General features: G+C 44.4%; 3 protein-coding genes, 43 non-coding genes and 1 pseudogene across 46 annotated transcripts; 25 read left to right on the forward strand and 22 right to left on the reverse strand.

The window, feature by feature from the left end:
• The first annotated feature begins 721 nt into the window (after window positions 1-721).
• On the forward strand, window positions 722-795 carry trnat-agu (transfer RNA threonine (anticodon AGU)). The gene has a single exon. It is a non-coding gene; the product is annotated as a tRNA-Thr (tRNA).
• Window positions 796-1,806: 1,011 nt separating this feature from the next.
• trnal-aag (transfer RNA leucine (anticodon AAG)) lies at window positions 1,807-1,888 on the reverse strand. The gene has a single exon. It is a non-coding gene; the product is annotated as a tRNA-Leu (tRNA).
• A 1,678-nt stretch (window positions 1,889-3,566) lies between these two features.
• Window positions 3,567-3,640, forward strand: trnat-agu (transfer RNA threonine (anticodon AGU)). The gene has a single exon. It is a non-coding gene; the product is annotated as a tRNA-Thr (tRNA).
• Window positions 3,641-4,648: 1,008 nt separating this feature from the next.
• On the reverse strand, window positions 4,649-4,730 carry trnal-aag (transfer RNA leucine (anticodon AAG)). The gene has a single exon. It is a non-coding gene; the product is annotated as a tRNA-Leu (tRNA).
• A 3,111-nt stretch (window positions 4,731-7,841) lies between these two features.
• trnat-agu (transfer RNA threonine (anticodon AGU)) lies at window positions 7,842-7,914 on the forward strand. Its single transcript has one exon. It is a non-coding gene; the product is annotated as a tRNA-Thr (tRNA).
• A 33,445-nt stretch (window positions 7,915-41,359) lies between these two features.
• On the forward strand, window positions 41,360-41,415 carry LOC138243804 (U7 small nuclear RNA). Its single transcript, XR_011192422.1, has one exon. It is a non-coding gene; the product is annotated as a U7 small nuclear RNA (small nuclear RNA).
• Window positions 41,416-41,725: 310 nt separating this feature from the next.
• On the reverse strand, window positions 41,726-42,037 carry LOC138242400 (histone H4-like). The gene has a single exon (XM_069197868.1). It carries the CDS (start codon window positions 42,035-42,037, stop codon window positions 41,726-41,728), a length of 312 nt encoding a protein of 103 aa, XP_069053969.1.
• Window positions 42,038-42,789: 752 nt separating this feature from the next.
• On the forward strand, window positions 42,790-42,877 carry trnay-gua (transfer RNA tyrosine (anticodon GUA)). The gene is given in 2 exon segments: window positions 42,790-42,826; window positions 42,842-42,877. It is a non-coding gene; the product is annotated as a tRNA-Tyr (tRNA).
• Window positions 42,878-52,529: 9,652 nt separating this feature from the next.
• Window positions 52,530-52,602, forward strand: trnak-uuu (transfer RNA lysine (anticodon UUU)). The gene has a single exon. It is a non-coding gene; the product is annotated as a tRNA-Lys (tRNA).
• Window positions 52,603-63,784: 11,182 nt separating this feature from the next.
• On the forward strand, window positions 63,785-63,866 carry trnal-uag (transfer RNA leucine (anticodon UAG)). The gene has a single exon. It is a non-coding gene; the product is annotated as a tRNA-Leu (tRNA).
• A 15,844-nt stretch (window positions 63,867-79,710) lies between these two features.
• trnat-cgu (transfer RNA threonine (anticodon CGU)) lies at window positions 79,711-79,780 on the reverse strand. Its single transcript has one exon. It is a non-coding gene; the product is annotated as a tRNA-Thr (tRNA).
• A 2,367-nt stretch (window positions 79,781-82,147) lies between these two features.
• trnak-uuu (transfer RNA lysine (anticodon UUU)) lies at window positions 82,148-82,220 on the reverse strand. The gene has a single exon. It is a non-coding gene; the product is annotated as a tRNA-Lys (tRNA).
• Window positions 82,221-89,493: 7,273 nt separating this feature from the next.
• Window positions 89,494-89,565, forward strand: trnad-guc (transfer RNA aspartic acid (anticodon GUC)). The gene has a single exon. It is a non-coding gene; the product is annotated as a tRNA-Asp (tRNA).
• A 621-nt stretch (window positions 89,566-90,186) lies between these two features.
• Window positions 90,187-90,259, reverse strand: trnav-cac (transfer RNA valine (anticodon CAC)). The gene has a single exon. It is a non-coding gene; the product is annotated as a tRNA-Val (tRNA).
• A 20,174-nt stretch (window positions 90,260-110,433) lies between these two features.
• Window positions 110,434-110,505, forward strand: trnad-guc (transfer RNA aspartic acid (anticodon GUC)). Its single transcript has one exon. It is a non-coding gene; the product is annotated as a tRNA-Asp (tRNA).
• Window positions 110,506-111,893: 1,388 nt separating this feature from the next.
• trnah-gug (transfer RNA histidin (anticodon GUG)) lies at window positions 111,894-111,965 on the forward strand. Its single transcript has one exon. It is a non-coding gene; the product is annotated as a tRNA-His (tRNA).
• A 743-nt stretch (window positions 111,966-112,708) lies between these two features.
• On the reverse strand, window positions 112,709-112,781 carry trnaf-gaa (transfer RNA phenylalanine (anticodon GAA)). Its single transcript has one exon. It is a non-coding gene; the product is annotated as a tRNA-Phe (tRNA).
• A 14,275-nt stretch (window positions 112,782-127,056) lies between these two features.
• trnap-agg (transfer RNA proline (anticodon AGG)) lies at window positions 127,057-127,128 on the reverse strand. Its single transcript has one exon. It is a non-coding gene; the product is annotated as a tRNA-Pro (tRNA).
• A 2,117-nt stretch (window positions 127,129-129,245) lies between these two features.
• Window positions 129,246-129,317, reverse strand: trnap-agg (transfer RNA proline (anticodon AGG)). Its single transcript has one exon. It is a non-coding gene; the product is annotated as a tRNA-Pro (tRNA).
• A 1,281-nt stretch (window positions 129,318-130,598) lies between these two features.
• On the forward strand, window positions 130,599-130,671 carry trnaa-agc (transfer RNA alanine (anticodon AGC)). Its single transcript has one exon. It is a non-coding gene; the product is annotated as a tRNA-Ala (tRNA).
• Window positions 130,672-131,425: 754 nt separating this feature from the next.
• On the reverse strand, window positions 131,426-131,498 carry trnap-agg (transfer RNA proline (anticodon AGG)). The gene has a single exon. It is a non-coding gene; the product is annotated as a tRNA-Pro (tRNA).
• Window positions 131,499-140,317: 8,819 nt separating this feature from the next.
• Window positions 140,318-140,390, forward strand: trnal-caa (transfer RNA leucine (anticodon CAA)). Its single transcript has one exon. It is a non-coding gene; the product is annotated as a tRNA-Leu (tRNA).
• Window positions 140,391-141,011: 621 nt separating this feature from the next.
• On the reverse strand, window positions 141,012-141,083 carry trnad-guc (transfer RNA aspartic acid (anticodon GUC)). The gene has a single exon. It is a non-coding gene; the product is annotated as a tRNA-Asp (tRNA).
• Window positions 141,084-142,107: 1,024 nt separating this feature from the next.
• Window positions 142,108-142,180, forward strand: trnaf-gaa (transfer RNA phenylalanine (anticodon GAA)). The gene has a single exon. It is a non-coding gene; the product is annotated as a tRNA-Phe (tRNA).
• Window positions 142,181-142,289: 109 nt separating this feature from the next.
• Window positions 142,290-142,362, forward strand: trnav-aac (transfer RNA valine (anticodon AAC)). Its single transcript has one exon. It is a non-coding gene; the product is annotated as a tRNA-Val (tRNA).
• A 574-nt stretch (window positions 142,363-142,936) lies between these two features.
• trnah-gug (transfer RNA histidin (anticodon GUG)) lies at window positions 142,937-143,008 on the reverse strand. Its single transcript has one exon. It is a non-coding gene; the product is annotated as a tRNA-His (tRNA).
• A 694-nt stretch (window positions 143,009-143,702) lies between these two features.
• On the forward strand, window positions 143,703-143,775 carry trnav-cac (transfer RNA valine (anticodon CAC)). The gene has a single exon. It is a non-coding gene; the product is annotated as a tRNA-Val (tRNA).
• Window positions 143,776-144,395: 620 nt separating this feature from the next.
• trnad-guc (transfer RNA aspartic acid (anticodon GUC)) lies at window positions 144,396-144,467 on the reverse strand. Its single transcript has one exon. It is a non-coding gene; the product is annotated as a tRNA-Asp (tRNA).
• A 1,644-nt stretch (window positions 144,468-146,111) lies between these two features.
• trnav-aac (transfer RNA valine (anticodon AAC)) lies at window positions 146,112-146,184 on the forward strand. Its single transcript has one exon. It is a non-coding gene; the product is annotated as a tRNA-Val (tRNA).
• Window positions 146,185-146,758: 574 nt separating this feature from the next.
• trnah-gug (transfer RNA histidin (anticodon GUG)) lies at window positions 146,759-146,830 on the reverse strand. Its single transcript has one exon. It is a non-coding gene; the product is annotated as a tRNA-His (tRNA).
• A 14,411-nt stretch (window positions 146,831-161,241) lies between these two features.
• trnap-agg (transfer RNA proline (anticodon AGG)) lies at window positions 161,242-161,313 on the reverse strand. Its single transcript has one exon. It is a non-coding gene; the product is annotated as a tRNA-Pro (tRNA).
• A 2,117-nt stretch (window positions 161,314-163,430) lies between these two features.
• On the reverse strand, window positions 163,431-163,502 carry trnap-agg (transfer RNA proline (anticodon AGG)). Its single transcript has one exon. It is a non-coding gene; the product is annotated as a tRNA-Pro (tRNA).
• A 2,116-nt stretch (window positions 163,503-165,618) lies between these two features.
• On the reverse strand, window positions 165,619-165,690 carry trnap-agg (transfer RNA proline (anticodon AGG)). Its single transcript has one exon. It is a non-coding gene; the product is annotated as a tRNA-Pro (tRNA).
• A 2,117-nt stretch (window positions 165,691-167,807) lies between these two features.
• On the reverse strand, window positions 167,808-167,879 carry trnap-agg (transfer RNA proline (anticodon AGG)). The gene has a single exon. It is a non-coding gene; the product is annotated as a tRNA-Pro (tRNA).
• A 13,220-nt stretch (window positions 167,880-181,099) lies between these two features.
• Window positions 181,100-181,218, reverse strand: LOC138244848 (5S ribosomal RNA). Its single transcript, XR_011193463.1, has one exon. It is a non-coding gene; the product is annotated as a 5S ribosomal RNA (ribosomal RNA).
• A 6,425-nt stretch (window positions 181,219-187,643) lies between these two features.
• On the reverse strand, window positions 187,644-187,716 carry trnaa-agc (transfer RNA alanine (anticodon AGC)). The gene has a single exon. It is a non-coding gene; the product is annotated as a tRNA-Ala (tRNA).
• Window positions 187,717-188,908: 1,192 nt separating this feature from the next.
• On the forward strand, window positions 188,909-188,980 carry trnad-guc (transfer RNA aspartic acid (anticodon GUC)). The gene has a single exon. It is a non-coding gene; the product is annotated as a tRNA-Asp (tRNA).
• Window positions 188,981-189,596: 616 nt separating this feature from the next.
• Window positions 189,597-189,669, reverse strand: trnav-cac (transfer RNA valine (anticodon CAC)). Its single transcript has one exon. It is a non-coding gene; the product is annotated as a tRNA-Val (tRNA).
• Window positions 189,670-190,309: 640 nt separating this feature from the next.
• trnah-gug (transfer RNA histidin (anticodon GUG)) lies at window positions 190,310-190,381 on the forward strand. The gene has a single exon. It is a non-coding gene; the product is annotated as a tRNA-His (tRNA).
• Window positions 190,382-198,164: 7,783 nt separating this feature from the next.
• On the forward strand, window positions 198,165-198,283 carry LOC138218604 (5S ribosomal RNA; annotated as a pseudogene).
• A 14,014-nt stretch (window positions 198,284-212,297) lies between these two features.
• On the forward strand, window positions 212,298-212,353 carry LOC138243805 (U7 small nuclear RNA). Its single transcript, XR_011192423.1, has one exon. It is a non-coding gene; the product is annotated as a U7 small nuclear RNA (small nuclear RNA).
• A 306-nt stretch (window positions 212,354-212,659) lies between these two features.
• Window positions 212,660-212,971, reverse strand: LOC138242504 (histone H4-like). Its single transcript, XM_069198036.1, has one exon. The coding sequence runs from the start codon at window positions 212,969-212,971 to the stop codon at window positions 212,660-212,662; it is 312 nt and encodes a 103-aa protein (XP_069054137.1).
• A 775-nt stretch (window positions 212,972-213,746) lies between these two features.
• trnay-gua (transfer RNA tyrosine (anticodon GUA)) lies at window positions 213,747-213,834 on the forward strand. Its single transcript is given in 2 exon segments — window positions 213,747-213,783; window positions 213,799-213,834. It is a non-coding gene; the product is annotated as a tRNA-Tyr (tRNA).
• A 7,713-nt stretch (window positions 213,835-221,547) lies between these two features.
• trnak-uuu (transfer RNA lysine (anticodon UUU)) lies at window positions 221,548-221,620 on the forward strand. Its single transcript has one exon. It is a non-coding gene; the product is annotated as a tRNA-Lys (tRNA).
• Window positions 221,621-225,802: 4,182 nt separating this feature from the next.
• On the forward strand, window positions 225,803-269,700 carry LOC138242664 (antigen WC1.1-like). Its single transcript, XM_069198218.1, has 12 exons — window positions 225,803-225,827; window positions 257,025-257,224; window positions 258,475-258,784; window positions 259,757-260,059; window positions 260,756-260,809; window positions 260,981-261,286; window positions 261,605-261,652; window positions 261,893-262,039; window positions 263,885-263,977; window positions 265,935-266,006; window positions 266,512-266,583; window positions 268,610-269,700. Exons 1-12 carry the CDS (start codon window positions 225,803-225,805, stop codon window positions 268,714-268,716), a joined length of 1,737 nt encoding a protein of 578 aa, XP_069054319.1. The 3' UTR covers window positions 268,717-269,700.
• Window positions 269,701-274,420: 4,720 nt separating this feature from the next.
• trnar-ccu (transfer RNA arginine (anticodon CCU)) lies at window positions 274,421-274,492 on the forward strand. The gene has a single exon. It is a non-coding gene; the product is annotated as a tRNA-Arg (tRNA).
• A 1,535-nt stretch (window positions 274,493-276,027) lies between these two features.
• On the forward strand, window positions 276,028-276,101 carry trnat-agu (transfer RNA threonine (anticodon AGU)). Its single transcript has one exon. It is a non-coding gene; the product is annotated as a tRNA-Thr (tRNA).
• The last annotated feature ends 12,257 nt before the right edge of the window (window positions 276,102-288,358 follow it).

Here is a 288,358-nt window from a genome sequence, read left to right on the forward strand (position 1 = left end):
CAGAAGAGGTCAGCCTGGTCTTCAGTTTGCCAACGATAAGCTCCGGCAGTGCTCCTCTGTAAAGCAGATTGTTCGGATCGGTTATGTGGGACGGCACTTCGATACTAAGATCATTTGCAGCACACGCATGGTTTCCCCCTTCACGGAAAAAACATAGACGAAGGAAGCTCTATTGTCTTGGGCTGCTGACTCCCGGATTTAAAGCGCTCTGGCTGCCAGCTTAGTCTCTAACAAGCACACTATAAAGACAGGAATTACACTTTGCGCACGTCACGCATGGAATGGCGAGGCTACTTGATCCAATATTATCTAGTCTCACCTCATATGGTGCCGATTCCTGGTTTTCATTTAAGAAAGAGCACTGCAAACACCGTAAACAGTGCAAAACGTGTGATGAACGAAGTCTTTTCCCCCCTTTGTCTAAAGCAGAACACAGCGGAGTCATGCCGAGGGTTGTGAGATCAAGATTTCAGTGGAGCACTGTCGTCTACGTCTTTAGCTACATGAGTTGGACATCCTCTTGTACACGGAAAGCAGATTGAGATCCTCTGACATGAAAAGTGCCAGATAAAAGCCATTTCTCATCCTTTCTCTTAGTGGTGGAGCTATCGCATGTAAATGAGGAAACTTGCAAGGCGAGCAGGCTCGGTGCACACCGAATGCAGATGTCTCAGAGCAGTTGAGACGTGTCCATGTGGCTGTCAAAGGACAGCACTTTGCCGGCGCCGTGGCTTAGTTGGCTAAAGCGCCTGTCTAGTAAACAGGAGATCCTGGGTCCGATTCCCAGCGGTGCCTTTCTTCCTGTCTTACTGTACAGAATTTATCCTTACGGGCAAATCCCATGCCTTTTAATTCAGGTGAATGCAAGTGTTCGTTTCCTTTCTGGAACAACTTGTTTTGAAAGAAATCTATACAGCTTGAGAAAGATGAAACACAAATCTTGCTTATCAGTGAAGAAGAGGTGCTCCCAGCAGGCCAGCTAATACCAGCAAGTTTTTTTTCACCCTGACCCAGAGAATGGAGAAAAGCGAGGCGCCTGTGGCTCTGCAGTGTAATCAGTTCGGGAGTTCGGCGGTTAGCTGAAAGAGTGGTAAATGGAGCTCGCCCCAGCCCGTCCTTATTCTTTTAAAGAGGATAAAAAATTAACTTCGCCGCCACTACTACCAGCTTTAAAAGACTGCCATGGGCACGGAAAAAAACACACCACAGATGACTTTTCTGGAACCGAAGCAGAGATTCCTTTACGAACCAACTGATAAAGCTCAGCCAGTGAATACTGTTAACAGAATGTGAAAGCACGATCAACTTTGTAACTGCAACCACAGGAAAAACAGCAAGAAGCAGGCTCCATTCCCCATTTAAATCTGTCGTGCGAGGCATGCTTTTTGCACGCATGAAGTAAATCCCACGATTGCTTTTGAACTTGGACAAAGTACTTCCAAAGGAGCGCTATGCGCAAAGATTTAACAAGCTCAACCCCCGCCGACGATTTGGTGTGAAGAAGCAGAACATTCAAGTTTCACAGACAGAAGCAGCACGCCAGCACAGCCAACATTAAAACGGAGGGCACACTACGATTTGCATTGACACAAAAGTGATCTGGGCAGACGTCGTTCCCTGCATAACGCAAAAAGTGGCAAAGCGCTTTTGGGTTGAGAGGACGCAAGAAGGTTTTTGTTTTGTGCCTTGATGTCAAGCTGAGAAAGTATCTTTAAACACTTTGCTTAGTTTCTCGAGAGACTGCCAAAAAGCAGTTCCCTCCCTTTCGTCTGAAGCCAGCTGAAAGGGGGTCTCGACAGAAGCACCTGGCAGCGGTGGGATTCGAACCCACGCCCCCGAAGAGACTGGAGCCTTAATCCAGCGCCTTAGACCGCTCGGCCACGCTACCCGCTGTGTGTGGTCTCTTTGTCTCATTACGTGCCCGGAGGAAGCCGGGTGGGTTTTGCTCTTGTCGCCCGACTTAGTGGCGTTATGACCGTGGAACCGACTGCACCTGCTTTTTCTGAGATGCTTCCCCTCTCATGGCGAGATCTCGACTTCTTTAACACCTCTGGATAAAGATCTTCTGTGGAGCAGGTTTCAGACCTCTGCGTACAGCACCCTTGATGTCATTTTATTTTTACAGCAGCCGCATCCGGAAAGTTGTGTCTTTTACGTTTTATTTGAACAACAAAACTACATACAATACAAACAAGAGCACATATAACGTATCAAGAAAATCGTCAGGGGCACATGCTATAATACAATTACACTTTATGAAAAACGATTACACAAGGTAAATAAAGATAAGGTCCGCACAGCTTGTTCTTACATTTCGAAAGAGTCAGTAAATACCCCTTGACGTCTATTTTGAACTGTTCAAACGTAGGACTCTTCCCAGACCATTTCACTTTATACCACATTCCTAAACGAGGATGCTTCTCCTGTTTTAGAACTATTTTGGGTGGTATGGCTTATACAGCACACCCACAGTATTCTAATGGTGGACTGCAGATCTGTGCTATAGTTCAGTCGAATTCAAAGGATCCAGCAATCGTACTGGATTTGACTGGGATTCTGAAATGTCTCTTGCAAAAGTATTCGGGTTTGCTTGAACCTTTGATACAAAAAGTGATCTGATCTGAAACTACCCAGCTTACAATCTCTGAGGTAGTTGTCACTAAACTCGGACGTGATGTGGCACACATGTGCCGTGTGCCTTTACTTTTGTAAAAAACTGGTATCGGGAAAAGTTTCTTAATATTTCTTTTGATTAGCATGCAAGAAAATGTGATCATTACCTATGGAATTTCCCGCCAGCTCGGAGCTTGAATTCACAACCTTGAGACTCAGTGTTCAAGAGTCACAGAAGAGGTCAGCCTGGTCTTCAGTTTGCCAACGATAAGCTCCGGCAGTGCTCCTCTGTAAAGCAGATTGTTCGGATCGGTTATGTGGGAGGGCACTTCGATACTAAGATCGTTTGCAGCACACGCATGGTTTCCCCCTTCACGCAAAAAACATAGACGAAGGAAGCTCTATTGTCTTGGGCTGCTGACTCCCGGATTTAAAGCGCTCTGGGTGCCAGCTTAGTCTCTAACAAGCACACTATAAAGACAGGAATTACACTTTGCGCACGTCACGCATGGAATGGCGAGGCTACTTGATCCAATATTATCTAGTCTCACCTCATATGGTGCCGATTCCTGGTTTTCATTTAAGAAAGAGCACTGCAAACACCGTAAACAGTGCAAAACGTGTGATGAAAGAAGTCTTTTCCCCCCTTTGTCTAAAGCAGAACACAGCGGAGTCATGCTGAGGGTTGTGAGATCAAGATTTCAGTGGAGCACTGTCGTCTACGTCTTTAGCTACATGAGTTGGACATCCTCTTGTACACGGAAAGCAGATTGAGATCCTCTGACATGAAAAGTGCCAGATAAAAGCCATTTCTCATCCTTTCTCTTAGTGGTGGAGCTATCGCATGTAAATGAGGAAACTTGCAAGGCGAGCAGGCTTGGTGCACACCGAATGCAGATGTCTCAGAGCAGTTGAGACGTGTCCATGTGGCTGTCAAAGGACAGCACTTTGCCGGCGCCGTGGCTTAGTTGGCTAAAGCGCCTGTCTAGTAAACAGGAGATCCTGGGTCCGATTCCCAGCGGTGCCTTTCTTCCTGTCTTACTGTACAGAATTTATCCTTACGGGCAAATCCCATGCCTTTTAATTCAGGTGAATGCAAGTGTTCGTTTCCTTTCTGGAACAACTTGTTTTGAAAGAAATCTATACAGCTTGAGAAAGATGAAACACAAATCTTGCTTATCAGTGAAGAAGAGGTGCTCCCAGGAGGCCAGCTAATACCAGCAAAGTTTTTTTTTCACCCTAACCCAGAGAATGGAGAAAAGCGAGGCGCCTGTGGCTCTGCAGTGTAATCAGTTCGCGAGTTCGGCGGTTAGCTGAAAGAGTGGTAAATGGAGCTCGCCCCAGCCCGTCCTTATTCTTTTAAAGAGGATAAAAAATTAACTTCGCCGCCATTACTACCAGCTTTAAAAGACTGCCATGGGCACGGAAAAAAACACACTACAGATGACTTTTCTGGAACCGAAGCAGAGATTCCTTTACGAACCAACTGATAAAGCTCAGCCAGTGAATACTGTTAACAGAATGTGAAAGCACGATCAACTTTGTAACTGCAACCACAGGAAAAACAGCAAGAAGCAGGCTCCATTCCCCATTTAAATCTGTCGTGCGAGGCATGCTTTTTGCACGCATGAAGTAAATCCCACGATTGCTTTTGAACTTGGACAAAGTACTTCCAAAGGAGCGCTATGCGCAAAGATTTAACAAGCTCAACCCCCGCCGACGATTTGGTGTGAAGAAGCAGAACATTCAAGTTTCACAGACAGAAGCAGCACGCCAGCACAGCCAAAATTAAAACGCAGGGCACACTACGATTTGCATTGACACAAAAGTGATCTGGGCAGACGTCGTTCCCTGCATAACGCAAAAAGTGGCAAAGCGCTTTTGGGTTGAGAGGACGCAAGAAGGTTTTTGTTTTGTGCCTTGATGTCAAGCTGAGAAAGTATCTTTAAACACTTTGCTTAGTTTCTCGAGAGACTGCCAAAAAGCAGTTCCCTTCATCTGAAGCCAGCTGAAAGGGGGTCTCGACAGAAGCACCTGGCAGCGGTGGGATTTGAACCCACGCCCCCGAAGAGACTGGAGCCTTAATCCAGCGCCTTAGACCGCTCAGCCACGCTACCCGCTGTGCACTGTCTCTTTGTCTCATTACTTGCCCGGAGGAAGCCGGGTTGGTTTTGCTCTTGTCGCCCGAATTAGTGGCGTTATGACCGTGGAACCGACTGCACCTGCTTTTTCTGAGATGCTTCCCCTCTCATGGCGAGATCTCGACTTCTTTAACACCTCTGGATAAAGATCTTCTGTGGAGCAGGTTTCAGACCTCTGCGTACAGCACCCTTGATGTCATTTTATTTTTACAGCAGCCGCATCCAGAAAGTTGTGTCCTTTATGTTTTATTTGAACAACAAAACTACATACAATACAAACAAGAGCACATATAACGTATCAAGAAAATCGTCAGGGGCACATGCTATAATACAATTACGCTTTATGAAAAACGATTACACAAGGTAAATAAAGATAAGGTCCGCACAGCTCGTTCTTACATTTCGAAAGAGTCCGTAAATACCCCTTTACGTCTATTTTGAACTGTTCAAACGTAGGACTCTTCCCAGACCATTTCACTTTATACCACATTCCTAAACGAGGATGCTTCTCCTGTTTTAGAACTATTTTGGGCAGTATGGCTTATACAACACACCCACAGTATTCTAATGGTGGACTGCAGATCTGTGCTATAGTTCAGTCGAATTCAAAGGATCCAGCAATCTTACTGGATTTGACTGGGATTCTGAAATGTCTCTTGCAAAAGTATTCGGGTTTGCTTGAACCTTTGATAAAAAAAGTGATCTGATCTGAAACTACCCAGCTTACAATCTCTGAGGTAGTTGTCACTAAACTCGGACGTGATGTGGCACACATGTACCGTGTGCCTTTACTTTTGTAAAAAACTGGTATCGGGAAAAGTTTCTTAATATTTCTTTTGATTAGCATGCAAGAAAATGTGATCATTACCTATGGAATTTCCCGCCAGCGTGGAGCTTGAATTCACAACCTTGAGACTCAGTGTTCAAGAGTCACAGAAGAGGTCAGCCTGGTCTTCAGTTTGCCATGATAAGCTCCGGCAGTGCTCCTCTGTAAAGCAGATTGTTCGGATCGGCTATGTGGGACGGCACTTCGATACTAAGATCGTTTGCAGCACACGCATGGTTTCCCCCTTCACGCAAAAAACATAGACGAAGGAAACTCTCTTGTCTTGGGCTGCTGACTCCCGGATTTAAAGCGCTCTGGGTGCCAGCTATGTCTCTAACAAGCACACTATAAAGACAGGAATTACACTTTGCTCACGTCACGCATGGAATGGCGAGGCTACTAGTTCCAATATTATCTAGTCTCACCTCATATGGTGCCGATTCCTGGTTTTCATTTAAGAAAGAGCACTGCAAACACCGTAAACAGTGCAAAACGTGTGATGAAAGAAGTCTTTTCCCCCCTTTGTCTAAAGCAGAACACAGCGGAGTCATGCCGAGGGTTGTGAGATCAAGATTTCAGTGGAGCACTGTCGTCTACGTCTTTAGCTACATGAGTTGGACATCCTCTTGTACAGGGAAAGCAGATTGAGATCCTCTGACATGAAAAGTGACAGATAAAAGCCATTTCTCATCCTTTCTCTTAGTGGTGGAAGTATCGCATTGTAGATTAAGCCGGCCCAGGGACGCCAAATATGTAATCATAGTGGCTCTCTGAAGGCACCAGTTCTGTAGGGTTTGGGCATTTACTGAGACAATTATTAATTGTAGCAGTAAATCACAAAGTTGATTCTTTTGGTGGCTTTAGAATCCAACCATGCGACATAACTCAAACAACGCGCACACACAGGTACTAACACACGAGGATACATTTATTAATACATAGCATATGCATGTAAACCCAACAGATCTTATCGAGAGGGTTATCAGAATACAAAAGGTATATATTCAATCAGTTACAAAGTGTTACACATATCAAGAGGACATACGTTCAGTATATCATTCATTAAGACCGTTTCGTAAACTGAACTTGGTTACAACTTCTACATTAGATACTCAAACAAGTACATAACTCTTAGGAATTAAATTGATATCAGCTGTAATGCATTGAAGTTGAATACTCATCCAATCTTTGGGGATTCAGATCTCCTGCGGGCACAAAGAAACAGTTGCAGGCTGTTGCTGTCCAATCCGCGCTCTCTGGCTCCGTGCCAGGCTGTGCTGTGCAGCTTGCGACGGTGCGCTGCTGATGCTCACTGACCGGCTAGTTAGTGTTGGCTTTAACTAGCAAAGTTTGTGCACAGGAGAAAAGATGACTGTGGGTCCCAGCAAGTTAGGAAGAGGACCGGTTCGTTCCTGATGAAGAGCTAGTTCTGAATAGTAATTCAGCTGTCCACAGTTCCGACCTGTTCACGAGGCCTGCTGCTGGTTACTCTCTGGCAACCTCCACTCTAGACTCTTAGAACAAAGGAAAGTTCTGGCGCTCGGACACACTGGCCGTTCCGTGGTTGTCCGGGCTGAGTCTCAGGATGGTCAGGAGGCGCGCTGCGAGAATGTCCTGCCCTTGGTAGCCTCCTGCTCCTGGGCCGTCCTGCCCTGGAATTCTCCTTTGAATTCCCTTTAGAATTGTTGCATCTGAATCTGAATCTGAATCTGAATCTCGTTGAATCTGAATCTGAATCTGAATCTCTCAGGCTCTCTGTGTTGCCTGTTTTTACCTGGAGGAACTTCAGCTCATTGATTGGCTGAAAGTTCCATGGGCATCAGAGTCCCACGTGGGTTACTCGGCCCTACCGGTCCCTGATTGGTTGATCAAGGTGAGATATGAGTCACTTACTCCTGACACTTAGTAATGCAGTCCAGATGTCCAACTGGCACTCCCTAAACAGATAGGGGCCAATGGATGACCATTGATCATGATAGCCAGGCTTAGCTAAGTGCATCCCCCTGTGGGAGCTGTCCTTATCAAAAGAAAACATCTTGCATGAATGGTTTCTCTGTGGCTGCACCACAGAGATGAACAGAGAAATGGGGCCTCATTTGGGAAGCTCAGAAACACTTAATTCTGCATTATTATTAAGCCTCGCCGCTACAGCATGTAAATGAGGCAACTTGCAAGGCGAGCAGGCTCGGTGCACACCGAACGCAGATGTCTCAGAGCAGTTGAGACGTGTCCAAGTGGCTGTCAAAGGACAGCACTTTGCCGGCGCCGTGGCTTAGTTGGCTAAGCGCCTGTCTAGTAAACAGGAGATCCTGGGTCCGATTCCCAGCGGTGCCTTTATTCCTGTCTTACTGTACAGAATTTATCCTTATGGGCAAATCCCATGCCTTTTAATTCAGGTGCATGCAAGTGTTCGTTTCCTTTCTGGAACAACTTGTTTTGAAAGAAATCTATACAGCTTGCGAAAGATGAAACACAAATCTTTCTTATCAGTGAAGAAGAGGTACTCCCAGCAGGCCAGCTAATACCAGCAAAGTTTTTTTTTCACCCTAACCCAGAGAATGGCGAAAAGCGAGGCGCCTGTGGCTCTGCAGTGTAATCAGTTCGCGAGTTCGGCGGTTAGCTGAAAGAGTGGTAAATGGAGCTCGCCCCAGCCCGTCCTTATTCTTTTAAAGAGGATAAAAAATTAACTTCGCCGCCATTACTACCAGCTTTAAAAGACTGCCATGGGCACGGAAAAAAACACACTACAGATGACTTTTCTGGAACCGAAGCAGAGATTCCTTTACGAACCAACTGATAAAGCTCAGCCAGTGAATACTGATAACAGAATGTGAAAGAACGATCAACTTTGTAACTGCAACCACAGGAAAAACAGCAAGAAGCAGGCTCCATTCCCCATTTAAATCTGTCGTGCGAGGCATGCTTTTTGCACGCATGAAGTAAATCCCACGATTGCTTTTGAACTTGGACAAAGTACTTCCAAAGGAGCGCTATGCGCAAAGATTTAACATGTTCTTTACCACCCCTGGGTGCTGCAGGTGCTTCAGGTGGAGAAAGGCCTGCAGGTAATACAGTACAAGAAGCTGCTCAGGCAAGGTGATGTCTTGCCCAGTCTGTGCAACACATCTCTCTTTGCAACCATCAACACCTTCCAGCAATCCTTCGTACTTGGTTCTGGACTCTGCAACTGTCTATATCTGTTTGAGAAATTCGTACTCATCAACTTTTTTTGTATTCAAATTAAAAGTACAACTGAAAGAAGTTTTATAATGAAAATGACCTAATTTTAGTAATCTCTTGGCAACATTCTTACTGTTCTTCTTCTGAATATCCTTTAGGATACTTTGGAAGTTGATGATGAGGTTAGCCAGGCTGGGATCCTCTACTTTCACACTGATATCATTTAGGATGTAGCCCGGAAAATGGTTTATGTTCTTAATATAATTAGCAATGATTTGGTGAGACAGTCCAGTGGTCTTCATTTGGTTACAATAATTGTTGTTTTGGATAGGCCCTTTACAAAGTTTAAGGAAGATGCAGATGGATCCATAAAAACAGGAATCTGGAAACATTTTCTACCTGATAAAGGTAGAGTCACTATGTTTATGGCTGAGATTTCACATGGGTGAATTTTAAGCTAAGGAGTAAAAACATGTGCTATGGAAATATCACTGCTCAATTTTAAATGCCTTTAAAAAATAAATACCTCCTGAGAGCAATCTGCCACTCCAAGATCCTTGGTAAGGTCCTGTTTAAACCCAGCCAGGTGAGGAGCATCCAGGGAGTGCGTTCTGTCCAGTCCAGCCTGGGTCACCATCTTCCTGAAAGCCTGCTGATGGCTTTTAAGAACTGGGGGGACAGAAGGAATACAAAATACACATTTAAACATTTTTACTTCTAAGACAAACTAGAATACAAGTATAAAACAAAAGATACATTTGGAAAAAATAGAAAGTTCTCCAGAACTCACATCTTCCCCTTCCTCTTCCACTTCAGTCTCTGGCATCTCTTCCTCCTGGACAGCAGCCTCTTGCTCAGGGCATCTGGACCACTGGTATATCATTTTAACATACCCTTACATAAAGGTAAAGGTTAGAAATGAAACAGAAGAACCCTTATAAATTCTAAATATCTTACCTTGCTGATGTGTCTTCAAGATTCCACATATAACAGTCCATGGACTCCGCCAGTCTCACATTCTCACCACACATGAGCCCTATGCTCTTGCAATCCCCGACCTGCCGATTCCTCAAGTGATTCAACAAGTCCTTCCTGGCCTGGAGAAGGACCTTGCTGATCTCCTCTGCTGAGGCTCATTTCATACACACCCTCTTTAGGTGAAGAGGAAACTGGTCAAATGTCTTCAGGCAGGTCTTGCACACCAGAGGAATCCTCATGGGTCTCTTTTGAAAATAAATAACTTTTGTGTAAAGGAACAAGTCAAGACTGTTTCAGTTTCTTAACCGAGCCTTAATTTTCTCTCCAATAGCTTCACCATATTGTTTATTGTATTTTTATCAGAATTATACCTTGCTCTAAAATAATGACTTTATAAAACAACTTAACTCTTACTTGGTCTTGTTCGCAGTCTTTCCAGTAGAAGTCGTTGTAGAATTTAAAAACTGCTGTGATAATTTGATCTGCCCGAGTGTCCTTACCTAACCCAGTATTGATAGTTTGTGTACTGTAGGGTCCAAAGGTGGTGTTCTGCAATTTCCTCCCATAATGTTTCTTTGATCAGTTGGAAGTAAGTGTGAAAGCTTCCTCCCAGTGGGGAAGCTCAAGATCCTCTAGTTGTATGACAGATTTTCGTCGTAGTGCTCTTCGAGGATCTGCAGTGTGGTGTGAAGCCAATTTTTGGCATTGCTTACCAGCTTCAGATATGTGAGTTTAGGTGGCTTGGCAGGTTTTATGAGTTCCTCGGTCTTCCGTCGTAGGCTGGCGGGTGCTCGGTTCTCCCGTCCAATAAAACTGCTGTGTTTTGTAAATGGTGGACTGTTTGGATCATTTTGTAGATGATCCTGGTTCCTTGGTGGAAGGTATCCTGTCTGACATGTTTGTTGTATAGGCAGTGTGGAGGGTGACCATACGGTTGCGTGCATTGTCAACTCTGGATTGATCCATACTTACCATTTAAATGCCTAAAGCTTTGTTGACACCGTTAGGTTTCCACTGTTAGGCAGCTTTAACTCTGTAGAATCTGTGGCTCCATAGGAAGACTATCTTGCCTTTCTGTGTGTCGCTATGTTTCTGCCTGGGTCTTCTTCAGGCATTGTTCTGGAACACTGTGTCCATGCTGGCTTGTTTTTATCCTGTTTTGTAAGGGGCAGTGTGTTGTAGTTCCTCCTAGGGGGCTAGTTTGTATTCTATGGTCTGTGTTCCTTCTGTACGTTTCTGTATGAGTAGGTGCAGTTTCAGTTGGTGAATGGGTTTCTGCTTTCCCTGGTGGGGATTATGCATGGACCATTAACATCTCAATAGGCAATCAGGGTCTTTTGTTTTCCTCCCTAGTAGGACTGTGCAAGCTGTGTGAGTTTCCATAGCTGATTGGTTTCAGTTATTCTTCTGTTTGTTGCGTGTTAGTATGGTGAAGAGTTCCAGTCCCTGTAGGATCTGGCTAGTTAGGAGAGGGGAACGAAGCTCCTTCTCCCAGACTTTATCCGAGAGGGGACCATCTGGGACAAGGAGAGGACTCTCCTTCCAACGACTAAAACCCTCCCGGTTTTTCTGATGTACAGGTCTTGTGTAAAGATAGTATTAAGTCTTTTGATCCACTCCCTTTCCTTTTTCTTTCTTTCTGTCTCTGTCCAGTTGGGGTTGCTTTCCAGTCCCATGGTTCCTGATGTACCTGTGTTGTGTCAGCTGGGTTCAGATGGAGTTACCCGTTCCCCCCACATAGGTCACCCCGCACTTTTTGCACTGGATGCTGTAGATGGCGTTATTGATGTTTTCTGAGAGTGCCATTTGCAACTGGAAGATTTCTTTAGTTTCTTTGTTTTGGATAGTTGTTTTCTGTTATGAAATGTTTGGCTCTTGGTGTATATGATCTGTTGTGTACAGGTTTTAGCTTGCTTTGGTCTAATTAATGCTAAAGGTTTTTGTTTTTTTCTGTGTGCAGATATGATTTTGTGCTCCCTCAGTATGTTTGTTTTCTAATATCATGGTTTTTGGTTGGATTTTATGCTGAGTTGAAAATATGATGTGTTGAGGGGTATTTTTCTGTCATCTGGAGTTTTTCTATTTAGAAATGTTTGTGCCACATTTTTGAGGAAACTTTGTGTGTATCTTCTCTGGCATAAAGCTTGGAAGAGTGTTTATTTGGCTTCCTCAAAGTCTTGTTGTTGTGTACAGATTTTGTGGAAGTGTAGGAGTTGTGATTTTACCAGTCCTTTGAAAGTATGTTTTGGGTGGAAGCTATCCTTGTGCAGTAAGCCGTGTGAATGTGTCTTTGAAAAATACCTTGATGTCCAGTTTGTCTGTGTTGTTGAAGGAAGAAACTTTGTATGTGGTGGTGTCTAGGAAGTCTATCAGGCTACCATGCTTGGTGTATTTGAGTTTAATGGACCTGTAGTGTTTGTTGAGGGTGTTAATGATTTCTTGTAAGGCTTGATATGTGCTGCCTATATGTTTATTTTTTATATCTTTGCCCTGTGATGGACTGGTGTCCTTTCCAGGGTGTAGCCTGCCATGTGTCTATTTCTTGCCACATTTTAAAGTGGAGTTATAATCTTACTATTTTTACAGTTTTAAATTGACATTTACAAATGTATATTAAAGCAGCTACCCACCTGAACTAAACTATGTCAGCATGTGTAGTCTGCAAAGGAACAAGTAATAGGTTTATTCCATACTGAAAAGAGAAGAGAGAAAACTCAACGTTTCGTCTGTGAAGCCTTCAGGTGTGAGAAAGACAGGGCAGGTTACAAAGGTTAAATAGCACAGAAGAACAAAAGCTGGGAGAGGGGAGGAGGCAGGAGCGGCAGAGAGGCCACTCAGGAAGTGCAAAGTGGAGAGAGGTGAAGAAAGGTATGAAGTCAAGACCTGCAAGAGAATAGAGAAGATTACATTAAAATAAGTCAGTCATTGAGAGATCCTGGCCATTTGAGGTGAAAAGAAAAACTATGGGCTTGGAGAAATCTTTAACCTTCCCAGCCCTAATATGTTCTCTGAAGCGTTCTCCTAGACTCCTTTCGGTTTCCCAAATGTAGATAGCTGGGCATTTTTTGCAAGCGATACAGTAAATGAGATACAGGATGTTGTCAGGGTAATCCGGAATTGTCCTGTGATGCCCTGAATGTCGTTAGATATGTATTTGCAAGTGATGCAGCGAGTGCTGTTGCAGGGGAAGGTGCCAAGTGCGAGGGAGCTGTGAACAAGAAGCTTATGTGGTGGTCAGCGATAAGAGATGATTGGGCGGTCGGGAAAACACACACACACACACACACACACACACACACACTGAGTAAAGTGGGCCGCGAGATCCCGGGGTGTGGGCTGTTGCAGCCAGGGTCCGGTGACAGTGTGGTTGACCCTGACAGCAAGTCTCAAAATACAGCAAGGGTGTGTAAACACACACACACACATACACACACAAAGTCTCACGGAAAGAACTCGCAGGACAAATAACATGTGAAATGTGAACCACTTTACTTCATCAGTAGGTTTTCAAATACAGAAACATCAAAGGAAACATCCCAGTATACACTTTTGAACTTTTCACACACGTTACAGACTACTGCTTGCAATCACCAATTAAATGTTGGTGCAGAACTCAGTTGTAGCTATCACCCCAACATTGTTCAGAAACTCAGCAGCATCTGAAAAAGCATTCATAAGGCCCTTTCCCTCGCCATTTCTATAGCCATGAACACCAAACTGGGCAACTCTGTCTAACAGATCAAATAAATTTGCCTGAGTGATCAGAGGGACGGTGTAACCACAGGTTCTATATAAAATACGTTGTATTTTGGAATACACACCGCTGAATCCGCCAGGCTTCAGTTTCTAATCTGAAAACATCAGAATCACAGTAATTTCACTCATGTTCTTTACATACACATCTATCTCTTTAACAAATTCAAGGACATGAGCATTCGGTTTATTGATTTTAATTTCAAGCTTTGCAGAAAGAAGGGTGTAAAGCACTCTTTGTAAGAATTCTAACGTTCGGAATTCTTCATTCTTCGGACGATGGCTCACCCGTCTCTAAAACACAGCCGTGGTTTTACATAGATCTTTTTTTCTCTTGTGTTAAAATAAGTATAATGTTTCTTTTGCAATGCACCAAAAGTCATGTCTAGTATTTTTCCATCTACCTTTTCAAGTAAGGAGCGTACACACTCATATGGCGATCGGTTGTCAATTATGTTTCTCAGCAAGTGTTTTATACTCTGCTCAGTATGATTTGTAATGGTATAGGCACCCAGGCCCCTGGCGATGTACAGAACAGCCGATAAAATTCGGGCTAAACTGAGAGACGTATACATTTCTAACGCAGCAAACGACACATCTTCGTACCCATCCGCGCACCCGTCAACCAGGCATGTGTGACCCCGTTGACCTGGATGATTAATCAAACAGGCCTCGCATTCATCAATCAGAACCCCCTTTAAACAATGGCTGAAGATGCAACATTCAACCGACTTTACAATCTGATCCATAGCATCAGGCTCATTAGAGCCATCATTAGCTAAACTAAGTTGAACATCATCATTATTAACATTTTGGCGAATACACATGCACAGACACGAAACATTCAAGCTCGATGGTAGTTTGAAGATTGATGCGTCGACCTCTTCGTTATTCTGTTAAAGGAAAAAAGAAAAGGAAGGCTTAACAAAATAAATAGGCATGCTTTTTACCTAAACTATTTACCATTTTAATGCCTCTTTTGTGTTAGAGTTTTTCGTTTCCTCTACACTCTTCGCGGTTTAATATTGACTATTTGTAGCGACTCTTTATCATCAGTCGTTGACGGTTCACCAACACCAGATTCCCCGTACGTGCTCACATGACAGCCACAGTCACACACCACTGAGTGCGGGGTCAGCTTTTGCTAAAAAGAAGACGAAGTGTTGAAAATGATATACGCTAAGCGCAGATTGAAACAACAATTCCATTATCAGAAAAAATATTTTAGCAACTTACCTCTTCAGTTTGCATAGCAGAGGAATCCGATGATTCACTACTCAAAGAAGCCATCTTCGCAGCAGTCAATATCGGGGCCTGACAGCTAAGGTGTCACACTTCAAAACCGGCAAGTCGGCTCATTTAAGCATAAACTCCAAATCCGTAACCATGCCTACATAGCTCAAGACAGTTTTCAAATGGTTGTGATGTTTTAGAATGCCCCACCATATCCCCCTGCCCCAAAATCACACGTGTTTTATCGAGAGCGAAAAGTAATCACGTTGAATTAAAATACGTAAGCTTATTTTTAATGAGAAAGTCAAGAACAGCTCCTCGGACAGCGCGAAACAAGCCATCCAGCAGATCCGTCAAGCACGTCCTCAAATCCTTCAATCCATCACAACTGAAAAAAAAGAGGTGCAGCAGCCCCTCTGTCCACTTCCTGCACACAGGGCAGAGGGAGTCCTCCTCAGCATGGAAGCGCTGCAGTACCATCTTGGTGAAAACGCAGTTGTGACGGATGAAGTCCAGCTGCTTGCATCTCTAGGGCAGGAAAGGCAGCCTCAGACATGCCCAGATCCATGTCGGCTCGAGGTGGCGGAAGATCTTACCACAGAACTCCTCAGAGATTGGCACACTGAACCGTTTCGCCACCATCAGCCTGTAGAACATGCTGGTGGTGCACTCCAGGAGGTCCACCCCACGGTCCCCCCACTTCACCCTCAGCTCCAGCCAGGCTGGGCCTGCTGCCCCGTCTTGTGGACGGAGCTTCTCCAGCCAACTGTCCGGGAGACTGAGTTTGAGCTGCTCGTAATCCTGATGGATCTTACTGACAGGCAGCTTGTTATCAACCTCTCGGACAGCGTCGACAATAGCCTGGGTGGGCAGAAAACTGTCCTTTACTTCATAAAGAAGATCCTTGACCTTGGATATGCCAGCCTCGTAGAGCCGCCTGTTCCATCGAGACCCCAGCAGGGGGTTGAGGAACAGAGGCTGCTCCAGAAGCTGGGCCCGGGTCTCCGGCGTGTAGGAGACATGCTGGGACATGAACTCCCCCCACGCCAGCAGGACCTCCCTGTAAAAGGGGGGCAGATGTTTTACCAGCCCCGGAGTCAGCCTCATCAGGAGGGTCTCCTGCCCCAAGCCCCCACAAGTCATCGAGGTAGCGTACCATTAAAAATCTTCCAAATGCCGACATTATCCAGGTCAAGGAATTTCTTCACTACTTTCAGCCTAAAGCTTTTCAGCTTCAGGCCTACATCACACAGCTTCAGCCCACCCCTGGAGATTTCCCCAATGAGGGTGTCATGAGCAACCCGTGGAGGCTTCCCCTCCCACACGAATCCCACCACAAGTTGCCTAATCTCGTTCTCTACACATTCAGGAAGAGGCATCACAGACACTGGGTACCACAAGAGGCACAGGCACAGTGTGTTAACGAGCAGGACCCTTCCCTTTAGGGTCAGGGACCTGTGTCTCCACTGATTTAGCCTGGCCCTCATCTTAATGAGCTTCTCCTTCCACAGGAGAAGCCCAGTGGCCTGCTCATCAGCGCTAATGTAGACGCCAAGGACCTTCAGGTGACCCGTCTCCACCCTGAAAGGGTAGCCGAGGAGCGGTGCAAGGTCTGCCCTCCCCACTGGCATGACCTCAGACTTCTCCAAGTTTAACTTGGTGCCCGAGGCAGCGCAGGAGGCCTGCACCACCTCCAAAATGGCCGAGATCTCCGCCAACGTCAGTGTGGTGTCGTCAGCATATTGGTATATCAACGAGGTGGCGGTGCCCCCAGGCAAGGTGACACCGCACACCCCCTCCTTACTGGGGATCGCCAGACCCAGGGGCTCAGCCACTAAGGAGTAGAGCAGAGCTGACAGAGGGCAGCCCTGCTGCACTGACCTGGTCACTGGAAAGAAGCTTGTGAGGGAACCGTTCACCTTGACACAGCTCATGATCTCCTTGTACACGAGCCTCACCCAGGAGATGAAGGCCTCGCCGAAGCCGAAGCTCTTCAAGACCTCAAACAGGAAGGAATGCTCCACACTGTCGAAGGCCATCTCCTGGTCCAGTTTCAGGATGTATCCGCCCTTCGGCTGCTCCCGCATAAGGTCCACGACATCTCTGATGGAGCACACCGTGTCCGTGATGTCTCTCCCCTTGACGCAGTAGGTCTGCGAAGGCGACAGGATCCTGGGCAGAACCTTCCCGAGCCTGAGGGAGAGAACACGAGTTAGGATCTTATAGTCTGTGTTCAACAGACTGATCGGGCGAAAGTTTTTCAAAAGGGAGGGATCCCCCTGCTTTTTGTAGACGAGAGATCACCCCCCTTCTCATAGATGGGGTCAGAGCGCCGGTCCTGGCAATCTCCTGGAACACCTCCAGAAGGAGGGGCCCCTGGGACTGCTGAAAGTGTCTGTAGAGCTCGGAGGAGAGCCTGTCCCACCCAGGGCTCTTGTTAGGAGACGAGCCCCGAAGTGCCTCAAGCACTTCCTCCAAGTTCAGCGCACTGTCACAGAGCTCACGATCGCTCTGTGACAGGCAGGTACTCACCCTGGCCAGCATGGCCTGGGTCTGCTGCTCATCCACCCATTCGGACTGGAACAAGGCGCTATAAAAAGAAAACACCTCATTCCTAACGGCCTCAGGGGCAGAGAGCCGCACACCGTCCTCTCCCACCAGCTCCTTGATGAAAGAGCTGCGCTGCCTCTCCTCCTCCAGGACGAAGAAGAACCTTGTGCTCTTCTCGCCCTTGGCCAGATACTGGGCTCTGCTGCGCACCCTGGCTCCTCCAGGGCTTGCAGCTCACCCCTCAGCTCCAGCAAGAGCTCGCAGCCCCCGCCGTGATCTGCCAGGAGCCCGAGCTCTGAGGTGATCCGAGCCCGAAGCTCTCTCTCCCGCCTGGCCTTCTCCCGCCCCCGGGACAGGCCATACGAGATACTGAACTCTTTGATGGCGTACTTGAGATTATCCCACCAGACCAGCTTTTCTGACCTTATTAAAGCACCAGAGGCCGGGGCCCCGGTCCTCCTGTGCCCCTGCTAGAGAGAAGTGAAGCACAGCATGGTCGCTCAGGGTCGTGAACACATAGTGCATCCGGCTCAGGCACGGGAAGAGACTCATGTGCCCCTGCAACAGGTCGATCCGGCTCTGTCTCAAGACACCTTCGACGACCTGCCGCCGAGAAAAGTCAGTCCGCGCACCATAAGCCTGACGCCACGCATCCACGAACCAGTGAGCTTCCGCACTGCGCTCCAGGAAGCTGCGAGCAGCGCTGCTCTTAAAGGTCATCCCAACCGCGACATCGAGCGCACTCAGTGCACAGTTAAAATCTCCGACGACCAGCCCTGGCTGCTGAAAGCAGCTCGCCTCCAGCTGCTTGAGGAAGGCGAGCCGCTCAGCTTCCCCATTGTGGGCGTAGATGTTGCTCAGCAGTACGGACTGTCCAGGAGACCCAAGACAGACCTGCAGGAGCCGGCCCTCCGTGTCGTGGTGCAGGAGCCTTACGCTCTCGTACACTCCCCTCCTCACCAGCACAGCCACCCCCCTCCTGCACAGGCTGGAGGCGTTGCTGTAAAACAGCTCCCCGTCCCACTGTGCTCGCACCTTCCGGACACACTCCTCGTCCCAGAAGGTCTCCTGGAGGCAGACAACATCCGTCCGCCCCAGCAGAGCTAACACTGCCCCCAGCTTTGCTCAGTCCCTCAGCCCGTTGGCGTTTAAAGAGGCGAAAGTTGCCATCACGCATATGGCCATAAGAGTGAAATTAATTCTCCGGCCCGCGCGACAGTTCCCCCGCCCTTTCTGCCACATTCTCATTGCCAACACTTGCCGCTTCCTCCCCACCTCCTGTCTCCGCCACCGCAGAGACATCAGGGATGGTTCTGCGGACAACTCTTGAACTGGGCTTCAGGTTGGGCTGAGGCCTGACGTGGTGCCACTGGATCCCAGCCTTCGAGGGCCCAGGCGGTTGTACCCCGGCTTGCCCGCTCCCCTCCCCCTCCTCCCTGTCCTCCCTCTCCACCCCATCCATCTCCACCACCTCCCCTTCCCCCTCCATCTTCATGCCCTGTAATACCCCTCCTCCGTCCCTGCCCCATCCATCTCCAGACACCCATCCTCCATTCCTACTTCCACCACTTCCCCTACCTCTCCTCCCATGACCATATCCAACTCCCCTTCCTCAGTCTCTGCCAACGGTGCCTGACCGAGTATTGAAGAGGCTCCCTCACCTGGCAGGCCGGTGTCTTGTGGCCGCTGCAGGGCAACCGGGCGCTTCCCCTCAGGCTCCTCTGGGTCCTCGGGCGTCTTTTCGTCTGGGCCTATGTCCACCTTGCCAGGGTCTTTTCGCCGTTGCCGCTGCCGCTTGGTCACACGCCTCGCAGCAGCGCCTTTGCTGACCCCAGCAGGCTTCTCATGCCTGGACCCAGAAGAGGGCCCTGCTGGCTCACTGGTAAGCTGGGGAACCGCTGACGGTGATGGTGGTGGTGGTGCTGGTGCCGTCGCCTCCTCCCTCTGCCTCTCTCCCTGCACAGGCTGGGGTGTCAAAAGCCCACTGGTACGCTGAGGGGCTGCCTCTGGTGGTGGTGGCGCCCGTAGGATCTCAGCTGCACCACGCTGCACCGCCGCATGTTGTGGAGCAACCTCCCTCTGCTTCTCTTGCGGCACAGAGTGGGATGCAGCAGGATTGTTAGGGCAACGGGGCGCCCCTGCTGGTGGAGATGCTGGCTTGTCCCCGGCTCCTTTCTGCTGCGCTGTACCCAGGATTGGAGGGGCCTCCCTCTGCCTCTCCCCTATCACCGGCTGGGGCGTTGCTGGCTCACTGGGGTCCTGGGGCGCCGCTGCTGGCAACTCTCCATGCTCAGCTGCAGCGGCCACTCGTAGTCCATCTTCAACCCCCTCGGCGTTGCGGGCAGCTGCTCCTGTAGCGGCTGGATCTTCCGGCTCCGGCTCGCAGTTGCAGCTCATGAGCGCATGGAGGCAGTCCGGGCACTTGGCAGCGGTGCAGTTCCTGGCGCGGTGGCCGGGCTGTCTGCACTCATAGCAGAGGAACTCGGGGCAGTCCTTGGCAATGTGCCCCGAGTCCAGGCAGACATGACACACATGATAGTCTCGTCTGAGATATATGCCGGGAGGTGGAGGAAGGAAACCACTACCTCCTTCTGCTCCAGCCAGCGGCAGGGTCCGCGTGTTCTTTTGAGTACAGAGTCAGTTCAAACTCTTTTGGCGTCTGGGGGCGGCAGGCAAAAAGAGAGCCCTCCCCACAGACGCCATGCACCGCTGCGATAATAGCACCCGTAGATGGTTTCTCCACACCGCTCACATCCACCACAACAGTATGCGCCCTTGCAAAAACCCGCCGGGGGGGTCGATCCGAATTCCTCATCCTTCTCTTTCCTACACCACTCTCCTCCTCCACTACAATAACATTCTCTGCCTCCATGTTTTTTCCTTCCATTAAAACACAAACAGGACTCAGAAAGCAACAAAAAAGCAACAACAAAAAACCAAAAGTCTCTCCCCTCCCCAAACAGCGCTAGGCTGAAGGGGAGGGCTTCAAAAATCAACCAAAAATTCACAAAAAACCACAAAAATTCACAAAAAACAAAGTCTTACTTGAGACAAACAAATGCTCTATTCCTCTCCTTCTTCCTGCTCTCACGCTGACCACGGCCCCTGTGACGTCAGAGGGCCTGCTCAAGGGGGTGTGGCCGTAAGCGAGAGCAGGGCTCAATGGCACCTTTCTTATAGAGAGGACAGCTCTGTCACCTCTTTTACGACGCTGCTTTTTTCCCTTGCGTTTTTCTCTTCTTCCCACGTTCTCTCTCTTCACTGCCTTCGTCCCCACTCTATTTCACTTCAGTCTTTCACTTGTAGCGGCAATGCTTGTTAATAAGACAGAATTAAGTGTTGCTGTGCTTTCCCAAATGAGGCCCCATCTCTCTGTTCATCTATGTAGTGCAGCCAATGAGAAGCTATTCATGCAGGCTGATTTAAAGATGTTTTCTGTTGATAAGAGACAGCTCCCAAAGGGGGATGCATTTAGCTAAGCCTGGCTATCATGATCAATGGTCATCCATTGGCGCCTATCTGTCTAGGGAGTGCCAGATGGACATCTGGACTGCATTCCTAAGTGTCAGGAGTAAGTGACTCATATCTCACCTTGATCAACCAATCAGGGACTGGTAGGGCCGAGTAACCCACGTGGGTCTCTGATGCCCATGAAACTTTCAGCCAATGAATGAGCTGAAGTTCCTCCAGGTAAAAACAGGCAACACAGAACTATTCAAAGGAGAACTCCAGGGGTGCGAGACAGTTCCAGGGCAGGACAGCCCAGGCGCAGAAAGGCTCCCAAGGGCAGGACATTCTCGCAGCGCGCCTCCTGACCATCCTGAGACTCAGCCCGGACAACCACGGAACGGCCAGTGTGTCAGAGTGCCAGAACTTTCCTCTATTCTAAGAGTCTAGAGCGGAGGTTACCAGAGAGTAACCAGAGGATCCACACGAGGTTAGCACCAGCAGCAAGCCTCGTGAACAGGTCAGAACTGTGGACAGCTGAATCACTATTCAGAACTAGCGCTTCATCAGGAACGAACCGGTATTCTTCCTCACCTGCTGGGACCCACACTCATCTTTTCTCCTGTGCACAAACTTTGTTAGTTAAAGCCAACACTAACTAGCCGGTCAGTGAGCATCAGCAGCGCACCGTCGCAAGCCACACAGCACAGCCTGGCACGGAGCCAGAGAGCCTGCAGGATATCTACATCCCCAGAGATTGGATGAGCATTCAACTGCACTGCATCACAGCTCGAGAATTCAATTGTTATTCCAACCAGTTGATATCAATTTAATTCCTAAGAGTTACGTACTTGTTTTGAGTATCTAATGTAGAAGTTATAACCAAGTTCATTTACGAAACGGTCTAAATGAATGATATACTGAACGTATGTCCTCTTGATATATGTAACTCTTCGTAACTGATTGAATATATACCTTTTGTATTCTGATAACCCTCTCGATAAGATCTGTTAGGTTTACATGCATATTTTATGTATAAATATTTTATGTATAAATATTTTATTAATGAATATTTCCTCGTGTATTAGTACCTGTGTGTATGCGTTGTTTGAGTTATATCGCATGGTTGGATTCTAAGGCCATTAAAAGAATAATTTTATTATTTACTGCTACAATTAATAATTGTCCCAGTAAATGCCCAAACCCTACAGAACTGGTGCCTCGTGAGAGCACACTACAACTGTATTATTATTATTATTATTATTATTATTATTTTTATTATTATTATTATTATTATTATTATTGAGAGACAGGCTCACTGTCTGTTCCTCAAGCTGGGACAGGAGATCACACACTGTATTTTTATTATTGAGAGACAGGCTCACTGTTCCTCAGGGTGGGACAGGAGATGACATACTGAATTATTATTATTGAGAGAGAGGCTCACTGTATGTATTTTTATTACTGAGAGAGAGGTTCACTGTCTGTTCCTAATGCTGGGAAAGGAGATCACACACTGCATTATTATTATTGAGAGACAAGCTCACTGTTCCTCAGGCTGGGACAGGAGATCACACTGTATTATTATTATTGAGAGTCTGGCTCACTGTTCCCCAGGCTGGGAGAAGAGGTCACACACTGTATTATTATTATTGAGAGACAGGCAAACTATCTGTTCCTCAGGCTGGGACAGGAGATCACACACTGTATTTTTATTATTGAGAGACAGGCTCACTGTTCCTCAGGCTGGGACAGGAGATCACACTGTATTATTATTATTGAGAGACAAGCTCACTGTTCCTCTGGCTGGGAGAGGAGGTCACACACTGTATTATTATTATTGAGAGACAGACTCACTGTCTGTTCCTCAGGCTAGGACAGGAAGTCACACACTGTATTATTATTATTATTGAGAGACAGCCTCACTGTCTGTTCCTCACGCTGGGACAGGAGATCACACATTGTATTAATATTATTGAGAGACAGGCTCACTGTTCCTCAGGCTGGGACAGTAGATCACACTGTATTATTATTATTGAGAGACAGGCTCACTGTCTGTTCCTCAGGCTAGGACAGGAAGTCATACACTGTATTATTATTATTGAGAGACAGGTTCACTGTCTGTTCCTCAGGCTGGGACAGGAGATCACACACTGTATTATTATTATCGAGAGACCTGCTCTTTCCTGACTGTTCCTTAGGCTGGGACAGGAGATCATAATCTGCTTTATTATTATTGAGAGACTGGCTCACTCCTGTCTGTTCCTCAGGTTGGGACAGGAGATCACATACTATATTATTATAACTGAGAGACAGGCTCACTTTCTATTCCCCAGACTGGGACAGAAGATCACGCACTGTATTATTATTGAGAGACAAGCTCACTGTCTGTTCCTCATGCTGGGACAGGAGATCACACACTGTATTATTTTTATTGAGAGACAGGCTCACTGTCTCTTCCTCAGGCTGGGACAGGAGGTCACACACTGTATTATTATTATTATTGAGAGACAGGTTCACTGTCTGTTCCTCAGGCTGGGACAGGAGATCACACACTGTATTATTATTATTGATAGACAGGCTCACTGTTCCTCAGGCTGGGACAGGAGATCACACTTTATTATTATTATTATTGAGAGACAGGCTCGCTGTCTGTTCCTCATGCTGGGACAGGAGATCACACTCTGTATTATTATTATTGAGAGATAGGTTCACTGTCTGTTCCTCCGACTGGGACAGGAGATCACACGGTTTATTAATATTATTGTTGAGAGACATGCTCACTGTCTGTTCCTCTGGCTTTGGCAGGAAATGACACACTGTATTATTAGTAATGAGAGACAGGCTCAGTGTTCCTCATGCTGGGACAGGAGATCAAAAACTGTATTATTATTATTGAGAGACAGGCTCACTGTCTGTTCCTCAGATTTGGACAGGAGATCACACACTGTATTATTATTATCGAGAGACTTGCTCTTTCTTGACTGTTCCTTAGGCTGGGACAGGAGATGATAATCTGCTTTATTATTATTGAGAGACTGGCTCACTCCTGTCTGTTCCTCAAGATGGGACTGTGGATCACACACTATATTATTATTACTGAGAGATAGGCTCACCTTTAATTCCCCAGACTGGGACAGAAGATCACACACTGTATTATTATTATTGAGAGACAGGCTCACTGTCTGTTCCCCAGGCTGGGACAGGAGATCACACAATGTATTATTATTATTATTGAGATACAGGCTCACTGTCTGTTCCTCAGACAGGGACAGGAGATCACACAGTTTATTAATATTATTGTTGAGAGACATGATCACTGTCTGTTCCTCAGACTGGGACAGGATATTCCACACTGGATTATTATTATTGAGAGACAGGTTTAGTGTCTGTTCCCCAGGCTGGGACAGGAGATCAAAAACTGATTTATTATTATTGAGAGACAGGCTCACTGTCTGTTCCACAGGCTGGGACAGGAGATCACACAGTTTATTTATATTATTGTTGAGAGACATGTTCACTGTCTGTTCCTCTGGCTGGGGCAGGAAATGACACACTGTATTATTATTATTGAGAGACAGGCTCGCTGTCTGCTCCTCAGGCTGGCACAGGAGATCACACACTGTATTATTATTATTGAGAGACAGGCTCACTGTCTTTTCCTCAGGCTGGGAAAGGAAGTCACACACTGTATTATTATTATTGAGAGACTGGCTCACTCCTGTCTGTTCCTCAGGTTGGGACAGGAGATCACACACCGTATTATTATTATTGAGAGACGGGCTGACTGTGTGTTCCTCAGGCTGGGACAGTGGATCACACGACGTTGCGCTGCTGATGCTCTCTGAAGACCGGCTAGTTAGTTTTGGCTGAAACTAGCGAAGTTTGTGCACAGGAGAAAAGATGACTGTGGGTCCCAGCAGGTCGGGAAGAAGACCAGTTCGTTCCTGATGAAGCGCTAGTTCTGAATAGTGATTCAGCTGTCCACAGTTCCAACCTGTTCACGAGGCCTGCTGCTGGTGCTAACCTCGGGTGGATCGTTTGGTTACTCTCTGACAACCTCCGCTCTCGACTCTAAGAACAAAGCAAAGTTCTGGCACTCGGACACACTGGCCGTTCCGTGGTTGTCCAGGATGGTCAGGAGGCGCGCTGCAAGAATGTTCTGCCCTTGGGAGCCTTTCTGCTCCTGGGCCGTCCCACCCTGGAATTGTCTCACAGCCCTGGAATTCTCCTTTGAATTCCCTTTAGAATAGTCTTGGAGCTCTGTGTTGCCTGTTTTTACCTGGAGGAACTTCAGCTCGTTTATTGGCTTAAAGTTTCATGGGCATCAGAGACCCACGTGGGTTTCTCGGCCCTACCAGTCCCTGATTGGTTGATCAAGGTGAGATATGAGTCACTTACTCCTGACACTTAGGAATGCAGTCCAGATGTCCATCTGGCACTCCCTAGACAGATAGGCGCCAATGGATGCCCATTGATCATGATAGCCAGACGTAGCTAAATGCATCCCCATTTGGGAGCTGTCCCTTATCAAAAGAAAACATCTTTAAATCAGCCTGCCTGAATAGCTTCTCTGTGGCTGCACCACAGAGATGAAGAGAGAGATGGGGCCTCATTTGGGAAAGCACAGCAACACTTAATTCTGTCTTATTAACAAGCATTGCCGCTACAATTAGTAGGAAGAAAGATACAATATTTTGAAAATGTTATATGTTTTAAAGGATTAAAGGGAAAAGAAATACTTTATATACGCAAACTAATTCTACTGAGCTCCTCTAAACAATATCGCCTGAAGAATTGTCAAAGCACAGTGTATCAATTTGGGTGACAGTGGGGGAAAAGGATCACAACATTGAAAACCACAAGGCTTATTTTCAACAACAAAATTTGTGCTTGATAATATTTGACAAAAAAATGAATATTACACGCACGGAAATCAATATTTACCATTAGGGTAGAATGCAGCATAGAACAGTTGGATAGAAGGTTAGTGTAACTCTATAGTGCATCACAGAGGCTGGTCTCTTCCCCTCATTATGCAGGCTGACTTGTTCACAGTGAACTGTCCTCCAGCGATAGTCAGCTGTAATCACTGATGCAGACATGATGTTAATACTCTGACAGCATCTTGGCTGATTTGGTTAAAGTGTTTTCCTATTAAACAGGAGATTCTGCGTTCAAATCCCAGCAGTGTCTTTCTTCTTGTCTTGTGTTACAAAATGTATCACTATGGATGATTACATGCAGCTTGATTTTGTTTAATGCAAGTTTTCATTCCCTTTCTGATGGCTCTCCACAGTAATTTTTAAAAGTACTAATCGGGATGGATTACTGTACATATCCTCAGTAAAGGGGAATATATAAGTAGTGACTATCCAAATTGCATTTTTGTGTGAAACACATTTCAGAAAATCGAAAACCAATTTTCAAAACTCACAATAACAAGACAAAGGCAAAACATAAGTTCACTTGCACTTTATGCATATTTACCACAACCTTGCCTTCTGATCATACTAAGTCTTAATTTTAATATAGCAGTTTTAAATGGGACATTCAGAACATGGCATATGAGAATATATGGTTAACCGAGGATGAGCAAAGGATGATCGCACTTTCTGCTTATTGCTATGAACCTACCCCTGGTTATAAAAATGTCTCAAAATTCTGACACTGAGGTGTGAGACACAATGTAACAGGCTCTCATAATCCCGAAATACAATAAATTTTACTGTAGCGTTTTATAAATTTGACCCTGTGAACATTGCATGTCCCTCCTTCCTCATTACCAAAACATCTCAATGTCTCGGCATTATGTACATTTGTTATTACAACACTTCACTGTTTCATTTATGAGTTGTGACATTGTGAACATGGCATGTTAAAGTATATAGAAAATCTAGATCAGAACAGGCTAAATGCAATTCCTAGTGATTTATCATTTTCTTACTTTCTGAATGAAAAAAATATTTTTTCAGTGATTATGACACTTCAGTATGACATAAAATATGCTTCAATGACAGAATAAATAATAATAATAATAATAATAATAATAATAATAATAATAATAATAATAATAATGGAAAAAATACCCAAAGTGGACATTCGTAGTTGTAATTATAGGAATGTTAGATATCGGGTGGGTAGATGCGTCAGCATGCGTAGGCTGCAAAGGAACAAGTAAAGGACTATTCCTGCTGAAAAGAAAAGAATCACAATGTTTCGGCTGTGGAGCCTTCTTCAGGTGTAAGAAAGACAGGGCAGTAAGCAAAGATAATTTTCTTTTTATCTTTGCTGAGTGCAGTTTATCGCTGATGACAACATCAAAGACATTAAGGAGTTTTTACAGCTAACAGCTCCACATCAACTTCCTTACATAACTAACCTCATCAGATCCCTCAACTCCCAACTCTTCCAGTTTCTCACTTCAGAGAAGGAAAAAAAACTCAAAATCCTCTACAGAGAAAAACCATCAACACCCTTATCACCTCCACCAATCCTAACCTTGGTGTTACTACACCCTCTGACCTTTCCCTTTCACCCCTTTGCATCCTCAGCTAACATATTTTAATAGTACAACAAAATTACAATAGATTGTACAGTATTTATGTTTAAAATTAAGGTAAATATGTCAAAATATCGAAGTCCAAATGCACGGTGCTAATGTAACAATGCTTGCATGTTCTTAAACAAATCTGCATTGTATTTTTAAAATATTTCAGCAGAGGATGCAACGGGGGTATAAATGACGACTCGACTTTTTCTTGGGTGAATATGGTTTTCTGGGGAGTTGCGATGTTGGGCATACAGTAATTGGACATTTCCCGGTGATTCTGACACCTGTTAAGCACTCGCATTTCCTGCAAATATTAAAATGGTTAAGGTTCCGCTGAGAAATCCAATCGACCTTTGCGAAGACAATGTTTACATCACATAAGAAACACGTCTCTGGGTGGACTCGAACCACCAACCTTTCAGTGAACAACCGAACGCGCCACACAGATGGAATGGTGGGTCCGTGTCTCGCATCATAACTTTCAGGTTAAGCTGGTAATATTTCTTCTGCACTGATAATCAAGAATTGAATTTCATTTCTCGCAAGCTGTGTGAATTTCTTGAAATACAAGTTTTCCAGAAAGGAAATGAATACATGCATTCAACGAAATCAAGCCCTTTGTGATAGTCTGAAATGGTACGTTATGTACCACAAGATAGGAAAAAAAACATGACTGGGATTTTAACCTACGTGACCTACGGTACCAGACCGGAGTAAAGTTAGCTTGAAGTTCGAAAACGATTTTGGCACGCCTGTAGCGTTTACACGAAACCTCTTAGAATCGCGAGAATACTTGCTTTGTGTATAAAATACATTGTGAATGCTTTCTCAGCCTTTACTTTTCGTTTATATGACATTTTTTTGACCAATCACGAATATTCTTTTGTCCATATCTTTGCAAACGGAAGCACAGAACGCCTTCAAACCAAATACATTTTAAAGACCACGACATGTGGATATTTCCACAGCCTCTACATCAAAGTATCAGAGAGCTAATTATCTTTTTTTAAACCTCCGGTTTTTCATCGATGCGTAATTACGCACTAACTGGAACCTGGGGGACCGCTGTATACACAAGATCACAACGCGAGAAATGCTGTTCAATACGGCTTCATGCGAAAAACCCGTATATGACTATAGGCAACAGAATAGTGCAGTCTCCAATTACTCAGACTGTAAGCACGCGAATAAAGCTTTGTCTGAATTCTGAAACCCTTTCTTTACGTCCTGTTTTCATTCAGGTAAGAGTCAACTATATGCACAATACTACTGACAGCAGGAAGATTAAAATATTCTTTACTCAGCAGCTTATTAAAAACAGCTCCCATGATGTTCAAACCGATTTTTTACACAGAACACTGACACAGCTTTGCGTTCTGAATCTCTTTTCTCGTGCGTTTATTTAATGTGGCACAATGCACTGGGATAGGGGTATTCTGTTCACAAACCAATAGCATTTAAACCACAGCACCCACAATGCTGCAAATAAGTGTTTTGCACACTAAGCAGAGAGCGATGTCTTCCTCGTTAGTATAGTGGCGAGTATCCCCACCTGTCACGCGGGAGACCGGGGTACATCAGGATGTGCATTGAAGTGAAAGCAGGATGCGCTGCGACATCCACTGTGCAGATCCCGCCACACTAAGAGGTGAGTGGGTCTTTTCGATCACAGCGCTAGGCGAATCCCCAAACAGTGTGCGTGGCAACAAACGAAACAGGCCTGTTTCAGCCCGGTTTCGATCCGGGGAAATCGGGCCCAGTAGTGGCGGGATCTGTACAGTGCATGTCGCAGCGCTTCAATGTGCTTCCTGATGTCCTACCCCGAGAACTGAAAAGACAGCGTCCGCAGCAACCACAGCTCAGGTCTCTGCACAGGAGCTAAGCTGCCCCCATCTCCTCTGCTCTGCTCTGCGGCTCCTGCGGAGTGGAGTCCTGCCTGGAGCCGTGTTTGCAGGCGGCAGCTCCCCGCGCCCTGTCTGTGCGTCGTGTCCAAGGGCTCCTGGGAGGAAGAGAGAGCCCTCCCACTCGGGGGCTTTTCCACGGTCTGTGTGAGGAGGGGCGGGTGTGTCCAGTAGCTTATCGAGCGGAAGCCTTGGTCGGCGGAGAGCTGTGATCGTGCAGACCTTGAGGTGTCACCTCTTTGTCTGCTTTCCCGCCCCCCCTCCGCCCAAGCTCTGCTCCAAAGTAGCCCGGCAACCCCTCACACCTGCACCTTTCACAACTTAAGTTGTGGTCATGAGACACCCATGGGGCGTTGTTCTGTTCTTGCTAATTGTTTCCTGCCCGTCGCAGGCAGGAGTCCATGCGAGGAAGATGCGCTGGACAGAGCTCAGAGGGCGCACCTGGGTGGCTTACCTTCTGAGTGACGTTCCTGCAACACTCTCCCGCTCCTCTTGGTGCGCTCATGCCGCAACACAGGAAGGCTGGAGCAGGTGGGTGTGGAGAGTGTTAGACTGAAGATTTAAAGGTCCCTGGTTCGATCCCGGGTTTCAGCGTTTTGTTTCATGGAGCCCTCTGTTCCTCTCTGCAGCACCCCCTTCCTAAAGTGACGCTTCCCTTTCTCAGCCTGAAATGCAAGCGAGACACCAGCAGCAGTCCCTGCTGGTTTCCGTAGTGTAGAGGCTGTCACGTCAGCCTAACACCTGAAAAGTCCCCGGTTCGAGACTGGGCGGAAACAGCATCGTTTTGCACACTCCTGTACTTCACAGAGGTCTTGAGCGACCGGTCATTTGTTGCCAATGTATTTCCGGTGCCTTCATGCACTCTTGTACCAAACGCACGTTCCTTCTGTACACGGAGCAGATCATTCGCAATTGGGCTGTGCCGACAGACCAGGACGAGCTCTGTTGGCTCAAATGCAGTGCAGGACCTGCAAGAACAACAGAAAGATTAGCATCCAGCGGGGGCTTCTTAGTGAGCCCAAGATCTCATCAAGAATCGGCTCCAGCAACAGGGCTGGGCGCATTGTTCCATTCTCCGCCCACTCTCGGTGTAAACAAGTCTCTCCTGGTCTCTGCTTGAATTGCACTTTCCTGCGTTTGCTTTGGTGTAACTGGCTTCCCCTGCATGGGCGAATGTGAAGAAGATCCTTAGTAAGTCATTGAAGAAAACCGAGAAGAGGTCGGAGTGACCTCTGTCGTTCATCAACGATCCAGTCAGGCAGTACTCCTCTGTAAAGCGCCGTTCGTTCACATGGATTGGCTTTTTTTTGCCTTCATTTGTGCAAGTAGTAAAAGCAGACGCCCCTTTAGGGAGCCTGTCAGCACCCAGAGTTTTCCCCTTCTGTAAGCTCTCCATAGCCTCTCAGCTCTTCTACTGTCAAATCCCCCTCAAGTACTTCCCTATCTTCTTCACTCAAAACGTTTTCTAGCTTTGAGGTAAAAAAATGAATTTCTTCATCCTTTACCTCTGTAGAGCTGTACAGTCTTGAGTAGAAGTGTCACGCCGTCTGCAGCCAGAGGGCGGTCCTTCTCTGTCCTGTCCCTAGTTCCTGGTCTGCTGTCCTTCCTGTCCCTCTCTTTCCCTTGGGCTATATATTTCCGGGTCTTGCACTCTGTCCTCGCTCAGCACTGACGTTCGGATGTCCTGAGACCCGCCTAGCACCAGGGCGCCCCACGTCCGCTCCCTGAGGGCACAGGTTTCTATACGGCATTCCTGAACTCTTTGCACTAATGAGCCCGGGCCTTTTTCCCGTCTCGCCGCTACGCATATGGGTCTTTTTCCGCACTCCTGCTCCCCACAGTTAGTCCCTTTGGACGTCCGTGACAAGAAGGCCTCGATGCAGGAGAGGATAGCACTCGGCTCTGTACTCTCTCTTCCCTCCTCATCAACTACACTTTCCATGACAGACTTGGAGCCTACCACTTTCCTGAAAAAGAAGCGAGGACACTTCTCATTTTCTTCCAAGAACTGCACTCTGCTTCTTAACAGCACTCCTCGACTGCTTTCTTCGGCTATGCTCCGGATGTCCTTTTTTAAAAGGGTGATATCCTCAAGCACATTGAAGCCACTGTGCAGCATCGTGTAGAGACGCTGCAGCTGCCTCTGTTTCCTGGCCAGCACTCCTCTCCGTCTGGCAGCAGCCTTCCTTCCCTCAGCCATGAAAAAGGCCTTTGTCCTCACCTTCACCTCCTCCCACCACTCTCTTACTGACCCGTACAGACACTGCAAGGACAGCCACTGTGATAGTTTCTCCTTGTAGCGGGATACTACCCCCTCGTTCTCTAGCAGCTTTGTGTTGAGTTTCCAGAGGCCTGGGCCAAAGACAGTCCTGCCCTGGAGTTCCACTCTACACCCTAAAGCCTGATGATCTGAGAAGAAGACAGGCTGAAGAGTGACCCCAACAACTTTCACTCTCTCTGAGACAAAGCAATAGTCAATTCTGGAGCTGCTATTCCTCCCTGACCATGTATATCCTGCTGTTGTGGGATATATACATCTATATGTGTCTGAGAGTTTAAAGTCTTGAACTAAGTTTTGCAGGGCCAGTGAGCTGGAATCCAATTTTATCGGCCTTTTGGCTAAGATCAAGTTCAAGTGGCATGCCCGCAGTTCTTGTCTTTCCAAAGTTCTAGAAGGCGATCGAAGATCCTGAAGAGTGCTTGAGCTGGTATCGCCCTAGGTTGAGCCTAGGGGGTTAAGGCCAAGCAGCAGCTGAGCTGGGTGGGATCCGGCAGCAACGTTCTCTCTCTCTGCTCTCTCCTCTCCCCTCCCCCTTTCTCTTGCTCCACCTCCTTGGCCTCTTGGCTGGGAGTAGGTACTCGTGGCCTGCCCGCGGTGCTTGCTTTCTTCCTCGAGACTCAGAAGCGCTATCCGCTCCCTCTCTCTCTCTCCTCCTGCGCCTGCACCTAGCTGGGCTTTGCCCACAAGGACAAAGTCCAGGGCTCACTCGCTGCTCCTTTAGCAGCTAAACCCTCCTCTCCACAGGACCTTGCTCTCTCTCTTTCTCTCCTTTTTTCTTTTTTCTCCTTTCCAGATGGCAGACAAGAAGACACTGATCCGGTTCCACTGGACCAAGAAAACAGAGACGATGCCAACTGCGAAATCCTTTTTCATTACCTTCCTGAGAGGGATCCTGCAGTTGGTGGCCGGAGATCTCTACTGCCTGCAAGACAACAAGGCAGAGAGATACATGGAGGCCTACATAGCCACGGACGCCTCATATGAAAAGGCAACGAAAATGATCAGAGAAAAAGGTAAGCACCCCCGTTTCTCTGATTTCAGGCCGGAGCCTATGAGGAAGACAAACCAGAGGACCATCACAATCCTCACGTACAACCCCTACATACCAATGGCACTGGTAACAGCGTACCTAGGGAGGTATGTAACTGTGGTGGGCAAACCGACGGAGATCAGGGACAGTTGCGGCGTCTGGTACGGCAAACGCCAGTACCGAGTCCTCCTGAAAGAGGACCTAGAGGGCGTCGACGGTTTCCAGCACCCCCCGGCCCGCTTCAACATCGGAGGCAACAGGGGGTACCTTTACTACCCCAGGATGCCGGATTTCTGCAAGAAGTGCAGACAGTCCGGCCACAAGGAGAACACGTGTGACATCGTCAGATGTCACAACTGTAACAAAGAGGGGCACCTGGCAAAAACCTGCCGGGCAGCCAAAAAGTGCGATGGATGCGGCGCCGAGGGACACCTCCTTCACTAATGCAAGGTAAGCAAACCTTCGTTTGCGCAGGTGGTGGAAGCCGACCAGCAGAAACCGGTCTCAAGACAAAGGGAGAGAGGTGAGAACAAAGAACCCGCACCTCCCCCGCAGAGAACCGAAACTGCCGAGGCCACACCCCAGCCGCACCAGTGCCTCAAGATGATCGCCTTTAGGGAGCCTGTCAGCACCCAGAGTTTTCCCCTTCTGTAAGCTCTCCATAGCCTCTCAGCTCTTCTACTGTCAAATCCCCCTCAAGTACTTCCCTATCTTCTTCACTCAAAACGTTTTCTAGCTTTGAGGTAAAAAAATGAATTTCTTCATCCTTTACCTCTGTAGAGCTGTACAGTCTTGAGTAGAAGTGTCACGCCGTCTGCAGCCAGAGGGCGGTCCTTCTCTGTCCTGTCCCTAGTTCCTGGTCTGCTGTCCTTCCTGTCCCTCTCTTTCCCTTGGGCTATATATTTCCGGGTCTTGCACTCTGTCCTCGCTCAGCACTGACGTTCGGATGTCCTGAGACCCGCCTAGCACCAGGGCGCCCCACGTCCGCTCCCTGAGGGCACAGGTTTCTATACGGCATTCCTGAACTCTTTGCACTAATGAGCCCGGGCCTTTTTCCCGTCTCGCCGCTACGCATATGGGTCTTTTTCCGCACTCCTGCTCCCCACAGTTAGTCCCTTTGGACGTCCGTGACAAGAAGGCCTCGATGCAGGAGAGGATAGCACTCGGCTCTGTACTCTCTCTTCCCTCCTCATCAACTACACTTTCCATGACAGACTTGGAGCCTACCACTTTCCTGAAAAAGAAGCGAGGACACTTCTCATTTTCTTCCAAGAACTGCACTCTGCTTCTTAACAGCACTCCTCGACTGCTTTCTTCGGCTATGCTCCGGATGTCCTTTTTTAAAAGGGTGATATCCTCAAGCACATTGAAGCCACTGTGCAGCATCGTGTAGAGACGCTGCAGCTGCCTCTGTTTCCTGGCCAGCACTCCTCTCCGTCTGGCAGCAGCCTTCCTTCCCTCAGCCATGAAAAAGGCCTTTGTCCTCACCTTCACCTCCTCCCACCACTCTCTTACTGACCCGTACAGACACTGCAAGGACAGCCACTGTGATAGTTTCTCCTTGTAGCGGGATACTACCCCCTCGTTCTCTAGCAGCTTTGTGTTGAGTTTCCAGAGGCCTGGGCCAAAGACAGTCCTGCCCTGGAGTTCCACTCTACACCCTAAAGCCTGATGATCTGAGAAGAAGACAGGCTGAAGAGTGACCCCAACAACTTTCACTCTCTCTGAGACAAAGCAATAGTCAATTCTGGAGCTGCTATTCCTCCCTGACCATGTATATCCTGCTGTTGTGGGATATATACATCTATATGTGTCTGAGAGTTTAAAGTCTTGAACTAAGTTTTGCAGGGCCAGTGAGCTGGAATCCAATTTTATCGGCCTTTTGGCTAAGATCAAGTTCAAGTGGCATGCCCGCAGTTCTTGTCTTTCCAAAGTTCTAGAAGGCGATCGAAGATCCTGAAGAGTGCTTGAGCTGGTATCGCCCTAGGTTGAGCCTAGGGGGTTAAGGCCAAGCAGCAGCTGAGCTGGGTGGGATCCGGCAGCAACGTTCTCTCTCTCTGCTCTCTCCTCTCCCCTCCCCCTTTCTCTTGCTCCACCTCCTTGGCCTCTTGGCTGGGAGTAGGTACTCGTGGCCTGCCCGCGGTGCTTGCTTTCTTCCTCGAGACTCAGAAGCGCTATCCGCTCCCTCTCTCTCTCTCCTCCTGCGCCTGCACCTAGCTGGGCTTTGCCCACAAGGACAAAGTCCAGGGCTCACTCGCTGCTCCTTTAGCAGCTAAACCCTCCTCTCCACAGGACCTTGCTCTCTCTCTTTCTCTCCTTTTTTCTTTTTTCTCCTTTCCAGATGGCAGACAAGAAGACACTGATCCGGTTCCACTGGACCAAGAAAACAGAGACGATGCCAACTGCGAAATCCTTTTTCATTACCTTCCTGAGAGGGATCCTGCAGTTGGTGGCCGGAGATCTCTACTGCCTGCAAGACAACAAGGCAGAGAGATACATGGAGGCCTACATAGCCACGGACGCCTCATATGAAAAGGCAACGAAAATGATCAGAGAAAAAGGTAAGCACCCCCGTTTCTCTGATTTCAGGCCGGAGCCTATGAGGAAGACAAACCAGAGGACCATCACAATCCTCACGTACAACCCCTACATACCAATGGCACTGGTAACAGCGTACCTAGGGAGGTATGTAACTGTGGTGGGCAAACCGACGGAGATCAGGGACAGTTGCGGCGTCTGGTACGGCAAACGCCAGTACCGAGTCCTCCTGAAAGAGGACCTAGAGGGCGTCGACGGTTTCCAGCACCCCCCGGCCCGCTTCAACATCGGAGGCAACAGGGGGTACCTTTACTACCCCAGGATGCCGGATTTCTGCAAGAAGTGCAGACAGTCCGGCCACAAGGAGAACACGTGTGACATCGTCAGATGTCACAACTGTAACAAAGAGGGGCACCTGGCAAAAACCTGCCGGGCAGCCAAAAAGTGCGATGGATGCGGCGCCGAGGGACACCTCCTTCACTAATGCAAGGTAAGCAAACCTTCGTTTGCGCAGGTGGTGGAAGCCGACCAGCAGAAACCGGTCTCAAGACAAAGGGAGAGAGGTGAGAACAAAGAACCCGCACCTCCCCCGCAGAGAACCGAAACTGCCGAGGCCACACCCCAGCCGCACCAGTGCCTCAAGATGATCGCCAGGACGACGGACAAAATGGCTGACTGGAGGAAGGGCCCTGGATAACTCCCAGCAAGAAGGGAAAGAGGATCCACCTTCGGAAGGACAAAAGAAAAGAGTGGTGTAGCGGCGAGGCTTAATAATAAGGCAGAATTAAGGCCCCATTTCTCTGTTCATCTCCGTGGTGCAGCCACAGAGAAACTATTCATGCAGGCTGATTTAAGATGTTTTCTTTTGATAAGGACAGCTCCCAAAGGGGGATGCACTTAGCTAAGCCTGGCTATCATGATCAATGGTCACCCATTGGCGCCTATCTGTCTAGGGAGTGCCAGTTGGACATCTGGACTGCATTCCTAAGTGTCGGGAGTAAGTGACTCATATCTCACCTTGATCAACCAATCAGGGACTGGTAGGGCCGAGTAACCCATGTGGGACTCTGGTGCCCATGGAACTTTCAGCCAATCAATGAGCTGAAGTTCCTCCAGGTAAAAACAGGCAACACGAGATTCAGTAAGATTCAGTAAGATTCAGTAAGATTCTGGAGAGGATTCTGTGGACTGTTCTAAAGGGAATTCAAAGGAGAATTCCAGGGCAGGACGGCCCAGGAGCAGAAGGCTCCCAAGGGCAGGACATTCTCGCAGAGCGCCTCCTGACCATCCTGAGACTCAGCCCGGACAACCACGGAACGGCCAGAGTTTCCGAGTGCCAGAACCTTCCTTTGTTCTAAGAGTCTAGAGTGGAGGTTGCCAGAGAGAAACCAGCAGCAGGCCTCGTGAACAGGTCGGAACTGTGGACAGCTGAATCACTATTCAGAACTAGCTCTTCATCAGGAACGAACCAGTCCTCTTCCTGACTTGCTGGGACCCACAGTCATCTTTTCTCCTGTGCACAAACTTTGCTAGTTAAAGCCAACACTAACTAGCCGGTCAGTGAGCATCTGCAGCGCACCATCGCAAGCCGCACAGCACAGCCTGGCACCGAGCCAGAGAGCGCAGATTGGACAGCAACAGCCTGCAACTGTTTCTTTGTGCCCGCAGGAGATCTGAATCCCCAGAGATTGGATGAGTATTCAACTTCACTGCATTACTGCTCGAGAATTCAATTGTAATCCCAACCAGTTGATATCAATTTAATTCCTAAGAGTTATGTTCTTGTTTTGAGTATCTAATGTAGAAGTTGTAACCAAGTTCACTTTATGAAACGGTCTTAATGAATGATATACTGAATGTATGTCCTCTTGATATGTGTAACACTTCGTAACTGACTGAATATATATCTTTTGTATTCTTATAACCCTCTCGATAAGATCTGTTAGGTTTACATGCATATTTTATGTATTAATAAATGTATCCTCGTGTATTAGTACCTGTGTGTGTGCGTTGTTTGAGTTATGTCGCATGGTTGGATTCTAAAGCCATCAAAAGAATCAACTTTGTGATTTACTGCTACAATTAATAATTGTCTCAGTAAATGCCCAAACCCTACAGAACTGGTGCCTTCAGAGAGCCACTATGATTACATATTTGGCGTCCCTGAGCCGGTTTTCTTACATATTTGGCGTCCCTGAGCCGGTTTTCCTACAGTGGTAAGGGAGAACCGTTTCCTCGTCCTAGAGGAAACGGAACTTTCTTCCCCCGAGGCCCAGGAACAACCGGAGGAGGCAGCCCAGGAAATGGAAACCCCCCCCCCCGAGGCCCAAAGATGACAGGAAGTGACAGCCCAGGAAACGGAACCCCCCTCCTCCGAGTCCCACGGACAACAGGAGGAGGCAGCCCAGGAAGAGGTTACCCCCTCCCCCGAGGCCCAGGGACAACAGGAAAAGGCAGCCCAGGATGTCGGAACCCCCTCCCCTGAGGCCCAGGAACAACAGGAAGAGGCAGCCCAGGAAGTGGAGCCCCCCTCCCCCAAGGCCCAGGAGCAACTGGAGGTCCCCGAAACTCCTGGAGAAAGGGAAGAAAAAAGCCTTCCCGAAGCGGTGGCGGAGAGTATCCTCGAGGAAGACAAGATTACTTTGAAGCCGCCCTGGAGCTGGGACTGATGGTAGGGCTGGACCTGTCCAGCATGTTTACCTTTCAGTCCCCAGCGAGACCTGGAGGGAGCCCAGCATATTCCCCCCAGGACCCGAACGAGAGGAGTTACATCTAGGCTAAACAGTGCCCAGATGTAGACTCCCAAGTTTTCCACTGTAAGCACAAAGAGAGGAGGTTCAACTTTCACTTGTTTAATCATGATTGTGAAACTTACCTTTCTAACAACTAACGTGAGAGGGCTAAGAGACCCGGTGAAAAGATGGGGAGTCTTTCATGATCTGGTCTCAAAGTCTTTCTCAGTTTGTTTCTTACAGGAGGTCCACCTGAAAGATGAAAGGGACAAGCTGACATTCACCAGGGAATGGACGAAGGGAGAATCATGCTGGAGCGTAGGAGGGGTCCACTCTTCCGGAGTGAGAATCCTCCTCAGAAACCCAGAGATGACGCTGGTTTCCTCCTTCTCGGTGGTGCAGGGCCGGATCCTGGTCGCAGACATCGACTGGAGGGGGCAGAAGTTGAGAGCAATTAATGTCTATGCTCCGACGGAACCCTCTATCCGGAAGGAAGTGTTTGCTGACCTGGCCAGCTGCTGCACCACCTACAGACAGGTGGTGCTTGGCGGGGACTTCAACATTGACCGGGAGAAGGGGAGCAACGCTAGCTCGGCAGAGCTGGAGTCGCTACTCAAGCAGTTCTCCCTGGTAGACGGTTTCAGACGGTGCCGCCCTAACGACGCCGGAACGACATGGAAAAACTCCCGGGGAGTGTGCAGCCGCATGGACTACATCTTTCTGCACACGACCTGCTCCCTGGAATCGGCGACGGTGTCCCCGGAGTGGTATTCCAGCCACGAGCGCTTGACGGTGGTGGCTAACACCAACCTGCCGGGATTCGGTCGTGGGTACTGGAAGCTGAACCGGGAGATACTGCAGGAAGACGACTTCAAGGCACTGTTCCGTAAAGACTACGCGAGCTGGGTCAATCTGAGAGACGGCTACAGCTCCATGGTGGAATGGTGGGAGTCGGTGAAGGACAGGACCCGAACCCTGGCGCAGACGTACTGCAGACGGAAGGCGGCCAGGGAGAGGAAGGAAGCTGCACGACTCCAGAGACAACTATAGGAGGAGTACAGCTCGGCTAACGGGGGAGGAGCCTTCAATTCAGCCAGGCACGGGACCTGAAGGAGAGGCTCCGCAAACTCAATCAGGTCCGAGGAGCCCAGAAAAAGAGGGTGATCCACGGCCTGAGACGGGGAGATGGAGAGGAAGTGCTGGACGAAAGCGACAAGGTAGAAGCGGCCACCGCTTTCTACACGGAGCTGTTTTCAGAAAAGCAGACGGAGGTGGAGGCAGGCGATGCTTTTCTGGAGGAGCTGAAGGCACGAGTACCGGAGGAGGTGAGGGAGGACTTGGAGGGTCCGATCGCGGCCGAGGAGCTGAAGGCGGCGTACTTGTCCATGGAGAATGGCAAGGTGCCAGGGCCGGACGGACTCCCCAAGGAATTCTACACCTGCTTCTGGGACACCTTGGCGGCAGATCTGGTGGAAGTGGCGCAGAAGATCTTCCGCCGGGAAAATCGGAGACACCATGAGGGAGGGCATCATCTCCTCTTCAAGAGCCCTTAGCAGAGACGGTGAGATGGGACCATGTCATCGACGGCCTGGAGATACCGGGAGGCGCGGGGGAAACCCTGAAAATCTCCCAGTACGCCGACGACACGACGCTGTTCCTGAGGTCGGACAGGGGGTTAAGGAGGGCCCTGCAGGTCATGGAGCAATACTCCAGAGCCTCATGGTCGAAAGTGGGGGGCGAGGCCGAAAGAGCAAACTGAAGTTCTTCGGGCCCTGGAAGCACAGGACGACAGCGCCGGAGGGTCTCGAGCTCTGCACGGAGCCCCTCAAAATACTGGGGGTTTCCTTCCAGAGCCAGGACAACGAGACCAACAACTGGACCAAGATGATCGCCAAGGTGAATGCGAAGCTGGGTCTGTGGAAAACACGGTCGCTGTCCTACACAGGGAAAGTGATGGTGTTGAAAGCAGACATCCTGCCGGCTTTGGTTTACCTGGCGGTAGTGTACCCGCTGCCGGCCAGACTCAGACGAGCGCCGCAAGGGATGATCTTCGGCTTCGTCTGGGGTGGCAAGTACGAGTACATCACGAGAAACTGGATGTGTCAGCCGGTCGAGGAAGGGGTTCGAGATGTCCCACATTTCCCCCTGAAACTCGACTGCATCTTCTACTGCAACCTCTGTCGGGCGCTGCAGGAGCCCATTGGCCACAAGTACCAGTACTTTGTCAGGCTGTGGCTCTCCGTCCCGATGAGGCACTTGGTCCAGTGGTCAAACACTGGGCCCAAGGCAGAGAGGCGACCGAAGTTCTACACCCACGCTGTCAAGTGGAGCAGGAGGTACGAGGCCACGAGACAGCCAGAGCTCTGCACCAACCACAGAGCCCTGTACAAAGAGGTGAGGGGGCATTTGGTCGCTGACGAAAGGCTGCAGGTTCCCAGACAAGTCTGGGAAAGGACACAGCCCAAAGAACTTGACAACCAACTGAAGGACCTCAACTGGATGGCTGTACACAAGAGACTGGCTACCAGAGAGGTTCTCTACAGACACTCGCTAACCAGGAATCCGCATTGCCCCCGGGACACGTGTTTTGTCGAGGAGACTCAGGAGCACGTGTTCTGGAGCTGCCTCTTCGCCAAGGCGGTGTGGGGCAGAATGGACAACATTATGCAACTCCTGGGAAAGGATGCGGTGCTCAGTTACCAGTACATTCTGCTGGGGGCTGGCACCCACCGGACTGGACAAGGGGACACAGGACCTGTGGGGGCTGCTACTGTCCCTCACAAAACAATGACTGTGGAAGGCGAGGAACACTCTCATCCGGCACAACATAAAGTGGGGGGCGAGGGAGCTGGAGGAGAGGATCCTGGCGGACCTCAGGAGGAGGACGAAGCACCACGTCGCCAAATGGGGTTTCCCCACGGCGAGGGAGTGCTGGAATGGACTTTGGGCCCTATACAGAGATTAAAGGACAATAGCAAGTGGTAGATTTGGAGGGACTCTCTTAATTGCGCAAATCCGCCCCCACTCGCAAAGATTGATAACGGACAATCAATCTCCGTTCCGCCGTTGTTTTTTATTCCATGGAGTGCTAATATGAGTGAGATGTTCCTTTTGAGATGTTTTTTTTTTTTGCGGAATAAAGTATATTTTGTAGCACAAAAAAAATCTTATGACAAGGTTTACAAGTTATCTGTTGAACTACATTCTAATAGGTGTGGTCACATTCCAGGTCATTTGTTTACGTTTTTGTTTCTGCAGCAACTGTTAGATGAAATGTGCTAATATGTAACCTAACTCCAGTGTGAATAACTAGAAGAGGGGAGCAGCTCCACTCCAGACCAAGGGAGCTTTGAGATTGGCTGGGCCAGATCTCTCATTTGCATATCTGATTTGGAAATATAACACTACACCCCCTTCTTGCATGGATTTAACTTGCACCCAAGAGTCCCCTACTGTGTATTGCTACTTATTTTTTTATGATAAGTGGTGATTACCAGTTGACAGGTTTTATTTGTTGAATTATAAATGGTTTTGTATTATCATCCTGAATGGCCTGTACTCAAGGTTTGGTAGGGAATGTGTTTTCATTTCATTTACCAAATTGAATTTTTGCTCTTTTAGTATTTGTCTAGAAGGCTTTCTGAAGTCAGGAAGCCCATTTATTTGGTGAAAAAAGATTCTGTATTAATATTAATATTGCTCATACAACATAAATAGGGTCTTTTATGAATAAAAAGATCTTGCACTTGGAAATCTTGATAAAGCTGTGTGCTTCCATACACTCGAGCAGTTTTGATTCCTAATATTTGACCTTAGGTGTGGGAACGGGTCTTTTTTGCATTTGATTTCCAATTGATCAGCACAGATCAGCATAGAAAATAGACCCATAAAGCAACCTCAGCAGTGACAAATGTCACTGGGTCACTTGGGTTTATACGTAGGGGTCCGGTAGTGAAGCTCCGCTCCTGTTTAGCCTCCGAAGCCGTACAGGGTGCGGCCCTGGCGCTTCAGCACGTACACCACGTCCATGGCGGTGACGGTCTTCCTCTTGGCATGCTCGGTGTAGGTGACAGCGTCGCGGATGACGTTCTCCAGGAACACCTTCAGCACCCCGCGGGTCTCCTCGTAGATCAGCCCGGAGATCCGCTTCACTCCCCCACGGCGAGCCAGGCGGCGGATGGCGGGCTTGGTGATTCCCTGGATGTTGTCACAGAGAACCTTATGGTGACGCTTAGCGCCTCCTTTCCCGAGTCCCTTTCCGCCTTTGCCTCTTCCAGACATCTTCTAGTTATCAGCTGTGAACACGACACACACTGCTCATCTTTGATGTATAATAGACATCTTTCTTTGATGTCTATTAGACATCAAAGAAAGATTTTTATAGGTGTAGAAACTAGTAAATAAAGCCAATGATTTGTTTTAGAAATGTATTCTTAAAATATACAATTATTCACACCTTAACAATATGTAGTTCAAATTATACATTATATACAATATTGTATTCAAATGTCTAATCATTATAAAAAACACAACTAGTAAACTTCAGTTAAAAATTCTAGTAACATGGCAATATATATATATTAATGACAAACACAAACTAATTACATGAACACGCTAATATTTAACTCAAAACCACATTTCGATTCAGATATAAATTTTTAAAATTTACAACTTCTTTATTTTCACGAAAATATTATTAATGTAGCACAAACGCTACTTTCTAATAAAGACAGAAAGAAACTGTTTGTTTTGTGTCTCATGGTGATCCTCCTCTCGAGACTAATGAAATGTTTAATATGATCCCTCGAGAAAAAAAAGGAATCAATTTCCGCCTGTAATGATTGATGCCCCATCAAACATTTTGTAATATCCCTGGAAGTTTATACAGTAGAATTCTGGTTCGTGGCTTAAATTCAAGGTAAATGAGACTAAGGAAACGAGTTGGAAACTTGATGTCAAAGTGGGATTTAAATCACCCATTTCACATTTTACTTCATTGGGCAGTATGTGCCTGAAAGCAATGCCATAGCATCCCTTCGATAGCTCAGTTGGTAGAGCGGAGGACTGTAGTGGAGTCAACAAGGAATCCTTAGGTCGCTGGTTCGATTCCGGCTCGAAGGAAGGTGCTTTTTGTGTAATTTAATCAAAGAGTTAAAAACGTTTTATTCAGACATTGATCAAAAGCTCAATAATCGACTAAGCAAAGGCTCCTGTTCCGAATTCAGCCCACGTCTGATTGTCTTGTTTTGGCCAAGATCTGATCTTTGAATTAAGGGACTAGACTGTCTGCTTTGTAATTCAAAAATACATACAAATGTCAAGTTTTTTGTAGATATAAAGGTGTTCTCTGTTTTCAAAGGATAGTTACTTCATTGGCATAATGATTTGGTATTGATTTTGTATCGTTGTATTATAAAGTTTGTGCTTTCTGTGTTTTTATCGTATTGTGAACTTATTTTTTAAACAAATGCTTACAAAGGCAAACACGGCACACATCTGTTTATACCAGCGGTGAATTGTACATTTTTATTAAGTACAAGCTACTGTGCACTTCTGGGAGTATAACAGGTTCGATATAAAGTGGCAAAAATATAAAAGGGGAAAATATCCCAGACTGCATGTAAAGCCCTTGTTGTGACTGTTTTAGATAAGATGGCGTACTATGCACGAAATGTTGCAGAAACACAATCTGATATTTTGATACAGGTAGGCCAGCGCTTCCAAAGCATGCAGGTGTAGAACAGGACTTAATGCATTTTTAGAATGCAGATTGCAGATTAGAATGGCATATGTTTAGCAATAATATTATTTATGGTACCTGAAAGTTTCAGGTTGTTGCACAAAGCTAAGGTATGCGTATACGTGATCTGACAACTGGAATCAATTTCCTGTCGTTAAACTCTGTTTATTTTTAAGTTGATAATAATAATAATAATAATAAACTTTATTTTATATAGCGCCTTTAAAGGTGGCTTCTCAAAGCGCTTTACAGGATGACAATAACAATAAATAAGAAGACTACAACAATAAATAAGAAAATTTCACAAGACAGGACACAATTATAATTACAACAATACAACAATAAAAATAGAGGAGACCGTGGAAGATGGTATTAAGAAGAGCAGAGGGGTGAAGAATGGAACCAGTTAAGTAAAGGCTTTTCTGAAGAAGAAGGTTTTGAGTCTGGATTTGAAGGAGTTTAGAGAAGGTGTCTCTCTAATATCCTTGGGCAAAGAGTTCCAGAGCTTGGGGGCATAGCAGGAGAAGGCCCTGTCGCCCATACAATGTAGACGGGCTTGGGGGACAGTAAGGAGGGCAGAATTTGAAGAGCGGAGGTTGCGAGGTGGGGAGTAGGGCGATAAAAGTTCAGACAGGTATTGAGGTGCCAAGCCATGTAAAGCCTTGTAGGTGAGCATGAGGATTTTAAAGTCTACGCGGAATTTGACCGGAAGCCAGTGCAAGGACTCCAGGATAGGAGTAATGTGAACACTTGTACTAGACCTGGTCAGGATTCTGGCTGCTGAATTTTGGACATACTGCAGCTTGTTCAGAGTAGATTTAGATACACCAGGGAGCAGAGCATTGCAGTAGTCAATTCGGGAGAATACAAATATGTTGATCAGCTTTTCAGCCACAGTTAATGATAGCATAGGCCGTAGTCTTGCGATATTTCTAAGGTGAAAAAAAGATGTTTTGACAGTATGCTGTACATGTGGGTCGAATGTTAAGCCAGAATCGAATATAACCCCAAGGTTTTTCAATTTTGATTGAAGCTCTAGTACAGAGCCATCTACAGACAGGGTTACAGAACTGGCTTTACGAAGTTGATGGGGGGTACCAATAAGCATGACTTCAGTCTTGTCACAGTTAAGATGAAGGAAGTTTTGAGTCATCCAAATTTTTATGTCAGAGATGAATTTAGATAGAATAGAGACAGCCACGTCAGTGTCGGGTTTGGTATGGATGTATATTTGAGTATCGTCAGCGTAAAAATGAAAGCTGAGGCCATGTGATCTTAAAAGCTGACCAAGTGGGAACATGTAAATGCTGAAGAGCAAGGGGCCCAGTATTGAGCCCTGGGGGACACCAGACTTGACAAGAACGATTTCAGACCTGTACCCATTGAGAGAGACAAAGTGACAGCGATCAGTGAGGTAAGACTTAAACCATTTGAGGGCAGTGTCAGAGACTCCAAACACAGTCTCAAGACGAGAAAGCAAGGTGTTATGGTCAACAGTGTCAAAGGCAGCACTGAGATCAAGAAGGATGAGTATGGAAAGAGAACCAGAATCAGAAGCTATTAGGAGATCGTTGGTGACTTTGACTAGGGCGGTTTCTGTGCTGTGAAGTTGACGGAAGCCAGATTGGAGGGGTTCGAAGTTGAGGCCCAGGATCCAAATCTTCAGTTCTGATTTTTTAAAGTGATATCTTTCCTTCCTGTCGTGGAAGTCACACGATGTGAGCAATTGTTTTTTTTACGTTGCGATCCAAAGAGCCTCAGACGCACAGTCTAACAGTAACCAAACCAGAATGCATTCTGCTGGGAGCCGGGCTGAGCTCATTCTCACTCCCTGTGCTGAAAACAGAATTATTTCTTCCCCGAACATCGTCTACAGATCACTTGTGCGCTTTTAACCTTCTCGCAGCTTCATATCATGAGCGAGACTGACGCTCATGATATGAAGGCACCCGCTGGAACACATTCTCTAACTCTCACAATCGCGACAGACTTCGCTTTTTAAAAAAAAAGTAGATATAGCCCTGAAAAAAGCATTAGCTTTATCAGTTTTTACATTAATCTATTTTGAATCAAAGTTTGATTTTTTTATTGCATTTTACATTATAATAATAATAATTATCATCATCATCATTATTGCTTACACTTATATAGCGCTGTTCTGGATACTCCACTCAATGCGCTTTACAGGTAATGGGGACTCCCCTCCACCACCACCATTCTCCTGAATGAGCACAGAGATTCAGGACCTCGGTTTTACGTCTCAGCTGAAGGACGGCACCTGATTACAGTTTAGTGTCCCCGTCATTGTACTGGGGTATCAGGACCCGCATGGACTGCAGGGTGAGCGCCCAGCGACAGAAACCAGACGTGTGTCGGGCTCGGCTGTGAGCAGGACAGTGACGTCACGGGGACAAAGTAGAGGAAATCAAAACGGTTCTATAAAAGACCTGTGTCAGCTGTTGGTTTGCAGACTGGACTCTAAATCCTCCGATCCGATTTTAAATCTCTCTAATACCTGAGCGGCTTCTTCCGAGTATTTATTCGTATACTTATCAGTAGTATGAAGGATGTGACAAATTTATGATTTCTTGGAACAAAATGGTTTTTATTTGCATTCGAAATGAAGCGGAATTTTAGCGCGACACACAAACCCTTTGTCTTTTTTAGATAGTAATTTTTAAACAGACATAAATGTAGAAAACGTGTTTTATTTTAGCACTACAATAGCAGGGTCAGTGGCGTAATGAATAACGTGTCAGGACTTCCATCAGAAAATTATACTGTAGGTTGGACTGCCGTCTGGCTTGTTTCGTTTATACCACTTACATTCTTTTATATAAATGAACTCCACCTGAAAGCTATAGAACACACTTTAGGTAAGTTGTCTGCAGCCTCATGCGAATTTCGACAACTTACCCAAAACACTGTACTGTCTGGAGTTCAGCTACAGCTCTGAACTCAATTGCAATGAAAAACCATGCGTAACAAAACTGGAGAACAGCTGAACTTGTGCTCAGTTCGGTGATGAGGGTTCAGAACTGTCCTTGTTGTAATTAGCACGAACTGCACAGGCTCTGAATCAGACCATGTCAATTAGTCTGATCAGTGTAGGACACGTTAATGTAGAATTATTAATAGGTTTATTAGTTAGTTAGTTCAGGTTTACCCACCTGAACTAATGTAGAATTATTACTTGGTCTGTCTCTTGTTTGTATATAAATGAATGTCTCTGACAACTTAATGTTAGTTTTACGATGTAGGTCAGGTGTTGACATATGCACGAGTATACGAAATGTCTCACTCCTGATTCAACTTATGTTCTATAGGAGATTGGCGATTCCTCCTGTTTCTCGTACAACCATATCAGAACAGAAGACCGTGTCACCCAGCTGTGATTCAAGATCGACTCGCATCTTTATCCCTTTTTTGTTCGTGATCATTATTTTCTTTAGTTATGATCAATATTGAACTTTTTCGAAATGAAATGACAATAATCAAACATGCAGGCAGATTTTTTAAAAGTATTCAGAATTAACAGGGTGCCCCTTTGGAACAGTCGTCAGAAAATGTGAGAAAATGAAAGTTATGTAAGCTCTGACACAAAGCATTGAAGATTGGAATCTGAGTGTAAAAAAGCTACCCATCTCCCAATGATAGGCAGGGATACACACCATGACTCGAATAGACTCAGCGAACTTTAACACCTATGATATTACAAGTGCTTTGCACGTGTCGAATTTCAAGAAGGAACTACTACAACAGTTGTGGACATAATTCATTACCACCGGCAAAGTCCAATACCGGCAGCTTCTGAGAAAATAATGTTCACTCATGGAATTTGGTCTTTGAACGGCTGGCGGGAAAATTAATTTATACTCCTGTTGCACCCTCAGCTGAAACATGTTAAAATAACAACGCAGATTTGTTGGAGAACCTGACAAGAATTATTGGGTTAGCACTGTATGTATTCTGGTATATTTACTTTAATTTTAATATAAATGTAAACATGCATGCTGTATAATCTATTGTAATTTTAAAATATGTTAGCTGAGGATGCGAGGGGGGCTATTATACCTTGTGAAACACGCAAGGAACTGTAAAAAAGGCTGGTATTTGAAAAAAATTGGCGATCACAAGAAAACCACAATTTATGTGGTATTATCAGCAATATCCTTCAAAATCTATGTTCAAATGAAGGATTTAAAGAAACTATGAAAAAAGCAACAGTAATAGCAGAGGATTTTGATTTTTGCTCTTCAAGTCAGTAGATCGATGTAGAGTTGCACCCCTACAAACAGCACAAAGGACGAAACCCACCTCTTTCGTTATTGCTATGTTTGTGCCGGTGAAAGTAGCATTTGTGCTATTGAAAGCATCTCGGAAGATGAAGGTGCAGTCACTTCCACATGTCATGATATCATTAGATCCGACGACAAGAGCTGAAGCCCCCGGCATTTTCCAAGCCAGCAATGTGAGGAAGATGGAACTGGTGGAAGGTAGCGTGGCTGAGCGGTCTAAGGCGCTGGATTTAGGCTCCAGTCTCTCTGGGGGCGTTTGTTCGTATCCCACCGCTGCCAAATGTTAGTGTTTTAAGACCTGCAATACGATCAGTAAAACCACTTTTTGTTAGGCTGCGGGAGGTGTTTAGAGATAGACTTTCTAAAAGACAGGCTTAACATCAAGGCAGAAAAAATATTTTGTTTTCTCAACAAAAATTATTTTTGGCACGTTCAGCTTTATGTAGGGAACAACATCTGCCGAGATCACTTTTGAGGCAGTGCACATGATAGTGTACCAGCAAGTAAATTTAATATTGGCTATGGTGGTGAGCTGCTTTTGTCTGTGAAACTTTTAATTCTTCACGCCGAATCGTTGGCAGGGGTAAAACTTATTAAATCTTTGAACATAGCGCTCCATTAGAAGTACTTTGTTCGTGATCAAAAGAGATCAGAGGATTAACTTCATGAATTCACATAGCATACCTTACAGGAAAGATTTAAAAGGGGAATTGATTGTGCTTCCTGATGTTGTTCCTGTGGTTTCTTTGGATACAGAGGTGAATGTTCTTTGACGTTCTGCTAGAGTATCCACTGGGTGGGCTTTATCAATCAGCTCGGATAGGTCATCAGTGCTCCGCCTCCGGAAAATAATCAGCACTGTCGTTTTTTCCTGTGCTGTCTTTTAAAACATATAAGATCACGAGTTTACAGATTTCTCCAAATAACAACTATACATTTTAACCCAGCGGTTAGCATTCCTTCAATCCAATAGTTTTACGCCTGGTAAAAAGCAGCGAAATATATAGAGAGATGATATTCAAATATTTCAACATTCTTATTGGATTACCTGTATGGATATTTCGCTCAGAATTCCTAATATGATTTTGAGTTCAGTTTTGCTTTACTACTTTCAGAGTCTTTTATTGACCTTGCTGAAGCAGAGAAGTGACATAATCACAAATGCGACCTACCTGTGCTGCTGTTTTTGGTTAATAATGATTAAAAAAAACAGCTCCTTGCATTAAGAGCAAGAGCAACCAACACGCTCGCTGGTTGTGTTTGGTATTTTCCGGGGTGCTCTTCCTCAGCTGCAAAGTTATTTGGTGAGCAAAGACCTCTGAGAAGGAGTCTGAATCCGTCAACAACACAGGAATTCTAAGATCGCACTGCTGTCTTGTGTACAGAGATCTGCTTTTTCCTTATAGAGTTTTTTGGTATTTAAGAACACGTATCCTACCTTGAATGCTAGTTTCAAAAGATATGTTACCGGATCACAGATTTTCTTGAAAAGATTTGGGGATGCACTTACCGGGATTCAAACCCGGCTCAATTATTTAGAAGGCACCTATACCACCAACTCACTTCTGAGAAACACCGGCACATTTCCGCAATCCTCCCTCTCACCTACAAAGTTATGAAGAGACAGACGTCCAATGAAAACTAATTTGATTCACTCAAGGCTCCGTTCTTTTATTGTGATGTCATTTTAATTAATGTGAGCTGTGATAAGGTGTTGTTTCTGTCTCTTAAAGTTTAAGTCTGCTCCTTTCTTCCTGGTTTAGAAATAACATGTTTCATGATTGTTTACAAACACCACTATCAATTATTTGTCCTGCTCTAACGCCTGTGTGCGTTGACAAGGCATCTCCAAAGGACATATTAAATAACATGATCCTTCCTGTTACCAATCCTGTGGTTGGAGCGTTGTTTCGCCCTTTTTCGTTCTTCTACAATATTTGCAGACAGGACTTTATCACTCGAGTTGTACAAAACAAGTCGGTCCATGAAAATCATCTGTACTGCTGTTGTTCTATGCGTAGTTTAATCAAGGTAGTCGAGTGAGGAGGTAAAAAAGCACTCCCCGTCGATAAATCAATCATCGTCGCCCATGTGACTGGATATAAAAATAACAGATTCATTTTAACCAATCTCTGGAAGCTTCGATGCGGTTATTTTTCCTTCCTTATTTCTTCATTCCTATGAATTTACTCTGTAGTAGAGGAAACACAAAAGTGGGAAACTGCAGGCATCCTTCGTTAGTGGTGGATTGTGTTCAGAGAGCATCAGCACATCTCAGTTCTGTTAATAAGTCTGTTGGGGATATACCTCAGTGGTAGAGCACATGCTTTGCATGTATGAGGTCCCGGCATCTCCAGGTGCTTTATATTTCTGTGCTCACATTGCAATCTTCTGTTGAATGTGAACTCTTTGCTCATGTTCATAGAGAGCCAAGTTCACACAATTAAACTCAGGCACACTCGAAGTGCTACGGTGTTGCTCTGCTGTTTTAAATGTACCTCTAAAGCATTTAGTTCTGTTAACTACCAAATGATTTGAACTAATTTTATGTCATATTCAGGAAATCCAGAGGTCTTCAGACGTGTCGTGGCTGTTGAAGAAGACACCTTTTGAATCTCACCCGGGATTTCTTGAGAGATCATTCAGTGAGCGAGTCCTCCCTCTGGACTCCACACTGAGCTGAAAACTGCGCGAATTCCATTGTACAACTGAGAAAAAAACTGATGGACCAAACAACGACATTTGATGATTACAAGAAATTCAAGAAACACAACAGTCCGAACACAGGTTTGAATCCCGAACGCTTAATTTAAAAGACAAAGCCAAGGATACGACCTGTAAACTCTCTTCGTGTCTTACAGTTTATAATATAAAAAAATCTTACTTTCGGAATAATTTCTTGCTGCTGATAGACTATTGTAGCGGCGAGGCTTAATAATAAGGCAGAATTAAGTGTTTCTGAGCTTCCCAAATGAGGCCCCATTTCTCTGTTCATCTCTGTGGTGCAGCCACAGAGAAACTATTCATGCAAGCTGATTTAAGGTTTGATAAGGACAGCTCCCAAAGGGGGATGCATTTAGCTAAGCCTGGCTGTCATGATCAATGGTCATCCATTGGCGCCTATCTGTCTAGGGAGTGCCAGATGGACATCTGGACTGCATTACTAAGTGTCAGGGGTAAGTGACTCATATCTCACCTTGATCAACCAATCAGGGACTGGTAGGGCCGAGTAACCCACGTGGGACTCTGATGCCCATGGAACTTTCAGCCAATCAATGAGCTGAAGTTCCTCCAGGTAAAAACAGGCAACACAGAGAGCCTGGAAGATTCGGTGAGATTCAGAAGGGATTCAGGAGAATTCAGTGGACTGTTCTAAAGGGAATTCAAAGGAGAATTCCAGGGCAGGACGGCCCAGGAGCAGAAGGCTCCCAAGGGCAGGACATTCTCGCAGCGTGCCTCCTGACCATCCTGAGACTTAGCCCGGACAACCACGGAACGGCCAGTGTGTCCGAGTGCCAGAACTTTCCTTTGTTCTAAGAGTCTAGAGTGGAGGTTGCCAGAGAGTTACCAGCAGCAGGCGTCGTGGACAGGTCGGACCTGTGGACAGCTGAATCACTATTCAGAACTAGCTCTTCATCAGGAACGAACCGGTCCTCTTCCTGACTTGCTGGGACCCACAGTCATCTTTTCTCCTGTGCACAACTTTGCTAGTTAAAACCAACAATGAGCATCAGCAGCGCACCGTCACAAGCTGCACAGCACAGCCTGGCACGCAGCCAGAGAGCGCTGATTGGACAGCAACAGCCTCCAACTGTTTCTTTGAGTCCGCAGGAGATCTGAATCCCCAGAGATTGGATGAGTATTCAACTTCATTGCATTACTGCTCGAGAATTCAATTGTTATCCCAACCAGTTGATATCAATTTAATTCCTAAGAGTTATGTACTTGTTTTGAGTATCTAATGTAGAAGTTATAACCAAGTTCATTTATGAAACGGTCTTAATGAATGATATACTGAACGTATGTCCTCTTGATATGTGTAACTCTTTGTAACTGACCGAATATACCTTTTGTATTCTGATAACCCTCTCGATAAGATCTGTTAGGTTTATATGCATATTCTATGTATTAATAAATGTATCCTCGTGTATTAGTACCTGTGTGTGTGCGTTGTTTGAGTTATGTCGCATGGTTGGATTCTAAAGCCATCAAAAGAATCAACTTTGTGATTTACTGCTACAATTAATAATTGTCTCAGTAAATGCCCAAACCCTACAGAACTGGTGCCTTCAGAGAGCCACTATGATTACATATTTGGCGTCCCTGAGCCGGTTTTCTTACACTATTTATTGAATTTTAACAAAAGTGTGCACACTTATAGAACCAAGGCATTGAAAGTTTTTTTAATTGTTGTTCCAAAAAATGTTCCATTTGTTTTCGTTCTTAATGTTGTTGATTAAAAGATCTTATTAAATGCGAAAAAATCTGAATGTGAAAAAAGGTCAAAATGCTATTGAAAAAATCAGTAATGTGAGGAAAGATGAATTGTGGGAGCCCCTTACCTCCCCATGTCATGCTGTATTTCTCACTCATTCTACTGGGAGTGGTGCCGTTGCTTCTGGATAAAGTCTGTCAGTAGATATTCCAGACGGGTCAGGTACTGTATGACTGCGCTTCGGCACAAGAAGAGACATGTGACTTGCGAGGATCACGACAGTATCATTCACCATCCAGAGCCTGGATAGCTCAGTCGGTAGAGCATCAGACTTTTAATCTGAGGGTCCAGGGTTCAAGTCCTTGTTTGGGCGTTTGTGTTTTCCTTAAGTGTATTGTGAATTTAATTATAAATCGTATTTTATCTTCCACTCTTCTAGCTGTACTGTCGATATTTTAAAAGTTAATCACTTGTATTTTCTTTAGTGTTTCCTTTCACAAACCGAAAATGTTCAAGACTATTTTGTCACCACACTCCACGTAGAAAATCACAGGAAAAGAAAAGGAAACGCAGTGAGGAGCTCACACAGTGAGTACTCTTGAATACAACAAGAGGAAAGGCACACTGTGGAACATCACGTCCAAGTTTACAGTGATGGCTTCTATTTCCACTGATGAATCAGACAGATTCATGAGGAGATCCTCAGCACAATTAAGCGAACACATTGCTATTTCGGTCTGATGCAGAGGCTCCATGTGTGTCAGCAGTACTATAAATTTTAAGTCTTATACACTTTCAGGGGCTGCATCTGTAGGGCTTCATCTAAGAAGACTGTTTTACTTTACCACACGGTTATATTCACCCACCCAATTTATTCTCAGAATACCCAATGGCTCAATAACCCTGTTTTCCCCTGGGAACCACCAGTGTACAGTCCCATTCCATTCACAAATATAACAAATATATTAAATTAATATATTCAATGAACAAATATATTCAATGAACTGTGTAACAGAGAGCTGGAATTGTTTTTAGGGATGGCTGAGTGGCTAAGGTGTTGGACTTAAGCTCAATAAGCAAATGTCTATGTGGGTTCAATCCCTGCTCCTGTAGTTTGCTTTTGAAGTGACAGAACACTTTGAAGATTTACACTCTATTAAAATATGTATTTACTAAATTTCAGTTCTCATCACACCCTGGGATAACTGAACTCTCACTATCACATACTTAAGGCTTTACATGCATTAGCTGTGATACAGCTCCTAATAAAGACAGAATGAAACTGTATCAATAATAAATGACATGTTTTAAACAAACGTGTATTGATAAACTTCATTATTAATAAAAGTGGTGTGACGGGAAAGCAAATTAAATATTACAATGATATTCCAAGCAACTGATGTATGCCGGAACCAAATGTCATTCACTGTGGGCTTTGTAAATTGTTTAAAAATTGTAAGTGAAGTTGAGATAATTAACAATTTGTTGAATCCTGCAGTTACAGATTAAAATGTGAGAAGAATTTCTCTGGGTTTATCTCTGTCCGAGTGCCTGATGTGAATATGCTGAACACAGTGTCTTTGATTTATGTACTCAAACAACCAAAGAATCCCATTCTTGTCATCCTATGGTTTGTCAAACGTGATTTTTTCAAAGTGGGTGCGATTTCGTTTAGTCTTTCGCTCTTGTACTAGAGCAGTAATGTTTCTAGACACGCATGAGCATGGTATAGCAGGCTGACAGCAGGAACACGTGGCCCACAAGCAGTGACAGTATCAGAGGTGTCTGCAGTATGTTGGTTTGTGAGCAGCGATAAAATCAAATGCAGAGGAAGCAGGTGTGCCTGCATTAATAAAGCTCTATCGAGCGGAAAAAGTAACAGAAGAACCAACCTAAATCCAACAGAAAGTTTCTGCAGCTGAAATCACAGGCAGAACTGCCGCAGGCTTGAACTCACAACCTCAGCATGACTTCACAATGTACTGCGACATAAGTACGATGCACTGACCAACTGCACCACTGGAGCTGCACAATGGGTTTGTTACATGTTTTAGATGTATTTATTGGAAGGTTGCAAAAATCATAAATCACTGATTTCATTATCTGCATGTTTAATATCCAGGAGAGAGAACTCCTTCAGATTCTACAGCTCATAAGTGCACTTTAAGAAATCTGCTTTTGTGAGATGGATCTCCGAGGTGCAGCTTTTTTCTTATTACCAAAGATACCTCTACATTGTAAACTATTTGAAGACCTAGAAAAAGGAACATGGCGTAAGTTGAAATAAGCACTGAATGGGTTAAAACCGACGCTCTTTGAATTGCTAAAGCGATGCCTTGAGGAGAATAAATCAACATACTTTATTCGCACAGGTCACTCGGCCACGGACAAGAACCATCAGCTACCACCAGTATTATTATCATTATTATTATTATTATTCAACCATTTGGGGAACAATACAGTTGAGCAATCCCACTGTTCTTATGGCAAGAAAAATAACATGAGACATGAGAATAATTGTTTGAACAATTGATATCTATTTTTCCCTCTTATGGGCGACCCTGTGGTATTTCTTTTTCTCTTCGTTGTTGTGCACGGGCTAGTTCTGCAGCGATATTTGCTGCAGAAATTTCTGCACAGCTCCGTATTAAATCTGTTCTCAACTGCAGTGGACAGAAGACGACTCCAGTAGATAGCTGTGTAGTTCTGTAGGACCACACACGACACAGTGATAGTGCGGCTCTTAATGGACTGGTACACAGACCACATGAGAGGCAAGCAAAACGCTTTTAAAATTCCAAAGGCTCACCAAGTCAGAGGAACAGCAATGAACTGAAAAGATCTGTTACAGACGTCTATGTCAACCTCTTTAGAGCTATAAATGCCATTTGTTTAATTTATCTGTAGATTAACACTCCCAAGTAACAGCACTTTACAGTATATTAATGTTAATTCCGCTGGTGGACATTAGCTGGTGTTTTTTGTAACAATTTGTTTGCTCTGCTGTAAGGAATAATAATCATAACATCACTTTATTATCCCTTTACAATTTATTGCATTAGGAATGATCTTTTTGCATACCCCAGCTTGCTCTCCATGAGACACACAGATAAGGAGAGAGCCTGGGGTCAGAGCACAGGATTTGCCATTGTATGGTGCCCTGGAGCAGTTGGGGTTAACGGCCTTGCTCAGGAGCCCAGTGGAGTAGGATTCCCCTGCTGGCAGAGGGATTTGAACGAGCAACCTTCCAACCACAGGCGCAGATCCTGAGCCACAGAGCCACTGCTCCACCCCACGTATGTAAAGTAAAGTATAGTAAAGAATATACAGTATATAAAGCACGCAAACTTAAATGTTCAAAGTTTTCAGGCTCTTTAGCATTTTCCTTCACATATGGAAAAACTTCAATGTGTTCTTGTCACATTTCTCCAAGTAGATAATCTACACAAGAGCGCATGTAACAGTTACAGGACATACAGTGAGGAATTCGCGCAGCTTTCAGCTCAGTGCAGAGTCCAGAGGGAGGAATCACTCGCTGAACGATTTCTCAGGAAATCTTGGTTGAGATTCAACAGGTGCTTCTTCAACAGCTACGACAAGTTGGAAGACTCATTGAAGTCTGAAGAGATCAGCCTCTGTGACAGAGTGTCCAGTGACACAAACTAACTGTCCTGCTGTTCTCTGCTAATGTAGAGGGTGAATGTTGATTTAGGTGAATGTAAGGTTTCTTTCTTGTAAAATATTTTCGAGCGTATTTTTGCAGCTGAAAATTAATCTTGTGCATTTGAATTAATTCCGATATTGTCACCTAATTCTATACATTGTTTCATCAGACTAGAACATTTAGAGGAGCTCAACTGCATTAATTAATTGCATAGTGATAGTATTTCTTTCCGTTTAAATACTTCAGTCAAAAATGTAGAGAAGGTGCTCCTATTTTCACCATTATAAGAACTGTGATGCACCAGTAATATTTACTCTCATTGTTCTGTTCTGTAACAATCTTGAGTGACACAAACCTTCTGTTTTACTGCACTACACTTCTCCAGAGGCCAGTTCAGCACACAAGGATCCTCAGTCAAACAAACACTGCAATCGCTTGATAAAAGCCATTCCTCATCCTTTCTCTTAGTATTGGTGCAACTTTTGTATCCAAAGAAGGCGATTTGACAATGAAAGGTGCAATCATCTTAAAGAGAGTCTTCATGAAGGCATGCACAGCTTAAGGCACATGAAGCTGAATCCGTGAGCTGATTGACACAAAACAATGTCACTTCACATTATCCGCAAAGCTGTTTTGCTTGTCTGACCACCTCTTCGTACTTTACAGTGAGCGCATATATTTCAGTTTCTTCTTTTGTATTTTCCTTACTATTTTACTGTCCCTTTCCCCCATGTGGAGATGTATCCACTGCCAAAACTGCTGTCTGATTATTTAAATTATCTGTAAAACTGTTACATGACTTCATCTAATTGTAAATTTATAAGACAGTCTGTGAGACATTTGTGAGAGTAGCTGAATCCCAGGGCTGGTGTGGAATCACACACAGACAGGTCTTCTGTGTGATCTGAGTCCAACTGCCCAGAGCTACAGACTGGTCAAATGGTCACTATTGTAGACACGACCATCGGACAATCGGCTACAAATAATCAATATACTGATCATATTGTCACTACTGGTGTTTATTACATAAATACTATATATAAATAATAAGATAATTCCACACTCATGTGTGTTATAAAACATTTATAAACATTTTGGGAGGCTGACATACAGTAAAGAAAGTAATACTGAAGGGCTGGAAGTCCTGGAAAGCGTTAATAGAACCTTCTTGCTTTCGACCTGGAACAGAGCCCACAACTGCCAGATCAGTGACCCCTGAGCCCAGTTCACAGAGAGGAGAACCAGGGGCTCTTCTATGTCTCTAAGAGGGCTGGGAGGAAGGATAAAAGGGGGAAATGTGACATGAGTCCAGGCTGTTCTGTCTGATATTGTTCATGTAGCAGCACTGATTGTCTGAATATCTTCTGGTTCTGGATTGTGAGGATAGAGAGCAGTACGGAGTTGAGATCCTGTCTGAGTGTGAGTCTGAGCTGTGAATCTGACTGAGAAGAGAATAATGATTTTTTATTCTGCCTGAGAATTTTTCCTGAGAATTTTTCTTCTTTTCCAAGTGGTGTTACATCCCCTTCAGATACTCTACACAGACTGCCAGAGAGAAGAGGAGAGAGAGATGGACAGATAAGAGCACACACAGCAAGAGACACCTATTTCTTTTCTGGAACAAGTTGTTTCTGAACTTCAAGAAATTCATACAACTTCTGAAAGATAAAATACAAATCTTGCTTCTCAGGACAGAAGAAATGCTGCAAAAAAATGCCAGTGAATTGTGAAAAGCAATGGGAATGTGTCCTTGTGCAGCTGTTAAACAAAGGGCTGGTGGGTCAAACGCACTCAGGGACGCGCTTCAGATTGTGATGATGTAAACATAATCTCCGCTAAAAATTGAAGGGATTTCTTCGCAAACCCTCTTGAATGTTGCAGGAAATCTTCGTGTTTTACTTGTGTGCAACTACAACAAGTAAACAATTAAGTACCTAAGTCAATGTCCAAGAAACCATCCTCATGTGTGGAATCTTTCTTTAACTGACTGTTGGGAGAATTCATTTAAACACCTGTTGTATCCTTAGCAAAAATATTTTAAAATTAGAACACAGATTTGTTGGAGAACTTGACAATCCTTGACAATCATTATTAAATGAGCATTATACAAATGTGTGTTGATATTTTTAATATGTACCTTAATTGTAATATATATATATACATTATTGCTTTGATATGGATGTTCATTTGAAGGAATTGAGGAAACTATGAAGGATCGCAGAACAACCAAAGATACATTTGGGCATCTGCTATTGGTAAAGATGAAAGAGTACCTTAAGTGTGAAGCTTGCATACACACGAGAGAAAAAAACAGTTTTAATGCACTTCATTAAATTGATGGTGTGCTGATCAATCGTGCATAAAGGGTACATACCAGAGGATGGTTTCGATCCATCGACCTCTGGGTTATGGGCCCAGCACGCTTCCGCTGCGCCACTCTGCTGACAGCTGTCATAGTGTGATTCAACACAACTGCTCTATCTTTGCTTTCTAAAAGTGCGCCCGAGATGAAAAGTCTAAACGGTAAACGCAGACGTCACTTTGAGCACTTGGTCTTTCATAGTACAAATATCACACGCTGCTCTACATGGGCGTGTCTTATATATCGTTGAGAACCAAACCTTCTGCTTTCTGAGGCAACTGATTCTTTCGTCGTTAATTCCCAAATCTTCAATGAGAATCAGTGAAACGAAAATCAAACACATGTACACACTCGCGTCCTAACCTGAAAGAAAAATCTATACCCTCTTTTTAACACTGAAAATGATTCAGGAAGTACAGCAAAGTTCTAAAACCAGCGAATGCATCTGCATACATAAAATGTCAATTTTTCAAAAGTAAAATCTTCAGCTTTGAAAGATTGCCATCCATATATTTTCGTTTCTCTCTTTTTTTACATAACACGCTTTCGAGAAACAAACTGTCTTTTAATTAAAGCTTCATTAGAAAATGTGTATCTTGGTTTGCTAAGTTAAAATCGGCACATCCCAGTGGGCAAAATATGTAAAATATACGACTATTAAACGCATACCTTAGACGTGTAAATGTGCTCCGTAACTGGTCTAGAATGAAATTCTAATATACATATAGCGTTATACGTCAATTAGACATCTATGATTATATGTTTATTATACATAAATGGTTGGAGTTCTATTATACGGATACATTTAGAAGACAATTATACATATATAGTTAAAGGTCTATTATACATCAAAGAAAGATTTTTATAGGTGTAGAAACTAGTAAATAAAGCCAATGATTTATTTTAGAAATGTATCCTTAAAATCTACAATTCTTCACACCTGAAAAATATGTAGTTCAAATTATACATTATATACAATATTGTAATCAACAAATGTCTAATCATCATTAAAAAACACAACTAGTAAATTTCAGTTACAAATTCTAGTAACATGGCGATATATATATATAGTAATGACAAACGCAAACTAATTACATGAACACGCTAATATTTAACTCAAAACCACATTTCGATTCAAATATAAATTTTAAAATTTACAACTTCTTTATTTCCACGAAAATATTATTAATGTAGCACAAATGCTACTTTCTAATAAAGACAGAAAGAAACTGTTTGTTTTGTGTCTCATGGTGATCCTCCTCTCGATACTAATGAAATGTTTAATATAATCCCTCGAGAAAAAAAAGGAGTCAATTTCCGCCTGAAATGATTGATGCCCCATCAAACATTTTGTAATATCCCTGGAAGTTTATACAGTAGAATCCTGGTTCGTGGCTTAAATTCAAGGTAAACAAGACTAAGGAAACGAGTAAAAAACACTTTGTTTTGTTTTTTACACTTGTTTTACAATCGAGAGACTTTCTGTAAGTAAGAATTCCATTGTACCAGTACCGGTTACATATGGCAATAAAGTTCAAGTTCAAGTTCGAGTTGGAAACTTTATGTCGAAGTGGGATTTAAATCACCCGGAACATTTCACTACATTGGGCAGTATGTGCCAGAAAGTATACTGACATCCCTTCGGTAGCTCAGTTGCTAGAGCGGAGGAGTGTAGTAGAATCAGTAGGAAATCGTTAGGTCGCTGGTTCGATACCTGCTCGAAGGAAGGTGCTTTTTGTGTACTTTAATCAAGGAGTTAAAAAAGCGAATCTGTTTCATTCAGACATTGATCAAAAGCTCAATAAACGACGAAGTAGAGGTTCCTGTTCCGAATTCAGCCCACGTCTGATTGTCTTGTTTTGGCCAAGATCTGATCTTTGAATTAAGGGACTACTCTGTCTGCTTTGTAATTCAAAAATACATACAATGTCAAGTTTTTTGTAGATATAAAGGTGTTCTCTGTTTTCAAAGGATAGGTACTTAATTGGCATAATGATTTGGTATTGATTTTGTATCGTTGTATTATAAAGTTTGTGCTTTCTGTTTTTTTATCGTATTGTGAACTTATTTTTTAAACAAATGCTTACAAAGGCAAACACGGCACACATCTGTTTATACCAGTGGTGAATTGTACATTTTTATTAAGTACAAGCTACTGTGCACTTCTGGGAGTATAACAGGTTCGATATAAAGTGGCAAAAATATAAAAGGGGAAAATACCCCAGACTGCGTGTAAAGCCCTCGTTGTGACTGTTTTAGATTAAAATGGCGTACTGTGCACGAAATGTTGCAGAAACACAATCTGATATTTTGATAATTATTATTTTAATAATTTGATCAAATTGAGGCCCAGGATCCAAATCTTCAGTTCTGATTTTTTTTAAGTGATATCTTTCCTTCCTGTCGTGGAAGTCACACGATGTGAGCAATTGTTTTTTTTTTACGTTGCGATCCAAAGAGCCTCAGACTCACTGTAACCAAACCAGGATGGATTCTGCTGGGAGCCGGACTGAGCTCATTCTCACTCCCTGTGCTGAAAACAGAATTAGCTCTTCCCCGAACATCGTCTACAGCTGCTGGATTGTGCTCTGCATCTTACTGCTCCGGCAGTTACTTTGACGAAAGACAAATCACTTGTGCGCTTTTAACCTTCTCGCAGCTACGGGCGAGACTGACGCTCGCGATATGAAGGCACCCGCTGGTATACCTTCTCTAACTTTCAGTCGGGACAGACTTCGCTTTTTTTTAAAAAAAAGTAGATATAGCCCTGAAAAAAGCATTAGCTTTATCAGTTTTATATTAATCTATTTTGAATCAAAGTTTGATATTTTGTTTTATTTTTTATTGCATTTTACATAATAATAATAATCATTATTGCTTACACTTATATAGCGCTGTTCTGGATACTCCACTCAATGCGCTTTACAGGTAATGGGGACTCCCCTCCACCACCACCATTCTCCTGAATGATCACAGAGAGTCAGGACCTTGGTTTTACGTCTCAGCCGAAGGACGGCACCTGTTTACAGTTTAGCGTCCCCGTCATTGTACTGGGGTATCAGGACCCGCATGGACCGCAGGGTATGCGCCCAGCGACAGAAACCAGACGTGTGTCGGGCTCGGCTGCGAGCAGGACAATGACGTCACGTGGACAAAGTAGAGGACTTCAAAACGGTTCTATAAAAGACCTGTGTCAGCTGTTGGTTTGCAGTCTGGACTCTAAATCCTCCGATCCGATTTTAAATCTCTCTAATACCTGAGCTGCGGCTTCTTCCGAGTATTTATTCGTATACTTAATATGTGTAAGTGTATAGATGAAACCTTTCATAGAGTAACGCTTACGGCCGACAGGCACTGTGTAAGAGCCGGTGTACCAGAGCAGGTGACGTCACTGCCCTTCCCTGTGATAGCAGGACCACAGCCCGTGGGTTGTGGGGAGATCTCTCTTTAGCTCACCGGGCTGGGTTGCTGCAGAGAGACATGGGAGTCCCGGGTTCGAGCCCCCGACGGTGGGGGGCCGACCTAATGCGGTGACGGCGCCCGCCTGAGCCCTTGTTGCGTTACAATATATTGTTCAGTTTAAATCAAAATGCTTTACTAATACAAGAGAGAAGTATAGTATGAAGGATGTGACAAATGTATGATTTCACGGAACAAAACGGTTTTTATTTGCATTCGAAATGAAGCGGAATTTTAGCGCAACACACAAGCCCTTTGTCTTTTTTAGTGATTTTTAAACAGACGTAGAAAACGTGTTTTTTTAACACTATAATAGCAGGGTCAGTGGCGTAATGAATAACGCGTTAGGCCTCGTGTCAGAAAATTATAGGTTCGACTGCCATCTGGCTTGTTGAGTTTATACCACTTACATTCTTTTATATAAATGAACTGCACCTGAAAGCTATAGAAAACACTTTGGGTAAGTTGTCTGCAGCCTCCTGCGTCGACAATTTACCCAAAACACTGTGTTGTCTGGAGATCAGCTCCAGCTCTGAACTCAATTGCAATGAAAAACCATGCGTAACAAAACTGGAGAACAGCTGAACTTGTGCTCAGTTCGGTGATGAGGGTTCAGAACTGTCGTTGTTGTACATAGCACGAACTGCACAGGCTGTGAATCAGACCATGTCAATTAGTCTGATCAGTGTAGGACACGTTAATGTAGAATTATTAATAGGTTTATTAGTTAGTTAGTTCAGGTTTACCCACCTGAACTAATGTAGAATTATTACTTGGTCTGTCTCTTGTTTGTATATAAATGAATGTCTCTGACAACTTAATGTTAGTTTTACGATGTAGGTCAGGAGTTGACATATGCACGAGTATACGAAATGTCTCACTCCTGGTTTAACTCATGTTCTATAGGAGATTGGCGATTCCTCCTGTTTCTCATACAACCATATCAGAACAGAAGCCTGTGTCACCCAGCTGTGATTCAAGATCGACTCGCATCTTTATCCCTTTTTTGTTCATGATCATTATTTTCTTTAGTTTTGATCAATATTTAACTTTTTTTAAATGAAATGAAAATAATCAAACATGCAGGCAGATTTTTGAAAAGTATTCGGAATTGACAGGGTGCCCCTTTGGAACAGTCGTCAGAAAATGTGAGAAAATGAAAGTTATGTAAGCTCTCACACAAAGCATTGAAGATTGGAATCTGAGTGTAAAAAAGCTACCTGTCTCCCAATGATAGGCAGGGATACACACCATGACTCGAATAGACTCAGCGAACTTTAACACCTATGATATTACGAGTGCTTTGCACGTGTCGAATTTCAAGAAGGAACTACTACAACAGTTTGGACATAATTCAATACCACCGGCAAAGTCCAATGCCGGCAACTTCTGAGAAAATAATGTTCACTCATGGAATTTGGTCTTTGAATGGCTGGCAGGAAAATTCATTTATACTCCTTTTGCACCCTCAGCTGAAACATGTTAAAATAACAACGCAGATTTGTTGGAGAACCTGACAAGAATTATTGGGTTAGTACTGTATGTATTCTTGTATATTTCTTTAATTTTAATATAAATGTAAACATGCATGCTGTATAAGCTATTGTAATTTTAAAATATGTTAGCTGAGGATGCGAGGGGGGCTATTATACCTTGTGAAACACGCAAGGAACTGTAAAAAAGGCTGATATTTGAATAAAATTGGCGATCACAAGAAAACCACAATTTATGTGGTATTATCATCAATATCCTTCAAAATCGACGTTCAAATGAAGGATTTGAAGAAACTATGAAAAAAGCAATAGTAGTAGGAGAGGATTTTGATTTTTGCTCTTCAAGTCAGTAGATCGACGTAGAGTTGCGCCCCTACAAACAGCACAAAGGATGAAACTCACCTCCTTCGTTATTGCTATGTTTGTGCAGGTGAAAGTAGCATTTGTGCTATTGAAAGCATCTCGGAAGATGAAGGTGCAGCCACTTCCACATGTCATGATATCATTAGATCCGACGACAAGAGCTGAAGCCCCCCCAGTCCAAGCCAGCAATGTGAGGAAGATGGGGCTGGAGGAAGGTAGCGTGGCCGAGCGGTCTAAGGCGTTGGATTTAGGCTCCAGTCTCTCTGGGGGCGTGGGTTCGAATCCCACCGCTGCCAAATGTTAATGTTTTAAGACCTGCAATACGATCAGTAAAAGTGCTTTTTGTTAGGCTGCAGGAGGTGTTAAGAGATAAACTTTCTAAAAGACAGGCTTAACATCAAGGCAGAAAAAATATTTTGTTTTCTCAACAGAAATTCTCTTTGGCACGTTCAGCTTTATGTAGGGAACAACATCTGCCAAGATCACTTTTGAGGCAGTGCACATGATAGTGTACCGGCAAGTACAGTACATTCAGTATTGGCTGTGGTGGTGAGCTGCTTTTGTCTGTGAAACAAATTTAATTCTTCACGCCGAATCGTTGGCAGGGGTAAAGCTTATTAAATCTTTGAACATAGCGCTCCATCAGAAGTACTTTGTTCGTGATCAAAAGAGATCAGAGGATTAACTTCATGAATTCACATAGCATACCTTACAGGAAAGATTTAAAAGGGGAATTGATTGTGCTTCCTGATGTTGTTCCTGTGGTTTCTTTGGATACAAAGGTGAATGTTCTTTGACGTTCTGCTAGAGTATCCACTGGGTGAGCTTTATCAATTAGCTCGGTTAGGTCATCAGTGCTCCGTCTCCGGAAAATAATCAGCACTGTCGATCACGAGTTTACAGATTTCTCCAAATAACAACTATACATTTTAACCCAGCGGTTAGCATTCCTTCAATCCAATAGTTTTACTCTGGGTTAAAAGCAGCGCAATCTACAGAGAGATGATATTCAAATATTTCAACGTTCTTATTGGATTACCTGTATGGAGATATCGCTCAGAATTCCTAATATGATTTTGAGTTCAGTTTTGCTTTACTACTTTCAGAGTCTTTTATTGACCTTGCTGAAGCAGAGAAATGACATAATCACAAATGCGACCTACCTGTGCTGCTGTTTCTGGTTAATAATTATTATTGCGAGGAAAAAAAAACAGCTCCTTGCATTAAGAGCAAGAGCAACCAACGCGCTCTCTTGTTGAGTTGGGTTTTTTCCGTGGTGCTCTTCCTCAGATGCAAAGTTATTTGGCGAGCAAGGACCTCTGAGAAGGAGCCTGAATCCGTCAAGAACTCTGAAATTCTAATATCGCACTACCGTCTTGTGTACAGAGATCTGCTTCTTCCTTTTTGAGTGTTTTGGTGTTTAAGAGCACACTTCCTACCTCGAATGTTAGTTTCAGGAGATGTGTTACCAGATCACAGATCATCTTGAAAAGATTTGGGATGCACTGGCTCAGTTATTTGAAGGAACCTATACCACCAACTCACTTCTGAGAAGCACCTGCACATTTTCGCAATCCTCTCTCTCACCTACAAAGTTATGAAGACACAGACGACCAACAAAAACTAATTTGATTCACTCAATTATTTGTCCATCTCTAAAGCCTGTGTGTATTGACAAGGCAATTCAAAAGCACATATTAAATAAGAACACGATCCTTCTTGTTACCATTCACGTGGTTGGAGCGTTGTTTCGCCCTTTAACATTCTTCTACAATATTTACAAAAGGGCTTTATCACTGGAGTTGTGTGCATCAGTCCATGAACATCAACTGTACTGCTGTTTTTCTATGCGTAATTTAATTGCAAGCACTTAAAAGATTCGCTGTTAACCGAAAGGTTGGTGGTTCCAGTCCACCCAGGGACGGGGTTCTTTTGCGATATAAACATTGTCTTCAGTCGATTGGATTTCTCAGCGAAACCTTAACCATTTTAATATTTGCAGGAAATGCGAGTGTTTAAAACGTGTCACCGGGAAATGTCCAATAATGCCCAACATTGCAACTCCCCAGAAAAACATATTCACTCAAAAAAAATTATCGTCGAATCTTCATTTACACTCCAGTTGAATCCTCTGCTGAAATATTTTAAAAATACAATGCAGGTTTGTTTGAGAACTTGACAAGCATTCTTACAATAGCACTGTGCAGTTGGATTTTGATATTTTGACATATTTACCTTAATTTTAAACATAAATACTATACAGTCTATTGTAATTTTAAAATATGTTAGCTGAGGATGCAAAGGGGTGAAAGGGAAAGGTCAGAGGGTATAGTAAAAACAAGGTTAGGATTGGTGGAGGTGGTAGGGGTGTTGATGGTTTTTCTCTTGTCATGGAAATATAACTATTAATTTTAAAGGATCACTTACTGACGTCAGACAGCTGCCAATTCTCCAGACGTGTCTCTGGAAGGATAAACAGTTTATCCTCCGAGGTTCGTCCAATTTGCTAAAATTGTCCGGGTCCGGATGGAGTTTCAGCAGCCGTTCGTGCTCAGGTTTGTGATCCCGGACGAGCCCTCAAATTGTCATGGAAATATAACTATCAAGGAAGCCACAAGAGAGAGTTCTCACCTGAGTAAGGTCTTTATTTCAATATTGCAATATTGGGAGCCCTGCAAAGTGCAACCAGAGACTCAATTTGTTACAAGCAGTACAGGGTTTTTATAAGACGTTGCGCTGTAAAAAAGTTCAGCACTTGGTCCCTTCTAAAACTTCCCCTTTCTCTAAGAGAAAACAGATTACATCATAGAGCGAGAGAAGAAAAACTAGATTTGTTATTCAAAGCTTATCAGTTACTTTCAGCTAATTCTAATGACCCAGACAGCATATATTGTTTTGGTACATTGTCTTCTAAACTAACCTAAACAGTGTACATTGTTGACGAACTGTTTTCTAAAATTCTGCACGCACTGTAGCACAGCAGTTACATCCTTGAAATATATTATCTAAAAGCACCAATATATTTTTTCAAAGCTCTCTACATTTTTAAGAATCAATTTACTTATTAGATTTCCACTTCACCGGCATCATGCAAGCAAACTACATAAATATGAGAAAACACGCAAGAGAGTTGTCACTCAGAGTGTCGAAGGGTCGATGTATACTGGGGCTCAGTTGAAATGTTACGTCAGGACTTTTCCGAATTATGTCACACGAAGAGAGCACAGCCCTTTCCGCCCTGCCGCGTGTGTCTCGGTAACTCGCTGTGATCGTATAGTGGTCAGTACTTTGCGTTGTGGCCGCAACAACCCTGCTTCGAATCCGGGTCACGGCAGAATAGGGGCGTCTGCTTTTACTACTCGCACGAATGAAGGCAAAAAAAAGCCAATCGATGTGAACGAACGGCGCTTTACAGAGGAGTACTGCCTGACTGGATCGTTGATGAACGACAGAGGCCACTCCGACCTCTTCTCGGTTTTCTTCAATGACTTACTAAGGATCTTCTTCACATTCGCCCATGCAGGGGAAGCCAGTTACACCAAAGCAAACGCAGGAAAGTGCATTTCAAGCAGAGACCAGGAGGGACTTGTTTACACCGAGAGTGGGCGGAGAATGGAACAAAGGGTTTGTGTGTCAATTGTTTCGAATTAATTTCGAACGCAAAGAAAAGTAGTTTTCTACCAAGAAATCACACATTTGTCGCATCCTCCATACTATACTTCTCTCTTGTAGTAGTAAAGCATTTTGATTTAAACTGAACAATATATTAAATGTTTCATCTATACACTTACGATTAACATAGGCAGCCTTGAACGGATTGCGGAAATGAAATATACAGATGGATTCAGAGTGTGCTTTCCAACATTTGTGTAACATTTTCCTTTGATAGGGCGGAGTTGTTTTTAAAATCTGGATTAAATAAAAAGGAGTGACGTCAGTGTAAAACAGCTTTCCTTCATGGGGAACAACAGTTGTGTTCCATATTTCTAATTATTTTGGTTTCAAGATAGCAATTTAGTATGAAACATAAAAGCCAGCTGGATAAATCTGTTACACGTCATTTACAATGGTCTTTCAACTAATTGCCCGTGCAGGGATCAAACCCCAACTGTTGTTGCGAGTTGCATAAGGCTCTGCAACATGCAGATGAGAAACTAACCTCCGCTTCTTCATTATATACACAGTGAGCTATATTTGCGAGCCTACTGCCCCCTGCGGGCTCTGTATTTGATTGCGGTACAAGACCGGCCGTGGAGGTAAAGTGAGATGGGTGTGTACATTAAAAGGCTCATAGCGTCCCTGGGAAGGCTCAAACCACCACCCTTTTTGTTAACAACCGAGCCACAAAGACTCATGTACAGCTTAACACTCCTCGGTCTCAGTGAAAGTGATACACTCCGTAAAATTTCTGGAGAATCATTTGTCAATTTCCCTACGGGATTAATAAAGTATTATCTATCTCTCTTAAAGGAAAATCGCCAACAGTGGCCGATATCTATTGGAGTTTTTTTCATTCTATACTGCAATTTCTGAAGGGTACAGGCTTGGGGAATTGGACCTTATGGTGAAGGCTGCGGGCTCAGCAGCAGCAGAACCTGATCAGTATCGGTTGACTCCGATATACTTTGACAACTTAACTTCTGGATTTAGAGACATTTACCTTAGTGTCGGTATACTAAGATGTTTTGGTAACGAGGAAGGAGGGACAAAGCAAATTGGCAGAATGTGTGCTATTTTGTTGACTACAAGTCCTCACATGCCAGAGGGTCAATATTAAAAAAAAACGTAACAGTATAATCTCTTGTACTTCACAATTTAATAGTGTCTGTTACATTGTGTCTCACACCTCAGTCTCAGAATTGTGAGACGAGTTTGTAATCAGGAGGGAGGGCAATAGCAATTCAGCAGAAATTGCATTCACCTTTTCCCAATGCATTCTCACATGCCATTTTCTCACATGCCAAGCTCAGAGGGTCATATTTTTAAAATGGTACCGTAAAATGTCCTGAAGTTCAGGATTTTGACAGTCTGTTATATTGTGTCTCACACCTTGATGTCAGAAATATGAGATAATTTTAAAATCAGGAGGGAGGGCCCTAGAAATATAGCAAACATTGCATTTACCATTTGACAATGTATTCTCTCGTGCCATGTTCAGAGGGTCGTATTTAAAAAAACGGTACAGTACAATGTCCTGAAGTTCAGGATTTTGATAGTCTTTTCCATTGTCTATCACACATCTGTGTCAGAATTTTTAGACATTTTTATAACCAGGAGGTAGGTTCGATCACCCTCTGCTCATCCTCAGTTAACCATTTAGTCTCATATGCCATGTTCTAAATGTCCCATTTAAAACGGCTATATTAAAATTTCTTGTAAAATGCAAGAGTTTGAGACTTTTTATGATCAGAAGGCAAGGTCGTGGAATATATGCAGGAAGTGCCAGTGAATTTACGTTTTGCCTTTGTCTTATTTACTCGTGGTATAACATGCCAGTTTGTTTTATTGTGAGTTGTGTTTCTGAAATGTGTTTCTTACAAAAATGCAATTTGGACAGTCTCTACTTACATATTCCCCTTTACTGAGGAAATGTACAATAATACATCCGGATAAGTATTTTTTAAAATGACTGTAGAGAGCCATCTACAGGCGAAAGACGACATAACATCACAGCAGTAGCATTTAAGATGGAACGAAAAACACAAAGCAGCAGCTGGCGAATAAGAAGCCAACTTCAGCCTCGTTAATGCACGTTTTTTGGGGGGGATCCTGAAGACTGAGACTCAAAACTTTTTTTTCCTTCTCTCCAGGAGGAAGGATTATTCAGATGCAAACATTGTCCCAAAATCGATGTACTTTTCAATGATATTCAAATCCTCAAATTCTTCATCTGAATGTCGATATTGAAATATGATATCGTACAAATTGTGGTTTTCTTTTTAAAGCAAATTTTATGCTTTAAATTAAATAAATTGTATTTATTATGAATGTGCCAGAATTTTTTCAGTACTTTAGAGGGTTCTGCCATTTTAGATGTTATGCTGTTCCTGTCTGATTTATCAAATGTGTCATTTAAATCTCCCGTCATTTCTATATCAGCCTGAAGGCCTTGAAGTAAAGATTGCAATTCATCCAAAAAAAGTTTCCCACTGGTGATACATACAAGGAAATGAATGTACATTTCCCCCCCAAATCAACAAATTTAAAATCAAATACCTCCCTCATCTGCAGGTGGAGAGAATAATCTCAGAATAAATACAGGTTTCAAAGTCAGGAGCATTGATAGTCCTATTTTAAAATGACACTAAAATGCTCACAATATATTAAAAAGCTCTGTAAAATAATAAAAAAATTAAAAAAGGTAAAAAGAAATAATACACAGTTATAAAGCTCAGGAATTATCAATGGGAACTTACAATGGGTTGATATGATTTAAAAAATAAAATATTTGAAAAAATCCACTTGCAATATGCTAAAAATGGCAAGAATACTTAAAACAGGTTTTAAAATTTAAAAAAAATAAATAAAACAAGTTAAAAATAAATACTAAATGGGTTTAAAATTCAGGAATGTGATTGGTCAGATGCTTACAATGAGTGTTGCTGGTGTTTCGTGTGATTTACTGAAATGAAAAAATATTCAATTTAAAAAAGGCAAGAGCTCGTATGAAAAAAAAGTTCTTAAGTATCTTTGTTGTAAGAGCTGCACCAGAACTAGTGTATTCATATACATCAGAAAAGTAGCTGATCTTGACTGGTTTCTATTCAGTTATATGCATTGGGGATGAAAAGGAGACTTACATGGATTTTATTAGGTTTTAGGAATCAGAACATTTATTTTTACACATCTATGCCTACGAGGAGAAATAACTTCCTGCTTTCAGCGCTTTTATTGTTTCTGCTTGTAACCTCGAACAGAGAAACCTAGTACTGACTCACAGAAACGCCCTGGAGTTTCTGTGTTTCTGGGATTTAAGAGGGATGTACTGTATGAAGACAGTAAAGGGAGTTTTTTTTTCCCGCTGTAGAGTATGAAGGCGGTTTGATGAGTCTGGAGGGAGGAGACGCGCATTCTGCACGGGGAGCACAGAACAACGAGTTTCACCTGCAGCTCGCCGAGTCCTGTCCTATATAACCGCTGAGCCTGGGACACACTGAGTCTCTAACCAGTGTTCGAGATGTAAAGGGTTAAACCCAGAAGTCGAGAGTGGAGTTTTTGTATAAGTGTAAGATTAAGGGAATAGGGTTTTGGTGGGTTTGGTGCACAGCAGAGGTTTCGGTTTAGGTTTACTTTGCTTTTGACACATTTGTAACGGCCATGGCGGCCTGTAGGGTCGGCATGCACCGTTACTTTTGTTCACTTTTGGTGTATAAGGGTGGTGAGGGTTCGGCTCACTCGGGTGATATTTCACGGTTGGACTTTTCAAGGAAGGTGTTACAGAAAGGATTAAGGCATTAGATGTCAAATGCTTAATCACTTTGCTGAAGGGAATTGGTTTTGACATTAGTTTCAATCGGCAAAGTTACTGGAACAATTTTGGATAAAAATAGAGTAGAAAAAAAGATGTGGGCCTGATTAGAATGTTTGAATGGCAGAAGCTGATGGATCTTTCTAATGTGGTGTGAGCCTGGTCAGTACCTGGATGGGAGACCTCCTGGGAAAAACCAAGGTTGCTGCTGGAAGAGGTGTTAGTGGGGCCAGCAGGGGGCACTCACCCTGTGGTCTGTGTGGGTCCTAATGCCCCAGTATAGTGACGGGGACACTGGACTGTAAACAGGCGCCGTCCTTCGGATGAGATGTAAAACCGAGGTCCTGACTCTCTGTGGTCATTAAAAATCCCAGGGCGTTTCTCGAAAAGAGTAGGGGTGTAACCCCGGTGTCCTGGCCAAATTTCCAATTGGCCCTCACCAATCATGGCCTCCTAATAACCCCCCCCTATGAATTGGCTACATTCCTCTGCTTTCCTCCCCACTGATAGCTGATGTGTGGTGAGCGTTCTGGCGCACTATGGCTGCCGTCGCATCATCCAGGTGGATGCTGCACATTGGTGGTAGTGGAGGGGAGTCCCCATTACCTGTAAAGCGCTTTGAGTGGAGTGTCCAGAAAAGCACTGTATAAGTGTAAGCAATTATTATTAATTAATAGGACTGTGATTGTTCGCATGTTTAATGAGATGGTGATGAAGGAAGATGTTGTGACATGGTTGTCTAAGTATTGTTTAGTGAAAGGTGAGCTTCAGAAAGTCTTGGATGATGATGGCATCTGGAACTGTGCATGGAGAGTACCTGTTTCATTGCATGAAGACAAAAAATGGTTATGGTGGATTTAAACACATTCCTTCTTTGATTGGATTAGGTGAAAATAGAGGCCTTGTGTTCTACCAAGGGCAGCCAAAACCGTGCAGGAGATGTGGGGAGCTGGGTCACTTTGTGGATGCCTGTACAAAGGTGGTGTGTGGTAAGTGCAAGGAAATTGGACATGCATATACTGAATGTACAAGCGCGAGAAAATGTAATCTCTGTGAGTGTGAAGGTCATGTGTTTAAAGACTGTCCAAATTCCTTTGCAAATAGAACAAAACTGGGAAGACCATTGCTCTTCCAATAGCCTGCCACCTGTGGAGACTGAAAGTGCTCAAATGAAATGTACAGAACAGAGGGTGCACTCTAAAAGAGACATTGGATTTAGAAAATGATTGAACTCCGAGTAGAAGAGTGAGGGAAGATCATTTTCCGAGTCCTCAGGTAGGTTCTCCCATGGGTTTAGATGTCTCCAATATATGTGATCTTACTGACCAAGCTTTAGAACCAAAGACTCAAGGAGGGCAGGTGGTGAAATATCCTATGGATTGTGGGGGTGGTGGAGGAGGAGACAATTAAAGCAAAAGGGGGGGGGGGGGGAGGCCTGTTGGGTAGGTGTCACCTACTGAATGATTGTAGCCAGAGCTTTTAGTCTCCCCTGGTCCTACTTTAAGTATGGCTCTTAATATTGTGTCAATAAATGTGAGAAGCATTCGCTCCAAGTTAAGGGCAAGGACTATACTATCATTTGTGAGGAAGGTAAATGCTGATATTGTGTTGTTACAGGAGTGTGGGTTACCCTTTAAAACTGCTATAAGGATATGGAAGAACTGGGGACATTGGGCCCATCAATCTGGAGTGGGTCCAAAGAAAATAAATCTGACGGTATAGCTGTTCTAATTAAAAATAAGATGGTAGAGGTACGTCAGCACCCTGTAATGAAACCAGGGAGAGCACTGGTGGTGTATCTGGGTTTCATGAATGTCTAATTTAAACTCTTAAATATATATTGTCTGAGTTGCTCACATGACAGATATGTCCTAATTCAGGAACTGAGTATATTTATTGGGATGGGAACCAGTGGTTTTAGCTGGGGATTTTAATTCTCTTTTAGAAAGAGAAGGCAGAATGAGGGGCGAGAGACGGGTCCAATTTGATAAATCATCAATATTATTGCAAACATTATGTAAAGATTTTAAACTGAAAGATGGCTTCAAACTTCATAGTCAGGGGAGGGCAGGTTTCACATGGCACTAGTCTAATGGGACCCAAGCCTCACGCATTTTGTTTTGATACTTGCAAGACCACAGGCCTAACCCCTGTTTTTTTTTCTCTGACCACTGTCTGCTGTCATGTACAATTTTTATTCCAACAGCTGTTACTGTGGGGAAGGGTGTGTGGAAGCTCGATATTTTGCTTCTGGAAGGTGAGGAAGTGACACACAGGTTCAGGGAAAGATATAAGGAATGGCAGTCTTTGTATGACCTGTTTGGCACAAGAGTACAGTGGCCGACCCTGCGCTCTGACCCCCAGCTTCTCTCCCTGTCTGTGTGTCTCATGGAGTTAGAAAGACTACAAGCTGTGCAAACTTCCAAATCTGTAACATAATTTCAAGGGTGTATGATAGATCATTCACAAGATCAAATGGCTGTTTATTATTGTAAGAACTGTAGTTCACTACTGTTCTTTTGACTCTTGAGCTTGCATTATACAGCCGTTGAGTGCATTTTGAACCTAAGAGATATCCAACTGATTCAACCTGTCTGATGAATGTTAAATGGGTTGTGACTTTTGGCAAAGTTTTTTGCAACATTATTTGTTTCATGAATACCATTCATCTCTATAACAACTTTCCTGTACCCTGAACATATGTTTTAAATTGCTTGATCCCATTTGGTGCAACTTTTCCGTTGTACTCGTAATGTGTTGTTTGCATTAGGAGTGTGTTAAATAAGCAGAAAAGAAGCCCGTTTCTTCTACTGCTTCTGATCTTATACAGTGGTCAGAATCTCTCATCCAAAAGCTGATGAGTGGGAGGGGGGGAAATTAGTGCGTAAAAAAACATTAAAGAGCATAAGGGTTTTCATCACATGGACTTGTTTGACTGTTTAGGATTAATGTTTCGGTGCCAGATCAGTTAAAGGACAACAACCAGAAACACTGTTTCTCAGAATGAACGCATTCTCCTTCAATAATCTTTTTTACCAACAGGTGAGTGGAGTTGCCATGGGCACCAGAATGGGACCCAGCTATGCCAATATCTTTGTTGGCTGGGTAGAAGAACGCTTCTTCGCTTTCTACACTGGCTATGTCCCTGACCTCTACAAGCGATATATTGATGACTGCGTCAGTGCCGCCACATGCTCCAACGATCAGCTTAAGTGCTTCCTGCACCATTTCACCAACTTCCACCTGTCCCTCAAATATATGGTTAACATATCTTCCACTACTCTTCCGTTTCTGGACATCAACTTCTCCATCAACTACCCCAGACTCTCCACTTCTGTTTATTACAAACCCACGGATTCACACAGCTATCTCTTGTTTTCACCCCAAACATACTAAAAATTCTCTCCCTTTTTCACAGTTCCTTCGGCTACAACAAATATGCAGCAACGACATCGACTTCCAGAATCAAACCCTCAAAATCTACTCCTTTTTCATCAACAGAGGATACCCCAGCAGTGTTATTGACAGGGCCATTGCCCGAGCCAAAAACACCCCTCGGACCATCAACCCAATCAGGAACTCCCACCATAACAACCGCATTCCTTTGGTGCTTCCCTAACACACTTCCTATCCCCAGGACTGTTAACGACAACTTTTCCATCCTACAGGATGATTCCTCCATTGGGGCCCTCTTTTCTGACCGCCCCATCATCTCATATCGCCAATCACCTAATCTGCGCAACCTTCGTTTTCTCAGCTCCCTTGACCGCTCTCAGCAACCATCCACACCAGGTACTTTCCCCTGCAACAGAGCTCGCTGTATCGCCTGCAAGTACACATCCAACACCACATTCATTCAAGGCCCTTCAGGACAATTCTGGATCACCCAGATGGCATCTTGTACCTCCAGCAACCTTATTTACTGTATCTCTTGCAGTAAATGCCCAGTTTCTCTCTATATTGGAGAAACAGGAAGGAGACTTGGAGACCGCTTCAGAGAACATGTCAGGGCTGTGAAGATTGAAGATCTCTCCAAAAACCATTGTTTCTCATTTCACCTCTGATGGCCATGACCACTCTAATCTCTCCGTCTGTGTTCTCAAAGATGGTTTTCTGAACTCATACATTAGAAAGACTACCGAAACCAAACTTATCCTGCAGCTAGGATCACACCTTCCCCCTTCTCTAAACAACAGACTACTATTCTACTAAATTTTCTCCATTCATTGGAAGTTGTATTTCACACCTCTCAACACCTATTCTGACTTCACACCTCTTGATTGCCCTCTCTTTCTGTCCCCTGCTCCCATCTCTCACTCCTCCCTCCCAGCCTTTGTTCTCCCACTACATTACCTTTGCCTACTGCCTTCTCTCTCTCACACCTGAAGAAGGCTCCACAGCCGAAACATTGTTTTCTCTCTTCTTTTTTTTTCAGCATGGAATAAACCTATTACTTGTTCCTAAACAACCAGAAACAATATCTTCGGACTTTCCAGAGCTGTAAGTAGTCATTCCAAGTTTATTAACTTGTCTCTGTGCTTGTATGTACTCTTCAATAGCCACCGATGTTATTTACAGCAACTATTTTTAAAAATAAATTAGCATTTTTTTGGACTTCCTTTAAAGAATTGGCACATTTGGCAGAGCGGTGGCTCTGTGGCTAAGGATCTGCACCTGTGGCTGGAAGGTTGCTGGTTTACATCCCACAGTCGGCAGAGGAATCCTACTGTCACGGACGTCCAAAGGGACTCACCGTGGGGAGCAGGAGAGCGGAAAAAGACCCATATGCGTAGTGGCAAGACGGGAAAAAGGCCCGGGCTCATTAGTGCAAAGAGTTCAGGAATGCCGTATAGAAACCTATGCCCTCAGGGAGCGGACGTGGGGCGCCCTGGTGCTAGGCAGGTCTCAGGACATCCGAACGTCAATGCTGAGTGAGGACAGAGTGCAAGACCCAGAATATATAGCCCAAGGGAAAGAGAAAGACCAGAAGGACAGCAGACCGGAAACTAGGGACGGGACAGGGCTGACACCTACTCCATTGGGCTCCTGAACAAGGCCCTTAACCCCAACTGCTCCAGGGGTGCCGTATAAATGGCTGACCCTGTGCTCTGACCCCCAGCTTCTCTCCCTGTATGTGTGTCTCAAGGAGAGCAAGCTGGGGTATGCAAAATAGGAATTCCTAATGCAAGAAATTGTATATGGTCAATACAGTGATCATATCTTATTGGCACATGGTAATCTCCAAGGAACAAGTAATAGGTTTATTCCATGCTGAAAAGAGAAGAAGAAAACATAATGTTTTGACCATGGAGCTTTCTTCAGTTATGATTTTTAAAAATCTTGCAAACACAACCCAGATATGTTGACTTTAAAAAAAACAAAAACAATTTGGGGGGTATTTTTTTTTAAGAAACACATACTTCCTTTCTAGTTTTTTTATATGGCTGTGACTGTCAGAAATCCTCAGTGAAAAGGTATGCAGATCCTGTGCTGATGTAAGTAGTTATTGAGACAGGCGAACAATCCAGAACGTCAGGCGAGGTCCAAGGTCGAGAGGCAAAAGAGAGTCCATAACCAGTAAGCGAGATTCAGAGTAAACGCGAGGTAGAGCTCTCAAAGAGAAGACTCAATACCGAGTAGCGGGTTTGAATGGTTAAAACAGTGCTGCTTGCCGCACAGTAGAGAATGTCCTGGTGGATTAAAACATGTTGATCTCCACCAGTTGGCTGGTGGTCTTGACATTGACAGAATGCTGTTTTGTGATTGATGCTATATCAAAATATAGGGTCCCTCAAAAATTAAACACAGAAATAAAAACATTGAATGGACTTGTACATCTGTTGCACTCCTACACTATTAACATCCATTGGGAGTTGAATTTCAATTATGTTTCCACTTCATTCAGATGTGTTCCCTATTTTTCAGATTGTTGGCAATGCCACATGTTAAAGGAGGACAGAGGAGTAGGATGCCAGACCTGTGGTCAAGGGCTGGTGGAGTAGGGAGTGAGATCAAAGAATTTCTGAAGTTTTCTAAGATAGAAAAAAAAATTAGGTGGCATGACAATACAGTATGTGGTCAACACTGTCAAACAGAGTCCTTGGAGAGGATTACTCCAGCAACAGGAAATGGTTATTAGTGATTTGGCATGAAGATAGAAAAAAAGTAAGAATCCAAGTGCTTAGGGCGCAGAAGGGGGTGAGTATTGGTAAGGATTCAAAACCAGATGACAGTACACAATCTATAGTCAATATTTCAAGTCAAAGTGAGGGACATAGTTTGGAAGGCAACACAGAGCTCAGGAGTTCATCAGGAGATACAGAAGATGCATGGGCTGCACACGGCAGCACAGACAGTGGTGACATGTTTGAAGGAGAAAAAATCTGTGTAGAATCAGAAAAAAAGCCTGAAGAGCACAGTGAATATTCCCAGGGGGCAAGCTTACCTGGGACGTCACCTCAGGATAAAAGGGGATTAAGAAAGATTGTCTGTGCCTAAAACTTTCCAAGTATGTCTGAAGACTGAACAATGGAGAATAATACCACCTTTAAAAGGTACATCTAAACTAAGATGATCATGGACCCATATCTTATATAGAGAGTTCAGGAAGATAAATCCTTGCTGCCCAATAGCCTTCAAATACCAATACATCAGGAAAGAGAACAGCAGAAAAAAAACTCTTATAATTAAAGCAGTCTGTACTTTCAGTTCCTACCTTCAGTACCTTCAGTTCAGTACTTTCAATTCCTGTAATGTAAAATACACAATGACAACAAGACACAAACCAATGGGCAATGATGACATCACAATTGATGTTGTACGAGTAGGGCAAATACAACACAGTGAAAGGGAAACACAATTTCGACTGGCACGTCAGCCTCATCGTTGAAAGATTGCCCGTGCCCTCACAAAAGGAATCAGCAATGTGTACTACAGGCAGCTGAACAGAACTCCGCTTGCTGAAATTGCAGCAGCCAATTTATCTAGGGCTCACAAGCAAGTATTAAACTTGCTCGGCAAGTTCGGCATTTCATTTAGTCTGCGGAAACATCGTATCGGAATGAACTGCCCGAGATAAAAGAGTAATTGCGGCTTCAGGTTGTTTTTACAGAGCATTGCGTTGTTCTGTTCATGCTGACTACACGCTTAAAAGTAGTCATTTATTGCAAGCGTTGCTTTTCCAGGTTTTTCTGAAATTCCTCGCATTTGAGCCAGTACTAAAACATTTCATTCCCGTCGCTGAATACATCGTGGAAACGGTATTTGCAACGGAATGCTGTCACACATGAAACCTTTTCGTTATTCGGTTCTGAAGTTTGAAAATGAAAATAAAACGGGGCTCACTTCATAGGCTTGAAAGAAGTCCACGCAGCATAAAAACACGCAAATTCTCACAAATTGCATTGTGCTGCACCTTTCTTCTGCTGCTGTTATAAATCAGCCTTAAACATTTGAATGCATACCTTACTGCTGCTAATCACATTCACGTGTTTACGAAGCTTTTTTCTGTCCGTTATGTTTTTGCATAGCAGTTTCTCCGTTTTCCTCGTATTGTGATTGTCAGCGAGCACAACAAGACTGAAACAGTGTAAAGGCAGGTAAAAAAGACAGGGTAAAACGGCTGATTGTCGGGAGTGGGATTTGAACCCATGCCTCTATTTGGAGAGCGAAACACAAAGCTTTTAAGACACGAAGTTGTGAATTTGCTGTTTTAAACTGCTCGACTATCCTGAAAAATGTGTGCTGATTGCACCAGTCACATGCAATTTTCCACAACTTTAGGACGATTGATACGACTGGACTAACACAATTTGTGGCGTTCAGCATGACATGGAAAACGGTAGCGGAGCATTCGGGTCCGGACTACCAGACTCAGAAACAGTTTTTAACCCCGCACTATCAAACTATTAAACTCCCAGCCTCTCTCACTCTCTCCTCACCTCTCACCTATGATCTGAACCTCACAGTGCCTTCTTTCTTACCAAAAACCCAAACACACATTGAAAATCTATCTCTACCATACATGTCAAAAGCTCACTCCCCATCATTTCTATCCCTTTATTTCATTCTTTTGATGCGTGTTTTTGCACATAACCTGTTACCTTTTTGTTGTTTTGCACGCTGCCTGTTGTTTTTTGGACATCGGCTGTTGTCTCTCTCTTTCTTTTGTTATACAATTGTATTGTTGTTGTGTTTTTTTCTTTGTACTACTTATGTCCGAGAGCTAGCTAAATAGCATTTCGTTATACCATATACCTGTGTATGAGTATAATGACAATAAACTTGAACTTGAACTTGAACTTGACATAGTCTTGCAGGCAGTATATTATTTTATCGTTTACTCGTTTAAAAAAACACGGTCTTCTCGTTCCTAATTCAGATTTTTTGTGCTTTCGAACGTTACTTCCAACGTGGACTGACAGCTCAGCCGATCTGTTTGTGATCAGACCATGGAGTCGGGGGCTGTACCAAGCGCACGTTCCTTCCCAATGCTGAGGCGATCATTCGGAAGATGGGTGTGAAGAGAAACAAGCTTTGTCGACTAAAAAACAAGGCAGGATATGCAAGAATACTAATCACTGGCGACAGTTATGTTCTCTTACTATTGAGATCCATACATTGCGAGTTTTTTTAAGACTTTGAAACTAAAGGAAAGCGGTGACAAGTGGAACTGGCACGGGTGGGGCTTGAACCCACGCTCTTCGGTTTACGAGACCGACGCCTTACCACTTGGCCATCGCCAAATGTAAACCGGAGGCAGCAACAACAATAAAAGGGATACTTGTCCTTAAACTCGGACGTGATGTTCTGCAGACATGTGCACAATGTCCTGTTTTCTTGCAGTGTAGACATTTTGCTGTTCACGCTCCGCATTCATCTGCTTTGTGCATTGTTAGTCCGCACCTGTAACATTTAATGTCAGCCGTCCCCTGTTCTTCTATTTCTCTAGCATGACTACGTCCTGCTGCTCGGCTTTTGTTTGTAAAGTTTGAGCGAGCGCCCCGTTCAGTGTCACTTTGTCACTGTGGTCAGAAAGCATTCATGATTCTGCTTGAGCTGCTTCATGAATTCTAGCGACTGTAAGAGCTCTTTCTAAAGTCAGCCCTTCCTCCTGCAGCAATTTATAGTCTCTTATGTGCACATTTTTCCACAAGTTGATCTCTTAACATGTCAGTTTCCAATACTCCAAAGTCACAAGATTTAGCCAGTTCTCTTAGTGCAGTCACAAAAGCATCAACAGATTCGTCCTGAGACTAATTTCTCTGCCTAAATTTATGCCGTTCCAAAACCACATTTCTCCGCGGTGTAAAGGAAGCGTCTAAGGCAGCTACAGTCTTTTTCTCCAGGGAGGTTGGCGAAAATCCGCTGCACGGGAGCCCCGATACAGTGCAGTAATGTAGCACGTCCCACGGCATCCTGAGCTTCTGTAGATCCACTGGCTATTTAACACAAATCTGTACGACTCCATCCATATCTTGTATTCCGTATACAAATCCCGGGCTCCGAGGTTCAGTAGAAGCGGTGGAAAAAGCTGGGCATAAGCAAAGCTTCTCGGCGCGGCTGCCATATCTTCCATGGCCAAGCTAAACGAAAAGTCCGAAAATTCAGAAGTTCGTTTCTACCAGCAAGAGAACTAAAATCTGCACTGCACTCGCTTTGAGTCCGTCAAGCACTCATCTCTCGTCGCCTTCAATGTTGTGTATGTTAATTAAGAGACGTTTTTATATTATTTTAACTATTTTATTAACTACACAGATCACGCCCTTACACCATATATACCTGCCTTCTACTCTCTCGTTCTGTTGTCTGGCGATGTCTACTCACTATACTACATTTAGCATGACTTCTTGTTGCAGTTGAGCTCAAAGCTGGAGATGATCTCCATATTCTACCGCACTATCTAGTCCGAAACGTAGTACACAGTACATACTTTTTTAAGTGAAGTCAGGTTGTTAAAAAATTAAACCAGCGCCCTGTCACAGAAACGTACCCCCAGTCTCCCGCGCAACAACGGGGGTACTCAGCACTATACTAAAGAGGAGCGCTTGTCTGCAGCTGAGCGTCAGCTCTGTTTACTGTCAGCAGTCATTGCCTCATTTCCAAAGACTTTTTCACCTGCTCTCAGCTTTTAAAGACGGTCATAAACGCTCAAGAAGTAATTCATGTCAGTTGGAAGTCTGTTTCTGTTGTCTCAGCTCTTGATAAAGAAAAGCCGTGCGTGGGAGACTCCCTCTCTGAAGAAGTTTGCCGTCACCCTGCGAGGGAGAAGAGCCATCAATCACCGAGGCAACTACTGAGACAGTTAACATTAAACACGTGAAATGCGAGATGTTGTGATTTTTTTCCCGCTTAAGGCTTCTATCGTTTCTACTCTAACGAGAAAGACCTCTTTATTAGAAGTGAGATTTTAACAAACGTCTCCAGGGATAACTGCGACCTGAACGCAACGCCTTAGACCACCAGCCATCTGGCCTGTGGTACTTAGAGCAGTGCTCAATAAAAATGATCAAAAACCGAAAGCGCTTCTTATGCGGATCAGTATATTCCGATACCACTGGTTCTGCAGAAGAAATAAGAAAAGCCGAACTCAAAGCAGTGTGTTGCCATTACGGGTACTCTGCGGCTGCTTTAAGATCTACTCACACCGTGTTGCCATTAAGGCTACCTAGTTAAAAAAAAAAACTTATCGTCATCTTTTTGAACGGGATTATTAGACACCCGTTAAATCTCCACCGAGGTTTCTTGAGAGATCGTTCAGCGAGCGAGTATTAAAAAACTACGTCGCTTCCAACCTCTGCTCTCACTGTAAACTCGGACGTGATGTTCTGCAGATGTGCAGTGTGCCTTTCCTCTTGTCGTATTCGAGAGTACTCACTGTGTGAGCTCCTCACTGCGTGTTCTGTACTCTACTGTGATTTAATTTAGATGATTACGTGGAGTAAAGTGACAAGATCTACTTGAACATTTTCGGTTTGTGAAATGAAACACTAAATACACTACTGTAAATACAAGTAATGGACATTTAAAATAACCACAGTACAGCTAGAAGAGTGAAAGATAAAGGACTATTTAGAATGACATTCACAATAGACTTAAGAACAGCACAACCGCCCGAACAGGGACTTGAACCCTGGGCCCTCAGATTAAAAGTCTGATGCTCTACAGACTGAGCTATCGGGGCACTGAAAGAAAGTTGACACTGTCGGGATCCTCGCAAGTCACCTGTCTCTTGTGCCGAAGAGCAGTCATACCGGACCCGTCTGGAATGACCACTGACACTTTATCCAAAAGCGACAACCACTCCCAGTAGAATGAGTGAGAAATACAGCATGACATGGGTAGTTAAGGGGCTCCCACAATCCATCTTTCCTCACATTACTGATTTTTTTCAATAGCATTTGGACCTTTTTTCACATTCAGATTTTTTTCACATTTAATAAAATCTTTTAATCAACAACATTAAAAAGAAAACAAATGGAACATTTTTTGGAACAATAATTTAAAAAAAAACTTTCAATGCCTTGGTTGTATACGTGTGCACACCCTTTATAAAGGGAGTTGCAACAGTGCTGAAATGTAAAGAGCATTTCTGTAGAGAAAACAGCATTTTTTCTGCCTTGATGTTATAGGGAGCCTGTCTTTTAGAAATTCTATTTCTTAACACCTTGCACAGCCTCCCGGCAGACTAACAAATATTTTTTTGGAGAAGGTGGCTCACACACCGGAAGACACTAACGTTTATTTACGTTAGAGTATGTAAAACTCAGGCTTTAACAGATGTTCATGATGTTTCACACGGGGTGTTACCTGTTGTAGTGTTTCAAAAGATGTGTTAGCGGACCACAAATTATCTTGAAAAGATTTGGGTTTGTACTGGCTGGGATTCAAACCCGACTCAATTATTTGGAAGGCGCCTGTACCACCAACGCACTTCCGAGAAGCACCTGCAAATTATCACAATCCTCTCTCTCACCTACAAAGTTATGGAGACACATACGTCCAATGAAAACTAATTTTATTCACTCAAGGCTCCACTCTTTTGTTGTGATGTCATTTTAATAAATATTAGCTTTTATAAGGTGTCGTTTTTGCCTCTTAAAGTTAAAGTCTGCTCCTTTCTTCCTGGTATAGAAATAACATGTTCCATCTTTGTTTAAAAACACCACTAAAAGTAAATTATTCAGCTCTAACGCCTGTGTGCATTGACCCGACATCTCAAAAGGACTTATCAAATAAGAACACGATCCTGCTTGTTACCATTCCTGTGGTTGGGGCGTTGTTTCACCCTTTTATGTTCTTCTACAATATTTGCAGACAGGGCTTTATCACTCGAGTTGTACAGAACAAGTAGAAGAACAGGGGACTGTTGACATTACATGTTACAGGTGTGGACTAACAACGCACAAAGCAGATGAATGCGGAGCGCAAACAGCAAAATGTCTACACTGCAAGAAAACAGGACGTTATGCACTAGTGTGTAGAAAGAAAGACGGTTCCTATCAGGAAAAGAAATTGAATACAAATAAGGAAGGGACAAAACTGCGAGCAGTTCAAGAACCGTCTTCAGACTCAGATGAATTTGTTAATTCCATTGACCCTGAAGGTAAAGAAACTGTTCGAATAAATGGCCAAGAGATAAAAATGGTGATAGATACAGGAAGTCAAAGAAACTTCATTGGAGTAGAATTTTTAAAGAAAGTGTTTGCACACAGAACTAAACTTCAGCAGACTAAGAAGAAATTTTATGCCTATGCACAAATTAGGCCACTTAAGTGTGTTGGCTACTTCGAGGCACAGCTGAAATGGCAGAAAAATGTAATAAAGGACAAAGTAGTTGAAGGAAATGTAGAAGCGTTGTTGAGAAGAAAAGCATTTTTGATCTGAAGATTCTGAATGTAGGAGACACTGTCAATGCGGTTGACCAGTCTTCAGAGAGGTTTAAGCGGTTAGCACAGGAATATGAGTCACTCTTTAAAGGTTTAGGACAGATCAAGGGTTACAGTCACAAGGTTACAGTAGATGAGAAAGTTTCACCAGTAGCTCAAAGTCTGAGATGATTACCCTATCCAATGATAGAAGCTGTTAATCAAGAGTTAGATAAAATGTTGGATGATGGAATTATTGAAGACGTGAATGAAGGTGCAGAATGGATCTCAAATATTCTGATAATACCTAAAAAAGACACCAAGGAAGTGAGACTGTGTGTGGATCTGCAAGAAGTGAATAAAGCAGTTATCAGAGAGAGACATCCAGTACCAACGGTTGGCAGCATATTGCAAGCAGTGCAAGGATCAAAGTTTTTGCAAAGTGAGATGTTCGAAAAGGGTTCTGGCAAGTTGAGTTGGCCCCGGAATCAAGACACCTGACTACCTTCATCACACACAGGGGTTGTTACCATTTCAGAAAAGTTCCCTTTGGCTTGTCTAGTGCCCCAGAGGCCTATCAGAAGTGTAGGGAAAACCGGTTCAGGGACGCCAAATATGTAATCATAGTGGCTCTCTGAAGGCACCAGTTCTGTAGGGTTTGGGCATTTACTGAGACAATTATTAATTGTAGCAGTAAATCACAAAGTTGATTCTTTTGATGGCTTTAGAATCCAACCATGCGACATAACTCAAACAACGCGCACACACAGGTACTAATACACGAGGATACATTTATTAATACATAGAATATGCATGTAAAACTAACAGATCTTATCGAGAGGGTTATCAGAATACAAAAGATATATATTCAGTCAGTTACAAAGTGTTACATATATCAAGAAGACATATGTTCAGTATTTCATTCATTAAGACCGTTTCGTAAAGTGAACTTGGTTACAACTTCTACATTAGATACTCAAAACAAGTACATAACTCTTAGGAATTAAATTGATATCAACTGGTTTGGATAACAATTGAATTCTCGAGCTGTAATGCATTGAAGTTGAATACTCATCCAATCTTTGGGGATTCAGATCTCCTGCGGGCACAAAGAAACAGTTGCAGGCTGTTGCTGTCCAATCCACGCTCTCTGGCTCCGTGCCAGGCTGTGCTGTGCGGCTTGCGACAGTGCGCTGCTGATGCTCACTGTTGGCTTTAACTAGCAAAGTTTGTGCGCAGGAGAAAAGATGACTGTGGGTCCCAACAAGTCAGGAAGAGGACCGGTTTGTTCCTGATGAAGAGCTAGTTCTGAATAGTGATTCAGCTGTCCACAGTTCCGACCTGTTCACGAGGCCTGCTGCTGGTTACTCTCTGGCAACCTCCACTCTAGACTCTTAGAACAAAGGAAAGTTCTGGCACTCGGACACACTGGCCGTTCCGTGGTTGTCTGGGCTGAGTCTCAGGATGGTCAGGAGGCGCGCTGCGAGAATGTCCTGCCCTTGGGAGGCCTCTGCTCCTGGGCCGTCCTGCCCTTTAGAATCTTACAGAATCTTGTTGAATCTGAATCTGAATCTGAATCTCACAGGCTCTCTGTGTTGCCTGTTTTTACCTGGAGGAACTTCAGCTCATTGATTGGCTGACAGTTCCATGGGCATCAGAGTCCCACGTGGGTTACTCGGCCCTACCGGTCCCTGATTGGTTGATCAAGGTGAGATATGAGTCATTTACTCCTGACACTTAGTAATGCAGTCCAGATGTCCAACTGGCACTCCCTAAACAGATAGGCGCCAATGGATGACCATTGATCATGATAGCCAGGCTTAGCTAAGTGCATCCCCCTTTGGGAGCTGTCCTTATCAAAAGGACCACAGAGATGAACAGAGAAATGGGGCCTCATTTGGGAAGCTCAGAAACACTTAATTCTGCCTTATTAATAAGCCTCGCCGCTACAGAAGGCTATGGACTCAATGTTGTGTGCAATGCCAGGTGTTGTATGGTACAGTATATGGATGATGTCGTAGTACATGCGGAAAATGAAGAACAACTAGAACAGAGGCTCAGGCAAGTATTCCAAAGATTCCAAGACAGAGGCTTAACTTTAAATAAAGATAAGTGTATATTTGGCCTGAAAGAGATCGAGATACTGGGACATTTGGTCACTGCAGAAGGAATAAAACCAGACCCGAAAAAGGTGACAGCTGTTTGCAGTGCGCCGAGACCTGAGAATGTTGCACTTTTGCGCTCATTCTTAGGAACTTGTGGATTTTTGATGAAATTTATTCCTAATTATGCAGATATATCAGAACCCCTTAGAAAACTAACAAGGAAAGGACAGAAGTGGGAATGGACATCGGAAACTGAGAAAGCCATTGCCGAGTTGAAAAGAGCACTTGTAACTGAACCATGTCTGGCATACTTCAAACTAGATGCGCCACCAGTAGTGATCAGTGATGCGAGTCCTGTAGGACTTGGAGCAGCATTGCTACAAAGACCAGAAGAAGCCAGTGGCATATGCAAGTTGCTCACTTACCCCAACAGAAAGGCATTACTCGCAAATAGAGCGTGAAGCCTTGGGTTGTGTTTGGGCAGTGCAACATTTTAGGACATATTTATGAGGAGGCAAGTTCACACTTCAAACGGATCATAAACCCCTCATTTACATGATCAATCCCAAAAAGGCAACTTTGTTACCACCCAGGATACAAAGACTTGGATTGAGATTACAGCCATATGATTACAGAATTGAACACATAGTAGGGAAAACCAATGTTGCAGACTCATTGTCACGTCTTCCTTTACCAGACACAGAAGACACTGGTTATGTAGACACCTATGTTGATAAAGTGCTTTCAATCAGCACTTATGAACTGCATGCACTGACAGTTGAGGAACATAAACAAGCAACAAACGAAGATGACACATTGAAATTGTTGATGTCCGTAGTGGAAAAAGGACAATGGCCTAATCCAATTCCAGACGAACTGCAGCCATACCACAGGTGTAGGTTGGAGTTATCTATATATGATGGACTGCTTATAAGAGGACAGAGGATTGTGTTACCGAAAACAAAAATCAGACAAGCACTGAAAATAGCACATGAGACACATCAGGGTGCAGTTCGTACAAAACAGTACCTGAGAAGCAACTTTTACTGGCCCAACATGGACAGTGATGTTGAAAGACTAATCAGGAATTGTTCCACTTGTGTGTTGAATCAACCATTGCAGGAGGATCAACTTCTCCAACCACTTGAATTACCACCAAGGCCTTGGACAAAATTGGGCATTGCCCTGGTAGGTCCCATTCAGAATGAATACATATTGACTGTCATAGACTATTATACTTCTTAACCTGAGGCGGTTGTTGTATCAGACATATCTTCAGCCACAGTTATTAGAGAGCTGATGAACATCTTTGCACGATTTGGTTATCCACTAGAGGTAGTAACAGATAATGGCAGGCAATTCATAGGACAATTGTTTGAATCATTTCTGACTAATTGTGGAATTAAACACATCCGTGCATCACCTTACTATCCGAGATGTAATGGCAAAATTGAAAGATTTCACAGATACCTGAAAAAGGCCTTAAGAGCAGCTGTGACAGAAGGAAAAAAGAGAGAGAGGAACTACCTAAGATTCTGCTGACTTATAGATCAACACCACACAGGGCATCTGGAGAAACCCCAGCTAATCTTATCTTTGGGCCTGATATCCGGACTAAACTACCAAACGTGGAGAAGAAAGAAGAAGAGTCAAGGGACATTCAAAAGACAAAAGATATCCATAGACATCATGAGGAGTATGCACACAAAATGAAATTATATGCAGACCAGACACAGATCATAACTTCAAGGTCGGTGACGTAGTGTTTGTGGCTGGCCTAGACACCGGTAAATTGGATGCCAAGTTCAAAGACACTCGCTATGTGTTTTTGAGAAACACCTCTTGTAACTCTTTTGAGTTAGTGAATGTGGAAGATGGCTCAAAAATAATGAGAAATGTAAAACATCTTTGACACGCTCCTCCATTGGATCTTGATTTTGACAAAAGATATCCATAGACATCATGAGGAGTATGCACACAAAATGAAATTATATGCAGACCAGACACGGATCATAACTTCAAGGTCGGTGACGTAGTGTTTGTGGCTGGCCTAGACACCAGTAAATTGGATGCCAAGTTCAAAGACGCTCGCTATGTGTTATTGAGAAACACCTCTTGTAACTCTTTTGAGTTAGTGAATGTGGAAGATGGCTCAAAAATAATGAGAAATGTAAAACATCTTTGACATGCTCCTCCATTGGATCTTGATTTTGAATCTGCAGAAACAGAAAATGCTGAGAATACAGGACTTTCTGACGTGCAGGAAGTGCCGAGTCCTCAGACAGTGGAGAGTACATCCGTAGGAGAGCCAGTAACTTTACCCAGAAGTAACGTAACAACCATTAGTGGCAGGGTTATCAGGAAACCGGCTCAGAGACATTTAAAAATACAGGACTTGCATAGCTCTCCAAATGTTAAATTGCCCTATTTTGTTTGTGTTATCTATGTAGATCTTGCTTAGACTGCTAGAAATGAGGTGATATTTAGAAGTGACAAGTAGAAATTGAACTAAAATTTGAGTTGGTACGCATAGAAATTGTTGTAAAAAAAGATGAATGTATTGAATAGAAATGAAAGGGTTTATATACATTTTGTTGTAAAAGTTAATAACCGTTTACTGTGTGTTGATATAAAATTGTTACAATTGTATGGTAAAGTTATAAACTTTAAAAATAACAAAGGAAGGGATGTAGTATAGTGAATAGACATCGCGAGACAACAGAACGAGAGAGTAGAAGGCGGGAACATATGGTGTGAGAGCGTGATTTGTGTAGTTAATAAAATAGTCTAAATCATATAAGGAAGGCTCTTTATTAAGATACACAACATGCTCAATAAGCTACTGGACACACCCGCCCCTCCTCACACAGACCGTGGAAAAGCCCCCGAGTGGGAGGGCTCGCTCTTCCTCCCAGGAGCTCTTGGACACGACGCCCAGACAGGGCGCGGGGAGCCGCCGCCTGCAAACACGGCTCCAGGCAGGACTCCACTCCGCAGGAGCCGCAGAGCAGAGGAGATGAGGGCAGCTTAGCTCCTGTGCAGAGACCTGAGCTGTTGTTGCTGTGGATGCTGTCTTTTCTGCACTCGGGGTAGGAGTGAATGTTGAGTTGCACTTAGAAATGAAGCAGAGCACTTCAACGGCACGGGTGTGTGTGTGTGTGCGCCCTGGTGATTCTGGGAGACAGATCGAACCTGGGCTAAAAGAGAGGGGGCTTAGCCCTCTTCCATTTGCTAGTTCAAAGTTGTACAACCCCTTTGTATCTGCTAGGCGGCGCAGTCGTCGTGCACAAAGAAAACTTTGAAAAGCGTCAAAGGCAAGTCATTCCGAGTTGGTCGTTTGTGTTTTCCGTTCAGACGCGAAATGCTGACATGATCTCTCGGCTCCTCGGTTGTCATTTCTGCTCCGTAAAGGGATCACAGCACGCGTCGGCTTCCAGCATGCTGGGTCGGGACACGATGCCGGGGGTTGGAGAGAGCGATGTCTTCCTCGTTAGTATAGTGGCAAGTATCCCCGCCTGTCACGCGGGAGACCGGGGTTCGATTCCCCGACGGGGAGTAGCTTTTCTTTCACCTCCTTAGAGAAATGACTGCCTTTCACTTCTCTGTTTTCTTTCACAGCGTCGTGCACCTTTTCATTGCTCTCGCTTTCAGAGCCTCCGCACGGCAGTCGACTCGACATCAGGAAGCACATTGAAGTGAAAGCAGGAAGCGCTGCGACATGCACTGTGCAGATCCCGCCACACTAAGAGGTGAGTGGGTCTGTTCGATGCACAAAGAACGCTTTGAGAAGCGTCAAAGGCAAGTCATTCCGAGTTGGTCGTTTGTGTTTTCCGTTCAGACGCGAAATGCTGAAATGATCTCTCGGCTCCTCGGTTGTCATTTCTGCTCCGTAAAGGAATCACAGCACGCGTCGGCTTCCAGCACGGTGGGTCGGGACACGAAGCCGGGGGTCGGAGAGAGCGATGTCTTCCTCGTTAGTATAGGACCTGTCACCTGTCCCCACCTGTCACGCGGGAGACTGGGGTGCATCAGGACGCGCCTTGAAGTAAAATCAGGATGCGCTGTGACATGCACTGTGCAGATCCCGCCACACTAAGAGGTGGGTCCAGTGGGTCTGTTCGATCACAGCGCTAGGCGAATCCCCAATCCCCTTTTGTGCCTGGCGACAAAAGACGTCTGTTTCCGCCTGGTTTCGAACCGGGGACCTTTCGCGTGTGAGGCGAACGTGATAACCACTACACTACGGAAACGGTGGTAAGACGTGCCCAGCGGCCCAGCCCTGAGCTTCGCCAATGCGATTCAGCTGCTTCCAGTGCCTTTATTGGAGTGCGCTGATGGACCGTGCTCTCTCTCCAGAGACCAGCACGCCTGTCATGGACGGAGCAGGAAAGGCGGCGCCACATTCTACAGCCCTCTCCACGCAATCGACGAAATCGGGCTACTGAAGTGGAGAAAATCGCCTCTCCAGAAAGTGCAAATATCATCTTGGAGACTATAAATCCTATTGCCGAAGGTCAGCCCTGTCTACCAGAGTAACCCTCCCACAGCGATGATCAGCTCGTCTCACACGCGAGAAGTTTCGGTTGGAAACAAGCGCCCCCTCTTCTCGCACGTTTTGCACGTTCGAGTAGTTTTAATGCGGCTCTTTCGTACACGGTGCTGATCTTTTGGAAAGCAGGAGGCAAAACCGAGTCGAATCGCCTGGGTGAAAACCAGGAACCCTAACCGCTAGACTATATGGCAGCGAACAACCATGCTGTTCCCGGCATCATGCAAGCAAACTACATAAATATGAAAAAAACACGCGAGAGAGTTGTCACTCAGAGTGTCGAAGGGTCGATGTATACTGGGGCTCAGTTGAAATGCAACGTCAGGACTTTTCCGAATTATGTCACACGAAGAGAGCACAGCCCTTTCCGCCCTGCCGCGTGTGTCTCGGTAACTCGCTGTGATCGTATAGTGGTCAGTACTTTGCGTTGTGGCCGCAACAACTTTGGTTTGAATCCGGGTCACGGCAGAATAGGGGCGTCTGCTTTTACTACTCGCACGAATGAAGGCAAAAAAAAGCCAATCGACGTGAACGAACGGCGCTTTACAGAGGAGTACTGCCTGACTGGATCGTTGATGAACGACAGAGGCCACTCCGACCTCTTCTCGGTTTTCTTCAATGACTTACTAAGGATCTTCTTCACATTCGCCCATGCAGGGGAAGCCAGTTACACCAAAGCAAACGCAGGAAAGTGCATTTCAAGCAGAGACCAGGAGGGACTTGTTTACACCGAGAGTGGGCGGAGAATGGAACAATGCGCCCAGCCCTGTTGCTGGAGCCGATTCTTGATGAGCTCTTGGGCTCACTAAGAGGCCCCCGCTGGATGCTAATCTTTCTGTTGTTCTTGCAGGTCCTGCGCTGCTTTTGAGCCGACAGAGCTCGACCTGGTCTGTCGGCACAGCCCAATTGCAAATGATCGGCTCCGCGTACAGAAGGAACGTGCGTTTGGTACTGTTGTAACAGAAGGAATAAGGTTCTTGATCTCAAGATGAAGTAAAACAGATGAGTTTATTGCATGCAAGGAACAATAAAGCCGAAGTCTTGTTTCCCGCAAGAAACAACAAAACCGAAGTATTGTTCGATGTGCCGGTACAAACTTTTAGGTTATATAGTCCTTGCTTGCTGCTTCAGACGTCATTCAATGTTATGGTGGGGGGGGGGGGGGTCATGGTATTTGGCCAGTTAAGAGGCCCTGGCCAAATGGTCAGTTTAAGATTATGCCCCCAGGGGGTTCCTTGTTCGCATCCTTATCAGTTAACCCCCTTTCCTGCCATAAACCCCTGTTGCTTTCCTGTAATTTTCAGGAACTGACTTAAGTTAACCCTTTTTACATCTTATCTCTTACTTCATTCCCCCCTTATAAAATATGGCATACGTCAGGACTGCCTATTTTTACACATACAATGTCAGGGCAGATCTTTCCTTTTTAGATGTACAGGCATGCATTACCATGACATTGTGTGTTCCACAGTTACAACAATATGTTATTGATGTTTTTGTACAAGTGATAGTTACAATTATACATATAAAACAACCCTAATCCTACAAATACATAAAGTCCTACTCCAGGACCCAAACGCAGACCTCAGCCATGTGGAGATCTATCGTCAGGATCTTGGAACAGCAATACTGACCCAACTCCGATTATAATTTTTTGGCTTATAGATATGCCAACACCCGGAATGTATTGATACCATATCCCCAGAAATGCTCCTCAGGCCTAACAAGCACACTGTTGGTCTTAGGAAACATCAGACACAGAAACGGTAACAACATCCTTCTTTCTGTTCACTCAGTCTCTGGTGCCGTGGGTCGGTGAAAGTACGATACGCGGATCCAGCGATCTCATCCTGTCACTCAGATGGCACAGTCAGTAGTTGGTGGCACTTGATATGGTCCCTCCCAGCAGGATTGCAACGTCTGGCAGGGTATCTCTTCTTCACCTACACCCACTCGCCAGGTATCCGGTCGTGTCTCACCTCTACTGGAGGTCCCCAAACGTCTGGCACCTGTTCACGAGCCCTGTGCACCGCTTCAGTTAACAAACCTACAATACTTTAATAGAGAGTTAGTTAATTCATCAGTGCGTTAGCCAAACTTGGCCTCCAGGGAGTTTCTTTGGCTGCCCGTGATGATCTCAAATGGGCTCAGTCTCACAGTTCTGTTTGCTCCAGCCCGCAAACCGCACAGGACTGCAGGTAGAGCATCTACCCACGGTGTTCCTTCAGTTGATATTTCCTTAGTTGGTCTTTCAGACTGTGGGTGATGGGGGCAATGTGACTTCTAACTTACCCCTAGTGAGGCAATTACAGCTTGGCACACCTTCCCAGTGTAGTATGCCCCTAGATCAGTATCCAAGGGGAAGGGCAGTCCGTACCACGGGATCATCTTTGTCATACACTTGGGTATGTGCCAGCCCACATCCCATCATTATACAACCCCACATTTTTACACATTTGTTCTAACCACTATTAAACATCTATTAAAGCCCTCAACCTGAATTCTCCCCTTTCCCCAATAGAGGTTTCACAGGGGTCTCAGACTCCCGCTCTCCCAGTGCCGCTCGTCTGGCATCTGCATCTGCATGGTTGTTACCTTGAGTTACTGGAATTCTTTATTTATTGTGTTATTTACACCTTACTCAAGCTGCTTCTGTCGGCAGCTGTAAAACTACAAATCAGTTCAGAGACAAGCCCAGTATTCTTAACTGGAGTCCCTGCCGTTGTGAGAGAATCCTATTTCTCCATAGCCATCCAGAATTGTTGCCTACGTGCAACAAATACATACATTATATACATATACAGTAACCCTTTGTCCACACTTACATATAAAGGAATGGTTGATCCATCTGAGGAAACCCCAGTCTCAGCACCTGTAAGAGAGCTTGTTTCAAATTATTACAGGCGGCTTTTGCTGCTGGAACCAAGGCAATCTTGTCCTTGTACTGCACTCCCCCCTTAAGCAGATCTGTTAAAAGTTGTGCTCACCCCGTAAAAACATTGCACCCTGGCCCTGTTAATATTCCACAATGCTCGACACAAAAGGGCCTTATTATAACTGCTTAATATTAGACACTCTAAAGCTGAAGCAACTCAGACTTGTGGGTTTCCTCGTCAGGGGAAGAACTCAGAATACTATCAACATACTGCGTGATCACAGTCAGTTGAAGCCATGTGATACCCTGTTCTGGATAGTCATTCTTTGTAATGCATAATATTCCAACCCAATAGATCTGGGATAAAACCACCCATTAAAATCTGGTACTCGGCAAGTAAAACTTGCTGCCCCAATACTCCTGTGGCTTCCTGCCGTCTCCCCATATACATTACTCTATAGCACACTGTTGAACAGAGGAGTGAAACAAGCATGACAGTAGTGCTCCAGTATCCCCTAACAGAGAAACCAACACTCCATTAACAATACATTTTTATCCACTGGACTGGGACAGACTTAGGGAGGCTACAAGGGATTTACAGGATCTAATCGTTAGGTAAACAGATCTTCTCACAAGACGTTATTCTCCCCAATCTCGATTCTAAACCTACAGCGTTTCAGCATGTCTGGTTTCGAGACATTCGAAAAAATCCAAATTGTTTCCACTATTGCAACTAATTGTATAAAAATACAAAAACTGTTTATCTAACTACTTTTACGTCCACCTGTACTGTACTTATACGTTTCAGACGCTCTTATATTTTCCAATCTCCTTACAGATGCAGCCATTCAAAGTGCGCGGTACAGACACATACCGGAGGTAATTGGCTACGGCGTCGTGCATCGTGACGCGCGATGACGCAAAATACCGCGGTATGAATGGTTGACCGACAGGGGCACTCGTGGTCCGTTGGTCTGTCGTAGAAAGACTTACTGTAAACGTCTTTACTGTGCCCGTTGTAGATATTGAATTTTACCACTGAAGGGAAATCTGAGTAGTTGAGCATAAAAAGAATAGGAGCATACTGTAACGCGTGTGAAGGCCATAAACGATATTAATTTTGGAACATAAACATACAGTATATAGCTGGTCTTGGTACTTTAAAGAAAAAAATACACACCAGTATTCCATTTCTCCCCAAACATTGTAAACTTCGAAGTCTTTAACTAACGTGATACCGGAGTCAACAAGCATACTTTTAGAATTTGATTAAAAGGGAATATAATATGGAATCGCGTATCTCAAGAATTTAATAACGGTATGATTATATCCATGTACTGCGACAGGGCTCTGTAGGGCTGTTTCGCCTATGTGTTCATGTGAGCTGTCTTGTAGCCCACTGGTCTAGGTGCGTGACTACCAACTGGCAGGTTGTGTGTTCAAATCCAGCTGGTGCTGGACTTTTCATTTTTATTTATTTATTTTTTAATCACGTAACATAAACATATTACCGTATGCAAACTGTATACAGTATGAATATGTATATTTAATGTCTTAACTGTGCCCATTTAAGTATTGAATATTCATATCTAATTTTACCACTGAAGGGAAATATTATTACATGGGGATTCAGTTGTCTGAAAAAACGCGTTTATTTTGGGCTGAAAAACACGTTTTGAAAAGTGTGCTGTTACTGCCCCATAACTTACATGGAGTTGACCAAACTTGCAGAAACATGTTTATTTCTGCTGAGAAACACGTTTTGACCCTTTCTGCACACTGGGGTTAAGAGCTGAGTGTGTGGGCTCTTCTGAGCATAAAAAGAATAGGAGCATACTGTAACGCGTGTGAAGGCCATAAACGTTATTAATTTTGGAACATAAACATACAGTATATGGCTGGTCTCGGTACTTTAAAGAAAAAAATACACACCAGTATTTCATTTCTTCATAAACTTCGAATTGTAAGCTTCGAAGTCTTTAACTAACGCGATACCGGAGTCAACAAGCATACTTTTAGAATTTGATTAAAAGGGAATATAATATGGAATCCCGTATCTCAAGAAATTAATAATGATATAATTATATTCATGTTGCAAAAGAACTGCAATGGACATAAAAACTCCCTTCCTTTTAACAGAGCGTTCCATAATTTCTAACTACGAAAATGCCAGGTGAAAGGATTTGTAAACATATTTTGTTAAAGCAAGTCAGTTTTTTCCGCAACACATAAAATACATTTTTCCAAGAAAGTTTAGCCTTTGTCACTAATGAAACCACTAAATAAAGACATAAATATAGAAATCTTAAGATTTGTTTTATTTAATGTTGGTAGCAGGATGAACTGTCAGAGTGTATATTTTGTCGCAGAGTTGCTGCAAGATGTTAACAGTGAAAAAGGTATTTAGAAATGAGTTATTTCAAGATGAAAAAGAAAACATACACGAAACATGGTTTCATTATGACCAGAATCGGTCTTGAGATATTTTTAACTTGATTTACAGTATTTGAAAGGTATGTCTTAACACCGATACTACAGTGCTTAAGTACTGCTCACGTATATGTTTCTAGGTTTATATTATGCATTTCATATGGTCAAATTACTTTTTGAGCAACTAATAAGAAGCGCGAAACGGTATCTGTTTTATTTTCGTTTTGTGCTGGGACCCGTGGATTGATTAGAGATATCAAGTACATACAAGTCATTTTTTAAATGTTGTAGTTCGTCTTGAAAAAATGTTACGAGTACATCATCTATCAACAATTACACAGGTTCTGTTTCCATATTGCGGAATTTGGTTACATAATATTATTTTCTAGATTTCACGTTGTGAATATATGATTTGGGCAAACAGAGCCGCAAAGAAGTACATTATTGGTTGTTGTTTTTTTTTGCAGTTTTATCTAGAACAAGTGATGCTTAAACCTTTGTCTGATTCTTGTGAAACTATCCACACGACAGTTACAGTACCTAGGAGTTGACTTCAGTGATGTCACTGATGGGATGTTTCTAAAAATCCATCCTCTGTAAAACGTCTTCCCTAGTTGTCCTGCATATGTATTCGCTAATGAAGCTGTGTGTTCTGAGCCTGGATCTCTACATTTCTGTATGAACCAGCTTAGAGGGCTAAAGACAGCTTGTGTTTAAATTGAGTGTAAGTCAATTTATGCATCTAAAGTCATGGTCAGCATTTATTTTTGTACTGTGCTGTAAACTTGTTCTGTGCCAAGTCACATTATTTTATAGCGTTTTTATAGCGTTATCAAATACGGTGTTACTGTAGTTTCCTGACTCCCATGTCACATGGTCTGTGATTGAAACCTGTGAAACCGGTTTAATTCGTTACAGCCAGCACTCTTCAGGTGTGAGGGTCTTCTGCTCAGAATTAAACGCTAAAATGTTTGTGTATATTCTAATGGTAGTGGGGGCAGGGTGTGTGGGAACAGGTTTGGTTGAAATTGCATTGGAGATCTATGTTCTTCACACCTGAAACATTTTCTCTGAAAGCATTTTCTTCGCAGTTTAACCGATCTTGTTACAGCATGTTACAGTTTACTATTATTAACCATATTAATTTTAAGTGCTTAATGTAAAATCTTGTAAAAATATATTTTCATTGTTCAAATATACATTAAGTCTGACTATCATATAATAAGTTAAATACAAAACTAAAGAAAAAATAGGGTTAAACATAATTCAAAATATTTTGCTAACAATGTTAACTGTTTATGAATAATAAAATGTATTAACTAAGGAGTAGGATGGCACAGTTGTTAGTATGTTTTTTGTTTTGTTTCTTTTTCATAAATACAACAGTAGTACCTGATGTCTCAGTGGCTTTCAAAATTAAATTATGCATGCAAACCTGTGAACTAGAAAGATAACTAAGATATCCATCCATTATATTCCATAATATCCATGAAATATATGGCGCTGAAATATGTGTGACGCAGTGGTGGCCTGACACGGTGAGGTGCCCTGGCAGCTGTATGATGCAGTGGTGGCCTGGCACGGTGAGGTGCGCTTGCAGCTATGTGACGCAGTGGTGGCCTGGCACGGTGAGGTGCGCTGGCAGCTGTGTGATGCAGTGGTGGTCGGGTATGTAGAGGTGCACTGGCAGCTGTGTGTTGTGACGCAGTGGTGGCCTGGCACGGTGAGGTGCGCTGGCAGCTGTGTGATGCAGTGGTGGCCTGGCACGGTGAGGTGCGCTGACAGCTGTGTGGTGTGGTGCAGTTGTGGCCTGGCACGGTGAAGTGCGCTGGCAGCTGTGTGATGCAGTGGTGGCCGGGCACGGTGAGGTGCGCTGGCAGGTGGGTGATGCAGTGGTGGCCTGGCACGGTGAGGTGCGCTGGCAGCTGTGTGGTGTGACGCAGTGGTGGCCTGGCACGGTGAGGTGCGCTGGCAGCTGTGTGATGCAGTGGTGGTCGGGTATGTAGAGGTGCACTGGCAGCTGTGTGTTGTGACGCAGTGGTGGCCTGGCACGGTGAGGTGCGCTGGCAGCTGTGTGATGCAGTGGTGGCCTGGCACGGTGAGGTGCGCTGGCAGCTGTGTGATGCAGTGGTGGTCAGGTATGTAGAGGTGCACTGGCAGCTGTGTGTTGTGATGCAGTGGTGGCCTGGCACGGTGAGGTGCACTGGCAGCTGTGTGATACAGTGGTGGTCGGGTATGTAGAGGTGCACTGGCAGCTGTGTGTTGTGACGCAGTGGTGGCCTGGCACGGTGAGGTGCGCTGGCATATAATGAATATATTAATGTGCATCCAACACACAGTTCAACGCTAGCAACCACACAAAATCTAAAATCTGAGCTCAACTTGCCACTTACAGCACCAGCTAACTTTAGTAGTGACATTTTCATGGATCTTTTTAACAATAACATTTACAACATCAGACTTCAGACACAATTAAACAGGCCTCAAAAAAGTCTGGTACAAACATTTTCAGCATGGTGAAACATGGTGAACATTTCCACCACTGCGTCACACCACACAGCTGCCAGCGCACCTCACCGTGCCAGGCCACCACTGCATCACCCAGCTGCCAGCGCACCTCACCATGCCAGGCCACCACTGCATCACCGAGCTGCCAGCGCACCTCACCGTGCCAGGCAACCACTGCGTCACATAGCTGCAAGTGCACCTCACCGTGCCAGGCCACCACTGCATCATACAGCTGCCAGGGCACCTCACCGTGTCACACATATTTCAGCGCCATATATTTCATGGATATTATGGAATATAATGGATGGATATCTTAGTTATCTTTCTAGTTCACAGGTTTGCATGCATAATTTAATTTTGAAAGCCACTGAGACATCAGGTACTACTGTTGTATTTATGAAAAAGAAACAAAACAAAAAACATACTAACAACTGTGCCATCCTACTCCTTAGTTAATACATTTTATTATTCATAAACAGTTAACATTGTTAGCAAAATATTTTGAATTATATTTAACCCTATTTTTTCTTTAGTTTTTTATTTAACTTATTATATGATAGTCAGACTTAATGTATATTTGAACAATGAAAATATATTTTTACAAGATTTTACATTAAGCACTTAAAATTAATATGGTTAATAATAGTAAACTGTAACATGCTGTAACAAGATCGGTTAAACTGCGAAGAAAATGCTTTTAGAGAGAAAATGTTTCAGGTGTGAAGAACATAGATCTCCAATGCAATTTCAACCAAACCTGTTCCCACACACCCTGCCCCCACTACCATTAGAATATACACAAACATTTTAGCGTTTCATTCTGAGCAGAAGACCCTCACACCTGAAAAGTGCTGGCTGTGACGAATTAAAACGGTTTTACAGGTTTCAATCATAGACCATGTGACATGGGACTCAGTAAACTACAGTAACACCGTATTTGATAACGCTATAAAAACGCTATAAAATAATGTGACTTGGCACAGAACAAGTTTACAGCACAGTACAAAAATAAATGCTGACCATGACTTTAGAAGCATAAATTGCCTTACACTCAATTTAAACACAAGCTGTCTTTAGCCCTCTAAGCTGGTTCATACAGAAATGTAGAGATCCAGGCTCAGAACACACAGCTTCATTAGCGAATACATATGCAGGACAACTAGAGAAGACGTTTTATAGAGGATGGATTTTTAGAAACATCCCATCAGACATCCCATCATATTCACAACGTGAAATCTAGAAAATAATATTACGTAACCAAAATCCGCAATATGGAAACAGAACCTGTGTAATTGTTGATAGATGATGTACTCGTAACATTTTTTCAAGACGAACTACAACATTTAAAAAATGACTTGTATGTACTTGATATCTCTAATCAATCCACGGGTCCCAGCACAAAACGAAACTAAAACGCATACCGTTTCGCGCTTCTTATTAGTTGCTCAAAAGTAATTTGACCGTATGAAATGCATAATATAAACCTAGAAACATATACGTGAGCAGTACTTAAGCACTGTAGTATCGGTGTTAAGACATACCTCTCAAATACTGTAAATCAAGTTAAAAATATCTCAAGACCGATTCTGGTCATAATGAAACCATGTTTCGTGTATGTTTTCTTTAAAGTACCGAGACCAGCCATATACTGTATGTTTATGTTCCAAAATTAATATCGTTTATGGCCTTCACACGCGTTGCAGTATGCTCCTATTCTTTTTATGCTCAGCTACTAAGATTTCCCTTCAGTGGTAAAATTAGATATGAATATTCAATACTTCAACGGGCACAGTTAAGACATTAAATATACATACTGTATACAGTACAGTTTTCATACAGTAATATGTTTATGTTACGCGATTAAAAAATAAATAAATAAAAATGAGAAGTCCAGCACCAGCTGGATTCAAACACACAACCTGCCAGTTGGTAGTCACGCACCTAGACCAGTAGGCTACAAGACAGCTCACATGGACAGGCAGGCGAAACAGCCCTACACAGCCCTGCCGCGGTACATGGATATAATCATACCGTTATTAAATTCTTGAGATACGCGATTCCATATTATATTCCCTTTTAATCAAATTCTAAAAGTATGCTTGTTGAGCTTACAATGTTTAGGGAGAAATGGAATACTGGTGTGTATTTTTTTCTTTAAAGTGCCGATTCCTGGAACACCCCTCTGAAGTGGTTCCATAAGAAAAGAAAGCGTTGATAAATACAAGTGTCTTTTAATACACTCTTTGCTGTGCTCTTGAGGCTCCTTGTGATATTTTAAGCTCTAGTTGAATGATAGGTGTCGCATTTTAAATCATTTTTGTAGTTAGAAATTATGAAACGCCCTGTTAAAAGCAAGGAAGTTTTTATGACCGTTGAAGTAAAACAAAATGCCTGACAAAGTATGGCTTGGACAGATTCCAAGTGCTTGTACAAATGTGCTAAAGAAATTTACAGCTTGTCCAAAGTCATCCATTATTAATACTATTAGTAATATCTTCAGTAAAGGCTTTGATTCATAAATATTTCTGATAAAGGTAGGTTGTGTACTTTTGTCCAACTGAGCAATCTTGCTTTCATAAAATATACCAACATTTTAATGACTGATGATTAACATGCTGTAATACACAGTTCAAAATTAAAGGCTCAAATGCTGTACATGAGAGGTTAAGCTCCCCCTGGCGGTTTTACAAAGCGACGCCGGATAGTTAGTCACGTGACACACGTGAACCGCATGATACCCCGGTGGGCGTGTTGCGGTATGCCGCGAAATACCTTACCCATTTTGAATGGCTGCATCTGTACATCGATACCTAGTGTTCTCGGTGCACTCCCAGTGTTCAGAGGATACTCAGTGTTCCCAGTGCACACCAAGTGTTCAGAGGATACCCAATGTTCCCAGTGCACACCCAGTGTTCAGAGGATACCCAGTGTTCCCAGTGCACGCCTAGTGTTCAGAGGATACCCAGTGTTCCCAGTGCACGCCCAGTGTTCAGAGGATACCCAGTGTTCCCAGTGTTTGAGTTCTGCTTCTCCGGTGTTTCCTCTAAAGCAGCTTTCCTCCCCCGGAAATGCAGTCGGCCTTTCTTACCCAGAGGGGAAAGCATTCCTTCTCTGATCTAGGGTGTTTTTTTTTGTCTGTCTTCTATATCTGTTACCTTGTTTAACAATCGCTAGCTACCGTCATTAGCCATTTTTAATAAAGGTCGTACTTTCGGGTCATTGCAGTTTGCACAGGCCCTGCTTCCTGTCGAAGAGGACATCTTGAACAAGAGTTTAACCTGCCCAGTGTAGACTTCAGAAACCCTTAATAGGTCTCCACCAACCTGTCCTGCGTTTTTCTGAAGGAAATACAAATGAAATGTAATATGAGCGTTATGTAACACAAGCATGATGTAGTATTGTGAGGATCACTTAGGGATAATTGTGTCTGGGCTCTGCCCACGACATCAGGGCACAACAAAGGCATCCCTTCTGTCCCCTTTAACCAATGTGCAAATAACTTATCTTTTATTCCTCATTTATGTAGAGGCTGGAGATCCTTAATGAAGTTATATACTTTCTCACCTGAACAATCAGTGCAACATGCATCACGATCTGAAAGAGAAACAGAGTTTGATGACGCCCTGCACAGCCATCCTGGCTACCTCAGCCCCTGCTGTCCCCTTTAAACAGCATATAATTTATTTTTAATTTATATAGAGGTCGGAAACCCTTAATGAAGTTATATACTTTCTCACCTGAACAATTAGCGCTGCTTTTATTAAAGTCTGAAAGAGAAACAGAGTTTGATTAGGTACAGAAAAGCCATCCTGGCCCAGTGTTCCCTAGTGCCTAGTGTTCAGTGGATACCCAGTGTTCCCAGTGCACGCCCAGTGTTCAGAGGATACCCAGTGTTCCCAGTGCACGCCCAGTGTTCAGAGGACACCCAGTGTTCCCAGTGCACACCCTTGAAGTGGTGTTCCAGCCATACTCACTGTGACTTGTGGGAGCAGGAGTGGTGGTGCTGGATGTTCTTAAGTCTGGGAATGAATGAAAGACGTTAGTTCAGCACCAGCTCCAGACACCAGGTGGAGAGCTGACTTTAGTGTTGCAGGGAGAGCTTTTAAAAAATCGTTTGACAGCCCAGACTGATTAATTGATCGGTTCAGTTAATCCGGTGTTCAGAGGGTGCCCAGAGCACTCCCGGTGTTCACAGGATGCCCAGAGCACTCCCAGTGTTCAAAGGATGCCCAGCGCACTCCTAGTGTTCACAGTGTACACCCAGTGTTCAGAGGATATCCAGTGTTCCCAGTGTTCAGAGGATACTCAGTGTTCCCAGCGCACCCCCACTGTTCAGAGGATATGCAGTGTTCCCAGTGCACGCCCAGTGCTCAGAGGATACGCAGTGTTCCCAGTGCACCCCCAGTGTTCAGAGGATACCCAGTGTTCCCAGTGCACGCCCAGTGTTCAGAGGATACTCAGTGTTCTCAGTGCACGCCCAGTGTTCATAGGATACCCAGTGTTCCCAGTGCACACCCTTGAAGTGGTGTTCCAGCCATACTCAATGTGACTTGTGGGAGCAGGAGTGGTGGTGCTGGATGTTGTTTAGTCTGGGAATGAATGAAAGACGTTAGTTCAGCACCAACTCCAGAAACCAGTGGGAGAGCTGACTTTGGTTTTGCAGGGAGAGCTTTTAAAAAATCATTTGACAGCCCAGACTGATTAATTGATCATTGACATTTTGACTGATCTAATTGCTTGCTGGGTTGTCAGAGGGTTGGCTGATCTGACAGATCGATTCACTGATTTATCCCAGGCAGTTCCTGGTCCAGTCAGTCCGGGGGTCTGTGACTCTGGTCCAGTCAGTCCACGGGGTCTGTGACTCTGGTCCAGTCAGTCCAGGGGTCTGTGTCCCCGGTCCAGTCAGTCCAGGGGTCTGTGTCCCCGGTCCAGTTCTGGACACTCCACTCAGAGCTCTTCCCAGGTCAGGGGGATCCCCTCCAGACCCCCCAGTGTGCAGCCCCACCTGGATGATGCTCCAGTCCGCTCAGCACACAGCAGCTCTCAGTGGGGAGGAGAGCAGAGGGATGGAGCCAGTTCAGAGAGGGGGGTGATAAGGAGGCCATGATGGGTCAAGACCAGGGGGGGAATCAGGCCAGGACACTGGGGTAACACCCCTACTGTCCTCCAGAAACACCCCGGGATTGTTAATGACCACAGAGAGTCAGGACCTCGGTTTGACGTCTCATCCGAAGGACAGCGCCTGTTTACAGTCCAGTGTCCCCGTCACTATACTGGGGCATCAGGACCCACACAGACCGCAGGGTGTGCGCCCCCTGCCGGCCTCACTAACACCTTTCCCAGCAGCAACCTCAGTTTTTCCCAGGAGTCTCCCCTCCAGGTACTGACCAGGCTCCCACCTGCTGGGCTCCAGTGGGGAGGGGGCTGCCAGCTGGGAGCTGCAGGGTGAGATGGCTGCTGGGCAAACGAGGGCTAAAGAGTTTCCTAGGACACCCTGGACTTCGTGGTCAACTTCCTGCTCTTCAGACGGAGGTGGCTTGAAATCTGTCCCGTTTCAAGGAGTATTGGACACGATGCCCCCCTGCTATATCCCCGCCAACTGGTGGCACGCCGACGATGAGGGCTCTCGGCCTCAATCCGTCAACCACAAACTCTCCGGGATGAAAGAGAAGGACAGACTCTGTTCGTTAGTTTCGGGGGGGAGGGAAAAAAACAAAAGCTAAACAGATTTTTTTAAAAAATTTTTATTGATGCTTAACAAAAGAACAAAAATTACAATACAGATTAATGTCAAGGTTTATTTAGTGACCCCCCCCCATCTTACAATCATCACAGGACCTTAAAATAATACTTAATAATACAAGGTCATGCAGACGGTCTGAGGACTCAGGTGGAGATAATGTGAAAGTTTTCCACAGTCCAGTCTGGGGTCCCTTAGCTTCAGTCCAGACTGGGGTCTGGGGTCCCTCAGTTTCAGTCCAGTCCGGTCTGGGGCCCCGCAACTTCAGTCCAGTCTGGGGTCCCTCAGCTTCAGTCCAGACTGGGGTCCCTCAGCTTCAGTCCAGACTGGGGTCTGGGGTCCCTCAGCTTCAGTCCAGTCCAGTTTGGGGCCCCGCAGCTTCAGTCCAGCACAGACTGGGGTCCCTCAGCTTCGGTCCAGCACAGACTGGGGTCCCTCAGCTTCGGTCCAGTCCAGTCTGGGGCCCCTCAGCTTCAGTCCAGCACAGACTGGGGTCCCTCAGCTTCGGTCCAGCACAGACTGGGGTCCCTCAGCTTCGGTCCAGTCCAGTCTGGGGCCCCTCAGCTCCGGTCCAGTCCAGTCTGGGGTCCCTCAGCTAAAGTCCAGTCCAGTCTGGTGTCCCTCAGCTTCAGTCCAGCACAGACTGGGGTCCCTCAGCTTCGGTCCAGCACAGTCTGGGGTCCCTCAGCTTCAGTCCAGACTGGGGTCCCTCAGCTTCGGTCCAGCACAGTCTGGTGTCCCTCAGCTCCAGTCCAGTCCAGTCTGGTGTCCCTCAGCTCCGGTCCAGTGCAGTCTGGGGTCTCAGCTTCGGTCCAGCACAGTCTGGTGTCCCTCAGCTCCAGTCCAGTCCAGTCTGGTGTCCCTTGGCTCCAGTCCAGTCCAGTCTGGTGTCCCTCAGCTCCAGTCCAGTCCAGTCCAGTCCTTGGTGGGGAAGGCGACTCCGATCTTAGCTGGCACAGAACCAGGAAAGGAACCTAGAAAGAATATTGTTATTGCAGGTGTGAGGGACACAGACACAGACGTCACCATGACATCAAACAGCAAGAGGAGACTTGCTTGACTCTTCCTTGAATCACAGACACGACCGGGCGGCGCCCCCCTGTCTGCTCACCTGCACCTCCTCTTCTTCTTCTTGTCCTTCCCGGCAGCCTGCTCCTCCTCTCCCTCGCTCTTCCTCTCCTGACCTACAGTCTTCACCGCCTCCATCAGCTCGTCCTGATCATCGCTCTCCACCGACACGCAGCTCAGGGAGTTTAAAAAGACGCACCAGCGCTTCTGAAGCAGAGACAGGAGAGTCACGTTAAGAGTCGGACTGGACACTCCAGTACATGAACACTGCACTGAGAGAGAGAGAGGGGTTCATACAGACACACAACTGGAAACTCCAGTACATGAACACTGCACTGAGAGAGAGAGAGAGGGGTTCATACAGACACACTGACTGGACACTCCAGTACATGAACACTGCACTGAGAGAGAGGGGTTCATACAGACACACTGACTGGACACTGACTGGACACTGGACAAGAGTAAAGAGAGGATCAGAGCATTACCCACCTTCTAATTCTTCTGTCTCACAGGAGGTGCTGATTGGACCTCCTCCAGCTGGAGTCCGAGGAGGGAGAGAGGGGGCAGGAGAGGGACAGCACAGGGAGAGGAAGAGAGAGACAGGTGAGTCAAGTGTCCCAAGAGCACAGAGACTCTGCTGAGATCACAATCGCGGTGAGTGAGCCTGGGTGTAGCCCACTAATACTGACCCACTGGACACCACAGGACAGAGAGGAGGAGGAGTAGAGAGACACACTGCCTGGACACCACAGGACAGAGAGGAGGAGGAGAGAGTCACACTGCCTGGACACCACAGGACAGAGAGGAGGAGGAGAGAGACATACTGACTGGACACCACAGGACAGAAAGGAGGAGGAGAGAGACACACTGACTGGACACCACAGGACAGAGAGGAGGAGGAGAGAGACACTGACAGACAGGGCTGAAAGAGAGAGAGACAATGAGACCCAGGGACAGACAAGACGGCGAAACTCCACCACAGACAGGACAGGAGGCAGGGTGGGACCAGCACTGACCTTCTTCCTCTCTCCTGCCGGAGGAGCTGTCTCCACCTCCTCTTCCTCCTGCAAGTCAAGAGACAGGCTGAGAGAGAGACGGGCTGGTGGGACATCGGCGAACAGAGCTGAAGGCAGAGAGTCAGGGAGACAGGCCCAGCTGGGACAACGCAGGACAGACAGAAAGACAGACAGAAAGGAAGGAGAGAGAGACAGAGATGAAGGCACAGAAAGACAGCGGGCAAAGAGAAAGATTGAGATTGAGGGACAAACAAACCGAGAGAGAGAGAGGAAGGAGAGAGAGAGAGAGAGACAGATCGAGGGACAGACAGACTGACAGACGGGGCTGAAAGAGAGAGACAGAGAGGCAGGGACAGACAGACAGCAGGGCGAGAGAGAGACAGAGATCGAGGGACAATAATTTGGTTTCGAAATTTATTCTGAAAATATACAATCATTCACTCCTGAAAAATATCGAGTTCAAATTATACATTATGTACAATATTGTAATCAACATATGGCTAATCATCAAAAATAAAAATAAAAAACTGTACTGGGGGACACAGCTGGCTGTGCTGCTCTGGACAGAACACACTGAGGTCCAGTTTCCACCTCCTGCAGGATCAAACGGCACCTCAACTGGCTCTCCAGTGAACAGAGGGACAGACAGAGAGGCTTCAGGCTGCAGGGTGACAGTGTCTCTGTGAGCTGAAAGACGATCAGGACAGAGGATGATATAAGAACACACTCTGTCAAGAATATAGAGCCCTCTAGTGACCCTACTGTAGACCTGCTTACCACCCACAGTGACGATCACAGTGCTGATACTGCTTCCCTTAAGGTCTCTCTCTGTGTAGTTGCCCTGATCAGCTGGAGTGAGGGAGCGGAGTGTCAGAGAGCTGTTCTGCACTGACACTCACTGTTCGTACCTGGGGCCAGGGAGCCCTGCGCTGCTCAGTAAGACTATACGAGACTGGACAGATCCTGCAGGATCAAACAGCACCTCCACTGGACCAGCAGTGTGGAGAGGGAGAGAGAGAGAGGCACCAGGCTGCAGGCTATGGACTTCCGAGTGAGCTGAAAAGGGACAGGTAGAAACATGTTGAATATTTAGTTTTACAACAATACCTTGAGTTTGGACTGCGATCAGCTTCATTTTGTATTTCAGCTGTGAAAATGCAATTTCAAAAATGCTCGCCCCAGTCATGTTAGGTTCAAGTTACAGTTGCATCACAACTCAATACATTTGCAATTCACTTCAAATGTTGTTTTTGTTTGATCCAGTCTGTCCTCACCTAAAGGAGATACTTACTTTTAACACCTTTTATTTCTTTTGGGAGGTTAACTGGCTTCTGAGATAATTGTTCCTGGTGTTTGTGCTGTGTATGCCTTGCAATGGAGGGGTGAGAAAAAATTGACTTATTACATTATAATGAATAATAATTGCTTACACTTATATAGTGCTTTTCTGGACACTCCACTCAAAGCACTTTCCAGGACATGGGGACTCCCCTCCACCACCACCAATGTGCAGCATCCACCTGGATGATGCGACGGCAGCCATAGTGCACCAGAACGCTCCCCACACACCAGCTATCAGTGGGGAGGAGAGCAGAGTAATGAAGCCAATTCATAAATGGGGGTTATTAGGAGGCCATGATTGGTAAGGGCCAATGGCCTTTTTGGAAATTTGGCCAGGACACCGGGGTTACACCCCTACTCTTTTCGAGAAACACCCTGGGATTTTTAATGACCACAGAGAGTCAGGACCTCGGTTTTACGTCTCATCCGAAGGACGGCGCCAGTTTACAGTCCAGTGTCCACATCACTAGACTGGGGCATTAGGACCCACACAGACCGCAGGGTGAGCACCCCCTGCTGGCCCCATTAACACCTCTTCCAGCAGCCACCTTAGTTATTATTGTCGAGAAAGAAAGAATATTAGGAACATGAAAAGGCTGAATGTCTTAAATGCATTTTTTATACTGAAACAGAGAGGCACACACACGTCATTACAAACACACACCCGCACAGAGACGTCCTCAAGCGCCTTGTTCACAATTATGGGCTCCAACAGGAACAAAAAACGCCAGCCTGACAACTCGAGCATTCAAACCAAGAACCCAAACGTTGGCAGCCTGTGCAGAAAAGCATAAAGAACCACAAGCCTTCTCTTTTGGGAGGAAAAGCACACAGTCCCTCCCTCACACTCCTGATTTCCTTAAATAGCTCATTCTTCATCTCTGGCTCCTACATACAGTATAGCAGCACTCAGTCTGCTTTGAATAAGTCATAAGTCCAAGATTTGTTTTATCTGTTCCTCTTGTCTAGGCCTAGAGCTGCTTTTCATAAAAGAGCTGTTTGCATAAATAGCTAGGGTTACAGCTGAAGACACCAGCTTCATCCCCCAGTGTGTTATACGTCGGGAGCAAGAGAAGAGGGCCAGGCCGTGCCTTTTCATAGATTTTTCTTCTGAAAAGTCGGGTTCTCGGAGGCAGATTTAGCCCCTCATGCATTGTAGAGATAGACAGGCGCTCACAGCTAGAGAGATAGACACAGTTAGAGCTGCACCTTCACACAGAGTCAGACCCGTACAGAGACGTCCTCTTGTTTAAACAAATACACAAACCTGATGGTGCTCACAATGATCCAGACACACACACACACACACACACACACACACACACACACGTGACATCAGCAGTCACTCTCGCACACTGGACCCCAGCTCAGTCCTCACCTCCAGCTCCTGTGAACCGCTTCGAACAAACTGCATGAAGAAAATTAGGTTGCGTTCCGGTAGCAGGCCATCCTGGGCACCAGTGTGAGTTACACACTCATTTGTAAAAGCCCTTCCGCATCGTCGGGAGTGCTTCACAGTGCTGGACCTGGGGTGTGGGTGCTGTCTGTGTGGAGTTTGCATGTTCTCTCCCTGGTCTGTGGGGGTTTCCTCCAGGTGCTCCAGTTTCCACCCACAGTCTAGGGACAGGCTGCCACTTTCACTGGGCAGTGCACCGTCGCCGTGGCAGCATGGTGGGTCGGATCTGATTTCAGTCTTTATTCCCTTTTTTAGAGATCCTGTAACCAGGACCTGTTCACTGCCACGATGGACAGGGAAGCACGTCATCACTGGACATCCTCTTACCTCCTGTGGCAAAGGGCAGCTGATGAAGCTTTGTGCTCGCCGGATCATGGCAATCGCCACTCCATCCTGATCCTGGCTCAGCACAGGGCACCTGGGTTCACTCCCTTCAGACTAAAGAGACTCAGTTTCTTCAATCTGTCAGTGTGAGACACTCCCTTCAGACTAAAGAGACTCAGTTCCTCCGGCCTGTCAGTGTGAGACACTCCCTTCAGACTAAAGAGACTCAGTTTCTTCAATCTGTCGGTGTGGGATGCCTACACCAGCTTCGAACGCCTGTACACAATACCGCGGACCGCCTGCCAGACCAAATTCTGGGCTTGCAGCAAACCACCCATTACATACACCGGTGTCTTCCCCGGGCCAGAGGAATTCAGGAACTCACGTTTACTCCGTCATCTCAGGCGATTCTCGCAGGGAGCAGAGATTTCCCAATCAATCAGAGAGAGTCGGGACTTTTTTTTTTTTAAAAAAGAGGAGTCCTTACCTCTTAGTAATGTGAGCGCTGACCGTCTCTCCTGCTGATGGGAAGTTCTGCGCCTTCTGGAGCATCCGCCGACTACGCCAAATTTGTTGTAACAGAAAGAATAAGGTTCTGGATCCCGAGATGAAGTAAAACAGATGAGTGTATTGCATGCAAGGAACAATAAAGCCGAAGTCTTGTTTCCCACAAGAAACAACAAAACCGAAGTATTGTTCGATGTGCCGGTACAAACTTTTAGGTTATATAGTCCTTCCTTGCTGCTTCAGACGTCATTCGGTGTTATGGTAAGGGGGGGGTCATGGTATTTGGCCAGTTAAGAGACCCTGGCCAAATGGTCAGTTTAAGATTATGCCCCCTCGCATCTGGAATCCTTATCAGTTAACCCCCTTTCCTGCCATAAACCCCTGTTGCTGCTAGGCGGCGCAGTCGTCGTGCACAAAGAATGCTTTGAAAAGCGTCAAAGGCAAGTCATTCCGAGTTGGTCGTTTGTGTTTTCCGTTCAGACGCGAAATGCTGACATGATCTCTCGGCTCCTCGGTTGTCATTTCTGCTCCGTAAAGGGATCACAGCACGCGTCGGCTTCCAGCATGCTGGGTCGGGACACGATGCCGGGGGTTGGAGAGAGCGATGTCTTCCTCGTTAGTATAGTGGCAAGTATCCCCGCCTGTCACGCGGGAGACCGGGGTTCGATTCCCCGACGGGGAGTAGCTTTTCTTTCACCTCCTTAGAGAAATGACTGCCTTTCACTTCTCTGTTTTCTTTCACAGCGTCGTGCACCTTTTCATTGCTCTCGCTTTCAGAGCCTCCGCACGGCACACGACTCGACATCAGGAAGCACATTGAAGTGAAAGCAGGAAGCGCTGCGACATGCACTGTGCAGATCCCGCCACACTAAGAGGTGAGTGGGTCTGTTCGATGCACAAAGAACGCTTTGAGAAGCGTCAAAGGCAAGTCATTCCGAGTTGGTCGTTTGTGTTTTCCGTTCAGACGCGAAATGCTGACATGATCTCTCGGCTCCTCGGTTGTCATTTCTGCTCCGTAAAGGAATCACAGCACGCGTCGGCTTCCAGCATGCTGGGTCGGGACACGATGCTGGGGGTTGGCGAGAGCGATGTCTTCCTCGTTAGTATAGGACCTGTCACCTGTCCCCACCTGTCACGCGGGAGACTGGGGTGCATCAGGACGCGCCTTGAAGTGAAAGCAGGATGCGCTGTGACATGCACTGTGCAGATCCCGCCACACTAAGAGGTGGGTCCAGTGGGTCTGTTCGATCACAGCGCTAGGCGAATCCCCAATCCCCTTTTGTGCCTGGCGACAACAGATGCCTGTTTCCGCCCAGTTTCGAACCGGGGACTTTTCGCGTGTGAGGCGAACGTGATAACCACTACACTACGGAAACGGTGGTAAGACGTGCCCAGCGGCCCAGCGCTGAGCTTCGCCAATGCGATTTAGCTGCTTCCAGTTCCTTTATTGGAGTGCGCTGATGGACTGTGCTCTCTCTCCAGAGACCAGCACGCCTGTCATGGACGGAGCAGGAAAGGCGGCGCCACATTCTACAGCCCTCTCCACGCAATCGACGAAATCGGGCTACTGAAGTGGAGAAAATCGCCTCTCCAGAAAGTGCAAATATCATCTTGGAGACTATAAATCCTATTGCCGAAGGTCAGCCCTGTCTACCAGAGTAACCCTCCCACAGCGATGATCAGCTCGTCTCACACGCGAGAAGTTTCGGTTGGAAACAAGCGCCCCCTCTTCTCGCACGTTTTGCACGTTCGAGTAGTTTTAATGCGGCTCTTTCGTACACGGTGCTGATCTTTTGGAAAGCAGGAGGCAAAACCGAGTCGAACCGCCTGGGTGAAAACCAGGAACCCTAACCGCTAGACTATATGGCAGCGAACAACCATGCTGTTCCCGGCATCATGCAAGCAAACTACATAACTATGAGAAAACACGCAAGAGAGTTGTCACTCAGAGTGTCGAAGGGTCGATGTATACTGGGGCTCAGTTGAAATCCAACGTCAGGACTTTTCCGAATTATGTCACACGAAGAGAGCACAGCCCTTTCCGCCCTGCCGCGTGTGTCTTGGTAACTCGCTGTGATCGTATAGTGGTCAGTACTTTGCGTTGTGGCCGCAACAACCCCGGTTCGAATCCGGGTCACGGCAGAATAGGGGCGTCTGCTTTTACTACTCGCACGAATGAAGGCAAAAAAAAGCCAATCGACGTGAACGAACGGCGCTTTACAGAGGAGTACTGCCTGACTGGATCGTTGATGAACGACAGAGGCCACTCCGACCTCTTCTCGGTTTTCTTCAATGACTTACTAAGGATCTTCTTCACATTCGCCCATGCAGGGGAAGCCAGTTACACCAAAGCAAACGCAGGAAAGTGCATTTCAAGCAGAGACCAGGAGGGACTTGTTTACACCGAGAGTGGGCGGAGAATGGAACAATGCGCCCAGCCCTGTTGCTGGAGCCGATTCTTGATGAGCTCTTGGGCTCACTAAGAGGCCCCCGCTGGATGCTAATCTTTCTGTTGTTCTTGCAGGTCCTGCGCTGCTTTTGAGCCGACAGAGCTCGTCCTGGTCTGTCGGCACAGCCCAATTGCAAATGATCGGCTCCGCGTACAGAAGGAACGTGCGTTTGGTACAAGAGTGCACGAAGGCACCGGAAATACATTGGGAACAAATGACCGGTCGCTCAAGACCTCTGTGAAGTACAGTAGCGTGCAAAACGAGGCTCTCGAACCTGGGACCTTCCGCGTGTTAGGCGAACGTGATAGCCGCTACACTACGGAAACCTGTAGGGACCGCTGCTGGTGTCTCGCTTGCGTTTCGGGCTGAGAAAGGGACGCGTCACTTTAGGCAGGTGGCGCTGGAGAGAGGAACAAAGGGCGCGATGAAACAAAATGCCGAAACCCGGGATCGAACCAGGGACCTTTAGATCTTCAGTCTAACGCTCTCCCAACTGAGCTATTTCGGCGGTGCGCAAAGTCCACAGCCACCTGCTCCAGCCTTCCTGTGTTCTGGCATGAGCGCACCAAGAGTAGCGGGAGAGTGTTGCAGGAACGTCACTCAGAAGGAAAGCCACCCAGCTGCGCCCTCTGAGCTCTGTCCAGCGCATCTTCCTCGCATGGACTCCTGCCTGCGACGGGCAGGAAACAATTAGCAAGAACAGAACGACACCCCATGGGTGTCTCATGACCGCACCTTAGGTTGTGACACGTGCAGGTGTGAGGGGTTGCCGGGCTACTTTGGAGCAGAGCTTGGGCGGAGGGGGGGCGGGAAAGCAGACAAAGAGGTGACACCTCAAGGTCTGCACGATCACAGCTCTCCGCCGCCCCAGGCTTCCGCTCGATAAGCTACTGGACACACCCGCCCCTCCTCACACAGACCGTGGAAAAGCCCCCGAGTGGGAGGGCTCTCTCTTCCTCCCAGGAGCTCTTGGACACGACCCACAGACAGGGCGCGGGGAGCTGCCGCCTGCAAACACGGCTCCAGGCAGGACTCCACTCCGCAGGAGCCGCAGAGCAGAGCAGAGCAGAGGAGATGGGGGCAGCTTAGCTCCTGTGCAGAGACCTGAGCTGTTGTTGCTGCGGACGCTGTCTTTTCTGTTCTCGGGGTAGGACATCAGGAAGCACATTGAAGCGCTGCGACATGCACTGTACAGATCCCGCCACTACTGGGCCTGATTTCCCCGGATCGAAACCGGGCTGAAACAGGCCTGTTTCGTTTGTTGCCACGCACACTGTTTGGGGATTCGCCTAGCGCTGTGATCGAAAAGACCCACTCACCTCTTAGTGTGGCGGGATCTGCACAGTGGATGTCGCAGCGCATACTGCTTTCACTTCAATGCACGTCCTGATGTACCCCGGTCTCCCGCGTGACAGGTGGGGATACTCGCCACTATACTAACGAGGAAGACATCGCTCTTTGCTTAGTGTGCAAAACACTTACTTGCAGCATTGTGGGTGCTGTGGTTTAAATGCTATTGGTTTGTGAACAGAATACCCCTATCCCAGTGCATTGTGCCACATTAAATAAACGCACGAGAAAAAGAGATTCAGAACGCAAAGCTGTGTCAGTGTTCTGTGTAAAAAATCGGTTTGAACATCATGGGAGCTGTTTTTAATAAGCTGCTGAGTAAAGAATATTTTAATCTTCCTGCTGTCAGTAGTATTGTGCATATAGTTGACTCTTACCTGAATGAAAACAGGACGTAAAGAAAGGGTTTCAGAATTCAGACAAAGCTTTATTCGCGTGCTTACAGTCTGAGTAATTGGAGACTGCACTATTCTGTTGCCTATAGTCATATACGGGTTTTTCGCATGAAGCCGTATTGAACAGTATTTCTCGCGTTGAGATCTTGTGTATACAGCGGTCCCCCAGGTTCCAGTTAGTGCGTAATTACGCATCGATGAAAAACCGGAGGTTTAAAAAAAGATAATTAGCTCACTGATACTTTGATGTAGAGGCTGTGGAAATATCCACATGTCGTGGTCTTTAAAATGTATTTGGTTTGAAGGCGTTCTGTGCTTCCGTTGCGAAGATATGGACAAAAGAATATTCGTGATTGGTCAAAAAAATGTCATATAAACGAAAAAGTAAAGGCTGAGAAAGCATTCACAATGTATTTTATACACAAAGCAAGTATTCTTGCGATTCTAAGAGGTTTCGTGTAAACGCTACAGGCGTGCCAAAATCGTTTTCGAACTTCAAGCTAACTTTACTCCGGTCTGGTACCGTAGGTCACGTAGGTTAAAATCCCAGTCATGTTTTTTTTCCTATCTCGTGGTACATAACGTACCATTTCGGACTATCACAAAGGGCTTGATTTCGTTGAATGCATGTATTCATTTCCTTTCTGGAAAACTTGTATTTCAAGAAATTCACACAGCTTGCGAGAAATTAAATTCAATTCATGATTATCAGTGCAGAAGAAATATTACCAGCCTAACCTGAAAGTTGTGATGCGAGACACGGACCCACCATTCTGTCTGTGTGGCGCGTTCGGTTGTTCACTGAAAGGTTGGTGGTTCGAGTCCACCCAGAGACGTGTTTCTTATGTGATGCAAACATTGTCTTCGCAAAGGTCGATTGGATTTCTCAGCGAAACCTTAACCATTTTAATATTTGCAGGAAATGCGAGTGCTTAACAGGTGTCAGAATCACCGGGAAATGTCCAATTACTGTATGCCCAACATCGCAACTCCCCAGAAAACCATATTCACCCAAGAAAAAGTCGAGTCGTCATTAATACCCCCGTTGCATCCTCTGTTGAAATATTTTAAAAATACAATGCAGATTTGTTTAAGAACATGCAAGCATTGTTACATTAGCACCGTGCATTTGGACTTCGATATTTTGACATATTTACCTTAATTTTAAACATAAATACTGTACAATCTATTGTAATTTTGTTGTACTATTAAAATATGTTAGCTGAGGATGCAAAGGGGTGAAAGGGAAAGGTCAGAGGGTGTAGTAACACCAAGGTTAGGATTGGTGGAGGTGATAAGGGTGTTGATGGTTTTTCTCTGTAGAGGATTTTGAGTTTTTTTTCCTTCTCTGAAGTGAGAAACTGGAAGAGTTGGGAGTTGAGGGATCTGACGAGGTTAGTTATGTAAGGAAGTTGATGTGGAGCTGTTAGCTGTAAAAACTCCTTAATGTCTTTGATGTTGTCATCAGCGATAAACTGCACTCAGCAAAGATAAAAAGACAATTATCTTTGCTTACTGCCCTGTCTTTCTCACACCTGAAGAAGGCTCCACAGCCGAAACATTGTGATTCTTTTCTTCTCTTTTCAGCAGGAATAGTCCTTTACTTGTTCCTTTGCAGCCTACGCATGCTGACGCAGCTACTCACCCGATATCTAACATTCCTATAGTCACAACTATGAATGTCCACATTGGGTATTTTTCCGATGATTATTTATTATTATTATTTATTCTGTCATTGAAGCATATTTTATGTCATACTGAAGTGTCATAATCACTGAAAAAATATTTTTTTCATTTAGAAAGTAAGAAAATGATAAATCACTAGGAATTGCATTTAGCCTGTTCTGATCTAGATTTTCTAAATACTTTAACATGCCATGTTCACAATGTCACAACTCATAAATGAAACAGTGAATTGTTGTAATTACAAAAGTACATAGTGTCGGGACATTGAGATGTTTTGGTAATGAGGATGGAGGGACATGCAATGTTCACAGGGTCAAATTTATAAAACGCTACAGTAAAATTTCTTGTATTTCGGGATTATGAGAGCCTGTTACATTGTGTCTCACACCTCAGTGTCAGAATTTTGAGACATTTTTATAACCAGGGGTAGGTTCATAGCAATAAGCAGAAAGTGCGATCATCCTTTGCTCATCCTCGGTTAACCATATATTCTCATATGCCATGTTCTGAATGTCCCATTTAAAACTGCTATATTAAAATTAAGACTTTTTATGATCAGAAGGCAAGGTTGTGGTAAATATGCATAAAGTGCAAGTGAACTTATGTTTTGCCTTTGTCTTGTTATTGTGAGTTTTGAAAATTGGTTTTCGATTTTCTGAAATGTGTTTCACACAAAAATGCAATTTGGATAGTCACTACTTATATATTCCCCTTTACTGAGGATATGTACAGTAATCCATCCCGATTAGTACTTTTAAAAATTACTGTAGAGAGCCATCAGAAAGGGAATGAAAACTTGCATTAAACAAAATCAAGCTGCATGTAATCATCCATAGTGATACATTTTGTAAGACAAGACAAGAAGAAAGACACTGCTGGGATTTGAACGCAGAATCTCCTGTTTAATAGGAAAACACTTTAACCAAATCAGCCAAGATGCTGTCAGAGTATTAACATCATGCCTGCATCAGTGATTACAGCTGACTATCGCTGGAGGACAGTTCACTGTGAACAAGTCAGCCTGCATAATGAGGGGAAGAGACCAGCCTCTGTGATGCACTATAGAGTTACACTAACCTTCTATCCAACTGTTCTATGCTGCATTCTACCCTAATGGTAAATATTGATTTCCGTGCGTGTAATATTCATTTTTTTGTCAAATATTATCAAGCACAAATTTTGTTGTTGAAAATAAGCCTTGTGGTTTTCAATGCTGTGATCCTTTTCCCCCACTGTCACCCAAATTGATACACTGTGCTTTGACAATTCTTCAGGCGATATTGTTTAGAGGAGCTCAGTAGAATTAGTTTGCGTATATAAAGTATTTATTTTCCCTTTAATCCTTTAAAACATATTACATTTTCAAAATATTGTATCTTTCTTCCTACTAATTGTAGCGGCAATGCTTGTTAATAAGACAGAATTAAGTGTTGCTGTGCTTTCCCAAATGAGGCCCCATCTCTCTCTTCATCTCTGTGGTGCAGCCACAGAGAACCTATTCAGGCAGGCTGATTTAAAGATGTTTTCTTTTGATAAGGGACAGCTCCCAAATGGGGATGCATTTAGCTAAGTCTGGCTATCATGATCAATGGGCATCCATTGGCGCCTATCTGTCTAGGGAGTGCCAGATGGACATCTGGACTGCATTCCTAAGTGTCAGGAGTAAGTGACTCATATCTCACCTTGATCAACCAATCAGGGACTGGTAGGGCCGAGTAACCCACGTGGGTCTCTGATGCCCATGAAACTTTCATCCAATAAACGAGCTGAAGTTCCTCCAGGTAAAAACAGGCAACACAGAGCTCCAAGACTATTCTAAAGGGAATTCAAAGGAGAATTCCAGGGCTGTGAGACAATTCCAGGGCGGGACGGCCCAGGAGCAGAAAGGCTCCCAAGGGCAGAACATTCTCGCAGCGCGCCTCCTGACCATCCTGAGACTCAGCCTGGACAACCACGGAACGGCCAGTGTGTCCGAGTGCCAGAACTTTCCTTTGTTCTAAGAGTCGAGAGCGGAGGTTGCCAGAGAGTAACCAAACGATCCACCCGAGGTTAGCACCAGCAGCAGGCCTCGTGAACAGGTCGGAACTGTGGACAGCTGAATCACTATTCAGAACTATCGCTTCATCAGGAATGAACTGGTCTTCTTCCTGACCTGCTGGGACCCACAGTCATCTTTTCTCCTGTGCACAAACTTCGCTAGTTTCAGCCAAAACTAACTAGCCGGTCTTCAGAGAGCATCAGCAGCGCAACGTCGCAAGCCGCACAGCACACCCATGCACGGAGCCATTGAGCCCGCAGGAGACCTAAATCCCCAGAGATTGGATGAGTATTCCACTTCACTGCATTACTGCTCAAAAATTCAATTGTTATCCCAACCAGTTGATATCAATTTAATTCCTAAGAGTTATGTACTTGTTTTGAGTATCTAATGTAGAAGTTGTAAACAAGTTCAATTACGAAACGGTCTAAATGAATGATATACTGAACGTATGTCCTCTTGATATGTGTAACTGTAACTGAATGAATATATATCTTTTGTATTCTGATAACCTTTTCGATAAGATCTGTTAGGTTTACATGCATATTCCATATATTAATAAATGTATCCTCGTGTATTAGTACCTGTGTGTGCGTTTTTTGAGTTATATCGCATGGTTGGATTCTAAGACCATTAAAAGAATCAATTTTGTGATTTACTGCCACAATTAATAATTGTCCCAGTAAATGCCCAAACCCCTACAGACCTGGTGCCTCGTGAGAGCACACTACAACAGTGTGTGATCTCCTGTCCCAGCCTGAGGAGCAGACAGCGAGCCTGTCTCTCAATAATAATAATACAGTGCATCATTTCCTGCCCCAACCAGAGGAACAGACAGTGAGCATGTCTCTCAATAATAATAATACAGTGTGTGACCTTCCGTCCCAGCCTGAGGAACAGAGAGCCTGTCTATCAATAATAATAATACAGTGTGTGATCTCCTGTCCCAGCCTAAGGAACAGACAGTGAACCTGTCTCTCAATAATAATAATAATACAGCGTGTGACCTCCTGTCCCAGCCTGAGGAAGAGACAGTGAGCCTGTCTCTCAATGATAATAGAACAGTGTTTGATCTCCAGTCCCAGCCAGAGGAACAGACAGTGAGCCTGTATCTAAATAATAATAATACAGTGTGTGATCTCCTGTCCCAGCCTGGGGAACACTGAGCCTGTCTATCAATACTAATAATACAGTGTGTCATTTCCTGCCCCAGTCAGAGGAACAGACAGTGAGCATGTCTCTCAACAATAATATTAATAAACCGTGTGATCTCCTGTCCCAGTCTGAGGAACAGACAGTGAGCCTATCTCTCAATAATAATAATACAGAGTGTGATCTCCTGTCACAGCATGAGGAACAGACAGTGAGCCTGTCTCTCAATAATAATACAGTGGGTGATCTTCTGTCCCAGAATGGGGAAAAGAAGGTGAGCCTGTCTCTCAGTAATAATAATATAGTGTGTGATCCACTGTCCCAGCCTGAGGAACAGACAGTCAGCCCGTCTCTCAATAATAATAATACGGTGTGTGATCTCCTGTCCCAACCTGAGGAACAGACAGGAGTGAGCCAGTCTCTCAATAATAATAATACAGTGTGTGACTTCCTTTCCCAGCCTGAGGAAAAGACAGTGAGCCTGTCTCTCAATAATAATAATACAGTGTGTGAATTCCTTTCCCAGCCTGAAGAAAAGACAGTGAGCCTGTCTCTCAATAATAATAATACAGTGTGTGACTTCCTGACCCACCCTGAGGAACAGACAGTGAGCCTGTCTCTCAATAATAATAATACAGTGTGTGACCTCCCGTCCCAGCCTGAGGAACACTGAGCCTGTCTCTCAATAATAATACAATGTGTCATCTCCTGTCCCAGCCTGAGGAACAGTGAGCTTGTCTCTCAATAATAATAATAATACAGTTTTTGATCTCCTGTCCCAGCATGAGGAACACTGAGCCTGTCTCTCATTACTAATAATACAGTGTGTCATTTCCTGCCAAAGCCAGAGGAACAGACAGTGAGCATTTCTCTCAACAATAATATTAATAAACCGTGTAATCTCCTGTCCCAGTCGGAGGAACAGACAGTGAACCTATCTCTCAATAATAATAATACAGAGTGTGATCTCCTGTCCCAGCATGAGGAACAGACAGAGAGCCTGTCTCTCAATAATAATAATAATAATAAAGTGTAATCTCCTGTCCCAGCCTGAGGAACAGTGAGCCTGTCTATCAATAATAATAATACAGTGTGTGACCTCCTGTCCCAGCCTGAGGAAGAGACAGTGAGCCTGTCTCTCAATAAAAATAATACATTGTGTGATCTCCTGTCCCAGCATGAGGAACAGACAGTGAGCTTGTCTCTCAATAATAATACAGTGTGTGATCTTCTGTCCCAGTCTGGGGAATAGAAAGTGAGCCTGTCTCTCAGTTATAATAATATAGTATGTGATCCACTGTCCCAGCCTGAGGAACAGACAGTCAGCCCGTCTCTCAATAATAATAATACGGTGTGTGATCTCCTGTCCCAACCTGAGGAACAGACAGGAGTGAGCCAGTCTCTCAATAATAATAATACAGTGTGTGACTTCCTTTCCCAGCCTGAGGAAAAGACAGTGAGCCTGTCTCTCAATAATAATAATACAGTGTGTGATCTCCTGTCCCAGCCTGAGGAGCAGACAGCGAGCCTGTCTCTCAATAATAATAATACAGTGTGTCATTTCCTGCCCCAGCCAGAGGAACAGACAGTGAACATGTCTCTCAACAATAATATAAATAACCTGTGTGATCTCCTGTCCCAGCCTGTGGAACAGACAGTGAGCCTGTCTCTCAATAATAATAAAACAGTTTTTGATCTCCTGTCCCAGCCTGGGGAACAGACAGTGAGCCTGTCTCTCAATAATAATAATACAGTGTGTGATCTTCTGTCCCAGTCTGGGGAATTGAAAGTGATCCTGTCTCTCAGTAATAATAATATAGTGTGTGATCCACTGTCCCATCTTGAGGAACAGACAGGAGTGAGCCAGTCTCAATAATAATAAAGCAGATTATCATCTCCTGTCCCAGCCTAAGGAACAGTCAAGAAAGAGCAAGTCTCTCGATAATAATAATACAGTGTGTGATCTCCTGTCCAAATCTGAGGAACAGACAGTGAGCCTGTCTCTCAATAATAATAATACAGTGTGATCTACTGTCCCAGCCTGAGGAACAGTGAGCCTGTCTCTCAATAATATTAATACAATGTGTGATCTCCTGTCCCAGCGTGAGGAACAGACAGTGAGCCTGTCTCTCAATAATAATAATAATACAGTGTGTGACTTCCTGTCCTAGCCTGAGGAACAGACAGTGAGCCTGTCTCTCAATAATAATAATACAGTGTGTGACCTCCTCTCCCAGCCAGAGGAACAGTGAGCTTGTCTCTCAATAATAATAATACAGTGTGATCTCCTGTCCCAGCCTGAGGAACAGTGAGCCTGTCTCTCAATAATAAAAATACAGTGTGTGATCTCCTGTCCCAGCCTGAGGAACAGACAGTTAGCCTGTCTCTCAATAATAATAATAATACAGTGTGTGACCTCCTCTCCCAGCCTGGGGAACAGTGAGCCAGACTCTCAATAATAATAATACAGTGTGATCTCCTGTCCCAGCCTGAGGAACAGTGAGCTTGTCTCTCAATAATAATAATGCAGTGTGTGATCTCCTTTCCCAGCATTAGGAACAGACAGTGAACCTCTCTCTCAGTAATACAAATACATACAGTGAGCCTGTCTCTCAATAATAATAATTCAGTATGTCATCTCCTGTCCCACCCTGAGGAACAGTGAGCCTGTCTCTCAATAATAATAATAATAATAATAATAATAATAATAATAATAATAATAATAATAATAATAATACAGTTGTAGTGTGCTCTCACGAGGCACCAGTTCTGTAGGGTTTGGGCATTTACTGGGACAATTATTAATTGTAGCAGTAAATAATAAAATGATTCTTTTAATGGCCTTAGAATCCAACCATGCGATATAACTCAAACAACGCATACACACAGGTACTAATACACGAAGAAATATTTATTAATAAAATATTTATACATAAAATATTTATACATAAAATATGCATGTAAACCTAACAGATCTTATCGAGACGGTTATCAGAATACAAAAGGTATATATTCAATCAGTTACGAAGAGTTACATATATCAAGAGGACATACGTTCAGTATATCATTCATTTAGACCGTTTCGTAAATGAACTTGGTTATAACTTCTACATTAGATACTCAAAACAAGTACATAACTCTTAGGAATTAAATTGATATCAACTGGTTGGAATAACAATTGAATTCTCGAGCTTTGATGCAGTGCAGTTGAATGCTCATCCAATCTCTGGGGATGTAGATATCCTGCGGGCTCTCTGGCTCCGTGCCAGGCTGTGCTGTGTGGCTTGCGACGGTGCGCTGCTGATGCTCACTGACCGGCTAGTTAGTGTTGGCTTTAACTAGCAAAGTTTGTGCACAGGAGAAAAGATGATTGTGGGTCCCAGCAGGTGAGGAAGAATACCGGTTCGTTCCTGATGAAGCGCTAGTTCTGAATAGTGATTCAGCTGTCCACAGTTCTGACCTGTTCACGAGGCTTGCTGCTGGTGCTAACCTCGTGTGGATCCTCTGGTTACTCTCTGGTAACCTCCGCTCTAGACTCTTAGAATAGAGGAAAGTTCTGGCACTCTGACACACTGGCCGTTCCGTGGTTGTCCGGGCTGAGTCTCAGGATGGTCAGGAGGCGCGCTGCGAGAATGTCCTGCCCTTGGGAGCCTTTCTGCACCTGGGCTGTCCTGCCCTGGAACTGTCTCGCACCCCTGGAGTTCTCCTTTGAATAGTTCTGTGTTGCCTGTTTTTACCTGGAGGAACTTCAGCTTGTTCATTGGCTGAAAGTTTCGTTGGCATCAGAGACCCACGTGGGTTACTCGGCCCTACCAGTCCCTGATTGGTTGATCAAGGTGAGATATGAGTCACTTACTCCTGACACTTAGGAATGCAGTCCAGATGTCCATCTGGCACTCCCTAGACAGATAGGTGCCAATGGATGACCATTGATCATGATAGCCAGTCTTAGCTAAGTGCATCCCCATTTGGGAGCTGTCTCTTATCAATAGAAAACATCTTTAAATCAGCCTGCATGAATAGCTTCTCATTGGCTGCACTACATAGATGAACAGAGAGATGGGGCCTCATTTGGGAAAGCACAGCAACATATCTATAAGAAAGGTGCCATTGAGCCCTGCTCTCGCTTACGGCCACACCCCCTTGAGCAGGCCCTCTGACGTCACAGGGGCCGTGGTCAGCGTGAGAGCAGGAAGAAGGAGAGGAATAGAGCATTTGTTTGTCTCAAGTAAGACTTTGTTTTTTGTGAATTTTTGTGTTTTTTTGTGAATTTTTGGTTGATTTTTGAAGCCCTCCCCTTCAGCCTAGCGCTGTTTGGGGAGGGGAGAGACTTTTGGTTTTTTGTTGTTGCTTTTTTGTTGCTTTCTGAGTCCTGTTTGTGTTTTAATGGAAGGAAAAAACATGGAGGCAGAGAATGTTATTGTAGTGGAGGAGGAGAGTGGTGTAGGAAAGAGAAGGATGAGGAATTCGGATTGACCCCCACGGCGGGTTTTTGCAAGGGCGCATACTGTTGTGGTGGATGTGAGCGGTGTGGAGAAACCATCTGCGGGTGCTATTATCGCAGCGGTGCATGGCGTCTGTGGGGAGGGCTCTCTTTTTGCCTGCCGCCCCCAGACGCCAAAAGAGTTTGAACTGACTCTGTACTCAAAAGAACACGCGGACCCTGCCGCTGGCTGGAGCAGAAGGAGGTAGTGGTTTCCTTCCTCCACCTCCCGGCATATATCTCAGACGAGACTATCAAGGAGAAGCTGAGTAGCTGGGGGGTGAGAGTGATTTCGGACATCAGGATGCGCCACTACCCTGGGACCACCATTGCTGATGGCATGTAGCCTCGTTGCCATACAGCACCCGCTTCGCCACGGCAGAGGGGGACCAGTACTTCAGGGTGCTCCACGACCAGCAACAAAGGGTGTGTCATGTCTGCCTGGACTCGGGGCACATTGCCAAGGACTGCCCCGAGTTCCTCTGCTATGAGTGCAGACAGCCCGGCCACCGCGCCAGGAACTGCACCGCTGCCAAGTGCCCGGACTGCCTCCATGCGCTCATGAGCTGCAACTGCGAGCCGGAGCCGGAAGATCCAGCCGGAGCAGGAGCAGCTGCCCGCAACGCCGAGGGGGTTGAAGATGGACTACGAGTGGCCGCTGCAGCTGAGCATGGAGAGCTGCCAGCTGCGGCGCCCCAGGACCCCAGTGAGCCAGCAACGCCCCAGCCGGTGATGGGGGAGAGGCAGAGGGAGGCCCCTCCAATCCTGGGTACAGCGCAGCAGAAAGGAGCCGGGGACCAGCCAGCATCTCCACCAGCAGGGGCGCCCCGTTGCCCTAACAATCCTGCTGCATCCCACTCTGTGCCGCAAGAGAAGCAGAGGGAGGTTGCTCCACAACATGCGGCGGTGCAGCGTGGTGCAGCTGAGATCCTACGGGCACCACCACCACCAGAGGTGGCCCCTCAGCATACCAGTGGGCTTTTGACACCCCAGCCTGTGCAGGGAGAGAGGCAGAGGGAGGAGGCGACGGCACCAGCACCACCACCACCATCACCGTCAGCGGTTCCCCAGCTTACCAGTGAGCCAGCAGGGCCCTCTTCTGGGTCCAGGCATGAGAAGCCTGCTGGGGTCAGCAAAGGCGCTGCTGCGAGGCGTGTGACCAAGCGGCAGCGGCAACGGCGAAAAGACCCTGGCAAGGTGGACATAGGCCCAAACGAAGAGACGCTCGAGGACCCAGAGGAGCCTGAGGGGAAGCGCCCGGTTGCCCTGCAGCGGCCACAAGACACCCTGCCAGGTGAGGGAGCCTCTTCAATACTCTGGCAGGCACCGTTGGCAGAGACTGAGGAAGGGGAGTTGGATATGGTCGTGGGAGGAGAGGTAGGGGAAGTGGTGGAAGAAGGAATGGAGGATGGGTGTCTGGAGATGGATGGGGCAGGGACGGAGGAGGGGTATTACAGGGCATGAAGATGGAGGGGGAAGGGGAGGTGGTGGAGATGGATGGGGTGGAGAGGGAGGACAGGGAGGAGGGGGAGGGGAGTGGGCAAGCCGGGGTACAACCGCCTGGGCCCTCGAAGGCTGGGATCCAGTGGCACCACGTCAGGCCTCAGCCCAACCTGAAGCCCAGTTCAAGAGTTGTCCGCAGACCCATCCCTGATGTCTCTGCGGTGGCGGAGACAGGAGGTGCAGAGGAAGCGGCAAGTGTTGGCAATGAGAATGTGGCAGAAAGGGCGGGGGAACTGTCACGCGGGCCGGAGAATTAATTTCACTTTTCAACTACACAGGAGGTAGGAGAAGTGGTGGAAGTAGGAATGGAGGATGGGTGTCTGGAGATGGATGGGGCAGGGACGGAGGAGGTGGAATTACAGGGCATGAAGATGGAGGGGGAAGGGGAGGTGGTGGAGATGGATTGGGTGGAGAGGGAGGACAGGGAGGTGGGGGAGGGGAGGGGAGTGGGCGAGCCGGGGTACAACCGCCCGGGCCCTCGAGACTTGTGGGGGCATAGGGCAGGAGACTTCCTGACGAGGCTGACTCCGGGGCTGGTAAAACATCTGCCCCCCTTTTACAGGGAGGTCCTGCTGGAGTGGGGGGAGTTCATGTCCCAGCATGTCTCCTACACGCCGGAGACCCGGGCCCAGCTTCTGTAGCAGCCTCTGTTCCTCAACCCCCTGCTGGGGTCTCGATGGAACAGGTGGCTCTACGAGGCTGCCATATCCAAGGTCAAGGATCTTCTTTATGAAGTAAAAGACGGGTTTCTGCCCACCCAGGCTATTGTCGACGCTGTCCGAGAGGTCGACGACGAGCTGCCAGTCAGTAACATCCATCAGGATTACGAGCAGCTCAAACTCAGTCTCCCGGACAGTTGGCTGGAGAAGCTCCATCTACAAGACGGGGCAGCAGGCCCGGCCTGGCCGGAGATGAGGGTGAAGTGGGGAGACCGTGGGGTGGACCTCCTGGGGTGCACAACCAGCATGTTCTACAGGCTGATGTTGGCGAAACGCTTCAGAGTGCCGGTCTCAGAGGTGTTCTGGGATAAGATCTTCCCCCAGCTCGAGCCAGGGCGTACTTGACGGATCTGCTGGATGGCCTGTTTCGCTCTGTTCGAGGAGCTGTTCTTGACGGGGTGCCCTGGAAAGAGCTGTTCCTCTTTGGGTACCGCGGGTCTGATAGGGGGGTTAACGCCATTTTAGTGAACCTCCTCCTCAGCCTAACGAGGACAGCTCTGGGAGAGGAGGAACCTCATGATGTACAATGGCCTGAAGCCAGACCTTGTCAGGGTGTACATTGCCAGGGTGAAGGACTGCTTCTCTCTCAGCCTGGCCTACTGCAGGGCTGAAAGGCGGATGGCCGACTTTCGCAGGATCTTCTTAAAAAATAACATCTTTGTGGACCTGCGGGAGGAAGGCCTGTACTTCCGGCTCTGAGATGGGGGTGTCTTTGAACAAAAGACACACACGGCTCCACCCTTTTCCACCCCTGAATAGCATTGGCGAGTTGAATAGCATTCAATTCACATCGAATAGCATTGGCCCCTGAATAGCCCCTGAATAGCATTGGCGTAGCTCAGCACTGGGCCACTGGGCACAATTTCCCACCGTTTCCAGAGTGTAGTGGTTATCACGTTATCACGTTAGACCGTTACACAGACAGTTTCCATGAGACGTTGGACTTCCGATATTTAGAAGGATCCGTTTTTCAAGAAACATTTAAATTGATTCTTTTATCAAACTCGTAGTTTTCCTTCAAATCTTGAAAGCTCTCAGTGAGAACATCATAGGCTGCAGGACGCCCCGTAACTTGATTACTTCAACAGAAAGAAGAGCAGACAGCTCGACAAATATGTGAGGCGCAGAGAGCGCAAGGCGAGCCGCACACGTTTTGGTGGCTGAGAGAGGGCAGTTTTTGCTTCTGCATTTCCCAAGTAAGGACGCATGACAACAAGCGATCGCGGTGCTCATCTACGACACAGTGGTGATGAGTTTTCAGTACGTGTTCTTTTGAACGAGCAATGAGGTTGCCGCCTTGGACAGCTGACTGCACGCTCTCATTGTGCCACGTGATGAGAATTCACCAGGCTCGTTCAGTCATTAGTCACATTCCATCGTTTGCCATAAGCAGATGCTGCGAAGTGATGTGGATATCAGTTCCCAGTCTTGTGGAAGAGGAGGAAAAGAGCACACGAGGGCTCGTCCGGGAGTTGAACCCGGGACCTCTCGCACCCTAAGCGAGAATCATACCACTAGACCAACGAGCCACCGCAGCACTTTCCATTTCAACCTGTCAGCGAGCTTGAGGATGGGGAGAGGCGCCATTCGCTCGTCCAGTCAGACCTTCATCAATAAGTCAAGAAAGCTGCAATTACACGACTGCCTTGCAGACGAAGGGCAGTGAACTGTGCCCGGTAAGAGGGGAACAAGCGGCACTAGGTGACGCCGAGGCATAAGTCCCAGCGAGGGGGGTTGGCTTGTATGGTACAGCGCTTGCTTTGCATGTGGGAGATAGCAGGATCAATTCCCGCATCCTCCAGGTGTGTGCTTAGAGCTTGATGTGCCGAAAGGTGTCCTTTAGCCTGTGGTCCTGCCTTATATGGAGAGCATCGTGCAGCTGTCAAGCGTTTCGCAGCCACGCCCCCTTTTCATCTTCTCTCTGGCTTAAGCGTCACTCCGCCCCTCTCTCTTGACATTTCATGTCAGCATGTCAGAAGTCCGAGTGACATTTTTAATGGCTGAGTGAGGGCACGATGCTGAAGTAGAGAGGCCACTTCAGCCACAGAGACTTGTGCTAGGTGAGATCTGAAAGACGGACTCCCAACAGAAACAGACCAAAAATGTATCGGTGAGATCAAAAGGCAAATGCAACATTCAGCAGAGGGCGTCTAAAGATTAGGGAACGGGCGACTGAAATCCATGTGAGGCAAACTTTCCGGTGTGTGTACTGCAGCTGGGCTTGTTGGCGTAATTGGTAGTGCGTCAGTCTTGTCATCTGAAGGGCCTGAGTTTGATCCTCACACGGGGCAGGGCTGCTTCCTCTCTTGCTCTTTTCAAACACTTGCGGCAACTGTTCGCTCATAACCACGTCTGGAATGCGTGACCTTTACACGGGCGAGAAGCAACGCCGCATCCCTTTTCTAAAGAACATTCACATTCAGAAATAAGTCAAGAAATTTGCCATTACTTTCGCTCGCACTGCTGTCAGCCTGCCCATGTTGCCAAAGAAAGATTCACTCGGCGTCAACATGACAGAACAGCGATCACTTGAAAACAATGTTCCACACTCCGTAAGCAAGAACTTCAGTGTTTGCAGTCACCCGATATGCCGATAGTCAAAGGAGCGCAAAACACGAAGCGTCAAAAGACAAGATGAGTTGATGGAAAGAGCGTTGAATTGATGAGCACAAAAGTTCAGCTCGTACAATAGGCAACGAAGGTCTCAGCGTCGTCATCGCACTTGAAAGGACTGCCTTGCAGACCAAGGGCAGTGGGGGGTGCCCGGTAAGAGGGGCAGAGGCGGTAAGACATGATGCCGAGACGCATGAAGCGAGGGGGATTAGCTCAAATGGTAGAGCGCTTGCTTAGCATGCAAGAGGTAGCGGGATCGATGCCTGCATCCTCCAGGTCTGAGTTTTGATCTCCGGAAGCCCGGTGCTCTTGTTTAGCTTCTGCGACTTCTGACAGGTGCTCCTCCGTTGCGGAGAGAATGTCCTTCAGTTGTCAAGCGTTGAAGGGCCACACCTCCTTCCCAACCTCAGTCTGCACTGAGTGCGTCTCCGGCATTTTCTCGTCCAATTTGTCAGCTTAGCAAGTGAAAAGTATATCCGAGTGAAAACAGTGCTGATAATACTCTCACGAATTGTTAGAAGACGTGCTTTTGATCATCGATTGCTTAACAATCACATTCGTTCGACTTGAGCCATCAAGCTCGTAGTTTTCCTTCAAATCTTGAAAGCTCTCAGTGAGAACATCATAGGCTGCAGGACGCCCCGTAACTTGATTCCTTCAACAGAAAGAAGAGCAGACAGCTCGACAAATATGTGAAGCGCAGAGAGCGCAAGGCGAGCCGCACACGTTTCGGTGGCTGAGAGAGGGCAGTTTTTGCTTCTGCATTTCCCAAGTAAGGACGCATGACAACAAGCGATCGCGGTGCTCATCTACGACACAGTGGTGATGAGTTTTCAGTACGTGTTCTTTTGAACGAGCAATGAGGTTGCCGCCTTGGACAGCTGACTGCACGCTCTCATTGTGCCACGTGATGAGAATTCACCAGGCTCGTTCAGTCATTAGTCACATTCCATCGTTTGCCATAAGCAGACGCTGCGAAGTGATGTGGATATCAGTTCCCAGTCTTGTGGAAGAGGAGGAAAAGAGCACACGAGGGCTCGTCCAGGAGTTGAACCCGGGACCTCTCGCACCCTAAGCGAGAATCATACCACTAGACCAACGAGCCACAGCAGCACTTTCCATTTCAATCTGTCAGCGAGCTTGAGGATGGGGAGAGGCGCCATTCGCTCGTCCAGTCAGACCTTCATCAATAAGTCAAGAAAGCTGCAATTACACGACTGCCTTGCAGACGAAGGGCAGTGAACTGTGCCCGGTAAGAGGGGAACAAGCGGCACTAGGTGACGCCGAGGCATAAGTCCCAGCGAGGGGGGTTGGCTTGTATGGTACAGCGCTTGCTTTGCATGTGGGAGATAGCAGGATCAATTCCCGCATCCTCCAGGTGTGTGCTTAGAGCTTGATGTGCCGAAAGGTGTCCTTTAGCCTGTGGTCCTGCCTTATATGGAGAGCATCGTGCAGCTGTCAAGCGTTTCGCAGCCACGCCCCCTTTTCATCTTCTCTCTGGCTTAAGCGTCACTCCGCCCCTCTCTCTTGACATTTCATGTCAGCATGTCAGAAGTCCGAGTGACATTTTTAATGGCTGAGTGAGGGCACGATGCTGAAGTAGAGAGGCCACTTCAGCCACAGAGACTTGTGCTAGGTGAGATCTGAAAGACGGACTCCCAACAGAAACAGACCAAAAATGTATCGGTGAGATCAAAAGGCAAATGCAACATTCAGCAGAGGGCGTCTAAAGATTAGGGAACGGGCGACTGAAATCCATGTGAGGCAAACTTTCCGGTGTGTGTACTGCAGCTGGGCTTGTTGGCGTAGTTGGTAGTGCGTCAGTCTCGTTATCTGAAGGGCCTGTGTTTGATCCTCACGCGGGGCTGCTTCCTCTCTTGCTCTTTTCAAACACTTGCGGCAACGGTTCGCTCATAACCACTTCTGGAATGCGTGTCCTTTACACGGGCGAGAAGCAACGCCGCATCCCTTTTCTAAAGAACATTCACATTCAGAAATAAGTCAAGAAATTTGCCATTACTTTCGCTCGCACTGCTGTCAGCCTGCCCATGTTGCCAAAGAAAGATTCACTCGGCGTCAACATGACAGAACAGCGATCACTTGAAAACAATGTTCCACACTCCGTAAGCAAGAACTTCAGTGTTTGCAGTCACCCGATATGCCGATAGTCAAAGGAGCGCAAAACACGAAGCGTCAAAAGACAAGATGAGTTGATGGAAAGAGCGTTGAATTGATAAGCACAAAAGTTCAGCTCGTACAATAGGCAACGAAGGTCCCAGCGTCGTCATCTCACTTGAAAGGACTGCCTTGCAGACCAAGGGCAGTGGGCGGTGCCCGGTAAGAGGGGCAGAGGCGGTAAGACATGATGCCGAGAAGCCTGAAGCAAGGGGGATTAGCTCAAATGGTAGAGCGCTCGCTTAGCATGCGAGAGGTAGCGGGATCGATGCCCGCATCCTCCAGGTCTGAGTTTGGATCTCCGGAAGCCTGGTGCTCTCATTTAGCCTCTGCGAATTCTGACAGGTGCTCCTCTGTTGCGGAGAGAATGTCCTTCAGTTGTCAAGCATTGAAGGGTCACACCTCCTTCCCAACCTCAGTCTGCACTGAGTGCGTCTCCGGCATTTTCTCGTCCAATTTGTCAGCTTAGCAAGTGAAAAGTATATCCGAGTGAAAACAGTGCTGATAATACTCTCACGAATTGTTAGAAGACGTGCTTTTGATCATCGATTGCTTAACAATCACATTCGTTCGACTTGAGCCATCAAGCTCGTAGTTTTCCTACAAATCTTGAAAGCTCTCAGTGAGAACATCATAGGCTGCAGGACGCCCCGTAACTTGATTACTTCAACAGAAAGAAGAGCAGACAGCTCGACAAATATGTGAGGCGCAGAGAGCGCAAGGCGAGCCGCACACGTTTCGGTGGCTGAGAGAGGGCAGTTTTTGCTTCTGCATTTCCCAAGTAAGGACGCATGACAAGCGATCGCGGTGCTCATCTACGACACAGTGGTGATGAGTTTTCAGTACGTGTTCTTTTGAACGAGCAATGAGGTTGCCGCCTTGGACAGCTGACTGCAAGCTCTCATTGTGCCACGTGATGAGAATTCACCAGGCTCGTTCAGTCATTAGTCACATTCCATTATTTGCCATAAGCAGACGCTGCGAAGTGATGTGGATATCAGTTCCCAGTCTTGTGGAAGAGGAGGAAAAGAGCACACGAGGTCTCGTCCAGGAGTTGAACCCGGGACCTCTCGCACCCTAAGCGAGAATCATACCACTAGACCAACGAGCCACAGCAGCACTTTCCATTTCAATCTGTCAGCGAGCTTGAGGATGGGGGAGAGGCGCCATTCGCTCGTCCAGTCAGACCTTCATCAATAAGTCAAGAAAGCCGCAATTACACGACTGCCTTGCAGACGAAGGGCAGTGAACTGTGCCCGGTAAGAAGGAAACAAGCGGCACTAGGTGACGCCGAGGCATAAGTCCCAGCGAGGGGGGTTGGCTTGTATGGTACAGCGCTTGCTTTGCATGTGCGAGGTAGCAGGATCAATTCCCGCATCCTGCAGGTGTATGCTTAGAGTTTGATGTGCCGAAAGGTGTCCTTTAGCCTGTGGTCCCGCCTTGCATGGAGAGCATCGTGCAGCTGTCAAGCGTTTCGCAGCCACGCCCCCTTTTCATCTTCTCTCCGGCTTAAGCGTCACTCCGCCCCTCTCTCTTGACATTTCATGTCAGCATGTCAGAAGTCCGAGTGACATTTTAAATGGCTGAGTGAGGGCACGATGCTGAAACAGAGAGGCCACTTCAGCCACAGAGACTTGTGCTAGGTGAGATCTGAAAGACGAACTCGCAACAGAAACAGACCAAAAATGTATCGGTGAGATCAAAAGGCAAATGCAACATTCAGCAGAGGGCGTCTAAAGATTAGGGAACGGGCGACTGAAATCCATGTGAGGCAAACTTTCCAGTGTGTGTACTGCAGCTGGGCTTGTTGGCGTAATTGGTAGTGCATCAGTCTCGTTATCTGAAGGGCCTGAGTTTGATCCTCACATGGGGCAGGGCTGCTTCCTCTCTTGCTCTTTTCAAACACTTGCGGCAACGGTTCGCTCATAACCACTTCTGGAATGCGTGACCTTTACACGGGCGAGAAGCAACGCCGCATCCCTTTTCTAAAGAACATTCACATTCAGAAATAAGTCAAGAAATTTGCCATTACTTTCGCTCGCACTGCTGTCAGGCTGCCCATGTTGCCAAAGAAAGATTCACTCGGCGTCAACATGATAGAACAGCGATCACTTGAAAACAATGTTCCACACTCCGTAAGCAAGAACTTCAGTGTTTGCAGTCACCCGATATGCCGATAGTCAAAGGAGCGCAAAACACGAAGCGTCAAAAGACAAGATGAGTTGATGGAAAGAGCGTTGAATTGATGAGCACAAAAGTTAAGCTCGTACAATAGGCAACGAAGGTCCCGGCGTTGTTATAGCTCTTGAAAGGACTGCCTTGCAGACTAAGGGCAGTGGGAGGTTGCTGTTTTGAGACGGAGGCATTGGGATGGTGGGCCGAGATCTATTCTTCTTAAGGAATTCTTCATCGTGAAAGATCGGTCCACAGGTCTTCCAAAGAACTCGGGGAATCATGTGCTACTGAATGGAGTGAAGTGCTGAAACACATGACATGCCCCCTTGATCTCACATGCACAATTCTGCTGCAACATGCACAGCTACCGTCCACACCAGGCAGTGGGGCTTCAGCAGAATTTGCTACGCCACCTGCAATTACATATCCAGCTGCACACATATACATGGCCCTTCTTTCCTTTTCAGGATCTCAAAAAAAAGCATAGTGTGGTTTTCCTGCCACCTGATTGACCTCATCTCCCTCAGAATGTGCCCCGCCACATTCATTGCTGAAGCAGGACGGAGGCTAACGGACATGTCAGAACAGTGAGGTTCAACGATCTCTCCAAAATATTGTGGTTGTAGTGGAAGAGATATGTTTTAAATTGTACCTTGGTATTTCATACTCTCTCTAGAATGTTATCCATTTCTATTTTATTTTGAAAGGCTAATGACACTAGATGAAAAGAGAAGAAAGAAAACACAACATTTCAGCCGTGGAGGCTTCTTCAGGTGTGAGGGCTCCACGGCTGAAATGTTGTGTTTTCTTTCTTTTCTTTTAAGCATGGAATAGACCTATTACTTGTTCCTTTGCAGCCTACACATGGTGATGCAGCTCCCCACCTAAACTGCAAATGATACTAGATGCCTGGTAGTTTGTGGTACTTGGTTATTGTCTTATGTTTGCTCAAACTGCATATGTGTTGTAGCAGCGATGCTTATTAATAAGAAAGAATTAAGTGTTCTGAGCCTTCCCAAATGAGGCCCCATCTCTGTTCATCTCTGTGGTGCAGCTACAGAGAAACTATTCATGCAGGCTGATTTAAGGTTTCCTTTGATAAGGGACAGCTCCCAAAGGGGGATGCACTTAGCTAAGCCTGGCTATCATGATCAATGGTCATCCATTGGCGCCTATCTGTCTAGGGAGTGCCAGATGGACATCTGGACTGCATTCCTAGGTGTCAGGAGTAAATGACTCATATCTCACCTTGATCAACCAATCAGGGACTGGTAGGGCCGTGTAACCCACGTGGGACTCTCATGCCCATGGAACTTTCAGCCAATCAACGAGCTGAAGTTCCTCCAGGTAAAAACAGGAAACACAGAGAGCCTGTAGTAAGATTCAGGAGAATTCTGTGGACTTTTCTAAAGGGAATTCAAAGGAGAATTCCAGGGCAGGACGGCCCAGGAGCAGAAGGCTCCCAAGGGCAGGACATTCTCGCAGAGCGCCTCCTGACCATCCTGAGACTCAGCCTGGACAACCACGGAACGGCCAGTGTGTCCGAGTGCCAGAACTTTCCTTTGTTCTAAGAGTCAAGAGCGGAGGTTGCCAGAGAGTAACCAGAGGATCCACCTGAGGTTAGCACCAGTAGCAGGCCTCGTGAACAGGTCGGAACTGTGGACAGCTGAATCACTATTCAGAACTAGCGCTTCATCAGGAACGAACCGGTCTTCTTCCTGACTTGCTGGGACCCACAGTCATCTTTTCTCCTGTGCGCAAACTTTGCTAGTTAAAGCCAACACTAACTAGCCGGTCAGTGAGCATCTGCAGCGCACCATCGCAAGCCGCACAGTACAGGCAACAGGCACCGCACTGGCACCGAGCCAGAGAGTGCGGATTGGACAGCAACAGCCTGCAACTGTTTCTTTGAGTCAGCAGGAGATCTGAATCCCCAGAGATTGGATGAGTATTCACTTATTACTTCACTGCATTACTGCTCGAGAATTCAATTGTTATCCCAACCAGTTGATATCAATTTAATTCCTAAGAGTTATGTACTTGTTTTGAGTATCTAATGTAGAAGTTATAACCAAGTTCATTTATGAAACGGTCTAAATGAATGATATACTGAATGTATGTCCCTCTTGGTTTGGAACTCTTCATGATTTAATATATACCTTTTGTATTCTGCTAACCCACACTCTTAAGATCTGTTATGTTTATATGCACATTTTATGTATTAATAAGTGTATTAGTATCTGTGTGTGTGCGTTAATGAGTTAACCCGCAAGGTCGGTTTTCTAATAGCCATTAAAGAATCATTTTGTGACTTACTGCTACAATTAATAATTGTCCCAGTAAATACACAAAACCCCTACACACGCATGGAAACCAATATTTACCTGCTAATCCAGTATGCAGCAGAGAACAGTTGGACAGAAGGTTAGTATCTGTCGATACTGCATCACAGAAGTCAGTCTCTTCCCCCTCATTATGCAGGCTGACTTGTTCACGATGAACTGTCCTCCAGTGACAGTCAGCTGCAATCACTGACTCAGACATGGTGTTGATACAATGATGGCACTTTGGCTGATTTGGTTAACATGCTTTCCTCTTAAACAGGAGATGCTGAGTTCAAATCCCAGCAGTGCTTTTCTTCCTGTCTTGTCTTACAAAATGTATCACTATGGATGATTACGTACAGCTTGATTTTGTTTAACGCAAGTTTTCATTTTCTTTCTGGAACAACTTGCTTTTCATGAAATCCATACAGCTTGTGAAAGATGAAATACAAATATTGCCTTGTATATCGCAGGCTGGTAAGAAAAAAGCATTATTTTCTTTTTTTTAAGCTTGCAAATGGAGAAAAGGGACACACGTGAGTCTCTGTTAATTGAAAGGTTAGTGGTTTGAGCCCACCCAGAAATGCACTTCTCATTATTGCAATGTAAACCTCATCTCTACTTATTCGGATTTCTTAGCAAAACCTTAACCCACTTGATATTTGCAAGAAATGTGAATGTTTTTGTTAAACAATTAAGTATGTAAGTCAATATCACTGGGAATGGCCAATAATTACCAACATTCAAGGACATCATATTCAGGTAAGGACTTTGATCTTCGAACGGCTAGCAGAAGAATTCTCTTGATGCATCCTTAGTTAGAATATTTAAAATTACGACACAGATTTCTTGGAGAACTTGACAAGCAAAAAAGACAATTGGACAGCATGATTATGCTAGGACTGTACATTTGTATTGTAATACTTTTGTATATTTATCTTAATTGTAATATACATGTAACCATAAATGCTGTTCTATGTAAATACATTTTGTTGTATTTTATCATATTTTAGCTGAGGGCACAAGGGGGTCTATTATACCTTCCGAAACTTCCAAGACAACTATAACAGAGGCTCATATTTTAATATAATTTGCTTTAAAAGAAAACTACAATTTGTACGATATTAACCCTCAATATCGACGTTCAAATGAAGGATTTAAAGAAGCAACAGCGATAGGAGAGTACATTGATTTTGGACCAATGTTTGCATCTGAACAATCCTTCCTCCTGGAAAGAAGAAAAAACAGGTATGTTTTGAGTCTCATGATGATGCTCTTCTGGATAAAAAAAAACAGTGCAAATTTGTTTCGGATGTATTTTGGATAACATTATAACTGTCATCGAAGAGAAATTTGATCAGTTGAATGCAGTCAAAACTTTTGACATTTTATATGATGACAGGACGTACATTTAGGACTCAGTACCGATAACGCTGCTGATATTGATGGAGTAGAAATTAAGTGTATTGGTAGTTTTATCTGAGGCAAGAAGTACTAGAACACCTCCTATAAAAATGTTAGGATTCAGAGCAAGAAATATTTTTCCACCTCACCCAATGGTATTGCATTAACGAGGCTGAATCTGGCTTCTTATTCGCCAGCTTCTTCTTCTGCCCTAAATGCTGCTGCTGTGATGTTATGCCGCCTTTCACCTGTAGATGGCTCTTTACAGTAATTTTTAAAAGTACTAATCGGGATGGATTACTGTATTTATCCTCAGTAAAGGGGAATATGTAAGTGACTATCCAAATATAATTTTTGTGTGAAACACATTTCAGAAAATTGTAAACCAATTTTCAAAACTCACAATAACACAAACACAATAAGTAAATAAGACAAAGGCAAAACATAAGTTCACAGGCACTTTCTGCATATTTACCACGACCTTACCTTCTGATCATCAAAAGTCTTAAAATCTTGCATTTTACAAGAACTTTTTAATATAAATGGGACATTTAGAACATGGCATATGAGAATATATGGTTAACCGAGGATGAGCAACAGGTGATGGCACTTTCTGCTTCTTGCTATAAACCTACCCCCTGGTTATAAAAACATCTAAAAATTATGACACTGAGGTGTGAGAGACAATGGAACAGACTATCAAAATCCTGAACTTTAGGAAATTTTACAGTACCATTTTTTCAAATATGACCCTGTGAACATGGCATGTCCCTCCTTCCTCATTACCAAAACATCTCAATGTTCCGACACTATGAACATTGGTAATTACAACACTTCACTGTTGCATTTCTGAGTTGTGACATTGTGAACATGGCATGTTAAAGTATATAGAAAATCTAGATCAGAACAGGCTAAATGCAATTCATAGTGATTTATCATTTTCTGACTTTCTAAATGAAAAACAATTTTTTTCAATGATTATGACACTTCGGTATGACATAAAATATGCTTCAATGACAGAATAAATAATCATGGAAAAAATACCCACAGTGGACATTCATAGTTGTGATTATAGGAATGTTAAATATCAGGTGAGTAGCTGCGTCAGCATGCGTAGGCTGCAAAGGAACAAGTAAAGGGTTATTCCATGCTGAAAAGAGAAGCAAGGAAACACGACGTGTTGGCCGTGGAGCCTTCTTCAGGTGTTAGAAAGACAGGGCAGTATGCACAGATAATTTTCTTTTTATCTTTGCTTACTGCAGTTTATCTTTGATGACAACATCAAAGACATTAAGGAATTCTTACGACTAACAGCTCCACATCAACTTCCTTTTATAACTAACCTCATCAGATCTCTCAACTGCACTCTTCTAGTTTCTCACTTCAGAGAAGGATAAAAAACTCAATCATCCTCTACAGAGAAAAACCATCAACACCCCTACCACCTCCACCAATCCTAACCTTGTTTTTACTATGCCCTCTGACCTTTCCCTTTCACCCCTTTGCATCCTCAGCTAACATATTTTAATATTACAACACAATTACAATAGATTGTACAGTATTTACAGTTTAAAATTAAGGTAAATATGTCCAAATATCAACATCCAACTGCACAGTGCTAACAAAACAATGCTTGTCAAGTTCTCAAACAAATCTGCATTGTATTTTTAAAATATTCCAGCAGAGGATGTGACGGGAGTATAAATGACGATTCAACGATCATTTTTCTTGGGTGAATATGGTTTTCTGGGGAGTTGCGATGTTGGGCATTATTGGACATTTTTGACAAGTGTTGAACAGTCACATTTCCATTAAATTGGCTATGGTTTAGCTGAGAAATCCAATCGACCTATGTGAAAACAATGTTTACATCACAGAAGAAACCCACCCCTGGGTGGACTTGAACCACCAACCTTTCGGTTAATAGCTAAACACGCTAACTGATTGCGCCACAGAGACTGACTGGTGGAGTCTCTTCTCGAATCAAAAAAAAAATAATCTCTTACCGTTTATTTTGCCAGCCGGTAATATTTCTTCTGCACTGATAACCAAGAACTGAATTTCATGTTTCACAAGCTGTGTGAATTTCATCAAAAACAAGTTTACCAGAAAGGAAATGAACATATGCATTTAACGAAATCAAGCCCTTTGTGATTGCCCAAGATGGTACGTTCTGTACTACAAGATAGGAAGAAAGACACGGCTGGGATTTGAATCACAGTTCTTTTGTTCAATAAAGAGGCACTTAAACCAAATAAGCTACGGTGACAGGACCACCATCACCTTTTAACCGGGGTAAAGTTAGCTTGAAGTTCGAAAACGATTTTGGCACGCCTGTTGCGCTTTCACGAAATCTCCGCCACAGGAAGGTTGTATGAGGTTTGGGGGCCTGTCTGGTGTGTAAAACACTTGGTTTCACCAGAGTGGGTGCTGTATTTGAAATGCTATTGAGCCATGAAGACGACCCACCTGTCCCAGTGTATTACCTGTAGTGTAATCTTCAGAAAATCATAAAAAATTAAAGAAAGGGGCCACAGCCACAGTAAGGTTGTATGAGGTTTGGGGGCCTGTCTGGTGTGTAAAACACTTGGTTTCAGCAGAGTGGGTTCTGTATTTGAAATGCTATTGAGCCATGAAGACGACCCACCTGTCCCAGTGTATTACCTGTAGTGTTATCTTCAGAAAATCATAAAAAATTAAGAAAAGGGGCCACAGCCACAGGAAGGTTGTATGAGGTTTGGGGGCCTGTCTGGTGTGTAAAACACTTGGTTTCAGCAGAGTGGGTGCTGTATTTGAAATGCTATTGAGCCATGAAGACGACCCACCTGTCCCAGTGTATTACCTGTAGAGTTATCTTCAGAAAATCATAAAAAAATAAAGGTTCCATAACCCAAAACAAAGCTGGGAATAGTCAGATGACCTGCTTAGTGTGCAAAACACTTACCTGCAGCATTGTGGGTGCTGTGGTTTAAATGCTATTGGTTTGTAAACAGAATACCCCTATCCCAGTGCATTGTGCCACATTAAATAAAAGCAAGAGAAAAAGAGATTCAGAACACAAAGCTGTGTCAGTGTTCTGTGTAAAAAATCGGTTTGAACATCATGGGAGCTGTTTTTAATAAGCTGCTGAGTAAAGAATATTTTAATCTTCCTGCTGTCAGTAGTATTTTCAATATAGTTGACCCTTACCTGAATGAAAACAGGACGTAAAGGAAGGGTTTCAGAAGTCAAACAAAGCTTTATTCCCGTGCTTACAGTCTGGGTAATGGGAGATCGCGCTGTTCTGCTTCCTATGGTCATATACGGGTTTTTCGCACGAAGCGATTTGAACAGTATTTCTCGCGTTGTGAACGTGTGCACACAGCGGTCCCCCGGGTTCCAGTTCGTGCGTAATTACGCATCGATGAAAAACCGGAGGTTTAAAAAAAGATAATTAGCTCACTGATAGTTTGATGTAAAGAGTGTGGAAATATCCACAAGTCGTGGTCTTTAAAATGCATTTGGTTTGACGGCGTTCTGTGCTTCCATTGCGAAGATATGGACAAAAGAATATTCGTGCTTGGTCAAAAAAATGTCATAAAAACGAAAAAGTAAAGGCTGAGAAAGCATCCACAATGTATTTTATACACAAAACAAGCATTCTCGCAATTCTAAGAGGTTTCGTGAAAGCGCTACAGGCGTGCCAAAATCGTTTTCGAACTTCGAGCTAACTTTACCCCGGTGATCATCGCTGTGGGAGGGTTACTCTGGTAGACAGGGCTGACCTTCGGCAATAGGATTTATAGTCTCCAAGATGATATTTGCACTTTCTGGAGAGGCGATTTTCTCCACTTCAGTAGCCCGATTTCGTCGATTGCGTGGAGAGGGCTGTAGAATGTGGCGCCGCCTTTCCTGCTCCGTCCATGACAGGCGTGCTGGTCTCTGGAGAGAGAGCACGGTCCATCAGCGCACTCCAATAAAGGCACTGGAAGCAGCTGAATCGCATTGGCGAAGCTCAGGGCTGGGCCGCTGGGCACGTCTTACCACCGTTTCCGTAGTGTAGTGGTTATCACGTTCGCCTCAAACGCGAAAGGTCCCCGGTTTGAAACCGGGCGGAAACAGACATCTTTTGTCGCCAGGCACAAAAGGGGATTGGGGATTCGCCTAGCGCTGTGATCGAACAGACCCACTGGACCCACCTCTTAGTGTTGCGGGATCTGCACAGTGCATGTCACAGCGCATCCTGCTTTCACTTCAAGGCGCGTCCTGATGCACCCCAGTCTCCCGCGTGACAGGTGGGGACAGGTGACAGGTCCTATACTAACGAGGAAGACATCGCTCTCTCCGACCCCCGGCATCGTGTCCCGACCCACCGTGCTGGAAGCCGACGCGTGCTGTGATTCCTTTACGGAGCAGAAATGACAACCGAGGAGCCGAGAGATCATTTCAGCATTTCGCGTCTGAACGGAAAACACAAACGACCAACTCGGAATGACTTGCCTTTGACGCTTCTCAAAGCGTTCTTTGTGCATCGAACAGACCCACTCACCTCTTAGTGTGGCGGGATCTGCACAGTACATGTCGCAGCGCTTCCTGCTTTCACTTCAATGTGCTTCCTGATGTCGAGTCGACTGCCGTGCGGAGGCTCTGAAAGCGAGAGCAATGAAAAGGTGCACGACGCTGTGAAAGAAAACAGAGAAGTGAAAGGCAGTCATTTCTCTAAGGAGGTGAAAGAAAAGCTACTCCCCGTCGGGGAATCGAACCCCGGTCTCCCACGTGACAGGCGGGGATACTTGCCACTATACTAACGAGGAAGACATCGATCTCTCCAACCCCCGGCATCGTGTCCCGACCCAGCATGCTGGAAGCCGACGCGTGCTGTGATCCCTTTACGGAGCAGAAATGACAACCGAGGAGCTGAGAGATCACGTCAGCATTTCGCGTCTGAACGGAAAACACAAACGACCAACTCGGAATGACTTGCCTTTGACGCTTTTCAAAGTGTTCTTTGTGCACGACGACTGCGCCGCCTAGCAGATACAAAGGGGTTGTACAACTTTGAACTAGCAAATGGAAGAGGGCTAAGCCCCCTCTCTTTTAGCCCAGGTTCGATCTGTCTCCCAGAATCACCAGGGCGCACACACACACACACCCGTGCCGTTGAAGTGCTCTGCTTCATTTCTAAGGGCAACTCAACATTCACTCCTACCCCGAGTGCAGAAAAGGCAGCATCCACAGCAACAACAGCTCAGGTCTCTGCACAGGAGCTAAGCTGCCCTCATCTCCTCTGCTCTGCGGCTCCTGCGGATTGGAGTCCTGCCTGGAGCCGTGTTTGCAGGCGGCGGCTCCCCGCGCCCTGTCCGGGCGTCGTGTCCAAGAGCTCCTGGGAGGAAGAGCGAGCCCTCCCACTCGGGGGCTTTTCCACGGTCTGTGTGAGGAGGGGCGGGTGTGTCCAGTAGCTTATCGAGCGGAAGCCTGGGGCGGCGGAGAGCTGTGATCGTGCAGACCTTGAGGTGTCACCTCTTTGTCTGCTTTCCCGCCCCCCCTCCGCCCAAGCTCTGCTCCAAAGTAGCCCGGCAACCCCTCACACCTGCACGTGTCACAACCTAAGGTGCGGTCATGAGACACCCATGGGGTGTCGTTCTGTTCTTGCTAATTGTTTCCTGCCCGTCGCAGGCAGGAGTCCATGCGAGGAAGATGCGCTGGACAGAGCTCAGAGGGCGCAGCTGGGTGGCTTTCCTTCTGAGTGACGTTCCTGCAACACTCTCCCGCTACTCTTGGTGCGCTCATGCCACAACACAGGAAGGCTGGAGCAGGTGGCTGTGGGCTTTGCGCACTGCCGAAATAGCTCAGTTGGGAGAGCGTTAGACTGAAGATCTAAAGGTCCCTGGTTCGATCCCGGGTTTCGGCATTTTGTTTCATCGCGCCCTTTGTTCCTCTCTCCAGCGCCACCTGCCTAAAGTGACGCGTCCCTTTCTCAGCCCGAAACGCAAGCGAGACACCAGCAGCAGTCCCTACAGGTTTCCGTAGTGTAGCGGCTATCACGTTCGCCTAACACGCGAAAGGTCCCCGGTTCGAGACCGGGCGGAAACAGCCTCGTTTTGCACGCTCCTGTACTTCACAGAGGTCTTGAGCGACCGGTCATTTGTTCCCAATGTATTTCCGGTGCCTTCGTGCACTCTTGTACCAAACGCACGTTCCTTCTGTACGCGGAGCCGATCATTTGCAATTGGGCTGTGCCGACAGACCAGGTCGAGCTCTGTCGGCTCAAAAGCAGCGCAGGACCTGCAAGAACAACAGAAAGATTAGCATCCAGCGGGGGCCTCTTAGTGAGCCCAAGAGCTCATCAAGAATCGGCTCCAGCAACAGGGCTGGGCGCATTGTTCCATTCTCCGCCCACTCTCGGTGTAAACAAGTCCCTCCTGGTCTCTGCTTGAAATGCACTTTCCTGCGTTTGCTTTGGTGTAACTGGCTTCCCCTGCATGGGCGAATGTGAAGAAGATCCTTAGTAAGTCATTGAAGAAAACCGAGAAGAGGTCGGAGTGGCCTCTGTCGTTCATCAACGATCCAGTCAGGCAGTACTCCTCTGTAAAGCGCCGTTCGTTCACGTCGATTGGCTTTTTTTTGCCTTCATTCGTGCGAGTAGTAAAAGCAGACGCCCCTATTCTGCCGTGACCCGGATTCGAACCGGGGTTGTTGCGGCCACAACGCAAAGTACTGACCACTATACGATCACAGCGAGTTACCGAGACACACGCGGCAGGGCGGAAAGGGCTGTGCTCTCTTCGTGTGACATAATTCGGAAAAGTCCTGACGTTGCATTTCAACTGAGCCCCAGTATACATCGACCCTTCGACACTCTGAGTGACAACCCTCTTGCGTGTTTTCTCATATTTATCTAGTTTGCTCGCATGATGCCGGGAACAGCATGGTTGTTCGCTGCCATATAGTCTAGCGGTTAGGGTTCCTGGTTTTCACCCAGGCGGTTCGACTCGGTTTTGCCTCCTGCTTTCCAAAAGATCAGCACCGTGTACGAAAGAGCCGCATTAAAACTACTCGAACGTGCAAAACGTGCGAGAAGAGGGGGCGCTTGTTTCCAACCGAAACTTCTCGCGTGTGAGACGAGCTGATCATCGCTGTGGGAGGGTTACTCTGGTAGACAGGGCTGACCTTCGGCAATAGGATTTATAGTCTCCAAGATGATATTTGCACTTTCTGGAGAGGCGATTTTCTCCACTTCAGTAGCCCGATTTCGTCGATTGCGTGGAGAGGGCTGTAGAATGTGGCGCCGCCTTTCCTGCTCCGTCCATGACAGGCGTGCTGGTCTCTGGAGAGAGAGCACGGTCCATCAGCGCACTCCAATAAAGGCACTGGAAGCAGCTGAATCGCATTGGCGAAGCTCAGGGCTGGGCCGCTGGGCACGTCTTACCACCGTTTCCGTAGTGTAGTGGTTATCACGTTCGCCTCACACGCGAAAGGTCCCTGGTTTGAAACCGGGCGGAAACAGACATCTTTTGTCGCCAGGCACAAAAGGGGATTGGGGATTCGCCTAGCGCTGTGATCGAACAGACCCACTGGACCCACCTCTTAGTGTGGCGGGATCTGCACAGTGCATGTCACAGCGCATCCTGCTTTCACTTCAAGGCGCGTCCTGATGCACCCCAGTCTCCCGCGTGACAGGTGGGGACAGGTGACAGGTCCTATACTAACGAGGAAGACATCGCTCTCTCCGACCCCCGGCATCGTGTCCCGACCACCGTGCTGGAAGCCGACGCGTGCTGTGATTCCTTTACGGAGCAGAAATGACAACCGAGGAGCCGAGAGATCATTTCAGCATTTCGCGTCTGAACGGAAAACACAAACGACCAACTCGGAATGACTTGCCTTTGACGCTTCTCAAAGCGTTCTTTGTGCATCGAACAGACCCACTCACCTCTTAGTGTGGCGGGATCTGCACAGTGCATGTCGCAGCGCTTCCTGCTTTCACTTCAATGTGCTTCCTGATGTCGAGTCGACTGCCGTGCGGAGGCTCTGAAAGCGAGAGCAATGAAAAGGTGCACGACGCTGTGAAAGAAAACAGAGAAGTGAAAGGCAGTCATTTCTCTAAGGAGGTGAAAGAAAAGCTACTCCCCGTCGGGGAATCGAACCCCGGTCTCCCGCGTGACAGGCGGGGATACTTGCCACTATACTAACGAGGAAGACATCGCGCTCTCCAACCCCCGGCATCGTGTCCCGACCCAGCATGCTGGAAGCCGACGCGTGCTGTGATCCCTTTACGGAGCAGAAATGACAACCGAGGAGCCGAGAGATCATGTCAGCATTTCGCGTCTGAACGGAAAACACAAACGACCAACTCGGAATGACTTGCCTTTGACGCTTTTCAAAGTGTTCTTTGTGCACGACGACTGCGCCGCCTAGCAGATACAAAGGGGTTGTACAACTTTGAACTAGCAAATGGAAGAGGGCTAAGCCCCCTCTCTTTTAGCCCAGGTTCGATCTGTCTCCCAGAATCACCAGGGCGCACACACACACACCCGTGCCGTTGAAGTGCTCTGCTTCATTTCTAAGTGCAACTCAACATTCACTCCTACCCCGAGTGCAGAAAAGACAGCATCCACAGCAACAACAGCTCAGGTCTCTGCACAGGAGCTAAGCTGCCCTCATCTCCTCTGCTCTGCGGCTCCTGCGGAGTGGAGTCCTGCCTGGAGCCGTGTTTGCAGGCGGCGGCTCCCCGCGCCCTGTCTGGGCGTCGTGTCCAAGAGCTCCTGGGAGGAAGAGCGAGCCCTCCCACTCGGGGGCTTTTCCACGGTCTGTGTGAGGAGGGGCGGGTGTGTCCAGTAGCTTATCGAGCGGAAGCCTGGGGCGGCGGAGAGCTGTGATCGTGCAGACCTTGAGGTGTCACCTCTTTGTCTGCTTTCCCGCCCCCCCTCCGCCCAAGCTCTGCTCCAAAGTAGCCCGGCAACCCCTCACACCTGCACGTGTCACAACCTAAGGTGCGGTCATGAGACACCCATGGCGTGTCGTTCTGTTCTTGCTAATTGTTTCCTGCCCGTCGCAGGCAGGAGTCCATGCGAGGAAGATGCGCTGGACAGAGCTCAGAGGGCGCAGCTGGGTGGCTTTCCTTCTGAGTGACGTTCCTGCAACACTCTCCCGCTACTCTTGGTGCGCTCATGCCACAACACAGGAAGGCTGGAGCAGGTGGCTGTGGGCTTTGCGCACTGCCGAAATAGCTCAGTTGGGAGAGCGTTAGACTGAAGATCTAAAGGTCCCTGGTTCGAGGATCTAACCGTCCCTGGGGTGGTTATCACGTTCGCCTCACACGCGAAAGGTCCCCGGTTTGAAACCGGGTGGAAACAGACATCTTTTGTCGCCAGGCACAAAAGGGGACTGGGGATTCGCCTAGCGCTGTGATTGAACAGACCCACTGGACCCACCTCTTAGTGTGGCGGGATCTGCACAGTGCATGTCACAGCGCATCCTGCTTTCACTTCAAGGCGCGTCCTGATGCACCCCAGTCTCCCGCGTGACAGGTGGGGACAGGTGACAGGTCCTATACTAACGAGGAAGACATCGCTCTCTCCGACCCCCGGCATCGTGTCCCGACCCACCGTGCTGGAAGCCGACGCGTGCTGTGATTCCTTTACGGAGCAGAAATGACAACCGAGGAGCCGAGAGATCATTTCAGCATTTCGCGTCTGAACGGAAAACACAATCCCGATCCCGGGTTTCGGCATTTTGTTTCATCGCGCCCTTTGTTCCTCTCTCCAGCGCCCCCTTCCTAAAGTGACGCGTCCCTTTCTCAGCCCGAAACGCAAGCGAGACACCAGCAGCAGTCCCTACAGGTTTCCGTAGTGTAGCGGCTATCACGTTCGCCTAACACGCGAAAGGTCCCCGGTTCGAGACCGGGCGGAAACAGCCTCGTTTTGCACGCTCCTGTACTTCACAGAGGTCTTGAGCGACCGGTCATTTGTTCCCAATGTATTTCCGGTGCCTTCGTGCACTCTTGTACCAAACGCACGTTCCTTCTGTACGCGGAGCCGATCATTTGCAATTGGGCTGTGCCGACAGACCAGGTCGAGCTCTGTCGGCTCAAAAGCAGCGCAGGACCTGCAAGAACAACAGAAAGATTAGCATCCAGCGGGGGCCTCTTAGTGAGCCCAAGAGCTCATCAAGAATCGGCTCCAGCAACAGGGCTGGGCGCATTGTTCCATTCTCCGCCCACTCTCGGTGTAAACAAGTCCCTCCTGGTCTCTGCTTGAAATGCACTTTCCTGCGTTTGCTTTGGTGTAACTGGCTTCCCCTGCATGGGCGAATGTGAAGAAGATCCTTAGTAAGTCATTGAAGAAAACCGAGAAGAGGTCGGAGTGGCCTCTGTCGTTCATCAACGATCCAGTCAGGCAGTACTCCTCTGTAAAGCGCCGTTCGTTCACGTCGATTGGCTTTTTTTTGCCTTCATTCGTGCGAGTAGTAAAAGCAGACGCCCCTATTCTGCCGTGACCCGGATTCGAACCGGGGTTGTTGCGGCCACAACGCAAAGTACTGACCACTATACGATCACAGCGAGTTACCGAGACACACGCGGCAGGGCGGAAAGGGCTGTGCTCTCTTCGTGTGACATAATTCGGAAAAGTCCTGACGTTGCATTTCAACTGAGCCCCAGTATACATCGACCCTTCGACACTCTGAGTGACAACTCTCTCGCGTGTTTTCTCATATTTATGTAGTTTGCTTGCATGATGCCGGGAACAGCATGGTTGTTCGCTGCCATATAGTCTAGCGGTTAGGGTTCCTGGTTTTCACCCAGGCGGTTCGACTCGGTTTTGCCTCCTGCTTTCCAAAAGATCAGCACCGTGTACGAAAGAGCCGCATTAAAACTACTCGAACGTGCAAAACGTGCGAGAAGAGGGGGCGCTTGTTTCCAACCGAAACTTCTCGCGTGTGAGACGAGCTGATCATCGCTGTGGGAGGGTTACTCTGGTAGACAGGGCTGACCTTCGGCAATAGGATTTATAGTCTCCAAGATGATATTTGCACTTTCTGGAGAGGCGATTTTCTCCACTTCAGTAGCCCGATTTCGTCGATTGCGTGGAGAGGGCTGTAGAATGTGGCGCCGCCTTTCCTGCTCCGTCCATGACAGGCGTGCTGGTCTCTGGAGAGAGAGCACGGTCCATCAGCGCACTCCAATAAAGGCACTGGAAGCAGCTGAATCGCATTGGCGAAGCTCAGGGCTGGGCCGCTGGGCACGTCTTACCACCGTTTCCGTAGTGTAGTGGTTATCACGTTCGCCTCACCCGCGAAAGGTCCCCGGTTCGAAACCAGGCGGAAACAGACATCTTTTGTCGCCAGGCACAAAAGGGGATTGGGGATTCGCCTAGCGCTGTGATCGAACAGACCCACTGGACCCACCTCTTAGTGTGGCGGGATCTGCACAGTGCATGTCACAGCGCATCCTGCTTTCACTTCAAGGCGCGTCCTGATGCACCCCAGTCTCCCGCGTGACAGGTGGGGACAGGTGACAGGTCCTATACTAACGAGGAAGACATCGCTCTCTCCGACCCCCGGCATCGTGTCCCGACCCACCGTGCTGGAAGCCGACGCGTGCTGTGATTCCTTTATGGAGCAGAAATGACAACCGAGGAGCCGAGAGATCATTTCAGCATTTCGCGTCTGAACGGAAAACACAAACGACCAACTCGGAATGACTTGCCTTTGACGCTTCTCAAAGCGTTCTTTGTGCATCGAACAGACCCACTCACCTCTTAGTGTGGCGGGATCTGCACAGTGCATGTCGCAGCGCTTCCTGCTTTCACTTCAATGTGCTTCCTGATGTCGAGTCGACTGCCGTGCGGACCCAGTGGGTATTGATTCGTCGAATATACGTATATTTACGGCGAAATTACGGCTATACGTATATATACGTCGCCTCGACGTATAATCAACATCGAATTGCAACCGTAAAATCGACGACATGAATAAACGCATATATAACGTCGAAAACACATCTAACACAGTGCCTGAGGCTTTTTACTGTATGTATCGTGTGTGCCGCAACTAGGAGTATACGGCACTCTGCACAGTGCACGAAGTAAATTATTTTGGCAGTAATTAATTTACACGTGTATAATAAATATAGTAAATATAATAAATGAATTACTGCCAAAATAATTTACTTCGTGCACTGTGCAGAGTGCCGTATACTCCTAGTTGCGGCACACACGATACATACAGTAAAAAGCCTCAGGCACTGTGTTAGATGTGTTTTCGACGTTATATATGCGTTTATTCATGTCGTCGATTTTACGGTTGCAATTCGACGTTGATTATACGTCGAGGCGACGTATATATACGTATAGCCGTAATTTCGCCGTAAATATACGTATATTCGACGAATCAATGCCCACAGCTTGGCATACAAGGGTTTTGCTGAGGGGGTCTTGCCACCTGCCTGAAAAAAAACAGTAAAATGTTTGAGTGCCTATAGAGTTTCTATTTTTATTTTCTTGACAAAAGTTGATACCATTTCCTGGACACCCCGTCCCCCATCAGTGCGCGGTGCCCGGGGAAAAATCTGTAGGGGGGCGTCTGAAATTCTGAGGGGGGAGTGATATTTCGGTTGAAATGGAGCTGTACGGTGCAGCTACCCAAATGAAATCTCGCAGCTATGCCATTGATTAGTGCTTCATGATAGAAGACAACGACTAGCAATCTGCTATTTGCGATGAAGTTCAGTTTCACATTTTTCGTCACTCTCACGTTTTGTATAGCCTGGAGCGAAAAGTACCATAAGCGTTCATTTTTGCAGCTACATGGACGTTCTGAATCGTTAAGAAAAAAATGTTGTAAAACCAACAGAAAGCACAGACTGCTATAACTAGTCCTAGTTATATAACGATTTTAAGTATAATGATAAACTACTGCAAGGAATCGGTCCACCTGAGCAAACAGGATCGTAATGTTGACACTCAATAACGACACTGATATGTGCAGTTCCTGGACGGATAGCCCTCCTGCCCATCAAACAGACTGAGTGACTGTTCGTGTCATTTAGTGTTGTCTGACCATTGACAAAGTACAACTATTTTTTTAGGGCGCAAATTAAGTTAGGTAAATCTTTTTGCCCAAAACTGAAGGGGCGACATTCCCCCCTCCCCCCCGTGATGCCAGGCCTGTCCCCATCCTATTCCATAATGTCATTATATATAATACCATACAACAGTGACCGATCCTTACTAACTGCATGCGTTAAAATTGCACATCAGCTCATAGCAGGGGGCACATAGCCGCGATGTATTATCAATGTTAAATTTCAACCATAATATCGACAACATTAATAAACGCATACGTTGAGAAAATATCGAACCCAGCATATTTTCCGGTTATATACCACAATGCATTGCTAGTATTCGTTGGTCACCATTTTGGACACGTTTTTCAAACGTAGAAGTATATCTGCAAATATTTCAGCAATCCTCTTTTGACGAGTAAGTGTGAACAATAATAATACTATCTGAATACATACAGATCTTTCTTAATATTATTTTGATTAAAATAGTACGTGATAAGCAAAAAAATGGCACATAAAATAGTGTGAATGGGGAAGATGACACAAAATCGTTTTCCCGTTTCTCTTATTCTTATTCTATGTTGTACTTTCAAACTTTGGGTACTCTTTAATTAGGACAGACTTTATTGCTCAACTGCTATGATGCAAGCCAAATTTTATACATTTATTTCAGCTTTGAGCTTAGTAAACCGTTCATTTTTTAGATTATACTAAAGAAGATATTAATCATCATTTATTTGGGAAGTAATATTATATAATTTTCTCCTAGCTGCGGTGCTGAATTCCCACCCTACATCAACAGAAAAAGAAATAAAGGAGCACGCAATGTGTTACTTGAAGAATGCATATGCAAGGCAGGGGGCCAGGAGATCTGGACTCTGAAAATAATAGCTTTTTGGTTCTAACTGTTAGGAGAATTAGACAGGGTTTGCAAATAGTGGACAAAAATCGTCTTAACTTCCATTGTAATATTTTTTTCTTGGAAATATAGAAGTTGTACATTTTAAAATGTATATTTGAATCAAAATGTGGTTTTGAGTTAGTGTGTTAATGTAATTAGTTTTGTGTTTGTCATTACTATACTGTATATTGCCATGTTACCAGAATTTGTAGCTGAAGTTTAAGACTAGTTGTGTTTTTTATGATTATTGCCCATATGTTGATTGTTGATTGATTGTATACAATGTATAATTTGAAATACGTATGTTTCAGGTGTGAATGTGTATTTTCAGAATAAATTTCTAAACCTAATCATTGGCTTGGTTTACTTGTTTCTACACCTATAAAATCTATCTTTGATGTATAATACACCTCTAATGTTATCCGTATAATAGACCTCTAACCATATACGTATAATAGACGTCTAAAGTTATACGTATAATAGACCTCTAACCATATACGTATAATAGACGTCTAAAGTTATACGTATAATAGACCTCTAACCATATATGTATAATAGACCTCTAAAGTTATACGTATAATAGACCTCTAACCATATACGTATAATAGTCCTCTAAAGTTATCCGTATAATAGACCTCTAAAGTTATCCGGAACTCCAACCATATATGTATAATAGTCCTCTAAATTTATCTGTATAATAGAACTCCAACCATTTATGTATAATGAACGTCTAAGCATAGACGTATAACTGACGTATAACTTTAGACGTATATTAGAATTTCATTCTAGACGAATTGTAGACCACATTTAGACGTCTAAGGTATACGTTTAATAGACGTATATTATACGTCTTTTGCCCACTGGGAAGTTAGCTCGAAGTTCGAAAACGATTTTGGCACGCCTGTAGCGCTTTCACGAAACCTCTTAGAGTTGCGAGAATGCTTGTTTTGTGTATAAAATACATTGTGGATGCTTTCTCAGCCTTTACTTTTTCGATTTTATGACATTTTTTTGACCATGCACGAATATTCTTTTGTCCATATCTTCGCAATGGAAGCACAGAACGCCGTCAAACCAAATGCATTTTAAAGACCACGACTTGTGGATATTTCCACAGCCTTTACATCAAACTATCAGTGAGCTAATTATCTTTTTTTAAACCTCCGGTTTTTCATCGATGCGTAATTACGCACGAACTGGAACCCGGGGGACCGCTGTGTGCACACGTTCACAACGCGAGAAATACTGTTCAATACGGCTTCATGCGAAAAACCCATATATGACCATAGGAAGCAGAACAGCGCAGTCTCCCATTACCCAGACTGTAAGCACGGGAATAAAGCTTTGTTTGATTTCTGAAACCCTTCCTTTACGTCCTGTTTTCATTCAGGTAAGGGTCAACTATATTCACAATACTACTGACAGCAGGAAGATTAAAATAATCTTTACTCAGCAGCTTATTAAAAACAGCTCCCATGATGTTCATACCGACTTTTTACACAGAACACTGACACAGCTTTGTGTTCTGAATCTCTTTTTCTCTTGCTTTTATTTAATGTGGCACAATGCACTGGGATAGGGGTATTCTGTTCACAAACCAATAGCATTTAAACCACAGCACCCACAATGCTGCAGGTAAGTGTTTTGCACACTAAGCAGGTCATCTGACTATTCCCAGCTTTTTAGGGTTATGGAACCTTTATTTTTTTATGATTTTCTGAAGATAACACTACAGGTAACACACTGGGGTAGGTGGGTCTTCTTCATGGCTCAATAGCATTTCAAATATAGCAGCCACACTGCTGTACCCACTTGTTTTACACACCAGACAGGCCCCCGAACCTCATACAACCTTGCTGTGGCTGTGGCCCCTTTCTTTATTTTGTAATGAGTTTCTGAAGATAACACTACAGGTAATACACTGGGACGGGTGGGTCGTCTTCATGGCTCAATAGAATTTCAAATACAGCACCCACACGGCTGTACCCAAGTGTTTTACACACCAGACAGGCCCCCAAACCTCATACAACCTTGCTGTGGCTGTGGCCACTTTCTTTATTTTGTAATGATTTTCTGAAGATAACACTACAGGTAATATAGTGCCATAGGTGGGTCGACTTCATGGCTCAATAGCATTTCAAATACAACAGCCACACTGCTGAAACGAAGTGTGTTACACACCACACAGGTCCCCTAACCTCATACAACCTTGCTGTGGCTGTGGCCCCTTTATTTATTTTTTTAATAAGAATTTTAGTTTTTCAATATGGCACCATTAGACAGGCAGTACATGGGGATTGGGGGGGTGCTATTCATGAGTCAATAGCTCTTCAAGCACAACAGCCACAGTGCTGCAACCAGGTGTTTTACACCAGACATTTCCCCTAACCTTATACAACCTCGCTTTGAGTTGTGGAATATTTCTTTATTTTTTAATGTGAAGGGGCAGGCCTCCTGACCTTTCACAGTCATGCTTTGTTGTGTGCAACTTTAATTATCTTTTTAGGATTTTTTGAACATGGCAACTTCCACCGAGACGGGTGGGGGGGTGTGGGGGTGCTCTTCAATAGCTTTTTCATCTATACACACAAACAGATGTAACCAAGACACTCAGAACCTGTCACGCAGGGGCTGACTGCTGAGGATAGGGATCCAATGCGGTGCCCTTGGTAAGGTTGGAGCGAGACGCAGGCGTAGTCGGAGTAAACAGGCAGGGGTCCGAGTCCGGGAAGCCGTAGTACAGGCATAGGCACAGAATCGACAGGCGAAGGCGTAGTCGATGGACTGGCAGGGGTCGAAGTCCGGGAAGTCGTAGAAGTTGTGTCGGTGTAGATTCAGAAGGCAGAGACGTAAACGAAGAGACAGTCTGGGGTCAGGATCCGAGAAAGCGTAAAACAGGCGAAGGTACAAAATCGAGTGGCTAAAGCGAAGTCGGAAAAGCGGGGTCGAGGTCCAGATGAGAAGTCGTAGTAAGGCAAAGGCGTAGTTAGTAGGTAAGCTCCGGGAGAGAATCTCAATCGTGAGCAATGACCGGGGGACAGATGAGGGTTTAAGTAGAGGACTGATTGACACTTGCACGTTTGGTACGGGGAGAGCTTGAGGGAATGCGGGAGCGCTTGCCTGCTTGAGGGAGATTCGTGACAGAACCAACAGAATCAACCTGAACTCATAGAAAAACAAGAATGCCCCCGAGACACCTGCACCCCCCTCCTGGACCACTCTGGTATCAACACCCCCAAACCCATCCATACCAGCTAACAAGACTCAGAATCGGTGCAACCCTCCAACCTGTACCAAGAGCAGGATTGGACAAGAACCTGTACCACACTACGTACACAGGTTTGTATTTTTGGCTGAAGATGAAAATGTTTAACATAGATTGTTTTGGTTCTAGCAAACAATAATAATAGTTGTTAAAATCCAAACACACATAATGAGATCACTCTCTGTCAGTATGTGTAACATTCTGGGTCTGGGCTCCTCTGTATTTTGGCTAAAGAGAGTTCAACAACATTATTAAATGCACTGACATCATAATCTTACAAGAGACATTGTTTAGGGGAGACTTGACCACCCACTGTCCCCCTGGTATCGTGAAGCTCATTGTCCTTTAGCTTTCCAAAACCAGAATCACTTGGGACTCCGGGGAGATCGGTGTATGCAAAATATGAATTCCTTATGCAAGAAATTGTATATGGTCAATATTGTGATCATATCTTATCAGCAGATGGTAATCTCCAAGGAACAATCTCTGGCCATCACAGAGGACAGTCACCACCCCGGGCATGAGCTCTTCACCCCACTGCCCTCAGGCAAGAGATATAAGAGCATACGGACACTTACCACAAGATTCTTCAATAGCTTCTATCCACAAGCAGTGAGACTGGCGAACACATTTAGCCATCCCCCTCGGACCACACCTACACCATCACCATCTACCTCTTTATGATTTCTTATCTATTGCACATCTCCAGTCATTGTGTTGCCTGTTTTTACCTGGAGGAACTTCAGCTCGTTCATTGGCTGAAAGTTCCATGAACATCAGAGTCCCACGTGGGTTACTCAGCCCTACCAGTCCCTGATTGGTTGATCAAGGTGAGATATGAGTCACTTACTACTGACACTTAGGAATGCAGTCCAGATGTCCATCTGGCACACCCTAGACAGATAGGCGCCAATGGATGACCATTGATCATGATAGCCAGGCTTACCTAAGTGCATCCCCATTTGGGAGCTGTCCCTTAACAAAAGAAAACATCTTTAAATCAGCCTGCATGAATAGTTTCTCTGTGGCTGCACCACAGAGATGAGCAGAGAGATGGGGCCTCATTTGGAAAAGCACAGCAACACTTAATTCTGTCTTATTAACAAGCATTGCCGCTACAAGTGAAAGACTGAAGTGAAATAGAGTGGGGACGAAGGCAGTGAAGAGAGAGAACGTGGGAAGAAGAGAAAAACGCAAGGGAAAAAAAGGACCGTCGTAAAAGAGGTGACGGAGCTGTCCTCTCTATAAGAAGGGAGCCTGTGAGGCTTGCGCTCACTTGTGGCCACACCCCCTTGAGCATGCCTGATCCTGGGTACAGCGCAGCAGAGAGGAGCCGGGGACCAGCCAGCATCTCCACCAGCGGGGGTGCCCCGTTGCCCTAACAAACCTGTTGCGTCCCACTCTGTGCCGCAAGAGAAGCGGAGGGAGGTTGCTCCACAACAGGCGGTGGTGCAGCGTGGTGCAGCTGAGATCCTACGGGCACCACCACCACCAGAGGCGGCCCCTCAGCGTACCAGTAAGGCTTATGACACCCCAGCCTGTGCAGGGAGAGAGGCAGAGGGAGGAGGCGACGGCACCACCACCACCACCTCCACCATCACCGTCAGCGGTTCCCCAGCTTACCGGTGAGCCAGCAGGGCCCTCTTCTGGGCCAGGGGATGAGATGCCTGCTGGGGTCAGCAAAGGCGCTGCTGCGAGGCGTGTGACCAAGCAGCAGCGGCAACGGCGACAAGACCCTGGCAAGGTGGACATAGGCCCAAACGAAGAGATGCCCGAGGACCCAGAGGAGCCTGAGGGGAAGCGCCCGGTTGCCCTGCAGTGGCCACAAGACACCCTGCCAGGTGAGGGAGCCTCTTCAATACTCTGGCAGGCACCGTTGGCAGAGACTGAGGAAGGGGAGTTGGATATGGTCGTGGGAGGAGAGGTAGGGGAAGTGGTGGAAGAAGGAATGGAGGATGGGTGTCTTGAGATGGATGGGGCAGGGACAGAGGAGGGGGAATTACAGAGCATGGAGATGGAGGGGGAAGGGGAGGTGGTGGAGATGGATGGGGTGGAGAGGGAGGACAGGGAGGAGGGGGAGGGAAGTGGGCGAGCCGGGGTACAACCGCCTGGGCCCTCGAAGCCAGGATCCAGTGGCACCACGTCAGGCCTCAGCCCAACCTCAAGCCCAATTCAAGAGTTGTCCGCAGACCCATCCCTGATGTCTCTGCGGTGGCGGAGACAGGAGGTGGGGAGGAAGCAGCAAGTGTTGGCAATGAGAATGTTGCAGAAAGGGCGGGGAAACTGTTGTGCGGGCCGGAGAATTAACTTCACTCTTTCCCGGCCATATACGTGATGGCATCTTTCGCCTCTTTAAATGCCAACAAGCTGAGGGACAGAGCGAAGCTGAGGGCAGTGTTGGCTCCGCTGGGGCGGACGGATGTTGTCTGCCTCCAGGAGACCTTCTGGGACGAGGAGTGTGTCCGGAAGGTGAGAGCACAGTGGGACTGGGAGCTGTTTTACAGCAACGCCTCCGGCCTGTGCAGGAGGGGGGGTGGCCGTGCTGGTGAGGAGGGGAGTGTACGAGAGCGTAAGGCTCCTGCACCGCGACACGGACGGCCGGCTCCTGCAGGTCTGTCTCGGGTTTCTGGGACAGTCCGTGCTGCTGAGCAACATCTACGCCCCCAATGGGGAAGCTGAGCGGCTCGCCTTCTTCAAGCAGCCAGGGCTGGTCGTCGGAGATTTTAACTGTGCACTGAGTGCGCTCGATGTCGCGGTTGGGATGACCTTTAAGAGCAGCGCTGCTCGCAGCTTCCTGGAGCGCAGTGCGGAGGCTCACGGGTTCGTGGATGCGTGGTGTCAGGCTTATGGTGCGCGGAGGGACTTTTTTCGGCGGCAGGTCGTTGAAGGTGTCTTGAGACAGAGCCGGATCTACCTGTTGCTGGGGCACATGAGTCTCTTCCCGTGCCTGAGCCGGATGCGGTATGTGTTCACGACCCTGAGCGACCATGCTGTGCTTCACTTCTCTGTAGCAGGGGCACAGGAGGACCGGGGCCCCGGCCTCTGGTGCTTTAATAACGCGCTCCTGGGGGAGGCTTAATTCTGTCAGGGCATAGAAGACCTAATCCGGCAGCAGCTGCAATGTCCCCTGTATAGGTCAGAAAAGCTGGTCAGGTGGGATAATCTCAAGTACGGCATCAAAGAGTTCAGTATCTCGTATGGCCTGTCCCAGGGGCGGGAGAAGGCCAGGCGGGAGAGAGAGCTTCGGGCTCGGATCGCCTCAGAGCTCGGGCTCCTGGCAGATCAAGGCGGGGGCTGCGAGCTCTTGCTGGAGCTGAGGGGTGAGCTGCAAGCCCTGGAGGATGAGAAGTGGAGAGGAGCCAGGGTGCGCAGCAGAGCCCAGTATCTGGCCGAGGGCGAGAAGAGCACGAGGTTCTTTTTCGGCCTGGAGCAGGAGAGGCAGCGCAGCTCCTTCATCGAGGAGCTGGTGGGAGAGGACGGTGTGCGGCTCTCTGCCCCCGAGGCCGTTAGTGCCTTGTTCTGGTCCGAAGGGGTGGATGAGCAGCAGACCCGGGCCATGCTGGCTTGGGTGAGTACCCGCCTGTCACAGAGCGATTGTGAGCTCTGTGACAGTGCGCTGAGCTTGGAGGAAGTGCTTGAAGCACTTCGGGGCTCGTCTCCTAACAAGAGCCCTGGGTGGGACAGGCTCTCCTCCAAGCTCTACAGACACTTTCAGCAGTCCCTGGGGCCCCTCCTTCTGGAGGTGTTCCAGGAGATTGCCAGGACCGGCGCTCTGACCCCATCTATGAGAAGGGGGGTGATCTCTCTTGTCTACAAAAAGCAGGGGGATCCCTCCCTTTTGAAAAACTTTCGCCCGATCAGTCTGTTGAACACAGACTATAAGATACTAACTCGTGTTCTCTCCCTCAGGCTCGGGAAGGTTCTGCCCAGGATCCTGTCGCCTTCGCAGACCTACTGCGTCAAGTGGAGAGACATCGCGGAGACTGTGTGCTCCATCAGAGATGTTGTGGACCTTATGCGGGAGCAGCCGAGGGGTGGATACGTCCTGAAACTGGACCAGGAGAAGGCCTTCGACAGGGTGGAGCATTCCTTCCTGTTTGAGGTCTTGAAGAGCTTTGGCTTCGGCGAGGCCTTCATCTCCTGGGTGAGGCTCGTGTACAAGGGGATCGTGAGCTGTGTCAAGGTGAATGGTTCCCTCACGAGCTTCTTTCCAGTGACCTTGCCTGGGGGCACCGCCACCTCGTTGATCTACCAATATGCTGACGACACCAGACTGACGTTGGCAGAGGTGGCGGAGATCTCGGCCATTTTAGAGGTTGTGCAGGCCTACTGCGCTGCCTCGGGCGCCAAGGTAAACTTGGAGAAGTCTGAGGTCATGCCGGTGGGGAGGGCAGACCTTGCCCCGCTCTTCGGCTACCCTTTCAGGGTTGAGACGGGTCACCTGAAGGTCCTTGGCGTCTACATTAACGCTGATGAGCAGGCCACTGGGCTTCTCCTGTGGAAGGAGAAGCTCATTAAGATGAGGGCCAATTCAATCGGTGGAGACACAGGTCCCTGACCCTAAAGGGAAGGGTCCTGCTCGTTAACACACTGTGCCTGTCCCTCTTGTGGTACCCACTGTCTGTGATGCCTCTTCCTGAACGGGTAGAGAATGAGATTAGGCAACTGGTGGTGGGATTCGTGTGGGAGGGGAAGCCTCCGCTGGTCACTCATGACACCCTCATTGGGAAAATCTCCAGGGGTGGGCTGAAGCTGTGTGATGTAGGCCTGAAGCTGAAAAGCTTTAGGCTGAAAGTAGTGAAGAAGTTCCTTGACCTGGATAATGTCAGCATTTGGAAGATTGGTATGGGAAGCTACCTCGAGACTTGCGGGGGCTTGGGGCAGGAGACTCTCTTGGTGAGGCTGACTCCGGGGTTGATAAAACATCTGCCCTCCTTTTACAGGGAGGTCCTGCTGGCGAGGGGGTAGTTCATGTCCCAGCATGTCTCCTACACGCTGGAGACCCGGGCCCAGATTCTGGAACAGCCTCTGTTCCTCGACCCCCTGCTGGTGTCTCGATGGAACAGGCAGCTCTACGAGGCTGGCATATCCAAGGTCAAGGATCTTCTTTATGAAGTAAAGGACGGATTTCTGCCCACCCAGGCTATTGTCGACGCTGTGCGAGAGGTCGACGACGAGCTGCCTGTCAGTAAGATCCGTCAGGATTACGAGCAGCTCAAACTCGGTCTCCCGGACAGTTGGCTGGAGAAGCTCCATCTACAAGACGGGGCAGCAGGCCCGGCCTGGCCAGAGCTGAGGGTGAAGTGGGGGGACCGTGGGGTGGACCTCCTGGGGTTCACCACCAGCATGTTCTACAGGCTGATGGTGGCGAAACGCTTCAGAGTGCCGGTCTCAGAGGTGTTCTGGGGTAAGATCTTCCCCCAGCTCGAGCCAGGGCGTACTTGACAGATCTGCTGGATGGCCTGTTTCGCTCTGTTCGAGGAGCTGTTCTTGACGGGGTGCCCTGGAAAGAGCTGTTCTTCTTTGGGTACCGCGGGTCTGAGAGGGGTTAACGCCATTTTAGTGAACCTCCTCCTCAGCCTAACGAGGACAGCTGTCTGGGAGAGGAGGAACCTCATGATGTACAATGGCCTGAAGCCAGACCTTGTCAGGCTGTGCATTGCCAGGGTGAAGGACTGCTTCTCTCTCAGCCTGGCCTACTGCAGGGCTGAGAGGCGGATGGCCGACTTTCGCAGGATCTTCTTAAAAAATAACATCTTTGTGGACCTGCGGGAGGAAGGCCTGTACTTCCGGCTCTGAGATGGGGGTGTCTTTGAACAAAAGACACACACGGCTCCACCCTTTTCCACCCCTGAATAGCATTGGCGAGTTGAATAGCATTCAATTCACATCGAATAGCATTGGCCCCTGAATAGCCCCTGAATAGCATTGGCGTAGCTCAGCACTGGGCCACTGGGCACAATTTCCCACCGTTTCCAGAGTGTAGTGGTTATCACGTTCGCCTCACATGTGGAATGTCCCCAGTTCAAAACAGAGCAGCTTTTTTTGTTGCCACGCACACTGTTTGGGGATTCGCCTAGCGCTGTGATCGAACAGACCCACTCACCTCTTAGTGTGGCGGGATCTGCACAGTGCATGTCGCAGCGCTTTCTGCTTTCACTTCAATGTGCTTCCTGATGTCGAGTCGTGTGCTGTGCAGAGGCTCTGAAAGCGAGAGCAATGAAAAAGTGCACAGCGCTGTGAAAGAAAACACAGAGAAGTGAAAGGCAGTCCTTTCTCTAAGACCGGGGTAAAGTTAGCTTGAAGTTCAAAAACGATTTTGGCACACCTGTAGTGCTTTTGCGAAATCTCTTAGAGTTACAAAAACACTTGCTTTGTGTATAAAATGCATTATGAATGCTTTCTCAGCCTTCACTTTGCCATTTTTATGACTTTTTTTTACCACGCTCAAATATTGTTTTGTCCATATCTTCACAATGGAAGCACAGAACGTCTTCAAACCAAATGCATTTTAAAGACCAAAACTTGTGGAAATTTCCACATTCTCTACATCAAACTTTCAGTGAGCTAATTTCGTTTTTCATCGATGCGTAATTACGCACTAACTGGAACCCGGGGGACCGCTGTGTGCACATGTTCAAAATGCGAGAAATACTGTTCAATACGGCTTCATGCGAAAAACCCATATATGACTTTAGGAAGCAGAACAGTGCAGTCTCCAATTACCCAGACTGTAAGATGACAAGATGAGTTGATGGAAAGAGCACAAAAGTTCAGCTCGTACAATAGGCAACGAAGGTCTCAGCGTCGTCATCGCACTTGAAAGGACTGCCTTGCAGACCAAGGGCAGTGGGCGGTGCCCGGTAAGAGGGGCAGAGGCGGTAAGACATGATGCCGAGTAGCATGAAGCGAGGGGGATTAGCTCAAATGGTAGAGCGCTCGCTTAGCATGCAAGAGGTAGCGGGATCGATGCCTGCATCCTCCAGGTCTGAGTTTGGATCTCCGGAAGCCCGGTGCTCTTGTTTAGCTTCTGCGACTTCTGACAGGTGCTCCTCCGTTGCGGAGAGAATGTCCTTCAGTTGTCAAGCGTTGAAGGGCCACACCTCCTTCCCAACCTCAGTCTGCACTGAATGCGTCTCCGGCATTTTCTCGTCCAATTTGTCAGCTTAGCAAGTGAAAAGTATATCCGAGTGAAAACAGTGCTGATAATACTCTCACGAATTGTTAGAAGACGTGCTTTTGATCATCGATTGATTAACAATCACATTCGTTCGACTTGAGCCATCAAGCTCGTAGTTTTCCTTCAAATCTTGAAAGCTCTCAGTGAGAACATCATAGGCTGCAGGACGCCCCGTAACTTGATTACTTCAACAGAAAGAAGAGCAGACAGCTCGACAAATATGTGAGGCGCAGAGAGCACAAGGCGAGCCGCACACGTTTCGGTGGCTGAGAGAGGGCAGTTTTTGCTTCTGCATTTCCCAAGTAAGGACGCATGACAACAAGCGATCGCGGTGCTCATCTACGACACAGTGGTGATGAGTTTTCAGTACGTGTTCTTTTGAACGAGCAATGAGGTTGCCGCCTTGGACAGCTGACTGCACGCTCTCATTGTGCCACGTGATGAGAATTCACCAGGCTCGTTCATTCATTAGTCACATTCCATCGTTTGCCATAAGCAGACGCTGCGAAGTGATGTGGATATCAGTTCCCAGTCTTGTGGAAGAGGAGGAAAAGAGCACACGAGGGCTCGTCCGGGAGTTGAACCCGGGACCTCTCGCACCCTAAGCGAGAATCATACCACTAGACCAACGAGCCACAGCAGCACTTTCCATTTCAATCTGTCAGCGAGCTTGAGGATGGGGAGAGGCGCCATTCGCTCGTCCAGTCAGACCTTCATCAATAAGTCAAGAAAGCTGCAATTACACGACTGCCTTGCAGACGAAGGGCAGTGAACTGTGCCCGGTAAGAGGGGAACAAGCGGCACTAGGTGACGCCGAGGCATAAGTCCCAGCGAGGGGGGTTGGCTTGTATGGTACAGCACTTGCTTTGCATGTGGGAGATAGCAGGATCAATTCCCGCATCCTCCAGGTGTGTGCTTAGAGCTTGATGTGCCGAAAGGTGTCCTTTAGCCTGTGGTCCCGCCTTACATGGAGAGCATCGTGCAGCTGTCAAGCGTTTCGCAGCCACGCCCCCTTTTCATCTTCTCTCTGGCTTAAGCGTCACTCCGCCCCTCTCTCTTGACATTTCATGTCAGCATGTCAGAAGTCCGAGTGACATTTTTAATGGCTGAGTGAGGGCACGATGCTGAAGCAGAGAGGCCACTTCAGCCACAGAGACTTGTGCTAGGTGAGATCTGAAAGACGGACTCGCAACAGAAACAGACCAAAAATGTATCGGTGAGATCAAAAGGCAAATGCAACATTCAGCAGAGGGCGTCTAAAGATTAGGGAACGGGCGACTGAAATCCATGTGAGGCAAACTTTCCGGTGTGTGTACTGCAGCTGGGCTTGTTGGCGTAATTGGTAGTGCGTCAGTCTCGTCATCTGAAGGGCCTGAGTTTGATCCTCACACGGGGCAGGGCTGCTTCCTCTCTTGCTCTTTTCAAACACTTGCGGCAACTGTTCGCTCATAACCACGTCTGGAATGCGTGACCTTTACACGGGCGAGAAGCAACGCCGCATCCCTTTTCTAAAGAACATTCACATTCAGAAATAAGTCAAGAAATTTGCCATTACTTTCGCTCGCACTGCTGTCAGCCTGCCCATGTTGCCAAAGAAAGATTCACTCGGCGTCAACATGACAGAACAGCGATCACTTGAAAGCAATGTTCCACACTCCGTAAGCAAGAACTTCAGTGTTTGCAGTCACCCGATATGCCGATAGTCAAAGGAGCGCAAAACACGAAGCGTCAAAAGACAAGATGAGTTGATGGAAAGAGCGTTGAATTGATGAGCACAAAAGTTCAGCTCGTACAATAGGCAACGAAGGTCTCAGCGTCGTCATCGCACTTGAAAGGACTGCCTTGTAGACCAAAGGCAGTGGGCGGTGCCCGGTAAGAGGGGCAGAGGCGGTAAGACATGATGCCGAGTAGCATGAAGCGAGGGGGATTAGCTCAAATGGTAGAGCGCTCGCTTAGCATGCAAGAGGTAGCGGGATCGATGCCTGCATCCTCCAGGTCTGAGTTTGGATCTCCGGAAGCCCGGTGCTCTTGTTTAGCTTCTGCGACTTCTGACAGGTGCTCCTCCGTTGCGGAGAGAATGTCCTTCAGTTGTCAAGCGTTGAAGGGCCACACCTCCTTCCCAACCTCAGTCTGCACTGAATGCGTCTCCGGCATTTTCTCGTCCAATTTGTCAGCTTAGCAAGTGAAAAGTATATCCGAGTGAAAACAGTGCTGATAATACTCTCACGAATTGTTAGAAGACATGCCTTTGATCATCGATTGATTAACAATCACATTCGTTCGATTTGAGCCATCAAGCTCGTAGTTTTCCTTCAAATCTTGAAAGCTCTCAGTGAGAACATCATAGGCTGCAGGACGCCCCGTAACTTGATTACTTCAACAGAAAGAAGAGCAGACAGCTCGACAAATATGTGAGGCGCAGAGAGCGCAAGGCGAGCCGCACACGTTTCGGTGGCTGAGAGAGGGCAGTTTTTGCTTCTGCATTTCCCAAGTAAGGACGCATGACAACAAGCGATCGCGGTGCTCATCTACGACACAGTGGTGATGAGTTTTCAGTACGTGTTCTTTTGAACGAGCAATGAGGTTGCCGCCTTGGACAGCTGACTGCACGCTCTCATTGTGCCACGTGATGAGAATTCACCAGGCTCGTTCAGTCATTAGTCACATTCCATTGTTTGCCATAAGCAGACGCTGCGAAGTGATGTGGATATCAGTTCCCAGTCTTGTGGAAGAGGAGGAAAAGAGCACACGAGGGCTCGTCCGGGAGTTGAACCCGGGACCTCTCGCACCCTAAGCGAGAATCATACCACTAGACCAACGAGCCACAGCAGCACTTTCCATTTCAATCTGTCAGCGAGCTTGAGGATGGGGAGAGGCGCCATTCGCTCGTCCAGTCAGACCTTCATCAATAAGTCAAGAAAGCTGCAATTACACGACTGCCTTGCAGACGAAGGGCAGTGAACTGTGCCCGGTAAGAGGGGAACAAGCGGCACTAGGTGACGCCGAGGCATAAGTCCCAGCGAGGGGGGTTGGCTTGTATGGTACAGCGCTTGCTTTGCATGTGGGAGATAGCAGGATCAATTCCTGCATCCTCCAGGTGTGTGCTTAGAGCTTGATGTGCCGAAAGGTGTCCTTTAGCCTGTGGTCCCGCCTTACATGGAGAGCATCGTGCAGCTGTCAAGCGTTTCGCAGCCACGCCCCCTTTTCATCTTCTCTCTGGCTTAAGCGTCACTCCGCCCCTCTCTCTTGACATTTCATGTCAGCATGTCAGAAGTCCGAGTGACATTTTTAATGGCTGAGTGAGGGCACGATGCTGAAGCAGAGAGGCCACTTCAGCCACAGAGACTTGTGCTAGGTGAGATCTGAAAGACGGACTCGCAACAGAAACAGACCAAAAATGTATCGGTGAGATCAAAAGGCAAATGCAACATTCAGCAGAGGGCGTCTAAAGATTAGGGAACGGGCGACTGAAATCCATGTGAGGCAAACTTTCCGGTGTGTGTACTGCAGCTGGGCTTGTTGGCGTAATTGGTAGTACGTAAGTCTCGTCATCTGAAGGGCCTGAGTTTGATCCTCACACGGGGTAGGCTGCTTCCTCTCTTGCTCTTTTCAAACACTTGCGGCAACTGTTCGCTCATAACCACGTCTGGAATGCGTGACCTTTACACGGGCGAGAAGCAACGCCGCATCCCTTTTCTAAAGAACATTCACATTCAGAAATAAGTCAAGAAATTTGCCATTACTTTCGCTCGCACTGCTGTCAGCCTGCCCATGTTGCCAAAGAAAGATTCACTCGGCGTCAACATGACAGAACAGCGATCACTTGAAAGCAATGTTCCACACTCCGTAAGCAAGAACTTCAGTGTTTGCAGTCACCCGATATGCCGATAGTCAAAGGAGCGCAAAACACGAAGCGTCAAAAGACAAGATGAGTTGATGGAAAGAGCGTTGAATTGATGAGCACAAAAGTTCAGCTCGTACAATAGGCAACGAAGGTCTCAGCGTCGTCATCGCACTTGAAAGGACTGCCTTGCAGACCAAAGGCAGTGGGCGGTGCCCGGTAAGAGGGGCAGAGGCGGTAAGACATGATGCCGAGTAGCATGAAGCGAGGGGGATTAGCTCAAATGGTAGAGCGCTCGCTTAGCATGCAAGAGGTAGCGGGATCGATGCCTGCATCCTCCAGGTCTGAGTTTGGATCTCCGGAAGCCCGGTGCTCTTGTTTAGCTTCTGCGACTTCTGACAGGTGCTCCTCCGTTGCGGAGAGAATGTCCTTCAGTTGTCAAGCGTTGAAGGGCCACACCTCCTTCCCAACCTCAGTCTGCACTGAATGCGTCTCCGGCATTTTCTCGTCCAATTTGTCAGCTTAGCAAGTGAAAAGTATATCCGAGTGAAAACAGTGCTGATAATACTCTCACGAATTGTTAGAAGACATGCTTTTGATCATCGATTGATTAACAATCACATTCGTTCGACTTGAGCCATCAAGCTCGTAGTTTTCCTTCAAATCTTGAAAGCTCTCAGTGAGAACATCATAGGCTGCAGGACGCCCCGTAACTTGATTACTTCAACAGAAAGAAGAGCAGACAGCTCGACAAATATGTGAGGCGCAGAGAGCGCAAGGCGAGCCGCACACGTTTCGGTGGCTGAGAGAGGGCAGTTTTTGCTTCTGCATTTCCCAAGTAAGAACGCATGACAACAAGCGATCGCGGTGCTCATCTACGACACAGTGGTGATGAGTTTTCAGTACGTGTTCTTTTGAACGAGCAATGAGGTTGCCGCCTTGGACAGCTGACTGCACGCTCTCATTGTGCCACGTGATGAGAATTCACCAGGCTCGTTCAGTCATTAGTCACATTCCATCGTTTGCCATAAGCAGACGCTGCGAAGTGATGTGGATATCAGTTCCCAGTCTTGTGGAAGAGGAGGAAAAGAGCACACGAGGGCTCGTCCGGGAGTTGAACCCGGGACCTCTCGCACCCTAAGCGAGAATCATACCACTAGACCAACGAGCCACAGCAGCACTTTCCATTTCAATCTGTCAGCGAGCTTGAGGATGGGGAGAGGCGCCATTCGCTCGTCCAGTCAGACCTTCATCAATAAGTCAAGAAAGCTGCAATTACACGACTGCCTTGCAGACGAAGGGCAGTGAACTGTGCCCGGTAAGAGGGGAACAAGCGGCACTAGGTGACGCCGAGGCATAAGTCCCAGCGAGGGGGGTTGGCTTGTATGGTACAGCGCTTGCTTTGCATGTGGGAGATAGCAGGATCAATTCCCGCATCCTCCAGGTGTGTGCTTAGAGCTTGATGTGCCGAAAGGTGTCCTTTAGCCTGTGGTCCCGCCTTACATGGAGAGCATCGTGCAGCTGTCAAGCGTTTCGCAGCCACGCCCCCTTTTCATCTTCTCTCTGGCTTAAGCGTCACTCCGCCCCTCTCTCTTGACATTTCATGTCAGCATGTCAGAAGTCCGAGTGACATTTTTAATGGCTGAGTGAGGGCACGATGCTGAAGCAGAGAGGCCACTTCAGCCACAGAGACTTGTGCTAGGTGAGATCTGAAAGACGGACTCGCAACAGAAACAGACCAAAAATGTATCGGTGAGATCAAAAGGCAAATGCAACATTCAGCAGAGGGCGTCTAAAGATTAGGGAACGGGCGACTGAAATCCATGTGAGGCAAACTTTCCGGTGTGTGTACTGCAGCTGGGCTTGTTGGCGTAATTGGTAGTGCGTCAGTCTCGTCATCTGAAGGGCCTGAGTTTGATCCTCACACGGGGCAGGGCTGCTTCCTCTCTTGCTCTTTTCAAACTCTTGCGGCAACTGTTCGCTCATAACCACGTCTGGAATGCGTGACCTTTACACGGGCGAGAAGCAACGCCGCATCCCTTTTCTAAAGAACATTCACATTCAGAAATAAGTCAAGAAATTTGCCATTACTTTCGCTCGCACTGCTGTCAGCCTGCCCATGTTGCCAAAGAAAGATTCACTCGGCGTCAACATGACAGAACAGCGATCACTTGAAAGCAATGTTCCACACTCCGTAAGCAAGAACTTCAGTGTTTGCAGTCACCCGATATGCCGATAGTCAAAGGAGCGCAAAACACGAAGCGTCAAAAGACAAGATGAGTGGATGGAAAGAGCGTTGAATTGATGAGCACAAAAGTTCAGCTCGTACAATAGGCAACGAAGGTCTCAGCGTCGTCATCGCACTTGAAAGGACTGCCTTGCAGACCAAGGGCAGTGGGCGGTGCCCGGTAAGAGGGGCAGAGGCGGTAAGACATGATGCCGAGACGCATGAAGCGAGGGGGATTAGCTCAAATGGTAGAGCGCTCGCTTAGCATGCAAGAGGTAGCGGGATCGATGCCCGCATCCTCCAGGTCTGAGTTTGGATCTCCGGAAGCCCGGTGCTCTTGTTTAGCTTCTGCGACTTCTGACAGGTGCTCCTCCGTTGCGGAGAGAATGTCCTTCAGTTGTCAAGCGTTGAAGGGCCACACCTCCTTCCCAACCTCAGTCTGCACTGAGTGCGTCTCCGGCATTTTCTCGTCCAATTTGTCAGCTTAGCAAGTGAAAAGTATATCCGAGTGAAAACAGTGCTGATAATACTCTCACGAATTGTTAGAAGACGTGCTTTTGATCATCGATTGCTTAACAATCACATTCGTTCGACTTGAGCCATCAAGCTCGTAGTTTTCCTTCAAATCTTGAAAGCTCTCAGTGAGAACATCATAGGCTGCAGGACGCCCCGTAACTTGATTACTTCAACAGAAAGAAGAGCAGACAGCTCGACAAATATGTGAGGCGCAGAGAGCGCAAGGCGAGCCGCACACGTTTCGGTGGCTGAGAGAGGGCAGTTTTTGCTTCTGCATTTCCCAAGTAAGGACGCATGACAAAAAGCGATTGCGGTGCTCATCTACGACACAGTGGTGATGAGTTTTCAGTACGTGTTCTTTTGAACGAGCAATGAGGTTGCCGCCTTGGACAGCTGACTGCACGCTCTCATTGTGCCACGTGATGAGAATTCACCAGGCTCGTTCAGTCATTAGTCACATTCCATCGTTTGCCATAAGCAGACGCTGCGAAGTGATGTGGATATCAGTTCCCAGTCTTGTGGAAGAGGAGGAAAAGAGCACACGAGGGCTCGTCCGGGAGTTGAACCCGGGACCTCTCGCACCCTAAGCGAGAATCATACCACTAGACCAACGAGCCACAGCAGCACTTTCCATTTCAATCTGTCAGCGAGCTTGAGGATGGGGAGAGGCGCCATTCGCTCGTCCAGTCAGACCTTCATCAATAAGTCAAGAAAGCTGCAATTACACGACTGCCTTGCAGACGAAGGGCAGTGAACTGTGCCCGGTAAGAGGGGAACAAGCGGCACTAGGTGACGCCGAGGCATAAGTCCCAGCGAGGGGGGTTGGCTTGTATGGTACAGCGCTTGCTTTGCATGTGGGAGATAGCAGGATCAATTCCCGCATCCTCCAGGTGTGTGCTTAGAGCTTGATGTGCCGAAAGGTGTCCTTTAGCCTGTGGTCCCGCCTTACATGGAGAGCATCGTGCAGCTGTCAAGCGTTTCGCAGCCACGCCCCCTTTTCATCTTCTCTCTGGCTTAAGCGTCACTCCTCCCCTCTCTCTTGACATTTCATGTCAGCATGTCAGAAGTCCGAGTGACATTTTTAATGGCTGAGTGAGGGCACGATGCTGAAGCAGAGAGGCCACTTCAGCCACAGAGACTTTTGCTAGGTGAGATCTGAAAGACGGACTCGCAACAGAAACAGACCAAAAATGTATCGGTGAGATCAAAAGGCAAATGCAACATTCAGCAGAGGGCGTTTAAAGATTAGGGAACGGGCGACTGAAATCCATGTGAGGCAAACTTTCCGGTGTGTGTACTGCAGCTGGGCTTGTTGGCGTAATTGGTAGTGCGTCAGTCTCGTCATCTGAAGGGCCTGAGTTTGATCCTCACACGGGGCAGGGCTGCTTCCTCTCTTGCTCTTTTCAAACACTTGCGGCAACTGTTCGCTCATAACCACGTCTGGAATGCGTGACCTTTACACGGGCGAGAAGCAACGCCGCATCCCTTTTCTAAAGAACATTCACATTCAGAAATAAGTCAAGAAATTTGCCATTACTTTCGCTCGCACTGCTGTCAGCCTGCCCATGTTGCCAAAGAAAGATTCACTCGGCGTCAACATGACAGAACAGCGATCACTTGAAAACAATGTTCCACACTCCGTAAGCAAGAACTTCAGTGTTTGCAGTCACCCGATATGCCGATAGTCAAAGGAGCGCAAAACACGAAGCGTCAAAAGACAAGATGAGTGGATGGAAAGAGCGTTGAATTGATGAGCACAAAAGTTCAGCTCGTACAATAGGCAACGAAGGTCCCGGCGTTGTCATCGCATTTGAAAGGACTGCCTTGCAGACTAAGGGCAGTTGGAGGTTGCTGTTTTGAGACGGAGGCATTGGGATGGTGGGCCGAGATCTATTCTTCTTAAGGAATTCTTCATCGTGAAAGATCGGTCCACAGGTCATCCAAAGAACTCAGGGAATCATGTGCTACTGAATGGAGTGAAGTGCTGAAACACATGACATGCCCCCTTGATCTCACATGCTGCAACATGCACAGCTACCGTCCACACCAGGCAGTGGGGCTTCAGCAGAATTTGCTACGCCACCTGCAATTACATATCCAGCTGCACACATATACATGGCCCTTCTTTCGTTTTCAGGATCTCAAAAAAAAGCTTAGCTTGGTTTTCCTGCCACCTGATTGACCTCATCTCCCTCAGAATGTGCCCCGCCACATTCATTGCTGAAGCAGGACGGAGGCTAACGGACATGTCAGAACAGTGAGGTTCAACGATCTCTCCAAAATATTGTGGTTGTAGTGGAAGAGATATGTTTTAAATTGTACCTTGGTATTTCAAACTCTCTCTAGAATGTTATCCATTTCTATTTTATTTTGACAGGAACTGTTAAAAGGCTAATGACACTAGATGAAAAGAGAAAAAAGAAAACACAACGTTTCAGCCGTGGAGGCTTCTTCAGGTGTGAGGGCTCCACGGCTGAAATGTTCTGTTTTCTTTCTTTTCTTTTAAGCATGGAATAGACCTATTACTTGTTCCTTTGCAGCCTACACATGGTGATGCAGCTCCCCACCTGAACTGCTAATGATACTAGATGCCTGGTAGTTTGTGGTACTTGGTTATCGTCTTATGTGTGCTCAAACTGCATATGTGTTGTAGCAGCGAGGCTTATTAATAAGAAAGAATTAAGTGTTCTGAGCCTTCCCAAATGAGGCCCCATCTCTGTTCATCTCTGTGGTGCAGCGGCCCAGCACTGAGCTTCGCCAATGTGATTCAGCTGCTTCCAGTGCCTTTATTGGAGTGCGCTGATGGACCGTGCTCTCTCTCCAGAGACCAGCACGCCTGTCATGGACGGAGCAGGAAAGGCGGCGCCACATTCTACAGCCCTCTCCACGCAATCGACGAAATCGGGCTACTGAAGTGGAGAAAATCGCCTCTCCAGAAAGTGCAAATATTATCTTGGAGACTATAAATCCAATTGCCGAAGGTCAGCCCTGTCTACCAGAGTAACCCTCCCACAGCGATGATCAGCTCGTCTCACACGCGAGAAGTTTCGGTTGGAAACAAGCGCCCCCTCTTCTCGCACGTTTTGCACGTTCGATTAGTTTTAATGCGGCTCTTTCGTACACGGTGCTGATCTTTTGGAAAGCAGGAGGCAAAACCGAGTCGAACCCGGGCCGCCTGGGTAAAAACCAGGAACCCTAACCGCTAGACCATATGGCAGCGAACAGCCATGCTGTTCCCGGCATCATCCGAGCAAACTACGTAAATATGAGAAAACACGCAAGAGAGTTGTCACTCAGAGTGTCGAAGGGTCGATGTATACTGGGGCTCAGTTGAAATGCAACGTCAGGACTTTTCCAAATTATGTCACACGAAGAGAGCACAGCCTTTTCCACCCTGCCATGCGTGTATCGGTAACTCCCCGTGATCGTATAGTAGTCAGTACTTTGCGTTGTGGCCGCAACAACCCCGGTTCGAATCCAGGTCACGGCAGAATAGGGGCGTCTGCTTTTACTACTTGCACGAATGAAGGCAAAAAAAAGCCAATCGATGTGAACGAACGGCGCTTTACAGAGGAGTACTGCCTGACTGGATCGTTGATGAGCGACAGAGGCCACTCCGACCCCTTCTTGGTTTTCTTCAATGACTTACTAAGGATCTTCTTCACATTCGCCCATGCAGGGGAAGCCAGTTACACCAAAGCAAACGCAGGAAAGTGCATTTCAAGCAGAGACCAGGAGGGACTTGTTTACTCTGAGAGTGGGTGGAGAATGGAACAATGCGCCCAGCCCTGTTGCTGGAGCCGATTCTTGATGAGATCTTGGGCTCACTAAGAGGCCCCCGCTGGATGCTAATCTTTCTGTTGTTCTTGCAGGTCCTGCGCTGCATTTGAGCCGACAGAGCTCGTCCTGGTCTGTCGGCACAGCCCAATTGCAAATGATCAGCTCCGCATACAGAAGGAACGTGCATTTGGTACAAGAGTGCATGAAGGCACCGGAAATACATTGGGAACAGATGACCGGTCACTCAAGACCTCTGTGAAGTACAGGAGCTTGCAAGAAGCAGCTGTTTCTGCCCGGTCTCGAACTGGGGACCATTCGCATGTGAGGCGAACGTGATAACCACTACACTACGGAAACGGTTGTAAACCGTGCCCAGCGGCCCAGTGCTGAGCTTCGCCAATGTGATTCAGCTGCTTCCATTGCCTTTATTGGAGTGCGCTGATGGACCGTGCTCTCTCTCCAGAGACCAGTACGCCTGTACCGGGGTAAAGTTAGCTTGAAGTTCGAAAACGATTTTGGCATACCTGTAGCGCTTTCGCGAAATCTCTTAGAGTTACAAAAACACATGCTTTGTGTATAAAATACATTGTGAATGCTTTCTCAGCCTTCACTTTGTCATTTTTATGACATTTTTTTGACCATGCTCACATTTTCTCTTGTCCATATCTTTGCAATAGAAGCACAGAACGGCTTCAAACCAAATGCATTTTAAAGACCACAACTTGTGGATATTTCAACAGCCTCTACACCAAACTATCAGTGAGCTAATCATCTTTTTTAAAACCTCCAGTTTTTCATCGATGCGTAATTACACACTAACTGGAACCCGGGGACTGCTGTGTGCACACGTTCACAACGCGAGAAATACTGTTCAATACGGCTTCGTGCGAAAAACCCATATATGACCATATGAAGCAGAACAGCGCAGTCTCCAATTAGCCAGACTGTAAGCACGGGAATAAAGCTTTGTTTGATTTCTGAAACCCTTCCTTTACGTTCTATTTTCATTCAGGTGTGGTTCAACTATATTGACAATACTACTGACAGCAGGAAGTTTAAAATATTCTTTTCTCAGCAGCTTATTAAAAACAGCTCCCATGATGTTCAAACCGACTTTTTACACAGAACACTGACACAGCTTTGTGTTCTGAATCTCTTTTTCTCGTGCTTTTATTTAATGTGGCACAATGCACTGGTATAGGAGTATTTTGTTAACAAACCAATAGCATTTAAACCACAGCACCCACAATGCTGCAAGTAAGTGTTTTGCACACTAAGCAGATCCTCTGACTTTTCCCAGCTTTGTTTTGGGTTGTGGAACCTTTATTTTTTATGTTTTTTTTAAGATAACAGTACAGGTAAGACACTGGGATAGGGGGGTCGTCTTCATGGCTCAATAGCATTTCAAATACAACAGCCACACTGCTGAAACCAAGTGTTTTACACACCAGTCTAGCCCCCTAACCTTATATAACCTTGCTGTGGCTGTGGCACCTTTCTTTATTTTTTTATGATTTTTTGAAGATAACACTACAGGTAATACACTGGGACAGGTGGGTCGTCTTCATGGCTCAATAGAATTTCAAATACAACAGCCACACTGCTGAAACTAAGTGTTTTACACACCACACAGGCCCCCTAACCTTATGCAACCTTGCTGTGGCTGTGGCCCCTTTCTTTATTTTTTTATGAAGTTTTCAATATGGCACCATTAGACAGGCGGTACATGGGGATAGGGGGGTGCTATTCACGAGTCAATAGCTCTTCAAGCACAACAGCCACAGTGCTGCAACCAGGTGTTTTACACCAGACATTTCACCTAACCTTATACAACCTCGCTTTGAGTTGTAGAACATTTCTTTATTTTTTTTTACTGTAATCAAGTGTTGTGCTCACTAGTCAGGCCTCCTGACCTTTCAAAGTCATGCTTTGTTGTGTGAAACTTTAATTTTTTGAACATGGCAACTTCCACCGAGATGGGTGGGGGGTGTTGGGGTGCTCTTCAATAGCTTTTTCATCTATACACACAAATGGATGTAACCAAGACACTCAGAACCTGTCACGCAGGGGCTGACTGCTGAGGATAGGGATCCAATGCGGTGCCCTTGGTAGGGTTGGCGTGAGACACAGGCATAATCGGAGTAAACAGGCAGGGGTCAGAGTCCGGGAAGGCGTAGTACAGGCATAGGCACAGAATCGACAGGCGAAGGCATAGTCGAGGGACTGACAGGGGTCGGAGTCCGGGAAGGCGTAGAAGTTGCGTCGGTAGACAGAGGTGTAAACGAAGAGACAGGCTTGGGTCAGGATCCGAGAAAGCGTAAAACAGGCGAAGGTACAAAATCGAGTGGCTAAAGCGGTAGTCGGAAAAGCAGGGTCGAGGTCCAGGGGAGAAGTCGTAGTAAGGCAAAGGTGTAGTTAGTACGTAAACTCCGGGAGAGAGAATCTCAATCGTGAGCAATGACCGGGGGGCAGATGAGGGTTTAAGCAGAGGACTGATTGACACGTGCACGTTTGGTACGGGGAGAGCTCGTAGGAATGCGGGAGCCCTTGCCTGCGTGAGGGAGATTCGTGGCAAAACCAACAGAATCAACCTGAACTCACAGAAAAACAAGAATGCCCCCGAGACACCTGCACCCCCCCCGGACCACTCTGGTATCAACACCCCCAAACCCATCCATACCAGCTAACAAGACTCAGAATCAGTGCAACCCTCCAACCTGGACCAAGAGCAGGATGGGACAAGTACCTGCACCACACTACGCACCCCTCATCCAGACCAGCAGGACAGCCAGACCACAGACAGCACCATCATGTAACCCCCCTGTTCATTCCAACAGAAAAGCCGAACTGACCCCCACCAGCATGGCGACGCTGCAGCTCTGGTCACACCAGCAGGCCCAATGGGCTCAGAGCTGGGGGACATACAGATGCAGCCATTCAAAATGCGTGGGCGATACCGCATTATTTTCCGGTACGCTGTACGCAGTCTACCGCAAGTTACCGGTAAATACCGCTAGTTACCATAAATTCTCCTATAATATGACAAGCAAAATAATAGTATCCTGAATTTCGGCAAGGTGGAGCTAATAAAGCTCAACCTCTCATGTTTGAGCTGTGGCCATCAAAGTCTTTAACGAAGATATTACTAATAGTACTAATAATGAATGACCTTGGACAAGCTGTAAGTGTAAACTCAAAGTATTGCCCTGGTCAACATTCTTTTTTTCATTGACCGTCTTTGTAAAAGTAACACCACAGCATTTCGCAATCACGCATTTGTTTCCAATCATGCAAAGTACAGTAATTTTTGAGAGTCGATTCACCATGCCTTTCACATGCTCATAAAAGAGATTGATTTAGGAACATAGACATATTACTGTATGAAAACTGTACTGTATACAGTATGTATATGTATATTTAATGTCTTAACTGTGCCCGTTTAAGTATTGAATATTCATATCTAATTTTACCACTGAAGGGAAATCTTAGTAGCTGAGCATAAAAAGAATAGGAGCATACTGCAACGCGTGTGAAGGCCATAAACGATATTAATTTTGGAACATAAACATACAGTATATGGCTGGTCTCGGTACTTTAAAGAAAACATACATGAAACATGGTTTCATAATGACCAGAATCGGTCTTGAGATATTTTTAACTTGATTTACAGTATTTGAGAGGTATGTCTTAACACCGATACTACAGTACGTAAATACTGCTCACGTATATGTTTCTAGGTTTATATTATGCATTTCATACGGTCAAATTACTTTTGAGCAACTAATAAGAAGCGCGAAACGGTATGCCAAGGGCGTTTTAGTTTCGTTTTACTGGGACTCTGCTTTAACAATGTCGCCGTGGATTGATTAGAGATATCAAGTACATACAAGTCATTTTTTAAATGTTGTAGTTCGTCTTGTAAAAATGTTACGAGTACATCATCTATCAACAATTACACAGGTTCTGTTTCCATATTGCAGATTTTGGTTACGTAATATTATTTTCTAAATTTCACGTTGTGAATATATGATTTGGGCAAACAGAGCCGCAAAGAAGTACATTATGGGTTGTTGTTTTTTTTGCAGTTTTATCTAGAACAAGCGATGCTTAAACCTTTGTCTGATTCTTGTGAAACTATCCACACGACAGTTACAGTACCTAGGAGTTGACTTCAGTGATGTTGTACTGTGCTGTAAACTTGTTCTGTGCCTAGTCACATTATTTTATAGCGTTTTTATAGCGTTATCAAATCCGGTGGCGCTGTGTGTTAGTTTCCTGACTCCCATGTCACATGGTCTGTGATTGAAACCTGTGAAACCGGTTTAATTCGTCACAGCCAGCACTCCGGCAGAGAGGGGGTTGTACTCGTAAAGTAGAACCAGGCGAGATTTCCAGCGAAAGACACCTCCCCCTCCCCCCCCACCCTCATACGATTCAAATTGTATTACAGCATTGTAATTACACATTGTAATTGTATTACACATTGTACACATGCTTAAAAGAGAAGAGAGAAAACGCAAGCCTTCTTCAGGTGTGAGGGTCTTCTGCTCAGAATGAAACGCTAAAATGTAATGTAGGCTCTGAATGGGTTCAATTATGATTTGGGCTTGATTAAGGTCGCTGCCTTTCATCTAAAACCCTACTTGAATCCTTCTAAACTAAAAATCAGTGTTAGTGAGTTCTAAATAAAGAGGTATCCAGGTAACAGTGAAACGGGCGGACTGGGGAGTCTGGGGAGATCGCCCGTTTTCCATGTAAATAGTTCCCTGGTTCCGCACCCCTTGGTGTTTCTCTCACTCTCTCTCGGGTCACCTGATCATTAGCTCGAAAGATTTCAGTGCTTTGTGTATATTCTAATGGTAGTGGGGGCAGGGTGTGTGGGAACAGGTTTGGTTCAAATTGCATTGGAGATCTATGTTCTTCACACCTGAAACATTTTCTCTGAAAGCATTTTCTTCGCAGTTTAACCGATCTTGTTACAGCATGTTACAGTTTACTATTATTAACCATATAAATTTTAAGTGCTTAATGCCATTTTTTGACCAGGCACGAATATTCTTAAGTCCATATCTTCGCAAGGGAATCAGTGCGAATTGCAATACTAATTAAATTAAAACTACTAACTACTAACTAATACTAGCTTATTAAAACAAACCAGAAACGTGTTGTTCTGTCTAATGACATTACAAGTGGAAAGATTACAGATTTTAATCGTCTTTAATTTTGTTACGTTATACATTTTAGAAACGTTTCATCCATACAAACACCACAAAACTATTTTCGATTGTATTTCTGAATAGTATGTTACACTTAGTTCACTGTTTTAAATACATCTAATTAAGAAAGTTAGGTGTTAGCATAAACTATTAGCAATCAATAATATTAAATTTAGCACTGTAATAAGCTGTTGCACTTTCCCCCGCATCTTGTAAAAATATATTTTCATTGTTCAAATATACATTAAGTCTGACTATCATATAATATGTTAAATACAAAACTAAAGAAAAAATAGGGTTAAATATAATTCAAAATATTTTTCTAACAATGTTTAAATAAAATGTATTAACTAAGGAGTAGGATGGCACAGTTGTTAGTATGTTTTTTGTTTTGTTTCTTTTTCATAAATACAACAGTAGTACCTGATGTCTCAGTGGCTTTCAAAATTAAATTATGCATGCAAACCTGTGAACTAGAAAGATAACTAAGATATCCACCCATTTATAATGGTGGCGAAGTGGTTAGCATTGCTATCTTACAGCACTGGGGTCCTAGGTTCAATTCCTGCCATCCTGTGTGTGTGGGGTTTACATGTTCTCTCCGGGTTACATGGTTTTTCTCCATATGTGTGATATGACTCCCTCTCGCACTCCAAAACATACTGGTAAGTTAATTGGTTTATGGGAAAACTGGCCCTGGTGTGTGTGTGTTTGTGTCTGTCTGTCCTGTGATGGACTGGTGCTATGTCCAGGGTGTATTCTGCCTTGTGTCCGTTGCTTACTGGGATAGGCTCCAAATCCTCTGTACTGGATAAAGAGATTAGAAATGGATGGAAGTAAAGGCACTGTGTGGATGGAACTATACACAGTGTTAGAAACCCACTATGAAATGGCAGCATCTCACTGGGAATAAAATATCTTATAGTGCTGGCTTAAGGAAACAGCCTTTCCACCTCTCTTGCACATCAGTATCCATACCTAGTTATTTAAACAAATTGCCTCTGATTATAAACATCTTAATATGCTGGCTCTGTGGATCCGCATCAGCTATGTTTGCCCATTCCTTCAATTCATGTGCATCCAACACACAGTTCAATGCCAGCAACTACACATCATCTAAAATACAATCCTTATTTCAGTATCTATGTAAACATATAGTCTGTTAACTTCATCATCTTCATCAAAAGTATGCCTAACCCCATTAGGAAGTGTTCTTGTTATAAGTGTATTCCTCAGCTTTCCCCAAATTATCTTCTTCTTGCCAACATCTCTAGTCTTTTATCCTGCAATAACTCAGCCAACACTTAAATCTCCAAAAGCTGCTTGTGTTAATTTATTTAAATCACAAATATCATGTGTAAATACTGGCCATGTAATACTCTGCATTGTGGAATAATAGTTTATTTTAAAGGGAACTAGAGAAACTAAGAACTAGAGAAATCAAGAAAGGCTTTTTTTCTAGAATTAATAAATGCACATCCTGTTCACTGGGGAAATTAAATCCACACTGAGCAATCTTCAATATGTTCAGAATATGACAGCAAGAATCCTATCAGGGATGCATTATACCTGTTTTCAAGTCCTTGCACTGGTTACCTATCAGATTTCGAGTCAACTTCAAAATCCTTATCCTCCTTATATACTGTCCTACAATTGTTATTATTGATCACCGAATTATTGTACTTTACATGACTTCATTCAGCCTTTCCTGAACGTCTATGACAGGCAGAGAGAGTGCTGTTTCTGGTGCGATCTTTTGCAGCTGACATTTCACTATTTTAAACGAACAAGAAATTAGATTGCTCATAAATCAGTTATTCTATATAAACACAGCGTAATTGCCGTCCGAAAATCCTCTTTTTCTTTTCTCGTTTTAGAGACCTTGATCGAAACTGATTTTAGATGTAAGAAAGGATTTATTTTCTCTGTATTTCCTACATTGCTTTGTCGAGATTTTAACTTTATATCTAACTTTATAGCTAGGCTCAAATTTCAACTATAAATCGTACAGTAATTAATAGCAGTAAATACTGATGTTTTGCGCCCTCTTACCACAAAAATATATGTTTTGTAGTTGGGATTAACTTTATTTCGTACGCGTAGCTACTCCGATTCGGACACCGAACAGTTAAAGATGGCGGCAAATCAGACACCCAGAGAAGGGGGGGGGGGCGTCTTCTCGCCTCCATAACTAAAATGCCAAATAGGAGTGGCTTAAGCGACATACACAGTTGTGTAACTGACAGTTTGAGGTAGCCTATCGTGTAAATTTCGCTTTGTTGCTGATAGGTTAAGCTTTCGAAACTCTGCCCCAAAGTCATGTGACTGATTTTTCGCCCTGTTTCGTTGGTTAAACGCAATGATCACAAGCATCACCATGGTAACTGGGATGTGTAGTTTTTAATTCCGTTTGAATTATAACTGTACGTACTGTCTTCATATTTGGCCAGGGCTTTAAAGAGAAGGCGCGCCAAAACATTTCGGTGCCGTCGTCTCCGCTTTAAAGGTACCCCGTGCTGGAAGAATTTGACCTCGGAACGTTTGCCCAGCGTAATTATAGTGGACATAAAAACAAGAGTTCTCTGGCATTATATCCTAGAAGACACAGACCGGCGCCAGACCGGTAAATGCTTGATGAACTAGGGATTGGACAGTTTCCAAGTGCTTGTACAATCGATGGAAATGTTCAAATAAATGTGCAAAAGAAACAAACAAAATAATCATTTATTTCTTTATCATATTGGCTAGCTAATGTCCTCTCTTTGCTAGTTAGTGGCTATGTTTCTGCGTTGGGTAGCAACGGGTGACTGTTCTCAGGCGGAAGATGTAAACAGCTTAATTTTCGTGTTAAATAATTGTTAAAAATTAAAATTCATTCTGTACAGCAATCACATGTTTGGGTACCGTTTCATAAAACTTTCATGCTTAAAATGTTAAGGGAGAAATGGAAGACTGGTGTGTATTTTTTCTTTAAACTATCAAGACCAGCCATACACAGTACAGTTTATGTACATACAGTAATGTTTATGTTCCTAAATTAATATCGTTTATGACCTTCAGATGCATTATGCTCCTCTTCATTTTATGCTCAGCTACTAAAATTTCACTTTAGTGGTAAAATTCCATATAAATATTCAAAACTAAGCGGATTGAAACGTGCACAGTAAAGACATTAAATGATTAAATCTTTTCACTACCAACCAATGCACCACGAGTGCCCCTGTCAGTCATTTTGGCCAGCCAATCACATACCGCGGTGCCCTACGGTGCCCTGCGGGTTGGTTACTGTACCGCGGGTTTTTAACGCTCATTTTGAATGGCTGCATCTGTATTTCACTTCAGCCTTTCACTCTTGCTTCCTTCCAATGAGGACGGAGCTGCGGGAGAAAGGGCGCTATAGAGGATCGTTGTGGAGAGCTGCTGCTGTGCTTTGACATCTGAGCTCTGTGGAAAACTATCTCAATACAATTCTGAAAAACGCGACTCCCCGAACGCCAGCCGAACAAGTCTCCACAGCCGAAGCGCTGTGTCTCTTTTCAGCTGGCGATAAACCTTTCCTCGATCCTTTGCGGACTTGTAAAACTGTTCCTGATCAGAATAAAAAACGCTCACGCTAATACACAAGCACCACAGAGATGGAGGGTGGGATGGGGCCTCATTTAGGACAGCATACCACCGCTTAATTCTGTCTTATTAACAAGCATTGCCGCTACAACGGCATCTCTCCTGTCAAACTTCCTCCTGACGTGTTTGACAGGATCTGGGCCGTGGTGAACAGTGGGAAAGACGCCCTGTGGAGAGTGAGGACCATGGGGCTGTTCAAAGGCATCGAGGTCCCAGTCAAGGCAGCAGGTAGCCTGGCCCTGTTCATCACCCGAGAGAACTATTACCTCAGAGATCTGTGGAGAGAAAGGAGGGAGGAAGCAGAAAATCTGTGGGAAATAGAGAGCATAGGTCAATATCTCAAGAAACTGTGAAAAACATTATCATGTTTAAGTAAAGAATGTGATTTACACCGGAAAAAAAGAAATTGTTGCTATGTAACTGGTACCATGTCAAAATGTAATGAGATGTGATCATATATACTGTTTTAAGTATGTATATTAATGTAAAGCTTTCTAATTTGTGATGTCCTGTATTTTTTTGTGAACTTTTAAAAGTTCTTAAAAAATCGATTCACCCAGGGCGAGGCTCTACTGCATAATTTCTGGTAGTGGGGGACTGCGTTCGCGCTCTCCCCTGATGTGCTTGGTCCAATATCAGATACGGAAGAGTTACGACACCACGTGCTGCGATAGGATCCCAGTTCGAAAGCCACTGCTGGTTCCCGGTTTCTTTTAGTTAGAGGTCCAGAGAAGCATTTCAAGCTGGTTACACTACTTCTTCCGGACATTCATTCCCTTTTCAAAGTCAGTCGTTTTGCTGTAGTCTGCATTATTAGGGCCAATTTATTTGGTCATGGGGGCCTCGGTACTGTATGCTAATTCTCAAGACAGTTTCACCCGTTTTCTGATTGCTAGGTTCTGTACCAGTGCAGACATGTCAAACAGTGAATGGCTGTACCTCTATTGTATCTGTGCTCAATGAATGAAATCAGTAATAAATGAATATATGTATAGTTATACGAAAAACAAGTGGTTTATCGACTCATCTTCATTTGCAGATTTAGAGGCAGCTTCGATATTCGTTTTACAAACGGGTTTTTTTTTATATGGGTCACACACATGCCATAGCAACAAAACATTTCTAGAGATGAGGCTATAGATCACCTTTCCATCCTCCAGGTTTTCCTCCCAAAGCCTACGGCACCAACGGCGATCCCTGCTGGCCAAGAGAGCAAAAGCTTGCAGCACCTGGTATTCCCAGGAAGTCTCCCATCCAAGTACTAACCAGGCCCAACCCTGCTTAGCTTCCAAGATCAGATGAGATCAGGCACATTCAGGGTGGTGTGGCCACAAGGAAAAGCCATCGTGCCTAACTCGCTACTTGAAGCTGTGTGTGGCTGGGGCTCTGTGCCCCCCGAGCAGGACTGAAGGATCGTTCGTGTGCAACTCTTTGGAAAGGAGCCTCTTTCCAAATCGCATTGCGTACCTGGATGTTGGCGAATGTGCTCCCTTGTGTTGGCTTGTCCCGCACTTGAGGAGAACAAACAAACTGCACGGAGGAGCACAAGGCAAGTCTTCACAAGACAAAAACCTCCAGTGCACAGCACTCTGAAAACATTTCTGGGCTGTCGCGTGTTTATTTCAGCACATAAAGCGCACCAGTCCAACACGTCGGCCGGGCACATGGCGCCTCCGCACTCTTGTGGCCTTGCGGCGTCAGAGCAAGAGGCTCCTTCTCGCTGCCTTTCCGCTGTGTTGCAGAGCCCCGAGAGGGAACCTGGAGCGCACACTTTGTGGGGGGCGGGGGACCGCGTTCGCGCTCTGCCCCCTGTCTCTTGCGCGAGTACTAAATCTCACGGCGCCAGCCAGCAGCCAGGAGACAAGTACAATATCGCGGGACAGGGGGGCCTCGTCATTGATTGTTACATATGAGACGGGGATTAGGAGGAGACCCCGACTGATTGGTAAAGGGGAACACTAACACCAGAGAGACACCCCCGGAGTCTCTTTTTGAGAGACGCCCTGGTATTTCTTAATGGCCAAGGAGGGTCGGGACCTGGGTTTTATGCCTCCCCCGAAGGACGGCGCCTGTTTGTGCAGCAGAGTGTCGCCATCAGGATGCTGGAGCATAAGAAAGCCACACAGACCGCAGGGTGAGTGCTCCCTACTAGTCCCAGTCACACCTCTTGCAGGAGCAGCAGCAACCTGAGCTTTTCTGGGGGGAATCTCCCATCGGGGTGCCGGCTAGGCTCACACCTGCTGGGTTGCCGTGGGTGAGCCCAGTCGAGAGTCGCAGGGTGAGATCTAGTCACCGGGGAGAAACGATACAAGCGAAGGATTACTCGGCTCCCAGCACTTGAAAAGACCGACAAATGACTCGTTCCCGCCGGAGCTGAATGTACCTGCATGTGTCGTGTCGTCTACTTCCCCCGCCCCGCTGTGTTTGCTGTATTGTCTTAGAAGCTGGCCCCCGAGACGAGACGGGCTGTTCCTGTGCCCCAATTAACACTTTACAGGTGCCATTCCCCGGCATTGTGGCCATTGTCGGTGGTCACACGCGATAAGATAAGGTGGAGGAGAGCGGGGCATGCCCAGCGCCAGACATTCAAGGAGAGGGCTGTGCGAGGTGAGGTGAGGTGCGACACGCCGGAGCCCCGACGCTGCTAATGCGGAGCACTTGTTGAACTGGCATTGAAAGGACATGTGCGCACGGAGCGAGCCTTCCCTGCGGCGGAGCGTGGAAACTTTCTCCCCGCGCTGCAGGAGTTGTGTGCGCTGCAGCGGTGCCGAGAGAACAGCACAGAAGGCAGCAGTCTCTGGAGAGCGGGTAAGAGACGGAGCCTTGTGGGCAGGCGAGCAGGCCCATTTTTTGGAAATTGCTTAAAAGGCTCCGGTGTTTGTTCGGTGTGTGGTAGGCACACGACGCAAGCTTGCGTAGCGATTTGTGGGTCTGGTGTTATGCAAATGAGGCCAAATTGCATCCCGGGACATGCTGCGAATGCGCATTGGCGACTGCAGATGTGTAGGAAACGGCGCGCTCGTTTTCTCGTTTTGCCCACCCTTTTGAGTGTTAGTGTGGCGTGTGAGTGTGCGAAAGAGTGGGCCCAGCAGGAGGCAGTGGCTTGCGGGGCGAGGAGCTGGCCTAGGCTGCGCGCTTTGTGCTGTGGCTGTGGGCCGCTTGCAGGGCCTTATATAACTCATACTTACCTGGCAGGGGAGATACCTTGATCATCCTGTAGGTGGAGTAGTTGGATTGTTTTCTTGTTTTGTGGAAGCAGTGTTTGTTTTGCAGTTTACGAAATGGCAACTTTTGGATCCCGCAAGAATGCTGTGCGTTTTGAGCTTTTGGATGACCTCTTCATGGATCGCATGCAGTTCAGCAGAAAAGTGTTGCAGAAGGAACTTGGCTTTGAACCTCGGCACTTGGATTTCATCTTCGCTCTCCCAGGTCAGAAAGCATTTGAGGTTGTTTTTGCTACCTATTCTCTGTTTGAACGATGTGTGGATGTGTTTGAGGCAAAAAGAGGGAAAGTTCCTGCCCTTGAGAAGATCAACTTGCAGCCTCTGACACAGAGAGAGAGGAAAACGGTGCATGTTGTTATGTTCTCGGATCTGGCAAAGACGGAGGACATTCACACCTGGCTTAACCAGTACTGCACTGTCCACCATGGAACTGAGGTTAGAGATGTTGACAGTATAAAAACAGGAGCAAGGAAATTTGAGGTTCGTTTGCTACCGGACAATGTAAATGGAGGCTTAAGGCACCTGCCCTCTACAATCCGGCTGGGCGCCTGCAATGGCTATGTTTTTTATGTGGGACAACCAAAGGTGTGTCAGCGCTGTGGTGCTGTGGGACACCTGGCATCGTCCTGCACTGTGAAATGCTGCATGACCTGTGGCAAACAGGGACATTTAGCCTCTGACTGTTCAATGCTGCCAAATTGCAATTTATGTGGCTTGGAAGGACACGTTTTTAAGAACTGCCCTCACGCCTACGCCAATAAACTCAAAATGAGAAAGGATGAGGCAGTGCTTGTTTCAGCCAAACCGGCCTGAAAATCCAAAGCAAATAACAAGTCAAACAAAGAACCCTTGTTGGACAAAGACTCTCAGCCTCCAGCCAGGATCAGTCCTGCTGTGGCTCCAGGGCCGGTGGAAGAGAAATCCACTACGCCCCCACAACTGCAGACTGCACCAGACAAGCACGAGGGTTTGAAAACCCCCGAGAACAGCGAGGACCCCTCCCCCACTCCTGCTCCTCAGAACGAGGGCCAGTGTGGGGCCTCCCGGTGGAGCGGGTCCAGCCAGTCCATCACGGAGGATCTGCAGCAGCTGGTGGGTGAGGGGGAAGAGGAGACTGGTGCATCGGCTGCACCCCTTTCCCCTCAGTGCTCCCAGGAGCTGGACTTGAGGAAAAGGAAAAATGACTCTGTTTTCTCCCCGAGCGAGGAGGAAGGAGAGCATGGTGATGGGGACAGCTGGAACCCCTCCACCCCTCCCTCTACCCCCTTCCCTGAAATGGACTCCGTGAACGCTATTACTGCTGCCACCCTGATGAAGGCTCATTCAGAGGATGGCTGGCAGGAAATTGGTAAGAAGAAAAAGAAAAAGAAGTAAATCAAGAGAGGTATAAAAGCTTTGAAGATAGGTGGGATAAAGGGCCTTCTGATTGGTCAGGGGACAATAACAACAGAACCTCTGGCGTGGCCATTCTTTTCAAAGGATGGGCATTCAAATTGAAAAGTATTCAGAGGGTCATAGATGGCAGGTTGCTGTGTGTGGATGTGGAATGGGGGACCGTTAACCTGCGTCTAATCAATGTGTATTGTCCTACTGACGTTGGAGGAAGGGTGGAGCTACTCAAAGCACTCTCTCCCCTATTGTTATGTAGCACAGACGTGATAGTGGGAGGGGATTTTAATTGTATCTTAGAGCACACAGATAGGCAGTCTAGCTCTCCGATAAAATTGGATTCCAGCTCACTGGCCCTGCAAAACTTAGTTCAAGACTTTAAACTCTCAGACACATATAGATGTATATATCCCACAATAGCAGGATATACATGGTCAGGGAGGAATAGCAGCTCCAGAATTGACTATTGCTTTGTCTCAGAGAGAGTGAAAGTTGTTGGGGTCACTCTTCAGCCTGTCTTCTTCTCAGATCATCAGGCTCCCTCTGTGCATTTTAGGTGTAGACCTAGAAAAGGCCTTTGACCGCCTAAACCGGCAGTACTTAACATCGGTACTTGAGCACATGAAGTTTGGCCCCATCATGAGAAAGTGGATTAACCTGCTGTACACAGGTAGCAACAGCAGAGTAATGGTTTATGGCAATAGATCAGGCCCCTTTGAAGTCTGTTCAGGGGTGAGGCAGGGCTGCCCATTACCCCCCTTGTTATTCGTTTTGGCTATGGAGCCCTTAGCCTGTGCCTTGCGCCAGGATCAGGCCATTAATGGGATACCAGTGCCTGGAAGTGGGGCAGGAGAGGTAAAGACATCTCTATACATGGATGATGTCACCCTGCTCCTCTCTGGCAATGCCTCAATTAGCAGAGCTCTGCAGTGCTGTGATCGTTTCTCTTTGGCTTCCTCTGCAAAAATTAACAAATCTAAGAGTGAGATTTTTTATCAGAACTGGAGGGAGCCAAAAGAAGGACATGATCTCAGGCTGCAAGAGAAGAGAATTAAGGTCCTGGGGGTGTATTTTGGAGAAGAGATGGGAACAGTAAATTGGCAGAACAAATTGCCAATCTTAAACAAAAAACTGATGCAATGGAAGGACCGAGACCTCACTAGACAGGGAAGGTGCTGGTCATCAAAGCTGAGCTCTTGCCTGTCTTGAATTTTCTGGCTTCTACCTTCCCAATCCCACACCGTGTTGCGGCGGTGCTGAGGAGATTGATGTTTCAATTTCTATGGGGTGGGAAGCAGGAAAGACTCAGAAAGGAAATACTGTACAGGCCGCTACCCTCAGGGGGGAAGTCTGTCCCAGATGTTGCTACGAAGCTGCTGTCCATTTTCCTGGCCTCTGTGCTGTGCGTACCTGGACTTATTTTTCCAGGCTCTGGGTAGGTAGGGAGGTGTTCAGAGTGTGGGGTGTCAGACCCAAGCTGGATGTCCCACTCTCTGACACATGCCCCGCAATTTATGGGACAGTTAAAAGTTTTCTAAGATCTCGCCCAATTGGCCATATTCCCCTCCGAGATGTCAGCGTCCAAAAACTGGAAGATTTCGTTACACCCCTGTGGGCATTTTAACATCAGCCCAAACAAGGAAGGTGTGGAAACACACATCCTCTAAGTTTCTGTGTAACATTCACAGAGATTTAGCCTGGAGTGTCGTCCACCAGTGCTTACAGGTACGAACTTTCTTGAACCGTAGGGGCCTCACCCCCAGCCCTCGCTGCGTTAGGGTGGGCTGCGGCGAGGAGGAGACTGTGACCCATCTCCTGTGGTCCTGCTTTTTGCTAAGGCCTTCTGGGCACAGTTTGAAGATTGGTTGCAAGCTCTCTCGCCCCAATTTACCCTGACCGCTGCTTTCGTCAAACACGTCAGGAGGAAGTTTGACAGGATCTGGGCCGTGGTGAACAGTGGGAAAGACGCCCTGTGGAGAGTGAGGAACATGGGGCTGTTCAAAGGCATCGAGGTCCCAGTCAAGGCAGCAGGTAGCCTGGCCCTGTTCATCACCCTGCTTCAAGGTTAGTCCAAGGGGACTAACCGTGGGGAGCAGGAGGGCGGAAAAAGACCCATATGCTTAGCGGCGATACGGGAAAAAGGCCCGGGCTCATTAGTGCAAAGAGTTCAGGAATGCCGTATAGAAACCTGTGCCCTCAGGGAGTGGACGTGGGGCGCCCTGGTGCTAGGCGGGTCTCAGGACATCCGAACGTCAGTGCTGAGCGAGGACAGAGTGCAAGACCCTGAAATATTTAGCCAAGGGAAAGAGAGGGACAGGAAGGACAGCAGACCAGAAACTAGGGATAGGACATAGAAGGACCGCCCTCTGGCTGCAGAGGGCGTGACACTTCTACTCAAGACTGTACAGCTCTACAGAGGTAAAGGATGAAGAAATTCATTTTTTTACCTCAAAGCTAGAAAACGTTTTGAGTGAAGAAGATAGGGAAGTACTTGAGGGGGATTTGACAGTAGAAGAGCTGAGAGGCTATGGAGAGCTTACAGAAGGGGAAAACGCCGGGTGCTGACAGGCTCCCTAAAGGGGTGTCTGCTTTTAATACTTGCACGAATGAAGGCAAAAAAAAAGCCAATCGATGTGAACGAACGGCGCTTTACAGAGGAGTACTGCCTGACTGGATCGTTGATGAACGACAGAGGCCACTCCGACCTCTTCTCGGTTTTCTTCAATAACTTAATAAGGATCTTCTTCACATTCGCCCATGCAGGGGAAGCCAGTTACACCAAAGCAAACGCAGGAAAGTGCATTTGAAGCAGAGACCAGGAGGGACTTGTTTACACCGAGAGTGGGCGGAGAATGGAACAATGCGCCCAGCCCTGTTGCTGGAGCCGATTCTTGATGAGCTCTTGGGCTCACTAAGAGGCCCCCGCTGGATGCTAATCTTTCTGTTGTTCTTGCAGGTCCTGCGCTGCTTTTGAACCGACAGAGCTCGTCCTGGTTTGCCGGCACAGCCCAATTGCAAATGATCGGCTCCGCGTACAGAAGGAACGTGCGTTTGGTACAAGAGTGCACGAAGGCACCGTAAATACATTGGGAACAAATGACCGGTTGCTTAAGACCTCTGTGAAGTACAGGAGCGTGCAACACGAGGCTGTTTCCGCCCGGTCTCGAACCGGGGACCTCTCACGTGCTAGGCGAACGTGATAGCCGCTACACTAGGGAAACCAGCAGGGACTGCTGCTGGTGTCTCGCTTGCGTTTCGGGCTGAGAAAGGGACGCGTCACTTTAGGAAGGGGGCGCTGGAGAGAGGAACAAAGGGCGCGATGAAACAAAATGCCGAAACCCGGGATCTTTAGATCTTCAGTCTAACGCTCTCCCAACTGAGCTATTTCGGCGGTGCAAAGAGCACACAGCCACCTGCTCCAGCCTTCCTGTGTTGTGGCATGAGCGCACCAAGAGTAGCGGGAGAGTGTTGCAGGAATGTCACTCAGAAGGAAAGCCACCCAGCTGCGCCCTCTGAGCTCTGTCCAGCGCATCTTCCTCGCATGGACTCCTGCCTGCGACGGGCAGGAAACAATAAGCAAGAACAGAACGACACCCCATGGGTGTCTCATGACCGCACCTTAGGTTGTGACACGTGCAGGTGTGAGGGGTTGCCGGGCTACTTTGGAGCAGAGCTTGGGCGGAGGGGGGGCGGGAAAGCAGACAAAGAGGTGACACCTCAAGGTCTGCACGATCACAGCTCTCCGCCGCCCCAGGCTTCCGCTCGATAAGCTACTGGACACACCCACCCCTCCTCACACAGACCGTGGAAAAGCCCCCGAGTGGGAGGGCTCTCTCTTCCTCCCAGGAGCTCTTGGACACGACGCACAGACAGGGCGCGGGGAGCCGCCGCCTGCAAACACGGCTCCAGGCAGGACTCCGCTCCACAGGAGCCGCAAAGCAGAGGAGATGGGGGCAGCTTAGCTCCTGTGCAGAGACCTGAGCTGTTGTTGCTGCGGACGCTGTCTTTTCTGCACTCGGGGTAGGAGTGAATGTTGAGATGCCCTTAGAAATGAAGCAGAGCAGTTCAACGGCACGGGTGTGTGTGCGTGCGCCCTGGTGATTCTGGGAGACAGATCGAACCTGGGCTAAAAGAGAGGGGGCTTAGCCCTCTTCCATTTGCTAGTTCAAAGTTGTACAACCCATTTGTATCTGCTAGGCGGCGCAGTCGTCGTGCACAAAGAACGCTTTGAAAAGCGTCTAAGGCAAGTCATTCCTAGTTGGTCGTTTGTGTTTTCTGTTCAGACGCGAAATGCTGAAATGATCTCTCGGCTCCTCGGTTGTCTTTTCTGCTCCGTAAAGGAATCACAGCACGCGTCGGCTTCCAGCATGCTGGGTCGTGACACGATGCCGGGGGTTGGAAAGAGCGATGTCTTCCTCGTTAGTATAGTGGTAAGTATCCCCGCCTGTCACGCGGGAGACCGGGGTTCGATTCCCCGACGGGGAGTAGCTTTTCTTTCACCTCCTTAGAGAAATGACTGCCTTTCACTTCTCTGTTTTCTTTCACAGCGTCGTGCACCTTTTCATTGCTCTCGCTTTCAGAGCCTCCGCACGGCACACGACTCGACATCAGGAAGCACATTGAAGTGAAAGCAGGAAGCGCTGCGACATGCACTGTGCAGATCCCGCCACACTAAGAGGTGAGTGGGTCTGTTCGATGCACAAAGAACGCTTTGAGAAGCGTCAAAGGCAAGTCATTCCGAGTTGGTCGTTTATGTTTTCCGTTCAGACGCGAAATGCTGAAATGATCTCTCGGCTCCTCGGTTGTCATTTCTGCTCCGTAAAGGAATCACAGCACGCGTCGGCTTCCAGCACGGTGGGTCGGGACACGATGCCGGGGGTCGGAGAGAGCGATGTCTTCCTCATTAGTATAGGACCTGTCACCTGTCCCCACCTGTCACGCGGGAGACTGGGGTACATCAGGACGCGCATTGAAGTGAAAGCAGGATGCGCTGTGACATGCACTGTGCAGATCCCGCCACACTAAGAGGTGAGTGGGTCTGTTCGATTACAACGCTAGGCGAACCCCCAATCCCCTTTTGTGCCTGGCGACAAAAGATGTCTGTTTCCGCCCGGTTTCGAACCGGGGACCTTTCGCGTGTGAGGCGAACGTGATAACCACTACACTACGGAAACGGTGGTAAGACGTGCCCAGCGGCCCAGCGCTGAGCTTCACCAATGCGATTCAGCTGCTTCCAGTGCCTTTATTGGAGTGCGCTGATGGACCGTGCTCTCTCTCCAGAGACCAGCACGCCTGTCATGGACGGAGCAGGAAAGGCGGCGCCACATTCTACAGCCCTCTCCACGCAATCGACGAAATCGGGCTACTGAAGTGGAGAAAATCGCCTCTCCAGAAAGTGCAAATATCATCTTGGAGACTATAAATCCTATTGCCGAAGGTCAGCCCTGTCTACCAGAGTAACCCTCCCACAGCGATGATCAGCTCGTCTCACACGCGAGAAGTTTCGGTTGGAAACAAGCTCCCCCTCTTCTCGCACGTTTTGCACGTTCGAGTAGTTTTAATGCGGCTCTTTCGTACACGGTGCTGATCTTTTGGAAAGCAGGAGGCAAAACCGAGTCGAACCGCCTGGGTGAAAACCAGGAACCCTAACCGCTAGACTATATGGCAGCGAACAACCATGCTGTTCCCGGCATCATGCAAGCAAACTACATAAATATGAGAAAACACGCAAGAGAGTTGTCAGGACTTTTCCGAATTATGTCACACGAAGAGAGCACAGCCCTTTCCGCCCTGCCGCGTGTGTCTCGGTAATTCGCTGTGATAGTATAGTGGTCAGTACTTTGCGTTGTGGCCGCAACAACCCTGGTTCGAATCCGGGTCACGGCAGAATAGGGGCGTCTGCTTTTACTACTCGCACGAATGAAGGCAAAAAAAAGCCAATCGATGTGAACGAACGGCGCTTTACAGAGGAGTACTGCCTGACTGGATCGTTGATGAACGACAGAGGCCACTCCGACCTCTTCTCGGTTTTCTTCAATGACTTACTAAGGATCTTCTTCACATTCGCCCATGCAGGGGAAGCCAGTTACACCAAAGCAAACGCAGGAAAGTGCATTTGAAGCAGAGACCAGGAGGGACTTGTTTACACCGAGAGTGGGCGGAGAATGGAACAATGCGCCCAGCCCTGTTGCTGGAGCCGATTCTTGATGAGCTCTTGGGCTCACTAAGAGGCCCCCGCTGGATGCTAATCTTTCTGTTGTTCTTGCAGGTCCTGCGCTGCTTTTGAGCCGACAGAGCTCGTCCTGGTCTGTCGGCACAGCCCAATTGCAAATGATCGGCTCCGCGTACAGAAGGAACGTGCGTTTGGTACAAGAGTGCACGAAGGCACCGGAAATACATTGGGAACAAATGAGCGGTCGCTCAAGACCTCTGTGAAGTACAGGAGCGTGCAAAACGAGGCTGTTTCCACCCGGTCTCGAACCGGGGACCTTTCGCGTGTTAGCCGCTATACTACGGAAACCTGAAGGGACCGCTGCTGGTGTCTCGCTTGCGTTTCGGGCTGAGAAAGGGACGCGTCACTTTAGGCAGGGGGCGCTGGAGAGAGGAACAAAGGGCGCGATGAAACAAAATACCGAAACCCGGGATCTTTAGATCTTCAGTCTAATGCTCTCCCAACTGAGCTATTTCGGCGGTGCGCAAAGCCCACAGCCACCTGCTCCAGCCTTCCTGTGTTGTGGCATGAGCGCACCAAGAGTAGCGGGAGAGTGTTGCAGGAACGTCACTCAGAAGGAAAGCCACCCAGCTGCGCCCTCTGAGCTCTGTCCAGCGCATCTTCCTCGCATTGACTCCTGCCTGCGACGGGCAGGAAACAATTAGCAAGAACAGAACGACACCTCATGGGTGTCTCATGACCGCACCTTAGGTTGTGACAAGTGCAGGTGTGAGGGGTTGACGGGCTACTTTGGAGCAGAGCTTGGGCGGAGGGGGGGCGGGAAAGCAGACAAAGAGGTGACACCTCAAGGTCTGCACGATCACAGCTCTCCGCCGCCCCAGGCTTCCGCTCGATAAGCTACTGGACACACCCGCCCCTCCTCACACAGACCGTGGAAAAGCCCCCGAGTGGGAGGGCTCTCTCTTCCTCCCAGGAGCTCTTGGACATGACGCACAGACAGGGCGCGGGGAGCCACAGCCTGCAAACACGGCTCCAGGCAGGACTCCACTCCGCAGGAGCCGCAGAGCAGAGGAGATGAGGGCAGCTTAGCTCCTGTGCAGAGACCTGAGCTGTTGTTGCTGTGGATGCTGTCTTTTCTGCACTCGGGGTAGGACATCAGGAAGCACATTGATGCGCTGCGACATGCACTGTACAGATCCCGCCACTACTGGGCCCGATTTCCCCGGATCGAAACCGGGCGGAAACAGGCCCGTTTCGTTTGTTGCACGCACACTGTTTAGGGATTCGCCTAGCGCTGTGATCGAACAGACCCACTCACCTCTTAGTGTGGCGGGTCTGCACAGTGCATGTCACAGCGCATCCTGCTTTCACTTCAATGCATGTCCTGATGAACCCTGGTCTCCCGCGTGACAGGTGGGGATACTTGCCACTATACTAACGAGGAAGACATCGCTCTCTGCTTAGTGTGCAAAACACTTACTTGCAGCATTGTGGGTGCTGTGGTTTAAATGCTATTGGTTTGTGAACAGAATACCCCTATCCCAGTACATTGTGCCACATTAAATAAACACACGAGAAAAAGAGATTCAGAACGCAAAGCTGTGTCAGTGTTCTGTGTAAAAAATCGGTTTGAACATCATGGGAGCTGTTTTTAATAAGCTGCTGAGTAAAGAATATTTTAATCTTCTTGCTGTCAGTAGTATTTTGCATATAGTTGACTCTTACCTGAATGAAAACAGGACGTAAAGGAAGGGTTTCAGAATTCAGACAAAGCTTTATTCCCGTGCTTACAGTCTGGGTAATTGGAGACTGCACAGTTATGCTTCCTATGGTCATATACGGGTTTTTCGCATGAAGCCGTATTGAACAGTATTTCTCGCGTTGTGAACTTGTGTATACAGCGGTCCCCCGGGTTCCAGTTAGTGCGTAATTACTCATCGATGAAAAACCGGAGGTTTAAAAAAAGATAATTAGCTCACTGATACTTTGATGTAGAGGCTGTGGAAACATCCACGTCGTGGTCTTTAAAATGCATTTGGTTTGAAGGCGTTCTGTGCTTCCGTTGCGAAGATATGGACAAAAGAATATTCGTGCTTGGTCCAAAAAATGTAATATAAACGAAAAAGTAAAGGCTGAGAAAGCATTCACAATGTATTTTATGCACAAAGCAAGTATTCTCGCGATTCTAAGAGGTTTCGTGTAAACGCTACAGGCGTGCCAAAATCGTTTTCGAACTTCAAGCTAACTTTACCCCGGTCTGGTACCACAGGTCACGTACAGTAGCTTAAAATCCCAGTCATGTTTTTTTTTCTATCTTGTGGTACATAACGTACCATTTCGGACTATCACAAAGGGCTTGATTTCGTTAAATGCATGTATTCATTTCCTTTCTGGAAAACTTGTATTTCAAGAAATTCACACAGCTTGCGAGAAATTAAATTCAATTCTTGATTATCAGTGCAGAAGAAATATTGCCAACTGGCAAAAAAATATTTTTTTTTAACCTGAAAGTTGTGGTGTGAGACACGAATCCACCATTCCGTCTGTGTGGCGCATTCGGTTGTTAACTGAAAAGTCGGTGGTTTGAGTCCACCAAAGGACAGGTTTCTGTTGCGATGTAAACATTGTCTTCGCAAAGGTCGATTGGATTTCTCAGCGAAACCTTTACCATTTTAATATTTGCAGGAAATGCGAGTGCTTAACAGGTGTCAGAATTACCGGGAAATGTCCAGTTACTGTATGCCCAACATCGCAACTCCCCAGAAAACCATATTCACCCAAGAAAAGAGTTGAAGGATCTGATGAGGTTAGTTATGAAAGTTATGAAAGGAAGTTGATGTGGAGCTGTTAGCCGTAAAAACTCCTTAATGTCCTTAATGTCTTTGATGTTGTCATCAGCGATAAACTGCATTCAGCAAAGATAAAAAGAAAATTATCTTTGCTTACTGCCCTGTCTTTCTCACACCTGAAGAAGGCTCCACAGCCGAAACATTGTGATTCTTTTCTTCTCTTTTCAGCAGGAATAGTCCTTTACTTGTTCCTTTGCAGCCTACGCATGCTGACGCAGCTACCCACCCGATATCTAACATTCTATAATCACAACTATGAATGTCCACTTTGGGTATTTTTTCCATGATTATTTATTATTATTATTTATTCTGTCATTGAAGCATATTTTATGTCATACTGAAGTGTCATAATCACTGAAAAAATATTGTTTTCATTTAGAAAGTAAGAAAATGATAAATCACTAGGAATTGCATTTAGCCTATTCTGATCTAGATTTTCTATATACTTTAACATGCCATGTTCACAATGTCACAACTCATAAATGAAACAGTGAAGTGTTGTAATTACAAATGTACATAGTGCCGGGACATTGAGATGTTTTGGTAATGAGGAAGGAGGGACATGCAATGTTCACAGGGTCAAATTTATAAAACGCTACAGTAAAATTTCTTGTATTTCGGGATTATGAGAGCCTGTTACATTGTGTCTCACACCTCAGTGTCAGAATTTTGAGACATTTTTATAACCAGGGGTAGGTTCATAGCAATAAGCAGAAAGTGCGATCATCCTTTGCTCATCCTCGGTTAACCATATATTCTCATATGCCATGTTCTGAATGTCCCATTTAAAACTGCTATATTAAAATTAAGACTTTTTATGATCAGAAGGCAAGGTTGTGGTAAATATGCATAAAGTGCAAGTGAACTTATGTTTTGCCTTTGTCTTGTTATTGTGAGTTTTGAAAATTGGTTTTCGATTTTCTGAAATGTGTTTCACACAAAAATGCAATTTGGATAGTCACTACTTATATATTCCCCTTTACTGAGGATATGTACAGTAATCCATCCCGATTAGTACTTTTAAAAATTACTGTAGAGAGCCATCAGAAAGGGAATGAAAACTTGCATTAAACAAAATCAAGCTGCATGTAATCATCCATAGTGATACATTTTGTAAGACAAGACAGGAAGAAAGACACTGCTGGGATTTGAACGCAGAATCTCCTGTTTAATAGGAAAACACTTTAACCAAATCAGCCAAGATGCTGTCAGAGTATTAACATCATGTCTGCATCAGTGATTACAGCTGACTATCGCTGGAGGACAGTGAAGTCAGCCTGCATAATGAGGGGGAAGAGACTGACCTCTGTGATGCACTATAGAGTTACACTAACCTTCTATCCAACTGTTCTATGCTGCATTCTATCCTAGTGGTAAATATTGGTTTCCGTGCGTGTAATATTCCTTTTTTTGTCAAATATTTTCAAGCACAAATTTTGCTGTTGAAAATAAGCCTTGTGGTTTTCAATGTTGTGATCCTTTTCCCCCAGTGTCACCCAAATTGATACACTGTGCTTTGGCAATTCTTCAGGCGATATTGTTTAGAGGAGCTCAGTTGAATTAGTTTGCGTATATAAAGTATTTCTTTTCCCTTTAATCCTTTAAAACATATTACATTTTCAAAACATTGTATCTTTCTTCCTACTAATTGTAGCGGCAATGCTTGTTAATAAGACAGAATTAAGTGTTGCTGTGCTTTCCCAAATGAGGCCCCATCTCTCTCTTCATCTCTGTGGTGCAGCCACAGAGAAGCTATTCAGGCAGGCTGATTTAAAGATGTTTTCTTTTGATAAGGGACAGCTCCCAAATGGGAATGCATTTAGCTTAGCCTGGCTATCATGATCAATGGGCATCCATTGGCGCCTATCTGTCTAGGGAGTGCCAGATGGACATCTGGACTGCATTCCTAAGTGTCAGGAGTAAGTGACTCATATCTCACCTTGATCAACCAATCAGGGACTGGTAGGGCAGAGTAACCCACGTGGGTCTCTGATGCCCATGAAACTTTCATCCAATAAACGAGCTGAAGTTCCTCCAGGTAAAAACAGGCAACACAAAGCTCCAAGACTATTCTAAAGGGAATTCAAAGGAGAATTCCAGGGCTGTGAGATAATTCCAGGGCGGGACGGCCTAGGAGCAGAAAGGCTCCCAAGGGCAGAACATTCTCGCAGCGCGCCTCCTGACCATCCTGAGACTCAGCCTGGACAACCACGGAACGGCCAGTGTGTCCGAGTGCCAGAACTTTGCTTTGTTCTAAGTGTCGAGAGCGGAGGTAGCCAGAGAGTAACCAAAGGATCCACCCGAGGTTAGCACCAGCAGCAAGCCTCGTGAACAGGTCGGAACTGTGGACAGCTGAATCACTATTCAGAACTATCGCTTCATCAGGAACGAACTGGTCTTCTTCCTGACTTGCTGGGACCCACAGTCATCTTTTCTCCTGTGCACAAACTTCGCTAGTTTCAGCCAAAACTAACTAGCCGGTCTTCAGAGAGCATCAGCAGCGCAAAGTCTCAAGCCACACAGCACAGCCATGCACGGAGCCATTGAGCCCGCAAAAGACCTAAATCCCCAGAGATTGGATGAGTATTCCACTTCACTGCATTACTGCTCGATAATTCAATTGTTATCCCAACCAGTTGATATCAATTTAATTCCTAAGAGTTATGTTCTTGTTTTGAGTATCTAATGTAGAAGTTTTAAACAAGTTCAATTACGATTCTAAATGAATGATATACTGAACGTATGTCCTCTTGATATGTGTAACTGTAACTGAATGAATATATATCTTTTGTATTCTGATAACCTTTACGATAAGATCTGTTAAGTTTACATGCATATTCCATATATTGATAAATGTATCCTCGTGTATTAGTACCTGCGTGTGCGTTTTTTGAGTTATATCGCATGGTTGGATTCTAAGACCATTAAAAGAATCAATTTTGTGATTTACTGCCACAATTAATAATTGTCCCAGTAAATGCCCAAACCCCTACAGAACTGGTGCCTCGTGAGAGCACACTACAACAGTGTGTGATCTCCTGTCCCAGCCTGAGGAGCAGACAGCGAGCCTGTCTCTCAATAATAATAATACAGTGTGTCATTTCCTGCCCCAACCAGAGGAACAGACAGTGAGCATGTCTCTCAACAATAATATGAATAAACTGTGTGATCTCCTGTCCCAGCCTGAGGAACAGTCAGCCCGTCTCTCAATAATAATCCTAATAATAATAAGTTTTCCTATCAGTTTTCCTATTCACCACCACACCCCCGTCTCATCCTACTTAAGCACATGTCTTTCCCTACCTCCTTGCTCAGTATTGGTTTCCCTTTCGAGCTTCCTGGTTGCCCTACTCCTTCTTCTACCTAGTGTTCTTCTTGGCTTTCCGTTTACGGTTTTTCCCCTTTTGACTACAGCTTTTCGGATCACGGCTTGGCTTCGTTACTCACGCTCTGTTTTGGATCTCTGGCTACCCCTGGACTATCGGATTGCTCTATTGTCTACGATTTCGGATCACGCTTTGACTTCGGTAACTCGTTCCCTTTTGGATCTCTGGCTTCCCCTGGACTCTCGGCTCGTTCCTTCGACTACGGCTTTCTTTGGATCACGGCTTGGCTTTGTCAGCTCCTGCAAGTGGGTTCTCTCACTGGTTTCGGTTTCTCTTACCGAATCCGTAACATACACGATGTGTGATCTCCTGTCCCAACCTGAGGATCAGACAGGAGTGAGCCAGTCTCTCAATAATAATAATACAGTGTGTGACTTCCTTTCCCAGCCTGAGGAAAAGACAGTGAGCCTGTCTCTCAATAATAATAATACAGTGTGTGTCTTCCTGTCCCAGCCTGAGGAGCAGACAGCGAGCCTGTCTCTCAATAATAATAATACAGTGTGTGACCTCCTGTCCCAGCCTGAGGAGCAGACAGCGAGCCTGTCTCTCAATAATAATAATACAGTGTGTCATTTCCTGTCCCAGCCTGAGGAACAGACAGTGATCCTGTCTCTCAATAATAATAGAACAGTGTGTGATCTCAAGTCCCAGCCAGAGGAACAGACAGTGAGCCTGTATCTCAATAATAATAATAATAATAATAATAATAATAATAATAATAATAATAATAATAATAATAATAATAATAATACAGTGTGTGATCTCCTGTCCCAGCCTGGGGAACACTGAGCCTGTCTCTCAAAACTAATAATACAGTGTGTCATTTCCTGCCCCCGCCAGAGGAATAGACAGTGAGCATGTCTCTCAACAATAATATTAATAAACTATGTGATCTCCTGTCCCAGCATGAGGAACAGACAGTGAGCTTGTCTCTCAATAATAATACAGTGTGTGATCTTCTGTCCCAGTCTGGGGAATAGAAAGTGAGCCTGTCTCTCAGTTATAATAATATAGTATGTGATATACTGTCCCAGCCTGAGGAACAGACAGGAGTGAGCCCGTCTCTCAATAATAATACAGTGTGTGATCTCTTGTCCCAACCTGAGGAACAGACAGGAGTGAGCCAGTCTCTCAATAATAATAAAGCAGATTATGATCTCCTGTCCCAGCCTGAGGAACAGACAGTGAGCCTGTCTCTCAAAAATAATAATACAGTGTGTGACCTCCTCTCCCAGTCAGGCGAGTCAGGCGCCATGGCTTTCGATTGCGGCCACACCACCCTTAATGTGCCCGATCTTGTCTGATGTCGGAAGCTAAGCATGGTTGGGCCTGGTTAGTACTTGGGTGAGAGACCACCTGGGAATACCAGGTGCTGCAAGCTCTTACTCTCTCAGCCAGCAGAGGTTGCCATTGGTGCCGTAGACTTTGGGAGGAAAATTTGGAGGATGGAAAGTTGATCTATAGCCTCATCTCTAGAGGTGTTTTGTTGCTAAGGCATGTGTGTGACCCATATAAAAAAAAACCCGTTTGTAAAACGAATATCGAAGCTGCCTCTAAATCTGCAAATGAAGATGAGTCGATAAACCACTTGTTTCTCGTATAACTATACATATATTCATTTATTACTGATTTCATTCATTGAGCACAGATCCAATAGAGGTACAGCCATTCACTGTTTGACATGTCTGCACTGGTACAGAACCTAGCAATCAGAAAACGGGTGAAACTGCCTTGAGAATTAGCATACAGTACCGAGGCCCCCATGACCAAATAAAGGCTAACCTCGATAATCAGCCTAAATAATGCAGACTACAGCAAAACGACTGACTTTGAAAAGGGAATGAATGTCCGGAAGGAGTAGTGTAACCAGCTTGAAATGCTTCTCCGGACCTCTAACTAAAAGAAACCGGGAACCAGCAGTGGCATCGACTCCTTTCGAACTAGGATCCTATCGCAGCTCGTGGTGTTGTAACTCTTCCGTATCTGATATTGGACCAAGCACATCAGGGGAGAGCGTGAACGCAGTCCCCCACTACCAGAAATTATGCAGTCGAGATTCCCACATTTGGGGAATTCGCAGGGGTCAGCACAGCAATGGCCGAGTCTCGCTCTGGGTGAACCGATTTCGATTTTTAAGAACTTTATTTTCTTTTCACAAAAAAATACAGGACATCACAAATTAGAAAGCTTTACATTAATATACATATTTAAAACAGTATATATGATCACATCTCATTACATTTTGACACGGTACCAGTTACATAGCAACAATATATTTTTTGCTGGTGCAAATCACATTCTTAACTTAAACATGATAATGTTTTTCACAGTTTCTTGAGATATTGACCTATGCTCTCTATTTCCCCCAGATTTTCTACTTCCTCCCTCCCTTCTCTCCACAGATCTCTGAGGTAATAGTTCTCTCGGGTGATGAACAGGGCCAGGCTACCTGCTGCCTTGACTGGGACCTCGATGCCTTTGAACAGCCCCATGTTCCTCACTCTCCACAGGGCGTCTTTCCCACTGTTCACCACGGCCCAGATCCTGTCAAACTTCCTCCTGACGTGTTTGACGAAAGCAGCGGTCAGGGTAAATTGGGGCGAGAGAGCTTGCAACCAATCTTCAAACTGTGCCCAGAAGGCCTTAGCAAAAAGCAGGACCACAGGAGATGGGTCACAGTCTCCTCCTCGCCGCAGCCCACCCTAACGCAGCGAGGGCTGGGGGTGAGGCCCCTACGGTTCAAGAAAGTTCGTACCTGTAAGCACTGGTGGACGACACTCCAGGCTAAATCTCTGTGAATGTTACACAGAAACTTAGAGGATGTGTGTTTCCACACCTTCCTTGTTTGGGCTGATGTTAAAATGCCCACAGGGGTGTAACGAAATCTTCCAGTTTTTGGACGCTGACATCTCGGAGGGGAATATGGCCAATTGGGCGAGATCTTAGAAAACTTTTAACTGTCCCATAAATTGCGGGGCATGTGTCAGAGAGTGGGACATCCAGCTTGGGTCTGACACCCCACACTCTGAACACCTCCCTACCTACCCAGAGCCTGGAAAAATAAGTCCAGGTACGCACAGCACAGAGGCCAGGAAAATGGACAGCAGCTTCGTAGCAACATCTGGGACAGACTTCCCCCCTGAGGGTAGCGGCCTGTACAGTATTTCCTTTCTGAGTCTTTCCTGCTTCCCACCCCATAGAAATTGAAACATCAATCTCCTCAGCACCGCCGCAACACGGTGTGGGATTGGGAAGGTAGAAGCCAGAAAATTCAAGACAGGCAAGAGCTCAGCTTTGATGACCAGCACCTTCCCTGTCTAGTGAGGTCTCGGTCCTTCCATTGCATCAGTTTTTTGTTTAAGATTGGCAATTTGTTCTGCCAATTTACTGTTCCCATCTCTTCTCCAAAATACACCCCCAGGACCTTAATTCTCTTCTCTTGCAGCCTGAGATCATGTCCTTCTTTTGGCTCCCTCCAGTTCTGATAAAAAATCTCACTCTTAGATTTGTTAATTTTTGCAGAGGAAGCCAAAGAGAAACGATCACAGCACTGCAGAGCTCTGCTAATTGAGGCATTGCCAGAGAGGAGCAGGGTGACATCATCCATGTATAGAGATGTCTTTACCTCTCCTGCCCCACTTCCAGGCACTGGTATCCCATTAATGGCCTGATCCTGGCGCAAGGCACAGGCTAAGGGCTCCATAGCCAAAACGAATAACAAGGGGGGTAATGGGCAGCCCTGCCTCACCCCTGAACAGACTTCAAAGGGGCCTGATCTATTGCCATAAACCATTACTCTGCTGTTGCTACCTGTGTACAGCAGGTTAATCCACTTTCTCATGATGGGGCCAAACTTCATGTGCTCAAGTACCGATGTTAAGTACTGCCGGTTTAGGCGGTCAAAGGCCTTTTCTAGGTCTACACCTAAAATGCACAGAGGGAGGGAGCGATCCTCTGAGTACAGACAGACATCCCTCAACAAGGCCAGGTTGTCGCTCATCAGGCATCCTGCTATCCCACAAGTCTGTTCTTTCCCTACCAGTGAGGCCACTACATTTTGTAGGAGCAGGAAAAGGGCTTTGGACAGGATCTTAGTGTCCATGCCTAACAGGTTGAAGGGTCTCCAGTTCTTTATGTCATTCTTTGCTCCTTTCTTAAACAAGAGAGAGATAGTGCCTTCTCTTAAGGAGTCAGGCAGCAATTCTGTCTTATAGCTTTCCTCGAATAGGAGCAGTAGCGGATCCTGAAGCAGATCCCAAAAGGTGCAGTAAAAGTCTTTAGGGAGCCCGTCAGCACCCGGAGTTTTCCCCTTTTGTAAGCTCTCCATAGCCTGTCTCAGCATTTCTACTGTCAAATTCCTCTCAAGTACTTCCTTATCTTCTTCACTCAAAACGTTTTCTAACTTTGATTTAAAAAAATGAATTTCTTCATCCTTTACCTCTGTAGAGCTGTACAGTCTTGAGTAGAAGGCCTCGGTGCAGGAGAGGATAGCACTCGGCTCTGTTCTCTCTCGTCCCTCCTCATCAACTACACTTTCCATGACAGACTTGGAGCCTACCACTTTCCTGAAAAAGAAGCGAGTACACTTCTCATTTTCTTCCAAGAACTGCACTCTGCTTCTTAACAGCACTCCTCGACTACTTTCTTTCGCTATGCTCCGGATGTCCTTTTTTAAGAGGGTGATATCCTCGAGCACATCGAAGCCACTGTGCAGCATCGTGTAGAGACGCTGCAGCTGCCTCTGTTTCCTGGCTAGCACTCCTCTCCGTCTGGCAGCAGCCTTCCTTCCCTCAGCCATGAAAAAGGCCTTTGTCCTCACCTTCACCTCCTCCCACCACTCTCCTACTGACCCATACAGACACTGCAAGGACAGCCACTGTGATAGTTTCTCCTTGTAGCGGGATACTACCCCCTCATTCTCTAGCAGCTTTGTGTTGAGTTTCCAGAGGCCTGGGCCAAAGACAGTCCCGCCCTTGAGTTCCACTCTACACCCTAAAGTAGGCTGGGCAAACGATTTTTAAAATTTTTAAAAAAGAAATAAAAAACGAGATATAATGATGTGTTCCTGCTCAACTTAGACATTGCATGACTTTAAAACCTATAAAAATGGGTTTCGAGAGTTAAAAACCACTTTTTATGCGCGAAAAATGGGTGATTTTTCTTCCTCGTGATCAGCTCAGAATCTCTGTGTACGCTGTAAGGTTTTTACTTCTTAATTAAACGTTTAAAATTCACGAATTTCATAAAGACAACACACGTTTCGAAGAGAAAAAATCCCATTCTTTTCTCTTCCTGTTGTGTGAAACTCATCAGCAGGTCTTTTTTTCCCAATCAGAGGCTCTGAAAATAGCGTACCGCCCACTGCGCTCCGTCAGAGAGGGGCGCGGCACAGAGAGAGGGAGGAGGCGCGGAGCTCAGCAGCACAGAACGAACGTTCTACTGCCTGGAGCGCTTATGGCAGCGATCGCGTCTGCATTTATAACTTAGTTTTTAAAATTAATCAAGCAATATGAAGCATCTCTTTTTACTTTTAAGTAACTTAATTATCAAGCACAGCTTTCTCACCACCTAGACTACTTTTTGATACCATCCTTAGACAAAGCAGAAACTTCTTGTTCTGTCTAATGACATTACAATTGGAAAGATTACAGATTACATTCGTCTTTATTTTTGTTATGTTATACATTTTAGAAACGTTTCATCCATACAAACACCACAAAACTATTCTCGATTGTATTTCTGAATGGTATGTTACACTTAGTTCACTGTTTTAATTACACCTAATTAAGAAAGTTAGGTGTTAGCATAAACTATTAGCAATCAATATTAAATTTAGCACTGTAATAAGTTGTTGCACTTTCCCCCGCATCTTGTAAAAATATATTTTCATTGTTCAAATATACATTAAATCTGACTAATAAGTCATATATCATATAATAAGTTAAATACAAAACTAAAGAAGAAATAGGGTTAAATATAATTCAAAATATTTTGCTAACAATGTTAACTGTTTATAAATTATAAATTGTATTAACTAAAGAGTAGGATGGCACAGTTGTTAGTATGCTTTTTGTTTTGTTTCTTTTTCATAAATACAACAGTAGTACTTGATGTCTCAGCGCCTTTCAAAATTAAATTATGCATGCAAACCTGTGAACTAGAAAGATAACTAAGATATCCATCCATTTATAATGGTGGCAAAGTGGTTAGCATTGCTATCTTGGAGCACTGGGGTCCTAGATTCAATTCCTCCCATCCTGTGTGTGTGGGGTTTGCATGTTCTCTCTGGGTTACATGGTTTTTCTCCATATGTGTGATATGACTCCCTCTCGCACTCCAAAACATACTGGTAAGTTAATTGGTTTATGGGAAAACTGGCCCTGGTGTGTGTGTGTTTGTGTCTGTCTGTCCTGTGATGGACTGGCGCTATGTCCAGGGTGTATTCTGCCTTGTGTCCGTTGCTTACTGGGATAGGCTCCAAATCCTCTGTACTGGATAAAGAGATTAGAAATAGATGGAACTATACACAGTGTTAGAAACCCACTATGAAATGGCAGCATCTCACTGAGAATAAAATATTTTATAGTGCTGGCCTTTCACCTCTCATGCACATCAGTATCCATACCTAGTTATTTAAACAAATTACCTCTAATTAAAAACATCTTAATATGCTGGCTCTGTGGATCCGCATCAGCTATGTTTGCCAATTCCTTCAATTCATGTGCATCCAACACACAGTTCAATACTAGTAACTGCACAAAATCTAAAATACAATCCTCATTTCAGTATCTATGTAAACATACAGTCTGTTAACTTCATCCTCTTCATCAAAAGTATGCCTAACCCCATTAGGAAGTGTTCTTGTTATCAGTGTATTCCTTAGCTTTCCCAAAATTATCTTCTTCTTACCAACATCTCTAGTCTTTTATCCTGCAATAACTCAGCCAACACTTAAATCCCCAAAAGCTGCTTGTGTTAATTTCTTTAAATCACAAATATCATGTGTAAATACTGGCCATTTAATACTCTGCATTGTGGGATAATAGTTTATTTTAAAGGGAACTAGAGAAACTAAGAACTAGAGAAATTAAGAAAGGCTTTTTTTCCTAGAATTAATAAATACACATCCTGTTCACTGGGGAAATTAAATCCACACTGAGCAATCTTCAATATGTTCAGAATATGACAGCAAGAATCCTATCAGGGATGCATTACACCTGTTTTCAAGTCCTTGCACTGGTTACCTATCAGGTTTCGAGTCAACTTCAAATTCCTCATCCTCATTCTGTACCTACAGTATATGGCTTATTATCTGTCTACTCCCCCACCTTTGTCCTTTTGACTCTGGTCTTCTAGCTGTCCTCAAGAACATCTACATTCTGTGGGTGACAGGGTCTTCTCTAGCTGCACCCCAGAGCTCTCAATTTGTATTCCCAGTGATATCAGTCACGTACCCTGAGTGCATTTAAATCTAACCTCAGAACCTTTCTTTTCAGAAGACTTAGTGTCTGTATCTGCTTCATTTTCTAATTTTGGTAGCACCTCTAACTGCTTGTCTTTCTTATATGTATTTACTTTGTAATCTGAGGTCCTTTTATCTGTTTTTACATCTACTGTATTGCTTTGAGATGCCACCTTTAATGGTAATATATAAAATAAAGTTTTTTTATTATTGTTATAGGGAAACATGATCAGATTTTCCCTGGTTCAGAAAAAAAGATCTAAAGTATACTAGTTTGTCACTCTTCTCATTCCCTTTGCTAAATGACTTTTCAAACTAATCTGATCAATCTAACTGCCAGTTTTCTGTGCTTTCTCTATCCTGCTACATTTGCAATTATTCTGAAAATTTTCATCTTGAAATAACTCAATTCTAAATACCCTTTTCACTGTTAACATCTTATAGCAACTCTGCGACAAAATATACACTTAGCTCAACCTGACAGTTCATCCTGCTACCAACATTAAATAAAACGAATCTTAAGATTTCTATATTTATGTCTTTATTTAGTGGTTTCATTAGTGACAAAGGCTAAACTTTCTTGGAAAAATGTCTTTTATGTGTTGCGGAAAAAACTGACTTGCTTTAACAAAATATGTTTACAAGTCCTTTCACCTGGCAGTTTACCTAAATGCCCAACTATCTGAGAAGCCCTCCATGAAACCATAGTTGCTATTAATTTATTTAGGGCTGACTGACAGAATTGCTGTTTTTTATTCATGCTAATTTCTGATTCCTCACTCTGTTTCATGTTTATAGATAAGACTATTGATCGCAAAGGGAAATTGATGTACATGTTTACATGTTCTTTTGTAACATACACCTTTTTGTGATTTTTCTGTATATCTAAGCAAGTGTTCCTGCATCCCTCTTCTGCACTATAGGCATGGCTTTTATTCTGTTTGCTCCATTTCTAAAACGTTTTGCTCATGTGCATTTTTGTATTTTTTTACACCTCTAGCACTTTCACGTCCTGAATTTTCATTTGCCTTAATTTGTAGAATGAATTTGAGTTTTAGCCTTAAAAATCTTAAGTTTTCACTATCTTTTGTTTCTTGTCCTACAACTGTTATTATTGATCACCATGACTTCATTCAGCCTTTCCTGAACGTCTATGACAGGCAGAGAGAGTGCTGTTTCTGGTGCGATCTTTTGCAGCTGACATTTCACTGTTTTAAACGAACAAGAAATTAGATTGATCATAAATCACTTATTCTCTATAAATACAGCGTAATTGCCCTCCGAAAATCCTCTTTTTCTTGTTCGTTTTAGAGACCTTGATCGAAACTGATTTTAGATGTCAGAAAGGATTTATTTTCTCTGTATTTCCTACATTGCTTTGTCGAGATTTTAACTTTATATTTAGGCTCAGATTTCAACTATAAATCGTACACTAATTAAAAGCAGTAAATACTGATGTTTTGCTCCCTCTTACCACAAAAATATATATGTTTTGTAGCTGGGATGAACGTTATTTCGTATGCGTAGCTACTGCGATTTGGACACGAAGCGGTTAAAGATGGCGGCAAATCAGGCACCCAGAGAGGGGGGGGGGGGCGTCTTCTCGCCTCCATAACTAAAATGCCAAATAGGAGTGGCTTAAGCGACATACGCAGTCGTGTAACTGACAGTTTGAGGTAGCCTATCGTGTAAATTTCGCTTTGTTGCTGATAGGTTAAGCTTTCGAAACTCTGCCCCAAAGTCATGTGACTGATTTTTCGCCCTGTTTCGTTGGTTAAACGCAATGATCACAAGCACCACCATGGTTACTGGGATGTGTAGTTTTTAATTCCGTTTGAATTATAACTGTACGTACTGTCTTCATATTTGGCCAGGGCTTTAAAGAGAAGGCGCGCCAAAAAATTTCGGTGCCGTCGTCTCCGCTTTAAAGGTACCCCGTGCTGGAAGAATTTGACCTCGGAACGTTTGCCCAGCGTACCTAAAGCCTGATGATCTGAGAAGAAGACAGGCTGAAGAGTGACCCCAACAACTTTCACTCTCTCTCTGAGACAAAGCAATAGTCAATTCTGGAGCTGCTATTCCTCCCTGACCATGTATATCCTGCTGTTGTGGGATATATACATCTATATGTGTCTGAGAGTTTAAAGTCTTGAACTAAGTTTTGCAGGGCCAGTGAGCTGGAATCCAATTTTATTGGCCTTTTGGCTAAGATCAAGTTCAAGTGGCATGCCCGCAGTTCTTCTCTTTCCAAAGTTCTAGAAGGCGATCGAAGATCCTGAAGAGCGCTTGAGCTGGTATCGCCCTAGCTTGAGCCTAGGGGGTTAAGGCCAAGCAGCAGCTGAGCTGGGAGGGATCCGGCAGCAATGTTCTCCCTCTCTCTCTCTCCTCCTGCGCCTGCACCTAGCTGGGCTTTGCCCACAAGGACAAAGGCCAGGGCTCCCTCACTGCTCCTTTAGCAGCTAAACCCTCCTCTCCACAGGACCTTGCTCTCTCTCTTTCTCTCCTTTTTTCTTTTTTCTCCTTTCCAGATGGCAGACAAGAAGACACTGATCCGGTTCCACTGGACCAAGAAAACAGAGACGATGCTAACTGCGAAATCCTTTTTCATTACCTTCCTAAGAGGGATCCTGCAGTTGGTGGCCGGAGATCTCTACTGCCTGCAAGACAACAAGGCAGAGAGATACATGGAGGCCTACATGGCCACGGACGCCTCATATGAAAAGGCAACGAAAATGATCAAATGAAAAAGGTAAGCACCCCGGTTTCTCTGATTTCAGGCCGGAGCCTATGAGGAAGACAAACCAGAGGACCATCACAGTCCTCACATACAACCCCTACGTACCAATGGAACTGGTAACAGCGTACCTAGGGAGGTATGTAACTGTGGTGGACAAACCGACGGAGATCAGGGACAGTTGTGGCGTCTGGTACAGCAAACACCTGTACCGAGTCCTCCTGAAAGAGGACCTAGAGGGCGTAGACGGTTTCCAGCACCCCCCGGCCCACTTCAACATCGGAGCCGACAGGGGGTAGCTTTACTACCCCAGGATGCCGGATTTCTGCAAGAAGTGCAGACAGTCCAGCCACAAAGAGAACACGTGTGACATCGTCAGATGTCACAACTGTAACAAAGAGGGGCACCTGGCAAAAACCTGCCGGGCAGCCAAAAAGTGCGATGGATGCGGCGCCGAGGGACACCTCCTTCACTAATGCAAGGTAAGCAAACCTTCCTTTGCGCAGGTGGTGGAAGCCGACCGGCAGAAACCGGTCTCAAGACAAAGGGAGAGAGGTGAGAACAAAGAACCTGCACCTCCCCCGCAGAGAACCGAAACTGCCAAGGCCACACCCCCAGCCGCACCAGTGCCTCAAGATGGCCGCCAGGACAACGGACAAAATGGCTGACCGGAGGAAGGGCCCTGGATAACTCCCAGCAAGAAGGGAAAGAGGATCCACCTTCGGAAGGACAAAAGAAAAGAGTGGTAAGGGAGAACTGTTTCCTCCTCCTAGAGGAAACGGAACTTTCTTCCCCCGAGGCCCAGGAACAACCGGAGGAGGCAGCCCATGAAATGGAAACCCTCCCCCCCCAGGGCCCACGGACAACAGGAGGAGGCAGCCCAGGAAGAGGTTACCCCCTCCCCCGAGGCCCAGGGACAACAGGAAGAGGCAGCCCAGGAAGTCGGAACCCCCTCCCCTGAGGCCCAGGAACAACAGGAAGAGGCAGCCCAGGAAGTCAGAACCCCCTCCCCCAAGGCCCAGGAGCAACTGGAGGTCCCCGAAACTCCTGGAGAAAGGGAAGAAAAAAGCCTTCCCGAAATGGTGGTGGAGAGTATCCTCAAGGAAGATGAGGATTACTTTGAAGCCGCCCTGGAGCCGGGACTGATGGTAGGGCTGGACCTGTCCAGCATGTTTACCTTTCAGTCCCCAGCGAGACCTGGAGGGAGCCCAGCATATTCCCCCCAGGACCCAAACAAGAGGAGTTACATCTAGGCTAAACAGTGCCCAGATGTAGAATCCCAAGTTTTCCCCACTGTAAGCACAAAGAGAGGAGGTTCAACTTTCACTTGTTTAATCATGACTGTGAAACTTTTCTTTCTAACAACTAACGTGAGAGGGCTAAGAGACCCGGTGAAAAGACGGGGAGTCTTTCATGATCTGGCCTCAAAGTCTTTCTCAGTTTGTTTCTTACAGGAGGTCCACCTGAAGGATGAAAGCGACAAGCTGACATTCAGCAGGGAATGGACGAAGGGAGAATCATGCTGGAGCGTAGGAGGGGTCCATTCTTCCGGAGTGGGAATCCTCCTCGGAAACCCAGAGATGACGCTGGTTTCCTCCTTCTCGGTGGTGCAGGGCCGGATCCTGGTCGTAGACATCGACTGGAGGGGGCAGAAATTGAGAGCAATTAACGTCTATGCTCCGATGGAACCCTCTCTCCGGAAGGAAGTGTTTGCTGACCTGGCCAGCTGCTGCACCACCAACAGACAGGTGGTGCTTGGCGGGGACTTCAACGTCGACCGGGAGAAGGGGAGCGACGCTAGCTCAGCAGAGCTGGAGTCGCTACTCAAGCAGTTCTCCCTGGTAGACGGTTTCAGACGGTGCCGCCCTAACGACGGGAAAAACTCCCGGGGAGTGTGCAGCCGCCTTGGACTACATCTTTCTGCACACGACCTGCTCCCTGGAGTCGGCGACGGTGTCCCCGGAGTGGTATTCCGACCATGAGTGCGTGACAGTGGTGGCTAACACCAACCTGCCGGCATTCGGTCGTCGGTATTGGAAGCTGAACCGGGAGATATTGGAGGAAGACGACTTCAGGGCACTGTTCAGTAAAGACTACGCAAGCTGGGTCGACATGAAGGATGGCTACAGCTCCGTGGTGGAATGGTGGGAGTTCATGAAGGACAGGACCCGAACGCTGGCGCAGACGTACTGCAGACGGAAGGTGGCCAGGGAGAGGAAGGAAGCTGCGCAACTCCCGAAACAACTAGAGGAGGAGTACAGCTTGGCTAACAGGGGAGGAGCCTTCAATTCAGCCTGGGCATGGGACCTGAAGGAAAGGATCCGCAAGCTGCACACCAAGAAAGCCAAGGCTTTCCTGGTCAAGGCACAAAGGGAGCATTATGAAAATAATAAAACCTATTCCTCTTATTTCTTCAATCAGGTCCGAGAAGCCCAGAAAAAGAGGGTGATCTACAGCCTGAGACGGGGAGATGGAGAGGAAGTGCTGGACGAGAGTGACAAGGTAGAAGCGACCACCACTTTCTACAAGGAGCTCTTTTCAGAAAAGCAGACAGAGGTGAATGCAGGTGATGCTTTTCTGGAGGGGCTGAAGGCACGAGTACCAGAGGAGGTGAGGGAGGACTTGGAGGGTCCAATCACGGCCGAGGAGCTGAAGGCTGCGCTCTTGTCCATGGAGAATGGCAAGGTGCCGGGACCGGATGGACTCCCCAAGGAATTCTACACATGCTTCTGGGACACCCTGGCGGCAGATCTGGTGGAAGTGGTGCAGGAGATCTTCCGCGGGGGAAACTCGGAAACACCATGAGGAAGGGCATCACCTCCCAGCTCTTTAAGGGAGGAGATGCCGACAACCTCAAAAACTGGAGGCAGATCACGATGCTCTGCATGGACGTAAAGATCCCGTCCAAGCTTCTGACCGCCAGACTGAGAACCGCCCTTCCCCACATCATCCACAGCAACCAGACGTGTGGGTGGAAGGGCGATCCGTCAGCTGGAACCTCCAGCTGACCAGAGACACCAGCGCCTGGGGCGAGGACCGGAATATGCCCATGACTGGACCAGGAGAAAGCCTTCGACAGAGTGAACCATAGCTATCTGTTTAGGGTGCTGGAACGCTTCGGTTTCGGAGAGAGTTTCAGCCACTGGATTAATATACTGTACTCTGACATAGGCAGCAGAGTCAACGTGAAAGGAAACCTGGGGGATTTCATTCCCCAGGAATCCGGAGTATGACAAGGCTGCTCCCTTTCACCCCTTCTCTATGTTCTTTTCACAGAGCCCCTAGCAGAGGCGGTGAGACGGGACCCTGTCATCAACCGCCTGGAGATACCGGGAGGTGCGGGGGAAGCCCTGAAGATCTCCCAGCACGCTGACGACACGATGCTGTTCCTGAGGTCGGACAGGGGGCTAAGAAGAGCCCTGCAGGTCATGGAGCAATACTCCAGAGCCTTGGGGTCGAAGCTCAACCGCCGAAAGAGCAAACTGAAGTTCTCCGGGCCCTGAAAGCACAGGACGACGGAGCCGGAGGGTCTCGAGCTCTGCACGGAGCCTCTCAAAATACTGGGGGTTTCCTTCAAGAGCTAGGACAACGAGACCATCAACCGGACCGAGAGGATCGCCAAGGTGAATGCGATGCTGGGTCTGCGGTGTACCCGCTGCTGGCCAGACTCAGACGAGAGCTGCAAGGGATGATCTTTGGCTTCGTCTGGGGCGGCAAGTACGAGTACATCACGAGAAACCGGATGTGTCAGCCGATCGAGAAAGGGGGTCGAGATGTCCCACATTTCCCCCTGAAACTCGACTGCATCTTTTTCTGCAACTTCTGTCGGGCGCAGCGGGAGCCCATCGGCCACAAGTACGAGTACTTTGTCAGGCTGTGGCTCTCCGTCCCAATGAGGCACTTGGTCCAGTGGTCAAACACTGGGCCCAAGGCAGAAGGCGACCGGAGTTCTACATCCGCGCTGTCAAGTGGAGCAGGAGGTACGAGGCCACGAGACAGCCAGAGCTCTGCACCAACCACAGAGACTTGTACAAAGACAAGTCTGGGAAAGGACGCAGCCCAAAGAACTTGGAAACCAACTGAAGGACCTCAACTGGATGGCTGTACACAAGAGACTGGCTACCAGAAAGGTCCTCTACAGACACTCGATCTCCAGGAATCCGCATTGCCCCCGGTACGCATGTTTTGTCGAGGAGACTCAGGAGCACGTGTTTTGGAGCTGCCTCTTCGCCAAGGCGGTGTGGGGCAGAATGGACAACATTATGCAACTCCTGGGAACGGATGCAGTGCTCAGTTACCAGTACATTCTGCTGGGGGCTGGCACCCACCGGACTGCACAAGGGGACACAGGACCTGCGGGGGCTGCTGCTGTCCCTCACAAAACAAGGACTGTGGAAGGCGAGGAACACTCTCATCCGGCACAACATAAAGTGGGGGGCGAGGGAGCTGGAGGAGAGGATCCTGGCGGACCTCAGGAGGAAGACGAAGCACCACGTCACCAAATGGGGTTACCCCACGGCGAGGGAGCGCTGGAAAGGACTTTGGGCCCTATACAGGGATTAAAGGACAATAGCAAGTGGTAGGTTTGGAGGGACTCTCTTAATTGCGCAAATCCGCCCCCACTTGCAAAGATTGATAACGAACAATCAATCTCCGTTCCGCCGTTGTTTTTTATTACATGGAGTGCTAATATGTGTGAGATGTTCCTTTTGAGATGTTTTTTTTTTGCGGAATAAAGTATATTTTGTAGAACAAAAAAAATCTTATGACAAGGTTTACAAGTTATCTGTTGAACTACATTCTAATAGGTGTGGTCACATTCCAGGTCATTTGTTTACGTTTTTGTTTCTGCAGCAACTGTTAGATGAAATGTGCTAATATGTAACCTAACTCCAGTGTGAATAACTAGAAGAGGGGAGCAGCTCCATTCCAGACCAAGGGAGCTTTGGGAGTGGCTGGGGCAGATCTCTCATTTGCATATCTGATTTGGAAATATAACACTAAACCCCCTTCTTGCATGGATTTAACTTGCACCCAAGAGTCCCCTACTGTGTATTGCTACTTATTTTTTTATGATAAGTGGTGATTACCAGTTGACAGGTTTTATTTGTTGAATTATAAATGGTCTTGTATTATCATCCTGAATGGCCTGTACTCAAGGTTTGGTAGGGTATGTGTTTTCATTTCATTTACCAAATTGAATTTTTGCTCTTTTAGTATTTGTCTAGAAGGCTTTCTGAAGTCAGGAAGCCCATTTATTTGGTGAAAAAAGATTCTGTATTAATATTAATATTTCTCATACAACATAAATAGGGTCTTTTATGAATAAAAAGATCTTGCACTTGGAAATCTTGATAAAGCTGTGTGCTTCCATACACTCTAGCAGTTTTGATTCCTAATATTTGACCTTAGGTGTGGGAACGGGTCTTTTTTGCAATTTGATTTCCAATTGATCAGCACGGTATAGAAAATAGACCCATAAAGCAACCTCAGCAGTGACAAATGTCACTGGGTCACTTGGGTTTATACGTCGGGGTCCGGTAGTGAAGCTCCGCTCCTGTTTAGCCTCCGAAGCCGTACAGGGTGCGGCCATGGCGCTTCAGCAAGTACACCACGTCCATGGCGGTGACGGTCTTCCTCTTGGCATGCTCGTTGTAGGTGACGGCGTCGCGGATGACGTTCTCCAGGAACACCTTCAGCACCCCGCGGGTCTCCTCGTAGATCAGCCCGGAGATCCGCTTCACTCCCCCACGGCGAGCCAGGCGGCGGATGGCGGGCTTGGTGATTCCCTGGATGTTGTCACGGAGAACCTTACGGTGACGCTTAGCGCCTCCTTTCCCGAGTCCCTTTCCGCCTTTGCCTCTTCCAGACATCTTCTAGTTATCAGCTGTGAACACAACACACTGCTCATCTTTGATGTATAATAGACATCTTTCTTTGATGTCTATTATACATCAAAGAAAGATTTTTATAGGTGTAGAAACTAGTAAATAAAGCAAATGATTTGTTTTAGAAACGTATTCTTAAAATATACAATTATTCACACCTGAACAATATGTAGTTCAAATTATACATTATATACAATATAGTATTCAAATATCTAATCATCATAAAAAACACAACTAGTAAACTTCAGTTACAAATTCTAGTAACATGGCAATATATATAGTAATGACAAACACAAACTAATTACATGAACACGCTAATATTTAACTCAAAACCACATTTCGATTCAAATATAAATTTTTAAAATTTACAACTTCTTTATTTCCACGAAAATATTATTAATGTAGCACAAACGCTACTTTCTAATAAAGACAGAAAGAAACTGTTTGTTTTGTGTCTACTGGTGATCCTCCTCTCGATACTAATGAAATGTTTAATATGATCCCTCGAGAAAAAAAAGGAATCAATTTCCACCTGGAATGATTGATGCCCCATCAAACATTTTGTAATATCCCTGGAAGTTTATACTGTAGAATCCTGGTTCGTGGCTTAAATTCAAGGTAAATTAGGAACGAGTTAAGGAACTCGGAAACGAGACTAAGGAAACGAGTTGTAAACTTGATGTCGAAGTGGGATTTAAATCACCCATTTCACATTTTACTTCATTGGGCAGTATGTGCCAGAGAGCAATGCCACAGCATCCCTTCGATAGCTCAGTTGGTAGAGCGGAGGACTGTAGTGGGGTCAACAGGGAATCCTTAGGTCGCTGGTTCGATTCCGGCTCGAAGGAAGGTGCTTTTCATGTAATTTAATCAAAGAGTTAAAAAAGCGAATCTTTTTTATTCAGACATTGATCAAAAGCTCAATAATCGACTAAGCAAAGGCTCCTGTTCCGAATTCAGCCCACGTCTGATTGTCTTTTTTTGGCCAAGATCTGATCTTTGAATTTAGGGACTACACTGTCTGCTTTGTAATTCAAAAATACATACAAATGTCAAGTTTTTTGTAGATATAAAGGTGTTCTCTGTTTTCAAAGGATAGTTACTTAATTGGCATAATGATTTGGTATTGATTTTGTATCGTTGTATTATAAAGTTTGTGCTTTCTGTGTTTTTATCGTATTGTGAACTTATTTTTTAAACAAATGCTTGCAAAGGCAAACACGGCACACATCTGTTTATACCAGCGGTGAATTGTACATTTTTATTAAGTACAAGCTACTGTGCACTTCTGGGAGTATAACAGGTTCGATATAAAGTGGCAAAAATATAAAAGGGGAAAATACCCCAGATTGCGTGTAAAGCCCTCGTTGTGACTGTTATAGATAAAAATGGCGTACTGTGCACGAAATTTTGCAGAAACACAATCTGATATTTTGATAATTATTATTTTAATAATTTTATAAGTATGAGGCCCCGGATCCAAATCTTCAGTTCTGATTTTTTAAAGTGATATCTTTCCTTCCTGTCGTGGAAGTCACACGATGTGAGCAATTGTTTTTTTTACGTTACGATCCAAAGAGCCTCAGACTCACTGTAACCAAACCAGGATAGATTCTGCTGGGAGCCGGGCTGAGCTCATTCTCACTCCCTGTGCTGAAAACAGAATTAGCTCTTCCCAGAACATCGTCTACAGCTGCTGGATTGTGCTCTGCATCTTACTGCTCCGGCAGTTACTTTGACGAAAGATAAATCACTTGTGCGCTTTTAACCTTCTCGCAGCTACGGGCTAGACTGACACTCACGATATGAAGGCACCCGCTGGTATACCTTCTCTAACTTTCAGTCGCGACAGACTTTGCTTTTTAAAAAAAAAAGTAGATATTGCCCTGAAAAAGCATTAGCTTTATCAGTTTTATATTAATCTATTTTGAATCAAAGTTTGATATTTTGTTTTATTTTTTATTGCATTTTACATAATAATAATAATCATCATCATTATTGCTTACACTTATATAGCACTGTTCTGGATACTCCACTCAATGCGCTTTACAGGTAATGGGGACTCCCCTCCACCACCACCATTCTCCTGAATGATCACAGAGAGTCAGGACCTCGGTTTTACGTCTCAGCCGAAGGACGGCACCTGTTTACAGTTTAGCGTCCCCGTCATTGTACTGGGGTATCAGGACCCGCATGGACTGCAGGGTGAGCGCCCAGCGACAGAAACCAGACGTGTGTCGGGCTCGGCTGCGAGCAGGACAATGACGTCACGTGGACAAAGTAGAGGAAATCAAAACGGTTCTATAAAAGACCTGTGTCAGCTGTTGGTTTGCAGTCTGGACTCTAAATCCTCCGATCCGATTTTAAATCTCTCTAATACCTGAGCTGCGGCTTCTTCCGAGTATTTATTCGTATACTTATTATGTGTAAGTGTATAGATGAAACCTTTCATAGTGTAACGCTTACGGCCGACAGGCACTGTGGAAGAGCCGGTGTACCAGAGCAGGTGACGTCACCGCCCTTCCCTGTGATAGCAGGACCACAGCCCGTGGGTTGTGGGGAGATCTCCCTTTAGCTCACCGGGCTGGGTTGCTGCAGAGAGACATGGGAGTCCCGGGTTCGAGCCCCCGACGGTGGGGGGCCGACCTAATGCGGCGACGGCGCCCGCCTGAGCCCTTGTTGCGTTACAATATATTGTTCAGTTTAAATCAAAATGCTTTACTAATACAAGAGAGAAGTATAGTATGAAGGATGTGACAAATGTATGATTTCACGGAACAAAACGGTTTTTATTTGCATTCGAAATGAAGCGGAATTTTAGCGCAACACACAAGCCCTTTGTCTTTTTTAGTGATTTTTAAACAGACGTAGAAAACGCGTTTTTTTAACACTATAATAGCAGGGTCAGTGGCGTAATGAATAACGCGTTAGGCCTCGTGTCAGAAAATTATAGGTTCGATTGCCATCTGGCTTGTTGAGTTTATACCACTTACATTCTTTTATATAAATGAACTGCACCTGAAAGCTATAGAAAACACTTTGGGTAAGTTGTCTGCAGCCTCCTGCGTCGACAACTTACCCAAAACACTGTACTGTCTGGAGATCAGCTCCAGCTCTGAACTCAATTGCAATGAAAAACCATGCATAACAAAACTGGAGAACAGCTGAACTTGTGCTCAGTTCGGTGATGAGGGTTCAGAACTGTCGTTGTTGTAATTAGCACGAACTGCACAGGCTCTGAATCAGACCATGTCAATTAGTCTGAACAGTGTAGGACACGTTAATGTAGAATTATTAATAGGTTTATTAGTTAGTTAGTTCAGGTTTACCCACCTGAACTAATGTAGAATTATTACTTGGTCTGTCTCTTGTTTGTATATAAATGAATGTCTTTGACAACTTAATGTTAGTTTTACGATGTAGGTCAGGCGTTGACATATGCACGAGTATACGAAATGTCTCACTCCTGATTCAACTCATGTTCTATAGGAGATTGGCGATTCCTCCTGTTTCTCATACAACCATATCAGAACAGAAGCCCGTGTCACCCAGCTGTGATTCAAGATCGACTCGCATCTTTATCCCTTTTTTGTTCATGATCATTATTTTCTTTAGTTATGATCAATATTGAACTTTTTCGAAATGAAATGACAATAATCAAACATGCAGGCAGATTTTTGAAAAGTATTCGGAATTGACAGGGTGCCCCTTTGGAACAGTCGTCAGAAAATGTGAGAAAATGAAAGTTATGTAAGCTCTCACACAAAGCATTGAAGATTGGAATCTGAGTGTAAAAAAGCTACCCGTCTCCCAATGATAGGCAGGGATACACACCATGACTCGAATAGACTCAGCAAACTTTAACACCTATGATATTACGAGTGCTTTGCACGTGTCAAATTTCAAGAAGGAACTACTACAACAGTTGTGGACATAATTCATTACCACCGGCAAAGTCCAATACCGGCAACCTCTGAGAAAATAATGTTCACTCATGGAATTTGGTCTTTGAACGGCTGGCGGGAAAATTCATTTATACTCCTGTTGCACCCTCAGCTGAAACATGTTAAAATAACAACGCAGATTTGTTAGAGAACCTGACAAGAATTATTGGGTTAGCACTGTATGTATTCTGGTATATTTACTTTAATTTTAATATAAATGTAAACATGCATGCTGTATAATCTATTGTAATTTTAAAATATGTTAGCTGAGGATGCGAGGGGGGCTATTATACCTTGTGAAACACGCAAGGAACTGTAAAAAAGGCTGGTATTTGAAAAAAATTGGCGATCACAAGAAAACCACAATTTATGTGGTATTATCATCAATATCCTTCAAAATCTATGTTCAAATGAAGGATTTAAAGAAACTATGAAAAAAGCAACAGTAATAGCAGAGGATTTTGATTTTTTCTCTTCAAGTCAGTAGATCGACATAGAGTTGCGCCCCTACAAACAGCACAAAGGATGAAACCCACCTCTTTCGTTATTGCTATGTTTGTGCCGGTGAAAGTAGCATTTGTGCTATTGAAAGCATCTCGGAAGATGAAGGTGCAGTCACTTCCACATGTCATGATATCATTAGATCCGACGACAAGAGCTGAAGCCCCCGGCATTTTCCAAGCCAGGAATGTGAGGAAGATGGGCAGGGAGGAAGGTAGCGTGGCCGAGCGGTCTAAGGCGCTGGATTTTAGGCTCCAGTCTCTCTGGGGGCGTGGGTTCGAATCCCACCGCTGCCAAATGTTAGCGTTTTAAGACCTGCAATACGATCAGTAAAAGCGCTTTTTGTTAGGCTGCGGGAGGTGTTTAGAGATAGACTTTCTAAAAGACAGGCTTAACATCAAGGCAGAAAAAATATTTTGTTTTCTCAACAGAAATTCTCTTTGGCACGTTCAGCTTTATGTAGGGAACAACATCTGCCGAGATCACTTTTGAGGCAGTGCACATGATAGTGTACCGGCAAGTAAATTTAATATTGGCTATGGTGGTGAGCTGCTTTTGTCTGTGAAACTTTTAATTCTTCACGCCGAATCGTTGGCAGGGGTAAAGCTTATTAAATCTTTGAACATAGGGCTCCATTAGAAGTACTTTGTTCGTGATCAAAAGAGATCAGAGGATTAACTTCATGAATTCACATAGCATACCTTACAGGAAAGATTTAAAAGGGGAATTGATTGTGCTTCCTGATGTTGTTCCTGTGGTTTCTTTGGATACAGAGGTGAATGTTCTTTGACGTTCTGCTAGAGTATCCACTGGGTGGGCTTTATCAATCAGCTCGGATAGGTCATCAGTGCTCCGCCTCCGGAAAATAATCAGCACTGTCGTTTTTTCCTGTGCTATCTTTTAAAACATAAGATCACGAGTTTACAGATTTCTCCAAATAACAACTATACATTTTAACCCAGCGGTTAGCATTCCTTCAATCCAATAGTTTTACTCCTGGTAAAAAGCAGCGAAATATATAGAGAGATGATATTCAAATATTTCAACATTCTTATTGGATTACCTGTATGGATATATCGCTCAGAATTCCTAACATTATTTTGAGTTCAGTTTTGCTTTACTACTTTCAGAGTCTTTTATTGACCTTGCTGAAGCAGAGAAGTGACATAATCACAAATGCGACCTACCTGTGCTGCTGTTTTTGGTTAATAATGATTAAAAAAAACAGCTCCTTGCATTAAGAGCAAGAGCAACCAACACGCTCGCTGGTTGTGTTTGGTATTTTCCGGGGTGCTCTTCCTCAGCTGCAAAGTTATTTGGTGAGCAAAGACCTCTGAGAAGGAGTCTGAATCCGTCAACAACACAGGAATTCTAAGATCGCACTGCCGTCTTGTGTACAGAGATGTGCTTTTTCCTTATAGAGTTTTTCGGTATTTAAGAACACGTATCCTACCTTGAATGCTAGTTTCAAAAGATATGTTACCGGATCACAGATTTTCTTGAAAAGATTTGGGGATGCACTTACCGGGATTCAAACCCGGCTCAATTATTTAGAAGGCACCTATACCACCAACGCACTTCTGAGAAACACCGGCACATTTCCACAATCCTCCCTCTCACCTACAAAGTTATGAAGAGACAGACGTCCAATGAAAACTAATTTGATTCACTCAAGGCTCCGCTCTTTTGTTGTGATGTCATTTTAATTAATGTTAGCTGTGATAAGGTGTCGTTTCTGTCTCTTAAAGTTTAAGTCTGCTCCTTTCTTCCTGGGTTAGAAATAATGTTCCATGATTGTTTACAAACACCACTATCAATTATTTGTCCAGCTCTAACGCCTGTGTGTGTTGACAAGGCATCTCCAAAGGACATATTAAATAACATGATCCTTCCTGTTACCATTCCTGTGGTTGGAGCATTGTTTCGCCCTTTTTCGTTCTTCTACAATATTTGCAGACAGGAGTTTATCACTCGAGTTGTACAAAACAAGTCGGTCCATGAAAATCATCAGTACTGCTGTTGTTCTATGCGTAGTTTAATCAAGGTAGTCGAGTGAGGAGGTGTTATGGTGTTATGGTGTTATGGATTCGGTAAGAGGGACCGAAACCAGTGAGAGAACCCACTTCCAGGAGCTGACAAAGCCTAGCCGTGATCCAAAGAAAGCCGTAGTCGAAGGAACGAGCCGAGAGTCCAGGGGAAGGCAGAGATCCAAAAGGGAACGAGTTACCGAAGCCGAAGCGTGATCCGAAATCGTAGACAAAAGAGCAATCCGATAGTCCAGGGGTAGCCAGAGATCCAAAACAGAGCGTAAGTAACGAAGCCAAGCCGTGATCCGAAAAGCCGTAGTCAAAAGGGAGAAAACCGTAAACCGAAAGCCAAGAAGAACACAGGGTAGGAGTAGGAGTAGGAGTAGGAGTAGCGCAACCAGGAAGCTCGAAAGGAAAACCAATACTGAGCAACGAGGTAGGGAAAGACAGGTGTTTAAGTAGGATGAGACGGGGGTGTGGTGGTGAATAGGAAAACTGATAGGTAAACTGATGGATTAGGGCTACGCCTACTTCTGCCTCTTCCGTTGCCAGGAGGCAGGGATCGTAACAGTAGGTAAAAAAGCACTCCCCGTCGATAAATCAATCATCGTCGCCCGTGTGACTGGATATAAAAATAACGGGTTCATTTTAACCAATCTCTGGAAGTTTCGATGCTGTTATTTTTCCTTCCTTATTTCTTCATTCCTATGAATTTACTCTGTAGTAGAGGAAACGCAAAAGTGGGAAACTGCAGGCATCCTTCGTTAGTGGTGGATTGTGTTCAGGGAGCATCAGCACATCTCAGTTCTGTTAATAAGTCTGTTGGGGATATACCTCAGTGGTAGAGCGCATGTTTTGCATGTATGAGGTCCCAGCATCTCCAGGTGCTTTATATTACTGTGCTCACATTGCAATCTTCTGTTGAATGTGAACTCTTTGCTCGTGTTCATAGAGAGCCAAGTTCACACAATTAAACTCAGGCACACTCGAAGTGCTACGGTGTTGCTCTGCTGTTTTAAATGTACCTCTAAGGCACTTAGTTCTGTTAACTACCAAATGATTTGAACTAATTTTATGTCATATTCAGGAAATCCAGAGGTCTTCAGACGTGTCGTGGCTGTTGAAGAAGACACCTTTTGAATCTCACCCGGGATTTCCTGAGAGATCATTCAGCGAGCGAGTCCTCCCTCTGGACTCCGCACTGAGCTGAAAACTGCGCGAATTCCATTGTACAACCGAGAAAAAAACTGATGGACCAAACAACGACATTTGATGATTGCAAGAAATTCAAGAAACACAACAGTCCGAACACAGGTTTGAATCCCGAACGCTTAATTTAAAAGACAAAGCGAAGGATACGACCTGTAAACTCTCTTCATGTCTTACAGTTTATGATATAAAAAAATCTTACTTTCATAATAATTTCTTGCTGCTGATAGACTATTTATTGAATGTTAACAAATTCACAATTACAAACATTTTGGGTTAAACAGTTACTGACATATTTTAACGAAGAGAAACGTTAGTGCCTTCCGGTGTGTGAGCCAATTTCTCAAAACAATATTTGTTAGTCTCTCGGGAGGCTGCGCAAGGTGTTTAGAGATATAATTTCTAAAAGGCAGGCTCCCTGAGCTTAACATCAAGGCAGAAAAACTGTTTTTTTCTCTACAGAAATGCTCTTTAAATTTCAGCATAGTTACAACTCCCTTTATAAAGGGTATGCACACTTATAGAACCAAGGCATTGAAACGTTTTTTTTAATTGTTGTTCCAAAAAATGTTCCATTTGTTTTCGTTCTTAATGTTGTTGATTTTAAGATCTTATTAAATGCGAAAAAATCTGACTGTGAAATGAGGTCAAAATGCTATTGAAAAAATCAGTAATGTGAGGAAAGATGAATTGTGGGAGCCCCTTACCTCCCCATGTCATGCTGTATTTCTCACTCATTCTACTGGGAGTGGTGCCGTCGCTTCTGGATAAAGTCTATCAGCGGTCATTCCAGACGGGTCAGGTACTGTATGACTGCGCTTCGGCACAAGAAGAGACATGTGACTTGTGAGGATCCCGACAGTGGCACTCACTTTCCAGAGCCTGGATAGCTCAGTTGGTAGAGCATCAGACTTTTAATCTGAGGGTCCAGGGTTCAAGTCCCTGTTCAGGCGTTTGTGTTTTCCTTAAGTGCATTGTGAATTTAATTATAAATCGTATTTTATGTTCCACTCTTCTAGCTGTACTGTCGATATTTTAAAAGTTAATCACTTGTATTTTCTTTAGTGTTTCCTTTCACAAACCGAAAATGTTCAAGACTATTTTGTCACCGCACTCCATGTAGATAATCACAGGAAAAGAAAAGGAAACGCAGTGAGGAGCTCACACAGTGAGTACTCTTGAATACAACAAGAGGAAAGGCACACTGTGGAACATCACGTCCAAGTTTACAGTGACGGCTTCTATTTCCACTGATGAATGAGACAGATTCATGAGGAGATCCTCAGCACAATTAAGCGAACACATCGCTATTTTGGTCTGATGTAGAGGCTCCATGTGTGTCAGCAGTACTATAAATTTGAAGTCTTATACACTTTCAGGGGCTGCATCTGTAGCGCTTCATCTAAGAAGACTGTTTTACTTTACCACACGATTACATTCACCCACCCAATTTATTCTCAGAATACCCAATGGCTCAATAACCCTGTTTTCCCCTGGGAACCACCAGTGTACAGTCCCATTCCATTCAAAAATATAACAAATATATTAAATTAATATATTCAATGAACTGTGTAACAGAGAGCTGAAACTGTTTTTAGGGATGGCTGAGTGTTTAAGGTGTTGGACTTAAGCACAATAAGCAAAAGTCTATGTGGGTTCAATCCCTGCTCCTGTAATTTGCTTTTGAAGTGACAGAACACTTTGAAGATTTACACTCTATTAAAATATGTACAGGTATTTACAAAATTTGAGTTCTCTTCACACCCTGGAATAACTGAACTCTCACTATCACATACTTAAGGCTTTACATGCATTAGCTGTGATACAGCTCCTAATAAAGACAGAATGAAACTGTATCAATAATAAATGACATGTTTTAAACAAACGTGTATTGATAAACTTCATTATTAATAAAAGTGGTGTGATGGGAAAGCAAATTAAATATTACAATGATATTCCAAGCAACTGATGTGTGCCGGAACCAAATGTCATCCACTGTGGGCTTTGTAAATTGTTTAAAAATTGTAAGTGAAGTTGAGATAATTAACAATTTGTTGAATCCTGCAGTTACAGATTAAAATGTGAGAAGAATTTCTCTGGGTTTATCTCTGTCCGAGTGCCTGATGTGAATATGCTGAACACAGTGTCTTTGATTTATGTACTCAAACAACCAAAGAATCCCATTCTTGTCATCCTATGGTTTGTCAAACGTGATTTTTTCAAAGTGGGTGCGATTTCGTTTAGTCTTTCGCTCTTGTACTAGAGCAGTAATGTTTCTAGACGTGCATGAGCATGGTATAGCAGGCTGACAGCAGGAACACGTGGCCCACAAGCAGTGACAGTATCAGAGGTGTCTGCAGTATGTTGGTTTGTGAGCAGCGATAAAATAAAATGCCGAGGAAGCAGGTGTGCCTGCATTAATACAGCTCCATCGAGCGGAAAAAGTAACAGAAGAACCAACCTAAATCCAACAAAAAGTTTCTGCAGCTGAAATCACAGGCAAAACCACTGCTGGCTTGAACTCACAACCTCAGCATGACTTCACTATGTACTGTGACATAAGTACAATGCACTGACCAACTGTGCCACTGGAGCTGCACAATGGGTTTGTTACATGTCTTAGATGTATTTATTGGAAGGTTGCAGAAATCATAAATCACTGATTTCATTATCTGCATGTTTAATATCTAGGAGAGAGAACTCCTTCAGGTTCTACAGCTCATAAGTGCACTTTAAGAAGTCTTTGCTTTTGTGAGATGGATCTCCGAGGTGCATCTTTTTCTTATTACTAAAGATACCTCTACATTGTAAACTATTTGAAGACCTAGAAAAAGGAACATGGCATTAGTTGAAATAAGCACTGAATGGGTTAAAACCCACGCTCTTTGAATTGCTAAAGTGATGCCTTGTGGAGAATAAATCAACATACTTTATTCGCACAGGTCACTCGGCCACGGACAAGAACCATCAGCTACCACCAGTATTATTATCATTATTATTATTATTCAACCATTTGGGGAACAATACAGTTGAACAATCCCACTGTTCTTATGGCAAGAAAAATAACATGAGACCACTGTAAGAGGAAGAGTGTTGTAATTGTTTGAACAATTGATATCTATTTTTCCCTCTTATGGGCAACCCTGTGGTATTTCTTTTTCTCTTCGTTGTTGTGCACGGGCTAGTTCTACAGCGATATTTGCCGCAGAAATTTCTGCGCAGCTCCATATTAAATCTGTTCTCAACTGCAACGGACAGAAGACGACTCCAGTAGATAGCTGTGTAGTTGTGTAGGACCACACACGACAGTGATAGTGCGGCTCTTAATGGACTTGTGGAGCTTGAGCTGAATCAGGAGTGAGACATTTCGTATGCTCGTGCATATGTTAACACATGACCTACATCGTAAAACTAAATTAAAAACTAACATTAAGTTGTCAAAGACATTCATTCATATACAAACAAGAGACAGACAGTAATGATTCTACATTAACTTGTCCAGCACTGATCAGACTAATTGAAATGTATGAAAGCCCGTTTCCGCCAGGGAGTTACAAAAAAACGCGCTATGGTATCGCAGAATTACGACTAAGTAACTCAGAATCGCGACTTAGTAACTCACAACTCCGACTTTATATCTCACATTTGCAACTTCGAAATAACCCATATTTAATTGTCTGTCATTTCGTTATTGTGACGGATTCAGGTTCTAGGGCTTATACCCTCGCTGCTCCCACTCTAGTCCATGCCTCACTGCATTGGCTCGAACCCAGGTCTTGCCAGCTGAGCTAAAGAACACTTTCTTTAGTCCCGGCGGCCAGCATCCCTGTTATGCGCAGGGGAGGGCGGTGCCGTCATCACTGCAACCAGATCGTACAAATTGTATGTCGCAAAGGAACAAGTAATAGGTTTATTCCATGCTAAAAAAAGAAGAAAGAAAACACAACGTTTCAGCCGAAACGTGTTTTCTTTCTTCTTTTTTTCAGCATGAAATAAACCTATTACTTGTTCATTTGCAGCCTACGCATGCTGACGCAGCTACCCACCTGAACTACAAATCGTATGTCGGCCGTTCCGTTACACTATATTGTTGAATCGTACAAGATCATAGGATCTATAGGCCTGAAAACTTGTCTTGTACAGTGCCCGGATAAAAATCAAATTAATTACACTAATTTTTATGGAATCCCATTTCCGCTAGTGAGGCTTCCATAGTACCCGGATGGAACTGTGCACGGTGGGCTTTAAATTTTTTCTTTTAATTTAAACACCAGAAATACAGAAACGGAGACAGAATATGAAATAAGATACAGAAATAGACACTTCACATCCAGAAGAATTCACAATTAAAAAAGCTGAAACTGATACTTTTTACAATTTTTCCATTGTATGTCCTTTTTTATTTAATAAATCCTTAGCTCAGCTGGCAGGACCTGGGCTTGAGCCAATGCAGTGAGGCACGAACTAGGGTGGGAGCGGCGAGGGGCACAAGCCCTGGAACCCGAATCCGTTACGATAACAAAAGGACAGACAATGAAATATGGGTTATTTCCAAGTTGCAAATGTGAGATATAAAGTCGCTATTAAGAGATATAAAGTCGGAATTCTGAGTTTTTAAGTTGCAATTCTCAGTTACTAAGTCGGAATTCTGAGATACCATAGCACGTTTTTATTTTTACTCCCTGTCGGAAACGGGCTTCCATAGAAATGGTCAGATTCAGAGCCATTGCAGTTCGTGTTAATTAGAACAACGCCAGTACTGAACCCCATCTAAAATTTCTAAGTGAGAAACGTGTTTTCTACATTTTTATCAGTTTTAAAATATCATCTCTTTAAAACAGACAAAGGGTTTGTGTGTCACTCTGAAATTCTGATTGATTTAGAATTCAAAGAAAAAAATGTTTTCGCAGTGAAATTATGACATCTTTCACTCTACTTCTCTCTTGTAGTAAAGCAGACCTTGCAGTGTGAGCATTCCAGTCCCTCTTGGAAGAGGGAATAATATCAGCATAAAGGTATTTTAGAGCTTTTTTTACTAATAATTGATGCCCTTGCAATTTCGTACCCTTACTTCCTTGAAGTGGAAGTGGTCTGAGTTTTTTCCCTGTGAAGTGATTGGGAAAAAAAAAGAAGAAATGGGCATGAAACTGGAGCTGTCAGGTCAGTGTGGTGACTTGTATGAAGCCAGTGTGTGTGTGTTTAAAACCAGTCTCTTTAACTTCCTCACTGGTGAGAATATAGTGGAGAGATGAAGAGTGAACTGGGAAAGACTTGGGTGATGTAGCAATGGGATTCTTTACTGGAATCTGAACTGTTGTTGTCTGGTTTTAGAGCTGAAAACATCTGTAATACAGTAACAGTAACAGGACTGAAATTACTGTATTGTTGTCACCATACCTTCTGACCTTTCCCTTTCACAGGATGAGTGATCCCTCCTCAGCAAAGGGCTCAGTTTTGTACCAGTTCCCAGGAAGCTGGACATCCCCCAGACCAATGTCGACCTTAACCGCTTTTACCGCAGGATCCGTCTCAGAGCACATTCTGCCGACGATTCCTCTTCACAGGCAGCTGATAACAACCCGGTTATTGATGTCATTAAAAACATTAATCCCAAACAGAGCTGTTGGACTCCCCCTCTGGCCGTTTTCCACCAGTTGATTATTTCATCAACCAATGCACTAATCAAGCTCCCAAGGCACTCTCTATACCCAGTAAACTCAGGTCTAACCTCACCCAAGGAGAAAATCAGGCGCTCCAGTCTCTCCGCAACAGGGATGATATCGTCATCAAACCAGCGGACAAAGGAAGCGCTTGTCACGCCCTCTGCAGCCAGAGGGCGCTCCTTCTCTGTCCTGTCCCTAGTTTCCGGTCTGCTGTCCTTCCTGTCCCTCTCTTTCCCTTGGGCTATATATTTCTGGGTCTTGCACTCTGTCCTGGCTCAGCACTGACGTTCGGATGTCCTGAGACCCGCTTAGCACCAGGGCGCCCCACGTCCGCTCCCTGAGGGCATAGGTTTCTATACGGCATTCCTGAACTCTTTGCACTAATGAGCCCGGGCCTTTTTCCCGTCTCGCCGCTACGCATATGGGTCTTTTTCTGCTCTCCTGCTCCCCACGGTTAGTCCCTTTGGACGTCCGTGACAGAATGCTGAGCCACCTACTTGCCGCAGTTTTTTTTTTCTTGTTCTCTGGGCTGTTTTTTTTTTCAGTTCCTCTATTCTAATCACTGGATATCACTCCGATCTTCCGTGCCTGTGAGCGGGTCCTGTACCTGGCTTTCCTCGGGTAGATCACTCCGATATCAGTGATTGAATGTTGAGCTGGCTTGCCTATTCCTATTACTGGATATCACTCCGAGCTTCTGTGTCTGGAGCGGGTTCTCGTGCCTGGCTCTTCCTGGTCTTGCTCTCTCCGATATCAGTGATAGAATGGTAAGCTTTCTGCCGTTCCTCCATTCTTTTCGCTGGATATCACTCCGGGCATCTGTGTCTGTGAGCAGACTTCGGTCTGGCTTTCCTCAGGTTGTCCACTCCGATATCAGCGTTAGAATGTGAACGTGCAATTTGCCCAGTCTGCGGTATTTTTCCCCGGGATTTTTGTGTTTTTTTTCTTGTTTTTTGCCTTTTGTTTTGATTTTTTTTTCTTCCTGGTTTCCCCTCCTTTTTGGTCCCCCCTGCTCTCTGTGTCTCGGAACTTTGGTTCCTTCCTGTTTTTGGTTCCTATCTGTCTTGTGTGGTTTGTCTCCCTGGTCTTTCCCAGGTTTTTGTCTGTTGGGTTTGTGCTTGTGTACTTTTTTTGTTTTAAGTCTCTTCTCTACCCCCCCTTCCTCCACCCAATAAAGGTTTATACCCCGGAGGAAGGGGTAGCTCTCAGCCGTGGATTCCCGGAGGTTTCCTTTCAGTTAAATGAGGTTTTTCCTCCCCCCAGTGCTGTGCAGCTTATTTATTTGTTTGGGCGTCGGGAGCCGCCCATGAAGGGGGGGGGTACTGTCACGCCCTCTGCAGCCAGAGGGCGCTCCTTCTCCGTCCTGTCCCTAGTTTCCGGTCTGCTGTCCTTCCTGTCCCTCTCTTCCTTGGGCTATATATTTCTGGGTCTTGCACTCTGTCCTGGCTCAGTACTGACGTTCGGATGTCTTGAGACCCGCTTAGCACCAGGGCGCCCCACGTCCACTCCCTGAGGGCATAGGTTTCTATACGGCATTCCTGAACTCTTTGCACTAATGAGCCCGGGCCTTTTTCCCGTCTCGCCGCTACGCATATGGGTCTTTTTCTGCTCTCCTGCTCCCCACGGTTAGTCCCTTTGGACGTCCGTGACAGCGCTGTTGTGGTGTGGCATAAGGATCTATATATCTTTGAAGCCTCTAGACAACTAACTGCCTACCTCCCTCTCCAACAGAACCCTACCACTGACTACCAAAAGGAAGTGGTATCCACCATTTCTCTTCTTATCAGCAGTAATGACCTCCCCCAGGAGGCGAACCGGCTCATCATGGAACATCCGCAGGTATCTCAATTTTACCTCCTCCCCAAAATCCACAAACCGGACACCCCTGGACGCCCCATCGTATCAGCATGTAACTGTCCAACTACTTACATCTCAGCCTTTCTCGACAGCCTCATGAGACCGCTGGTTGAAGATCTTCCCTCATACATCAAAGACACCAACCACGCGCTCCAACATCTCTGTACACCGTCATTTCCCATAATGACGGCCTTACAGCCCTTAAGCACACGCTGGACAAACGCACAGTGCTTGATCCACCCACCCACACCCTGGTACGCCTTGCAGAATTGGTCCTCACACTGAACGCATTCTCTTTCAATAATCTTTTTTACCAACAGGTCAGTGGAGTTGCCATGGGCACCAGAATGGAACCCAGCTATGCCAATATTTTTGTCGGCTGGGTAGAAGAACGCTTCTTCACTTCCTACACTGGCTATGTCCCTGACCTCTACAAACGATATATTGATGACTGCGTCGGTGCCGCCACATGCTCCAACGATCAGCTTGAGTTCTTCCTGCACCATTTCACCAACTTCCACCCATCCCTCAAATATACGGTTAACATATCTTCTACTACTCTTCCGTTTCTAGACATCAACTTCTCCATCAACTACCCCCGACTGTCCACTTCAGTTTATTATAAACCCACGGATTCACACAGCTACCTCCTGTACAGCTCATTTCACCCCAACCACACTAAAAACTCTCTTCCTTTTTCACAGTTCCTTAGGCTACGAGACTTGGAGAGCGCTTCAGGGAACACGTCAGGGCTATGAAGATTAAAGATCTCACCAAGCCCATTGTTTCTCATTTCACCTCTGATGGCCATGACAACTCTAATCTCTCCATCTGTCTTCTCAAAGATGGTTTTCCAAACTCATACATCAGAAAGACTACCGAAACCAAACTTCTCCTGCAGCCCATTGTTTCTCATTTCACCTCTGATGGCCATGACAACTCTAATCTCTCCATCTGTGTTCTCAAAGACGGTTTTCCAAACTCATACATCAGAAAGACTACCGAAACCAAACTTATCCTGCAGCTAGGATCGCACCTTCCCCCTTCTCTTAACGACAGACTACTATTCTTCTAAATTTTTTCTATTCATTGGAAGTTTCATATCACACATCTTGACACCTATTCTGACTTCACACCTCTTGATTGGCCTCTCTTTCTGTCCCCTGCTCCTGCCTCTAACCCCTCCTCCCTCCCAGCCTTTGTTCTCCCACTACATTACCTTTGCCTACTGCCTTGTCTCTCCTACACCTGAAGAAGGCTCCACGGCCGAAATGTTGTGTTTTCTCTCTTCTTTTTTTCAGCATGCAACAAACCTATTACTTGTTCCTTTGACGTCTATGTTAACCCCTTTAGAGCTATAAATGCCATGTGTTTCTTTTAATTGTAGATTAACACTCCCAAGTAACGATTTGCTTACTCTGCTGTAATATAATATAAAGTATGTAAACTTGGACAAAGTATTTCTGATGGAGCGCTGTGTGCAAAGTTTGAATAAGCTTTGCTCCTACTGACGATTCGGCATGAAAAAGCAGAGCATTAAATTTTATTAAACAGACAAATACAGCACGCCAACAAAAAACAATTTTAAAAACAACTACAGCACACTACGATTCGCACTGACTCAAAAGTGATCACGGCAGATGTTGTTCCCTGCATAACGTCTTTTGGGACGACAAAACGTGGCTATTTTCTGCCTTGATGTTAAGTCTTGAAACACCTAGCGCAGTCTCTTGACAAACAAATCTTTTGCCCATTTAGCTCACAACAGAAGGGAAGTCGCCCCCTCAGAAATGCTTGGCGGCGGGGAGATTCGAAAGTACACCACCGAAGAAACTAAAGCATAAATCCAGTGTCTAACACCGCTCGGCCACGATGCCATTGCCAGCATCTTCCTTCCTCACATTACTTATTGGAGAACGCCGGGTAGCTTCAGCTCCTCTTGTCCGACACGTGGAAACGACTGTACCTTCGTTTTCTGAGATGCTTCCTGTCACTTGGTGAAATCTCGACTTCTTTGGCAGCTCTGGATATAGTTCTTCTTTGGAGCAGGCTTCAGACCTTTTATTTAATTAATGTATTTATAAATAATATAAATATTAATTTATTTAATTTATAAAGGAGGGCGCATTCCGAAACATGTAATTTCTGTTTTAGAAATGCTCTGGGCAGTGTGTTTTATATAAAGCACAAACAGTATTCTAATTGTATATTAGAGATCAGTGCAGCAATCTTACTGGATTTGGCTGGGATTCTTAATTTTTTCTTGAAAAGGTATTCAGGGTTGCTTAAAACTAGAATAAAAAAGTGATCAGAAACTACCTACCTTCCAATCTCTTACGTTGCTGTAACTAAACTCGGATGTGATCTTCTGCAGATGTGCAGTGTGTCTTTACTCTTGTCGTATTAAAAACTACCTCTGTTGTCGGGCGGACTTAAAGGGGAACAAACTGTATAGAAAATAACAGAATGATAAAATGTTTCTACGCTTCAAAATGTCCCTTTAAAACCCTCCTCATACATGTCGGTGTGGGGAGCGGGCAGGTAGAGAGGTTTTACAGGTGCTCATGATGTTCCACAGGGGCTGTTACCTGTTGTAGTATCTCTCTCTGTGCCTTTGGAAAGAAAAGAGCAGCTCAAGTGTGAGGTAACATTTTAAACAGCCCTACAAAACAATAAATGAAATAAATGAAAATTAACCGGGAAATTGAACAGTGCAGGAATCAGTGCAGTATACAGTAGGAAGCAATTAAACAAAATGATTAGCAAAAATTGTAGTTGAGTAGATTGGAGTAAGAAGTTAATTCTTCTTGTAAGCAAACAAGAGCCCGTGCTATGCATGAATCACACCAATATTTCAGCATTTCTGAAACGTTTGATTGAATTGACAAAAAAATCCTCTCCCGATCTTCATCTTTGAAAAGGATAACCTTTTGAGCCAGCAGGCGTAACACTGCTAAGTTGCCTGTTTCTCACAGGTGTTTGAAGTTGTGGATAACATTACACAGGAAAGGTGCCATGGGTTAGCTGGTTAATGTGCCTCACTAAAAAACAAGTGATCCTGGGTGTGAATCCGATTGGTATCTATTCATAGACACCAGGCCATTCACTACCAATATTTATGAAGCTCAATTTAAGGATGAAAGGATAACCATGTGTTACAGATTTCTGCAGCTGTTTTATATTGGCTCATATCTAATGGCTCTGTGGTGCAATAGAGAGTGTGTGGGATTTCTAGGTGTTGATAGAATGAAGTCATTTGAAGGTTGTGGGTGGGTTCGAGTCCCACTAGAATCATTTTTCATTTTGATTCAGCCTTTCGAAATTCTCTAGGGATTGGTGTTGATCAAGTCAAATAGAGGACTTCTTCTGAGTCTACAGTCGAAATGAACCAGCGGCCATGAGGGAGAAATTAGCACTGGACCTGGTCAGTGATCACATTATTCCTATCCTGTAGTCCTTGCACTGGCTTCTGTCAAGTTTCGTGTTGACTTCATAATCCTTATGCTCACCTATAAGGCTCTCCATGGCTTGGCACCTCAGTACCTGTCTTGCCCTACTCCACACCTCACAACCTTGGCTCTTCTAATTCTGGTCTCCTATCTGGCCCCCAAGCCCATCTACACTCTATGGGTGACAGGGCCTTCTCCGGTTATTCCCCCAAGCTCTGGATCTCTATCCCCAAAGATATCAGAGAGTCACCTTCTCTAAACTCCTTCAAATCCAGACTCAGAACCTCCTTCTTTAGAAGAGTCTTTACTGATCTGATCCCATTCTTCACCTCTCTGCTTTTCTTAGTACCACCATCCACAGTCTCCTCTAACTGTGTATTCTCATCCTGCTTATTTTGTGTATTTTTTATTTTATTGATGTCATTCTGCAAAGTGCTTTCTGTCAGGAACAGTTCTTTCCGGGCCCTATGCGGACAACACGATCCGGAAGGTGAAAAAACAATAGGGAAAAATATCATGCAGGAGTCAGTCAGGAGACAGGAGGGCGTGTCCAAAGTGAGCAGGTGTCCAGGGGAAGTGAGTCCGGGGCAAACCATCCAAGAATAAATCCAAAAGGGAAATCCAAAATGGGAGGCAGAGTCCAAGACCAGGGGATCCATCCAAAGTAATTAAAACCAGAACCAGGTTGGGACCGGCGGGACAGGGAATCAGGAACAGGAAACTAAAACCATAATGGAGCCAGAGGCATCAGGACCCCGGGCTCTCACGAAACGGGATTCAATGAGAAGCCCCGGGCAAACGCCTGCGTCTGGCTTTAAAGGTGGAACTAAAGATGGGTTGGAATAAGGAACAGGTGTGGGGAATGGGACAGAACGAGGAAGGGCTGGAGTGCCCTTAAGAGGAGGAGTAACGATCGTGACACTTTCAGAAGCCACCTTTAAAGGCGCTATATAAAGTAGAGTTTATCATTATTTTTTATTTATTATTATTATTATTTATTATTTTCTTTATGCATTTAACACTGAGCACACACAGTCCTTCTTTGAGAAGGATTGCAGGGGTAGGGAACAAGCTTTTAACTTGTGTTGTTGACCGTATCATGGCTTTGTTGCAGGAAATGTCTGAATGCCATTATTGGAGCAAGGAGAGGATTAGGGTTTTGGGGAAGTCTTTTTGACACCTGAAACTGTGAGTTTCCTGGTTGTAACGGCTGGCACTCTACACCTAAACAACAGAGAACACCGTTGACGTCACTGAACTGCCTAGCGGACATTTTGTCGCCTTCTTCTGACCTGTATTTAACGCGATTATATCTAATGTTAACATTATATCTGTGCTGCCTTTATGGAGGGTGAGCGCACTCATAAGGATCATAGATTTGATGACAAGCATCTAAAAATGAGCATGATAAAATGACATCACGCTATAAGGTTGAATGGCAAGAGTTCTCCTGTTCCCTCCGCAGAAAATGTGTGTTTTAAAGGAGGTGTCATGTTATTTTTTTGCCAGACAATGCCATGCTGTAAGAACAGCATGGTTGTTTAAATTAATTGGTCTGAAATTGGTTTAAACCGCAGGGAAATAACAACAAAAAAACAAGTGCTTCTTAACACAGAGATAGTTGGAGATATTTGGCAGCAGTGGGATTCCAACTCACACCCCCAAAGAGACTGGAGATTTAATCCAACTCTTTAGAGTGTTCAGCTGTGTTAGCCTCGACACCCTCATACAGATGCAGCCACTCAAAATGGGTGGGGTATTTTGCGGTATACCCCCGTGTCGCAGTATCACTCAGTATCACGGGGTAAATCACGCCATTTGACGTCATGCAGGAAAGTATCCGGCATCACCTTGTAAAAACGCCAGGAGGAGCCAATAAAGCTTAACCTCTCATGTACAGCATTTGAGCTTTTAAATTTAAACTGTGTATTACAGTGTATTATCAGTCATTAAAAAGTTGGTATATTTTATGAAAGCAAGATTGCTCAGTTGGACAAAAGTACACAACCTACCTTTATCAGAAATATTTATGCATCAAAGCCTTTACCGAAGATATTACTAATAGTATTAATAATGAATGACTTTAGACAAGCTGTAAACTCAAAGTATAATTTCTTTAGCACATTTGTACAAGCACTTGGAATCTGTCCAAGCCATACTTTGTCAGGCATTTTCTTTTACTGCAACGGACATAAAAACTCCCTTGCTTTTAACAGAGCGTTTCATAATTTCTAACTAGGAAAATTATTTGAACTGCGACACTTATCATTCAACCAGAGCTCAAAATATCACAAGGATCCTCAAGAGCACAGCAAAGACTGTATTAAAAGATACTTGTATCAGATACATGAGAATCCAGGCTTTTTTTATCAACGCTTTCTTTTCCGTATACCAGATATTATGGAACCACTTCAGAAGGGTGTCAGCCAGTCAGATTCCGGGAATCGGTACTTTAAAGAAAAAATACACATGTAAAATACACATCTTTAACTAACGTGAAATAGCGTGTAAAAAAGTGGTAGTTATAAGCTTTTCTGCTAATATAATATGGAATCGCGTATCTAAAGAAAACATTTTTATTGATTTAAATCGCGTTTTGATTTAAATCACAAACGCGTGTTTAATTCTATGTGTTTTTTTAATTGTAATCAGACAAATGCAACATAAATTGATACAGTATCTTTGTCTTCTAGGTATCTTAATAAACTTTCAGCATAGCTTTCTCCCCGTTTAGATTTATTTTTCTTGGGATTTTGGGATCAAACGTGGAAGGATTAGATTGTAATCCTTTTTATTTTTTAAATATGTTTTAGAAAAGTGTAATCTATGCTAAAAAGCTGTACACCACCTGCTATACAGATACATATTGTAATACTTTCGGGTTTGGATAGGACGGACACAAGAACTCAGACTTGCAGAGCTAAAGCAAGTTAAAGCCATTATTTGTCTTCTCCGTCACCACCTGCTAGCCTGGCTCTCCCGCGCCCCCGTCCGCCAACAGCGTGAGCCAACACACTGCCCGTGCACCCGAGAGAGAGAGAAAAGAGAGAGAGAGTAAGACCTCACACTGGCTCAGAGAAAACTGGGTGACTTGTAAAGGCTGGTAGGAGAGGAAAGGAATAAATGCTTCTTTTTTGGACAAAGTCTTTAACTACTTAAAGAAAGAGATACATATTTGATTATTGTTTGTTCATCAGTTGTTTTGATCAAATTATTGTAATGCAGTGCCAGGTACAATTAAGGTACATGAATGTCATGTCTGAGTCAGTGATGGCAGGAAACTACCGCTGGAGGACAAATTCATCATGAGTGGGTAAGCCTGCATAATGAGGGAGAAGAGATCAGCCTCTGTGATGCAGTGTCCAGTGACACTAACTATCTGTCCTACTGTTCTCTGCTAACATAGAGGGTGAATGTTTATGTAGGTGAATGTAAGGTTTCTTTCTTGTAAAATATTTTCAAGCGCATTTTTGTAGCTGAAAATGAATCTTGTGCATTTGAATGGATTCCGATATTGTCACCTAATTCTAAACATTGTTTCATCAGACTAGAACATTTAGAGGACCTCAATTGCATTAATGAATTGCATAGTGATAGTATTTCTTGCTGTTTAAATACTTTAGTCAAAAATGTGGAGAAGGTGCTCCTGTTTTAACCATTATAAGAACTGTGATGTACCAGTAATATTTACTCTCATAAAAGTATTGTAATTGTATTGTTCTGTGCTGTTGCAGTCTTGAGTGACACAGACCTTCTCTTTTACTGCACTACACTTCTCCAGAGGCCAGTTCAGCACACAAGGATCCTCAGTCAAACAAACACTGCAATCACTTGATAAAAGTCATTTCTCATCCTTTCTCTTAGTGTTGGTGCTACTATTGTATGGAAAGGAGGTGACTTGACAACGAAAGGTGTGATCATCTTAAAGAGAGTCTTCATGAAGGAGTGCGTCAGAAAGCTCTCCACTGGCAATTGACCGGGCTTGTGAAGAAACCAATCTCATTCAACAACCATACAAATTGCACAGCTTAAGGCACATGAAGATAAATGCATGTGCTGATTGACACAAAACAGTCGCTTCACACTATCCACAACTGTTGCTATTTTGCTTGTCTGACCACCTCTTCCTTCTTTGCTGTGAGCACATATATCTCAGTTTCTTCTCTTGTATTTTCCTTATTATTTTACTGTCCCTTTCCCCCATGTGGAGATGGATCCACAGCCAAAACCCCATGTTTCACCCTCATTTGTGCTAGTTTTACAATCTGTGTAGGGGCTTACCTTACAGAGAGCCAGTGGTACAATTGGTCAGTGTGCAGTATTTACACAGCTGTGTACAGTAGAGTCATGATGAGGTTGTGATTTAAAGCCTCCTGTGGAGCCATTAAGCCTTTTGAACATTTTCCACCCATAAAAAGTTAATTCGCCATAGCAGTTTCATTGTGACTTTGCAGGTAAAATATTCATGTTTTCATATGTGATAAATAACCAAAAAAGAAAATATTGGAAAGAAATGGTTTGTTGCACTTATTGCAACAGGCACTCAAATGTCCTGTCACTAAAGAAAATCTGTGACATTATTCCAAAGGCGATATTTTCTGATGGCTGTTTTGGTTAATAATGATTCACGTGGGAATTACTACTGTCATTACTACTGATAGTGATAAAAACAGAGGACTCACAGCTCACTGGATGTGGTCTGGACTCTAGAAAGTGTTACTATTCACAAGCTGCTCTGGACTTCAACACCTGTTGATGGGTCACTACTGTCAGATACACCAGTGGAGCCCAAGCTCACCTACACACACTTTCACACACACTGACAGATATACACTTACACACTCACACACATTTACACTCACAGACACTCAATCAGACTCTCACAGATACACACCCACACACTTACTCATACACATTCACAGACACACACATAGACACTATATACATACATAGACACCGCATACACTCTTAGGTACAGATACACTATAACTAACACTAATGCAGATACTGCTAATATTACAACAGTAACACTATCACCAAACATACACTATCATTGTTACTAACACTGACACAAACTACTACTAGATTAATAAAACTTATGGTAACAGTAATACTGTCATGAAAACTAACATGATGATGAGTGTTAATACTCTGACACTAACAGTATAATTATCAGTAATATTAATATGAATACAAGCATTAATACTAAAACTATCAGTAACACTATCTTCATTAAATACTCACATAGACACATAGACACTACACACACTAACAGACATACCCACACATACACTTTCAAATATACAACTACACAATGACAGACACCATACACTCACAGACACACACATTTACAGGCATGCATTCACAGAAACAAGTAGACACTACACATACTCACAGACACAGATTTACAGACACCACACACTCAGAGACCCCACATGCTTACACACTAACAGACACAACAGGCTCACAGACACACATCCACACACTCACAGACACACACCCACAAAATGACAGATATCACACACTTACAGACACACACCCACACATGCACAGACACCACATACACATTTAACTACAGATACATGATAACTAACACTAACACAAATACTACTCATGTTACTTACAACAGTAACATCACTAACACTGACACAAACTATTAATAATAAAAGTAATGCTATCACTAAAACTAACACTACTACTACTGTTAATACTCTAACAGTAACAAGATAGTTATAATTAATATTAACATGAATATGAACATTAAAACTAAAACTATCAGTAGCGCTATTGCCATTAATACTCACATGAACAGTAGCATTAAAACTACCAGTTGTACTCTCACTAATATTAACATGAATACACTAGTAGTAGTCGCTACCCATGACGTCACATCGCTCTTTGTGACGAAGGCTAGACACCTAGACGCGCACAGTGACGTGCCACTATATATATATACTTATGGTTTATAAACACTGGAAAAATGCAATTAACTGTTACTACATACATTTATCAACTTGGAATATAATTTTCTAGATCTCGGATACAGTTATCTAAATAATAATATGAATAATCATTGTTTACTTTCAGATTGAACATTATTAACATTAAACGCACTATAGTAATTGATCGATACAGTCTTTATTGACTGTTTCCTAGATATTTAAACAGGGTCAAGAAAAGAATCAGTACTCACCAATCAGTGAAGTTAATCGATTATTCTATGGTCCTTCAGTTGAATTAATTGGTTGTCGATACATAAGTGATCAATAATTCTCCCCCCGTTCCCTCCCGCGGTCTCGCTCTCTGATCCCGGCGCTCTGGCTGGTGTCTGTGATGTCACAGCGGTCTTTCTGACAGAGCAGAGCGCGTCTCCGCTGGAGGAGACTCCTGTCCGGATCCCGGGGGGCTTTTCTTACAGATATAATATCTCTAAAACACAACGGGCTGTGAAGAGAAGCGAATCATACAGTTGGAGAAGGAGAGCGACAAACCGAGAAATGAAATTCATTTAACCAAAAAAATAGTTTATTTCACAGACTAATGCGTTGTATAGTTTACTCCCGTAGAGCAGAAGAGAAAGGGCACAAGTCCCTGTAATAATCGCTTTTAAGCGTTTTACATGAATCTCCACAGAATAGAAGCAAGGAGGATCAGACTCCTGATCCTGGAGGTTGAAAAGCATCTCCTGGTTTTATTTCCACTCAAGCTGACAGTTTGATTATTTATTTAACTGTTTAACTGTTATCAGACTCTCTTTAACTGTATATTTATACAGTTACTCCGTGAGAGACATGTGGGAGACGCTGAATCCCAGGGCTGGTGTGGAATCACACACAGACAGGTCTTCTGTGTGATCTGAGTCTCACTGCTCAGAGGTACAGACTGGTCAACTACTCACTATTGTAGACAAGACCATCAGTCTGCTGCTGCTAATCATATTACATTTATAAGAGAAGCAATACTGCTGTTCATTAAATCAGTAAAAATAATAATAAGAGATAATCACATATTGCTCAATTTTCAGTAAAACACTTCTGACAGAGGGATGGAGGCTGACTTACAGTAAAGACAATGAATCAGGGCAGTAATACTGAAGGGCTGGAGGTCCTGGAAAGGGTTAATAGAAGCTTCTTGCTCCTGACCTGGAACAGAGCTCACAGCTGCCAGATCAGTGACCCCTGAGCCCAGTTCACAGAGAGGAGAACCAGGCGCTCTTCTCTGTCTCTGAGAGGCTGTGAGGAAGGAGTAAAGGGGGAGATGTGACCTGAGTCCAGGCTGTTCTGTCTGATATTGTTCATGTAGCAGCACTGATTGTCACAATGTCCTCTGGTTCTTGATTGTCAGGATAGAGAACAGTATGGAGATGAGCTTCTGTCTGCTCAGGAGGTAGGAGTTTGTGTAAAGTACTGAGGGTCCCAGAGCTCTGTGTGTGAGTCTGAGCTGTGAATCTGACTGAGAGGAGATAAAGCTTTTTTTATTATTCTGCCTCTGAGAAGTCTTTTTCTTTGCCAAGCAATGTAACATCCCCTTCAGATACTTTGCACAGACTGTCAGACTGAGAGAAGAGGAGAGAGAGATGGACAGATAAGAGCATGCACAGCGAGAGAGACAGGAAAGGGGAGAGAGAAGAGAAGGAGCAGGAAGACAGCGCAGGTGTTCAACCACACTGTGACCTCAGGAGACAGGAGGCTTTTCTCAGCTGCTGAGGAGCTCAGGGCTCATGGCCACTCAGGCTCAGAGGCTCTGGCAGGAGTCAGGTCTGAGAGCTTCTCCTCATACTGACACTGGGCTCTGAGAGTCAGCCTCCATTCTGGTACTACTGCTACCACAACTGCTGCTGCCACTGATACTACTGCTACTACTAATATTTTACTGCTGCTCCTACTGCTCCTACTTCCTATAATAATAAGGAAGAGGATGTGAGCTGTGCCCTCACACTGTTCAGACTGGGGTGTATCAGGGTATCAGTATCAGTTCAGCTCCACTGTGCTGTTAGAGAGTCTCAGTCATGCAGTCGGCTCCACACAGAGAGACACTGGGGTCACAGCTGGAGGGGCTGGAACATCTGTGTGGACTGGAGCTGCGCAGGGACAGACTCAGGGTCTGAGGGACTCAACTGGAAGAGCTGCTGTCCAACAGGCTCAGTACATAGGGGACAATCACTGCTGAGCTTTTCTTTCTTTTTCATTTAAATTATTGATCACAGTCACAGGACAGCCAGTTCTTATTCAGTCCACCTTGACTCCGGATTCCTGTGCTGACCTGAATGACCTCACTGCCACCTTGAGCACAGGCTCTCCTCACACTGCCCTTGAAGAGGACCAGAAGACATGTACTGTCTGGAGACACAACAACTCTGTGAGTCACTGCAGGACACCAGTCATTGGACACTGCCTGACACAGACAGCAAGGCACATAGGACCACATTCTGGACATCAGTCACTAGACACTTCCTGATACAGACAGCAGGAATTACAGGACCATATATGCATAATTAATTATCTTGATACTGATTTAAAAATATAATACTTGTCTACAATTTTTTCTTAGTTTAATATCTGATCTCTTCCTGCCCCTGCAGCACCTGCAGCCCTGCTGTCTGTATCTATATCTGTGTTTCCTCCAGTGAGACACAGAGCTGCTCCTGTCTCTCCTCTCCTCCGCGCTGCTGGGAGTGTCTTCAGGGAGAGGAAACAGTGATGTGTCTCTGATATATATGGAGAAGACTGAAAGGGCCCTGTGTGATTGGCCGTCCCGCCTGTGTGAGAGGTTCCTGCTGTCAGTCTGAAAAGGCAGTGCTGTGTGTGATTGGCGGGGTGGGGGGCTGTGTTGTTACTGGGGGTCTGGGGTGCGGAGGAGCAGCTCAGTTGCCCTGTGGGCTCAGGGGTGAAGACAGGGGTCTCAGCTGCACTCTCTCCTGATGACAACGGAGAGCTGCCTGTCCATCTTCTCTCTTGCTAGTAAGTGTTCCACTATTATTTGACCTCTGAGCTTGGTCAGAAGGAGGCACTGATTCTGTTTCAGACAGGCAGTCAGGATGATAAGCTCCAGAGGTTGTGTCAAAGGTGGTTGGTGTTCCATTTTTAAGGATACATTTGATGTATTACTGTCTGTGTGCTTTTGGGTAAAGCCTCTTAAATTATTGAAGTAAAATTAAATAGAGAATCAGGGTGAACGTCCACATTATTTGAAACAGTGACAGTAGATAAGACAGATACTTTGTTTATTTCCATTTTAATTTTCTGAGTGTGACTCTAAAAGTCATTTTAGAGACACAAAACAAATACAAAAAAAATCAGAAGAGCTCAAAATAATAGAAGAATATTGCTAGTTTTAGGAAATTCTGATGTTCTACTCGCTATTCTTTCAATTAAAGATACTACTACAGTTAATGTAGAATTTGATCTTTGTGTAGAGTTCTGGGTTTAAATTAAGGCAGACAATGATTTAATATATTCAAATGTGTACAGTTTGAGTAAATTGTGAAATGATTTGTGTGTTGCAGCTCTACAAGAACTCTACAAGAGGTGTTAAATTTCAACTGCACTACTTAAAGATAATACAGATTTAACTTAATAGCAAGATATCAAAATATTACACAACATGCAACTATACATTTTATATTGACAAATGTATTTCATTTGACTTTATGTGTTATATATAAAATAATAATTCAACATTGCTTTATTGTGTTCTAGCTCTTTGCTCTTTTCACAGTATTTTGTAGCTATTGCTGATAATACTAATTATATACAATTAGCAACTATATATATATGAACTAAATGTATATCAGTAATTATAACATTATTTATATTACTATTAGGAGCTATCCAGACAGTTTTTTTTTCCTTAAAACACAAGAGAACAGTTTACAATGAAGTCCTGGAAGGCAAAACAAAGTTTTCACACAAAGAATATTTCAACATTCTTTCTTATTATAGCCCAGTGCAAACACAGTTCAGACAACCACTCCTTGCTATAAAATACAAAAAAATTTATACCATTCAATTTACGCCATGTTTTTGCTTTTAATTATTGTTTCAGTTTAGCTACTCTTTTGATTATAAAACAAGCTGTGGTATGAAAAGGCAGACTGATACCTTTGTTCACATTTAAAAAAGTAAACCAGACCTTGTAGTAAAGATTTAAAGGTTAAAATCCACTGATAGACTTGTGTTGGATGTCAGTAGAAATGCACTACATGTAAAACATGGTAAACTGCACAGTTAATTAATCGGCATTAAAGATAAGTAAGCATAGGAGAAAAGCAGTAAGAGGAAAACAGATCTTGTCAAATTTTGACATGTCATTCTTATTCATGGCATGGTGTCCACTCTTGTCATTTTTAAGAAACTGCCTCATCTTAGTTTTAAATGCGATACACACACCCTTGGGTTTATGTGTCATTGTTTGTTGTGAAGAAATTGTATGAGTTGACTGCCTCTATGGTTTTGAGGTTCTAATATACTCATATACGATCTACTTGTTGTATTCTGTGTCCCAGACTAAAGTGATTCAGTGTCTTTAGGCTGCCAGTGAACAATATTCCTTAAGACAGAGATTCAGTTCCTTTAGCATGTCATTATACAGATGCAGCCATTCAAAACGAGTGGTACAATGCGGGGTATGGTGTGGTACAATGCGGTGGGTTTGTCACATCTAAATACGTTTCAGGTTATACCGCATCATACTGTATGCAAATTAGATTATGTTAATAGTATCTGGAATCACCTTGTAAAACTGCCAGGTGGAGCTAATAAAGCTTAACCTCTCATAAACAGCATTTGAGCTGTCACCAGAAAACACCCAGTTTTGAATCCCGATCACTGCTGAGGGATAATATTTATTCAATTAAGAATTTAAGTTGTATACCCTTTAGACTTTAAAATTTAAACTGTGTGTTACAGCATGTTAATCATTATACGTGAAAAAAGTTGGTATATTTTATGAAAGCAAGATTGCTCAGTTCGACACAAGTACACAACCTACCTCCTTTATCATAAATATTTTAATTACGCAGAAATATTGTATGCATCAAAGTCTTTACCAAAGATATTACTAATAGTATTAATAATGAATGACCTTGGACAAGCTGTAAACTAAAAGTATTACCCTGGTCCACATTCTTTGCAACCGTCTTTGTAAACGAAAATACTTTATTTTTTCATTGACAAAAAGTAACACCACAGCATTTTGCATTTGTTCCCAATCATGCAAAGTAATTCTTGAGAATCTCAGACTCACCATTCCTTTCACATACTCATAAAAGATATTAATTTAGGAACATAAACATATTATTGTATGTAAACTGTACTGTAGATGGCTGGTCTTGGTAGTTTAAAGAAAAAATAAACACCAGTATTTCATTTCTCCCTAAACATTTTAAGCATCAGAGTCTTATATGTGGTTATTTCGGAAATGGTTTTACGTGCTCCTTCTGACCATATTACTGTACGTTTATATACTTTGTGAAAAGTGATCATTTTAACCTTTTCTGCAAATATGCTCATTATCGGAGTAGACAAAAGCATACTTTTAGAATTTGATTAATAGGAAATATAATATGGAATTGCGTATCTAAATAAATTAATAATGATATAATTATATTCATGTACTGTTGCACAAAAAGTAGTATAAGACTTTCTATTGATATGTGTACTGCTGTGTCAGTGTGTAAAACATCAGTGGCATGATGGTTTAAGTGACTGACTTATACCCCTGAGGTCAGGTGTTCAAATCCAGTTATTGCCATGAGTTTTCTTTTAACAAATAAACATTTCTTTGAAAAACGAAAATAGCAAATATTATGGACACTGTATTGACATTTTTTATATTTCTAAATATCACAACATGTTCGTACTGTATGTACATAGTGGTACCGCAGGGTGTAGGGCGCAAACCCACTTGATCCCAGAAGCGCTACATCATTAATACAGTAATATCTTCCATGTTGCATTAACAAGTTTAAGGAGGAGACACTTTACACTTTAACTCTTCAGTTCACAGAAAAATTTCACCAGAGCCTCACAGCATTGTCCAATAATACTCTTCTTGTGTCTAATTTTTAGTTTCAAGCAGGATTTCATTTGAAAGGCAGTGACATCACCACACTGGCAAGTCCAAGTTTAACCCATTCAGAGCCTACATTACACTTTAGCTTTTCATTTTGAGCTGAAGACCCTCACACTATTGACCCTCGCACTTTGAATGGCTGCATCTGTAGACACTGAGAGACCTAACTGTCCAGGTCCAGAGAACACAGGCTTAGTGACCACAGTCTGTGCATATAAATGAAATAGACAGATCTGGCTATCCAGAAAGGAAAACCTCAGGGACCACTGTCTGGACATTGAAACTGGACACAGACAGACCTTTCCATCCAGAGAGGACAACCTCAATGACCACAGTATGGAAATTGAACCTGGACACAGGCAGACCTAACTGTCCAGAGAGGAGAAGATCAAATATCACAGCCTGGACATAGAAACTGGACACAGACTGAATGGCTGTTTAGACAGGACAAACTCAGTGACCACAGCCTGGATATAAAAACTGGACATAGACAGTCCTTTCCATCCAGAGAGGACAAGTTCACTGACCACAGTCAGGCTCAGTGACAACAGCCTACAAATAGACACAGACAGAACTGACTGTCCAGAAAGTTTAAGTTCCGTGATCAATGCCCGTGTTTAGAAACTGGAAACACAGACAGACATGGTTGTGCAGAGAGGACAAGATCAGTGGCCTTAGCCTGGACATAGAAACTGTTTACAGACAAACTTGACTGTCCAGAAAGGACAAGCTCAGTGACCACAGCCTGATTTTAGAAACTGGACACAGACCGGAGAAGTTAGGCAGCCCTGACTGTCCAGAGAGTTCAAACACAGTGACAACAGCCTGGATATAGAAACTGTCTAATAATGTGACTTAACAATACATAAGACAAAATATGCCATTAATTAAAATGTATATGTGATTTATTACAAAACCACTCATTTAAATACAGCTCATGCATATTTATAAGACTCGCAATATTAGGTGATAAACATTGCATTTATATTCACCATTGTATTAACAGTTACAACAAATACAAACTTAAAAACAAATCTGAAATCTTTTAAAACCCTATGGTATACGTATTGTATCATATCGTATAACGGTGTGCCCAGCAGGTGTTTTATTTTTTAGATTTTAGATAGAGTTTTCTAGTGAGTGTTCTTTTCTTGTTGGATTTCCCTGTTTTTGGGCTTAACTTTTCCCTTTTGATCTTGTCTCTTGGATTTTGCCTTTTGGATTGTCTTCTCGGTTTGTCTCAGCTCTTTCTTGTTAAGTGATCTCTAGCTTCTCCTATCGACCTTGCTTCAGAATTACGATTTTGGATTGTTTGCCTCTGCATTCTGTAGAATTCATGGCACCGGATCCCTGGAGAACTACCTGCCGGATCCCTGACAACTGAGTGTAGAGTCAATCACACCAGCCACAATGGGCTTAAGAAATCGTGAATGTACAATGAATATTCAACATATTGTGATATATAAATTATTTAATTTTTCAATATAGTATGCATATGAAGTATTTTTTTCTTATATATTTTTTTAAGATTTTAATTATAAAAATTATAAAAAGAATATATTAGACATTTCAATTTGAAAATCAGATATTTGCTATAGTTTATATGTAACCTACTGTATAAGAGTATAGTAGACTTTTTAATGTATTTTCCAGCAGTCAGGGAAGATGCAAATTCATTTTTAGCTTCATAATATCAATAATCTTAAATTTGTTGTTTATTACCTTTTTAATAACACTTGATTGCTTTCAAATTTTGCGTTTATAATACAAATGTAAAGATTTGTAGAATGGAATTTTCAGGTACACTGTGGAGTGGGTGTTTATTTCATGTTTATTTCTTTAAGGATATTATAAAACCAGGCAGCTGTGCAGATATTCCCAGGGCCATTATTTACATTTAAGAAATGCTTTGACAGGAATTAAACACTGTGCTTTCCCCAGACACATAATATTTTACTTCAAAACAATTATAAACAGTGCAAGAACAAGGTATAAGACATTTTTCATACAATTTATACATTGCAACAGGCTATAAGCTAAGCAATTTTATTATTTTCTGAAGATAAAATAGTACTACAATCCATGTAGATAATACTGTAAATATTATATATACATATATGATATTATATATATATACAGTATACTATGAGTATTATATATAGTATACTATAAGGAATTTGTGACAACATTTTCAATTTTCCTAAGAACACTAAAGAAGATTCAAAGAAGGTGTAACTTCTCATAGCTGGAAGTTTTTATAGTCTGAGTACAGCTGGTCACCTCTGTTATTACAATGAGTGGGTGTTTGAAAGTGACCATTACATAGCATTGGAACTATACTAGATTCTTCCTCATATTACACAATGGCTATTTCTGATAATGTCATCCCCGCATTCCAGAGCACTACTCATTATTTCAGGATTTTAGCATTTTGTTTTATTTTTGCCTTTCATACTCGGAAATCAAAGATTCCTGAGTAACCCCTATGTAAAGTGAAACATGCAGGAAATAGAAAATAATACTGTTTGCATGATGCACTGTACGCCCACAAAATATTCTTTGACATGAAAAATTCATTACCAATAATAATTTATCACTGTATGTGCCTTGAAGATGTGAAAACTGAGTTAATGCAGCTATCTAATTACTGCACAAATAAACTCACCCTGCAAAAAGCCAGACATAGTTTTAGTTGTTTTACTTTTATCCAATCAGTCCTTTAGTACAGTATCTTAACAAAACTCGGTTCCTTCCATTGTTAAATGTCTTTACTAGGTCTCGTTTGCTTGCACTTTTATAACACTATAAACCTCCATTCTCAGGTTGCCTTCAAGTGTTTGTGACAGCAGGTGGACAGCAGCTCTGAGTGATAGCAGTGTCTGTTGGCTATCAGCATAATCTCCAGTAATGACAGAACACAAATGCACTTAATCTGTGTAAACCTAGAGAGAAGTAGGTTTCGATTCTGAAGTCATAATGTTAATGTTTTTCTCTCATTCTATGTTTTTGATATATTTGTTCCTCTATACATTTCCAGACTGGAAATCCAGAAGCATGGAGAAGAGTGTGTTTCTCATCCTACTGTTCTCAGGTCAGTGTCTTCTGCTACAAATCTTGATCTTTGTTACCAGTTTCTTCACTGTAGTTTGTAGCTTTTTACAAATTTGCTACTGTCCTCCCTTTCACAGTGTTTTTGCTAAATAATATGAATAATATTATACATAATACCATTAGGGTCACATGATTAGAACCAGCTAACTCTGTTAATGACCAGTCATCTGCAGTTGGTAAGAATGATTTGGTAAAGGTGCACTCAATGTTGTTTTTATAGACAAATGGGATAGCTGTGAGTAACAAATTGCACAAACTGATTGTCCAAAACATTGAATATCAAAATTATTTTTCATGTGGAAGTTACTTTGACATCACACAGTATGAGACAAGTGGAAATGTTGATTCCCACCCTAAACTAACCTCATCGACTGATGTTACCCTAACTTATGTGTGGTTGCAGTGCTTGACTGAAACCTCTTGTGGGTTGTGTTGTGTATTTCCAGGACTCTGCAAACTCTCTTTGTGTCGCACACATCAGTATCACTTTGTGAGCACTCCGCTGAATTGGACCGATGCTCAGCGTTACTGCAGAGAAAAGTATATTGACCTGGCCTCCATCCACAGCAGGGAACAGCTAGACAGGCTTCTCAGCAATGCAGAGAAGACATTCTATGCCTGGATAGGACTTTATGTAGAATGGCAGTGGTCCCTGACAGGCAGTGATTTCTACAGGGAGGGTGAGACTCTTTTCCGCAATTGGCATAGTGGGGAGCCAAACAATAGTGGGAATATGAATGAAGACTGTGCAGCGATGGATAGTCAGGGTACTTGGCACGATATGCCCTGCAGTTTCACCAGATACTTCATCTGCTATCAAGGTAACCATCCCTGCCATTGTTAAGTTTATTATTAAGTACCCTTAAAAGGACTGACACCGCTATGCTCATGGTTGACTCTTCTATTTTGTCACACAATACTTCATTAGAAGCCACAATGAATGACATACATATTCAGTCCAGGTAACCTGTCTCAGAGAGCTGAAGTATTCCTGGCTATGTCTACATGGTCCCACTCCTCTGGGATAATTAATAGACCAGCTAGAAGGAGAAAGGCATCAGTCCGCACCTTGGCTCTAGGCTGGCAGGAGAATGAGGGCAAGGGCTCATTAGGAATGGATCTGCGTGACTAAGTCAAGGAGGCATTAGGAAGGTGTTTGTACCTGAAGGAGCTAAGCTTTGTATATCAGTGGGAGATCACACTTTCCCCTCATAGACAAGAGAGAAGTGTTGATGAAACAGGTTGAATATTCTTGACAATAGGACACAGTGAGGAGATCTCAGAGTGTGAGGGAGAAAACAATAAACTGGCTGTTTTTTTGTCCAGGACACAAGTTTTGATTCTAGAGTAGTATCCCAAACTAGATGAGCTTCATTAGATAAGGACTAGACATGTTACTAGCTGTTAATGATCTAGTGCTGGGTGAAGTGTAAGAGCAAAGAGCTGACTTGATTTAAGAAATTATTTTTTTAACCCACCTCCAACCCCCAACTTTGGATGACTTCTTTATTTTTATTTTGTTTCACTCTCTTGTTTTTGTTCTATTTAGACAATAACAAAAAAATCTTAAATTCACAAAACAATATTAATTCAAAAACTTCCTACTAATATTCTTAACATCCGGTGCCATTAAAGTACATCTCTAATGGGCCCCAGACATTCCTATACTCATTAAGTTTACCCTGTAAATTATATTAAATAATTTCTAATTTAACTTGTAATACAGCTTCTTTAATCTGTTCTTTGTACGAGGATCCTGTACTGTCCACCCATTTTTGCAATATTATTTTTTTAGCAATAATACAGAGTCAAAAAAGTATTTTTATATTGAATTACTTCTTTAACCTTTGATAAATCACCAAGGATACATGTAATGGGAGTAAGTGGAATTGAGATATTTATGTGCCTGAGAGCTTTCCCCTCTGTGGAGGTCCTGACAATACCATAATAAGTACAATAGTGATACTTTATGTGTGTTACATTTGGAACACATTCCTGTATTATGCCACTTCATTTTTTAAAAATTTTCTTGGGTATAAAAGAGTTATACTTATTGAAACATTTGTACTGAAGCGGTTTGTTATGTATAGCTCTAAATCGATAACTAATATTATGCCAAACAGTATCCCAGGTCCTCTTACCCTACACATACAGTAGATCAACTGTCTACTGAGATGCACAACTATCAAAAGACTTGCCTGATCTTGCATTGAGAAGGTTGTAAAATGTCTGAGCCTTCACCTGTATGTTAGTCTGCAATAGTTTATTGCTGTAATTATCCAGTTCTTGTTTTAATCCACTTAACGGAAAGGTTTAAGACAGTAAACTTTTAAGTTTTGAGTAATTTAAAAATTATTTTGCTGGAAGAGATGTTTGATGAGATAATTCAGAAAAGGACAACAATTTGTTATCTCTAATCATATGACCCAATTTACTAACACCTACTTGAATCCATACTGACCAATTAATTGGTCTTGACAGTATAGTTAGTCTTGGTGATAGAGGACACCCTTGTTTGGTGCCTTTATATAAACAAAAAGGTTTGGATATACAGCTGTTAGTCACTATAGATGCCCGTGGACTACTGTATACGATTCCAACCCATTTAATAAAATATGGGCCATAACCAAACAATTTTAGCACATTAAATAAGTACTTCCATTCAACTCCGTCAAGGGCCTTCTCAGCATCCAGTGTGCATATAGCTGGTGTTGATTTACTATGTTAAGTGTGATAAATCACATTAAACAGCATTCTTGTATTATCTGAAGAATATCTATTTTTCATAAATCATGTTTGATTGGGATGTAGGATTTTTGATAGCACCTTACCTAACTGATTAGCGAGTACTTTAGCTAGAATCTTATTGTCCAAGTTCATTCAGCTTATTGGGCAGTAACTACTGCAAAATGATGGATCTTTGCCTTTCTTATACTGTATACAGATGCAGCCATTCAAAACGACCTAGGTATGCTGCGGTAAAATGTGGTGGGTGTGTTGCATCATAACACATCATACTGCATTTTACCGCAGTCATGGTATTATTATCCGGAATCATTGCCAGATGGAGCTAATAAAGCTTAGCCTCTCATGTACAGCATTTGAGCTGTCGCCAGAAAACACCAGGTTTCAAATCCTGTTCACTGCTGAGGGAAAATCTTTATCCAATTAAAAATTTAAGTTGTATACTCTTTAGACTTTTAATTTTAAACTGTGTATTACAGCACATTAATCATTATACATTAAAAAGTAGGTATATTTTATAAAAGCAAGATTGCTCAGTTGGACAAAAGTACACAACCTTCCACCTTCATCATAAATATTTTATGTATCAAAGTCTTTAACTTAGTAATTTACATGGGTTCTGGCTTTAACGTGCTTCTGTTCTATTCCTGGTATGTAGAACAGATCAGCAAGTCTTTTTTTCCCCAATTGCTTTTCCCCCCTCTATTTATCATATTGGCTAGCTAATGCCCTCTATTTGCTAGCAAATGTTACTTGTGGCTGTGTTTCTGCGTTGTGTTGCAACGAGGGACTATCGTGTTGGGCCTAACAACACCTTTTAACTGTGGCACAGGCCTCGAGTGCCTTATTGCTTAAATAATTAAATTATGAAAAGTTTCTTTTACTGTGATAACGAGTGAAAGTATTCATGGAAAATGATAATCACTTAACTTTGAACATTTTGTGATATTTAGAAATACCAACAAATTCAATATAGTGACGATAATATTTATTATCAGTAATAACGACAGTAGTAGCAGCTTCAAATTATTTGTTGTTAATAATAAATGAGGTAGCTTCGAACAGTTGTGATATTTAGAAATATAAAAAATGTCAATATACAGTTGTGTCCATAACATTTGCTATTTTAGTTTTTCAAAGAAATGTTTATTTGTTAAGAAAAGTGATGGTGACAGTAGGACTTGTCCCGAGGACCTCAGGCTTACAATGCACACGCTAAAGCCTTCACATCACAGACATAGTTACATGGTAAATAGTGAAACTGAAGCACACATAGAAAGTGTATTATACTAATAGTTGAGCTACTGTCTAAGAATATAATTATATTGTTATTAATTTCTTTAGATACACAATTCCATATTATATTCCCTATTAATCAAATTCTAAAAGTATGCTTTTGTTTACTCCGATAACAAGCGTATTCGCAGAAAAGGTTAAAACATTAGCACTTTTCACAAAGTATATAAACTTAATATGGTCAGAAGGAGCACGTAAAAAGGTTTCCAAAATAACCACATGTAAGACTTTGATGCTTAAAATGTTTAGGGAGAAAGTGGAATACCGGTGTGTATTTTTTCTTTAAAATACCAACACCAGCCATATACAGTTTACACAATATGTTTATGTTCCTAAATTAATATCGTTTATGATCATCAGATGCGTTATGCTCCTCTTCTTTTTATGCTCAGCTACTAAAATTTCCCTTTAGTTGTAAAATTCCATATAAATATTCAATACTAAACAGATTAAAAAAATGCATAGTAAAGAGTGTAAGTTATTAAATCTTTTCACTACCAACCAATGCACCACAAGTATCCCTGTCCGTCACTTTGGCCAGCCAATCACGTACCGCGGTATAACGTGAGTAGTTGTGTGCGTTACAGGTTTGTACCGTGCATTTTGAATGGCTGCATCTGTACAAGAGTTATTAAAGAGGTCTTGTCTGTTAACCACATATTATTAAATATTTGCAGTAAGATTGGACTAATTATGGACTGAAATGTCTGGTAGAACTCAGCTGTAAATCCATTGGGTCCAGGTGATTTATTGTGAGAAAAGGAAGCAATGGCTTCTTTAACTTCTGATAGAGTGAGAGATGACTCAAGAATATTTCTTTCTTCTGTACTAAATTTTGGGAGCTCTGTATCTGCAAGAAAGAACTGCATATCTTCCACTGTGCTAGAGGCTTCAGATGACTATACATTTTTCAAAGAAACTAACAAAGGTTTAATTTCTTTCTTTCTGATCTTGGGTAATTGACCCATCCTTTTTCTTGATGCTGCTAGTAGTATTGTGTACAGCTCTTTTTTAACCTGGCTGCAAGCATTTTCCCTGCTTTTTCCCCCTCTTCACAGAAGTTAAGTTGAGCTCTACTTAATGTAAAACTCTGTTTTTATCCTTAATAACGCATTATATTGTAGCTGTAATTGTATCTGATTACCTCAGTCTGAGCTGTTAGCCTTCATTATGATGAGTAGGCAACCTTCTTTTGACTCCCTTTGCTTTTTATGAAAAGTAGCAATTCTAATGAATTCTCCCCTTAAACAACACTTAAGTGATTCTCAAATAATATTAGGGTCAGAGACAGAATTTAGATTGGTTTCCATAAAATTTTGAATAAACTACTCTACTTGCCTTTAAAATCAGCCTCTTGTAGTAGGGAGTTATTAATTTTCCATCTTCCTAATGGTGTTATTACGTCAGGTAGTGAAAGTATTAACTGTATAGGACTATGATCAGTGATGGTTCTAGGATGAATAACTGCATCCCTGGTGTGTTGCATGATATTTTGAGAAATAAAGAAATAATCAATTACGGAAAAGGATTTGTGTCTATCAGAGAAGAAAGTATAGTCTCTTTCTGAGACTATTTCTTTCTTCTATCTTATCTTATTATATTATCTTTCTTCTATCTTTGTAATAAATATTGGGTCATCTAAATTAGGACCATGCACATGTCACTAACAAAAGTCACTAACCAGGAGTTCCATTTACCAATTAAACAAATAAATTTACCATTCTGATCCTCTATTTTACTTTTGAGTAAAAAGGGAGCAGGTTTATGAATAAGAATGGCAACCCCACTGTTTTTGATGAAACTCTAGATCCATTAGCCTGTCCAGCCGAATATCTACACATGTGATGCACATCCTCAGTTTTCAATTGAATTTCTTTGTTTTTAACCTCATCAAACTATTTAATATCTTATTGTGTTTGGTTATACTATTTTAACCTTTAACATTCCATGTCACAAGGTTAAGACAATTATCCATTAAGCATAAAAAATACAGTGTAAGAGTAAGAGAGTAGATTAAAATGTTGTATATCCAGACCACCAAAGTGTTGCCTCCAAAATGCTGTCTCTAGCTCCCACCCCCCTCCCTCCATTCCCCTTCCTTCAACCTTCCCTTCCCCCCTCCCCCACCTTTCCCTTACTGATCATGAAGCTGAAAAAAAAAACCTTGCTTTTTACTCACCGAAGGTAATTATTATACCAGTATCTAAATCTAACCGTTATTAATATAGCTTCACAGCTTCAAAAAGTAATGTTCATAAAAAAGCACAAGAGTGATTTTGTAGACATTGTTACATTTCATATCTTGAAACATATTGTACTCTGAGGGCAAGGCTATCTTCCCAAATTTCAATCCCAATTGATTTTAGGACAAAATGAGACTAGCCAGAGACCCCAGAGCAGTTTAATGTAGTCTAGATTACAGGCAGTTTTATTTAAATTGATTAACTTAACCATGCCTATGTTTACAAGAGTCCATTTATCAAAAAAATAAAAGAAAAAACGTTGATTATGGTCTTTTACTACTTACAGCCATGTAGTAATTTTTGGATCTTTAAAAAGCTTGTCATCCATATAATTTATCTAGAATGAGACGTACTTTAACACCTCGTTGCCGGTTACTTTTCATAATGGGGTACAGTACAGCCTTTTCCTTCTGGCCACACTTTCTGGTGGGAATTGATGGTTAATCAATGATTATTTTTTAACTCTCTTCCTCTTTCCATTAATATCAACTTCATTTTGTAGCTCGAAAACCGGGCCACTACAGGCCAGGGTTTGGTTAATACAGGGCTTCTTCCCAGTTTCCTCCTACCGACACAATGCACCCATTCAAAGCTCACTCCTTCCACCTCTTCCTTTGTTAATTTCGGTTCTTCCCACATGAAAGTTTTCACAGAAATAGTTTTTTTAAAGATTATTTAACTGGTTTATTTAGCTGATTAGTGAACTGCTGATTAACCTTTGTTCAACACAGAATTAATTAGATTGAATACTCCATTGTCTGATGATTAATGGAGACAGAGATTGAAGAGCATGTTTGAAAATCAAGTGACCTGTGTGAGTAGAACCAAGTTAAGAAAAACCTAGGAAGAAAAGCTCCAATCCAAGAAAGGATCCAAAGACTAGGACAGACCACTTCAAACATTAAACACTGGTGTGACACTCTGGCAGTGTTGGAATTAAGGTGATATTTGTGTCATCAATTGTCACAGACTTTTGAGATGATCCCTCCTGGTGGCAGAGGACACAAATTTAGAAACCTGTAGCAAGAAGCTTTGACATATTACAATCTGACAATAACATGAAAGATGAAGAGTTAACCATGACAGTATTTCAATTTGTAAACATTAAAGACATGAATTTAAGGATCCTTGAAAACAAAATTATAGAATAATAAAAATTATGTATTGATTTTTCATATATTTTACAAAAATAGTTAACATATTCACACACTCTTTGTCTATTCAGATAAAACAGTCAATGGGCTGACATACGTTCTGATCTGGGAACAAAAAAGCTGGCCAGAAGCTCAGAGATTCTGTAGAGAGAGGCACACAGACCTGGTCAGTGTGAGGAACCAGAGGGAGAATGAGAAGATCAAAGAGACAGCGAAGGGGAATGAAGTGTGGATCGGTCTCTACAGGGGGGACTGGAAATGGTCAGACCAGGAGAGCTTGTCATTCCAGAACTGGGCTAGAGGTGAACCCAACAATGCTGGTGGAACTGAAGACTGTGCTACTGTGTTCTTAGACGACAGTAATAGGGGAAAATGGAATGATAATTTTTGCACTGTCCTTTCCCCTTTCATCTGCTATGATGGTGAGTTGAACACATCTCTGCTGAGAGATTCACTTCAAATTGATAACACAATGATAAAACTCAGCTAATAATATACCAACACACCTCACTTCTCACACACCAACACACCTCACCATACAAACCAGCACACTTCACCTCCGCAAACAGCAACTTTTGTCTTACTCACAGAACCAATATGTCTCAATTTATTTTTTTGTGTCAGGTCAGCCATTCAGGTCACCATTTTCTTCAAATTATTTTACAACTTGGATTGTAGCACTGAACTGGATCTCAGGTGTTAAGCATATATAGTAAACTTTATTATACATTATACAGTATCAATGCACATGAGCCTTTGTATGTAAAATCCCTCCTTTACAAATCATCACTTTCTACAAGGTCTTCTTCTTCTTCTTTTTCACAGCCTTAGTCCCAGACTGTCCTGGGGTCAGCTGCTTTGGTTGCTCTTCTCCATTTGTCTCTGTCACTTTCTACAAGGTGATGGAAATAAAAAGTTTATAAATTATTAAACCAATGAATAATGAATGATACTAAATTTTTGCTGTCCCTTTTTGTGTTCATTGAATAAATTCAGTCAGTTTTCTTTCCGCTCAGTGATGCCACTGTTTCATAACTTCTCATATCAACACACACTATCAGATCTTACTTCATGACACACCAACACACCTCACTTCTCACACACCAACACACCTCAACATACAAGCCAGCACGCTTCACCTCTGCATTAAACAACTTTTATCTTACTCACAGAACCAATGTCTCACAGCTTATTTTTTGTGACAGCTTTTTATCTCCATATTTACTTAATCTTATTTTAACTCCCTTCAGTTTTATAGTGTTCATGGCAGATCTGTTTCTACTTTTAAATATAGATCTTTACAGAGTGAGGCTGGTGAATGGCAGTCACCCCTGCTCTGGGCGTGTCGAGATCATGCCTGATCTGACCTGGGGCTCAGTGTGTGACACTGACCTTGACTGGAAGGATGCAGCAGTCATTTGTAGGCAAGAGCATTGTGGGATTCCTAAAGCCATATTTGGTGGAACTAACTTTGGAGAGGGGCAGGGTCCTGTCTGGCCCGAAGAGATCCAATGCCAGGGCAATGAAACCCATCTGACCTTCTGTCAAACCTCCACCACACAGCACCAGAACTGCACACACAAAAATGATGTGAGCATTGTTTGTTCAGGTGAGAGCATCAATTTGCCTTGAGTACTTTATAAGGCCATATCAAGACTACAAGATTTTGTGCTTGCCAGAAGTTTCTCTATTATAACCTATGATTTAGCTCCATAGCTTCTGATGGTTCTTGCTTGGAGATCGGTGGAGAAACACAAGAATTAGAGCACAGGGTTACTGCTGAGGCTCAGGCCTTGATAGGTAAAATCTGAAGCTGTTTTTGCAAAAGTAAAACATCTCTCACAACAAATTCACACTTTGGGACAGTAACAGCTAAGAAGATACCTGCTCACCCTTTTTTAACAGTCATTTTAGGCTGACAATGCAGTTGACTATGTCAAGGCATGGCTAGTTTTCTCTGCTGTGTCTAACTGCAGTGTGGTTTGTTACTAGTTTGAAAACGTATTTTCTCTTATTCACTGTTGTCATACAGAGAATTAGTTTCAGGTTCTGTAAACTATACAGTGTTTTGTATGTAAAATAGGGGAAAGAGGCAAAATGGCAGCTTCCATTTCCAATTTTTGCTTCCACCATAATTTAATTATGTATTAATTCTGTATGCAACTTCACTTGTCCAGTCATGTCTTAGTTTTTGTATGTTTTCAATTGTACCCAGTTATAGTCTGGGGGCATGTGTTTTCTGTGTGGATACTGTAAGTGTGTGGTCAGCATAGGAGAGGGCAGGCAGTTTATCAGCTGCTGCCCTGTGTAGAGCTGAGCAATTCAACACTTCTCAGTAAGCTAAATCATATGATTCAGTACAATTCAGGGAATCAATTGACATCAGGACCCAACCTGTACCTCCCAACACCTACAGACAGCCCTGGTCCACCTGGACAGTCCTGTTACTCAGCAGCTCACTTTAACCCCATTAAGCCTGGAAAACAAATTACCATATAGCTCATCTGTCCAGCACCTGTGATGTAGTTGAAGTTATATCTTCTCAAGCCCTACTGAGTCCACTAGCCTGTAAAACACCCAATCAGTTTCTAATGAAAACTACTCACTCTCCCTCCTTTCCAACTATAGCCCAAACACAGAAACCCTTTTTCTCCTGGCTGTTCATATAGACCGGTAACTGAGCCCAGAAGAGTGGCCAGTTCCACACACACACCTCTTTTCCCTCACAAGGAGTCTCACTTCTCCTCTTGTTGTTTCTCCTGTGCAGGATACACAGGGTTCAGGCTGATGAATGGCTCGGACTCCTGCTCTGGCCGAGTGGAGTTACAGTGGCTCTACAGGGAGTGGGGCACAGTGTGTGATCTCTACTGGGACCTGAGAGACGCCACTGTTCTCTGCCAGCAGCTGGGCTGTGGGGAGGCTGTAGCAGTGCCAGGGCAGGCCTGGTTTGGACAGGGCAGTGGACCAGTAAGGGCAGATGTGTTTGAGTGCCGGGGCAATGAGAGCCATTTCTCACACTGCGCTGTTTCCTCATGGGGGAGAGCAGTGTGCTCTCATGGACAGGACGCAGGAGTCATATGCTCTGGTGAGAATTGGGTGTTTAAAACACAGTGACACCCTCTTTGCTTACACACAGCAGCACACTGTCTTCATGGTTTACTGAATACCTGCTCTGTTACATGCTGCCAGCAAAAATATATTCCTTAAAGCATGTGAGTATAATTTAATCTTGTCATATATAACTCAAACATTACCTAAAGGGGTAATCATTTTCATAGTCATTTTCTTTCAGATGATTAGGTACAAAAATTTACTGTGGACAAAAATCTTTTTTATATTTATATTGAGATCACGGTCCTAAAAATGAAAGAAAGTCTTGGATCTCAGAATCCTGTAATTAACACCTGAACTGTTTAATTAGTTTAATTAATAGAGCCCTATTAAACAGGAGGCTGAAAAAGTGAGTCTCAGAAAATCAATGATTACAGATGTTATGTACAGTTCAACCCCACACACAGCTGACACTGCACTGGTGAACCATCACTCCTGTGGACTGAAATGAGCTCATTTCTTCTTTTACAGAATCAAATATGACCAGAGATTCACCTGGAGCAGGTAAAGAGAGAATGAAGACTGTCTATCCGTTTCAATTGTAGTTTAATGAATGGTGTTAAATTGCTCCTCTCACACACAGCTCACAGTCTGATTTCTCTCTCTGTGTGTTTGAAAGGTTTCCCTTCTTCAGCTGTTCCTCTTTCAGAAACACCAGGTATGAATTAGCCCCTGTTCTGTATCTACAGGGCTCTCATGTGTTGACCTCTTTTGCTCAGTTCAATCCCTGATGAATCTGCGCATTTGTGTGTGTTTATAGTTTGCTCTGTGTCTCACACACACAGTCTGGGTCTTTGGGACCTACAGCAAACACATCTACCTGAATACAGCAGTTTGTCACCTGTAAAGCTATTGACTCTGTGCTCAACATTGGATCACAACAGTAACAAATCTGGTATAGTGCTGATGATCAACACGGAGTCTGTTACAAGTACTAGATATATTAAATTAATCAAAAGTCAAGAACCACTGTACTTGTACTGTATCTGCTTTGCCTAGTGGGCTGAGCTGATCTTCAACTTGTACTGTAACAGCAGGTCATGGTGATCTCTTAGTACTGCACTGATCTCTGACCCCTGACCTCTAATTCTCTGCTCCTAGACCAGCTGTCCCTCAGGCTGGTTGGGGCAGGAGGTGACTGTGCTGGGAGGCTGGAGGTTTATCACAGGGGCTCCTGGGGGACAGTCTGCGATGACTCCTGGGACCTGGCAGACTCTCAGGTGGTGTGCAGCCAGCTCCAGTGTGGGATGCCCCTCAGTGCCCCAGTCCTGGCCTCCTTCAGCCAGGGAACTGGACCCATCTGGCTGGATGAGGTAGGCTGTCTGGGGAACGAGTCATCTCTGTGGGAATGTCCCTCAGCAGGGTGGGGACAGCACGACTGTGGACACAAGGAGGACGTGAGAATCCTGTGTTCAGGTAAGACAGCAATTTTTTATGTTTGAAATCTGTGCAAAGGTGTAAAAGAATAAATTGAAAAAGAGGCTGGAATGGGAGGAAATGTCTATGAGTCAAAAAATATCCCTGTTCCTCAACATAGGGAGTTTGGATATAATTCAAAAACCCATCTCAAATCCCATAAGAGATTTACAAAAAAAATTGATTGAGGATACACAAAATGCAGCAAAAGGTGTGGAGGTTAGATGACACTAAATTTGGACATTTGATCTAAATACAAAGCACAGATCCAACATACCCCAGTAAACACTACCAACCAGTCAAGCATGGCAGTGTTGCGTCTCTTCAGCAGGGGCTAGGAAATCATTAAGACCTTAGGAAAAATGGACAGAGCCAAGTACAACAAATACTAGAGGAAAACATGTTTCCATCTGCTGAAGATTTAAAACTGGGGGAAAAATTCTAATTTCATTTAGACCTCAGAAAAACATACTGAAGCTTCTGGGGCTGAAGAGGTGGAGAGTAATGTGTGAAAGTGGACTCTTGGTCAATGTGGAGCCTACAGTGCTGACAGGAGTGAGTGGGGAGAGAAAGAATATCAGATGATGGAGGCAATCTTGGCACAGACGCACTCTGGAGATCATTTATATTTTTTGTCAGTGCTACGTGACATATATATATATATGTTTTGTAATGGATATCAACATTTGATTGTGCCACTTCATGAAATAAATCACGAACATGTAGACTTTGAGAACTTAAAATATTATATTATTATATTTGCCATTATTTTCACAGGTGTGGAAATGTTGATCCATAAAAGTTTTGTGACTCTGAGGGCTCTATGTTGAAATAAATGCTTCAGATCAGACCTAAATATGAAATATATTGTAGAGCAATATTGTTTTTGAGAATTTTAACTGTTGTATTAAAATAAGGTTAAGCTGTTTATGTAAGAGTGATTTCTTTCTCTGTTTCTCACTTTCTTCCCAGAGCACAAGCAGCTGAGGCTGTCTGCAGGCTGTTCAGGACAGGTAGAGGTTTACTACAATGGCACCTGGGGCAGTGTGTGTCAGAACGCCATGACGGACATTACAGCTGCAGTGATCTGTAAACAGCTGGGCTGTGGAGACAAGGGCACCATCAGAGAGACAAACTCTAGGCTGAGCCCGGATCCCAAATGGCTGGACTTTGTCTCCTGTCGCAAACATGACTCCACCCTGTGGCAGTGTCCCTCCTCCCCCTGGGGTCAGAATGACTGCACAGACCGGGAAGTGGCTAACATCACCTGCTCAGGTAAAAAGATCTCATGCTTTTCTCTGTCATAAAAGAAGTCCGTATTGATTCTTCCATGCTAGAACGTATATGAACTGTGTGGAATGAGAGACTAATGAAGGAGTGAAATAGAGGCTTTGCAATTCAAAGAACATGTTAAGAATTTAATAAACAGTTTTGCCTTCAGCTTTAACAATTCATCAAAGCAGACTTCAATAAATCATCTCTCCATCCATCCATTTTATAATCACTTCTTCCAATTTATAGTCACACAGGAGCTGTAGCCTATCCAGGGTCAAGAAATCATGATGAACAAATTAACCACAAAGAAGAATTAACCACTTAGAAGTCATATGCCATATTGCATAGTAATATGTTGTCTCCCTGTGGTCTTCATGTGATCTTATATGGTGTGTTTTGTACTGCTTATTGACAATCATTAACCCGTGACTTAATTACATAGGTATACCAAGTTAAAATTTGAAATTATTATTAATCAGGGGATCTTCCACATCTCAGCTAGAAATGTTAACTCTGCCAGATATCACAAAGTCTATCTAAAAAAGAGACACTTCCTAGTCACCTATAGCTGTAGCAAACCTTTCAGTCAGCAGCATTTTAACCCTCATTCATTCTTGTACATGTTGCTATTGTAATGTATTGTAATGTAATGTAGTACAGCAGTAATAACTGAAGTGTTATGTTATTGTTTTTCAGCCTCCAGCAACCACAGGTCCTGTTCTGAGGACCCCACTCAGCAGCACTGCACAGGTCAGTTTACAGCTGCTGTGACCCCAGAAGCGGAATCATTTCAGCATGGGATGATTCAATCAAATGTTGCAAAGCAAACACTCCCCATGATTATCCAACAGGCACCGCTCCTTTAAAGTCTGCATCCAATCAATCAGAGGTTCTTACATTGTTCTGGTTTTTCATCATCAGAGGCTCTGCGCCTGGCTGGAGGCACTAACTGCTCTGGCCGGGTGGAGCTGCGGTACGAGGGCTCCTGGGGGACAGTCTGTGACGACTCCTGGGACCTGCAGGATGCCCAGGTGGTCTGCAGACAGCTGGGCTGTGGGGACGCAGTGAGTGCAGCAATAGAGGCCTCATTCGGACCAGGGAGTGGTGCCATCTGGCTGGACGAAGTGAACTGCAGGGGCAGTGAGCTTCTCCTGTGGGACTGCTGTCACTCTGGACTGAATCAGATTGACTGTCAGCACAAGGAGGATGCAGGGGTTACTTGTACGGGTAAGATTGGAGGGATGGAGGATTTTCAATACATTACAAACAGGGATTCTTATCTCTGCAGGAGTTTCATATTCTGCCATGTCATTTCCTTTATTTCATGATCATTCTAAGCAGGGGCAACATTCAGCTCTTGTTAAGCCAATTAATTTAGTTGCAGGAAGTGATTCAAGCCCAGGCCTATCTAGGTTCTCCTGCTCTGATCTCCATTTGTGAATTCTCTTGACTTCTCTGACAAATGTAAAGGGATTTAAATCTGGACAGACAGCTAGACCACATGCTTGATTTCTCTAAAACAAGCTTTTCTTTTCTCTTCCCCAGGTTTGACAACTACAACAGTTACAACAGCTACTCCAGCAGCAGCAACAAGTAAATTACAAGGCTTTCCTGTTCCAAATAATCCTTATTCTCCATACTTATGCGTCTTCACATATCCAGTGCAGAAACCTTTTCTCTCTCTTCTTGGCATGACACTAACAGTTTTACTGGTCTGGTGGAGGGGGTTGGTTGACCTTCTGTTGGGTTCATCTGATTTAAGCTTCAAGGGTTTGTATTCAACCAACACTACATCTCACCTTCTGAGTTCTTCTCCTTTCCTGGCTTTACCAGGGGTCACTAAATCACCCAGACAGCCAAAGCAGGAGGCAGGAGGCTGGAATGTCCCGGCTGTGATCTTCTTCCCGTTGGGAGCTCTGGTCTTTGTGCTGCTGGTCCTGCTAGTCGGGCAGCTGCTGCAGAACAGGAAACTGCGTAAAGGTAAGGAGTGAGTCCAACTGTGAAAACCTGAGATGGTGTTTGTGTTTATTACACATGTAAAAGTAACTGTATGTCACGATTATTGTCCCTCCTCCTTAAGGGTGCTCGAGCCCTTTCACTTCAGACTTAATTCTGTGCACCTGACCCCTTTTCCCAGCCCACCTTAAAAGCCAGGTGCTGACGTTCAGCCTGGCTCTGCATCTGGTTTCCGCACCGTGCGAGTCCAGGACCTGGAAGCGCCTGGTCCCGTTAAAGTTTTAACCTCTGTTCCTGTTCCTTGTCCGCCGGTTCCGACCCGGTTCGTGTTTTTAATTCCTTGTTTGGATGGATCACCTGGCTATGGACTTTCTTGCTTTTTTGGATTCCCTCTATGGATTACTTTTGGATTGTTTGCCTCGGCCACACCTTCCACGTGCACCAGCGCACTTTGGACACGCCCCCCCCCCCCTGTTTTCAGCCCCGTATTCCTGCATGACTTTTTCCTAGTGTTTCCCCACTTCTTCGGATTGTGTCGTCCGCATAGGGTCCGGAAAGAACTGTTCCTTACACTGTATATGCAAGTTTATGTTCAACTGTATATCTTAATAATCAAATGATACTCAACCTCAATGAGAAAGAATCTATTCACATTTCATTTCAAACTAAATATCACCCTAACAAGTTGAGAGAATCTTCCCAGGTCATAGACTCCAAACTAGGTGTACACACCTGTGCAGCAGCAACAGGTTTACATTGATCTGTTCAGACTTTCACAAAAGACATTTAGTCAAGCTCTGGGATGTGTGCTGTCTTTCACAGAGCTTTTACCTGACAATAAATTATGATCCAGGGATTCTTGGTGGGATTTCAGTTTGGGGAGATCACAGGCCAAGGTTCCGGGACTTTGGGTTTTGTTTCAGTGTGGGGTTCTTCTACAGTTCACTTCATTCTGTTCTGCTCTACTGTGTTGCTCTTGGGTGTTCTTGTGTGTTCATTTGTTTAAGTGTTATGTTAGGTCCCATTTATTGGTCAGAGCCTTCTATGTGTGCTCACTATGTACACATTGAAAAATTCTTCACCTTACCAAATTAGGACAACTAATGGTGTCCTCTTTTCCCTTTGTTTCTGAAATGGCTACTTAATTGCTTGGCTATGGATTAGACTGCTTTCTTGTATTCACATCGTGATCCTTGAGAATATTCTCTTCTGCCCTATATACAATGTGTAAAGTGCATGATACATAAGTAAGAATTTATTGTATCTTAATTTCAATAAGATACAATAAGAAGGAACTTAACCTCACAAATATTGCCGGATGTTGCTGAAAGCTGTGTCTCACAGGAGTTCTGTATTTTCCAGAGGCTGAAGGAACTAAGGAAGGTGAACAGGAACTAGAGAAGACAGAAACAGGCAGGGAAAGCAGCCACTGCAAAGGTGCTGGGCAGTTTAGCCTCAGGTCTTGGACCTCAGGTTTCGGGGTTCACTGCTAGCATGTCTCTAGTAGCAGCTCAGTTATCTCAATGACAGAGCACCTTTCCAGTGGATTTTATACAAAATGCCATGTTTGATCAATGGGAAGACTGAGTGGCTGATTGATAGGATGACAGACGTATTAACAAATGGCCAGAGTGTATTTGAATAGGAGCCTCAGAAGAAATGTGATCATACATGGTAATGCTATGGTGTCCCGGGATAGCAGTAGTTTCTGAGCTGCTGTCGGTTTGGTTGCAACATTGTGCAGTTATGCAGTGACAAGTGGTTTTGTCTTCCCTCTGTTAAAAACACCCATAAGAAAATATAACAAAAAATTAAATATTTTTAAGATATCCATTAAGCTGTGTGTCCCCTTGTCTGTTCTTTCCAAAGCTTTAGCTGAAGCAGAATTCGAACCCATGAATGTCTACCAAGAAATTCCATTCAAACAGACTGTAGAGGGGGCCCACCGCACCGCCAGGAGAGGTGAGTGGACACACACACTGGCAATGACAGCACCCCCTCTTGTACAGGAGACAGGAGATCACACTGTTGACCACTCAATACTTCAGTCTCAACAAGTGAACAAACACACTGACACAGAATGTTTTCACAGGTTGTCATTACCGACTCTGTGAACCAACTGGATGTGCTTTCTCAGCGAGCAATGGATGCACAGCAATCTTCTACACAAAACATTTCAATTTCACACCTCAGAGCAATAGTGAAGTTACTCTTAGGGACACTGTACCTGGGGAAGGATAAAGACTTATCATTGTTGTCACGCCCTCTGCAGCCAGACGGCGTTCCTACCCTTTCCTGTCCCTAGTTTCCTGTGCTTTGCTTTCCTTCTGGTGTCTCTATCTCTGGGGCTATATATTTCCAGGTCTCTCATTCACCTTCACTCAGCATTGACATTCAGATGGCCTGAGACCTGCCTAGCACCAGGTTGCCCCAAGTCCGCTGCCTGAGGGCATTGGTCTATACGACTCCAGAACTGCTGAGCCGGGCTAATCTCCCATTCCGCCGCTACGAATAAGATCTTTTCTGCTCTCCTGCCATTCCACAGTTTGTCCCTTCCGACATCCTTAACAGAATGCTGAGCCTCCTACGGACCCCGCGAGTGGCGCATTTTTGTTTTTCCCGCAGGTTTTTTTTTTCTCCCTGGGCTTTTTTTTCTCTCAGCTCTCCTATTCTAATAATGGGATGCTAATTCCGACTGTGAGCGGGCTGCGGCCTGGCTTTCTTCGGGTTGTCATTCCGGCATCTGTGATTGAATGTTGAGCTGGCCCTCCTCTCCTCATTGCTGGATATCACTCCGGTCATCCGTACCTGTGAGCGGGCCGTGTGCCTGGCTTTCCTCGGGTTGTCCACTCCGATATCAGCGATAGGGTGGTGAGACTTTTTATCTCTCCCATTCTCATTGCTGGATATCACCTTCCTGACATGCGTGCCTGTGAGCCGGTCTAGTGCCTGGCTTTCCTCGGGTTGTCTTCTGCCGATATCAGCGATAGATTGGTGAGCCTTTTTGCCGTTCTTCTATTCTTATTGCTGGATATCACTCCAGACATCCGTACCTGTAAGAGGGCTGCGGCCTGGCTTTCCTCGGGTTGCCCACTCTGATATCAGTGATAGAATGTGAACGTGCCTATTGCGCAGTCGGCGGTATTTTTCCGGGGTTTTTGTGTTTTGATTTTTAGTTTTTGCTTGGTGTTTTGATTTTTTCACTTCCTGTTTTCCCCTTCTCTCTGGTGCCCCTTCCCCATGTGTCTCGGAACTTTTGGTTCCTATCTGTTTTTTGTGGTTTGTTTCCCTAGTCTCCCATGTTTATCTTTGTTGTGGTTTGTGCTTGTGTACTTTGTTTTAAGTTTCTGGAGCTCTACCTGACCCCCCCTTCCTCTACCCAATAAAGGTTTATACCCTGGAGGAGGGGGCAGCTCTCAGCCGTGGACTCCCGGAGGTTTCCTTTCAGTTAAATTAGGTTTTTCCTCCCCCCAGTGCTGTGCAGCTCATTTATTTGTATGGGCGTTATGAGCCGCCCATAAAGGGAGGGGGGGTTCTGTCATGCCCTCTGCAGCCAGAGGGCACTCCTACCCTTTCGTGTCCCTAGTTTCTTGTGCTTTGCTGTCCTTCCGGTGTCTCTCTCTCTCTGGGGCTATATATTTCCGGGTCTCTCATTCACCTTCACTCAGCCGCTATGCATAGGGTCTTTATCTCCTGCCATTCCACGGTTCGTCCCTTCCAACATCCGTGACACTTGGCCCATATGACATCCGTGACAGTTGTTTAGCTAAATAGAAAGAATTCAATGCAGTATTCACCCGGTCTCTTCTTAGAAACACAAACTCTGTGTTACTGTTCACTCCTAGTGGGAACAGCCAGTAGAGGACAGGGAGGCTGCTGTCTGACTGCAGGTATTACTGGTCTGTCCTCCTGTTCACAGGGAGATTCCTCTCTGATGAGCTGACTTCTGAATATGACAATCTGGAGGATAGTAAGGAGCACCCTGTCCCAGGTAAACATTGCCCACTCACACATGTGTACTCTATCAAGATTTGGATAAACTCAATTTTGTTGTTTTGCAAACCTCAGTAAATCAATTTAGCCCGTGTTTGTAGGAAAAATGCAAGAAGCTCATTGACTTATTTTTAACATGCTATTTGGTATTATGATGATGTTGGACATGTTAATGCCCACTCCGATCTTGAGTTAACTTTTTAAGTCTTAAATCATCAGACTGTTATCTTGTCTTACAGGGATATGTGTCCACATCAGTCCTGTGGCCAATATACACTGTCCTCCAAAATTTTCCTCTGTTCTTTATCTACAACAGTATTTTCTTGATTTGCTATTACAACTTATTACTTTGAAGTTGTTCGGAGTAATTAAAGAAATTAGAATAGAAAATCTAAACAAATTCACAAGTAATAAGAAGCAGCAGAAGAAAATAGCAGTGTGTTTGTTGAAATTAATTTACTAGCTGAAACACATACTGTATTTAATTGATCTCTTGTTCCCAGGAAAACTCCTCTGTGATGAGCTGCAGTCTGAATACGATGATGTTGAGAACAATGAGAATGAGCCCATCTCAGGTGAGGGCTGTGGTAGTCAGGGGAGCTCACATTGGGGGTGGGAGGTTAAGCAGGTTACATAGAGTGGGTTTTACTCAATCCCTGGAGTGCCAGCTGGAATCCCTACTCAGAAACGTTACATGAAGTCCTGACTAAAAAACACATCTATTAGTCTATTAGTATATTCTATTAATATATTCTGTTTTCTACAGATTTTAAATTGGAAGAAAGTTTAGATCCCAATCCCATTTACTGTTCTCCTATATTTAAATTGAAAGCAAAAAGGATGTTGGGACAGGCTATACATTTACAGTAATGTATGTATGGTATGTGGCATTACTTGGGGGCGTGTTCAGTGTGGAGGCGGAGCCCTGGATAAAGGGTGGCGCGTTGCCCTAGCAACCACAGCTGTGTGACTGCTTAAGGACCACAGCATTTGAGGCCACGTTTTCCTCTGTTTTACTTTCTTTTTTCTTTTCGCCTGTCCCGCCGTGTATCTCCTACTGGGACAGGTTGAGTTCTTTTTTGTTTTGGCCTCGCTCTTCTTTTCTTCCATACTGGATCCCACTAAATAGGAATAGTCCAGTCTGGATGCCACTGTCCCAAGCGATCTTTCTTTTCCCCCAGGGTGGACCCCTGCTAAGAGTGATAGTCCAGCCTTTTTTTTGGTTTTCGCTATCCTCACACTGATGCCTCTGCCCCATCAGATGGGGCGTCGAACTTAAAGGTGGTCGCCGTGGCTCCTCCCACTCCCACACTGTTGCAAATAATATAAACAATATAACATTTTTAGAATTTTTAAGGAAGACACATTATCTAATTAATCTGTTTTTGATGTTTCTTGTTTCTATTTTATTGGGGATATGAATATCTGTTTACAAAATACATATTTTGTAATTTTAAAGTTTTCTACTGTGTCTTTTTTGTGGAACTTTGTCAGATTTGTGGAACTTTTTATATAGAGCCATTGTTGAAGATGATACCCTGGCTTTTTTTCAAGAACTACCTGGTTAATATCCTGGATCAATTAGTTACTGGGAACCACTAGTTACTACTGATTTTCTTGAAAATAACCTTTGTATGGTTGTATATGCTATAAACAAAGGTGAAAACAGCTACCATTTTCTATATATCCTTTCATTAAACAATTAATAGGTATTATATTCTGACATTAACTTATTTCACTCACATTTCACATTTTCAAATTGTGGGAAGAATGCCAATTGTAAACTTCTCAGCATTGATCGCCACATGTATCTTGACAGATGCTTCGGTTAATTTATATCTTTTCTACAAGCTTGTTTCTTTGACTAACTTTTCAGCCATTGTAGGCCTAAGTGACTAAACACATATATGTGCTTTCAGCACTACACTTTTCATTACTAAAAACACTTTTCTTTAAATATATCACATATTAATCTCCAATATTCTCTAAACACCACCATTAAGTTTGTTTTCACAGTAGCAAAACTATTGTGTAATAAACAAAACAATAGTATAATGCTGACAACAGCACTTCAGACAGAAACTGCTATTTCTAAATAGCAAAATAAACTAATATTTATATTAGGAAAAACAAGAACAGCAGCACAGACTACATGTCACAAGACACAAGGCAAGCCAAGCTTTTCAACAGTGTGTTTCATAACCAGGTACCAAATAATAAAGCAAATTAATCTTTTTATAGGTATATTTATGTAGTGTTTCAGTTAAGAGAAGCTCCAAACTCCATCCATAATTCGCAATTCTCAAAAACAACATCACAAAAGCAAATATTTGCCAAAATATATATGAAATATGCCAAATATAGTGAACAAAAAAAAGAAATGGCTGCCGGAGAACCTATTATGTTTTCAAATAGACCGGGCTATGGAAAACATTGATTTAATAGTTAGAAATAGCTCCCATAGCTCCTAGCTGTTCATCACATTGCCTTGTGTTTTTTATCCATTTTTTTCTGTCAGTGAAGATCCCATTTCCTCTTGTCAGGCTGAATCTATTTGCTGGGGCCTGTCTTCCTCTTGTGCTGACTGTGTTTCTCTTGTAGGTGTCTCTCCTATTGCCCCTGGAGTGCGGAGTCTCCTGGCCAAAGAGCCCTCAGAAGACGAAACTTCCTCTGTTGACAGCACTGACTATGATGATGTCAGAGTCTAAGCAGCTGTGTGAGCCTGACTGTGTTAGATTATAGCTTGGGACTGAGTAAAACCAATATAATGCACCTTTTGTTCCTGCACTGCCACTGTTAAAATACTATTTTTTCTCTCCCTTAATGTTTTCAGTTCTATATCTTATGAGGATTATGAAGATCCACAGAATTATAAGGTTAGGGCAGTGTACAGTAATTACAAAGTCACTGGCCTAGTGAGACCATGTTAATGTGTCTCCTGCTGTTTCTGCCAGGCTGTGAGACTGACCTACACATTTACTGTATACCTTTAAATTGAGAGACATTGCATTGCCACAGAAGGTCTAATGTCCAGCAATTCTGAGATCAGCACTGAACATTGTGATCGTGGTTACCTGTTAACTGCTGCTGACAGACAGATGTGTCTTATTTCCAGCACATGTAGATAAAAGAATGATCAATCAATCGGGCCTGATTTCATCTAGCAATTTCCAAAAACACTGCCTTCACAGAGCACTGAACAACAAAAACAATGTGTATACATCAGGGGAAATACAGAGATAGATACAAGCAAACAGAACAAGCAGCAGAATTGTTCAAATGATAAAAACATCTCACACGTAGACAAAAATGACTAAAATAATCCTTACTACATTAATCCTAGGCAACTGCAGCAAGGCTCAAACTCTAGACTCTTCAGTCAGAACTGATGAGTCATCTTTTCAAATTAGGTTTTGGAAGACTGAATGTAACCCGAATGCTTTTAGAAGACTAATTATTTTTGTTTTGAAGTACTCCAGGATGGTTGGGTATGAACTTTGCAAAATAAACATGTTGTCTAATAAACATGTCTGGATGAGTGTTGCCGCAGACATCTGAACACACAGATTGGAAGTCACGTTCCTGCTCAGTGGCTTTTTTGGCTTTGATATAGTCTAGCTTTTTATACTTACATAAGTCATTTTTAATATGTTTGTAATATGCTTTATGTACTGTAAATTGAATGTATCACTTTGGGCTAAATTTGTAAATAAAGCTTTACTTTTCACAGACCTGGTGAAAGTCTTTTTCCTGGTTAATAATATAATATTGAAAGTGACAGTAGGGTTAAGAACTACAACCATATACAGTACATATGGTTCAGCCACAGAACCAGGAGATCATATCTCCTTCTTCTAATAATATTATTGTGGCTTTGTTTTTGTTACAGAGAGATCTTGGTACATAGTATATATATAAAACAATTTTTTGTTGTAATTCAAGGTTCTGGATCGTAAAAAAAAATATTTTTCCTTGCTGAAAGTCTAACACACAAGAGAGAATGGTGATATACATAGAAAAATTGGTACCAGATGATAATTTATAGCGGCTTCCTGAATATTTGCCCTGTAAGAGGCACTTTTTTGTGGAAACTATCAGGTTTTGTTGTACTATCGTGTGAACTCTTGCTCTTAAGATGGTAAGAGATTGCATTTGGTATTGCATGTAATTAAATGGCAATTCTTTTATTTGCTCTGTTTCCTACAGTATATCAGGAAAATAAAATATATGCTCAGTAGAGGGGCAAAGGTTTTGAGTAGTGTTGTAGGAAGTTTCTCTAAACACTTAAATAAAAAAGCAGAAAGAGATTCTTCTTCAAATAGCGAATATGATGCCTTTTTGGGGCCGAATATTAGACAGAGTCATCGTGCGGAGTTTATTCCTCCTCTACCGCAGTCTCTGCCTTGGACCCACCCCTCTTGGTACATCAATTTTCTGTATAGAACACCGAATATCTTGAGGAAGTCTTGCAAGCGAGGACTGCTGGATTATTGAGGTACAAACATTGGTTCAAAATCAACATCCTCTGCTATTGCCGTTGCTTCTTTGATAGTTTCTTCAAATTCTTCATCTGACCTTCAATATCGAGGGATATTTATCATAATACTATACAAATAAACAAGCCTCTTTTACAGATATTTAAGATGGTTGGCAAGGTGTAATCCTCAGCTAAAATATTTTAAAAGTACAACAAAATAACATAATATTGAACAGCACTTACAGTAGGTTAACATTTAGAATTCAAATTAAGGTAAATATACGAAAATATTAAAGTACAACTCCGGTCGACCTGTTGTTTTGGCTTGTCAAGTTCTTAAACAATTTTGCGTTGTATTTTAAATTACTTAAGTTGAACATGCTCACACAAGCTCACACCTGAAGAAGGCTTCACAGCCGAAACGTTGTTTTCTCTCTTCTCTGTTCAGCATGAAATAAACCTATTACTTGTTCCCCTGCAGACTACGCATACTGATGCAGCTACCCACCTGAACTACTTTTATTAATAAAGCCGTTTATTGATGAAATTCATTCTGAATAGTTGTGGTGTCTGGAAAGGAATTTTATTTAAAATAACAATAATCTTCAATCGAGTGGTAAATAAGTTCATTACTTAGTGTCTATATTATTTCCACTACATTGAGGGCAGTTCCAATTGAGGTCAGCTGCAACAATCATGGCTGCTGAAATTTGTCAGCAGCTCTGTACAAAACCTATTCTCAATTGCAACAAACGTAAAATAACAACTGCTGCCCATTAGATGTTACTGAAGTAGGAGACTAACAAACCACCTCTTCACAGGTTAAAGCAACTCAGTAGGGGACTAAGCAGAACATTACATTTGTCCTGAATGTAGTGGAAATAATATAGTCACTAAATAACGAGCTTATGCACCACTCTCTTGAAAATTATTATTATTATATTTAATTACAATTGTTTTCCATACACCACAACTATTCACGATCAATCTTATGAATACACGTCTTTTATTAATAAAAGTGTTATTTATTAATAATTGTGTTATACGTGTAATAAGATACTATGTCGTTCAGTTTGTCTGTTTGAGCGTCGTCCTGAAATTCACACACGAGGGAAGTCATACGAAAGAAATCACAGAAAAGATATACAGTATCGTAGAAAGAAATCCAGAGTGGAGACACCGACAATTGAAAACGGCTTCAGACACGCGATGCATGTGGTCTACCACTGAACTTAACTCCACAGTGCTCCTTTCGCTTGCGGTTCTTTAATTGTGTTCGGAAGAGTGGGAGTCGACTGAACATTTTAAAGGTCGAAGCAAGACACCGGGGTAAAGTTAGCTTGAAGTTCGAAAACGATTTTGGCACGCCTGTAGCGTTTACACGAAACCTCTTAGAGTTGCGAGAATACTTCCTTTGTGTATAAAATATATTGTGAATGCTTTCTCAGCATTTACTTTTAGTTTTTATGACATTTGTTTGACCAAGCACGAATATTCTTTTGTCGATATCTTCGCAATGGAAGCACAGAATGCCTTCAAACCAAATGCATTTTAAAGACCACGACTTGTGGATATTTCCACAGCCTTTACATCAAACTATCAGTGAGCTAATTATCTTTTTTAAAACCTCCGGGTTTTCATTGATGCTTAATTACGCACTGGAACCCGGGGACCGCTGTGTACAGACGTTCACAACGCGAGAAATACTGTTCAATACGGCTTTGTGTGAAAAACCCGTATATGACCATAGGAAGCAGAACAGCCCTGTCTCCAATTACCCAGACTGTAAGCACGGGAATAAAGCTTTGTTTGATTTCTGAAACCCTTTCTTTATGTCCTGTTTTCATTCAGGTAAGGGTCAACTATATTGACAATACTACTGACAGCAGGAAGATTAAAATATTCTTTACTCAGCAGCTTATTAAAACAGCTCCCATGACGTTCAAACCGACTTTTTTCACAGAACACTGACACAGCTTTGTGTTCTGAATCTCTTTTCTCGTGCTTTTATTTAATGTGGCACAATGCACTGAGATAACGTGCCAAAACTGTTTTCGAACTTCAACGTAACTTTACCCCGGTGGAGGACGCTTGCTCAGCCAGCAGACTCAGCGCTTACAGAACGCAGATGGCTCAGAGCGGTGTGTCCAACCGACTGTAAAAGAGGCGAATTCTGCCGGCGCCGTAGCTTAGTTGCTTTAAGTACCTGTCTCGTTAACTGGAGATCCTGGCTCCACATCCCAGCTGAGCCTTTCTTCCTGTCTTTTTGTGCAGAAAGTACCATTTTGGACAACCGCGTAGGGCTTGATTTAGTTTAATGCATGAATGCATTTCCTTTCTGCAACAATTTGTTTTTCAAGACATTAATACAGCTTGTGAAAAATGAAATTTAATTCTTGCCTATCAGAGCAGAAGGAATATTGCCGACAGGCAAGAAAATGCAAGCAATGTTTATTTTTTGACCGGAAAAGTGCGAATGGAGTAGAGCCTCTCTCGTCAGTCTCTGTGGCGCAATCGGTGAGTGCTTTCAGCTGTTAACTGAAAGGTTGGTGGTTCAAGCCCACCCAGGGACGATCTTCTTATTATTGTCAATGTAAACACTGCCTCCGCTAAAGCCGAAACCTTAAACCTCTTTATATTTGCCGAAAATGCAAGTCTTTTGCCCGTGTCCAACAACAACACTTGAGACCGGGGAAGTCCAATAGTGATCAACACCGCAACTCCCCAGACAACCATATTCACCCATGGAAAAGTATCTTTGAAGGGCTGGCGGGAGATATCATTTACACTCCTGTTGCGTCCTCTGCTAAAATAGTTTAGAAATATTTTGATATATTTACCTTCATTTTAACATAAATATAAACATAAATGCTGTATAATCTACGCTGTACAGTCAAACACAGGTATATTTTGAGTCTCGTGCTGATCGTCCTGTGGATCCAAAAGAAAATGTTAAAGCTGATACATTTTCGATTGCATCTAGCTATAACGTCCCTGGAAAAGAGATTTTATTAGTTGCGTGCAATCGGTATCTTTTACTTTACGTATGGTAGTGGAAATAGTTTTAAAAATGTTTTCTAAAGAAGATTGTATTGCCAGGACCTGCCTTTAGCGCTCAGTAGCGATGACGCTGTTGATATAGATGGAGAAGAAATGTAAGATGAATTGATGATCTAAGCTAAAATATCCCTAACACGCCTCCTGTAACAGTGTTTGTATTCATAACAAGTAATATTCTTTTTCAAACCCGAACGTTGCTTTTGCATTAAGTGTTATGTAACCATTAGCGGTTTCGGTAGCTTCTGAAGAGCGCACTTTTCCAAACTGAAGCCTATAAGAACATTATTCAAGATGCACCATGGCCCAGAATCGTGCATCGGGACAAGGATCAACATCAATTGAAAGTACTCCCAAATAAAAGATTTGACCGAAAAATTGAAAGAGTAGGCAAGTATTAAAACAACACTATAACTTCTTGACTTCCAAACTCTTTCCTGGTTCAGGCCATGTAAAATGACATCATCAGTGGAGTCATGCCAAGGTTGTGAGTTTAAGCCTCACCTGGAGCAGCCTGGTTTTCTGTCTTGACAGGTAAACAGTGTTTTGTGTTATTTGCTTAATGGAGAGAGGATTCTGTGTTAATTGTGCTCTCTCCTGGGAGAGGTCAAGATGAGAAGTTCACGAGGCTGGTGGTAAATATCCTGTCCAGGAATATCGGGGCTGTAGGGGGTCAGATCTATAGATGTAGTAAACACATCAGTGGGGACGGTGTGTCTGCTCTCTGTGAGAGAGCCGGGCGGAAAGAATAATCTGTGGTCTGGGAAGAAGAGACCCTCGTTGGAAGAGCGGCGCTCCTCACAGGAGAGAATGAAAAAAATATTTTTCAGGGACGCTGATTGTTCTCTTTGGGGGAATTAAAAGCACATGTGGCGAATGACCTCGTGGTGCAACGGTAGCGCGTCTGACTCCTGATCAGAAGGATGTGTGTTCAAATCATGTCGAGGTCAGCTGATGTGTTTGCAGGTGCTGCTGGTACCGAACCTGGAAATTACACCACACAGTTGGGTTTTATCTGTCCACCACATAAATAATCTGAATGAAATAACAGTGCAGTACAGAACACCCAGTCAGGAGCGTATGCAGCAAATCATCTTGAACACGACAACAGAAAAGGCACACTGCACATGTGCGAAACATCACGTCCGACTTTAGAGACAGTAACATCAGAGAATAGAAGTTTCAGACCTTCTTTCTGTTACAGGTTCAAGCAAACCTGAAAGTTAGGGAGTGTTTGGTCACTTTTGTATGAAAAAGTGTCTGAAGCCTGTAATTATAATTTGCCCTTTTTTAATTGTGGTTGAAATCAACTCCCATGTACCAAGACCTTACAGTATATTCATGTTTACTTAAATGACTAACGCTATTGGACATTAGTTGGTGTTTTGTTTTTGTAACGATTTGCTATTTCATGCAGGAAAGAAAGGAACCCAGACCCACCGTTTGCTTTCAGGTGCGGTTCATTTACATAACGGACATCTATTTCTGAGGAGCCTGATTTAAATCACACAACCCCGGTAGAAGTCGAATCGACAATCTAATAAACCGAAATCAGACGCGTTATCCATTAAACCACTAGCCCGTCACGTAAATGAATTGCACTACGGTGAGTTCAGCGCCGCTACTAGTAATACCCCACCCCCATCTTAAATTTCTAAATGAGAAACGTGTTTTCTACATTTTTATCAGTTTTAAAAAATCATCACTTTTAAGCAGACAAAGCCTTTATTTGTCGCTCTGAATTTCTAATTGATTTAGAATTCCAAGAAAAAAGCATGTTGTTCCACAGCGGCGTGAAAAATTCATGTCTTTCACTCTACTTCTCTCTTGTAGTAAAGCAGATCTTGCTAGGTGAGCATTTGCTCCGGTAAATTAGGTCACTTTTCATGTTAACTCACTTCTTCTAAACACAACATTTCCTGGTGCATGTTTTCTCCATGAAAAAAAGACATTTTCCCTTACATGATTTCTGGTTTTGTTTCATCAAAGAGTACAGAAAGAAGAAAGAAAGGAGAAGTGTCGTAAATGAACTCTGTCATCCTTGGGAGATGTCAAGAGCATTGGACATGAAAAGTGCCCGATAAAAGCCATTTCTGTACGTTTCTCTTAGTGTCGGGGCCCGAATGTAAAGGAGGCAACATGCTCAGCCAGCCGACTCAGCTTACTGAACGCAGGTGTCTCCGAGCGGTGTGTCCAAGGGGCAGTAAAAGAGGAGAATTCTGCCGGCGCCGTGGCTTAGTTGGTTAAAGCACCTGTCTAGTTAACGGGAAATCCTGGCTCCAAATCCCAGCAGTCCATCGCCTGTGTTGCACTAGACACCCTGTAGATAATCAAAAGCATATTGAGCTCCTTGTTAATGAAATTGGCGGATAAAAGCCATTTCACATCCTTTCTCAACTTGCTCAGTGAGCAGGCTCACCGCACACCGAACGAAGATATAACAGAGCAGTGTGTCCAACTGGCTGAAAAAGGGCAGTGCTTTGCCGGCGCTGTGGCTTAGTTGGTTAAAGCGCCTTTCTAGTAAACAGGAGATCCTGGGTTCAAATCCCAGGAGTGCCTTACTTCCTGTCTTTGCCCACCGTTTATTGTTACAGACAATATGCTTCTGCATTATGTTTAAATGAAGTGTTCATTTCGTTTTTGGCACAACTTATTTTTCAAGAAATCCACACATTGCGAAAGATAAAATGCTCATCTTTCTTATTAGTGCAAAAGAATTACTGCCAGCTGGCAAGAAAATGACAACGATTTTTTTTTTTACTTTAGCCAAAAATCTGTGAATGTAGAAAAATATGACATGTGTCAGTTTCTATGGCACACTCAGTCGGGGTGTGCTTCAGTTAAACACAACGTTGGTAGATCAAACGCACCCAGAGACACACTTCGAATTAATCTGATCTTAACATTACCTTCTCTAAATGTTATTGAGTTTCTTTCCACGTCCTTAGCCATCTTGATGTTTGCAGAGATTTTCAACTTTTGACACGAGTCAAACTACAAGTAAATAGTGGAGTTCCTAAGTCAATATCACCGGGAATGTGAATATAAATGTAAACATCAATATTTCTGCTGTCTCCCGAGAAACACAAGTAAAGAGTCAAAACACAATAAATAATACCAAAAAAACTATTCAGTTAACACCCAGATGTGACAAAACACATTTAAGACTTGCATCCCCTTTAAATATGTATTTCCTTAATATCAGTTCTCTTCACTCGCCAGGATACCTGCAAATTCACTATCGCATATTAAAAGCTGTGTGTAAGTCTTACGTGTGCTCTGTCACATCTGGGTGTTAAATTAATAGATGTGTTGTGTACTTTAATATGATTTGGCTCTACGCTTGTGTTTCTCAGGAGACAGCAGAAATATTGGGGATTTGCGGCTTCAGGAAATAATGTGAACTTTACAGGCAAATGTAAGGTTACGTTAAAGAAACAAAAACTTATTGTCACCTTTTTCAACGTGATTTTTTAAGACATTTGTTCGGAATAGTATATCTTCTCGTGTCTTTGGCTGTTATCCTACAATAACGGTGTTGAAATAGCAGGAATGTGCGGAAAGAATCGGAGATGGAACAGAAGATTCACCCAGTCGATAGTAAGGTTGTGTATGACCGCACACACTACGGTACCAGTGTTGAGTAGCTTGGTTTAAACCAGAAAAGAGTAGAAATCTAAGGTCTTCGGATCCGTAGTCAGACACGTTATCCATTGCGCCACTGGCATTCCTATAGCATTTCCATACAGCACCACATTGAGCTCAGAGCCGCTATTAGTAATACATCGCTCCGGTCAACATTTTCTCAATTAGATTCACGTGTTTTTGTACGTGTGTCTAATTACTAAGTCTTTCATTATGTCTGGATTAAAATAATGTCTCTTTTAAATTGACAAAGGTTTTATGAGTCTCCCCGAAATTCACACACGAAGAATAAAATATATCCCGTTTAAAAAGAATCCAGAGACGCCGGCAATAGAAAACGGAGCGTCTTAAGTGTGGGCTATCACTGAACTAAACTCCCGATCGGTAAGTTTGTCGGCGGCTTTTTAATTGTGTTAGGAAGAGCAAACAGTCCACAGTGTACATTTTAAAGGTCTAAGCAAAACAATCAGACGTGAGGAATTATTCAGAAAAGGAGCCTCTCCTTTGTATACTGAGCTTTCGGGTGAACGTCAAAGTGAAAGACAAATTCGCAATTTTCACTTTTTGATTAAGGAACAAGAAAACACCATCCTTCAAACTGGATTCAGACCAGGGACATAAGAAATACTCGCTGCTTTTTCTACAGTCTTAAGAGCTAGCAACTGAGCTATCGAGAGGTCGGAAAATAAACGTTTAATCACACGCCCAGTCTAGCCCAGTCTAGTGTAGTGTTCCTCTTTATTTAAATCCCAGTTCGACATCAAAATACTCACATCCATAGTCTCGTTTAGTAGAAGAAATGGACCAGGCTTCTACTCTATAAACGTCCAGAGTTCTTATAAAACATTTAAAGGGATATCAGTGCAGGCGGAAATTGACTCTTTTTCTGATGGGATCAGGGTCACATAAAACCTTTCGTTTGGATTGAGAAGAGGATCATGGTGACACTCAAAACATACAGATGCAGCCATTCAAAATGCGCGGGCGATACCGCATTAATTTCCGGTACGCTGTACGCAGTCTACCGCAAGCTACCGGTAAATACCGCGAGTTACCGTAAATTCTCCTATAATACGACAAGCAAAATAATAGTATCCGGAATTTCCGCAAGGTGGAGCTAATAAAGCTCAACCTCTCATGTTTGAGCTGTGGCCATCAGTCTTTAACGAAGATATTACTAATAGTAATAATAATGAATGACCTTGGACAAGCTGTAAGTGTAAACTCAAAGTATTGCCCTGGTCAACATTCTTTTTTTCATTGACCGTCTTTGTAAAAGTAACACCACAGGATTTCGCAATCACACATTTGTTTCCAATCATGCAAAGTACAGTGATTCACCATGCCTTTCACATGCTCATAAAAGAGATTGATTTAGGAACATAAACATATTACTGTATGAAAACTGTACTGTATATGTATATTTAATGTCTTAACTGTGCCCGTTTAAGTATTGAATATTCATATCTAATTTTACCACTGAAGGGAAATCTTAGTAGCTGAGCATAAAAAGAATAAGAGCATACTGCAACGTGTGTGAAGGCCATAAACGATATTAATTTTGGAACATAAACATACAGTATATAGCTAGTCTTGGTACTTTAAAGAAAAAAAGACACACCAGTATTCCATTTCTCCCTAAACATTTTAAGTCTTTAACTAACATGATACCGGAGTTAACAAGCATACTTTTAGAATTTGATTAAAAGGGAATATAATATGGAATAGCGTATCTAAAGAATTTAATAACGGTATGATTATATTCGTGTACTGCGACAGGGCTGTGTAAGGCTGTTTCGCCTCCCTGTTCATGCGAGTTGTCTTGTAGCCTACTGGTCTATGTGTGTGACTAACAAAGCACAAGTTGTGTGTTTGAATCCAGCTGGTGCTGGACCTTTCTTTTAACAAACATTTCTTCGAAAAAATAGAATAGCGATATTATGGACAATCAATTGACTTTTATATTTCAAAATATCGCAACATGATCGATTCTAAGTCATTTTTGATAACAATGAATAGTCACCTTCTTCCCTTCTCACAACGGTTCCTGCTTCTATTGTGTGTGTGTGTGCAACAGAGTAAATTTTTATTGAGAATTGGAGGCTGGACAGTATGCGTTACAATATAAACATTTATATTGATTTAAATCGTGTTCTGATTTAAATCGCAAACGCGTGTTTAAATATATGTGTTTAAAGGCGATATACTGTATAAAAGCGCTGATTCCTATGGAGTGTGTCCCGCCGGGGATTCAAAAAAATTATTTTAAATTGGCTGATAGAGCTTAGACTACTGTAACTGTATTCTAGCCTGTATTACAAAAGAACATTGGACAATGCAACGTAAATTGCAAAAATGCACTTGGAATCTGTCCAAGCCCTCCTACAAAAATTATTTAAACTGTGACACTGATCATTCATCTCTAAATAAACTTTATTTTATATAGCGTTTTAAGCGAATAGGTAATTAGATTGCTCATAAACCTAATCGCTTTTTCTACATAAACACAGCATGATTGCTCTCTGAAAATGCATTTCCTTTATTTATACAGTAGGCTCAGATTTCAACTATAGATCGTATTATTATTAACTTTCTTGGAAAAATGTATTTTATGTAAACCATGTTTGCTATTAATTCATTTAGTGCTAAAATACGTTCATTGTCTTCCAATCGAGTCGAGTTGACATTGGAAGCCTGCCACACCCGGACTGTTAAACCAACGCATTAGCACGTCAAAGCCCATTGAGGGTATTGAGCCAGTATTGGCTTTAGTATTCCCCCCCTCTCCCCTCAATTCAATTCAATTCAAGGTGTTTTATTTGCATGACAGATGGGTACAAGCAGTGTTGGGTATGTATATTGTAACGCTTACGGCAGACAGGCCCTTTGTAAGAGCCGGCGCACCAGAGCAGCGCACCGAGGGAGCGTCTGCATTTATAACTTAGTTTTTAAAATTAGTCAAGCAATATGAAGCATCTCCTTTTACTTTTAAGTCCCTTAAATACATTGAGCACAGCTTTCTCACCACTTAAGATTGCTTTTGATACCATTCTTACACAAAGCAGAAGGGAGATCTTAGTGCCTGAGCATAAAAAAAATAGGAGCATACTGCAACGCGTGTGAAGTCCATAAACGATATTAATTTTGGAACTTAAACATACAGTATATGGCTGGTCTCGGTACTTTAAAGAAAACATACACACCAGTATTCTATTTCTCCCTAAACATTTTAAGCATCGAAGTCATTAACTAACGCGATACCGGAGTCAACAAGCATACTTTTAGAATTTGATTAAAAGGGAATATAATATGGAATCGCGTATCTCAAGAAATTAATAACGATATAATTATATTCATGTTGCAAAAGAACTGGAACGGACATAAAAACTCCGTTGCTTTTAACAGAGCGTTCCATAATTTCTAACTACGAAAATGCCAGGTGAAAGGATTTGTAAACATATTTTGTTAAAGCAAGTCAGTTTTTTCCGCAACACATAAAATACATTTTTCCAAGAAAGTTTAGCCTTTGTCACTAATGAAACCACTAAATAAAGACATAAATATAGAAATCTTAAGATTTGTTTTATTTAATGTTGGTAGCAGGATGAACTGTCAGAGTGTATATTTTGTCGCAGAGTTGCTGCAAGATGTTAACAGTGAAAAAGGTATTTAGAAAAGAGTTATTTCAAGATGAAAATTTTCAGAATAATTGCAAATCTAGCAGGATAGAGAAAGCACAGAAAACTGGCAGTTAGATTGATCAGATTAGTATGAAAAGTCATTTAGCAAAGGGAATGAGAAGAGTGACAAACTAGTATACTTTAGATCTTTTTTTCTGAACCAGGGAAAATCTGATCATGTTTCCCTATAACAATAATAAAAAACTTTATTTGATATATCACCATTAAAGGTGGCATCTCAAAGCAATACAGTAGATGTAAAAACAGATAAAAGGACCACAGATTACAAAGTAAATGCATATAAGAAAGACAAGCAGTTAGAGGTGCTACCAAAATTAGAAAATGAAGCAAATACAGACACTAAGTCTTCTGAAAAGAAAGGTTCTGAGGTTAGATTTAAACTGGCCCTGGTGTGTGTGTGTGTGTGTCTGTCTGTCCTGTGATGGATTGGCGCTATGTCCAGGGTGTATTCTGCCTTGTGTCCGTCGCTTACTGGGATAGGCTCCAAATCCTCTGTACTGGATAAAGAGAATAGAAATGGATGGAAGTAAAGGCACTGTGTGGATGGAACTATACACAGTGTTAGAAACCCACTATGAAATGGCAGCATCTCACTGAGAATAAAACATTTTATAGTGCTGGCTTAAGGAAACAGCCTTTCCACCTCTCTTGCACATCAGCATCCATACCTAGTTATTTAAACAAATTGCCTCTAATTATAAACATCTTAATATGCTGGCTCTATGGATCCGCATCAGCTATGTTTGCCCATTCCTTCAATTCATGTGCATCAACGCTAGCAACTACACAAAATCTAAAATATGAGCTCTACTTGCCACTTACAATACCAACAGTACCAGCTAACTTTAGTAGTGACATTTTCATGGATCTTTTTAACAATAAAATTTACAACATCAGACTTCAGACACAATTAAAAAGGCCTCAAAAACGTCCGGTACAAACATTTTCAGCATGGAATAAACCTTTACTTTAATGGTATAAACCTTAAATGGATTCATATTCTCAATAAGATTTGGTGCTCAGTAACATGACTTAGAAAATGACAGAAGACATACGTATCATGCTTATCCTTCTATTTTTCATAATCGTAAACTCCTTAAGGCAGTTACATTTTCTCTGTTCTGACCTGGAGTTACAGAGAAATTTAAATTCTAATAAGAGATTTGTAATGAGGAAAGTCATACCAATCACTCATACCAGGATTTGCAATTACAATACAAATACTTTCTTTCTGTATGTGTTTATTTTGCAGTTTGAGTCTATGGCATTCCTTTGGGGGTCTATACTCCAAGGCATGACTTTTTTATGGGAACATGACATTTTTTTAAAGTCTTTTAATGCAAGCTTCATATAAACCCTTAGCAGTGGTTACTGTCTGGAGCAGGTACTTGAATGGCACAGATTCATTGAAATGATTCAATTTCTTTTGAAAATATTTGGGATAATACATATTCCAGAAATCACAGCCGTTGAATTATCCAGAAATTAATTTCTCTCAGGGTGTATTTAACCCCTCATGGATGGCATTGTATGAAATGAGTTTGTAGTTCCCCATTTGCCTCTATTATGAGATGCTGTGGACACTATTTTATACATTTTAGGAGTGTCCATAGGAAGGTATGTTATAGAAAGAGTGAACTTCTGTTTTGCCATTATTTTTAATAGGGACGTTACATGTTTACACTTGGTGCTCCTACTAGAGGAGAGGATATGATTAATCTAGGCTTATCACAGAAACTGAAACACATCTGGTTGGTGAGTCTACTGTGGGTAAAATGTTACTGGTACCGCATGTTGTAAAGCTCAGTATTTTCTCTCTTGGCCTGACTTTTTTTAATGTCTGAGTGTTAGAATCCATGTTGTTGCTGGTAAGGGAACGGTAGGTGCTGTGATTGACACAGTCAAAGCCTTGTACAGAGATACCATTGTAGCTGTTTGACAGTATTTTAGATGCCCTTAGTTAAAAGCATGGGAGGAAGTACTGCCAAGGGGAGGGGGGGGGAGCAAGGATTTTTTCTTTGAGTTTGTGAGGTTATTTTTTGTTATATTGTGTTTCAGAAAGCAAGAAAATAAAATTTACTGTATGATAAAAAGAGAAAGAGCTGGAGTAGATCCTCAGATCAGTTTGCTACCAGCAATCAAACAAAAAAAATGGAAAGAATTGTCTCCTCCTGATTGGAACCTTTCTTACTGTCTTATAATTTATCAGGCTACCTTTTAATTTCCACTGAGAGAAGGAAGTCACTTGTCATGCAGCTATTTTATTCTTCATTGCACAAAATGCTCTAAGTTAGCAAATGAAACATGAACACGTATTGAAATAAATCAAGAATACGATTAACATGAATGTATAAACATCCAAACTATACTTTATCACATTTAATTATTGGGTTAGCTTTTTATTGAGCCAAAATGTTATAAATGTGTGAACGTCTGTAAAATGGAAATATTTATATTTTTCTCTTTTCTGTTACCTGCCTGACAGCATTTTGTATCCCATTCTGTATATTACTGGAAAATATTAGACCCAACCTAAATAATTCATGGGGGTAGTGGGACACAGTACTGCAAAGAGTCTCCTAAAGGGACAGAGCTATTAGCACTTATGTGTTTGAGTCTGGAGAATATAGTAAACTCTAAACATTAAGGGAATGCATGGAATCGGAAAATATAAATTGCATAGTACACAAGACTTAACTGGTTTTATTCTAGGAAAGCAGACAAGACTGAGTCATGGGACTCAGAGGATCCAAGTCTAGACTGAGTATAATAGGCTTCGGGCTTCTACAGATGCAGCCATTCAAAATGAGCGGTAAAAACCCGCGGTACAGTACCCAACCCGCAGGGCACCGTAGGGCACCGCGGTAAGTGATTGGCTGGCCAAAATGACCGACAGGGGCACTCGTGGTGCATTGGTTGGTAGTGAAAAGATTTAATCATATAATGTCTTTACTGTGCACATTTCAATCCGCTTAGTTTTGAATATTTATATGGAATTTTACCACTAAAGGGAAATTTTAGTAGCTGAGCATAAAAAGAAGAGGAGCATAACGCATCTGAAGGTCATAAACGATATTAATTTAGGAACATAAACATTACTGTATGTACATAAACTGTACTGTGTATGGCTGGTCTTGATAGTTTAAAGAAAAAATACACACCAGTCTTCCATTTCTCCCTAAACATTTTAAGCATGAAAGTTTTATGAAACGATACCCAAACATGTGATTGCTGTATAGAATGAATTTTAATTTTTAAAAATTATTTAACACGAAAATTAGGCTGTTTACATCTTCCGCCTGAGAACAGTCAACCGTTGCTACCCAACGCAGAAACACAGCCACTAAGTAGCAAAGAGAGGACATTAGCTAGCCAATATGATAAAGAAATAAATGATTATTTTGTATATTTCTTTTGCACATTTATTTGAACATTTCCATCGATTGTACAAGCACTTGGAAACTGTCCAATCCCTAGTTCATCAAGCATTTACCGGTCTGGCGCCGGTCTGTGTCTTCTAGGATATAATGCCAGCGAACTCTTGTTTTTATGTCCACTATAACTACGCTGGGCAAACATTCCAAGGTCAAATTCTTCCAGCACGGGGGTACCTTTAAAGCGGAGACGACGGCACCAAATTTTTTTGGCGCGCCTTCTCTTTTAAGCCCTGGCCAAATATGAAGACAGTACGTACAGTTATAATTCAAACGGAATTAAAAACTACACATCCCAGTTACCATGGTGGTGCTTGTGATCATTGCGTTTAACCAACGAAACAGGGCGAAAAATTAGTCACATGACTTTGGGGCAGAGTTTCGAAAGCTTAACCTATCAGCAACAAAGCGAAATTTACACGATAGGCTACCTCAAACTGTCAGTTACACGACTGTGTATGTCGCTTAAGCCACTCCTATTTGGCATTTTAGTTATGGAGGCGAGAAGACGCCCCCCCCCCCTTCTCTGGGTGTCTGATTTGCCGCCATGTTTAACTGTTCGGTGTCCGAATCGGAGTAGCTACGCGTACGAAATAAAGTTAATCCCAACTACAAAACATATATTTTTGTGGTAAGAGGGCGCAAAACATCAGTATTTACTGCTATTAATTACTGTACGATTTATAGTTGAAATTTGAGCCTAGATATAAAGTTAGATATAAAGTTAAAATCTCGACAAAGCAATGTAGGAAATACAGAGAAAATAAATCCTTTCTGACATCTAAAATCAGTTTCGATCAAGGTCTCTAAAACGAGAAAAGAAAAAGAGGATTTTCGGAGGGCAATTACGCTGTGTTTATATAGAATAACTGATTTATGAGCAATCTAATTTCTTGTTCGTTTAAAATAGTGAAATGTCAGCTGCAAAAGATCGCACCAGAAACAGCACTCTCTCTGCCTGTCATAGACGTTCAGGAAAGGCTGAATGAAGTCATGTCAAGTACAATAATTCGGTGATCAATAATAACAATTGTAGGACAGTATATAAGGAGGATAAGGATTTTGAAGTTGACTCGAAATCTGATAGGTAACCAGTGCAAGGACTTGAAAACAGGTATAATGCATCCCTGATAGGATTCTTGCTGTCATATTCTGAACATATTGAAGATTGCTCAGTGTGGATTTAATTTCCCCAGTGAACAGGATGTGCATTTATTAATTCTAGAAAAAAAGCCTTTCTTGATTTCTCTAGTTCTTAGTTTCTCTAGTTCCCTTTAAAATAAACTATTATTCCACAATGCAGAGTATTACATGGCCAGTATTTACACATGATATTTGTGATTTAAATAAATTAACACAAGCAGCTTTTGGAGATTTAAGTGTTGGCTGAGTTATTGCAGGATAAAAGACTAGAGATGTTGGCAAGAAGAAGATAATTTGGGGAAAGCTGAGGAATACACTTATAACAAGAACACTTCCTAATGGGGTTAGGCATACTTTTGATGAAGATGATGAAGTTAACAGACTATATGTTTACATAGATACTGAAATAAGGATTGTATTTTAGATGATGTGTAGTTGCTGGCATTGAACTGTGTGTTGGATGCACATGAATTGAAGTAATGGGCAAACATAGCTGATGCGGATCCACAGAGCCAGCATATTAAGATGTTTATAATCAGAGGCAATTTGTTTAAATAACTAGGTATGGATACTGATGTGCAAGAGAGGTGGAAAGGCTGTTTCCTTAAGCCAGCACTATAAGATATTTTATTCCCAGTGAGATGCTGCCATTTCATAGTGGGTTTCTAACACTGTGTATAGTTCCATCCACACAGTGCCTTTACTTCCATCCATTTCTAATCTCTTTATCCAGTACAGAGGATTTGGAGCCTATCCCAGTAAGCAACAGACACAAGGCAGAATACACCCTGGACATAGCGCCAGTCCATCACAGGACAGACAGACACAAACACACACACACCAGGGCCAGTTTTCCCATAAACCAATTAACTTACCAGTATGTTTTGGAGTGCGAGAGGGAGTCATATCACACATATGGAGAAAAACCATGTAACCCGGAGAGAACATGTAAACCCCACACACACGGGATGGCAGGAATTGAACCTAGGACCCCAGTGCTGCAAGATAGCAATGCTAACCACTTTGCCACCATTATAAATGGATGGATATCTTAGTTATCTTTCTAGTTCACAGGTTTGCATGCATAATTTAATTTTGAAAGCCACTGAGACATCAGGTACTACTGATGTATTTATGAAAAAGAAACAAAACAAAAAACATACTAACAACTGTGCCATCCTACTCCTTAGTTAATACATTTTATTTTAACATTGTTAGAAAAATATTTTGAATTATATTTAACCCTATTTTTTCTTTAGTTTTGTATTTAACATATTATATGATAGTCAGACTTAATGTATATTTGAACAATGAAAATATATTTTTACAAGATGCGGGGGAAAGTGCAACAGCTTATTACAGTGCTAAATTTAATATTATTGATTGCTAATAGTTTATGCTAACACCTAACTTTCTTAATTAGATGTATTTAAAACAGTGAACTAAGTGTAACATACTATTCAGAAATACAATCGAAAATAGTTTTGTGGTGTTTGTATGGATGAAACGTTTCTAAAATGTATAACGTAACAAAATTAAAGACGATTAAAATCTGTAATCTTTCCACTTGTAATGTCATTAGACAGAACAACACGTTTCTGGTTTGTTTTAATTAGCTAGTATTAGTTAGTAGTTAGTAGTTTTAATTTAATTAGTATTGCAATTCGCACTGATTCCCTTGCGAAGATATGGACTTAAGAATATTCGTGCCTGGTCAAAAAATGGCATTAAGCACTTAAAATTTATATGGTTAATAATAGTAAACTGTAACATGCTGTAACAAGATCGGTTAAACTGCGAAGAAAATGCTTTCAGAGAAAATGTTTCAGGTGTTTAGAACATAGATCTCCAATGCAATTTCAACCAAACCTGTTCCCACACACCCTGCCCCCACTACCATTAGAATATACACAAAGCACTGAAATCTTTCGAGCTAATGATCAGGTGACCCGAGAGAGAGCGAGAGAAACACCAAGGGGTGCGGAACCAGGGAACTATTTACATGTAAAACGGGCGATCTCCCCAGACTGTCCGCCCGTTTCACTGTTACCTGGATACCTCTTTATTTAGAACTCACTAACACTGATTTTTAGTTTAGAAGGATTCAAGTAGGGTTTTAGATGAAAGGCAAATACCTTAATCAAGCCCAAATCATAATTGAACCCATTCAGAGCCTACATTACATTTTAGCGTTTCATTCTGAGCAGAAGACCCTCACACCTGAAGAAGGGGGAGGTGTCTTTCGCTGGAAATCTCGCCTGCTTCCACTTTACGAGTACAACCCCCTCTCTGCTGGAGTGCTGGCTGTGACGAAATAAACCGGTTTCACAGGTTTCAATCAAAGACCATGTGACATGGGAGTCAGGAAACTAACACACAGCGCCACTGGATTTGATAACGCTATAAAAACGCTATAAAATAATGTGACTAGGCACAGAAGAAGTTTACAGCACAGTACAATAATAAATGCTGACCACGACTTTAGAAGCATAAATTGCCTTACACTCAATTTAAACACAAGCTGTCTTTAGCCCTCTAAGCTGGTTCATACAGAAATGTAGAGATCCAGGCTCAGAACACACAGCTTCATTAGCGAATACATATGCAGGACAACTAGAGAAGACGTTTTACAGAGGATGGATTTTTAGAAACATCCCATCAGTGACATCACTGAAGTCAACTCCTAGGTACTGGAACTGTCATGTGGATAGTTTCACAAGAATCAGACAAAGGTTTAAGCATCGCTTGTTCTAAATAGAACTGCAAAAAAAAAAAACAACCCATAATGTACTTCTTTGCAGCTCTGTTTGCCCAAATCATATATTCACAACGTGAAATCTAGAAAATAATATTACGTAACCAAAATCCGCAATATGGAAACAGAACCTGTATA

The sequence above is a fragment of the Lepisosteus oculatus genome, chromosome 14 (genome assembly GCF_040954835.1).
Source record: "Lepisosteus oculatus isolate fLepOcu1 chromosome 14, fLepOcu1.hap2, whole genome shotgun sequence".
In the NCBI taxonomy this organism is placed as follows: domain Eukaryota; kingdom Metazoa; phylum Chordata; class Actinopteri; order Semionotiformes; family Lepisosteidae; genus Lepisosteus; species Lepisosteus oculatus.

What these genes read in the sequence shown, in the direction of transcription:
- LOC138242400 (XM_069197868.1), bottom strand. Translation starts at nt 42,037, where the DNA reads ATGTCTGGAAGAGGCAAAGGCGGAAAGGGACTCGGGAAAGGAGGCGCT.
- LOC138242504 (XM_069198036.1), bottom strand. Translation starts at nt 212,971, where the DNA reads ATGTCTGGAAGAGGCAAAGGCGGAAAGGGACTCGGGAAAGGAGGCGCT.
- LOC138242664 (XM_069198218.1), top strand. Translation starts at nt 225,803, where the DNA reads ATGGGCATGAAACTGGAGCTGTCAG. An exon ending in GAACAGGAAACTGCGTAAAG is followed by an intron (nt 262,040 to 263,884) that starts GTAAGGAGTGAG and finishes TTCTTTCCAAAG; the next exon opens with CTTTAGCTGAAGCAGAATTC. An exon ending in TAAGGAGCACCCTGTCCCAG is followed by an intron (nt 266,007 to 266,511) that starts GTAAACATTGCC and finishes TCTTGTTCCCAG; the next exon opens with GAAAACTCCTCTGTGATGAG.